Source organism: Neovison vison, chromosome X (genome assembly GCF_020171115.1).
Source record: "Neovison vison isolate M4711 chromosome X, ASM_NN_V1, whole genome shotgun sequence".
NCBI lineage: Eukaryota > Metazoa > Chordata > Mammalia > Carnivora > Mustelidae > Neogale > Neogale vison.
Window position 1 is genome coordinate 90,805,531 of NC_058105.1, and position 220,617 is coordinate 91,026,147.

Genomic DNA, 220,617 nt, shown 5'->3' on the forward strand with positions numbered 1-220,617 from the left:
CTCAATCTGACAATGCTGAGATTATGACCTGAGCTGAAACCAAGAGTCAGATGCTTAAATAACCAACTGAGCCACCCAGGCACTCCATACTTCTTTTGATACATTGTTAGATTCAATCTGCTAATATTTTCTTGGGGATTTTTGTGTCTAAATTCATGAGAGATATTGGCTTGTAGCTTTCTTTTCTTGAAATCCTGGGTTTTGATATCAGGGTAGTATTAACCTCATAAAATAATGGCTCACTCTCGAGCAGCTCGGGCGGCGGGAGGAGGGGCAGCGGCCAGGCAGCCCAGCTTCGCGAAGGCTCTCGGCGCGCCGCGGCCCGCAGGCACCCGGCACGCGCCCGCCCCGCCGCCACGATGCCCAAGAGGAAGGTGAGCTCCGCCGAGGGCGCGGCGAAGGAGGAGCCCAAGAGGAGGTCGGCGCGGTTGTCCGCGAAGCCCGCGCCTGCCAAAGTGGAAGCGAAGCCCAAGAAGGCGGCAGCCAAGGATAGATCTTCAGACAAAAAAGTGCAAACAAAGGGGAAAAGAGGAGCAAAGGGAAAACAGGCTGAAGTGGCTAACCAAGAAACGAAAGAAGACTTACCTGCAGAAAACGGAGAAACTAAAAATGAGGAGAGTCCAGCATCCGATGAAGCAGGAGAGAAAGAAGCCAAGTCTGATTAATATCACATACCATGTCTTATCAGTGGTCCCTGTCTCCCTTCTTGTACAATCCAGAGGAATATTTTTATCAACTATTTTGTAAATGCAAGTTTTTTAGTAGCTCTAGAAACATTTTTAAGAAGGAGGGAATCCCACCTCATCCCATTTTTTTAAGTGTAAATGCTTTTTTTTAAGAGGTGAAATCATTTGCTGGTTGTTTATTTTTTGGTACAACCAGAAAATAGTGGGATATTGAATGTGGGAGGCTTTGATTGTCTTGGGTGTCAGCTCAACATTCCATAGATGGGGTAGTTTTTATATCCTGTAATACCAAGCATACTAAACGGCAATTTGGAGTCAGTTGTGCATTTAATATGTCTTGAATATTTTAAATTACTCCTTTTCCCATGTTGTTTTGGTAGAATTGTTGCCTAAAGAAAACCACTCCTAGATCTTGGCTCTCCCTGTCAGAATTCTTGTGCGCTCTGTAACATCTTGGTTGTGGTAGTCCAGTTTTCCTAGTAACTCTGTTAATGTGCTGTGCAAGATTGAAAATTTGAGTATGTAGTGTATATGATATTAAATTGTGAATTAATGGGACTTAACACTATTAACAGTGTATCAGCATTTGAATCTATTGGTACTTGATACACTGTTAAGGAAAAATTGTCTCCAAATTTTAAGCTGGAAGGTCACTGGAATTACTTTTAGAAAAGAATCACAACTACGTGATTTTTTTTAGATTTTTGGTACGTACGTTAGGAATTGTGTACAAATTGAAATGTCTGTACTGATCCTCAGAACAACCAATAAAAACTCAGTTACGAAAAAAAAAATAATGGCTCACTCTCTTGTATTTTCTAGAAGGGTTTGTGTGGAATTGGTGTTATTTCTTCATAACATGTTTGGTGGGATACGCCAGTGAAACCACCTGGGCCTGTAGAATTCTTTTTTGTAATGTTTCTGACAAGTTCAATTTCTTTTCTTTTGTTTAAAAGATTTTATTTATTTATTTATTTATTCACCTATCTATCTATGAAAGAGTGAGAAAGAGCAGGAGGAGGAGAAGAGTGAGAGGGAGAGGGAGAGGGAGAGGGAAAAGCAGATTGTGTACTGAGCATGGAGCCGAATGGGGTCTTGATCTCAAGATCTCATGATCTCAAGACCCTGAGAGCATAACCTGAGCTGAAATTAAGTGCCCCAGTTAGTATATGTAGTATGCTGCAGTAAGTATATGCAGTATGTAGTATGCTGCAGTAAGTATATGTAGTATGCTGAATTACGGCCTCTCAAGAGACATCTATATCCTAAATTCCAGAATCTGTGATTATATTACTTTAATGGTAAAAGGTACCTTGCAAATGTGATTAAGTTAAAGATCTTGAGAAGGGGTGATTACTTGGATTGTCTGAGTAAGCCCTAAATGTAATCACAAGAGTTTAAAAAGGGGAGGCAAAAAGGTCAAAGGAGAAATTAGGAGATGTGACAATGGAAGCAAGTGGCTACACTGCTGGTTTTGAAGATGGAAGAAGGAGGGTCACCTAGATGGCTCAGCTGGTTAAGCATCCCATTCTTGGTTTCAGCTCAAGTCATGATCTCAGAGTCAAACGATCAAGCCCTGCATCAGGTTCAGTGCTCAGTGAGGAGTTTGCTTGAGATTCTCTTCCTCTCCCTCTGCCCCTTATCCCCCCTCAAATAAAGTCTTAAATAAGAGATGGAGGCTGGGATGCCTGGGTGGCTCAGTCCGTTAAATGTTTGTCTTTGGCTCAGGTCAGGATCCCAGGATCCAGGGACTGAGGCCCGAATCAGGTTTCCTGCTCAGTGGGGAGCCTGCTTCTCCTTCTCCGTCTGCCTGAAGCTCCCCCTGCTTGTGTGATTTCTCTTTCTCTCGTTCTGTCAAATAAATAAATAAATAAATAAATAAATAAATAAATGTCTTTAAAAAGTAGATGGAGGCTTAAAAAAAGAGGAGGGGTTGCACCTGGGTGGCTCTCATTTAGTTAAGCATCTGTCTTCAGCTCAGATGATGATCTCAGGGTCCTGGGATCAAGTCCTGAGATCGAGCTCTGCATTGGGCTCCTTGCTCAGTGGGGAGTCTACTTCTCCCTCTCCCTCTCCCTCTGTCCCTCTCTGTCCCTCTCCACCACCACCTGCTCATGCTCTCTCTTGTTCTCTCTCTCTTTATCTATCTAAAGATAAATAAAATCTTTTAAAAAAAAGATGGAGGAAGGAGCCATAAGGCAAGTAATACAGCTCCATAAGTGGAAAAGGCAAGGAAATGGATTCTTTTCTAGAGCCTCCAAAAGGAGCCAGCTCTGCAGACACCTTGACTTTAGCCCAGTGAGACTGATTTCAGACTTTCGTTTCATGTGCACTTAAAGACAACATGTATCCTGCTGTTGTTGAGTGAAATGTTATATAAATGTCAATTAGATCCAGCTGGTTGATGGTGTTGTTCAGATCTTCTATATCCTTATTGATTTTCTGTCTGTTAGTTCTAGCTCTTACTTGAAGAGTATTAAAGTCTCCAACTCTAATTGTGTATAATGCTTATTTTTCCTTTCATTCCTGTCAGCTTTTGCTTCATGTATTTTAAAGCTCTATTATTAGATGCATCCAGAATTGTGTGGTGGGCGGTCCCTGAGAAGGTGAGTCCCAATGAACTCAACCCCTGATGCTCATACTTTTTTGTAATCATCTCCCATTGAATGGGGTCAAGACCGGGGACATGTTTTTAACCAGTAGAAGGTGATGGGACGTCATGATCTCGATTAAGTTATGTTATATGGCAAAGATAATGAAATGCCGCTTCCGTAATTATGTCACATTATGTAAGCCTCTCTTAGCAGATCAGCATGAGAGATCATCTTTGTTGGATTGATAAAGTAAGCGGCCATGTTGAAGAAGCCCACATGGCAAAGAACTTCAGCCAGCTTCTAGAAATTAAAGATGGTTTCTTATACCCGAGGGTGGCCTCCAATGGACAGCCAGCAAAAGTCCAGGGCCCTTGGTGATACTGCTGCAAGGAAATGAATTTTGTCTAAACCTGAATGCATTTGGTAGTGGATCTTTTTCCAGTCAAGTTTATGATGACACTGCAAATGCACATGCAGGTGAGGGTGAACCTAGGAGCTCATAAACAACTCTACAAGGTTGTTTTCCCAAGTTGCTTCCTCTCCAAGATCTCCCTGGAACTTTGCAGTTCCTTGGAGTTCCCCTTTCAATCCTTTGGCAAGAAACCTGAGGTGTTTTTTTCTAAAAGATTTTATTTATTTATTTGACAGAGAGAAAGATCACAATTAGGTAGAGAGGCTGGCGGGGTGGGGGAGGGGAGCAGGCTCCCTGCTGAGCAGAGAGCCTGATGCGGGCTCGATCCCAGGACCCTGAGATCATGACCTGAGCCAAAGGCAGAGGCTTAACCCACTAAGCCACCCAGGTGCCCCAAAATCCAAGTATTTACTTCTCTCTCCCATCTACTTCCTGCGACTTCACCTATGTCTGGAGGCAAGCAACAGGAGGACCAGAGAGAAAAAACCATACATCAATGGGCATCTGCCCTCACTGACTTGGGAACATGACTATTCTAAACCAGAAAGGAAGGTTCCTCCCCCACCACTTCCCTCAACATTTTAGGTCCTCGATGGCGCTGCTCCCTCCATTGTTACTGTTGACTCAGCTGCAATGAGGGATTGCCTATTAGCTAGGGTGTGAGAGAATGGAAAAAAGAAAAATTGGTGTACTTCTCTACTCTCTCTGAACCTTGGGAGGTCTATTTTCTGCTTTTCCTGGTGCCTTCCCTGTCCATGTCACTGTCCCCCTTCTGGGTTTGGACTGCCTTGAGTTCAGTCCAGTGGCTACTGGAGGGAAAAAATTGTAAACACACTGCCTGTTGTTTTATTTCAAATTCTGGTGCTCTTCCTCAATTTACCTGGTATAATTGATTTTTTTAGAGTTCTCCAATGGCGGATCCACACATTCTGTTCATTGGAAGCGAATGGGTTGAATGTGATCCTTCTGTGTTAAATGGAATCAGAATGCTTGCATTGTAAGGCTTGTTTTCATATACAAACATGTATAATAACTGAGCATTTTCTTTGGTGTAGATTTGTGAATACTTGGGACACATCTTTTCATACTCTACCTAAGGCAATCATTATAGTATAAATATTCTTCTGGTTATCTCTTGTTATGGAAGAAATCACACTTAAACTTAGTAGCTTAAAGTAATATAAATCACTGTGTTGTTATCTCATAGATGCAGGCATTGATCAGGCTCAGCTAGGTGGTTCTTCTTTGGGAGTGTCTCGCGTGTTTAGCATAAGATGGTGGCTGGGAATAAAATAATTGGAAGACTCATTCATTCAGGTGCATGGTATTTGGGCTGGGAACACTAAAAAAAACCCCTGTGGCTCCTCTGGTATTTGTCTCTATGGCTATGTGTCTCTCTGTGGTTTCTCCAGCATGGCAGCTTCAAGGTAGATGGATTTCTTTTTAAGAATGGCTCAGCTTGGGGTGCCTAGGTGGCTCAGTGGGTTAAAGCCTTTGCCTTCAGCTCAGGTCATGATCCCAGGGTCCTAGAATTGAGCCCTGCATCGGGCTCTCTGCTCAGCAGGGAGCCTGCTTCCTCCGCCCCTGCCTGCCTCTCTCCCTACTTGTGATTTCTGTCTGTCAAAAAATAAAATCTTAAAAAAAAAAGACTGGCTCAGCTTTATTGCGATATAATTGACATATAACATTATGTAAGCTTAAGGTATATGCTGTGTTGATTTGATCCTGCAGTATGATTAACACCTTAGTGTTAACTGATACCTCCATTATGTCACATAATCACCATTCCTCTCTTTGTGGTGACCTCATTTAAGATCTACTCTCTTAGCAACTTTCAAATATATGGCACAGAATTATTATCCTAATGACAACACTGTGCATTAGAGTCCCAGAATGTATTTGTCTTGTAACTGCAAGTTTGTGTACCAGCACATCCCTATTGCCCTCACCGCTCAGCTCCTGGAAACCAACATTCTACTCTCTGTTTCCACAAGTTCAGCTGTTTTAGATCCCACATGTAAGTGAGGTCATATGGTATTTGTCTTTCTCTGCCTGACTTATTTCACAGACTTATGGGATCTTGAGATCCATCAATGCTGTTGCAAATGGCAGGATTTCCTTCTTTCTCATGGCTGGATGGCCCATTGTATGTGTGTGTATAACTGTATCTATATATCTCAGTCTCTCTCTCTGTGTATATATGTATATCATACTTTCTTTATCTAGTTATTTGTTGACAGACACTTGTTTCCCTACCTTGGCTATTGTGAATAATGCTGCAATAAATATGGGAATGAAGATATATCTTTGAGATCCTGTTTTCACTTTCTTTGGATAAATACCCACAAGTAGAACCTCTGGATCATGTGGTAGTTCTATTTTTAATTTTCTGACGGACCTCTGCACCGTTTTCCATAGTGGTGGTATCAATTTACATTCCCACCAACAGTGCATGAGGGCTCCTTTTTTTCCACAGGCTCGTCCACATTTGTTGTCTCATGTCTTTCTGACGATAGCCTTTCTAACAGGTGTGATGTGATATCTCACTGTGGTCTAGATTTTTTACATGGTAGCTCAGGGCTCCAAAATGAGTGGACAGCAAGAGTGTGAGAGTGAGTCAGGCAGGAACTAGATTGTCTTTTATGACAGGGTTTCACAAGTTTTGCAGTCTTTATTGCCACATTGTATTCTTTAAGGTAGTCACAAGGGTCCAATGAGGTTCAAGGGGGAGAGGGAACACAGATGCCACCCTTTGATGAGGGAGTGGCAAGTTCTGGAAGAACAGGTGCAATTGGAAATACGATGATGGGAATTTTTGAAAATACGATCTGCTGTAAGTACTAAGAAGTCTGCAGAGAGATATTCTGTCCTCAACTTACAGGAACCCAAGAGTGTGTAATATTAAATATTATGATCAACATAATCAGTTTTCAGAAAACGTGGATTTTAGTAAATCTCCAGAAATTGGATCATCTTCCTGTTGTACAATTTTCTCTGTGGCTCTCCGGGTTTTTGGTGTTTGCAATTTCATTGGGAACCTGCATGGAGCTTCAAGATATATGGATTTTTGCAGGGGCTGAGGAAAGTCTGGACCAATAGGGTACAATGCTAGCTAAAATCTTTTTTAAAAATTATTTAAATATTTTTATTTATTTATTTGACAGACAGAGACCACAAGTAGGCAGAGAGGCAGGCAGAGACAGAGGAGGAAGCAGGCTCTCCGCTGGGCTCGATCCCAGGATCCTGGGATCACGACCCGAGCCAAAGGCAGAGGCTTTAACCCACTGAGCCACCCAGGAGCCCCTGCTAGCTAAAATCTTGAAGACAGTCCTGTGCTTTAATGAAGGTACTAAGCAGCTTGGCAGAGTGTTCACCTACAGAGGAACCTGGAAGTCTTCAGTGTTGCAAATATCCTTCCTACCTAATGCGATCCCTACCTTATTCTTACTACTCTTTATTCTTTTTAGTTAAGCTCTACTTTCTTCAAGAAATTCTCTTAAAAATGCAAACCCCCTGGGAGAGAAAACATGAACTGTTGGTGTGGATTTCAGAGCAGTTCAATAAACACTTATGAGCACAGCGTTAGGCACTGGGAATCCAGTGATTAAGAATTCCATCACTCCAGGGGTGCCTGGCTGGCTCAGTAGGTGGAACATGCAACTCTCCATGTTGGGGTTATGGGTTCGCACCCCATGTTGGGTGTAGAGATTACTTTTAAAAAATCTTTAAAAAAGAGAATTCAATCTCTTTTCTTCCTTGATCATAGGAACAAGGTGGATTGAAAATTCTAGTTCCTGAGGAATTGGAGACTTTATCCTCCAGAGTCCGCTTTATAACTTTTTTTTTTTTTCCAGAGCTGTCCCAAGAATCATCAAAGATCAATATAAAAGGGCCACCAGTATAATCTCCACCCTCACCCCCCTGCTGCTTATCTAGGAGGAATGGCAAATGCTCAGTTCCTTCTGGTTCAAACCTGTTCCCCAAGAGGGCTGGTTACACAGTCCAGAATAAGAAGTCAGTCTATTCCCCAAGTGGTGAAAGAGGTATTTGAACGCTTGCTCCCCATTCCAACCCCTTATCAGTCCCCACTTTGGGACAGACTTAGAGCAGAGGTTTGAATGACGCCTGGTTGAATCTGGGAAGCCCTGAAAGCTGGAAGGTACTGTGAGAGTTGTGGAAAGAGAGGTGGAAGGGGCAACGTGGCTTCGCGAACCTTCGCTTCCCCCAGGGTGCTCCCCACCTCCCGCCCCTTGTCCTGGGCTCAGGATGGCCGCACCCTGGCCTGAGACGGACCACTTCGCTGGGGGCCCCAGAGACAGGACCCAAGATCGCACAGCGCGCGAAACCAAGCTGCCGCTCCGGCCAGGCACCGGCGACCTCTGGCGTCGCGTTTAGGAAGCGCGGCGGCGACTGCCCAGGGACGGCCCCGCGACCCCAGACGGCCTGGCCAGGTACGCCGGGACCTGGTGAGGAGTGCAGGCAAGCCGGGAGCCGACGGCCGCTCCCTTGAGTTGGAGGGCCCCAGCCCAGTGAGTTTAGGCCGCGGCGAGAGCGCTCCGCACCACGCGGCGCGGCGCGGCTGGGGGCCGAACAGGTGCGCGGGCGGGGGGCGGTGCTTGGCGATCCTGCGCACTGCGCGCGCCCCTCCCCCACGCGCCTCCCAGCGCAGCCCCGGCCCGGCGCGCGCGGGGGGGGAGGAGCTGCGGCGGCGGCGGCCACTCGGGCAGGTCGGCGGCGCCGCGGGAAGCCGCCGACGGCGCGGGCTGTTGGTCCCCGCGCGCAGGAGGCGCGGGCGGCCCGGGGACCATGGAGCCTGGTGACGCGGCGCGCCTCGGCCCGGGACGGGCGGCTCGGGCACCGCCACCGCGGCTGCTGCTGCTGCCCCTGCTCCCGTTGCTGCTGGGTCGGGGGCTGCGCGTCGCGGCCTCGGCCTCCTCTGGGGCGGCGGCTGAGGACAGCAGCGCCATGGAGGAACTCGCCACGGAGAAGGAGGCGGAGGAGAGCCACCGGCAAGACAGCGTGAGCCTGCTCACCTTCATCCTGCTGCTCACGCTCACCATCCTCACCATCTGGCTCTTCAAGCACCGCCGGGTGCGCTTTCTGCACGAGACGGGGCTGGCCATGATCTACGGTGAGCAACCCCCCGCCCCCCACCGCGCCCACCACCCCGACACCCCTTTAGCGGCCGGGCCGCTGCGCTCCCCCCGACCCCGCCCCGCGCTCCCCCTTCACTTGCCAACGTGTTTCTTTTCCGTTTCTCGCTGCGACGGGGTTGGTTCCCAAGGTCAACTGTCTGCATTTTCTGGCTTTCTGTTACCGTTAAAAGGAATCCCAGCCCATTTCGATGTTTCTTCATCGGGGAACCAGGAAAATTAAAGGGACGGAGGTGGCCTGGTTCTGTCCTCCGGCTTCTGTTTTGCGCCCCCCTCTTTCCGCATCGCGCTTCCGCACCCGCCCCCCTCCCCCCACACCTCCACCGCAGTTCAGCCCAATGGGGTATGTGTGCCGCGGCAGAAGGTGGTGACTACCCTGGGGACAGAGTCACCCCAAGAGGCAGGCCCCCAGTGAGGGTGGGGGCGAGGGCTGAGGGTTTCTGGGTTTGGGTATGGGTGGCCCCGGGGCCTGAGGGATGTCACACATCCGTGGTCAGCTTGGGGTGAGCGCCCACTTCGGAGAGCTATGTTCCTGGGTCTCTTGTTAACAAAGTCAGAGCCTGGAGTGCTGTGAAAGGTGAGCGTGGTCCAGGATCCAGAGTGGTGCACTGCCATGGTGGGGCCTAGTCGGGTGTATGGGCACACCTCCCACTCTTATGTCCAGGTGGGACGTTATACCCAGGTACTTGACTTCTCCAGGGGAAGAGGAGCTTTTGTGTTCTTCAGATTGTAACATGGACTTGATTTTGAAGATACGTTTATAAGTGGATGAAGAGGAAAAGTAGTGGTTTTAACTCTGGGGTCAGCTGTCTTTTGTTGTAAAGGGTGGTCTGATGCCACCATCCTTTTCTGGATTTAATGACATATGCTGTGTTGGGCACAGAGTGGTCAGCACAAATCTGCTGTGATTACATGGATGTCAGTTAGCTCTCATCTGAATCATCCCTCTCACCACACCCCACCCCTCATTATGACTCCAAAGGAGAAATAAGTGTTCACTTTTTGAATTGAATTTAGTGGAGTTAAGGCCCAGGGGGGTATCTTCATGGGAAATAGATGAGCCCACCTCTGACTCTTCCCAGTAAGGGAAGATTTTACTTCATCACTTTAACTGGAGGGATCTCTCCATGCAATTTCCATTTGGGGCTCCCTGATAAAGCATGGAAAGCTGACACCTGAATCTTTAATGTGAAAATTACCCTTGGCCCTGGGCCTTGCTTCTCAGGGCTCTTGATCAGTCGTTGACAGCCCAGGCTCATGGCCACCAAGGTTACAAAGTGCTTTCAGGAGCCCTCTAATTTTAAAGAGGTAGAGGCCTAAACAGATCTGTCATTGAAACAGGACCAGGTCTAAGACTGAGTTCGGATGTTGCAAATTACAGACCTGAACTCAAGCTTCGGCCTCGATACCTGGCCATTCTTGAGCTCTGCGGTTTGTATCAGTGCGTGACAAATGACTAATGCCGGGGCTGCAGGTAAGTTAGGAGGTGTACCGCGCAGATAACAGGGTGGGAGCTGAAGCATGTTGTCATTTCAGGTGCTCGACTCTGAGAGATAATGCAAATGAAGATTTGCCCTTCTACGTCTATAGAGAACCATGAACTTATTTTTATTTTATAGCCTCTAGATCCAACTCATTAAAGCACAGTGTGAAATATTTCTAGAAGGTAGATTGGACAGGCTCATAAATACATGTTCAAGCACATGGAAAATGAGGATTTAAAAATATTTTTCTTTGAGGGAGTACTCCATGTTTTTAGGAGCTCAGTCACCTTCATCTTAAGGCCTACAAGCAATAGTGGAATTTTCCTCCACTGATATGTACTTTTTAAACTCATCTCAATCTTTTAGTCACTGGGGCCCTGCTGCAGTGTACCGTGTCATTTTGTGGTACTGAGATCTGGTTCAATTGATGATAGTTCTGAAGAGGCAACATCATCTCATAACATTCTGTGTCATTTTGCTCTGTCTTTGGATTTTCATGTTACTCTGAAATATACTAAGAAATTCAGTTTGTCAATATGCAATGTCCTAGGTTCTGCCAAATACTAATATTTTGATGTGAATATTTAGCCTGTAACTGTGAGAAAACAGTTCTCTGTCTCATGGATATTTAGTCTTGTGTTTTAGCGCACACACGCCCTCCATCGGAATTCTAATGTCATTTGATTATCTAATTATTCATTATTTTCTGAAGGCTCCTGGGATAGGGATTCTGATTTTTAAAAATTCAGTATGAAAATCTTTGAACGCTTAAGTGAATATAGTACAGATTTTCAGGACTTCTTTTCGTTAATCATAGTGAGAAAACAGATTTCATTTCTTGATATCAGTGGAGGAAGTGAGTAATTGTCCCATTGCCTCTGAGTAATAAAGGACAAAAAGACGTAAGGAAACATTTGTTAAGTATCTGCTGTGTGTCCGGTGCCCAGCTTAATTTCTGGAGGTAATTTTCAAATGTTGGTAAATTTTTATGAGTGAAAAGTGTTCAACTACAAGTTTCAGAACTCTTTGAAACTTAAAAAAAATGTTAATTTCTGCCCCTTTAAAAATATTTAAGTGACACTTTAATCTGCAAGGGAAACCATTAATATTTAAAAATTATGATAAATATATATTTATATATGTCCGTATCAAAATAAATTGTGATTATATGAGTTTGCTGGTATAAAATATCTCTGGAAGGACAGTCAGTAGACTAGTAACGTTGGCTTTTTTTGCAGGAAAGGAAGTAGGTGGCTGTGACATGAGGTGGGAGGGAAACATCACTGTATATTCTTTTGTGCTTTTCAATTTTTGAATTACGGAAGCTGAATTACCTCTCCGTGTGTTCTTGCCTCCATTCTGTGGCATTTTTTAAAATTTTATTTTTTTATTTTTTTTAAGATTTTATTTATTTATTTGACAGAGAGAGATTACAAGTAGGCAGAGAGGCAGGCAGAGAGAGAGAGGAGGAAGCAGGCTCCCTGCCGAACAGAGAGCCCGATGCGGGACTTGATCCCAGGACCCTGAGATCATGACCTGAGCCGAAAGCAGCGGCTTAACCCACTGAGCCACCCAGGTGCCCCATTCTGTGACATTTTGATGGCATTTTAAGATGCTCCTCAAATCATCCAGTTTGATGCCCACTTCTCCCCATTTTAAACTATATTATGTTACCTGTTTTCTGTGACCTTTTTTAAAAATGATTATATCCTCCTTTCTGTGACCTTTCAACTGTTGATTGTACCCATGGAACTTCTGGAGCCCTGTGCCTGGAATGCAGACCAAACGGGAAAGGGGAAAGAGATTATCTTCCTTTCCCTCTCTCCTTTTTATTTCACCATCCCTGATGAAGAGTCATGTTTTACTAGGAGTGGCGTGCACCGAGAGTTCCCATCTTAAGCCCTTGCTTAGTCTGATGCAGAGGATCCAAGGACAATACCAGACACACTGTGAATGCTCAGCATTTAACCGGCAGGGGACAGTTAGAAGCACTGCTCCCTGACAACAGACCCAGGTAGGTGTAAGGGCCGGTGACCACAGACCAGACCCTCCAGGAATGTGAAATCAGTACCTCCGCCCCCCTGCCTCCCAGGCCCTGTGCTGGAAACTGCGAGAGGCTGAGAGGCCGTGGACCAGAAGCCAGAACGTGGCACCCGTCTAACCTGTTTTGTCAAGGCAGGGAGCTCCCAGCTGTTTGCCCCTGCACGTGACTAAGGGCCATCCGAAAGTTCCCGGACATGGCAAGTGTTGGAGGCGGGAAAAGGTAGTATCAACGGACTGTGTCCGTTAACTGTGGTTCTTTCTCATGTGGATGCTGGTTCCACTTCCCTTGTACTGTTTGTGACAGCTGATACAGGTCCAAAATATCTAGCTTGGCCCTGGCAGCCCACCACCTGCTTCTCGCTTCCTCCATGCCTATCAACTTTCCAAGTATGTGTTGGTCAGTCTCCCACCCTCTCCCCCAGGTCCCGTGGACCACGGGCTCCTCATTGCCTTTCAGAGTTGAATGGCTAAGTGCAGCCCGAGAGGGGTTTACAGGCAAAGTCTGCAAGGGGAAGGAGGACCCTGTGAAGTAACATACAGTGAACGTTTGAGCCTGTGTGTGAGGGAACATTTCGGAGCCACCCTATTCGTGGCTAATTGGGAGCCCTCAATTGTTTTTGGTTTTGTTCTTAAGAGCCCCTCACTTTGGCCGCAGTTCGGGGCGACTCCATATGGTCTCATTTTGGCACCACATCCCTTGGGTTCAGATGCTGCCTCCGTTACTGAAAAAATCCACAAGACTGGGTAAGCTCTCTGAGCCCCCATTTCCTCTTTTCAGAAACAGAGACAGCATCCTTCACCTCACAGGATTATTGTATTATTGAGATGTTGTAAAGGTCAAGTGCATTGTCTGATACTTACACATTTGGTCAGCACTACTTCTCATTCCCAGTTCAGACTGTGTGATTCTTTGGCCAGCTTCGCTACTTGAGGCTCATTCAGTGGAGACCCGCTGTAGTTTGAAAGTGCATCAGCATTCAGTTAGTGGGGATGAGGGACAATGACTTTTTTGGGGGGGTGGGCTCTTTGTTAATACCTAGGAAAAATTTACAACATACCTACTCTACTCTTGTAGCCAGCATTCTCAATTCTTGGACTTTGTCCTTCAGAAATACCTGCACTATCGTGTTACATAGATGGCCATATTTCTTGTCGCAGAAGCAAATGGCAATCCTCAAGAAGGCACTGGTTAAGTTACAGCCCATTCCTGCTGAGGAACATTATGCAGCTGGTAAAAAGGAAGTGTTGTGTAGCCACCCACACATATCGTTGTGGGAAAAAACAAGGCACAGAATAGTCTGTATAATATCATCTCATTTATTGTTTAGAAATTATGTAATATATGCACATAACATTTAAATATGATGTGTGCTTCTCTGGAAGCTGATGCAAACTTACTTAGCTGTGGTTATCCTAAGGTTGTAGAACCAGTTGCTGGGAGAGTGGGAGGGGAGGTGTTACTTTTTTCCCTTTGTACTCAGAATTCTGAGTGGCCTGAAATTTCTATGACACTGACACATTATTTTTGCAATGGGAACTTTGTTTAAAAATAAAGCAAATTAGGGCGCCTGGGTGGCTCAGTGGGTTAAAGCCTCTGCCTTTAGCTCAGGTCGTGATCTCAGGGTACTGGAATCGAGTCCCGCATCTGCTCAGCAGGGAGCCTGCTTCCCCCCTCTCCCGCCTGCCTCTCTGCCTACTCATGATCTCTCTCTGTCAAATAAATAAATAAAATCTTAAAAAATAAAGCAAATAACTTTAATGTAGCTAAAAACACATTAGAACTAAGAGAACACAGTTACACAGTTGGTTAGCATTCTCCTTGGGTATTGAGATGTTCTTTTTAAAGGAATGTCTAGGTGTAAAGAAAACTTGTAGTTATTTGAAAGATAAATGGAAGTAAAATATATCTTAAAATGAGAAAGTGACATTTCCTGAAAGTGTTTCTTAGAACTTTCAGAAGGTAACCTTTTTGGAATGATGTTATTAGAAAATCATCATTTCACAACCCTCAGTGATGTAGACAGTGATTTTCAGTGAATTCCAAAGCCATAGGGGAGAGGTGGTTGGGGAACGTGGTACTTACACAGTGCCAAGCATCACACCACAGACCCCTTGCCTCTCACAGAGGAAAGAAGGTATCTTTACAGCAGAGAAGTCTGGCAGTCACCATTTTCTATCTAAGTCGTCAAATTTATCCTTGCTCCTTGTGGAACTATTTAGTAGTACCTGTCTCCTGATGAGAGGCAGTAGGAACCATATAGCTTTACCTATGTAGTATTCATCCTCCAAATGTTTAATCTGAATCAAATTGAGGTTTTAGGCACATCTTCTGGTTTACAGAAAATATAGGAGATAGAGAAACAAGTTATCAAATACCATGTGAAAATAATTAGACATATCCCAGGCACAGGGTAACCTACAAGACCATTGTTCATGTTTCTTCAAGAAGTCCATGTGAAGGGAAACAAAAAGTCAGGATAAGTGTCTGTTATGGACTGAATTGTATTCCCCCTCCCCTAAGATACACATGTTGAAGTCCTAATCTCTAACGTGATGCTATTTGGAAGTTGGGTTTTGGGGAGGTAATTAGGTTTAGATGAGGTCATGAGGGTAGAACTTCTGTGACGGGATTATAAGAAGAGGAAGAGACCAAAGCTCCCTGTCTCTCTACCATGTGAGGATACAGTGAGGGGACAGCCATCCACAAGCCAGGAAGAGGGCTCTAAACAGAAACTGAATCTGCCAGCATCTTGATCATGAACTTCCCATCCTCCAGAACTGTGAGAAATAAATGTTGGTTGTTTAAACATGTTTAACTATGGTCTTTTGTTCTAGCAGCCTGAGTAGACAAAGACAGTGTTCTAAGTTAATGGAGACCAAAAGGCATAAGCAGTCATTGCACAGGAAACTTGATTGACTCCTGGTTCATGAAAATAAGATATGCTTTGGGGACAATCAGGGATGTCTGAATACGGGCTTGGTGTTAGATGACATTAGGGAATTACCGTTATTTTTTTAGGTGAGATAATTGAGGTTATACAGGAGAACGTGCATATTAATTGGAGTTGTAAGCTGAAGTATTCAGGGGTCAAGTGTATGAGTCCTAATGCATGCAACTTACTTTCAAAAAGTTCAGTAAAAAAAAAAATACACATACCACCTATATCTGGGTGGTGGGTGAAAAGGTGTGTTTTACATTCGTCTTTCAACTTTTTGTATGTTTTGAAAATTTTGTTAAAAGAGAAGATGGGGGAAGATGTTAACGTCCCTGTTAATCTGTTAGCTGGTAACCTGTTAACCTGGCTCCCTGAAAGGACGTACAGGTGAGGCAGGATACAACCTGTTACTCTCATTAAACTCTGACATTGAGTAATGCTGTTTGACATTAGTTTATAGGAGATGTTAGACTTTCATCACTTGAGAATCAGTAACAACTTCTTAATTTTAGTTTTTTTTGTTTGATTTTAAGGGTCACATATCTTTTGAGAAATTGCCTCTGTTCCACTTGTAAGATAGTAGGTGTGAGGAGACTTTTCTCTTTTGATTAAAGCATGCTACCTGGCTTCTCATCAGCGTGGATATTTGTATTAAGGGAATGCTAGCTGGCAGAACAGACCGACCCCAAATTCCAGTGGCCCACCATACCATAAGAACAGTTCATTTTTAACCCCTGTCATGGGCCAGTGGGAGAGTCTGGCAGGTGGCTCTCAATGTGGTCATTCAAGGACCAGGTGTCTTCCATCCTGTGCTTTCCACATCTGTTGAGGCCTTGGAACTGTCCCGCTCCAGCCAGTGAATGAGAAAAGAAAAAAGAGGATCACATGGGGAAGAGTTTGTGCTAAGCCTAAAAGTGCTGGACATCGCTTTGCCTGCTTCCATTGGACAGAACTTGGCCAGGAGGCCACATGTAACTGGAAGGGAGGCAGGGAGATAGAGTTTATCTGGAGGAAGAGGAGTGGGTTTGAAAAGAAGCTAGCCAGTCTCTGATGGAGTATGTGCTGAGCACTTTGTCACACATAACCCAGAAAAGGGAAGTTGTAGTAGGGTTTGCATGCGGTTGTGTTGTTGTTGATGATAAACTAAATTTTTCAAGTAATCCAGTTTGAAGAGAGTATTTTTTTAAGGTTTTGTTTATTTATTTGAGAGAGAATGAAAGAGAGAGAGCGTGAGAATGAGAAGGGGGAGGGGCACAGGGAGAAGCAGAGTTCCTGTGAGCAGGGAGCCCAATGCGGAACTCAATCCCGGGACTCCAGAATCGTGACTTGAGCCAAAGGCAGTCGCTTAACCAGCTGAGCCACTCAGGCACCCAGAAGAGAGTATATTCTCCTGGAGTTTATGAAGTTGTTTCAATACACTTATCAACATTACCCTGGAGCTTGTTAGAACTAGCAGGTCTGGCCCCAGACTTACTTAGAATGTCTCAGGGTGGGACTCAGATATCAGTCTTTCAGTGCATTGACAGGGGTTTTTAAATATTTATTTATTTAGAGAGAGGGAGCATGAACGGGGGAGGCGCAGAGGGAGAGCCTGTGAGAGAATATCTAGCAGACTGCTGAATGAGGAGCCCGAGGTGGGGCCTGAGCTCACGACTCTGGGATCATGACCAGAGCTGAAATCAAGAGTCAGATGCTTAACCAGCTGAGCCGGCCAGACCCCCCTAGCAGGGTTTTGTTTGGTTGGTTTTTTGTTTTTGTTTTTTAAGTTTATGTTTGAAACTCACTACTGTAGAATATTTATTTTCAGCCTTTAAATACATGCACCATGTTGCTCGTAAGGAAATAATTGTAGAAAAACAGCAGCTGTTTTTTGAGTACCTGCTGTGATCGCCAAGCACTGTGTTAAGTATTTTGTGTACTTTAAGCCATTTCACCTTCACATCAGATGTATGAAGATGGTATTGTTGGTCCCAACAATTTGCCAAATGAAGAAATTGAATGTTTGGTCTAGGAACCCATTTGTTTAGGGCCATATGTTGGAGATTGGTAAGTGGGAGTCTACTGAAGGAGTCTACTGAGTCTACTGAAGGTTGAGATGGTTCAGGATGTAGTTCAGGATGTGGTTCAGGATGTGTTTGGCCAGAAGAGAGCAGAACCTGAATCCCGCCCCAATGACCTTGTTCTGGGGGGTCTTGGAGGGAAATCTATGCCCAGAGTATAAAATAAAGCGAAGTCTTCCTTCTTAAAATCGGGGTTTTGGCTCCAAACACCAATGTACCACTGCTGGTACATTGAGTGAGGCTGGCCAATTTGGAAGACTGGATTTTCTTAGGCTAGGTTGGCCACGGGCCCTTGGATCCAAGTAGAGCCAAAATGCCTGTTTATTTTCATCCCATAGGTGTTATGCCCTGATTGTGTGGGCCCTCCTGATTCATGTATTGAAATCCTAACCCCTAGTATGATAGTGTTAGGAGCTATGGCCTTTGGGAGGTAATTACGTCCTGAAGTTGGAACTCTCATGAACGAGATCCATGCCCTTACAGAAGAGACCCCAAGAGCTCTCTCTCCCAACATGTGCATATATGATAAGTCGGCAGTCTGTGGCCCAGGAGACCTTCATCAGACCTGATCATTCTACTACTCTGATCTTGGACTTCCAGCCTTCAGAACTGTGAAAAAAAAAATTGTTGTGGTGTATACATCACCCAGTCTATGGTACTTTGTTAGGGCTGGCCTGAGCAAGACAACATGGTTGAAGGCTGCCAGTTGTTACAGGGGAGAACCCAGAAAAACCATCAGCGGTTGTTCGGAGTGGCTGTGCCAGGCCTTCTCAGATGGGAGCAGGTGCTTAAAAGCTTTCTCCCCTCTAGACGCCACTATTGCAGAGGTGAGGAGGCAGGTGAAGCATGGTCCATCGAGCTCCCAGGTCTCCCTGCTCTTCCTACGCTGGTTCTCCCAGGCGTATCGTCGTCTCCTCGAGAGCGCTTCCAAAAGACGAGGGAACAGAAGCCTGAATGACTGCATAGGCAGTCATCTTCTGTTTACTCATGTCTCTTCTGTCCCTAGCATAGTGCCAAACACATAGTAGGTGCCGTGGAAATATTTGCTTAATGGATTCTATTTTGTCTAACAAAAATAAGGTGCTGTTAACACTTCTTAGAATTAAAGGTCCTTCCTTCAAGTTCTCATGCCTCAGATTCACACTGACAGTCAAGTTTCTGAGAAGGAAAACAGTATGTGTGAAAACATCTGCCTGAATCACAGCAAGCGGTTTCAGGCAGGACAACGAAGGATAGGTGAGTATATGTTCTCCAGAAAATTGTGTATTTAGCTGATTAGCCACATGGTTTTTACATTTTGTATTGTGACAAAATAATACAGCAAAATTTTCCATTTTTACCATTTTCAGCTGTACAATTCACTATCCTTAATGGCATTTGTAAACTTGAGTGACCATCACACCACTCTTCCCCAAATTTTTTTTTTTATCACCTCAAGCAGAAACTCTGTAGCCATTAAACAACAATGTTCCATTCCTTCCTTCCCCCACTCCCTGATGTCCTCTAATCTAGTTTCTATCTCTGCAAATTTGCCTCTTCTAGATCTTTCGTACAAGTGAATTCATACACTTTTAGTCCTGGCTTACTTGAATCTGACTCTTTGACTTGGCACAATATTTTCAAGGTTCATCCGTGTCATTGCCTGTATATGAGCTTCACTCCTTTCTGTGGCTGAATAATATTCCGTTCTGCATTTTGTTAATTCATTTATCAGTTTGTGGACACTTGGGTTGTTTCCACCTTTTGGTTATTATGACTAATGCTGTCATGACATGCAAGTATCCATTTGGGCCCCTGTTTTTCAGTTCTTTTGAGTATATACCGGGGAGTAAATTTGCTGAGTCATATATGGTGATTCTGTGTTCAGCTTTCTCAGGAACTGCCAAACTATTTTTCACAGCAGCTGTACCATTTTATATTCCCACCACCAGAGTTCCAGTCTCTCTACATCCTCTCCAATACTTGTTTTCTGTTGTTCTTGGTTTTTGTAGTCATCCCAGTACTTGTGAAATGGTAGCTCATTATGGCTTTGGTTTTCATATTCCAGTTGACTAATGATATGGAACATCTTTTCATGTGCTTATTGGCTGTTCGTACATCTTTGGAGAAATGTTCATTCAAGTCATTTGTCCATTTTATTTTATTTTATTTTTTTAAAAGATTTTATTTATTCATTTGACAGACAGAGATCACAAGTAGGCAGAGAGGCAGGCAGAGAGAGAGGAAGGGAAGCAGGCTCCCTGCTGGGTGAAGAGCCCGATGTGGGGCTCAATCCCAGGACCCTGGGATCATGACCTGAGCCGAAGGCAGAGACTTTAACCCACTGAGCCACCCACGTGCCCCAATCTGCCCATTTTAAATTGGGTTGCCTCTTGTTAAGGTGTAGGATCTCTTTATATATTCTAGATGTTAACCTCTTATTAGATATATGATTTGTAAATATTTTCTCCTAGTTCATGTTGCCCTTTTACTCTATGATAGTGTCCTTTGATGCACAAAAGGCTTTAATTTTGATGACGTTCACTTTACTTCTTTTTCTTTTGTTGCCTATGCTTTTGGTATCCTCTCCAAGAAATCTTTGCTGAATCCAATGCCACAAAGTTTTCTCTTTCTGTTTTCTTTGAAGAGTTTTATAGTTTTAGCTCTTAAATTTGGGGGTTTGGTCTCTATTGAGTTAACTTTTATATATGGTATAAGGTAAGGATCTAAAATTTATTTTCTTTGTATGTGGATATTCAGTTATACCAGCACCACTTGTTGAATGTCCCTTCCTCATTGAATGGTTTTGGCACCCTTGGCAAAAATCAATAGACCATAGATGTGAAGGCATATTTTTAGGCTCTCTATATGTCTGTCCTTATAACAGTATCACACCATTTTGATTATTGTGGCTTTGTAGCAGGTTTTAAAATTGGGAAATATGGGTCCTCCAACTTTGTTCTTTTTCATGATTATTTTGGCTCTTTGAAGTTCCTTGATTTTCAGTAAAATTTCAGGATGGGTTTTTACATTTCTGCCATTGAGATTTTTTCCCCCAAAATATTCTGTTTATTTATTTATGAGAGACACAGAGAGAGAAAGAGGGAGGAAGAGGGAGAAGCAGGCTCCCCACAGAGCAGGGAGCCTGTGGGAAGCCTGATGCAGGACTCGATCCCAGGACCCTGGGATCATGACCTGAGCCAAAAGGAAACACTTACTTGACTGAGCCACCCAGGCACCCTCCCACTGAGATTTTTTAAAAAGTATTTTATTTATTTGAGAGAGAGAGAAAGAGAGAGAGAGAACATGAGCAGGTAGAGGGCAGAGGAAGAAGCAGGCTCTCTGCTGAGCAGGGAGCCCAATGCAGGACTCGATCCTGGGACTCTGGGATCATGACCTGAGCCAAAGGCAGATGCTTAACTGACTGAGCCACCCAGATACCTGCTATTGAGATTTTGATAGGGATTGCATTGAGTCTATACATTGCTTTGGGTAGTATCATCATCTTAATGATTTTATGAACATAGATATCTTTTCATTTATTTAGGTCTTTAATTTCTTTCAGCAATGTTTTGTAGTTCAGTGTACAACTCTTGCACCTCCTTGGTTAAGTTTATTTTCAAATATTCCTTTTTATGCTATTGTAAATGAATTTGTTTTCTTAAGTTCCTTTTTGGATTGTTCATTCCTAGTGTATAGAAATACTAGAAATATGACTAATTTTTTGTTGTTGTTGACTTTGTATCCTACAACTTTGTTGAATTTGTTTGTTTTCTCTAACAGTCTTTTGGATTCTTTAGAGTTTTATATGTATAAGATCATGTCATCTGCAAATGGAGATAGTTTTACTTCTTCCTTTCTAATTTGGGTGGCTTTTATTTCCCTTTCTTGCCTAATTGTTCTGGTTGGAACTTCCAGTCCTGTGTTGAATAGAAGTGGTGAAAGTGGGCATCCTTGTCTTTATCCTGATCTTAGGGGAAAAGGTTTCAGTTTTTCACCATTGAGTATGATGTTACATGTGCGTTTTTCACATATGGCCTTTATCACTTTGAGGAAGTTCCTTTTTTTTTAAAAGATTTAATTTATTTGTCAGAGAGAGAGAGAGAGAGAGCGAGCATGTATGCACAAGCAGGGGGAGTAGAAGGCTGAGCAAGGAGCCCAATGAAGGACTTGATCCCAGGACTCTGGGATCATGACCCAAACCAAAACCTTTTAAAGTGCTGCTGAATCTGGTCAGTCAGTATTCTGTGGGGGATTTTTGCATCTGTATTTATAAGGACTATTGGTCTGTAGTTTTCTGTTCTTGTCACCTATTTGGTTTTGCTGTCAGGGTAATGCTGGCTTCATAGTCAGGAAATATTCGCTCTTCTTCCATTTTTTGGAAGAGTTTGAGAAAGGTTGTTGTTAGTTCTTTAAACATTTGATAAAATTAACCAATAAAGCTATATGGTCCTGGGCTTTTCACTGTTGGGAAGTTCTTGATTACTGATTCACTCTCCTTATTGTTATGGGTCTGTTCAGAATTTCTCCTTGAGTCAGTTTTTTTTTTTTTTAAGATTTTATTTATTTATTTGACAGAGCGAGATCACAAGCAGGCAGAGAGGCAGGCAGAGAGAGAGAGGAGGAAGCAGGCTCCCTGCTGAGCAGAGAGCCCGATGCAGGCCTCCATCCCAGGACCCTGAGATCATGACCTGAGCCGAAGGCAGTGGCTTAACCCACTGAGCCACCCAGGCGCCCTCCTTGAGTCAGTTTTGATAGTTTGTGTATTTGTAGGAATGTGTGAATTTCATTTAGGTTACCCAATTTGTTGGTGTACAGTTATTCATATTATTCTCTTATAATCATTTTAACTTCTGTAAGGTTGATAGTCATGTCCCCTTTTTCATGTCTGGTATTAGTAATTTGAGTTATTTTTTTTTCTTAGTTACCCTAGCTATAGGTTGTCAATTTTGTTGATATTTTCAAAGAAGCAACTTTTGGTTTTCTTAATTTTTTTCTTCTATTCTTTATTTTATTTGTCTCTTTTTAATCTTTTTTATTTTATCTCTTTCTGTTTTCATTTTCTTCCTTATTCTACCTTTGGGTTTGATTTGCCTTTTTTTTAAAGTTCCTTCAGGCATACAGTTAAGTTACTGATTTGAGATCCTTCTTCTTTTTTAATGTAGACACTTAACAGCTAAGAATTTCTCTCAGCACTGTTTTTGCTGCATCTGATAACATTTGGTCATTATGCTTTTTTCATTTTTCCCAAGGTATTTTCCAATTTCCTTTGTGATTTCTCCTTTGACTTACTGGCCAAGAGTGCATTGTTTAATTTCCACACATTTGTGAGTTTTCCAGTTTTCCTTCTGTTATAGATTTCTAGTTCATCCCATTGTGACTAAAAAAGATACTTTGTATATTTTTAGTCTTTTTAAGTTTATTAGGACTTGTTTTGTGACCTAAGTTATGGTTTATCCTGGAGAATGTTCCATATGTACTTGAGAAGACTGTGTACTCTGCTCTTGTTGGGCAGCGTGCTCTATGTGTCTTTTAGGTCCAGTTGGTTATTTACTGCCAAATCTAACTGTAACTTTTACACCAGGCTCTGAGTTACACTTGAAAACTCGAGTGTGTTATACTGGGCTGTTTTGCCCCTGGAACTGATGAAGATGTTCATGACTACAATAGATAAGGCACTGCTTGGGATTCTAGGGGAGGCCAAAGAATAGGCAGTACAGGTCCAGAGAAAGGGTTTGAGGAAAAAGTTAAGATTGAAAGTACCATTTATATTTGGTAACTGCTTGGGCATCTGATAACTGACCACACATTTAGTGATTTGTTAGAAAGACTAATGGGATTTGGGGCATATATAGTCAGAGCGATGATTTATTACAGTCAGAGGATAAATAGCAGGATCAACAAGGGAAAGATGTAATGAGTGGAGTCTGGAAGAGTCTACATGTGGGCTTCCAAAGCTCTCCCTTAGAGGATTCGGGGTAGGGTTTCACAGAACAAGCTTCTTCCTCCAGCAAATAAATACAGCAACACATGTACTGGGTTTCTGCCTAGGGAAGCTTGCTTAGGCCTCTGACTTTCTCATTAAGGGCTGATCAGGACTCTTACTGAAATATCTGACTCCCAGAAGGAAAGCAGGTGTTTGCCATAAATCACATTCACAAAAACAACTTAGCCAGGCTGGTATGGCAGAATTCAGTGTCCTAGGCACACAAAACAACGTTATCAGTCGACATAGGGAGTATTCTGTACACCAAGTTCAAACGGGCTATTGCAAGGATCATTCATGCAAGCAGGCCCTCCTAGAGATCACATCAGGCCTGTTATGTTAACATTATCCTGCAGAAAAACCTGTGGCATCAAGTGACTGTAGCTTTTCGTGTTCCTGACGTTTTGTTAGCTTCATCCACACTCTTTTATTTTTAAAATAATTAGTATTTTTAGATTTATTAATTATATTTTTGTGTGTGCATATGTGTAAATGTCTTTATTTCACCTTCATTTTGAAAGATGTTTTTGCCGAGTGTAGCATTCTAGATTCATTTTTGTTTTTCTCCTGTCTCCATTTCCTGCTCCATCATCTTTTTGCTTATATCATTTCTGAGAAATGTGATGTCAGCTTTGTCTTTATTCCTGTGTATGTAACATGTCTTTCTCCTCTGGTTGCTTTTCAGATTTTCTGTTTATCACTGGTTTTGAACAATTTGATTATAACTTACCTTGGTGTCGTTTTCTTTGTGTTTCATGCACTCGGGATTCATTTGGTTTTTTTCGGTGTGTGTTTTTATAGTTCTCATTAAGTTTGTAAAAATTTTGGCCGTTATTTCTTCAAATGTTTTTTCTGTCCTTTCCTTTTCCCCTTCAGAGGCTCCAGTTACCTGTATATTAGACCCCTTCTAAGTTGTTACACAGCTCACTGATGCCTTTTCATATTTTCAGCATATTTTTTTTCCATGAGTTTCATTTTGGATAGTTCTTTCGCCATGCTCTTGACTCCTCTTTTTTCCCCCTGTAATATCTAATCTGCCATTAATTACATCCAGTGTATTATTTTAAAGATCTATTTATTTATTTTGGTGGGGGGAGGTCCAGAGGGAGAGTCTCAAGCAGATTTGGCTCTGAATGTGGATCCTTAAGTGGGACTCAATCTCATGACCCTGAGATCATGACCAGAGCTAAAACCAAGAGTCAGAGGCTTAACTGACTGAGCCACCCAGGCAACCCCCATCCAGCATATTTTTCATCTTAGAGATTATAGTTTTTGTGCTCAGTTCTTCCATATCTCTGCTTAACTTTTTGAACATATGTAATATGTTACAATAATTGTTTTAATGCCCTTATCTGCTGCTTCTAAAATTTGGGTCAGTTTCATTTGATTGATTATCCTCCCAATTATGGGTTGCGTTTTCCTGCCTCTTTGTATGCCTGCTAATCTTTAGTTGGATGCCAGACATTGTAAATTTTACCTTGATTGATGCTGGACATGTTTGTGTTCCTAAAAATCATCTTGCACTTTGTTCCTCGATGTAGTTAACTTGAAAAGAGTTTGACCCTTTGGGGTTGGTCTTGCTTTCATGATTCGTTGGGTACGTCTGGAGCAGTGCTGTTTATTCTCATGACCGAGGCAAGACCATCCTGGTTATTCTACCCAAATGTCCCGTGAACTGTGAGTTTTTCCAGCCTGGCTAGTGGGGACAGGTACTGTCCCTGTAACCTGGTATCATTCTCCCTAATCCTTTCAGATTGTTCTTGCTGCATCTGCATATGCTGATTCCTCCTGAATACCTGAGGGACAGACCCTCTGTGGATCTTCAGGATTCTCTCTCTAGGTCTCCTTGCTGGCCTTCTGTCCCATGAATTCCAACCGCCTTTGTAGACTCTCAGTGTTGTCAGTTTAGGGAGTCACCTAGCCTTTGTCTCAGTTTCCCCTCCCTGCTTTGTGGCTTAGAAACTCTCTTAAGGCAGTAAATTGGAGCAATCATAGCACTGACCCCATTTTTCCCCCATCTCTCAGGGATCAGTTCTTCATTGCCTGATGTCTGGTGTCTTGAAAGCCATCATCTCGTGTATTTCTTTGTTTTTGTTTCAGGCGTGAAGATAAATCCAGTCCCTGTTTCTCTGTCTTGTCTGAAAGTGGAAGCCTTCATTTCATAAAGGAGTTTTGTTGTTGTTGTTGTTTTGGTTGTTGTAACACCCATAGATATACACTTTGTCTTTTGGTATTTATTTTTTTTGAACTGTGGACTTTATATGTATGTCTGTGTGTATATGCAGTTACATGGGTTTGTGTACCCACAGACACACATTTAAAACAAGTCTACCGGAGGGTAGGTGCTTTGGTGAGTGCTATGAAGTGTGTAAACCTGGCGATTCACAGACCTGTACCCCTGGGGATAAAAATATATGTTTATAAAAAATAAAAAAAAATTAAAATAAAAAAAAAGAAAATTACTAATTATAAAAAAAATAAATAAAACAAGTCTACCATGAACTATCATATTCTAGTCTAGGAATATCTTGGCTACTGTACATTCTTGCTGTTGAGAGAACTGGGGAGAGAAACAGTTGCATTCATTAGCAGAGTAGGCTGTGAATGAGCCAGAGTGATTCTCTTCAGTGGTATGAATGAGAGAATTGTCTATTTTCAGTGGCAGTGTTCTGTGGAGTGTTTGTGATGGCACCGAAGAGAGACACAGTCAAGATGGTAATCTGTAGTGATTTTTATCTATTGTGGGGAAATCTGGTAAAGGGTGGAGCTCTGGTGTCGCAGATGAAGTCCTCCCAGTCCACTCAGGAAAAAAGAGGCAAGTAGTTCAGTAGGGGGCAACTGTGAACCAAGGCATTGGAAGACCTGAGAAGCCAAACAGGGTGCACTGAAGCAACCTGGAGGTCAGCAAGAGCAGGCAGCCACTGTCACCCCTAGGGCTGACATAGGGAGAAAGGGGAGCCCAGAAATACGGTCACCTGGCAGGAACGGGAACCACTGTGGGGGCTGCCTAGTGAGACATGGTGCCTGGAGAGAGGACTGTCTGGTGGAGGCTTCAGCCATGGAGATCACATGGCCATTACTTGAGGGAGGCAGAGGGACAGAGGGGAAAGAAGGAGAGACGGAGAGAGCCCAAGCATGTGCTTCTGCAGCAAAGAGATGGCAATGTCCTGGCTTCTTTCCTCTCCTACTCTAGTCTCTCACTGTGCTGGCCATTGGACAAACCTCACTGGAAGTCACTTGGAAGGGAGCCTGGAAATGCAGTTTACTGGGGTCACCCCTTCCCCTCCCTGCCCTGTCCCCTGCAAATGTAGCAGAGCATGGAAGGGCAGAAAATGGATCTGAGGGCACAGAAGCCCAGGGCTGGCATGATGACCCTGGCTCAAATTAAAGGCCTCTTCTGGAGTGTGGTATATCTAATCCCTGGATATGGCCCAGAAGGGAGGAGAAAAGCTGCATGGTCAGACTCAAAAGAACCACTATCCCTCTCAGTAGACGCTGGAGGGAAGGAAGCTAGGTGGATTTGCTGTGGTAACATATGCCTAAAGGACGGGACGATGTAATTATGATAAACAATCATTCACATTTGAAATGTTAGGGATATGCATTTAAAAAACCCACATTGACTATTTTGTACACTTACCTATCAGTGACCTTTGTATAGTATAATTAATATTATGACTTAACATACATATTAATATTTATAGGCAAGGTGGTAGGTATTTCTGGGACAATATCTTTTTTTTTATAGGGCCACCCTAACAGTGATACCCTAGGATATCTAAGCCCCTTTTTGATGAGTTCAGCCAGGGAGGCTGTGCCTGTCGAGGGTACTCATCTCTCTGAATCGTGTTATTTAGTTTTGTAGCAGTATCTCTTCAATTTCTACAATTCGGGTAGTGTTTGGAAAATTCCTAATTAGAGTTGGGTTTCTGTGAAAGAGGACAGCTTTGGGGAGTAGGTCACTGAAGCACCTGCTGTGTTCTGTCCCCTCTGCTAGTATAGAGGGCCTGCTTGGGCCAGTGCCATAAGGTCAAACATGCGAGGCAGGTTTGAGCATTTTCCTCTACCTCAGAAGGCCAAATGGACATCAAGCATTTATGTGTTACAAAAACATACAAGTTTATGAAAACAAGTTCTTTCATTGGAATTATAGCAAGTCAGGTAAGAAAATCAGTTATATCAAAGTGATCAGAATCTGTGATTAGATGTCAATACTGTAGGACCCATCTTTCTATGTTTATCTGATTAACAAAAGTTCAATGAATTGTTATAGTGCATTATAATTCTTGACACGGTATTTAAGTATTTCAAATACCTAATCTTTGTGGGAAAGGGCTGCATATAAGATATAAGTGCACTTGAAAAGTGAATCAGTAGCCTTCTAGTTTCACCTCAGAGATACAGGCCGTAGAGCTCCCACCCTTCCAACAAGAAAAAAGCTGGACAGATTGGAAACCCGTGACTTCTCTTGAATGCAACGGAAAACTGAGATTTCAGGGCATACAACTAACCCCAAATCAGGAGAGCTACAGGAGCCACTGCAGGGAGAAATAGGACTTGAACATTTGCTTACCCAGGATGGACACTGCTGGATGTCATATAAGCCAATAAGATTTTTAAAAAGATTTTATGTATTTGTTTGTGTATTTATTTATTTGAGAGAGAGAGAGAAAGAGAGCGAGAGAGAGCGAGCACACAAGAAGGAGGGAGAGGGAGAAGCAGGCTCTCCACTGAGCAGGGAGCCCTACACAGGCTTGATCCCAGGATCCTGGGATCATGACCTGGGCCGAAGGCAGATGCTTAAGGGACTGAGCCACCCAGGCGCCCCAAGCCAATAAGATTATTATTTTTAATGAATTGCTAAAGGCTGGTGGCCAGAGGTAGAGGAGGTTCTCCCCCTCCTGCACACTTTTCCTCCAAGATCCTCACCAGATGCTCATGAGGAAGATTATGGAGAAAGTTTCTCCCATACACTGGCTGGGATAGTGGAACAATAGTCAATGCGAAAATCTGCCCAGACGTGTCTTTCCATCTCCCCAAGGAGCAAAAGTCTTAATCTGTAGGAGGAAGGGTGACAAAAGTGAAGCATTGGTGGAAGCCTTCTGTAGCTGGGGAAAGAGAACAGGAAAAACAAAAAAAGTCTACTTTTGGTGGGAGGAAAGGAATACCTACTGGTCCTGGAATCATGTTTTGAGGACAATCAGGAATGCTTATGAAGGCCACAACCCTAATACTCTAGGGTCACAGTGCCTTCTAATATTGAGGATTAATTGGAACATAAAAGAATGCCCCCATCTCCCACCTCCCCACCACTGAGCTAAGCATCAAAGCACTACTATGTGCATTAAGTGAAAATAGCATGATATGATGAATTATTAATATTAAGTGATAATAGACATGATAAAATGAAAGCACACACCAAAAAATGCTCAATAAAACATAGAGAAAGCAGGAAAAGAGGAAAAAAGAAACAGGACAAATGGAACAAATTGAAAAATAGCTGGCAAGATGGTAGATTTTAATCCCACCATATCAGCATTCACTTTAAGTGTGAAAATGTGAGTGGCCTAAAAGAGAGCATCAGACTGGATTTAAAAAAGAATACAACTGCGTGCTATTTATAAGAAACTGACTTTAAACACTGAAAAAAATTACAAAAAAATTATAAAGACGTGGATAGATTAAAAGTCAAAAGAAGGATAAAGACACATTATGTAACACTAAACAAAAGAGAGCTGGAGTAGCTATATTAATTTCAAATGAAGTATACTTCATAACAAGGAATATTAGGTACTTTATACCTACAAAATCATTTTACCTTTACTGTATAACATAACATAATTACAGAAATGATATCCCATCACCTTTGCCTTATTCTTTTGGTTAGAAGCAAGTTCGAAGTCCCACCTCTCCAGGATTTAGGTAGTCCCGCTTTGCATCAGTCTGGTCTGTATGGATTGCAGTTACTATGGTTTAGTTACGTAACACCAGTCTCCTGACAACATGATTCACATTTCTGGTACCATTCTTTGTTAACTGCACAAAGTACAAGCTTTACTTCACTCCAGAAATCACTATTATAAATAACAAATGCACATCAGGATCAGTGACCAATCATGTCCTTTCTTTCAAAGTCTGTCTGTTGTTGGTAGACAGTAAAGCATGTAGTTGGGTTGCCTCCTTATTCCCTAAAAACGCCTAACAGAGAGGAGATTGGCCAACAAATAAGCAAGAAAAAGTGATAACACTGGAAGAAAAATTGATATCAAATGTAAATGGAGTTGTAGTTGACCCTTGAACAACATAGTTTTGAACTGCACAGGTCCACTTACACGTGGATTTTTTTTCAATAAGTACAGTACTATAAATACATTTTCCTTGTGATTTTCTCTCTTTAAAGGATTTTATTTATCCATTTGACAGAGAGAGCACAAGCGGGGGAAGTGGCAGACAGAGGGAGAAGCAGAATCCCTGCTGAGCAGGGAGCCTGATGTGGGGTTCGATCCCAGGACCCAGGGCTCATGACCTGAGCTGAAGGCAGACGCTTAGCCAACTGAGCCATCCAGGCACCCTCTTATGATTTCCTTACAACATTTTCAGTTCTCTAGTTTACTTTGTTATGAGAATCTAGTATATAATGCCTACAAAATATGTTAATAGACTACATTATTAGTAAGGCTTCTGGTCAATGGTAGGCTATTCGTTATGTTTTGGGGGAGTCAGAGGTTATACCAGGATTTTTGACTGCAAGGGGCGTCAGTGCCCCAATGCCTGTGTTGTTCAAGGGTCAGCTGTTTAGATGTAATAGCCGATAGCAGAAACGTTGACTCTGCCACCATTTTGAGAGACTCTAGATAACAGCCAGAAGAACTCAGAGAAGGGGATCTTACTGATGTAAATGAGCAAAGTGATTGTGATGAAAGGCCTGAAGGTTTCAAAGGAAGTGGTGCCAGCGAAAGAGTTCCTCAGATTGAAGGAACTCTTGGAGCTATTTCAAGACATTGAAAGTGCTAAGGATATAATGTGGAAGCTGATCCTGACCTAGGAAGAAGTGTGACCATTGGTTATGGCATAGAAAAGACCCTTGCTCTGTATTGTAAGTTATAGGACAAGAAAAAGAAAGCAAGCACTGTCAAAACACTCAATAAATTTTTTTTCTGAAGAGATAGCTTTAGTTCTCAATATTTCTGAAGTTTTAAATTATGGTGCAATAAATAAATATTAGTTTTATTATCTTTTCATTTTCTCTTTACATTTATAGCCAAGAGTAAGAGTCCCTAATGTTTTGGCAACATTTTTTAAAGACCACGGGACAATTATATTTTTTCCCATTGATTATTTGGATTGTTTTTATTCCTTTCTTTATATATATATATATATAGAGAGAGAGAGAGAGAGAGAGAGAGAATGCACATGCGCACACGTGCACACACACACACACACACACACGCAGAGGCAGTGTGGGGAGGGGTAAAGGGAGCGGAGAGAGAGAATCTTAAGCTACCCAGCGTGGAGCCCAACACAGGGCCCAGTCTCACAACCCTGAGATCATGACCTGAGCTCAAACCAAGAGACTGAACCATCCAGGCACCCCAAAATTGCTTTTTGTGCTTTCAGCATGTGTAGTCATTTCTGTGGTTCCCAGTACCATGCAGGACTGTCTACACTATTCAGCAATTAAAAAGAATGAAGTGCTGATTCATGTTAAAACATGGATGAACCTTGGGATGCCTGGGTGGCTCAGTGGGTTAAGTAAGGCCTCTGCCTTTGGCTCAGGTCATAATCCCGGGGTCCTGGGATCGAGTCCCGCATCGGGCTCTCTGCTCGGCGGGGAGCCTTCTTCCTCCTCCCTCTCTGCCTGCTTCTCTGCCTGCTTGTGATCTCTGTCTGTCAAATAAATAAATAAAATCTTAAAAAAAAACCATGGACGAGCCTCAATAACGTCATGCTCAATGAAAGAAGTCATACACAAAAGGACACCTACTATGTGATGCCATTTATGTGAAATATTTAGAAAAAGCAAATGTATAGAAACAAATTAGCAGTTGCCTGGGGCTAGAAGTAGGAACTGATATTAACTGTAAGTGGGTACCAGGGAATCTTATTAGGTTAATGGTGGTGATATTTGCATGACTTGGTAAATTTACTAACAAAGATTGAATTGCACACTTAAATTGGGTGAATTTTATGGAATCAAAGTTGTTTTTTCTTGAAAATGAAGATGACGGGGTGCCTGGCTGGCTCAGTCTGTGGAGTGTGTGACTCTTGATCTCAGGGTTGTGAGTTTGAGCCCCACATTGAGTGTGGAGCTTACCTAATAATACCTAATAATAAAATCTTTAAAAAATAAATGAAGGTGAATATATATTCCCAGATAAACAACGACTGAAATAATTTGTTTCTGACATATCTGCCTTAAAAGAAGTACTAAAATAAGCCTTTTAGGCTCAAAGGAAATGACATTGGACAACAACTCAAATGCACACAAGGAAATAAAGACTACTGAAAAAATGTAAATATATTAGTAACTATAAAAATTGCATAAATATGTATATTTTCTCTTGTTCTCTAATCTTTTAAAGAGACATAGAATTGAACTAAACAAATGCTATGTTGTTAAGTTTGTAGCAAATATAGATGACATTTTAAGATACTAGCATGAAGGAAGTATATGAAAATGGAGCTAGGATCAAAGAAAGTTTCAATTTCAATAATTCTTTTTTAAAAAAGATTATATATATTTACTTGAAAGAGAGCAAGCAAGAGAGAGAGAAAGCATGACCAGGGAGGAGGGGCAGAAGGAGAGGGGGAAGTGGGCTCCCTGCTCAGTGGGGAGGGTCCCAGGACCCCAGGATCATGACCTGAGCTGAAGGCAGACTCTTAACCTTACTGAGCCACTCAGGTGCCCCAATTTCAGTAATTCCTTACTGGGATTAAATTAGCATCACACTGAAGTAGACTGGAGTAAAGAGGACTATTATAATCCTAGAGCAACCACTATAAAAATGAGAAAAATAACTAAAAAACTAGAGTGAAAAAAACCCCAAAGCAATTAAGATTATACATACAACCAAATAAATATATGTACATACACATGTATGCACATGTGCACACACAGAAGGTGCAGACACATGTATGTGCACATGAGGCTGGATGAAGAAGTAGCAAAGATCCAAAGTGACATGAAACATATAGAAAATATGGTGGTCATAAATCTAACCATTAAATGTGACTGGATGAAATGCTGCAGTCAAAAGGCAGGAATGGTCACGCTCCAAAAAAAAAAGCCCCAGAGATTCAGCTATATGCTGTCTGAAAGACACAAGCTTTATAGATAAGCATTTCTCAGCCTTGGTACTGCTGAAATTTCAGGCTGGGTTATTTTCTGTTGAGGGGGGTGTCCTGTGCATTGTAGGCAATTTCGTAGCATTCCTGGCCTTTTTAAAGTACACATCAGTGGTAACTATGCCCTTGTGATAACCAGAAAATTTTCCAGCTGTTGCAGATGTCTCATGGTGGGGGGAATTGCTCTCAGCAGTGCTGGGAGCCGTGCTTTAGGTTAAAACACACACACACACACACACACACACACACACAGGATAGAAAAATAAATGCCCGCTAACACTAATCATAAAAGCACTGGAGTAACTATATTAATATCAGGACAGACTTGAAGACAAGAAATATTGTTATAGTCAAAGAGGGACACTTTATAATGCCATCAGAAAGATAGAAAAATAGTGAAAAAGTGAAGGTATGCACACCTAAAAACAGAGCCCCAAAACACAGAAAGCAAAACCCGACAGTCTTGACAAGACAGATAGGCAGTTCAGCAATAATGGGTAGGGACTTCTATACCCTTTTCCCAATAATTGAAAGAACAACTACATTAAAAAGTCAGGAAGTTTTTAAAAGATTTGAACATCATCATCAACGTGTGGGACCTAACTGGCATTTATAGAACAAAACAGCAGCAAAATACACATCCTTTTTAAGCACACATGGAACGTTCTGCAGAATAGATTCTACATGTGGCCATAAAACATGTCCTTATTAAATTTTAAAAGATTAAAATCATACAGAGAATGTTCTCTGACCTCAAAAGAATTAAAATTAGACTCAGCAACAACCAAAGAAATTTGGTAGATACCAGAATAGTCTTTATAGTTTTATAACATGTATATATAGCCCTTAATAATTTGTTTAGTCTTGCCTGTTTTTGCCCTTCCTGAGTCATATATATATATATATATTTTCTTTTTGAATACATGGTGCAAGTATAAAAGCAAATTTAAAAGAGACATATTGAAAAAGGTGTACCCTATCTACCCTCTTCCACCTATTCCTCCTTGACATTGTAGTGACCACTTTTGTTAGTTAACTGTTTGATTTTGTGTTTCTTTTCATAAATAAAAGCAAATACAAATATATGTGCTAATTTCACCTTCCTCTGTGTAAGGGAGTATACCATGTGTCCTGTACTGTACCTGTGATTTTCACTTATGTTGTCCTGGAAATGTTGCCATATCAGGTCAAAGACGTCTTCATTTTTTTTCTTTTATAGCTGCAAGGTATTCTGTTGTGTGGAGGTATTATGATTTAGTCCTTTGTTGGTGGGCTCCAAGGTTGTTTCCAGTCTTTATGTAAGCAAACAGTACTGTACCAGATAACCTTGAACACTTTATCCATGTGTGGTTGTTTCTGTGGCATAGATTCCTAGAAGTAGGATTGCTGGATGAAAAGGTAAAATGCATTTGCAGTTTTGGATGATATGCCAGGTATCTTATTAGAAGTTGTACCATTTTTCACTCTTACCAACAGTGTCTTGCCAACAAGGTCTGTTGTCAAACTTTTGGATTTTTGTCAATTTCAGAGATAAGAATGTGGTCTCAGTGTTGATTTAATTTGTATTGCTCTTATAAATAATATCTTTTCAAAAGCTTAAGAGGCATTTGTATTTTTCTGTGAATTGTGTATTTGTATTTTTGGCTGAATTTTTTCTATAGACTTGTGGGTTTTTTTTTTCTTGATTCTAGGAGCTTTTTATACTTTTAATGCTTAAGGAGATTAGCCCTTTATTTGTGATGAGTTGCAATATTTTTTCAGTTTGTCTTTTCAAAAAAAAACTTTGGTTATGTGTTTCTCCCTCTTACAAGTTTGCTGTTGGCTTTCAAGTAGTTGAAGTTTTCAAAATTTTCTTTTAAGATATCTGGATTTCATCATTAGAAATTAGAAATTTCATCATTTCACCAGATGCCTACCCAGTTGTCCCAACACCAATGACTAAAAAATCCATATTGAGCCTGCTGGTTGGAGATGACTTCTCTATCACATCCTGAACATCTGTATGCATTTCTGGACTTTCTCTCCTGGTCCATGGTATGCCTCTATTCATGAATTAATGCCACTGATATTAATATTGTGCAAATATTATGGTTGAGGCCTTTAGACTATTTTAAAATCTGGTAGGGCTAATGCCACCCATGGCTATTCTCTCCGGCCTCCACCCCAAGTTTTCTTGGTTCTTATCTGTTTAGTTTTACAGGTGACTCTGTAATCAGCTTGTCTGGTTCCTGTCCAAAGGCCTGTTGGTATTTTTTTTTTAAAGATTTTATTTGTTTATTTGACAGACAGAGATCACAAGGAGGCAGAGAGGCAGGCAGAGAGAGAGAGAGGGAAGCAGGCTCCCTGCTGAGCAGAAAGCCCGATGCGGGACTCGATCCCAGGACCCTGAGATCATGACCTGAGCCGAAGGCAGCAGCTTAACCCACTGAGCCACCCAGGTGCCCGGCCTGTTGGTATTTTTATTGGAATAGCATTAGATTTAGGAATCAACGTGGGAAGAAAATTTTTAAAATGTTGATTCTAACTATTCAAGGGCTTCCTGTGCCTTTCCATTTTTCAAGACTTTTGTGTTCTTCAGGAGTGTTTTTGAGTCTTCCTCTTAAGTTTTACATATTTCTGGTAAGCCTTATTCCTAGCTAGATATTTTATGTTTTTGTTACTGTTACAAATGAGGTTTTCTTGTTATTTTTTTCTTTCCTCTTTATTTATTTATTTTTTAAAATTTCTTTTCAGCATAACAGTATTCATTGTTTTTGCACCCCACCCAGTGCTCCATGCCATCCGTGCCCTCTCTGATACCCACCACCTGGTTCCCCCAACCTCCCACCCCCCCGCCCCTTCAAAATCCTCAGATTGTTTTTCAGAGTCCATAGTCTCTCATGGTTCACCTCCCCTTCCAGTTTCCCTCAACTCTCTTCTCCTCTCCATCTCCCCTTGTCCTCCATGCTATTTGTTATGCTCCACAAATAAGTGAAACCATATGATAATTGACTCTCTCTGCTTGTTCTTTATATCTTTAAACTGTATTCTTCTGGGTTTCTTTTCTCTTAAATTTGCATAGCCATATAATTTTTTATTTGCTTTAATCTCCTTTTAATAGCCCTGGATATTTCCTGAAGATTGCCAAATACTTTTTACTGTATTTCTGCCTTATAATGAAGTAGCTTGAAAATTAAGGTAAAAATATCAAAGTACTGAAAATGAATTAGGGTTTCTAGTGTACATGTTGGTAATGGTGGGATTTATCATAGGAACTTGCAGGCAGAGAAGGCTGAACCCAGAGTGTATTTTGACATTGGTTTGGTAGAGGTTGACTGATCATGAACCAGAATTTGAAACCCTGGAAGTTAGCAGACTGATCACTTGTATTAAGGATACACTTAATAACTATTTTGTCTAATTGTTGGATGGCAAGTGTTAAAAATCAGTATTGTCCAAGACCAAACCAAAATATCACCAGCTTAGAGTGAACCTCTGAGTTAAATAAAGTTGCAATTTTATTCAGGAATACATAATTAATTACAATTTTATTTAAAATGTCAGTATGGCACCTGGCTGACTTGGTGGAGCATGCGATTCTTGATCTCAGGATTGTGGATTCAAGCCCCATATTGGGTATAGAGAGTACTTAAAAAAATTAAATCTTTAAAATAAATTTCAGTTGTATTTTTATTTTTAATTGTTTTTTTTTAAATTTTACTTTTTAAGTAATCTTTACATCCAGCATGGGGCTCAAACTCACAGCCATGAGACTGAGAGTCCTGTGCTCTACTGACTGAGTCAGCCAGGTGCCACAGTAGCCATATTTTTAAAGTTTGACATCACAGAGCAAAATTTCTCAGCACTATCAGTGCTAGATTGCATGGGAGTTCCTAAGGTCATGTGAGTATGGTACCAAAGAGATAACTACAAGTTAAATGCAACTCGAAAAGTTTGTTTTGTGATAGTGAATGGTATTGTTCCAGAGAATTCTACAGAGATTAAAATTATGTTATGATCAAGTATCTATTATTCTATCTTGTATTGTTACTTGAAGTTTTAGACATTTGTTGATGTCTAAATAACAGATATATTGTTTTTCCTAACTTAGTGATTGCACTCTTAATTCATTAATTCATTCAAATATTCGCTGTCTTTTTACTTATTTCTTGACATATTCCTTTTTAAAAGTCAAGCTTATTGAGGTATAATACACACACACACACACACACACACACACAAATTCATTCCTTGTAAGCATACAGTTTGATAAGTTTTGGCATCCATGTACGCTTGTGTGTCTACCCCCAACGTCAAGATCTGGAACGTTTCTATCCCCCAGAAGTGTCTTCATGCCCTCCTCTTACTCTAGCCCTTGGTAACTACTCATCTGTCTTCTGTCACTACACTTCTGCCTTTTCTAGAACCTTATGTAAATGAAATTATGTCTTAGGTAACTTTTTGTGGCTAGCCTCTGTCAGTCAGCGTGGTACTTTTGCGATTCATCCATGTGATGTGTGTCAGTAGTCAGTCCCTTTTGTATTGCTGAGCCGTGTTCCACCGGGTGGCCGTATCACAGCTGACTTACACATTCCCCATCCGTTGAACATTTGGGTTGTTTTCAGTTTGGGGTATTATAAATAAAGCTGCTGTGAACATTTGCCTACACATCTTTGTGTGGGCATGTGTTTTCATTTCTGTTGGATAAATACCCAAGAGAGATTTCTGGGTTGCATGGTAAGTGTATGTTTAATTTTATAAAAACCTGGCAACCTTTTTGCAAAGGGACTGAACATTTTTGCATTCCCAACAGCAGTGCATACATTTCCAATTGCTCTACATTCTTACCAACTTTCGTTATTTAGAAATTTTTAATTTTAGCAATTCTAGTGTGAAGTAGTATTTTTATTATTGTTTTAATTTGCACTTCCCTAATGATTAACGGTGTGGAGTGTCTTTTCTTTCTTTTTTTAAAATTGTATTTTTGGGGGTGCCTGGGTGGCTCAGTCTGTTAGGCATCTGACTCTTGATTTCGGCTCAGGTCATGATCTCAGGGTCAGGAGGTTGAGTCCTATGTCAGGCTCTGCACCCAGTGGAGATGAAGCCCAGCGCTTAAGATTCTCCTCCCTTACCCTCTCCCTCTGTCCTGCCCCACCTCTCCCTCTCTAAAAAAATAAAAATTAAATTGTATCTTAAATTCCAGCATAGTTAACATGCAGTGTTATATTAGTTCCACATGTACAGTATAGTGATTCAGCACTTCCATACATCACCCAAGGCTCATCTCGACCAGTGCACTCCTTAATCCTCATCACCTGTTTCACCCATCCCCCACACTCCTCCCCTTATGCCTGTTTGCTCTCTGTAGACCTTTATAATGCTTTGTTCATACTTCTGGGTCCATTTTTAATCCTTTTTTTTTGCCTTATTGGGCTGCATTTTTTATATTTTTCTGGGTACAAATCCTTTATCAGATAAGTGGTTCACAGTATTTTCTCCCTGTGGCTTGTCTTTTCATTTCCTTAACACTGTCTTTGGAAGAGAAGAAGTTTTAGAATTTAATAAGGTCCAGTTTATCTGTTTTTTCCTTTATGGTTTGTACTTTTTTTTTCCAATTTATTTATTTTCAGAAAAACAGTATTCATTATTTTTTCACCACACCCAGTGCTCCATGCAAGCCGTGCCCTCTATAATACCGACCACCTGGTACCCCAACCTCCCACCCCCCCGCGACTTCAAACCCCTCAGATTGTTTTTCAGAGTCCATAGTCTCTCATAGTTCACCAATCTTAATACATTCTTAATAAGTTAACTGTTTTGTATGGAAAATTAGCAGCACTCGCAGTCATTAATCAGTGCTTTCTTAGAATAATAAAGGATCTACTGTTCGAGAGACCGGTAGAATTTCTGCACATAAAACACATATGGCAATCTGCACTCCCAAGTTACAAGTAGACTGGGTAGTAAGTGCAAATGGCATGCCTTGTTTATAGTACTCGTGTTCTGTTGATCCCGTGTGATACCATCGTGTGGCTGTTGGTCACGAACAGTTAAGGAATACTGAACATGACATTGCAGGAGACATTCAGTTACTTCTGAAGACCAAAGCTGATTTTTGTCTAAGTCAAACTTTGGGATATCCCTAATTTATATTGATTGCTTTTTAAATTGAAGTATGGTTGACACACAATGTTACATTCATTTCAGGTGTACGACATAGCAATTGGACAAGTCTAGATGTTGTGCTTTGCTCCCCACAAGGGTGGCTACCCTCTGTCACCATACATGTTAGTACCATACCGGTGACTGTATTCCCAGTGCTATGCCTTTCATCCCCATGACTCATTCATTCCATGACTGGAAGCCTGTATCTCCCTCCCACTTTCACCTGTTTTGCCTACCACCCCCGTTCATTGTGTGTGTGTGTTTATTTTGGTATTGTCTATTATTTGTGGATTTCACTCTTCCCATAAAAGACCCAAGTAAGCCTAATCATGATTTTCACAAAATTGAGTATTGAATACTCAAGTCTTTGTGACTATCTACTGTACAGGGATCCAGACCTTACTCACAGGGACTGCTATGGGAATGCGATATGGATGGGATTATTAAGAAATTAGCCTTCTGATCCCTCACGGGCTGCTGCTTCCTCTTCTGGGAAGTGAGAGAGGGTTTTGGATGAGGCTTGTTGTCTTTAACATTTCTTGTGTGTCCTCACTGTCATTCAGATAATTGAGACTTTGAATATTGCAGAACTTTCCTTCACCGCAGCAGAATAATTGTGACTCAGCTTTATTAGTTGCTTAAATGCAGTTAATGTTTTGCTGAGTTTTTTTTTTTTTAGTATTTAAGTGACTATGCTAGGATACCAGGTATGGGAAGAAGATATAAAGGAGAGGTTTCTGCCCCTAATGAGCTGATAGACTGAGTGGATTCCAAGTACATACAGTGCACCAAAATCCAGGTCCGGCTGTGTGGCTGACATTAGAGCATGTGGGGATCAACTGTGCGATATAATACAGGAAACCTGTTCAGAAAACAGACTGTGGGCCTTAGTTGCCCTTTTGGAGCCCTGAGGCTCCATTTCATTAAGAACTGGGTTGACATTAGCTAGTGGAGGCTTGGGTGGATTTAGGCCCACCTTAGAATGACCTTGGCCTCCCATACTCTGTGCCCATGAAGACAGTAGAGTTAAGGTAACCTGGCTTGGGGAGCTATGCACTGGTGTGTGGACTGGGGGCCTGCGTGACGCTGGTATACAGAACTTGTGGGGAAAGAGGCCGTGGCTTCTCTGTATCAACAAGCTGTGTGGGGAAGGGGACAGAAGAAGCAGCATACCTGGGGGACTACTGTGCACCCCCTCATTGGAGACAGAGTCTCTGTCCCTGATGTATTTCCAGTCCTGTGTCCTCTAGAGGTGAGCACATGTTCTACTGAAAACCTCTTTGGGTCCCGGGAGACTGGTTGCTGGCTTGAACCCATCACAGCTTGGACCAGAAGGTTAGCAGTACAAGCTGGGGAGATGGCTTTCGAGTGATTGCAGTTGAGGAGAACGGGGACCGGAATCAAGGCTATAACGACGAGAAGGTGAGGAAAGCAGCGCTGAGTCTGCTGCTGGCACTTCTAGCAGGTGGTCTAGCGCGGAAGGGAGACCAGAACTCCGGCTGTAGCTCTGCTGAAAGGTCCGCGTGGGGCCAGGGGCTCTTCCTAATTGCGTAAACATTTTAATTTAATTTAATTTAAAAAATTTAATAGTGCTGGATATGTACCAAGTACTATTCCAGGTACTTTATAACTCTTGCCTCATTTAATTCCTCATACCAACGCACGGCTGGCTACAGTCTCCTGGCGAGAATGGTGAGGCCCAAAGAAGTGGAGCAGCTAGTCAGTGGTGGAGTTGTGACGTGAACTCGGGCACTCTGGCTCCAGTGGCCCTGCTCTGAGCCCTTCCAGTTCTCTAGCTTCTGTCCGCATTCTTCATCGGAGGACATGAGTGGAGTAGCTGCTTTTTCAGAATGTCGTCGTTGGTTACTGAGATCGCTGATACAGGAGACAGCCGTCCAGGTTCATGTCCTTGGACAGTGGCTGAGAGCACGGGTTCCTAACACAGTGTCTGGGTGAGGAGAGCCCCTATCCTTTGCTTGTACCCCTCCGTGTCCCACTACCAGGGAAGCCCCGCATTATAGTCGTAGGACCCCACTTCTCATCTGTTGACCCCCCCTTTGCTATTGTGACAGCCCCACCTTCAAAATTCCTGGGATCAGAAGGTGCATTTCCCCCTCTTCTTGGATCCTTAGAGCCTTTGCAGGGCTCGCAGCTGGGATGCCCCCGCAGCCTCCTGCTTTGCCTTTGTGGAGGGGAGTGAGCGAGTTTGCTTTGTGAGGAAACCCAGGCAAAGATCTGAGCAATGGGTGTGCACTTGGGGCTCGCTCAGGGGTTCAGTTGTTGTCTGGTCATGGTTTTTTGCCCTTTCTTGGAAGCATCTCCCAATGTTAACACACGGGCTCTCCCACCCAGGCCCTTTATTCATAGCAAAGCAAATTGTTCTGTTTTGAAGATGAGCCTTATAATGCATGAATTATCACATTACCTCTTATGCGAAGGCTCCCAGTTACGTGTGGTCACGATTTATGTATTTTATTCTTCCTTCTTTTGCTGGGTGGGTGGATCAAAATAGCTTTCTCATCATGATTTTTATTCTTTGCTACAAAGCAGCGATTTGGCTTCTAGGTCGACGTTTTCAGCGGCCTGGTGTTTTATCCCAGCGCACCAGCTTGCTCGCACTGCTGGCTGAACGCAGACAGCTGAAATACATTGACCGAGCTGTTGGTATTTTGTCCTACTTTGTATCCAATGAAGCAATGACAGGTCCCACTCTGTGACCCATGCTGTGAGTATCCGTTGTTTCCATGTGGTGGCCGAAAATGATAGAAGCTTACCGGGCTTACTAGGGACCAATCTTCTGGAGGTTCCCTCCACCCCTCCGCTTGCAGCCCACAACAGAACTTGGGTGTGGCATCTAGTGACTTAACAACCCCCCTGTCGCAGTGGCCCGCAAGCACAAAGAAGGACTAACTTTGTCCTATAGGAAAATTTTGGAGCCCTCGAATCATCTGCCTCTGGTCATGTTTCATGGCTTTATTGGATTGTGTGCCTGGGAAGACTGGGATCAGCACCTGTCTCTTAACCTGGTTGCTGTCTTCTGTACTCTGGTTCTTTATGGGTAATGCCTAAACCAAGCGTCACAGATGGGGTTGATAAAACTCTTTTTGTTTTCTGCACGGAATTTTAGTTTTTACAATTAATCTTAGAACAGTTTAAGTAACTATGGTTTGGGGAGGAAACAGTTCTCACTTGTGCACGAGAAACTCTCTATTGCTCTGCACTGTGCTCCGTTTTTCTGGAAGTGACTATTAGCTGGATTAACAAGCATCATCACAGAAACAAATTGTTTCTTTAAAAGCCATAGATTATTACATTTACAAAAACTATAAGCAGGCATTTCTCCCTTAATAAGAGGGTTTAAACAGATGTTTAATCATTATGGCAGTGACAATTCTAAAACATAATGAAAACCCAAGGTAAGGCTTTATGGTTGTTTCAAAACCCGTATTCATAGAGTACTTCTATGCAAGGGGAAGACCTTTGCATTTTGGGGCCAAGTGTGATTAAAGCTGTTTACTCTGGTACGCAGTTACCCCTCATGCCCTTCGGGGGGAAAAAATACAGGCAAATTTTTTTAGAGCCCAGCATCATCAAAATAGATTTTTAGGGGGTGCCTGGGTGGCACAGTCAGTTAAGCATCCGACTCTTGGTTTCAGCTCAGGTCTGATCTCCTCGGTTGTGGGATTGAGCCCCACATGGGGCTTTTCTCTCAGTAGGGAGTCTGCTTGGACTCCTCGCCCGCCCGTGCACTCTCTCTCTCTCCATAAATAAATAAATCTTTAAAAGAATAGATTTTGGTTTATCAACTCCTAGACTAGAATGTTGTAAACCCATGTTTAATCTAGTGTTTGGACAATTAATAGTTTAAACCATTAAGTTATATATTGACCGAGGATATGGGAAGCAAATTTGAAAAAAAAAAAATGCTTCTCAGTGGTGAAGGTCACCAACTGCCTTCACTAACTGCACTTGCCACAATACATCATCGTCTCTTCTCCTCCCAACCTTCACTAGATCATAACATCCCTAAAGGCAGTCCCCTTGATTGCCTTGTTCCTGATTGCTCAAATACTGGTTGCATGAGAGTCTCTCTAGTCTTCGGTGGGCTGGTGGTGAGGTGTGGAGAGGATGGTCTTCTCTCAACCCTGGGCCTTTGCTTTGGAAGCCAAGCTGTGTTGTGATAATTATAATCGCTTAAAACCGTGCAGCATCTGAAGATGACTCTGCAGGAAATTGAATTTTGAAGCAAACTTAATTTATGTCTTAGAAGCTTAATGGGGGACTTTAAAAAAAAAAAAACGAATCATTTACTTCTAGCTTGGAAGCAAGAGAACCCAGAGGCTGATGGATGTGCCCTTGTCCCTCAGTCTCTTCTCTTGCAGGTCTGATTTCTATCCAGGACAACAATGACATTTTGCATCTTTGAAAATTCCACTGTTCTGGCTGATTAGAGTGGTAACGTGGAAACACGCCTTGTGTGTTCTCTGCCATTCTGGAGAATTACCAATAAAGTCTCTTTCTGGCAATTCTCTTTAAATGACTGAATTTTAGAAATGGAAAGAGCCTTGTCAATTGGAGCACTTGAATCTAAGCAGATTACTCTATTAAAACTCTATTAAGAATAAAAACTATTTCCTGGAATTTTGTAAGACAAACTCAAAGTTAAATCAACTCTGTCTTCAGATACGATCACAGAGATCATCAATACAGCCAGAAGATGTATTCTTGAATCTTTCTTATTATCATTGTGTGAATTTGGACCAGGGGTGATCAGTCTTGTGGGAATGGTGATTTGAAGTCCTTTGTTCAGGCTGTTTGTTCTTACGTTTGGATTTCCTTGTACCAGGAGAGTTCACCTTCACCATCTATCTACTCATGCATTGCTTTCTACCACCTTTTTTGGAGTGATTTTGCTGTGGGAATTCAGGGTATAGACTTGCCAATCTAAACGTATGGGTGGTTTTGGCTTTGCCAGATCATCTCAGAGATTCCTGGGTTTATTCTGATGATGTGCTCCAGTAGATGAGGTTCTCTTCTTTTCTCTTTCGCTCTTTTTTTTTTCCTCCAATTTATTTATTTTCAGAAAAACCTTATTCATTATTTTTTCACCACACCCAGTGCTCCATGCAAGCCGTGCCCTCTATAATACAGACCACCTGGTACCCCAACCTCCCACCCCCCCGCGACTTCAAACCCCTCAGATTGTTTTTCAGAGTCCATAGTCTCTCATGGTTCACCTCCCCTTCCAATTTACCCAAAAGCACATACCCTCCCCAATGTCCATAACCCTACGCCCCTTCTCCCAACCCCCCTCCCCCCAGTAACCCACAGTTTGTTTCGTGAGATTAAGAGTCACTTATGGTTTGTCTCCCACTCTCTTTCGCTCTTTTGTCTTCATTTTTCTTTTCTATTCTCTGCCAGTGCTGTGAGGGAGGTTTTGGGTGACAGTGTTGCCAGGATGATAATAAGGTGTGCGCAGGGAGCACCGAAGTGTTTAAGATGATGAGTGTTTATGTGTGAGGGGCAGATGGTGGTAGGAAGTGAAATTGGAGAGAGGGGCAGATGCCAGGTCTTTCTGGTTCTTGGACGCCATGTTTCTGTGGGCAGTGACGTCAGAATTTTAAGCAGGGCTGTGGCACGACTAGCCTTATTTATGTGAGTCAGAGAAATTAGTCAGGTAGTTGTTGGAGAATGGATGATTAGGAAACCTGGTAAGAAATTATTGTGGAAAGTCCAGGCAGGAGACTTGAACCAGAGGAAAGATGGTAAATTGGGTTGGGGATGAGTAGGGAGAGCACTAGGGTTGGCAGGACCAGGAAAGGAAATGATGTGCCACTCGGTGGTGCCAAGCCTTTGTGCTAGAATGAGGTAATCATGGGAATGCTTGAACCGGAGCTGTTTTCTGAGGAAAGTCTTGTTTGTGATTTTAGAACCTCTCTTTAGCAGGCAAGACTGACTGATTGACTGATTTTTTTTGTAGCAAATAGCTTTACAACTGACACACCTGGAAACTGGAGCTTTGTAGAGCTTCAAAGTGACCAGCTATTGAAGTCCTCAGTAATGACCATAGTCATGTTATTCATTCATCTTGCTCAGGTCAAAAGCAGCTGAAAATACTGGTATTTGCAAAAGTAATGTTCTTAGAGAATATATTACTTACTATGTCTTCAAAAAGTAATTTTAGCCAAAACGTCAGGAAATGACAGATTGGACCATATAATATTGCCCTCCAGTATGCCATCCACAGAATTGCTTGTATAGAACCAAACGAACATCATGCCTTTAGTTTTTTCTGAGCTTTACTTATTTGTGGAATGCCTTTGCATTTTGAGAAAAATGTTCTTAAAGCTATTGTTGACTTTGGTGGCTCCCCTCTCCCCAGTTTCTACAAAAACCGAGACAGAATCTTCTTAGAGCAGCAAAATAACTTTGTGATTTATCAACACTTGGGCTAGAATAGGAAACGCATGTTTATTCTTGTGTTTTCCATTTGGCTCCTGTCAGAAAATTGCACAAAGCTTTAAGCTTATTTTCTATGGTTTCCCTCAGATAATGTTTTTATTAGGCTTTTCTTCTGTCCTTTGTCTTACTATGTTCATTGATGTTTTAACTGGATTTGTGTTTGTACTTTAATCAGTCGGAGTAATATTCAAAGTGTGTTTTTAAGGAGAATGAAAATTTGGGATGCCCCTACATCAGTATTTATTAGGATATTTAAGAGGACTGCTTAGATCTCCTTGAACAGCAATTCTTTTCTTAATGAATCTTTATTACCCAAACATAATAGAAATTAGCAAAATTTAAATTAACAAAAATTTAAATTAACAAACTTTAAAAATTTTTAAAAAATTAACAAAAATACTAAAGTGATTTTGTGGTACTATATGGAACTTCTACTCATTTGGCCCCTGGTATAATTCATATCAATAATATACGTGTCCATTTTATAGGACTTGGAAAACCATTCGAGCATTTTCCAGGAATATAGACTGCAGTTATTTTATACATAGCTCCTGTTCACAACACTGAAGAATGTGACACCCCCTTCCCAATTATTTCATTATTTCTTTGGGAAAATGCAATTATTGTGGTGAATGTGTTTTTGCATAGCTTATGTGACCAGATGTCCAGGATGAGAACAAAGCCTAGGGTTTTTGTTTTGTTTCTGTCCTGGGCAGCTCTTGTCCTTTTGATCACTCTTCTGGCTTTATCTGGAAGCCAACTGACTTTAGGACAAGGTGATTTTCCCTTTACCAAAACATCAAGAAACTGGAATCAGAAACAAAACAAAGAGAGAGAGAGAGAGAGAGAGAGAGAGAGAAATGGAAAAATGAATTTTGAAAAACTGGATTATCAAAATAGTTTCAAATAGGATTTGAAAGTCACTTGGGAATTATTTGCTTGTGGATTATCAGAGTCATCCCTTCCTGTTTGGGTGTAAATCATTCAGCTGTCCAGTTTGCTGCTGCTGCTGGGTATTTTGAACCAGAAGTTAGTACTTTCACGTAGGCTTAGGGTCCTCAGAGCTATGTATTTCAAGTGTTTTTCAGGGTGAGTCAGTGGGGAGTTCCAAAGCAGATTTGGGCAAAGTAATTACTTCCTCCCCTCTAGGCTTTCATAGCACCTGCCTCTACACTAGCACCTCCTGCTCTGAGTTAGAGCTTTTTGTCTTCCCAAGCAGGATCCTTTCTTAGTCATCACAGGGCTCTCAGCATCTGGTGGCTGAGTAATGCAGGCAACAGAAAGCCCTTCCTTGGATCATTTCCACTGGTGATAAGCTCAGGTGCTCTAAAAACAAACCTCTTTACCAGGTGTGATAGGAAGGCAGAGTTCTCCAAGGTGTCACACACACACACATACACATGCATGCACGCACACACGTACATTGTTTGGTCTACTAGTTAGCCGCAGGCTGTGTGGCCGGCCAGGTCCGTGCATGTGTGGGCTGGCTCGGAGTCACTGCTGAAGTCCTCCTGCCCACTGTACATGAGCATACCGCTGACTAGCTCTAGATTTCACCAGCTTAATTCACAAAATAAAGCTCAGACGTGCCCTGCCTGCTTTAGAGGGCTTTTTGCCAGAGAAGAATAAATAACGTACATATACAGACTTCTCAAGACTAAAAAATACACTCTATGTGACATTTTGTCATTCTTAACTAACCAAGGGTGATGGCACCTTCACAAATTTGGATTCAATCCGGAACCAAACCTTCTATCACTGGACTCATATTTTGACATCAATGATCATGATATTAACAACATTGTGACCGTTTCCAGGCACTAAGTGCCCTCGAACCATTATAGAGAAAAAGCTGTTTAGCTATAAATATACCGAACCTGTCAAGTTGGTTTGGTGTTTTCGTTGTTGTAATATCCTTATGTGGAGGAAGGGGTTCGGGGTGTCTCTAGAGCCTCTTTTATTAAGTACTAATCCAATTCATGATGAATTCTGCCCTCATGACTGAAGCACCTGCCAAAGGCCCCATTTCATATGATATCATCTTTGGGGATTAGGATTTCAACATATGAATTTGGGGTAGGGGGACAAAAACATTCATACCATAGAAATCAGTATTTTAAAACCTAACTTAGCAATCTTTTTTCAGCATGCTTTCTTCCATTGACCATATATACTGGTCTTTCCTTTCCTCCTTGGAACCAGCTTTACCATTCGGCTTGTTTCCTAATTAAGCAGTAAATAGCTTTGACATCTGCTCACTATTTTTATGAGACTCTTGTTTTGACTCTTTGAAATTTATCCTTTGACAAAAATGTGAACCAGGAAATAATGTGTACTGTGGTTAAGCCCCAATCATCCCCCCAATACCATTAGTCCATGACATACTTAGTATAATATTCAATTAAACTGTACAAAATTAGACTGTTGTAGTGATAGTAATTTTCAGATAATGTAAAGGAATTTTTTTCTTGACTTTTTTGATGACAGGTAGGATTAATTAGAGGATGAGAAGAATGTAGATAGTGGGAGGCACTTCTAGTTATTCCGATAGGGCATTTTACACGTGCTCAATACCGTTAGACGTTTGATCCCATTGGTTCTTTATGGTCCACATTTATTTCAGAGCTTCTGGTGTGTTTTTTTTTTAATGTAAGCGGATTCTGAAACATGACTTTTATATTTCCACAAACATTAACTCAGCATTACAAGGCAAGTACTCTTATGAACACACCTGCTTTACAAGAGAAGAAATTAAGGTATGAGAGGTAATTTGTCCACAGTCCCCAAACTAGTAACTGAGAAGCAGAGATTTGAACTGAGGCAGGAATTCATCTATATAATTTCACTGAAGCAGACCTGTCAATTCTGGCTTTGCCAATAGAGCTCATTTAACCTTGGCTGCCAGGAGGGAAAATTGAGGTCCAGAAGGGCTCAAGCAATTTTGCCCAAGGTTCATTAGCTAGTTAGTAGTGGTTGGGGCATTCAGGTGTTTATTGTATGTCTGGTACTGTACTATTACATGTGGGAATACAATATGAAAGAAATCTATAGACCCAATTCTCAAGGAGTTTGCAGCCTAGTTAGGGATGTGGACTAAGGTAAGAACTAGGCTAATCTGTGATGAAAATGAATATTGATTATTTTAATATGTAGAGTATTGGAGAAATGAGATACCAATGTGAACAGGGAACTTGGGTAGGCTTTAGAGAATTGAGGTTAATCCAAGTGAAAAGAAATTTTGTGAAAGTACAGAAGTAGTGTAAATGCATCTACATGTCTAATATATATACTGGATGCAAATACTAATTTGCTTGGTGAATGAGTCTCTACTTCAACAAACTTACCTTCCAGTTTTACAATTCTCTCTTCCACTATATCTAGTCTACTGTTGAACTTGAAAATGAAATAAGATTCTAAGATCATGTTTTCCTGTTCTAGAGTTTCTGTCAGTTCTTTCTAAAATTTCAACTTTTCTCCCCATGCTATCCTTCTTAACACTTTTTCTGCTGTATTTTTTTTGCCATAGCATTTACCGTGTTCTTTTCTTATGTAATTTACTTATTGCATTTCTTCTGTTTCTCCTTCCCACTTCCCAATAGGATATAAAGAAGTTCCACGAGAGCAGGAATTTCTGTTCGTTTTGTTCACGGATACATAGCCCCAAAGATTAGGACAGTGCTTGGTACATAGTAAAAGCTGAAAACTCATTTGTTGAACAGATGTGTGGTTTTTAAGTGTGGAGACAATGATGAAACCTAGCAGGTCAGATAGAGGGGGGAGGTCCTTGTAGAACATACTAGAAAATAAAGTGGGGGGAAGAATGCATTCATTATGGCCAGATTACAGAGGGTAGCATGTTTTGAGGGAAGGTTTAGAGGTTCACTACAGTAGACACACAGATTATTTATAAAGCTGAGCAAAATCTTATAATTCACTTGTCATCTGGGAGTCATCAGGAAATAGCAGAAAGAACTCTTGCTTTGGAATTAAAGCACATGAGTTCGAATCCTATAGTTTCTCTGACCAGATCAGCTATATGACCTGAGGCAGGTTATCTACTCTTAAAGATCTTGTTTTCTCAACTGTTAAGTACGGTAAAATAAAGTTACCTCATAAAGTTATGGTGAAAATTAAGAGATAATGTTATAAATAAAACCTTTCGAATAAAGTGGATATTCAGTAAGTATTTCTTATTCTGCATGAATTGATTTGAAATTATTTTAACGTACTAAAACATACTTTTTCTGTTTGAGGCAAATTACTTAGAGTAGTAGGAGGAAGCAGATGACACTGGGGTGGTGTATTGTAACTGTGGTTTAGAAAAAAAAGAAACAACTACCAAATATGAGTAAAAATGAAAAGAAGATACTATGTTTGGGTATTTCAGAGCCATGAAAAAAAAACTCACAGAAATAACCAGTATCTTTTCACTTCTCCAAAATGGTTTGGTACCTTCAGTTAACTACGGAAGAGAGGAAAATCCCCTAATAAAACCAGAGTCACTAATAATAATGCCTCCAAAAGTACCGAACCATCCGGAAGGTACCAAGCTCTGGGGAAAATCAGCCTTTCCTGACATTCTCCTGGGTGTCTCCTTCTGGGCATGAATCCCATGCCAATGTCAGCCTGGGCACTAACCTGACCCTCTAAAGAAAATATTTTAATGTTAAGTCCTCTACTCATTAAGGGTCAGACAACGAAAACATCCTCCCGGAGAAGCCTTGGACATTTTCTATATACTGGTTGTTAAAGATGTTATTATCCTTTTTTCTTCTTTTCTTTTCTTTTTTTTTTTTGGCTAAGTGAGCCTTGAGACAAATTTGTTTTAGAATGAGGATCAAGCAAACATTGATTTTCCTCAACTGGTTTTTTTCCTTCTATCAGATGATGTGACTCAAACAGCACCCCAGGCTTTCTTTCAGTTGTCAGGAAACCCAGCACAGGCTGTGTAATGCTTTTATTACAATCACAGAAAGTCTGGGAGGATCGTACATTTCATTCCTCTTTCTTCATTAACATTATCCCTTTCTCTTCTAACTGGCTTGCTGTACGGGACATGAAAGGCTTTGCCAGACAACCGGCCTGTACCTGAGACTGAGGATGCATACAGCTTAGCATTTCATGGGCTGACCTGTTGCTCCCGATGCCATCCAAACACTTTGTAAATAGAGTGTCTTCAAAAGACCCAGGTGTCTAATGGTAGGGGACCCGTTTATTAAATGTCGTACATGCATACACCCCACTGAGAATGAAGATGCTAAATTGGAAAGGAAATTGCTCTTAGAAGCCCTTACAAGAGGCACAACACGCCCCTGACCGGCAGTGAACGCGCATACACATAGGTTTAGAATGTAGGTAGCTCTCAAAAACGTAACGTTGAGTCTGGGGAGAAAAAGGGGAGGCAGCCCAGTCTACCCAGGAAACATGGCACAGAAGGCCACTTGTCCCTCAGTATCTGCTTTCCATTTCTTCTATGGGAATGGGCTTTTAGAAGGAGGAATATCTTCCCAGAAAGAAGACTTTTCTTCTCTCACCTCTCTTGCCATTGGATGCAACCGTGTGACCAGGTCCTGACCAGGCTGGGGTGTGAGTGGGGGTCGTGTGCACAGTGTAGAGGCGCTCCCAGTAAAGGGAAGGGGAGAGCCTTTCCTGGTCACCTTCTCAGTTCGCTTTGCCTGCAATGTGGGTCTGATGGGGAGAGCCACGCCTGGGGGTGGTTGAGTGGGAGGACAGGGGTGCTGCCGTCTCATCCCGGGAACCCTTCTGCTCTGACTTGTACATGAAAGAAAAAAATGGGCTCCTGTCTCAGGTAAGCCACTGGTATTCTGGTCTGGGTCCCAGCAGCTGAACCTGTTTCCTCATGCCCCGTGATGCTATTCCTGGAAGTTAAAAGAAGCAAAAGACTATTCTGTATTTGTGGATATGTATACTTTAGCAAGGCTTGGCCTGGCCAGAGGCTGACATGAGTGGTGGGTGCCACAGAGGCAGAGGGAGGGGACGGAATGAGGGAGAGCAAGACTACAGCCGGCTTTCCCTCTCTCTTCACTGTGTCCTGCCCTGTCATTTGTGTCCGAGCAGGACAGTCAATCAATGAAGATGTCCGCACGTGTGAGATTTTTGTGAGTTCTCACGCCAAAACTATTTCTTGCTGGCTTTTAACAGTGACTTTGGTTCCTATCTGAAGTAAGTGACTGCATTTGGAGGACATATTGGTATTATCTGGTTCCCCCGTCAAACAGACACCGAGGACACAGCCATGGTTGTCATCACAATAGTGAGCCGTGAGATGGAATTGGGAAAATAGTTGCTTTTGCAGTTTTCTGTTAAGGCCTGTGGCACAGATGTTGCCAGAAGGCTGGCAGGCTACAAGAGCTCACACAGGTAGCATGTACTTTGGCCCACACTCTAGAGAAGAGAAGCCAACATTGTTAACAGCCTGAGTGACTCTGTCTCTCAGGGCCAAGCTCAAGTTCATGAGGCCCAGAGAATCTGAACCTAACCAGAGTGCAGCGTTTAGACAAAGTAGACTGTTTTCTCTGTGTAGACAAGCAGCAGACGACTCTATGTAGAACTCAAGCTGTCAGAAGGTGACTTAGAGGACAGAGTAAGGACAGAAGCAATTGGCTGTGATGTGCCTGTATCTAGACTGGAAAAGGCCAATGGTTCCATCTCCTTCGTGGGGACAGCCTTGTCCCTTCCCCCCTCACAGCTGTCAGCCAGTGGTCCTATGGGTCATCTTACCATCTGACCTTTGGAGATCTGCTTTTCTTCTTCTTTTCACAGTATTTTTCCAAAGTGGATACCACACAGTGCACTGGGTTCTCCCCAGATGAATTGAAGGTGCATTCCAACTCGGCCACTTTGCAGTTTGGGGATTCCCAGGCCTTTTGAGGCTCAGGAATTGTTCATCTCCTGGCTTATTCCCCTAATTTACCTGTCCCATCTGCCATCTGGCACTTTCACTGGCTATCTGAGGAAAACTTTCATTCTCTTACCTTAAAGTCTTGGGGACCCTCACTTCTGCCCCCACCCTCACTGCAGGTGCATTCTATGATGCTTTTGGTGGTATTTTTGGATGCGTTTCTTCATGGCACATAGGAGGGTCTTCTGTCAACTCAGCTGTTCCGGCTTTCATTCTGTTTGCCTTAAGCATAGAGTTACCCAAAATCCAGTCCCTTGATCTGGTTTCTTTTGCCCTCTCGTCCATGGCTTCAGATACCTTCTTTACATAGCTGGCTTGCAGGTGTTTGTATTTAGTCTTGACTGGAATTTCTGTAACACAGTCCTGAAACTCATAATTTATTTAAATGAATTGTTGATAAGATAATAGGTATCGTAGTACAAAATGCAAAAGTTCCAAGAAGAGACAACTGAAAAGAAGCCTCTGTCCTTGGATAGAAATTTATCCAATTTTCTTCCTTGGAGGCAAATGTTCTCATCATTTGGGCCATTTCCCCTTGAATGTGCCATACTCTGAAATCAGTGTATGTGATGGCAGAGTTAGCACCTTCTGGGTTTTTTGTTTAAGATTTTTATTTACTTATTTATTTGAGAGAGAGACAATGCATGCACGCACAAGAGCAGGGGGAGGGCCAGAGGGAGAGACTCTCAAGACTTCATGCCAAGTGCAGAGCCCGACATGGGGCTCGATCCTGGGACCCTGAGATCGCAACCCGAGCCGAAACCAAGAGTTAGACGCTTAATCCACTGCAGCACCCAGGCGCCCCAGCACCTTCTGTTTGTAGCCCTGGCTTTTCCACTGGGTGTTCTCACTTCCTGTAAATGCTGTCCATACTTTGCCAGCCACCTCAACTCAAAGCCTTGGTGTTTTCTTTTACTTGTTTTTACCCTTTTGTGTCATTTATATCTTTTTATTCACTATATTCTGCTGCCTTATTCTTCATAGTGTATTTTGCCACAGACTTTTCTGTTACACTGTCCTGTCAATAGCAACCAACTTGGAACCTCCCTGCTCATGCAATATTTGACTGTCCAATGATTCCCCTGAGAATGTGAATGTCCACTACTGTACTGTAACTAGAGGAATGCTTGATGGATTGTCTACACGATGCTTTTTTGTTTGCACAGCTCACCTTCAGCTGGATCATAGGCTCTCAGGAGAGGAATCACTGTGTGCTATTTCTGGTGTATTCCTTTTAGCACTTTACTTAGTCTTATACATAGAGCCCACTCTCAATATATATTTGGCAAGATGAGCTGAACACTATTTTTTTGTTGGTTTAAGTAGATGTGGGCATTTTGTTTCTAAAAATGTGGTGGAAAATATGGCACCTGGGTGGCTCAGTTGGTTAAGCATCTGCTTTCAGCTCAGGTCATGATCTCAGGGTCCTGGGATAGAGCCCTGTGTCAGGCTCTCTGCTAAGTGAATAGCCTGCTTCTTTCCCTCTGACCCCCCCACCAAGCTTGGGCGCTCGCTCTCTCGCTCTCTGTCTCTCTCAAAAGTAAATAAATAAAACCTTTAAAAAAACATGGATGGGCGCCTGGGTGGCTCAGTGGGTTAAGCCTCTGCCTTTGGCTCAGGTCATGATCCCAGAGACCTGGGATTGAGCCCTGCATCAGGCTCTCTGCTTGGCAGGGAGCCTCCCTCGCCCCCACTCTCTGCCTGCCTCTCTGCCTACTTGTGATCTCTTTCAAATAAATAAAAATCTTTAAAAAAAAAAAAAAAGGAAAAAAGTAAGTGGCAGGGAATGTAGTGGCAAGAGGTTGAGAAGATAGATAGCTATATTTTTGAACATTTGTTACCTTTTCTTTTACTTGACCTTTTATCTTTTCTTGCTCTGTGATAGTGCACCACTTTTCTATCCCAGGACCTCCCACGACACTAGCTGTGCTCCTCTCCTTTTTTACTTTCCTCACTAGTTAATTTATTTACCTTGCTTTGAAAACATCTTTCCCCTACTAGAATGTAAGTTCAGGGGCGCCTGGCCTGCTCAGTCAGTGAAGCATGAGACTCTTGATCTCAGGGTTGTAAGTTTGAGCCCCACGCTGGGTGCAGAGATTACTTAAAGAAAAATACAATCTTTACAATGTAAGCTTAAAGCATTCTTGGCCCTACTAGAATCTAAGTCCTATGAGGGCAGGACTTTTTTCATTCATGTTGATTGCTGTATTCCCAGGGCCTGGCATGTGGTAAGCTCCTCAATAAATATTTGTTGAACGTGTAACCTGCTGAGGTGCCAGCCTGGTGTATTGTCCTTAAGCTGATTACTATCAGCCATCCTAGATATCTGTGTTCTGCTCAGCCATACTCAGTGTTACTCAGCGGTGATGCCTAGAGGCCAGAATGACTTTTTTTTGTCTCCAAGCAAAAGCTGTAGTTTGGGACTGAGTGACTAAGCTGCTCTTGGAAGGGAAGAAACAGACAAGGTAGTTGGTGGTGCTGGAAAAAGGTGCTGCGCTCGGCTTTCCAGTGGCTGGCTTATTCTCCAAACTCCCCACTTGTATTTGGCTAAGCACTTTCGAGTGCCTTCAGTAAAGGTGATTCATGTCCCTATTTGTTATTCTTACCACAGATTAGGTCTTTTTTGTGTGACTTAAATTCTCCTCTTATGGTTTGTGTCTGTTCGGATTCCTCTGCTCAGGAGCTGTCACTGGGACATAAAGGAGGCCCGCTGACTGGGCTTGAGTTTGAGCCTTGAGTCATTTCATCTCATAGAGAAAACTTCTGTTTTGTGGCCACATCTTGCCCACCTAGTCAGCCAGCTGCTGTGACTATTGGAGCAGTGGGTCCCATCCCCTTCAGGGACAGTCAGGAAGGCCTTGGCAGGAAGGCAGAGCTGAGAGGGTGCCGGCTGAATGTCGACCCTGGCTTTCCAGGAGGGGCTGCCTGGCCTCCCTGCCTCAGGAGAACCCCTGCTGTGATGGGGCTGGGGGGCGGCTGTGCCCCTTGCCAGTCAGATAATCAGCTCCAAAATGAGGTTTATGTCCTTTGTGAGAACTGAAAGCACTAAGATGGTATCAGGAAAACCTCAGGACCTTTTAGAAGGGACACAAAGAGATCAACAGATTGTGACTTGCCAAGGAGTAGAGGCTTTTGTTGCCTAGATGGCGAGGAGCCACTGGAAGACAGTTAAGCTGGGCAGAGAGGTTTATTTTAGAGTTACTGGCCTCCCAGTGGTTTTGTGGTGGCTCACCGAGGAGCGTGAGGTGGCAATGGAGGAGGCCTAGGAGGCTCTCTAAAAAAGAGAAAAACAACTCATGTGAGAAGAATGTTTGCCACTGTGCAGACCTCGGTGTCTGCCGTGGGCGACTGACGTGGGGCTGACTCACAAGGAGACAGCCTTCCTGGAGACAGGGATGGGGAGAGGAACGGTGCTCACAGGGAGGGCTGACAATTACATCTTGCACCAGTGAAGTGAGGGGTGTTGGGAACATTTGGAGCTAAGTTTCTGGAGTGAGGATGGGAAGATCGCGCTGGACCTACAGTTGCTGGAATCCCTACTCTAAATCTTCATGTTGGATAAAGTCTTTTACTGAAAAATTGTTAATTATGGAAAATGTCAAATACATGGAAGTTGGGACAATACTATTATGGTAATGTGATTTGTAATAAATACATATTTGCTGTTCATTTCTGGCACAGAGCCCCTGAAAGCCTTGGAATTTCCTACGTGGAAGGAGCTGTAATGCTGTTTGGACCTTTCCTAACAAATCCCTTCCAACCACACCCCAGTTTATGTTAATCAGGGGACTTTAGGGGAGCACCTGGGCTTGAGGGCTGGTTGTCAGGGAACTGACCTTGTGATTAGAGGGCTGGAACTTAGGTCCCACCCCTTGACCTCAGGGGAGGGGGAGAGGGAAAGAGGGGCAGGAGGTTGAATCAGTCACAGAAGGCCAATGATTTAATCAATTGTGCCTATGTAATGAAGCCTTCATAGAAATCTAAAAGGCTGGGGCTCAGAGAGCTTCTGGGCTGTGAACACATGGAGATGGAGGGAGAGTGGCCCACTTGGAGAGAGTCTGGAAGTTCCTAGACCCTTACCCACACTGCCCTATGTATCTCTTCCATCCAACTGTTCCTGAGTCCTGTCCTTTTATAATAAACTGGTGATCTAGTGAGTAAGAAGTTCTCTGAGTTCTGTGAGCTGCTCTAGCAAATTAACTGAACCCAAGGAGAGGGTTATAGGGACCTCTGCTCTGTAGTTCTGATCTATATCTGGTTGGTTAGAAACATTAAGTGACAACCTGGGCTTGTGATTGGCATCTGAAGTGGGCTGGTGGTGGAGGGAAGGGGGGCGGTCTTGTGGGAATGAGTCCATAACCGGTGGGATCTCACGCCATATCCAGGTAGATCGTATCAGAACTGAACTGAAATGTAGGACATGTAGCTAGTGTCAGAGAATTGCTTTGTGGTGTGAAAAAAAAAAAAACCACACACAGAAGTATAGTAAACCACAACCCATGTACCCATTATCCAGTTTCATTAATTAGCAGCTTCTGGTCAATCTTGTTTATTAATCCATACTCCCCACAGCTACTCCTCTCCACAACACTGGCACAAAATCCCAACTTTTATTTGTAAATATTTCCGTATTTATTTCTAAAAGATAATCTTTTTCTGAGATTTATTTATTTGAGAATGAGAGAGAGTGGTGGGGGGCAGAGGGAGAGACTCTTCAAGCAGGCTCCCTGCTGAGCATGGAGCCCAGCGTGCAGCCCCATCTCATGACTCATGAGATCATGACCTGAGCTGAAATCAAGAGTCAAGACGCTCAACTGACTGAGCCACCCAGGTGCCCCAAGATAAGAATCTTTAAAAAATATATAGCCACATCTTCTTTATCCATTCGTCTGTTGAAGGGCATCTTGGTTCTTTCCACAGTTTGGCGACTGTGGCCATTGCTGCTGTGAACATTAGGGTACAGTTGGCCCTTCTTTTCACTACATCTATATTTTGGGGGTAAATACCCAGGAGTGCAATTGTAGGGTCATAGGGAAGCTCTATTTTTAATTTCTTAAGGAATCTCCACACTGTTTTCCAAAGTGGCTGTATCAGTTTGCATTCCCACCAACAGTATAAGAGGGTTCCCTTTCTCCACATCCTCTCCAACACACGTTGTTTACTGTCTTGTAAATTTTGGCCGTTCTAACTGGTGTAAGGTGGTATCTCAATGTGGTTTTAATTTGAATCTCCCTGAGGGCCAGTGATGATGAACATTGTTTCATGTGTCTGTTAGCCAGTTGTATGTCTTCTTCGGAAAAGTGTCTGTTCATGTCTTCTGTCTTTTTGTTGATGTGATTATCTGTTCTGTGTGTGTTGAGTTTGAGAAGTTCTTTATAGATCTTGAATATCAGCCCTTTGTCTGTAGTGTCATTTGGGAATATCTTCTTCCATTCCGTGGGTTGCCTTTTTGTTTTGTTGAGTGTTTCCTTTGCTCTGCAGAAGCTTTTGATCTTGATGAAATCCCAAAAGTTCATTTTTGCTTTTGTTTCCTTTGCCTTTGGAGACATGTCTTAAAAGAAGTTGCTGTGGCTGATATTAAAGAGGTTACTGCCTATGTTCTCCTCTAGGATTCTGATGGATTCCTGCCTCACACTGAGGTCTTTTATCCATTTCAAGTTTATCTTTGAGTATGGTGTAAGAGAATGGTCGAGTTTCATTCTTCTACATATAGCTGTCCAATTTTCCCAGCACCATTTATTGAAGAGACTGTCTTTTTTCCACTGTATATTTTTTCCTGCTTTGTTGAAGATTATTTGACCATAGAGTTGAGGGTCCATATCTGGGCTCTCTACTCTGTTTCACTGGTCTATGTGTCTGTTTTTGTGCCAACACCATGCTGTCTTGGTGATCACAGCTTTGTTGTAAAGCTTGAAATCAGGCAACATGATGCCCCTAGTTTTATTTTTCTTTTACAGTATTTCCTTAGCAATTCGGGGTCTCTTCTGGTTCCATACAAATTTTAGGATTGTTTGTTCCAGCTCTTTGAAACGGAATAACATGGAGGACATTGGGAGGAGAGGCGAAGGGAGTTGGGGGAAATTGGAGGGGGAGATGAACCACGAGAGACTGTGGACTCTGAAAAACAAACTGAGGGTTTTGGAGGGGAGGGGGTGGGAGGGCTGGGTGAGCCTGGTGGTGGGTATTATGGAGGGCACGTATTGCATGGAGCACTGGGTATGGTGCATAAACAATGAATTATGGATCACTGAAAAATAAAAAAAACCACAATACTTTATTATCCCTCAAAAATGATAGTAATTTCATATCTGTCCAGTGAGTTCACATGTCCCCAGTTTATTTGTTTTTAGTTTGATTTAAGATGCAACTAAAGTCCCTACAACTGTATTTGGTTATTATGTCTCTATGTCTCATTAATCTTGTCTTAATCTGTAGTTTTGGATGGGTAACTTCCCAGAGCATTCTCGGTCCTATTTGTGTGAACCCAAACAATAACTAGCACTTGAACAAAGCAAAGAGGTGGAGGAATATGAGATAATGTAGGGTTTCTCTTAGTCGGAGGAATGAATTTTATGTCCCCCCCGCCCCGAGAGGCATGACCCTTTTAGGAAAGCTTGAGAACATTCTCGTATTTGTAGCCTCTCTCCTGCAGTTCATTTTCCACCCTTCTACTGCAGGCCCCTTCTTAGCCCTGAAGTCTCTGGTCTTTGCTTCCTGTGGGATAAAAGTCTGCACTCGGGAGCCTAGCTTCCAGAGAAGCTTCTCCATCTTCCTTGAGCCAATCTCACTCCTTGACACTTGGTCTCGGCCCTTCTTCTTTCTCTCAGTGTGGTCTATGCTTCGGCCATGCTGCTCTGGTTAATGTTCCCTTCCCCACATCATGCTGAGGGCTTTCTCTAAAATATACCTCTCTCTTCTTTCACCTGCGAAAGTCTGCCTCATCCTGGAAGGCCCACATGAGAAGTCACCTTTTCTGTGAAGTTTTTCTCAACTACTTTTTCACCCAAAAGAATGATTCATCCTATTCCCCACTATATCACCCGTTGATGCCTCTGTCCTATGGTGCTTGTCCCAGCTAGACTGGCTTTATCATTAGTTACGTGTTGCCGGGCTGGTGGGGGTGGGGGTGGTGCCGGTGGTGCTGGTAGGGGCTCGCTCCTGGAAGGCAGCATACACTTGTTCAGTACCGACTCGTAGAAGGGCCAATGACAGATTTTCTTTTTAAAAAAAATTTATTTATTTAAATAAACTATACGGGGCGCCTGGGTGGCTCAGTGGGTTAAGCCGCTGCCTTCGGCTCAGGTCATGATCTCAGTGTCCTGGGATCGAGTCCCGCATCGGGCTCTCTGCTCAGCAGGGAGCCTGCTTCCTCCTCTCTCTCTCTCTGCCTGCCTCTCTGCCTACTTGTGATCTCTCTCTGTCAAATAAATAAATAAAATCTTTAAAAAAAATAAATAAATAAACTATACACCCAACCTGGGGCTTGAAGTCATGACCCTGTGAGGTTAAGAGTCCCATGCTCCTCTGACTGAGCCAGCCAGGCACCCCCAGGTTTTCTATTATAGCTTTTCCACTGTATGTTTTATTTTAAAATAATTTTATCAAGTAGGCCATTAAATATGGTATAGTCTTGAGCTGGGTTGAACTTAAACCAGGGAGTAATTACATTTTATTCTGCTCTCATAAGCACCTAAAAGATTTTGCTGGGAATATGGTGTGAAGTGTTTCTTGATGTGTCATTAATGTCTACTCTGGTTATTGACTTTGTATACTTCCCAGACACCAATTTCATGACTCAAGAAATTGCAACAAAAATACAAAAGTCATCTTTGCAGATGCTGCTTTGCTGTCTGCCAAAACTTAGATATAAGGTGCAGAGGGAAAAGGGCATTACATTCACAGTTTGGGGAACTGATGCTTCTGTACGTGTATAATCTATTCATTGTATTTATCATCCGGTTATCGTTTTTGATTTTCATGATCTCATTCTTCCAGCAAATATGTCTTGAATGATGACCATGTTCCAGACATCGTGCTTGGTTCAGTGGAGGTTGCGGTCTCGTGGGGAGGACAGACTTGCAGTAAAACTTAGGTAGGCACCAGCAGCCTGGAGGAAAGTGGCTAACTGTGCGCCAAAGCTGGTGCAGTTCCAGATGAGTCCCACAGGTGAATGGGAACTGACCAGGTGCACAGGGGAGGGCACAGTGGGAACTGGGAGACAGGCCTAGTAGTGTGGACAGCATGTCCCGAGAGCAGAGAGGTTGGAAATGGCCTGCCTTACTTCAGTATTAGCTATCATTTTGATTTCTTTTAAGATTTTATTTATTTGACAGAGACACAGTGACAGAGGGAATAAAAGCGGTGGGAGTGGGAGAAGGAGAAGCAGGCTTCCCACTAAGCAGGAAGTCCAATGTGGGGCTTGATCCCAGGACTCTGGGATCATGACCTGAGCTGAAGGCAGACGCTTAACGACTGAGCCACTCAGGTACCCCTATCATTTTGATTTTTTTAAAAGATTTTATTTTTCTTATTTGACACAGAGAGGGAAATCATAAGCAAGCAGAGAGAAAGGGGGAAGCAGGCTCCCTGCTGAGCAGAGAGCCCCATGTGGGGCTCGATCGCAGGTCCCTGAGACCATGACCTGAGCCAAAGGCAGATTAACCCACTGAGCCATCCAGGTGCCCCGGGTGCCCCTCATTTTGATTTTTAATAGGAGATATATATATACTGTACTATAATAGAAAATTCAAATAGCTCCAGAGTAAAAATTAAATGCTACCTTTCCTCTGATCCCTAGCTAACTCAGTTCCCCTCCTCAGAGATATCAGTGTTAACACCCTCGTGTGTCTATCCTTTTAGGGAATTTTGCTACATTTACAAACCCGAGATAGATTTTCTTTTTCATTTCCCATGTGAAAGGTAGCATGCTATACAACTCATTCTACACCTTGCTTTTTTTTTTTTTTTTTTTTACTTAAGGCATTGGATATAGCACTGCTGCCTTCTTTTTAGGATAATGGCTACAGCTCCATTATGTGAAGGGACCACAATGTCTTCAGCCAGTACCCTTTGGAAGAGGCATTAGGCCTCTTATAACAATGTGCTGTTACCCATCTCGTGAAGCTGATTGGAATAAGTGAGCAGTAGTCCCAGAGTGCAGAGCTGACGGTCCTAAACATATTCACCTCTTTGTTCAGATTCTGTTAGGAAACAAAAAGTCTAGCATATTTGTAGAAGAACCAAATAGAATTTCAAGAAGCGAAAACTAGTCATTGACATTGCAGACTCAGTGGATAGGGTAACGAGCTGAAGAGAGAACTGGCAAACCAGACAGATGGATCTGAAGCAATTATCCCGACAGTGGTGCAGCAAAACGGAAGGAAACGACACCCACATGCTCAAACGTGGCACCGCGGTGACACCCGATGACCAGAGCCACATGTGAACGTGGATGGCTCTCATAAGCGCATTCTGGGGTGATAAAAGCAAGTCACCGAATAATCCACATCACACATAATTTGAAGACATACAGAATGAAACAACATAGATCCACAATTACACTCTAAGGGCATAATAAACACCCCGTTCAGGGTAGTAGCTTCCAGAGGGTGGGATGATGAGGGCAAGTTCAAATCTTGATTGGGAAGAATATAAATGGTGCTTAGCTCTCTTGGTAAGGCGCTGTTGATCAAACTCAGTGATAGCCCCCTAGAGGTCTGGTAGACCACTCTTAGCCTGATAAAATCTTGTGAAGTATATTAAACACACAAAATAATGTATAAAACTGAAAAAGTGGCATAAACACTTTATTTACTGTCCAGCTTAAGAAACAAAAATTACCAGTACCTTTGAACCCCCCATGTGTATTTTTCCCAATTATATTTACTCTTTATCCCTTATAGGTACTATACTTGTATTTTTGAGTGTCTGATATATTTCATAATAAAGTTTTTTGTAGTCTTACTCTAGTTCACTTACTGATATAGGTCATCATCAATTTAAATTTAAATCTTTGTTTTCTTTTTTTTTAATTGTTGTATCAATCATTTGAGTTAAAAAATATGTATTGTGTGCCTCTGATTAAATTTCTAAACACAATACATTTCAGCATTTTCCTGAGTAGATACTGTTTTAAAAGCATTAATGAAAATTAATCTTTTGTCTGGCTCCATCAGTTCTGATCAGAGAGAACAGAGGTATGGTAGTTTCTTGGCTAGTGCCCTAGGAAAATACTTTTTTTTTTAAAGATTTTGTTTATTCACTTGAGAGAAGAGAGAGAGAGCACAAGTAGTGGGTAGAGGGAGAGGGAGAAGCAGACTCCCTGCTGAACCGACAGCCCGACTTGGGGCTTGATCCCAGAACCTGGAGATCATGACCTGAGCCGAAGGGAGACACTCAACCATCTGAGCCATCCATATGCCCCAAAAATACTTTCTACAGAAGTCTGAGTTCATGCTGGGAGGGCAATATGGTGAAAGTCTCCTCTGGAAGATTAAGAAGAGTCATCATGATGGTGGTATAGGAAAAGAGAAGACAGACAGAAACCATCTGTGGAGTGGACCCTATGTTAGAGCAGTGGGACCTTAACTTCTCATCTGTAAAAGAAAGGCTTCCTAGTTGTGAGGTCAGGTGGGAGTTAGCTGCAAGGCTATTATTGGTAGTCTAGAGAAGCCCCCTGTGATTTCTCAGAAAGGTAGTATATTAGTCAGCTCGGGACTGCTATTAACAAAATACCATAGACTGGGAATCTTTTTTTAAAAAAATATTTTATTTATTTGTTTGATAGTGAGAAAGAGAGAGAGAGAGCACACACACAAGTAGGGGGAGCAGCAGGCAGAGGGAGAAACAGGCTTTCTGCTGAGCAGGGAGCCCGATGCGGGGCCCGATTCCAGGACCCTGGAATCATGACCCAAGCCGAAGGCAGACACTTAACGACTGAGCCACCCAGGCACCCCCATAGACTGGGAATCTTTTTTTTTTTTAAAGATTTTATTTATTTATTTGAGAGAGAGACAGTGAGAGAGAACATGAGCGAGGAGAAGGTCAGAGAGAGAAGCAGACTCCCCGTGGAGCTGGGAGTCCCATGCGGGACTCGATCCCAGGACTCCAGGATCATGACCCGAGCCGAAGGCAGTTGTCCAACCAACTGAGCCACCCAGGCGTCCCTAGACTGGGAATCTTAAGAGAAATTTATTTCTCATTGTTCTGAAGGCTGTAAGTCTGAGATCAGGGTACCAGCATAGCTGAATTCTGGTGAGGCCTCTCTTCCTGGCTCACAGACAGCCACCTTCTCACTGTGTCCTCACGTGGACTTTCCTCTGTGCATGTATGCATGGGAAGATGGAGCAGGTGTCTCTTCCTCTTCTTATAAGGCAACCAATACTATCAGATGATGGTCCCCCTTATGACCTCACTTAACCTCTATTTCCTCCTCAACAGCCTTTCCTCCAAATTTCAGTCCCGTGGTTGGGGTGGCGGGGGTTGGTTAGGGCTTCAACATGGGAAGTTTGAGAGGACACAGTTCAGCCCATAGGAGATAATTTATTTTGGTTAATAGTCTTTGAATTCAGGTGAATTCTTAAATAGGTTTTGTTTTCTTTAATTTGCAAAAATATACCTTCATCATTAAAACTTTGGTGAGTATGGTTCTGTTCATTTATCAAAATCCCACCTTCTCACTTGCGTATGTCTGTATATTTGTATTTATTTCAGTTTAAGGCTCAGCCATCCCTCAGTTACTGCAGTCACTAGAGCAGCAAATGTAGTTGCTGTTGTGTACTCCAGTTTCATGGCTCTCAAAGATAACTGTGCTTAGGGCGTTCGTTTATTTGCAATATTCCTTAACTTTCAGAGCCTCTAGGTATGTAGATTCTATAATATGCCTCATAAAAGCCATTGGGAGGTTTTTTTTTTAACCTGTGAGAGTACTTGAATTGTAATCATTAATTTGTGCCAAATTCTAAAGGCTAATAAATGTGAGTACCCTTGGATTTTATGGCAGGTAAGAGATTGAAAATAAGTAGTTGCTTTCTTGAGGTTCAGAACTAAGTATCTTTTCCTGTAATTCACATAAGGTAATTCTTTGTTAACAGGTGACTACTGTCTAATGTTCCCCTAGTCTACTGTTATTTATTGAGTGGCTGTGGTGGGTCAGATGCAGGAATGGCTAATGAGTGCTCACTGAGCCTTGTCCTTGTGAGAATTAGTGCTGGGTATATGGGGGGGGAGGTAGTTAAAACAACTTCATAGTGCAGTGCAGTCATTGCGCTGACAAAATGGTCACTATGAGAGACTATGTTCTGGAAATGCCTGGTGAGCAGGGCAGTCGCATACAGTTGTGTAGGTTGTGCACTGAACAATTCCAGGGAGCATCTTTCATGTGGAATTCTATGAGGGCAGCCCTGATTGTGGAGAATCCAGTCCAGTCCTGAGGTATCAGGAAGGGCTTCCCTGCCTAGAAGAAGTGACAACTATATTGTGACTTGAAGGTTAAGTAGGGCTTAACCCTGTGAGGATGATTAGGAAAGACAGCGTGCGGAGAGAATTCCAGGCAGAAGCTCAGAGGAAAGATTGATGAATTTATGTCAAAGAGTAGCTGATGTTCATCTGAAAGTTGGCTTAGCCTTTAAAGAGCAGCAAACGGGTCAGGAAAACGGGTGACAGTCCACTATAGTAACCTTTGTAGGCCTTTGGCAGTTGACTTGAATTTGATTAATGTGTTTAATTGAAGGGGAAATACACAAAACAGCTATTAAAATATGTTGAGTGATGACTTAGCCAGAGGTACTGTCCTTGATTTTGGAAAATGGCAGAGTATGAAGCAGAAACAAATAAATCATTTACCTGACCTAAAACAGAAAAACAGTACTATAATTTGAAAGGTCCTTAGACCTAATCCATGAATTTGCTGGCTTCCCATTATCTTCCACTCAGACATATCTATGAATTTCATTTTAAAAGCATTTTGAAGAAAATGTGTTTAAGAATATGGGTGGTCATCTATACCATTGTTGTTCGAGGGGTTTAATTGGTGATACTCTATTCCCTACCAAAATTTTGAACCAATTGGGAGACAAAGGAACCAGGTCAAAATGTCTCATTGATTAGTGGCAGAGGTTGGAGAGTGTGGTTTAGGGGTGTGGCAATTATGGGATTACTGAGACTGTAACCCTAGATCAGGCAGAAAGAATCTCTCCAGCCCTGGAAATGTTGAGCCAGCATAGGCCCCACCTAGAATATGGCAAGTGTAATCATCCTACACTTGGGTACCATGTTGGTCCTCTAGTTGAAAGTTCAGTCATGGAGCCTAAGTCTCCTTCCCTGGTCCTAGATTTCACTGAAAGGCTCTTCTACTCTTTCATTCTACACTAGAACGAGGATCTTCATTTTATAAAGATTGTCAGAAGGGTATATGGTATATGGTCACGTGTGGAGAAGTGCTGTATGGCACAGCAAGGATGGGAAGGTTTTGGGGTGGCTTACCCAGGAGCTTCATGGGACAATACAATGATTTTTCCCATATCTTGTTTTGTTAAGCAGATATCTAAGACCTAAAATCATTTTCTTTTTTTTTTTATTCCTAACTGTGACATTCCATATTTGGGAAACTACTTATAATTGATGGTCATCTTGAATCACAAAAATGTGTTCCATCTTGGCCTCAGTCAAATCTCTCTGGAATGTCACCTTCTGGAGAAGAGGGGCATTGGATTGGAAGTCAAACTCTTGACTGATGGGCTTGATTTTCACTATTTTAGTGTCTCATACACTGGTCAGGACAAGACAGAACTTGTGTCTTAATGAGCTATGGACTCGTTTCTTTCTTTCATCAGTTGTCCTCTATCGGGGTAGCATTATTCCCAAGCTGGCTATTTGGTGAGTCACCGATTTTCTGGTATATTAGCAAGAGTTATCAGCTGTGGAGCAAATGGAACTCTCACTCACTGCTTGAGGGGAAGGGGTTGTCACAAAATGGCATAGTAACTCTGAGAATTGGTTTGGCAGATTCTAATAAACACACACTTGCCGGGCACCTGAGTGGCTCAGTGGGTTAAGCCGCTGCCTTCGGCTCAGGTCATGATCTCAGGGTCCTGGGATCGAGTCCCGCATCGGGGGTCTCTGCTCAGCAGGGAGCCTGCTTCCCTTCCTTTCTCTCTGCCTGCCTCTCTGCCTACTTGTGATCTCTCTCTGTCAAATAAATAAATAAAATCTTTAAAAAAACACACACACACACTTGCCCTGTGACTGAACATCCCCACTCTGGGTATTTACTCTAAAAAAATGAAAGTCCATTCACGTAAAACCTTGTTCATGGATGTTCAAAGCAGCTTAACTTGTGCTTGCCAAAAGCTGGAAACAAGCCAGCTATCCTTCAGCAGGTGAATGGATAAAGAAACTCTTGTATATTCATACAGTGGAGTACGAGTCAACAGTCAGGAGTGTTAATTCACTACTTGGGTGAATCTCAAGGTACATAGTTTCCCAAGTGGGAATAAAATTTGGCAGTTTTAAAAAATAATAAACATAAAAAATAATAATAAACACAGATTTACCATATGACCTGGAAGTTCCACTCCTGCATATCTACCCTAGAGAAATGAAAACGTATCTCTGTGGAAACTTGTATGCAACTATCCAGAGCAGCATTATTCATAATAGCAAAAAAGTGGAAACAACCCAAATGCTTATTTGGTGAATGGATAAGCAAAATATGTTCTATTCATATGGTAGAATACTATTCAGGAGTCAAAAAGTAGTGAAGTACTGCTACTTTCCACACAGATGAACCTTGTAAACATTACACTTAATGAAAAAGCCAGACACAAAACACTATATACGTTATGATTCTATTTAGAGGGAATGTCCAGAAAAGGCAAATCTATAGAGGCAGGAAGTAGATCAGTAGTTGCCTGGGGCTGAGAGTAGGAAGGAGGAAGTGATTACAAATGGAAATGTTTCAAAATTATATTCACTTTCTTCATACACTGTGTAACTGGGTGTGGAACAAATTGCTTTCTTTTCTCAAAATTTCAGATGACGCTTTCGAGCTCAGAACAACCCCCATGTGCTCTAAACAAGCCCACAGTGGTAGCCAGACCGAACTGGTGATCATCTACTCCCAACTGCTCATACAGTGGAAGTGAGACCTCCTTAGAGAACAGTGCGTCCATGTACCTGTTCCCCAACTCCTTAACAAAGGCTTATTAATAGAGACATCTAAATATTACAGCAGGTGGATGGCAGTCTAGAATTACAGCTAGCTGAGCGTCGACTTGTTCAACTGTCCTCCCAACAGCTTCAGTCACAAAAGCCGGAACTGGCACCTGACTCCTGGGGCCTAGTTTCTTTAATGGCCACAGGGGGTTTTTGAACCACACTTTGTCCAAAATTAAATTCCTTCCTCATACCACCAGTTTTTGGATAGGCACGTATATCTGCTGTATGTTGGGGGTGGGGGTTAGTCTTCCTTTTTTTTTTTTTTAAAGATTTATTTATTTGTTTGACAGAGAGAGAGAAATCACACATAGGCAGAGAGGCAGGCAGAGAGAGAGGGGGAAGCAGTCTCCCTGCCGAGCAGAGAGCCTGGTGCGGGGCTCGATCCCAGGATCCTGAGATCATGACCTGAGCTGAAGGCAGAGGCTTTAATCCACTGAGCCACCCAGGCACCCGGTCTTCCTTTTAAAAATTAGAAAAGTTCGGGGTACCTCGGTGGCTCAGTGGGTTAAGCCTCTGCCTTCAGCTCAGGTCATGATCTCAGGGTCCTGGGATCGAGCCCCGCACTGGGCTCTCTGCTCAGCGGGGAGCCTGCTTCCCCCTCTCTCTCTGCCTGCATCTCTGCCTACTTGTGATCTTTCTCTCTCTGTCTAATCAATAAAAAAAAAAATCTTTAAAAAATACAATAAAAAAATTAGAAAAGTTGGTAGCTGTACGCCATTAGCACAATATGCTAATACAGTTGTGAAGCGAGTTCTTTTCATACCTCCAAGGTGAAATGGTCTTCAGGTATTTTTTTTTCTGAAAAAGTCTTTAATTTTTGCATCTTTGGAGTCTGCCGTCTTGTTTTAAGCCCTGTCAGATGTCAAAGGAATTTCATCTATCTTTGCTTTCTGTAAAAGTTTGAAACCACATTCTTCCCTGATATTCGTCATATACCTATGAAGTCAGTGATTGTTTTTCTTCAGGAGCTGACATCTTATATGCTACGTTTCTGGTCCACATACGTAATAGGTCATTTCTCTTTGCCATCCAGAACACTATGGTGTTCATCCAGTAAAATCTTTAATGCTTCTGTTGATCTACATCATTTTTTTTTTGGTGGATACTGACTTTTTTTGAGCTTTAAAAAAAACCTTAATGTTGTATTTTAATTCCTTGTAACTAGGACCTTTTTACAGTTCCCTATCAGAGGATGTCTTCCAGATCTAGCAGATGAAAATATGCCATTTATGTTTCTTCTACATCTTTATCCTTTTCTTACCAAAATGCACCTCTGCAGTCCTAATATCTTATTCTTTTTTGAAGTGAAAGACAGTAAACATGAACTTAATATCATAGCGATGACTCTGTTCCTTTGTGCCATGAACTACAGTGATAATAAATATGAGTCTAAGATGCTTGAGAAGTAACTCAAAGTCTACCTTGAGTTAGCAGTGTATCCTGTTGCTTGGTATCATTTCAGTCAAAACTATCAGAATGGTGTTGTCCTTGCTGTCTTCATTGTTGTCCTTGTTGTCTTTGCTGTGGTATTTTATGTTGCCACGTTTTCCCACAAGGGAGCAGCAGCATCACCTTCACTGTCTCCCATCTTTAAAATGGGCGCATTGGGCCCAGGTAGAGAGGGAAACGTTTTATCTGTCTATACAAACAGTATTCGTCTGTTAATAGCACTCCTAGTATGATAGTGGTGGTTACTGGGAGAGACTGTGAGGGCATTTCCTGTAATTGAGGAATTTGTCTGCAAATATAAAACTCCTATAAGGAAAAAAAAACCCTCCTGTTTCCGCTTTACACAGTACTCACACCCAACACTTCTGTAACCAGATGTGTGGGGATTTTCCCACACCAAGCAGTTCTCCAGCTCTCACGTGGGTAGTCACTGAGCGGCCTATGATTCAACTCAATTCTCACACTACCTGGAGACAGCATCCGCTCCCACAGGGTAAGGGCTCAGTCCCACAAGAGCCCCCCCACCCAACTTCAGATGTCAATCACAAGTCCCAGGTGGTCACCTGTGCTTCTGGCTGACCAGCTACACATCAGGGGTTCCCATGACACCCTCCTCAGGTTCAGTCATTTGTAGAATGGTTCAAAGAACTCAGGAAAATAGTTTACTTATTTATAAACGGATATAACTCAGGAACAGCCAGATGGAAGAGATGCCTAGGGCAAGGCATGAAGGAGGGAGAGCGGAGCCCCCGGCCGTGTGGGTGCACCACTCTCCCCGCGCCTCCACACCTTCACCACGCCCAGAAGCTCTCTGAGCTGGCATACTTGGCGGATTTTTATGGAGACTCCCGTTACTTCGGCATGGTGAATTAAATCACTGGCCATGTGATTAACTCGATGGCTTGCCCCCTCCCCTCCCTGGAGTTTTAGCTTGGGCTTTAGTTTTTCAACCCCGTAATCATAAGGTTGTTACTTTGGCAACCGACTTGCATCCTAAGGACAGTCGAGGAGCCCCCAGCCACCAGTCATCTTATTAGCATACAAAAAGACACTTATCTCTCCCTGAGGATTCTGAGGGCTGTAGAAGCTGTGTATCAGGAAATTGGGACAGAGGCCAAGTATACATTTCCTATTGTAAATGACAGTATCACGCCTCCTCTTTCATTAGAATAGCAGCCATCTTGAAGGCCCTGGGCTAGCATGGCTTACCTTCTAGTTCCCTGCATCAATAATGAGGTAACCCATGAAGAAACAGTGAGTTATAGGAAACACCATTGATCTGGGAGGAGCACAGTCTGCTGCTGTAAATGATTTGCTTTGGTTTCCTGATGAAGACACTGCAGTTAAATTGTGTAACAGGTAGCCTTCAGACTGTGTTATGATGAGTGTCGAAGGGCCATGGAATCGTCTCTTGTCCTGTAAAGCTTGCTCAGAAAATCACTGCCTGACCAGGGAGTGAAGAAACAACAACAACAACAAAAACAGATAGGAGCTCCATGTGGCATGGAGAGCAACCCAGAGAACCTTGAGCAGAGCCCCACTATGGCGACCTCATCACTGTCATCCCCAGCGAGGAGCCGCGGCTGCCACAGCTGGCCCTGGGCACCAGTCCCAGCATTGTGACCCTGAGCAGCTGTGTCACCACCCAACGTGGCACCGTGGGCAGGATGGAGGGAGTGAGGCCCACCGGCAGGGACAAAAAGGTCATCGTGGCAAAAGTGTCAAGAATGGTAAAATGGTTCAGTATCAGAAACAGGTCTGGTTTCATCCGCAGGAATGACATGAAACAATACATACTTGTACATGAGACTGCCATAAAGATAAAGAAGCCCCAGGAAACACCTTCCCAGAGCAGAGGGTGAAGAAACCATGGGGTTCGATGTTCTTGAAGGAGAAAAGGGTGTGGAGGCAGCAAATGTAGAGAATGGGGGGAAAGGAAGAGGACACCAGGCCCAGCTGCACACACCTTACACCATACAGAAACCTTCTGAGTGTTGACCAGGGTTTTCCAGGCCTCCTGTGTAGGGAGAAGCAAGAAGGGCATTGAGAACCAGGGTACAGGAGAACAGGGTAGACGGGGACACACAGGATCCCTCAGGGTTAGAGACTGCGATTCTCTAGGACAGCCATGAAGGGGATCAGGAAACATCAAGAAGGGACCCAAGGCCAGCAGCCACCTCAGTGTAGGGACCTCCCCAACTCCAGTTAGCAGCACAGACACCCAGGAAACCCTGCCGCCGAGAGACCGCAGCTGGGAAGTCCATTCAGAGGCTGAGCAGGGGAGACTAAGTGCTGGCTTGCCATCTCCCATGTTATCCCGGTTAGTAACCCAACAAGAAAGAAGAAATGTGTATGAAATGGCAGCAGGAAGACCTGAACCAAAGATTGGTGCTGAAGGCCTCAAGTGCTTGCCCTTTGACCTGATGACCAGAACGATCTGCATTATGGGGTTTTTGTTATTTGTTCCCTGAAGACAACATCTTTTTTGTGTGTGTGGTAGTGACCAACATGTTTTTCTTTAAAGGCTGGCTTTTTCTCCTACACCTTTAAAGGTTTTGAAACTGTTTTATATCTGGTTGAGACTGTTGAGAACCTTGTTTTGTAATCAACTTTTATAATTTGATTTTTTCATGAAGGTCAACAAGCTGAAAGTATTAATACAGATCTTTAATAATAATGATGATGATAGGGGCACCTGGGTGGCTCAGTAGGTTAAGCCTCTGCCTTCGGCTCAGGTCATGATCTCAGGGTCCTGGGATCGAGCCCCACATTGGGCTCTCTGCTCAAGGGGGAGCCTCCACCCCCCCACCCCCCACCTGCCTCTCTGCCTACTTGTGATCTCTCTCTCTGTGTCAAATAAATAAATCTTAAAAAATAATAATAATAATGCAGTACTGACAAAGAGTTTGGATTAAAGAACTGTATTTTTCTAGGGGCGCCTGGGTGACTCAGTCTGTTAAGCATCTGCTTTTGGCTCGGGTCATGATCCCAGCATCCTGAGATCGAGCCCCACATCAGTCTCCCTGCTTAGCCAAGAGCCTGCTTTTCCCTCTCCCTCTGCCCACCCCCCAAGCTTGTGCTCTCACTCTATCTCAAATAAATAAATAAACCTTTTTAAAAAAAATCTGTTTTTCCAGATTTCACATATTGTTTGTTCTTCTACAATGTCTTGTGAGTTCTCTTATGTCTTGGTGATAAGAGAGATTATAGAACATTATGCACAGAATATAGTAAATATAGAACTTTCTTTTTCCCATGGAACGTCCTCCATTAGTGGCAAAACGAGATGGGGAGCATGTTTACCATTCTGTCTTTTAATACCGATAGCAAACAACAGAAGATAGAAGTCAGAAATCTTCTTCCTAAGAGAACCATAGAAAGTGTCTCATGGCAATTTATGTTTTCTTCACATAACACTCACTTTTACTGCAGCATGTGGGACCCCTGTTCAGGACCAAGGGAGCCACACTCCTTTGCTGTGGAATCCCATGCTTATCCACAGGTTTGCTGGGGTTTCTTCCCCCCTAATGGGAAACCCCACCTATGAATGGAATGAGACCTCAAGACTTGTAGCTCATTATTTTAGCTATATCCTAGCCCACAGCTCCAAGAAGACAGCTCTACAGTCCTCAGATCAGGATCATAATAATTTGCACTGTAGTGTGGAGCTCCCCGAGAGACAGAATTACTTCCTTCATGACACCCAGCAGTTGAAATGACCTAAACAAAAGCATTTCTTTTCTTTCTGTCTCCACAACCCCCCACCCCTTCCTCTGGTGTGTGGCAAAAAGCAAGTTGCATTTTTAGGAGCGAGAAATTCTTGTGGCCTGGTCCTTGCTGGCAGATGGCCACAGACCTGGCCTGAGGGCTGTTGCTGGTACAGATCAAAGCTTGGCAGTTCTGCTTTGTGCTGTCCTTGGCAAGAAAGGCTTTGCTTCTTATCATTCCATCTTCCTCCACCAGAAGCCCAAGAAACGAGAGACACGATCTCTTGGAGAAAATACTCAGTGCCATAATAACCAGGAAAGATGCTGTCCAGCCTCATCCTCCTGGTGCAGGAGGGACTCGTGCTGGACAATGTTAACCCTTTGGAGGGAGTGTGTATCTGCTCCTAAAATACACACTTCATGCCTGGGCTCTAAGATGACCTTTGCATTTCTTACTTGTTGCAAATCGACCATGTCATTATGTTCTCTTTCTGTTCTTACGTAGGCCTGATGCTGGTTTTTTTTTTCCCCCTGCACTGTTTCAGGGCTCATCGTTGGGGTGATCTTGAGGTATGGCACCCCTGCCACCAGCGGTCATGACAAGTCACTCAGCTGTACTCAGGAAGACAGGGCCTTCAGCACCTTATTAGTGAACGTCAGCGGGAAGTTCTTCGAATACACCCTGAAAGGAGAAATCAGCCCTGGCAAGATCAACAGTGTGGAGCAAAATGACATGCTGAGGAAGGTGAGCTGGGGCGCACTCAGCCACTGGGGTCCTGACATGGTTTTTGACTTTCTGATTCCATGTCGGCCTCATGGAGAGAAATCCTTTGAAACTCCTGGAGCATGGGTAAATGTTCCCGGCTCCCAGTTTTCCTGGGAAGTTTTGGGGCTATGATGATGAGAAGAAAGAACCAGATGGAAACTTGAGCCTGTGAGCCTTGTCAGGATCAGGAGCTGATGTGGCCTGCCATGTTATGTAAGGGAGTTTGGACATCACCACTCAGCCTATCTCCCCCCCTCCCATCGCTCCTTTACTATGTCTCTTGCTATGGTTTAAGGATGGGGTTGTTTCTTTCTTAAAATAAGATGGGTTTCACTCTGGGCTCCTGAGTGGCTCAGTCAGTTAAGCATCTGCCTTTGGCTCAGGTCGTGATCCTAGGGTCCTGGGACTGAGTCCTGCATCGGGCTCCCTTCTCAGAGGGGAGTCTGCTTTTCCCTCTCCCTCTGTCTCTTCCCCCACTCCTGCTCTATTAGCCTTTCCCTCTCTCAAATAAACAAATTAAAATTTTAAAAAGATTGGTTTCACTTTAAGCTCATTTATTCAGTGTTCCCAATTGTAAGTCTTAGTTCTTCTGGTTCTTTTGCTGTATTCTACAAATATTTATTTAGTGCCCATTCTCATGGGTGAGTGATGCCAAAGGCTTAATGAATCTTTGGAGGGGAATACCTTGTTGTCTTAGAATTTGAGTCCAGCAACTGTTTCTCATTTGATGTCGAGAGTAGCTAGAATACACAACAAAAGGATCATGTATCTCTTCACTCAGGATATTTCCAAGAGAAGCAAGATATCTGTATTTATCCACATATACTCTCTAACTGTATAGACCCAGGCTTATCAGCAGGGAGACTTTTGTCTAAGCTCTGGGCAATCTAGGCCTTAGGGAGCTTCTTTCATAAAGAACAAGGCTAATGTGTGCAAAGGCTTGCGGTCAAAGGCAGGATGTAGCCTGTGTTCCACAAATTAAATTCTTATTGTTTTTAGGATCTACCCTAATCCTTAAGAAAATTACTCTCAACCTGGAGCATTAAACATGTCCATCTTGTCTGGGTCCTTAAAGGCAGTCCTAGCGAACTCTTTGCCCTCAACCACTCATAAGAATGCCTGGGATTTTCATAAACATCTGTGAAATTAAATGCCACTGAGAAAGATACTCAGTGTAATCACCATGCTCTGTGAAATTAAATGCCACTGAGAAAGATACTCAGTGTAATCACCATGCTCATGGCTGTTTTGAAATGGCAGCTTGAGTCTAGTGGATAGGATGGGGGAGAAAAAGGAAAAGAACCCAACCCATTTCCATCTTTTAGATCATAATAGAAGGTGATGTTGACTTTTGCTCCTGTTACCTTTAGGAAAACGTTGATTCACATCCGTTCTGTTTAAACTTTGGCTGCATGACTTAAAGGTGGGAGAGCATACAAGGCTGAGATGATTGTTGTTAGCTGAGGGGAGAAGAGCTACACTGAGGTGGCTCACTGCACAGTACTGGAGTAGCTGGCAGGAAACTCTCGTGCTGGTCCCATGTGACTGTGGCCCCAGCATCCTCATACTGCGTATTGTCCAAAGCCCCTTCTCTTTCTGACAGTCCCCATTTTTCATACTACCCCTGTCTTCAGCAAGAAGATGGAATAAAACGAAATTTGCGAGAACCATTTCTCCCAATGGTTTCTCGGTTAACATTTCCAATTTCTGAAGAGAAATGCTGACTTTTTTTTTTTTTTTAAAGAGACCGAGAGCAGTGTGGGGAGGGGCAGAGGGAAAGGGAGAGAGAGCATCTTAAGCAGGCTCCATGCCCCGCATGAAGTCCCCCACAGGCCTCTCTCTCATAACCCTGAGATCATGACCTGAGCCAAAATTAAGAGTCAGATGTTTAACTGACTGAGCTACCCAGGCACCCCCTAACTTGACTTTTAATAATTAGAGTGAAGTTTTGAAATTAATTTCAGTAAGAGCCAATCAATCTACCAACATAAGCAAATTATTTAGAAAGTTTGAGGGAAATATAGACTCCTTAATTCTTTTCTGGATGTGATAAGATTTTGCTCTTTAATAGTTTCAGAGTGATTTCTGGGTATCAAGCCTACAAAGTAATTTTAGTCCCCCAAGCTGCCGAATTTTCATGGTGATGTTGAGAAAGCCACTAGCATTGTTGGCAACCCTGATCCAGGCCACATCAGGTCTCCCAAAAGCCTGATCACTCAGAAGAGACTTAAATTCAATAGAATGGTGTCAAAAGCCATTCTTTGGGAGGGTCCAGAAAATTAACCAGTCATAACAGCATCTTTTATTGATTTGAACCATCATAAAAGCTTGATGAAAATCAAGGTGTTTTTATTTCTCATTTAAAAAGCATTGGCGTGAAGCTTTCTGTGAGTCCTCACACTTGCAATGAACTGTTCCTTTTAAATAGGAAGTTGGAGTGCTGTGTGAGAAGAACATGGCCTTCCACAGGGGCAGCTGCGGCATCGCTCTTGTGACGAGTCTGCCATCTTTCACATTTATCTTATCTGCTTCGAACATTCAAACATTTTAGCCATTGGCTTCAAATATTAAGCAGATATTATACCACCAACTGGTATCTTTTTTAAAAGATTTTATTTATTTACTTGACAGAGATCACAAGTAGGCAGAGAGGCAGGCAGAGAGAGAAAGTGGGGAAGCAGGCTCCCTGCTGAGCAGAGAGCCCGATGCTGGGCTTGATCCCAGGACCCTGAGATCATGACCTGAGCTGAAGGCAGATGCTTAACCCACTGAGCCACCCAGCTGCCCTGTACCAACTGGTATTAAACTAGAAATTGACTTTTCTCCCTTTCTCTTTTTTTTTAAGCAGGCTCCATGCCTGACACTGGACCTAAACTCAGGATCCTGAGATCAAGAGTCAGATGCTGTTACCAACTGAGCCATCCAGACAGCCTCCTACCCTTGACTTTTTTTCTTTTTAAACTTTCAGGTAACGTTTGATCCAGAGGTCTTTTTCAACATCCTTCTGCCTCCCATAATTTTCCATGCTGGCTACAGTCTAAAGAAGGTAAGAGATTTTTGCCAGTATTTCTTAAAGCATGGGAATCTCTGTGTTAACGTACCTACATAATTTTCTAGTTTTTCCTTCTCCCACATTGCTTATTACTGTGTTCTGTACCCACTCACAGACAATAGTTGTCTCATCATCCATGATTCATCTGTTTTAAAATCAGGAGCGCTCCTACGTCGCCGGTAGGAATGTAAACTGGCGTGGCCGCTCTGGAAAGCAGTTTCATGGTTTCTTGCAAAACTGAAGTTGAAACTACCACACGACCCCATGGGTTTTTCCTGAGGATTTCCTCCCAGAGGAATGAAAACTCACATTCACCCAGAAGCCCATATTTCATTGCTCAGAGCAATTTAATTCATAATTGCCCCAGTCCAGAAACAACCAAAATGTCATGCTGTAGGTGCATGGTGAAACACATGGCCATACCTCAAAGGTGTTAGGCTGAGGGACAAAAAAAAAAAAAATCTCACCTCAGAAGGTCACGTACTGTATGATTTCATTTATATAGTGTTCTAGGCAGGACCAAAGTATAGGGATGGAGAACAAAGGGTCGGTCCATGAAGCTACCTATATGATAACACAGAACCGTTCACACACTTTGTCCCAATGTCGGTTTCCTGGTTTTGATCTTGTGCTATGGATACATGAGGTCTAACTGGTAGAGGAAACCTGGTGAAGGTACACAGGACCCCTCTGTACTATCTTTGCAATTTCTGTGAATCTGTAATTACTCCAAAATAGAAAGGTTTTTTTTGTTGTTGTTTTTTAAAAAGGCTATCCCTCTGTATCCTACTCTCCCTCCAGATTTAGGTTTTCTGGACCAAAGGGTGTATCCTTTTTCTGACCGCTCTGGGGGGTTCCGGAAGTGTGTAAATCTGTATGGCAGTGATTGACACGTGACAGACAGGAGGTGATTTTATGGTTTTAAGTAATGTTATCTTCTATGTAAGTGAAGAATTTGGGAACTCTGTATCAGAGCGAATGGGTGATAAATAATTTGGTATCTTAAATAACTAATCTTAATGTATCATCAAGGTCATAGTTGCTTTAAAATGAAACCAAATCACTGGTTGTGAAAGCCATTCTAAGGGCTGAGAAATACTTTAGGTTCAGCAGAGCCTTCCCTGTGTCAGCCTTATTTTCCCAGAAGAAAAACAAATAACAGGCTTTGCCAGTTACCAATTTAAGTTGTTTTTGAAATGCCAGTATTTTGGGCTATCTGCTCTTAGTTCAGTCTCTTTCCTTTTTAAATAGTCCTTACAGTGGCACCGAAATCGTGGTTCTTACAGGGTTTTGCCATCTGTAATTAAGGCTGCCGTCATTTAAGCGTGTAATAACCATTCCACCACTTTGCTGTGGGTATGGAAACAGATACATTCAGACCCTTTGACCTATGCATGTGTAGTTGTCATGCGGACACGAGCTTTTTTTTTTTTTTTTTCCCAAACTTGAAAAAATATCATTGGAATCGGCTTCGATTTTGTTCTACCGCTCCGTTTGCTTCCAGGGCCCATTGTCAGGGAAAGAATTCGCTTATAGAAGCCTTCATGTCTTGTGAACTCCTCCCACCAAACTCTCTCTCGGTCTCTCTCTCTCAGTCTCTCTGTCTCTGAGTCTCATGGTAACATTCACCAGTGAGGAATGGGAAGAGTAAAAATACAAGTCTTAGAATAGTACACCTTCTCATCCTGATCTGTCTTGGGTTCGTATTCTTGAAGACTTTGCCAGGGCTATGCCATCTCCTTTGTCTCTTTTTGCCATCCTGAAATGGAGAAGGGAAAGTAGGGCAGACTGAACTAATCATGGTCATGGAAGCCGCACATGACCGGCCAGTTAAAAAAGAAGATGAAAGACCTAGGATTCCACTAGTACCCAGGACTTAGGACTGGGAAGTGCTGTATTTTCCTCCCAAAAAGGGTGTGGTAGGAGTCGAGAAGGGTGGCTGGTGCAGTGAGTGTGATTCCCTGGAAAGACCCATTTTCCGGGTCTGGTGTTGCAGTTTGGTGGATGTGGGACTCTGGGTGCCTCACACCGCACCTTCGAGCCTTACATGCCTCTCATGCACAGTGGTCCCCTGAGCACCTTCGTGATGGGGTAGCTGTGACAATTGGATGGGCTCCTCTGTGTGAAAGTACTTCGTACACTGTGAAGCAGAAAGTCGAGTGCTAAGTGTAGTAATACACAAGTAAGTGACAGGGTCTACCTTTCTTGCCAAGGCATAAAATTCCAGTTCCTATCAACAAATATGAATGGCGATGGGTAATTATGTGTGTATGTGTCGTATGTGTGTGTGGCATTCTAGAATATGTTATGGGTGTATTTGGACTGGCAGATTTATATTCCTAATTTGTGTGCATGTGTATGTGTAAGTGCTTTTATTTATATGGGTCAAAGATATCTTTGTATATCAACAAATACACATTTAAGATAACAGTTTCAAAGGCTCTAGTTTATTATCACAAATCATTCAAATATCTGTTGTTGCCCATTTTTTGTTGATTTTCAAATAAATTTGTGATGGAAATCACCCTCACATGTGCCCTGGAACAATCTCTGAGATGAACAAGACCGTGAGAAAGTCACTGGGCAAGTGTGGAGTCAGTGTGGAGTCAGACGTGCGTACTGACGCCGAGCCCTCCTCTCAGTGTGGGCCGGCCCGGGCAAAGACACGCATGTGGCACGGTGGCCGCATGGAGGGGCTGGAGGTCTGGTGTCTGTGCACAGTCTGTCTGCTTCCCTCTTCAGTGGGACCCTCTGGAGCTGAGCATGGGGACTCGTTACACAGACCATGAATGCTAAAAGCAGCATGCTCTATGTGCAGCCAACACTTGCACCCCCCTGCACACTGGGGCCACTCAGCTCCCCCGCACAACCACACTGCAGCCAGGAAGGCCTCCCAATGATGCTGGTCCTCCTGCACCTGTGGTCTCCTGGCCAGTCCTGCCCCTGGCAGGCCTGGGAGCTGTAGTGTGCACCTGATCCTGCCCCCCCCCTGCATCCGCACCCCTCGACCACCCACAAGATCCAGATTCTCCGCAAGCCCGCGGACTAGGGCTCAGGTTTAGCTCTACCTGCAAACAGTCTGAAGCACAGACCCATCTTTCCACTAACATGTGCACTGTCCTCTCCAGGTGGGTCCTGGGCTTCCCTCATGCCCAGGTCCTTCCAGCCCAGGAGCTTGCACAAGGGCACCAAAGGGTGCAATTTTCATTGCCCCTTGCTCCCACACCCAGCCCAGGGACCAAATCCAGCATGTCCTAAAATTGAGATGCCCTTGAGCATGGCACTGGGGACCAGGGTCTTCTCACCGAATAATTAAGTCTCCACCAGGCTCTAGTCCACACCCGCTTCGTCCCTGGCCCCCACAAACACTACCAGATCTTCGGCAGCCCACAATCCCTGAGAACCAACCTCCCAGGAGGATAATCTGCAGCTCTTACATTCCTGATTTTTTGTTTTGGCAAATATGAATATGAATTCACTTAATGGACTCAAACCACCTGTCGAGATGGTTCACCTAAACGAGAGCTGGGTGGCAAGGGAAAGCAATTCTGGCATTCAGATCTGTCCCTGGATACGTCACGAGTTTCCTTGGTCTCACATCTCTGTCTTCATAGACCCCTAGCCCTCCCTGATTTAAGCCCTTGATGGAGTTTTTAAAGGCAATTACGCTCACAGTTGTTGATTCTTTTTTTTTTTTTTTGAAATCTAGCTTTTTCAAAACATGGGTGGCTAAATACATTCACTTAAAGTAAAAGACTGCGGATAGTGACTCACTTAAAAGGCAAACATAACGTGTCCGTAATATACACAGGCAGCACCCTCACTTGGTGACTGGCAGTGTGGCAAGCCCTTGAACAGTTCTCTTCTGAGCAGGCAGCTTAGGGGTACTAATAAAATTATTTATTTTTTTATTTTTTTTAAAAAAGACTTTATTTATTTATTTGACAGAGACACAGAGAGAGAGGGAACACAAGCAGGCAGGAGTGGGAAAGGGAGAAGCAGGCTCCCCGCTGAGCAGGGAGCCCAATGCAGGGCTGGATTCTGGGACCCTGGGATCATGACCTGAGCTGAAGGCAGACACTTAACCGACTGAGCCACCCAGGCGTCTCGCCTCTTAAAATTTTTAAATAAAGTATTCTCGGCCCCCATCAAATTAGGATGTTTTGGGGGTTTTGTTTGTCTGGTTTTGTTAAATGGTTTTGATTGGCCAAATAAAACAGCTTGTGACTTAAGGAGTAAGAACTGTGGCTGAGGGTCCCAGCAACAGGGATTTTCCTCATCACAATATCCCACAAGCCTAATGACTTTATGAGAAGTAAATCTGTGTGTGTGTGTGTGTGTGTGTGTATTAAGGTAACCAGTGGATATACAGAAGCATTGAGAGGATTGCAATTTTGCCATCTCTTTCTGAATGATTGCTAAATCTTATATTGGTATAAGTAGCTACAGTTATATATATATATATATATATATATATATATATATATATATATATATACTTATAAATTTGCCTATCTTAAATGAAACTATTCTTCATTTCTCCATTTCCATCTCTATTGGCCCTCTTTCCCAGGCTCCACAGATTAATCAAAAAGAATATCAGGAGACACTTAAGATGCCTTGAGACCAGATACTTAGGACAGTTTTCTGACACTGAATGAAGCGGAAAGCCCCTTAGGCATCACTTTCATACTTTATCAGTTTCAAACTCCTATCTGTAATGATCTTCTAAGGTTCACCAGACCTGGAAGCAACTAGCTGAATCACTAGAGTAAAAGAGTAAAATAGTTTGGGTTAGATCTATGAAAATGGTCTACTTACACACACACACACACACACACACACACACACTTTCTCTCCGTCTCATTGTAACTTAATATAATCACAGTGGTTTTCTCTGAAATTTACTAAGCCCTTACGTGCTTACTCAGTGATTAATAGGACCAGGGATATTATAAAAGCACAGTGTTTATAGCTCAATAGATTATTCTAGAGTAACTTCAGTTATTACTTGTTACAGTGGAAGCCATAAGTAAAACTTCACTTTTAAGAGACTTTTGTTGTGTTTCTTTTGCTCAGTATCAAAACTCACAATGTGATTCCTGCCTCTTGTTTTATTCAGAGACACTTTTTCAGAAATCTTGGGTCTATTCTGGCTTATGCTTTCTTGGGGACTGCCGTTTCCTGCTTCATTATCGGGTAAGTTAACTCTTTGTCAGTAATAAAATTAACACACTTTCCAAAGAGATGAGATCCACATGGGTCTGAGAGCCCAGTGTTTTCCCCAGCTATACTGAGATGCAGCTGACCAATCACATTGCTGTGAGTTTCAAGTGGACAGTGTGTTGAATTGATATATTTATAAATTGCAAAATCATTACCACCATAATATTCGCTACCACCTTCATCCTGTCACATAGTTACCATTTCTTTCTTGTGATGAGACCTACTCTCTTAGCAAAATTCAAGTATATGACACAGAATTATTACCGACAGTCCTCATGATGTACCTCAGGTCCCCAAACTTGTTACTCTTCTAACTGGAAGTTTGTATCTTTTGGCCAACATAGCCCCATTTCCCCCATCCCCAACCCCTGACAACCAGCAGAGTCCAGGATTTCGATGTTTAGGATGATGGCGGTTAAGATCTAGAGCCACGTCATGCAGTGTGGTAGCTGTTAGCCCTGTGTAGCTATTCAAATTAAGATTAAGCTAATTAAAATGAAATAAAATTTACACCTAGTCCCCAGATCTTGTTTCCTGATAACATCCTACAGTAAAAAGAACCAGGGGCCCCTTGCAGAAATGGCTGATTCTAGGGCTGGGGCAGCAAATATACAAGATAAGAATGGAGCATATCGTCAGGCCAAGAAATAAGGAAGCGCCCAGAAAACAAACAAACAAAAGGACATGGGCCGTGTCAAAGAGGCGCAGAGCCAACCTGAAAGCTCCCCTAAGGCCAGTGGCCAAAGAACGACAAAATAAATAACATTGTACTGGACCCAGACTATAAAGTAAACATTCAAGTCTTGACTGATGTTAATAACTGATTGGATGAATAAATACATGGCAGAGAAGTGACCCATCTCCTGCACAGAAGAATTCCAAATAATTTATGTCAACCCCCGACCCTGCCAGAGAGGGAGCTTACGTCCCCTCCTGCTTTGGTTGCAGGCTGTGCTTAGTGACTTTGTCCCACCAAGGACAGCAGGGGAAAAGGAGGAAGAGAGTGTAGCTTGCTGGTGGGGAGAGCCTGACAAACACCATGTTGGCTAGATTATCAAGGTCAGCAGCCATAGTGGCAAATCATGCTGGGATGCTGCACCCTCGGTGTTTGTGATGAGAGTGGCACTTTCCATCCCCAAAACACGTCACCTCAGTGTAATTGTTAGAAGGAAAGATCAGCCAAGTCCAAGTGGGGACACGTTCTACAAAATACGCTACCAGTATTCCTCAAAGCTGCCAAGGTCATCAAAACCACGCAAAGTCAGAGAGACCATCCCAGCCGAGAGGAGACTACAGAGACACGATGACTAAGTGTCATGTGGGATCCTGGATGGGATCCTGGAATAGAAAAGGGACATTAGGTAAAAGCTCAAGGAAATTGGAATAAAGTATGGACCTTAGTTACTTTTTAAAAAATGAGCTGGAAAGCTGGAGGAGATAAAAGGCCAAGGGCATTTTGTGTCATCAAAATAGGAGGGGCTTGGACTTCGTCCTTTAAGAATGACAGATTAGCTAACTGGTATTACTGGCAAGATGGGGAAAGATTGCCAGAGAGCAGCCCAGCACCCAAGTCTGTTTGTGGTCAAAGGAAATGGACAGGCAAGTGTAGTTTCAGGGAAAGTCTGAAAGGAAGGGGAAAGAAGCCTTCGACGAGCAATAAAAGGCAAATCACATCTGTCCCACAGAGTTACTGGGAATCAAAGTTGAACTGTTTAAGTGTCTGGAACAGTGCCCAGCCCCCAGTATGGAAGCATTGAGTTATACCTATGTACTGTCCAAAGGATTCCATTCTGGAAATAGTTCCTGAGCTCCCAGCTTAGTCAGTCTGTTGCTTTCGGCGCCCAGGATACAAAGGTGAGCCACAGAGTGGTCCTGACTGGCAAGAATATTATTATTAGAGTGTTAGCTGTAGGGTACAGTGAATCCATTCTGGGGTTATTTTTACTCCCCTAACTCCTGCAGCTGCCCTCCCCCCACACCCTTACTGACATGCACCAGGCCTTTTAACACTCGTCACTCCTCCCATTTTGTAAGCTCTCCTGTAGGAAATGTGCTTCGGCCAAGTGGAAATATTTAACTCAGGAGTCTATCTTGGACCATGTCACATCCTGCGTGGCACGAGAAGGGCCACTGCTGGCCTGTCCCAACCCCTGCAGAGAAGGCAAGGCTGGATACGCCGACGGGTGCGCTGAGATTTTACTAGGACATTTACAGCGTTTAGTTCCTTTTTCCTTTCTTTTCTTTCTTTCTTTTTTTTTTTCAATAATTCTTGGCTAAGAAGTTTGGTCGCTTGGACCTTCACGGCCTGCCCATGTTTGTTTTTCTCTCTAACTCGTCCAGCTCTCACTCCTTTGCACAGCTTTAAACACACCACCTTACAATCCCGTCAGTTTTGTTCCAAGCCGTTGAGTACACACTGTGAAGCGTGCTTTCTCTTCCCTTCCCCTCGATTACCCGGTGGCTTCAGAGGCCTTAAGGTTGTTGCTAATCGAGGGCCCTACTTGATAGTTGGAAGTAACCACGGCTTTAAGAAATGGAGTGGTGTTCATACGTTTCAGCAAGAGGTCGTTAACGACGCACCATTACTTGGTGCCAAAGTCTTATTTGCACGCGTTCCTGGTAAGTGTCCAAGGACAGCAGCTGCCCAAGGTTTTCACTGATCACCCATAAAGTGCAGTACTGGGGGCTGCTCTGCTCGCATGTGAGCCAGTGTGCTCCGTGAGGAGGATTTTCGTTTTCTCTTGTCACACACTGTCCCTCTGCTCCTTACAGAAATCTCATGTATGGTGTGGTGAAGCTCATGAAGCTTGTGGGGCAGCTCTCGGACAAATTCTACTACACAGACTGTCTCTTCTTCGGAGCCATTATCTCTGCCACCGACCCAGGTATTTGGCATTTTTGGCTTTGTCATCGTGATGTTCCACTATTTCAATCTTTTTTTTTTTTAAGATTTTATTTATTTATTTGACAGACAGAGATCACAAGTAGGCAGAGAGGCAGGCAGAGAGAGAGAGAGGAGATAGCAGGCTCCCTGCTGAGCAGAGGGCCTGATGTGGGGCTCGATCCCAGGACCCTGGGATCATGACCTGAGCCGAAAGCAGAGGCTTTAACCCACTGAGCCATCCAGGCACCCCTCATTATTTCAATCTTAAACCATTCAGAGCAACCAGTAATTTTGGTCACAGTAGGGAGACTGTACAGTCAGCGTGGAATGGCGGGGGAAGAGATCAGGAAGTGGTCTAACAGTTAGATGGCTTTATGAAGGGTATGTGTTTCCCTTTTGTTTTTACTATTATTATTATTATTAAGATTTTACTTATTTGAGAGAAGGAGAGACCACATGTGTGTGTGCACATGTGCATGGGCGGGGTGGGGGGGGAGAGTCAGAAAGGGAGAAGCAGACTCCCCGCTGAGCGGCAAGCTGGATATGAGGCTCGATCCCAGGACCCTGAGATCATGACCTGAGCCAAAGGCAGAGGCTTAACCCACTGAGGCACCCAGGCGCCCCTTTATTATTTTTGTGTTGTGCTAAAAAATACATAATGAATTTTACCATCTTCATCATTCTTAAGTGTGTACAGTTCAGCAGTGTCAAGTCCGTTCACACTGTTGTGCATTCAACCTCCAGAACCTTTTCATTTTGCAAAACTGGAACTCGGTATGCATTAAACAGTAACTCCCCCATTTCCACCTCCCTCCAGTCCCCAGCAAGCAGCATTCTTCTTCCTGTCTCTGTGAGTGTGATCATGGTAGCTACTTTATACAACGCTTGTCTGTGTGTGTGTCTGGCATGTTTGACTCCACATAATGTCTTCACAGTTCATCTGTGCAGTAGCACGTGTTGGGGCTTCCTTCCTTTTCCAGACCCAGTAATATTCCACTGTGCGTCTGCACCACATTCTGTTTACGCATCTGTCCACAGTGGACACTTGGGTTACTTCTGCCTGTATCTCCCTTTTGTCTTTTATTTTTGAATGTCTAATATGGCCATAATTTTTACACTTTGACTATTTTCTTCCTCAGTATTGTGCTTTCGTCTTCATTGAGGAAATCATATCATTTCATATCATTTTCATTTTAAATAAGACCTTTTCTTTTTCTTTAATTTTATTTATTTATTTGACAGACAGAGATCACAAGTAGGCAGAGAGACTGGCAGAGAGGAGAGGAAGCAAGCTCCCCGCTGAGCAGAGAGCCCGATGTGGGGCTCGATCCCAGGACCCTGAGATCATGACCTGAGCCGAAGGCAGAGGCTTAATCCACTGAGCCACCCAGGCGCCCCTAAATAAGACCTTTTCTTAATGGGCGTGCACACCGATACCTGCAGTGACTGTACTGTCCTTTGTAAATTCTTTTTTTGCTCAGTGTTCCTGCATAACAGCACACCGTGGCCTAGTTCCGATTCATAACTCTCTGACCTTGTACTTTCCGAGTGTCAGTCAAACTATTTCTTCAAAGTGGAATCATTATACGCCTGCCCCGCTCCGCAGCTCCAGAACAAACAAACAAAAAACCTCCCTTCTCCAAGTTGGAACCTACAATTAAATCAGTTCACATAAAGCAGTTCTAGCTAGTCCTTCCTCTGATGTCAACCACTGAGAGGACATTGTAGGCAAAAAACGTACAGAGAAAAAGGTGGTGCTGTCCCGGTGATGGTGGTGCAAAGGCCTTCTCACCATCGGGGTGCCCTCTGACATTCTGGACAGTAATGGTTTTAAGAATACTAAGAATCTCCCCACCACACAACTGCACCATGCCTCGTGGGGAGTCCTCCAGATCAGTGCGATGATAGACATGGTCTGTGTTCTGTGCCCAGTCTGGTATGGCAGCCAGTGGCCACATACGGCCACTCAACCCTCGAAATGAGGGTTGGTGCAACTGAAGAACTGACTTTAAAGTTTGATTTTGTGTTAAGTACTTTGAATTTAGATAGCTACACATGCTGGGGTTGACAGTTGTGTGGCTCTGAAAACTGCCCCTGTTCCAAAAACCATTGACCTCTCTTAATGCCATACTTTATTCCAAACACTAAGTAAACTGGTATCAAAGACTTGGCTGGTTGAAGCACCCTGGGTTTGGAAAAAGAGTGCCGGGGGCGCCTGGGTGGCTCAGTGGGTTAAAGCCTCTGCCTTCAGCTCAGGTCATGATCCCAGGGTCCTGGGATCAAGCCCCACATTGGGCTCTCTGCTCGGCAGGGGGCCTGCTTCTCTTCCTGTCTCTCTGCCTGCCTCTCTGCCTACTTGTGATCTCTCTGTCAAATAAATAAATAAAATATTTAAAAAAAAAACAAAAGAGTGCCAGGAGGTGGAGTCGCAGGTGGAAGTTTGAGTCCGAGACCCTCCAGCCACTGACCAGGTGGGCCTGTGCACACCTTCTCTCCTCCGTGTCAGTTTCCTCATTCAAGAAGTAGGATTAATGATACCTATTTCCCAGGGCTATCATGAACATTAAATGAACGAACACATGTAAACCATTGACCATAGCATCTGCTAATCACGTCACTCTCTATCCACATCTGGCTTAGGCAGAGATTTCTAAGACAGGTGTTTAGTCTCTCTGAAAATATACTACTAACTATACTCATCTGTAACTTTAAAAAAAAAAGCTTTTTTAAAAAAATTTATTTGAGAGAACAGGGGTAGAGGGGCAAAGGGAGAGGAAGAGAATCTCAAGCAGACTTCCCACAGAGCAAGGAGCCCATTGTGGGGCTTGATCTCGCCACCCTGAGATCACAACCTGAGCTGAAACCAAGAGTCAGATGCTTAACCAACTGAGCCACCCAGGTGCCTGCCCCCTTGTCTATAACTTTATTGCTAACTTCTTACACTAGTACCACCATTAAGCAAAGGAAAGTTACTGTCATATAAAGTTCACTGATGTTGTTTTCTGACCTATTAGTATTGCTTCATTTAATTGGATAGAAAGGCTTATTTTTTTTCAGATTATCTTCCTAATTGTTTCCTTCCCTTTAATGCATCCATGCTGTGGTAGAAATTAATGGAAGGCATCACCATGACACAGCGTTGTTATTTGGCCTGTGAAGATTGGCACAGTAAGGGTTTTATATAAATGAAAGTTTTAGAAGGTTGAAAGTTTAAGCTTATTAAACACCAGAACATTAACTTTAACTGCTTTTTAATGGAAATCTTTCTGAACTGTGGACTGTTTTTGTAAATTAAAAGCCTTTTACCAACTTCCTAAAAATCTATCGTTTGAAAACTTGGGCCATAAAAGAAATAAAAACTTGAGTGCAGAGTTAGAAGGGGCCAAAAGACCAGATTGACTCCTTGTGTCTGCTACATCAAACCAAAATTCCGGTATCGGTATACGTAGTGGTCTTGACTGATAATGAAGAAATCCGAGTCCTTGTCCCTGAGTACATCACACCGGGCTCGAGACACCAGTCTTCCGGTCTTCCTGTGGAAGGGGACACCATATGTGTGCGGTCGTGTAGGCGGCTCTGTGACCCGCAGCCACCTTTTTTGTGTGGTTATGTGTCGGGGTGCCACATGGACTGTTAATTTAGACAGACCCACAGCTCGGCAGAGAAAATGTATGTTTCCCACCCAGAGCACATCTCCAACAGCCACCAAAGAGAAGGACTCGCTCCTCCTTGCCGTGCATCACGAGGAAGTGGTTCCTCTCATTTTGATTCTATCACTTTTACGCCCGTCGACTTGACCAGGCCTGCTCACGGGCTTGTCAGAGAGTAATTCTCTAGTTGTGTCACCAGGGCTGCTTAGTCTCTTGCATATCCTTTGTGACTTTGTTCCAGCATGCCACTTGCCTACACGCTCTGCCTTTACTTATTCAGCCGCTCGCTCCCACAGCTCTTGAGTCAAGCCTGGTTTGTACGTAACGATACTCGCCACTCGTTACTGAGTGTTGGCAGGTGCTAAGTGCTCTTCAGTACACAGATGAAGTGCTCGGGGACAACTTCATGCGTTGAATGAGAAAATTCAGGTTCTTGAATTTTCCTTCGTCCTACATCTGCCCTCTTATTTTTTCTCACTACTTTTCAGAAAATGCCTTTATCAGAGATCTTCAGGCAATTACCTGGCATTTCTTAGTCCCTGTCTGGCTAGAAACAGCCCTGGTGACAGCTCTGTCTGATTTCAAGGGTCCTTCTCTGGGGGGAGCAGCCCCTTTACTCTCTACCTTGAGAAGCCACTCACCCAGTCTGTCACCCCCTCCATCATCTTCCAGTTGTCCCCACCTACACTGCTCCTCTTGCTCAGGCACAGCCTGGCTCAGGAGGGGCACATGGGGGTCCCTGCATTGTTCTATGAAGGGATGGGCAGGGAGAATGAAATTGAAAATCAGAGGAGCCAAATTAAGAGCGGGACCGTGTAATTGTTCATTGCTATGAGTATTAACTCTGTAAGCTGTAAGCAAGCCTTTCTTGTCACAGTTAAGTGAGCTAGCTGTATATCTTTGTTTTGTTTTACTACTGCTAACTGTAGAATTGCAGGAAAATGGTGTTTAAAGTCAAAAGGGCTCTTGAAAATCATGGCGCTCAACCCCCCGTGCTTCACTAAATCTTTGGACTTGGCTGTGAGCTAAGTTCTCATAACCCGTTGGTGGCTATGTGGAATGACTTCTGTTTTCCCCTCCAGATTAACTCACCACCCTTCTCCACCCTCCTTTGGGCTCTAGGAGGCTGATTTGTATGGAAGATTCCAAAGTTTCCTTTGCTGTCTGGTTTCCCATTGGATTTGTCCAGAGGGGAGCACCAGTGGGCAACTGGAAGGAGGATGGAGAGGCAGGGTCCTGTGGGCTGGTTGTGTTCCTTGATCAGGGGACACTGATCCTATCAAGGGACCCTCTCTACACGGCTCCTGGCTCAGGCAGTCATGCTTTCTCTGGACCCTCTGGGCCCAGGCATAGTATAAGATAGTCCCTGTTTTCAGCAACACATACTGTCTCTCTCTTGTGGTTTTTCCCATACTCTGCCCACATTTCCATAAACACTCCCTTCGTTAAATACTTCTCAAATTGTTCAGTTTAAGGGTCTTATCTCTTTCCTGCCAGGACCCTGATTGATAAAGTCCTGGGTCCCAGGTCTCCTGGGTTGCCAGCCCTGTGTTCTGTTCATTGAGATTAGCCTCCACCAGTCTTGAGTCCCCAAGTGACTGGTGTGACCAGAGGCTCCAGTACCAAGTTCGGGTGGACATGGCATATGAGCAATGGCTAAAACTTCGCTTGGGTTCAACCACTGAGATTTTGGGAGTTTCTACAGCAGAAAGCAGCCCATCAGACAGGGCCTGTTTTCTCTTCTCTGAATTAGAGGAAATGATAGTACTACCCACCTAGGGGTGAGGACTAAAAGAGATTATAAAACGTTTGTCATAGTGCCTGCTTCTTGATTAGTCCTTAGTAATAATTGTTATTAGCATTGTCAATTTTTCATCAACATTGGGTTAAAACATTATAATTCTTTTTTTAAGACTGTATTTATTTGAAAGAGCAAGCATGAGCAGGGGGAGGGGCAGAGGGAGAAGGACAGAGCCAAGAAGACTCCCTGCTGAGCTGGGAGCCCAGTGAGGGGCTCAATCTTAGGACCCCTCAAGATCATGACCTGAGCCAAAGTCAGATACTTAACCAATTAGGCCACCCAGGTGCCCCCAAACAAGATAATTCTTATGTCACATAATGCTAAACTAGTAGAATAAAGGTTTTATATTAGTCTGGTTCTTCAGAGAAACAGAATTAATAGGGTGTGTGTGTGTACGTACGTATGTACGTGTGTGGAGAGAGAGAGAGCAAGAAAGTAAGAAAAGAGATCAAGTGAATATGAAGAAGTGGCCATATGACTGTGGAGGCTGAGAAGTCCCCAGATATGCTGTCTGAAGGCCTGAAAACTGGGAAAGCCAATGCTGTCCTTCTAGTCTGGTCCAAAGACAGGAGGAGACCGTTGTCCCAGCTGAAAGACGGGAAGCAAGAGCAAAGTTTTCCTCACTCAGCCTTCAGCCAACTGGATGAGTCCGACCAACAACGGGGCAGGCAATCTGCTTTACTGAGTCTTCTGACTCAAATGTTAATCTCATCCAAAACCTCACAGATAAACCCAGAATCATGTTTAATCAAATATCTGAGGCCTCATGGCCTAGTCAAGTTGACAGATAAAATTCACCCCCACAGGCTTTCTGGAAGGACCCACAGATACTGTTCATATAATAGATACTCCAGAAAATAAGAATTTTTTAGCAAATCCCCAAAGATTTTTCCTTTTGTGTTACTTGATAAACTGTATTTAAGGATGGATAAAAGAGACTGACCTTGTGTCTTGTGTTATGAAGATGACATGTCCTCCAGGAAGTAGGCCTTCTGGCGATGCCCCCCACAGTGATTCGAGCATGTGGATGTATAATTACCTGGAGCAGCCTCGTGACAGAGTCCACATCTTTCCTATCCAAGCTGTTCTTTGCTTCCTCTCAATAAATGAATGAAACTTTTTGAAAAGGAGGGAATGATGGGAACAGTGTAGTTTTAGAATCTTCCTTAAGCCCTAATAGAAAAGGAGGAAGCAGGACAGCAAAAGTAAAACACAGGGATACAGATGGTTGACAGAGTACGTATGGGCCCCCAGATATTATCTGCCGGGGTCAGACCACCCGCAGCGGCGAGACTCGGGTCGGAACTGCAGCTGTGCAGGAGGAAACGGGGAACTATCTGCCAAGTATTCCCACTCAAAAGGAAGGGTCCCCACTCAGAGTAAAGAACTTGGTAGGTATCAGATAGCAACAGTGAAAGCTGGGATGCACTACACAGGCTCCAATCTGTGGGTGACAGCGAGGACACTGGAGGAGGTGTGAGGCTGCTGAGGTGACCCGGGCCCTCAGGGCTCTCGAAAAATACCCAGTGAAAATCTCTCTGGAAGGACAGAGACACTCCCTGACAAGGAACTGCTAAGGACCACAGACCCTGTGTGACAGGGCATCAAAGGAGAAAGAAAGCTCAGACACCCATGGAGAAAAGAGACCAGAGGAAGTATTTCGTGAGTATTAAGGGGGTGGCTACGCTTGGAGGCCGCATTTTCAGTATTTCAATGTAAAACCAGCAGAGGGAGCCCTAGAGCCATGAAACGAGGAAAACTAGTCTGGGTCTTCCCCTTCCCACCTCCCTTAAAATGAGCAGCTCGAAGTGGATTGAGATCCTACTTCATGCAACCATACTGTAAGAAAAAATGAGGATAGCTCCTCTGAATAATAAAGTTGCAGATAATTAAGTAATATCAGCAAAATAGCGTACCAAAGCAGAATATTACTAATATTCCAATAGAAGCTAAAGGAAATTCAGGGGGTACCTGGGTGGCTCAGTTGGTTGAACTTCAGACTCTTGCTTTCTGCTTCGGTCGTGATTTCAGAATCATGGGATCGAGCCCCGCATCGGCTCCGCATTCAGCACTGGGTCGGCTTGTCCCTCTCCCTCTGCTCTCCCCTGCCCTGGTAACTTGCTTGTGCTCTCTCACTCTCTCTCTCTCAAATAAATAAAATCTTTTTTTTTTTAAAAAAGGAAACTTGGAAAATGATAGAAGTCATGAAAGCACCGTGAACATCAGGACTGGAAAATTCAGAACTGAGAGGAGTAAACAAACGATAGGCATCGTGGATAGAGTTGACAGAAAGGAGCAGATGAGGAGCCCAGGCAGTAAACAAGATGTAAAAAAAAATTTCAAATCTCAATTTAAAAATGGACAAAACCTAAGCAGTAGTGTCAGGGAATAACCTTGGGTGATCAAACTGTAAGGAATGCAGGAAAACGATTGCTATAAAACGAGGCTGGTGGTCACGTTTAAGTGAGAGAAGGGGCTTGAAATTAGGATGCAACATAGAGGTGGGCTTCTGGTGGGGGCTGGCAAAATTCCTTTGCCTGCACTGGGTGATGGCTACAAAGAGGGGTTAGCTTGTAATAACTCACAAAGGTAAAATATTCGTTTGGTTTTGTTTTCGAATTGTGTGTGTTAGTAATGCCTTTGGTTGCAAATAGCGGAACAAGCTGGCTCATAGGAGCTTAAATAGAGAGTTGTCTCTTTTAGCCTACGTCCCTCAGCTGGTGGCTCAGCTCCCGCGGCAGTCAGGTGTCTGGGCACCCCGTCTCTCCAGGGCACTGCCCTTGTGTTTCAGATGCACATTTGTTGCCCACTGGAGGCAAGATGACTGTGTTACATCCATCTGTCCAATGTCCTCCAGGCAAGAAGAAGTGATACTCACTGCAGGAGAAGCTGGGGAGGCGAGCTTTTAGTTTTTAAAGTCCTTATGGTAGAAACGAATGAAGCAGAAGGTCGTTGCGCGCGAGTGTGGAGAGGAGCCTGCCTGCCTGCCTGCTGAAACAGTGGTGTCTCTGGAACAGTGGCTCTTCACCAGGAGGGTGGTTTGTGCCCCTCAGGAGACATTGGCAACGTCTGGAGACACATCTGGCTGTCCCAGTCAGCCGGGAGCATGTGATGCTACTGGTATCTAGTGGGTAGAGGCCAAGAGTGCTTCTGCACATCCTGCAGGGCACAGGGCAGCCGCCCACAATCAAGAATCCACTGGCCCCAAATGACTGTCATGCTGCGGTTGAGGGACTCTAAAATGCCTTCACGGGGACAGGGGGTCCAGACTGATGTAAATCATTACATTAATAATACTAACACATTGTTTGTCTTTTTAAAAAAGATTTATTTATTTATTTTTAAGAGGGTGAGAGAGATGGTGAGGGAGAGAGCGAGTGGGGGAAGGGGCAGAGGGGGAGACTATCCAAGCGAACTCCTGCTGAGCGCAGCGCTCTGGGGCTTAGTCTCACCGTCCTGTGAGATCAGGACCTGAGCCAGAATCAAGTGTCAGATGCTCAACTGACTGCGGCACCCAGGCGCCCTCATTATTTGTGTTTTTACTTTCATTTTTTCACATGTGCCTAGTGGAGTAGGGTTTTCCAGAGGCTGATAACATGCGCTGTTGACTCTCTGGTGGTCAAGTGCGGAAAGAGATAAGAGAACCATCAGTCTTCCACTCGTCTAGATACTGAAGAGATCTGAAAAAGTATCAAACAAATGGCTCTCTTCTCACTGATTTTTTTTGTTTGTTTTGGAAAATATAATTATTTTTCATCAAAAATATGTACATTAAGGGGTGCCTGGGTGGCTGAGTTGGTTAAGCGTCTGCCTTCAGCTCAGGTCATGATCCCAGGGCCCTGGGATCGAGCCCCAAGTCGGGTCCCTGCTCAGCAGGGAACCTGCTTCTCTCTCTGTCCCTCCCCCCACTCATGCTCACTGGCGCTCTTTCTCTTTCTCTCAGATAAATACATAAAATCTTTTTAAAAATAAGTACATTAACATATGACGGGGTCTGTTCCTAGTTTTAAATTCATAAATATTTTTTTAAAAATATTTAAATTTTGGGTTCTGTGAATGCAGTGGTCAGTGGGAAAAGGGTTTCTGCCTTTAGAGAGATTTCACTCTACCAGTGGAGCCAAACACATTCACTGTGATTATTTCTTAAAGTTCTATAACAGAGGTCATTTCTGAGTGTGATGGGATTGCACTGGAGAGCGCAGGGTGATGAGGTGGTGTTCTTAGAATGGAGCCTCCTGTCAGACCTCACTCAGATCAGGACGACTGTCATTTTCATTTTGTTTCGTTTGTCTCCCAAACTGCCCTGTTCTACCAAAGGTAGGAATTGGCTCTATACGTTTATACGTGGCTTAAGCTGCAACTCACTGATATGCTTCCTGCCCATTTTTAGTGACTGTACTGGCAATATTTAATGAATTGCACGCAGACGTGGACCTTTATGCACTTCTGTTCGGGGAAAGCGTCCTGAATGATGCCGTTGCCATTGTCCTGTCCTCGTAAGTAACAATATTGCTCTGCCCCGGGGAAGAGAGCCTCCGGCTTCCAGAAGGCTCTGGGCTCAATTCAGACACTTATCTTAAAAGTGTTAAAGATTGAACCAGGTGTTTTTCTCCACGGATAAAGTTACGCTGCTTTGTCCACTTGGCAGTGATCCAAATGCTGATGGCAGCATGACGCCAGGGCTGCGGGGGGGGGGAGTGCTGGGCTGAGCGTGGATACCATTGTATAAAGTGAGCGTGCTCCGTTTTAACTCCCTCTTCTTTTTACCCCAGGTCTATTGTTGCCTACCAGCCTGCGGGGCTGAACACGCATGCCTTTGATGCTGCTGCCTTTTTTAAATCAGTGGGCATTTTTCTAGGCATATTTAGTGGCTCTTTCACCATGGGAGCCGTGACGGGCGTTGTGACTGCTCTAATATCCTTTCTGTGCTTTCTGCCCCTGCCTGGGCAGGATCACGTGCTAGTATACTCACAAGAGCAAGGTCTCGATTCTTCCTCTCAGAAATGGTTTCTTTTTTTTTCTTCCAGAAATGAATCTTTAATCGATGATTCCACTGGGGTAGGGGGTAGGGGTGGGGGCTCCTGAAATGTGTCCCTTTGGTGAAATGTGACAGTCGAGTATGTAGCTAGCTAGGCCTCTGAGAAAATGTCTGGGAGTGTGACTCTAGCCTTAGCTCCATCCCCACCTCTGCATTCTCTCCCTCCAGCAGAGCAGCTGGAGATAGGAGTTTGGGGAGGACATTGGTTTTGAAGTCAGGGAGAGAGCCAGGAGGCCGGGAGGGAGCAGGCCGGAAAGTACTAGAGCCTGGAGCCTGCCTTCAGCTGTTGTGGGTCACATGGACTACTGTGGCGGTAACTGCCTGGGGCCGTCAGTGGCTGTTACTGCAAGGTGGCCTCCCTTAAGTAAAGGATTGTATCCTATTCACTTCAAAAACCAGCTAAGCAACAGTAAAACAAAGCACGGGCTGAGCAGACCACCCCTCGACAGGTGTGCAGAGTACTTTGTCAAATGTTCTTTCGGTGGCATTTAGATCCCCACTGTCCAGTACAAAGCCACAGGAGCCACAGCTGCCAGACACGTCATTTCAGCCTGCAGTCAAAATCCAGATTATCACTGAGATTTCATATGTGCAATTTCTATAATAAACCTCTGCAACGTGGCACGGATTTTGCTCTTGCAGCATCTCCCAACTCAGACTAGCCCCACTTCCGGTGTTCAGGAGCCCCTCGTGGCTAGTGGCTACCCTACCGGATGGCCCAGATCCATCGCTTCCTTCCCAGAGACCCCCATGATGCCCTGGGGACTCAGGCTGCTCAGTGAGAGCACTCAGGAAAGGCTTCCATGCTAGCGCACTGTAAGGGCAGTGTTACGAGGGGACTCTCTGTCCCGAAAGTGACACCAGTACCGGGAGTTGTGCGTTTTATTTCTTCATTTCTCACGTATTCGTGAGGCACCTGCTGTTGGCCTCAGGTCATAGCGGCCCACAGAGGTCAGAGTCTCACTGTCCTCATCTCCCTCCCCAGGCCCTGCCTGAGGTACCCCGAGTGCTGTTAGAACTCCCTGCCAGTCACCCCTCAGGCTGACCGAGCCCCTCAGAGGCCTGGGCATTGTAAGGAACACAGAAAACCTATTGACCGTTGCTTTAGAAAGCTCCATTTTTAAAAGACCGCTTTATTGAGGTAAAATTTGCATACCATACAATTCACCCTTTTGAAGTGTACAGTTAAATGGCTTTGGGTGTGTTACATTACTATCTTTTTAAATTGTGGTAAAATACATATAACGCAGTTGGCCATTTGAAGCATTTTAGGTGTATAATTCAGTGGCATTAAGTACATCCACATTGCTCATGCCACTGTCCCCACTGTTTCCAGATCTTTCTCATCATCGCAGACAGAAACAATACCCACCTCTCTCCTCTCTCCTCTCTCCCAGCCCTTGATAACCTCTTTTCTACCACAAAACTTACATTTTCTTGCTTTAAAAACCGAGCAGCAGCTTTGGGGCCCCCAAAAGAAGAGTTGTAGGGAAAGGATAGCCCTTAAGGAAGGGGGTTCTGGGCTTAATGAGTGTGGTTCTTGGTGGCCCCCATAACTTGTTCCCGGAGCCAAATTCCTTGACAGAGGCCCACGTGACCAAGTTTACCAAGCTGCACTGCTTCCCCCTCCTGGAGACGGCACTCTTCTTCTTGATGTCCTGGAGCACCTTCCTTTTGGCGGAAGCCTGTGGCTTCACAGGTGGGTTTTCACTACCCGTGGGCTACCCTTCCCCTCCTGGCAGCCAGGGCTGTGCAAACTGGAGGGGAGCTCGCAGAACTGACCGGTGGTGTTCATTCAGCGCTCCCATAGCGTCTGCATGGAGGGTTGCTGAAGGAGGCTGGTGTTCTGCCTGAGGAATAGTTTTGTTTCCCAGAGCTACACATTTTTAAAGGATGAAGTTTATTGCTTCAAGCTCAGCTGTTTCTGAGTACTGGTTCCAGTTGCAAGCAGATGTTTAGCTGCAGAGGTTAATGAACATATTAACCTCTTAGCAGTTATCATCCCTTCCATTGCTGCTTCTTTCAGGAACAGTAAAAAGCAACATACAAAATCTGGATCCTTGTAAGAGTAACTTTGTATCTACTCTGATGAATGTGAACACAGTTCGTCCTTGTTTTGACTATGGTTTATTTAATCATTATTTTTCAATACTATGTGTTTATGATGCCAGTTTCATGTATTAGTATAAGTAACCTTGTGGTTGTAGTTCTTCCCATTCTCTCATCAAAAAAAAAGAAATCACTGAATTTTTCCACTAGAAAACTCAAGTGCAATTGCTATACATAATCCAGGTAGTTGAGAAGCCCTTTTAATTCTCTTTTCAAAATAATGCAACATGTCTTTATACGTAGCCTTATAATATACCCCACTTCTTTAAACTTTGGCAATTATCTGTAAAGGTCAAGGCACGGTCCACATGCATCAGTTGTCTTGCACAACAAAATGGTTACCATTAATCCTAAATCAAGGTAACCAAGCCTTGGGAAAAAATGGCACAGTACTCCGGATCCATTTTGTCTGAAACCCTAGACCATGCACAAACAGAAAGCATTTGCTCGCAATTAAATTCATTGCTTCTAAGAACAGAGGAGAACATGGCAAAAGGATATGATGGGTCCCATGGATATGAGGTGCCCCACAGCCTCTTCGAAAGAGTGAATGCTAAATGCCAAATTCAGTGGGAGTTTAGAGGAGAGAGAATGCCTTTAAAACTGGAGCAAGGAGGGAATTCAGGCACCTTGGCTTTGAAGGAAGACAGTCAGAAGAAGGGAAGGTTGGTATGAGTGGTGGGGGCAGGCCATAGGAAAACTTTCCAAACTGTTCCAAACTTTCGGTAATAGGAAACTTTCCAAACTGTTCAGGAAGCTGGATATATTGGGCTTGCCCACCTGAAGTTTTTGTTTCAGTGGGGATTTTTTTCCTGCTTCATTTTTTCCCCATCGATTCTTTTTTCTTTCTTTTCTTTCTTTTTTTTTTTTAATCTCTCACCAGGCGTTGTGGCTGTCCTTTTCTGCGGAATCACGCAGGCTCATTACACCTACAACAACCTGTCTGTGGAGTCACGCAGTCGAACGAAGCAGGTGAGAACAAGCCCTGGGTCTTCACGAGTCAGTTGTGCATACAAGGGAGGCGCCCCACAGAGTTTACGGCTTCCTTTTCCCATCCCTTGCAGCTCTTTGAGGTGTTACACTTCCTGGCAGAGAATTTCATCTTCTCCTACATGGGCCTGGCGCTGTTTACCTTCCAGAAGCACGTTTTCAGTCCTGTGTTCATCATTGGAGCTTTTGTATCCTTTTTTTGGTTCTACTGTTTTGTCTGTGGACAAGTGACCACTGCTGGGGAAGCTACAACAAGAAGAATTTCTGTTTGGGGTGGGTGACTGAGCCAGCGCTGGTTCGTGATGGTGTTTTCCTGATGAGAAAAAAAAAGGCTTACAAGGTTCATAAAACTCAATGGATTCAATGGAAAGATCGGCTTTCATCTGAGGCTGTCCTCTCTGCGTGTTCTGTGTAACACAGTTTTCCTGTTAACCTGGTGCACGGCAGGTGGTAGCTTGTTTTATAGAACACCCTTCTTATTTATTTTATTTATTTATTTTCTTATTTATCTTAACTTATGTATTTATATATTTATAAAGATTTTATTTAGTCATTTATTTTAGAGAGAGAGAAGAGCATGCATGTGCCTCTGCATGCAGGGGGAGGGGCAAAGGGGGAGGAAGACGGGGAAGCCGACTCTGCGCTGAGTCCCAACATGGCACATGGCATGTAGGACCCGAGATCGTGACCTGAGCTGAAATGAAGAGTCAGATGCTCAACCAACTGAGCCATCCAGGTGCTCCATAAAGCACCCTTCTTAGCAGATCTGCAAGTTGGCCACTGTGTCAGTCCCAGAATCATTTTTATTTCATTGCTACATGAATTCCAATCCAGAAGGTTCCCAGTTTGGAAGACCTGAAGGTTCTGTTACTGCACAGTAACTGCAGTACTGTTAAAACTGCGCAGGCAGCCCTTCCTCACGCTGCCCAGAGAGGCCTGCCGGCACTGAATCCGCTTTCCCTGGAGCATACCTGCTGTGAGAGATCACAGTGGAGAAGACTCCCTTTATTTTTTTCCAAAAAAAGAAAAAAAAGAAAAAGAAAAGAAAAAAAGGAGAGGAAGAAAAGACAAAATGGAAAAATACTTGGTTCCTTGACTTAGTTCCATGGTGAATGCAGTTTTTGGAAGGGAGATACTGTTTTAGGGATTGGCTTCTCTGAAGAAAGGAAGGATGCGAATGCCCAGCTGTGGGTGGACAGCTCAGAGTTTTGCTCGCTTGGCCTCCGATCCTATTGTTTTCATTGACGTGAACTCCTCTGGGCCTTGGAATGGTAGCAGTTCAGCTCAGCCTAGATTTGTAAACACTGAGCCAGCGTCCCCTATTGCTGGGCATTTACGCTTGCTTTTTCTGAGGCCTCATGGGTAAACTTAAAAAAAAAAAAAGAAAAGAAAAAAAGGAGTGTTTTTCTCTTCTGGGCTTGAGGATCAAGGGATACTCACCAAGCAGCTGGATAGTGACTGTGGCTGGCCTATTGCTGTGAGGGGTCCTTCTGGTTAGAGTGTGGTCTCCTTCACCTGGGGCTCTTTTGGATGGATTTACATACTCGCCAAGACTGACAGCTAAAAACCTGGAGGATCAGCGTTCTCATTCTTGCTCCAGAAAGACCTCACATGTCCTCTAGATCTGTATTCGGAGCACAGCATCTGGGGAGAGAGAGTGAGAGCAGCCCTTGTTTACAGAGGAGGGCCTTGCTGGGAGGGTGAGCTGGGGGTGGGAGGGAGCCCCCTGGGAGTCCCGCAGGCCCCTTACCACTTGAGGACCTTTGCGTGGCTTCTGGGATAAAATGTGCTTTTTAAGCACTACCTGTTTCTTTCTGTTCGAAACAAAACAACACAACACAGAACCAGAGGGGTTGGGAGGGGCACAGATTGAAAAAAAAAAAAAAGCAGCTAAAAGCAGAAAAACAGTCAGTCCTTTACCCTGGAGGAGACAGAAGACAGTTCCGCCCTGGCCTGTGTCTGAAACAGCTGCAGCTCAGGCAGCTGGTGCTCGCCTGGCGCAGAAGCTCCCTGTTCCCGAGGCTCCCACGGCGGTGTCCTTCTGCGACCAGGGCGACATGCAGCTCTCTGCCAGACTCTAATCTAAACTCAGCAGGTGAAGGATAACCCGTTTCCCTGAATTCTTCGCTGTCCACAGCAGAGCTCCCCTTCCACACTCCCCCATTTCCATGGCTCTTCCCTCTGGAAGACTTTTAAGCCACTTAGGTAGAGAAATCTCCCCCTCCTGTTGAGTCTTAGGAGGGTTAGGAGTGCGCCTTCAGTGGCCCGAGTCCTTTGTGTGTCCGCACAGTGTCTCACTTGTAGCATCTTCTTGCTCCTTTCGGGCCCCTGCTCTCTACTTCTGACTGAAGCATATGCGCTCTTACCCAGGACATTTGCTCTTTACTGTTTGACCTGGAGTGTAGGCGTTTGCTCTTCTTGTGACTTTCCTTCTCATGGAGTCCAAGCCACGATTCGCTCTTCTCAACGCACCCCCCCCCAACCCCTGCCATGGTGCCTGAGCTTATTTCTGGACTCATTTTTAGAGAGATGGGAAACTTGGTCCACGTCAGTGTGATTAAATCAAGAAGTTATAACAGAGATGCCTGGGTGCTTCAGTCGGTTAAGTGTCTGCCTTCAGCTCAGGTCACGATCCTGGGGTCCTGGGATCAAGCCCCGTATCAGGCTCTCTGCTCAGCGGGGAGCCTGCCTCCCTCTCTCCCTCTGCCTCCCCCTCTCCCTCTGCCTCCCCCTCTCCCTCTGCCTCCTCCCTGCTGCTTGTGCTCTTGCTCTCATAGTCTCTCTCTCAAATAAATAAATAAAATCTTTAAAAAGAAGAAGTTACAACAGCCCATTTAAAAGGTTCGAAATGAACTCTGATGGGAGCCAGAATGCTGGGAAAGCTGTCTAACTGAATCCCCACTTGCTGCTGAGACTTGTTTCAGGGGAGGCTGGACAGCTTGGCTGCCTCATGCGACCATCCTGGTCTTTGTGCAGTTATCTCCTGGTCATGAGGGATCACAGCATCACTAACATTCTCTGTTCTGCCAGAGGCTCTGGGAAGTTGCCTTTCTAGAAAGCTGTTGGGTCCTTAACCTCCACCTGGTGGTCAGGTCGCCATCTTCCTGGGCAGAGCTGCGCACATCTACCCGCTCTCCTTCTTCCTCAACTTGGGCAGAAGGCACAAGATTGGCTGGAACTTTCAACACATGATGATGTTTTCAGGTAAAAAACTGTACATGTCAAGAAAAATGAGTTTTATTCGGCAGGAATGCTAGCATGATTAAAATATCATCAATAAGGTCCACGAAGAGCCAGAAGTTCAGACACCTGGTTCTTTTGTATCCCTGCAGTGCTGGGTAGGCTGACATACATGCTAGAGTTAACTCTGGTTTTGCAAGCTATACTACCAAATGTGAACATTCTCCCCCAAAATAGCCGCATCTTCATTTTTATCTCTACCACCCATGGGACCTATAGGTATACAAGTATTTAAAGTGCTTGATTATTTTCTGATTGGTATTCATAACCCTTAATCTTCCAGAAGGGCTCCAGACTTAAAATTTCTAGGTCTTTAATGAGAAAGAATATAGGCCAGGTCGCTCAGTACCTCCCAGCTGCAGTATCCAGTCTTGTAAAATAATGAAATTGAGCTACTTAGTTGAGGTTCCTCCCAGCTCCAACTTTCTCTGAAAGTAAAACAACATAAAACAACACAAAACCAACCAAACCGAAAAACCACTTGCATAAGCAAGATGAGCCCCACACTGGAAATTAACAGCTGTGATAGTGCCGCTTGATCTACACTGTCTCCCACATCCACCACCCTCCCCCGCCACCCCATAAAGCTCAGAAGTGTGCAGAAGCCACCAAGGGAACAAAGGACAGTAAAATACGCGGAGGTAAAGGAAGGAGAGAGCAGCTGGCCTGAGCTGATGGTGCAGTAAGCACGCAGTAAGTGTCAGTCCTCATAGATGAGACCCAAGTTAGAGGGTCTTTGTAGAGCAGAGGGAGAAGATGGTGGGGCCACTGGAGGCCACAGGGATCCTTAAAATTACCTCTGTTTTCTGTGGGGGATGGGAAGGAACTGCGCAAGAGGCAAAGTGAGTAGCAGCCCTTGACTGCAACGTGGTGGTTCTCGTGGGGGAGGGGGATGTCAGAGTCTTCTGGAACTCTCTCGGCAACAGGCACTGCACCGCGAAGCAGTTGCTCTGTCTGGTACTTGCTTACCTCTGCACTGAAACAGGCCACCTGCTGCAGTGAGTGCCTTTCACTCTGACAGCTGTCCACACAGCATCCTCTTTATAATGCAGCACTCTGGGTTCTGGAGGGGACAAAGACTGCTTCCTTGCCAGACTGCCAGTCTGATGTGGGGGAGGCAGGTGAGCAAAGAGCTAACTTCCTCTGGAGGGAGCGTGACACACTGCAATCAAGATGGGGAAGAAGAGGGCCTGGGGCCATCTTTACCAAGGGGGCAGCCTTCATTCTGGGTTTGCCAGAAATGAGTCTCGTGAGGCAGCAGGTTGGACAATCAGGAGAGCGTTGCCAGGCTTTTTCCAGGAAGGGCAGCAGTGTGCTTTCGCTGTAAGACACAGGGGCTAATGCAGAAAGGGGTCAGGTTGGACGGGGGAAATTGCATCTAGGCTGCTGGGAGCTCAGGCGGCATCAGAACCACCTGTTGGGCTGGTTAGAGGCCCTCGAGGGGCCCCACCGCCAGAGTGTTTCTGCAGGTAGAGGGGCCCCAGGAATGGGCACTTCTCACGTATTCTTGGCTGCTTCTGCTACTGCTTCTAGTGGTTTGAGGACCACACTTTGAGAACCACTGTTGGAGTCTGGACCCCAAGGAAGCCTCATTGCTGTGCCCTAGAGGTTGGGCTTGACTCGAGAGCAGTCGGGCAACTTTAGAGGTTTCTGAGAAGGGCATGCCAAGGTCCTCCTTCCATATCAAGAAAGGGCTGCTGGGAAAGAGCGAGGCCAGCTGGAGATAACTCAGCACCTGGATAAATTTAAAGTATGTGCATTATTTTCTGTACTAAAAGACTGCGACGTACACAGCTATTTAAAGATACCGTCTCCTGTAAAAGTTACTTCCTGCTGGGAGCAATCTCACCTTTGAAAGGAACTCAGTTCTTTAAAGTGATGAAAAATCCAAGGCTTCTCTATCGTACAGCATACAGTGTTTACCTGATAAAATCAAGACGACTATAGCACATGTTGTCTCTCTCTGACCCCCATGCTTTGTTCTTGGAGACAACATCCTTTTTTTTAAATATTTTATTTATTTATTTATTTGACAGAGAGAGAGAGAGAGAGATCACAGGTAGACAGAGAAAGAGGGGGAAGCAGGCTCCCTGCTGAGCAGAGAGCCTGATGCGGGGCCTGACCCCAGAACCCCAAGATCATGACCCAAGCCGAAGGCAGTGGCTTAACCCACTGAGCCACCCAGGTACTCCAGACAGCATCCTTTTAGAGGCTTAAATATTGATTGTTGACAATGGTGGCTGTTGGCATTCTAGATGTGCGTAAGTGTCTCCCTAGCACAGATTAATAGAAAACATTAACTTTGTTTTCTCATGTCATTTTTGGGGAGTCATTCTGCAGTGAATTGTGAAGTTCTCAGATTAGCGAATTTGCAAAATTATCAGGAAAGGTAGGAAACTACACAAACAGATACAGTGCATATAACTTTTCTTGCTCTCATACAACATACACAGTTGTCGTTGTCGTGTGCCCCCCCTCCCACCACTGGTGAACAGGAGCTCATGCCAGGTATCTATTGAAGACCACGGAGTCACCCTTTACTTTAAAACAAATGAGGGGTGTGCTTTGAAAAAGGAACAAAAGAGCTTAGAATGGCAAACATTAAAATGTGGGTGTTTAATCTTTTTTTAAAAAATAAACAATACTGGGGTGCCTGGGTGGCTCAATGGGTTAAAGCCTCTGCCTTCAGCTCAGGTCATGATCCCAGAGTGCTGGGATCGAGCCCCACATCGGGCTCTCTGCTCCATGGGGAGCCTGCTCCCCCCCCCCTCTGCCTACTTGTGATCTCTGTCTCAAATAAATAAAATCTTAAAAAACAAACAAAAAACAATATTTTATTAAATATAACATAAGTAAAATCTAATACAAAATAAAAATATGAGAACTCACATAAAAGAAGAACAAATATTTGTGAATATATATTAAGAATATTCACAATTGTTTCAATTCCTTTGTGAGTGTTGCAGTATGTAGATCAAAACATACGCTTTTAAAATTAAAGGTAAGAATATAACTTAACTAAAAAAAAAAAGAATATAACTTAACTACATAAAGTTAATTTCTATTTGGCGGGTTTTTTGTTTTGTTTTTTTAGTCAAGTTGACACACAATGTTTATGTTAGTTTCAGACGTAAACATAGTGATTCAACTTCCCTACGGGTTGCGTTGTTTTCATTCTCAGTATTTGGTGCCTAATCTTAATGCCCGTTAATGTGGGTGAAGGGTCAGCGAACTGTAGTCCTGGGGTCCAGTCTGGCTGCTGTCTGTTGTCATACATGCCACGGCTCAGAATGGCTTTTACCCATGGACATCTACAGTCCGTGTCATGAGAGGAGACACTGACTTTAAAATCCAATCAGGTGAAATCTCATCCTCGAAGAGAATCCCACCGTTTGCATTAACGCACCTATATTACAACAAACTGTACTCAGTTATTATGAATCCATTCTTGGTTTTTGACGATAAGATTTTGTGGGAATCTGTTTTTTTTCTCTTACACATCAGTACCTGCACAGTATTCTTAACTTTTCCCCCCTTACCCCATAAAGCCTAAGATCTCTAATATCTGACCATTTACAGAAAAAGTTGCCAGCCCCTGATGTAGATCAAGTTATGTCGTTGCTTCTCTGTGTGGCTTTGCTAAGGAAATGCTGACCTGCTCCGTGGTTCATGGCACAGAAGCCACAAATACGCATTTGCCACATTCATACCTAGCCTGCTGCTTCCATTTATGATGACCATATAGTGCTGGGATCACAGACCTAGAGAGCTTATGTTTTTATTTTTTGTTTACATTTCTTTTTTTTTTTAAAGATTTTATTTATTTGACAGAGAGAAATCACAAGTAGGCAGAGAGGCAGGCAGAGAGAGAGAGGGGAGAAAGCAGGTTCCCTGCGGAGCAGAGAGCCCAACGTGGGGCTCGATCCCAGAACCCTGGGGTCATGACCTGAGCCGAAGGCAGAAGCTTTAACCCACTGAGCCACCCAGGCGCCCCTATTTACATTTCTTTTTACTTCATGTTCCTAGCAGAACTATTTTAGCAATAAGAGCGTGTTGTTGTCCTGGAATGGGCCATACAAAATAGTGCAGTGTTCTCCTTACATTATGGGCATTTTGAAGAAAAAAAAAAGTCCAACAGGAGAAAACCATATGCCCTTAAGTTTCTTCTTTCCAAATGAGACAGCACGTGGGGTCCAGCCATTAGCCCCAGGTGGCAACAGTGCATTCGAGGATACACTGTCATTTAGCCTTGTAACCAAATCTTCTTCTCTTGTCCCTGCAGGCCTCAGGGGGGCCATGGCATTTGCACTGGCCATCCGAGACACAGCATCCTATGCCCGCCAGATGATGTTCACGACCACGCTCCTCATTGTCTTCTTCACCGTTTGGGTCATTGGTGGAGGCACGACGCCCATGTTGTCGTGGCTTAACATAAGGTCAGTTTGAAACCATGGTCAGTTTTGTGTCTAACTGGGTCACTTGTGCCCACCCTGGTGCAGGTGTGTGTGTGTGGCGGGGGAGACAGCTTAGTGTATGGAAGGTTCTTAACAGGGTTGTATTGGGTTGGGTTTGGGTGAGGGATTGAAAATAAAAAGCAATGAGTAAAAATTCAGAATATTGACTTTTCCATGAGAAGAAAAGAAGGTAGGCATGAAAATTTCTGTCAGTACGACAACACAAGGCCTTAGAAACACCTGGACCTTCCTAGAACAGTGACACTAGGGCAAGAATTCCAAAGTCTTAAAGCTACAGGCAAGAGAACGGATGTCACTGCCGGCAAAGTCAGGCAGTGCACATTCCTGTGAAATCACACCTCTGGCCTTCAGAGCCACCTCATCCACCAGAAACAAAAAGAGGCAATTCGAGTTTTGTTTCTAGGAGGAAACTGTTTGATCTGTTTCTTGCTGAAGCGTACCAAAGAGGTGATATTTCCTGTGTCACCATCCTCTGTTGCAGCCTCATGCATGTCCCCTGCCTGTGGTTTTGCAACTCAGTCAGGACTGAAAGCCCTGACCAAAATTTGATTTTTTGTTTTTTAAGAGCGTTTGAAGCCCAGAGGGGCTGGCAAGCTCCAGCACATTAGGGTAAGGAGGGCACTGGAACAGAGGTCAGGCGTCCCAGAGCCTGGCTCTGGCTCTGGTTCAAGGCAAGCCCTTCACAGGTCTTTGGGCCTCAGTTTCCCCAAATGCTAAGTGAAAGCATGCCAGCAGACCTTCTGCAGTCCCTTCAGCTCTCAGTGGGTGTGCTGTGCTCATGGGAGGCACCCCCACCACCTCCATCCATTTTGGAGTCTGCAGAGGGTGATGTGATCAGGAGACAAGGCTCTCGGTGCGCGTGGGTGTGAAGAGGAATTCTCTGGAAAGCCACAAGGTGGCGATGTTTTTCTGTTTTTCTTCCTCTGCCAGCTTTTAATTCACATTCCCTTCTCTGGAATATAGAATGCCCAACTGGCGCAAACTGGCGCAGAGCCTACCTTAGTTGGGGGGGGGGGACTGGAATTTGGGAGAAAACTGGAGTTGGAGAGACCTCCGTAACCCATCAAGGACTTTTGTCTTGATGGCAGGCAGGGATTCCTGGGCTTGGCCTCTGCCAGCGGCACCGTTTCTGGCCTGGCAAGCCTCAGCCTCACATCCTTGTGGGTCTGCAGAAGCTACTCGGGGCTGATCAGTGGCAGCCCCGTAATAGATAACACTTGTGTGACACAGGCGTTGTACAAGATGCTGCGCCTGTATTAAGACAATCTTCACAACATTCGGTAGAGAAGCTACAACCATGCTCTTCATTTTAAAGTTGACAGAACTGAGGCCCAGAGAAATAACTTGCCCAGGTCACAGAGCTTTTGGGGGATGGGCTGGGATTTGGGCCCCGGCAGTCTTGGCACCCAGTCCACAGGCTGAACTGCTGTGTCCGACCACCTGTGAGAAGGTGGATAGTGTTGGGCACCTCTGTGTCGTGAAATTTGGGATGACCAGAACTTGAGTTCCTGGTATGAATCTCAAGAGTTGTATTAAGGAAAATAATTCATCATGGGAATATGAACCGAAAGAAGAAAATGGACAGCTTTTTGGCTGTAAACCTGACACATATAATGGTACCATCTTTGTTCTGTGTTAAAGGTAAGAAAGGAGGTTTACCCGGCACACAGTTGAGAATCTTTAAGAATCTCAAGATTAAGGGTGCCTGGGTGGCTTAGTTGGTTGGGTGTCTGCCTTCGGCTTGGGTCATGATCCTAGAGTCCTGGGACAGGGCCCCACATTGGGCTCCCTGCTCAGTGGGAAGCCTACTTCTCTCTCTACCACTCCCCTGCTCTCTCACTCTATCATTCTCTCAAATAAATTAAATCTTTTTTAAAAAAGGTTTTATTTATTTATTTGACAGAGATCACAAGTAGGCAGAGAGGCAGGCAGAGTGAGGGGGGAAGCAGGCTCCCCACTGAGCAGAGAGCCCGATGTGGGTCTCGATCCCAGGACCCTGAGATCATGACCTGAACCGAAGGCAGAGGCTTAACCCACTGAGCCACCCAAGCACCCCTCAAATAAATTAAATCTTTTTTTTAAAAAAAGAATCTCAAGACTGACCTTTGAGATTACTTTCTGTTCCTATTTGTCTGGTCACTCAGTAGGTACCTGGATGTTCAGAGCCTGATTAAATCATGTTAGTTTTTCATCCTGATTTATAGGCCCTCCCACACATTACACACATGTATAGGCAAATAATTTCCCACCAATTGGAGAGTTGACTTGTGACATTTTGCTCTTCCAATAACCCTTTTCCAAATTGGGCCACTCAGATTGTCCTTTCCAGAACTGAGAGTGTGTGCAGCTTTCCCTGAGGCACATAAGCTGTATATACAAATATAATAACTTTATCATCATGGAAAATCCATGTAACGTACAGATAGCACCTAGAACATAGCAGCTAGTGCCCAGAGAGGAATCGGGAAATGATGATGTGTATGACTGGGCATAGGCGAGATCTCATTTCTCCACATCCTCGCCAGCATTTGGTGTTACCACTCTTCCTTTTTTTTTTTTTTAAGATTTTACTTATTTATTTGACAGACAGAAAGCAGAAGTAGGCAGAGAGGCAGGCAGAGAGAGGAGGAAGCAGACTCCCTGCTGAGCAGAGAGCCCAGTGCGGGGCTTGATCCCTGGACCCTGGGATCATGACCTGAGCGGAAGGCAGAGGCTTTAACCCACTGAGCGACCCAGGTGCCCCCTGTTACCACTCTTCTTCATTGTAGGTCTAATAGGTGTGTGGGTGGACCTCCCTGTGGCCTCACTTTACATTTCTCTAATAACTAATGATATCAAGCATCTCTTCGTGTGCTTATTGGCCATTCTTGTATCTTCTCTGATGAAACACCTGCTGAAACTCTTTGTTTTCTAATCAGATTGTTTGGGTTTTTTTAATTGAGTTTTGAGTTCTTTATTTATTATATATACTAATCTTCTGTCAGAGATGTGGTTTGTAAGTATTTTCTTCGAGGTTGTGGCTTGTCTTTTAATCCTTTTAGTAGAGTCTACCATAAAACACAAGTTTCAGTTTTGAGGGAGTGCCATTTATCATTTTTTTTTCTTTTATGCACCGTGTCTTTGGTGTTACATCTAAGGACTCTCTGTCAAGCCCTAGGTCCTGATTTCTTCTGTGTTATCTTCTAAAAGTTTTTTAGTGTTCTGCTTGACATTTAGGTCTGTGGTCCATCTTGGGTTGATTTTTATATAAGATACAGGTTTAAGTTAAGGTTTTATCTTATTTGCCTAAGACCATCCAGTCGTTTTGGCAATATGTTTAAAAGACTGGTCTTGGGGCAGCTGAGTGGCTCAGTCATTAAGCGTCTGCCTTCGGCTCAGGTCGTGATCCCAGGGCTCTGGGATCGAGCCCCACATCAGACTCTCTGCTCCGCAGGCAAACTGCTTCTCCCTCTCCCTTTGCTGCTCCCCCTGCTTGTGCTCCCGCTCTCTCTCAAATAAATAAATAAAATCTTAAAAAAAAAACTAGTCTTACTCCATTGAATTACTTTTCCTCCTTTGCCAAAAATCAGTTGGCTGTATACACGTGGGTCTGTTTGTGTTCTGCTCCACTGATGAATGCATTCAACCCTCCACCGGGACCACATTGTCCTGATAGCTATTGTTACATAATAAACTTTAGCATCATGTGGGGCAAGGCCTCCAATGTTATTCTTTTTTCAAAATTGTCATAGCTGTTCTAGTTCCTTCCCATATATATTTTAGAATAACCTTGTCTATCTCTAAAAAAAAAAGTCACTGAAATTTTCACAGGAATTGTGTTAAACCTATATATCAGTTTGGGGAGAATTGCCATCTTTATTATGTTGACTCTTCCAATTCATGCATGTGTCATGTTTCTTCATTTATTTAGATTGTATGGTTTTCAGCATACAGCGCCTGTTCATGGTTTGTTAGATTTTTTTTTTAAGATTTTATTTATTTGACACACAGAGAGAGAAACCACAAGTAGGCAGAAAGGCAGGCAGAGAGGGGGGGGGGAAGCTCTCTGCCAAGCAGAGAGCCTGATGGGGGACTCGATCCCAGGACCCTGAGATAATGACCTGAGCTGAAGACAGAAGCTTAACCCACTGAGCCATCCAGGTGCCCTGGTTTATTAGATTTATATCTAAGTATTTCTTCTTTCTTGAGCAATTATAAATACTGTTCTATATTTTTTTAAGATTTTATTTATTTGACAGAGAGAGAGATCACAAGTAGGCAGAGAGGCAGAGAGAGAGGAGGAAGCAGGCTCCCTGCTGAGCAGAGAGCCCAATGTGGGGCTCCATATCAGGACCCTGAGATCATGACCTGAACTGAAGCTAGAGGCTTAACCATGAGCCACCTAGGTGCCCCAAAGGTTTTATTTATTTATTTGAAAGAGCACAAGTAGGCAGAGCAGTAGGCAGAGAGGGAAGTGAGAGAGAAGTAGGCTCCCCTCTGAGCAGAGAGCCTGATGTGGGGCTTGACCCCAGAACCCTGGGATCATGACCTGAGCCGAAGGCAGACGCTTAATGACTGAGCCACCCAGGTGCCCCAAGACCAGATGCTTTACGGACTGAGCCACCCAGGCTCCCCACGATTCTATCTTTCCAGTTTCCATGTGTTCACTGCTAGGATATAGAAATACAATATTGGTTTTTGGTTTTTGTTTGTTTTTTAGAGAGGGAGAGGGGGAGAAGAGTAGAGGGAGGGAGAGAGATAATTTCCAACAGGCTCCACGCCCAGCATGGAGCCAGATGCAGGGCTGGATCCCACGACTCTGAGATCATGACCTGAGCTGAACCCAAGAGTTAGACACTTAACCGACTGCGCCACACAGGCAGCCTGGTTTTTCTATGTTGATCTTGTATCCTGTGACCACACTGAACTCATTTATTAGTTCTAGGAGGGTTTAGTTTGGTTTTGTAACTTACTTGAGATTTTCTACATAGGCCATCACATCATTTGCAAACAGAGGCACTTTTATTCCTTTCTTTCCAACCAGTGTACCTTCTATTTCCTTTTCTTGACTCACTGCTCTGGCTAGGACTTCTAGTATGACGTTGAATAACAGTGCCATGAGCTGACATCCTTGCCTTGTTTCCAGTCTTAAGGAGAAAGCATTCAGTCTTTCACTAATAAGTGTAACATTAGCTGTCGGGTTTTTGTAGATGTTTATCATCATTAAGTTGAGGGAATTTCTGTCAGTTGCTAGGTTTTTAAGTGTTTTTGTTCTTATCACGAACAGGTGTTGGAATTTTATCAAATGCTTTTTCTGTATCTATTGATGTGATCATATTTTTCTTGTTTAGCTTGTTAATATGGTAGGTTACATTGATTAATTTTCTTTTTTCTAAGAGAGAGAGTACATACATGAGTGGGGGAGGGGCAGAGAGAGAGAGAAAGAATCTTAAGCAGGCTCTACACCCAGTGTGGAGTCCAATACAAGACTTGATCTCAGGAACCTGAGATCATGACCTGAGCTGAAATCAGGAGTCAGGTGCATAACTGACTGAGCCACCAAGGCACCCCCCTTTTTCTAAAGTAATTTTCAAATATTTAACCAGTCTTACTTCCCTAAAACAAACCCCAGTTGGTTATGGTGCATAAATTTTTTATATATTGCTGAATTCTATTAGCTATTATTTTCTTTAAGATTTCTATGCTCTGTGTTCATGAGGGATATTAGTTTACCATTTTCTCTTTTTTGGTACTGCCTTTTTCTATTTTTCTATTTTCCTTTTTCTATTCTATTTGGTACTGCTTTTTTCTATTTTACCAATCTGACATTGGTATCAGAGTAATCTGACCTCACAAAACGAGCTGGGATGTGTTCCTTACTCTTCTGTTTTCTGGAAGACATCGTGTAGAATTTGTGTTAACTCATCTTGGAAGCTTAATGGAATTCTCCAGTAAAATCATCTGGTCCTAAAGACTTCTTTTCAAGAGTTTTCAAATTGTGAAGGCAATTTCTTCAATAGTTATAGGGCTGTTAAGATGATCTTTTTCATAGGGCACCTGGGCTCAGTTGATTAAGCATCCAGCTCATGATTTCAGCTCACGTCATGGTCTCAGGGTCATGGGTTTGAGCCCCACATTGGGCTCCATACTCAGCAGGGAATCTGCTTGAGATTCCCTCTCCCCCCCAACTCGCATGCTTGCTCTCTCTCTCTCTCAAATAAATCAATCTTTTAAAAAAATTATCTGTTTCATATTTGGTGAACTGTGGTAGTTTGTGAAATTGGTCCTGTTTCATCTGAGTTGTCAAATTTATGTTGTTTGTAGCATTACCTTATTATTCTTTTCATATCTGTGACATATCTAGTAACACTCCTTGTTTCATTCCTGATATTGGAAATTTATATCTCCTCTCTTTTTTTCTTTCAGTCTGCTACAGGTTTGTCAATGTTATTGATCTTTTCAAAGAACCAGCTTTTTGTTTCATTGATTTCCTCTATTGTTCTTCTTCTCTCCATCTCTTTGACTTCTGATCCTATCTTTATTCTTTCCTTCTTTCTGTCCAGCTCTGCCCAGACAGCATAATGAAGCAAATAGGTAAACAACAATTTTGGTGTCAGTACTTTGCATTTTCCAGATTTGTTTAAATAGTGATTGTCTAAGTATAGAAACTGACATTTATAGAGATTACATGAAAAGAAATTCCCTCAGAAATAAAGTAATGAGATTCATTGGTTTCTCTGGCCTGTGGTTTCTGATGTTACTTCATGAATATGAATCATTTATGTGAACCAGGTTCTTATTCTAAAATTCTTCAGAAACCCTCTGAAGTTCAGTGTGGTGTTTTGACCTCTATGACCTAAGTAAAATCAACACCTACCTGTTCCTTATTTCTCCAGGCTACAGACAGAGGCCCTTATGAGGTGTTAAGTGGCTGCTCAGAAGTCAGAAGCCCAGGGTGGGATTCTGAGTTCCACCATAAATAATGAGGAGTTAGTTGTGATTTTTAACCATGGCTAAGTTCTAGTCTGTGTGTAAAATAAAAATGAACATGACCCAGATCCAGAGCCAGGTTACTGCTTTCCAGAAATCCAACGTATCTTTTTAAAATCAGTATGTGGTGATTGATACTTTAAAACATGATGGCGAGATGCTCAAATTGTTTTCTGGTAATGCACAAACTACATATTTTTCTTGGTCCCTTGAGCAGATATTGTTTTTCACACAGGACATAATGTTGGCAATTTAACAAGGTGGACCACAGGACTGTTTCAGCAAAGGAGCCTGGTATGTGTGCAGAGCACATTTGGCAGCATGGTGGCTCTTTGGAGCCGCCAGCTTCAGGTGACACACACATGAGATGGTGGTGAAGGTGGGGTCGGAATGGCACATGCCCAGGCATCCGGATAGCCCTCACACCCCACAGTGCAGCCGTGCAGACACCCCAGGACAAGGAAGGACACTCTGCTCAGTATAATCCTGTTAGACTGAGAATTTACAATTTGCCAGATACTGTGAAGAGTAAAGGCAGGGAGAAGCCCTGAGCTCTTTATGTAATAGCATTTGTAACTAGATATTTGAAGAGTTTTTAAGGACGCCAGCTTGTAATTGTAGGATGGATCCTGGGGCGTCCGGGTGGCTTGGTTGATTGGGTGTCTGACTCTTGGTTTTGGCTTAGGTCATGATTTCAAGGTCATGGATGGAGCCCCATGTTGGGCTCAGCGTTAAGTCTGCTTGGGTTTCTCACTTCCTTCCCCCCCGCCCTCAAATAAATAAATCTTTTTTTTTTTAAAGGGTGGATACTGTGAGGTGAAGAACTGGGGCTCTGGGGTCTAAGAGCCTTAGCCACAATCTTGGTTCCACCATTTTCTACTTTTGTGACCTTGGGCAACTTATTTACCTCTTTGACTCAGTTTCCTCACCCATTTAGATGGGGACAGTAGTGCAAGGATAAAATAAATGTGATAAAGAATTCTCTCAGGAAATGTACCATCTGAAAAAGAAATAAAGATGCTATCTGGCACATAGTAAGCATTTAGTATCTTTTAGCTATTAATTATTATATATTATGTATGTTATATATAACTTTATTATGTTATCATTACAAATCATAACATCAGTACTACTCCCATTGCTATTATTATTATCAGTGAATCTTACCTTAATGGAGTCCAGTTTGCTTTTCTGGAATTGGTTACAATTTTTCAGTAGTATAGTAAAATAGAGAATCTGCTGTAAGTCACATTCTGAGCAGGTGACTTGTTAAGGTACCCCATAGGAAGCATAGCTCATTCTCACTTGCAGATTCCCAGGGATTTCGGTAGCGTAAGAAGCTGGGCATTGTCTAGCACAGTGTTTTTCCACCTTGTTTTCATTGTTGTTCCCCTACAAGGAGCCCTTCAAAAATGTTTTTCTCCCGATTACCTCTTCCAGTGAAATCTTAATACCACAGATCTAGAAAAAAAAATAGCACAGATCTGCTGTAGACTTGTTTATGTAGGATCATGCTTTAGAGGGTATAAAGCATTGTAATGTCTAAAACTTTTTGTCTCACAAGAACCAATCTTCACACCCATGGGGACAATGCCACCAACTGATAATACATGATTTAGTGCAGTGGTTCTCGATTGAGGGCAGTTTGCCACCCAGGGACCATTTGGCAATGTCTGGAGATAAAATTTTGAGTTGCCTCAACTGGGTAGGGGACTGCTCCTGCTATCTTGGGAGGTAAAGGCCAGGGCCTGAAGTGTCAGTAGTGCCAAGATCATGAAACACTGCTCTTAGTCTGATGCCAAGGTTCAGATGTACGTGAATACAACCCAGAAATTGTTAAAGCAGGTACAAAGGGACCATGTCAACTCTAAGGCACAAGAGAAAGAGAAGAGCAGAAGTTGAGTTCCTGACCTTCAGGAACCCTTGGCAACACAGTTTACTTGTGTCCCCCCCCCAAAAAAAAGCCATCTTTGTCTTCTTAAGTATTGTTGCTGTTTTCAACAATATGGTGCTTTTTGCTCTTTCTGTTGAATATGTGTCAAAATATGTGTAAACACTTCAAATACATGTTTCATAACAACTTTGTTTTCTGTTTTTCCTATGGATGTACCTTGTGCTATGGAACAGGTGAATTCCTGAAAAGTTGTATAAATTCATTTTCCACGAGCTACATGTATTCCTCTGGTTTCCTTACGTGATCTTTTGAGAGGCTTCCTTTCCTTCTCAATTGATCCTCATTGGGCCTAGCTCCTAACATTGTTGCTTTAAATTTAAATTTAGCAGCCTCTCTGGGTTTGAGAGAATAGGTACAGTTTCAGAGAGGGTACAGATCTCTCTTCAGAGTGAGTCCGCCTGTTCCTTGATGGGCGTGGTCCGGCTCCTGTGCCCAGAGCTCCTGGCTCCCTTGTGCTCCCTGTCACACTCACGTTCCCTTCTGCTGCTGCCCAGAGTTGGCGTCGAGGAGCCGTCCGAAGAGGACCAGAACGAACTGCGCCGGCAGTACATCAGGTGACACGAAGAAATCCTCAGAAACAAATTAACTGGGCCTGGCTTTTCTCCTCCTTCTAACCTGACGTGTTTCTCTTGATGCCATTTTGTCTCTTTCTTCCTTCCTGTGTGCGCCCACCCTCTGCCCCTTTCAGCCAAGGGGCCAGAGGTCGGGTCAAGTCTAACCCCTTTTCCTCCCTGTCTCTGGGTTGCTTGCTGGCTCGGTGTTCCTGAGGTTCCGTTTTCTGTCCCTGCATACTGGGCAGTGTGTGTCCCCACCAAAGCCGGAGTTGGCAACGGTCTCCCCTCTTACACAGCTGAGCTTAGTGGCCAGAGCAGTCCATTCTCAGAGCTGCAGACACATCTTCCACGGGTCTTGGTTATGATCTACTAAACAAGGCTGTTCACTCATGAAGAGAATTAGGATTTGGTATGTCAGCCATGACTGGGGTAGGGCTTACACCATCTGAATGAAGTACCAGTGCTTTTTTTTTTTTTTTTAGTTTTTAAAGTATGTAAGTGCGTACTCGTACCTATGGGGAATCTGAAGATACAAAAGCAGTTTTGTTTTGTTTTTCAAAAACCCAGAAGATAAAGACTCTGGTAATGCAGTTAGGTACTCAGTGTCCACCCACATTCATGATCCCATTAGGCTTGGGGGAGGGAGCGATGTAGGGCATGCAGAACAAAGACTTTAATGTTTCCTTTGCCCTTTCTGCATCTTTATCAGCGTGTGTTCTTCCCAACCTGATTCTCAGTGCCAGTAGGTAAATCAGGGCACAGTAGGCTTGAGCTCTGTTCCTCCCACTGTGAAAGGACGTCACCCTCTGAGGGCGGTGGATAGAACAGCCCTGCTCATCACCGGCGTGGGTGCTGTGAAATCACTGGGCTCCGAATAGGCCGTAACGATGTGTTTATAAGTAATGGAAGCTGTTAAGATCCCTGGGTTCACACTTTCTTTCTGCTGTTTAAAACACACACACACACACATATTCACTTTTTGGAGGCCTGACTTTCGTAGTACTTAAGGTGCAGAGGAAACCCTTTCTTTTGAAATATCCCACCTTCGGGGAGGTCCTTTGGGCAAAGCACAAGTTATTACACTTGGGACATGAGAGCATTCAGACTGTGATCTGGAGTTCAAGGTTTTACAGGAAGGCATGTGTCTCCTAGTCCTGCAATGATTTAGGGCCTCAGCCATTCACATTTTTGAAAAATCTCTGGTTAAAGTAGAACACCTCTAAAATTCCTGGGATTTCCTGGCATTTTAGATGGCAGCTCGTCAGAATGTACTTCTACTCATACCAGAAAGGAAATTATTCATGTTCTTTCTATATGTTTTCATTCCAGAATGAATGAAAACAAAAATTAGTTTGATTGCTCTATTTTCTCACTTGGCATGACTCTGAATGAAATGTAAGGTGCAGCAGTAGTCCTATAAGCCATCTTTCAACTGCTTAGGGGCTGGCCGCATGTGGCTGGTGGCTAGCACATCGGACAGTGCAGATCTAGAAAGCTGCAGTAAGTTCTGCTGGACAGTGTGGATCTAGACTCATTCCCGAGTTCCCCCGAACAAAACACTGAACATCACAAGTTTGCCATAAGGTTAGGGTGGCCCTGCTTTCGTGATGTTATCAAGTTATTTCACCATTTCGTGCTTTGGTATGTTGAATTCTGACCTGGCCACATGGGCCCAGGATAAATAGACGAGTCCCACCGACACCGCCAGAACTTGAATGAAAATAGTCACAACCTCGTCTTCATAAGCAGTTCTTGGTGAACAGAATTTAATTCTTGTTAACCAAGGTTTTTTTCCCTTTCAATAGACATTAGTTAAAGGCATAGAGGGGGCTAGATTTCATTTGGCAGCTTTTATTATATTTGATTTTATTTTTGTTAGTGTAATATAGGGCATCCTTAACCTTTTCTCCTACTCCCAGTCCTCCTATTTTATCTAGGACAGTAACATCAACTTGTTTTATCTTTGCTGACATGGAAGCCATTTATGAAGGCTAATTACACCTATTTCAAAATTCACAGTATAGAAAGGAGAGATTATTAGTGGCAGACCTGGACTGCCACATTCTTGGCCAAACTGCCCCATACCCTTCAGATCAGATCATCTCATTGCTCCTGCCCCACGGTCTGGTCAGAGCTTGTGGTTAGGCCGAGGGCTGCTGTCGGAGAAAGAGCAGGGTAACGGCACTCTTCCCCTCTGAGTCTGCACTGGGGAGCTCATCTGAGTAAACAAGTCTGCCGTGAAGTGGCTTTGTGCTGCTGTAGGCCACAGAGCAGGACCTAATGTTGGATTCCTAGCTGTCAATACCACAAGTGCAGACCGAGCTACCAGACAGAGGACTCTTCTCTGGGGGACTGTGTGTTAAGAGTGTCTGAAACAGGTGAGGTCTCAAAATCAGGAGCTAGGAATTCCATATGTGACCTCTCAGCTAACACTTTGATACACTAGACACATCAGGTACATTGAGGCTCTGGTGGGACTTTTGGGGGACAGCCCTGAATTGGCGTGGGTCTTGTGTCAGAAAATCTTTGTGAGACTTGTTTTTCAAAAGTCCTCAAATAACATCCAGTTATGAGGACAAGCCTCCAAATCTCAGACTCTGCAGCCTCAAAGCAGCCCCTAGACACATAGCAAAGTCCATTGAACCCACTGCAAAAAATTGTACCAAAGCCCAGGCCCGTAGGTAGGAAATCTGGTGTCAGGTACCCTAGAGTTTAAATAGAGCAGAAACTGGTGTCCCGGGCACTCAATAAAGATTTCCCAAATACATGAATTCATCTTGTGGTTTTAAACTTCACCTTCAGCAACATACGGGCTCTCTGTTCCCTTTCCCTCCATAGTTCCCCCTTTCCAGGGACACACACCTCGGGTTAGTGCTTAACAGCGCTGTGCTAAGACAGGGTAGATGTTGGCTTTCAGAAGTGGGCCCATCTCTGTTGTCGTCTGTTTTCATTTTCAAGAAATAACCTGGGCATCATAGGCAGGAAAGAGGGAGGGAGAGGAACATAAGTAAGGTGCGCACGCGTGGGTTTTTGTAGTCTGCTGTCCGCTCACTGGAGCCAGCACCCCAGTACTGGACTGCCAAGACCCTTGGGTGAACCTGTTTGGCACCTCCCTTCGAGCTTGAGTCAGACCTGCCAGAAGCCGTGTTCTTGGTTTACAGTTCTTTGCAATACTGGAGAGAGCATGGGAAGGCAGAGAATTTTCCTGTCCTCTTCGTTTTCTCCACCCTCCCCCTGTGATCGAGGTCATAGTCCTCCACCTCAGGGTGAGGAAGGTACAGAGATGAAGAATTAACAGGTGCACAAGACAACAGCTGGTGTGTTACTAAGCCAAGACGACTACCCTAGTCAAAGCATGGGATCTGTTGTAAGTGGATTTTGCCACTTTGCTTTTTCTTTCTGTCTTCAGTTGTTGATCTTAAAAGAGTCACTTCTCAGGTCATCTCAGCTGTGGGAGGACGTGGGGGCACCAGGATAAGACATTAATGAAATGTATGCCCAAGTATTCAGGGGACGTGTACTGATGTCTGCAACTTTATTTGAATGCGTCTAAAAAGTAAGATGGATGATAGAGAAGTGGAGAGATATGAGATAAAGAAACTCTAGCAGTGTGTTAATGGTAGAGTCTCCGTGGTGGGGTATATAGGTGTTCACTATAAATTCTTCCGGCACCACCCTGGTTAAATGAAAAATGGTGGAACAGAAACTTAGGGAATGGAAAGCAGGTCAGGGTAGACATGAGGAAGCAGCAGAAGGGAAAAAGCATGGGGCAATGAGTCCCATGTTTGGATAAATGGGGCCTTCTGTGCAGGAAGACAGAGGGACAGTTGGGTGCCCTACCCCAGTGGCCTCGTGGAGGCTGTAAGCACATAGTACCACTTGCCTCTCCTGCCCCCGGGATCTGACATGGAACATGACCTCTTTCTCCCGACTTTTGCATGACAGCCTTCCTCTTCTAGCTAACTACTCCTTCCGCTTCCGGAAGATGGCCGGCCTCTTGGCTACTTCCAGCCAGCATGGCTGCCGTGGTCCAAGCTAATGCTTTCCCTTTTTCTCCTTGTCTCTCTCCCTGGTGACTTACAGAGTTGGTGTTGACCCAGATCAAGACCCACCACCCAACAACGACAGCTTTCAAGTCTTACAAGGGGTAAGTCACAAGAGGTGCTTCTTCAAGGGAAGATACTGTTCTAAAGAGCTACAATGTAGCGAGCACTTACTATAGGCCAGGTTCTCTTTACATGGATTTCCTCACCGTGACCTTGATGGCAGCCTTATGAGGGAGGTCCTCTTGTCCCCATTTTGCAGATTAGAAGCTGAAGTTTGAGAGTCTCAGTGAGTCATCAATAGTCAGAGGATTAAAAAGTGATGAAGCCAGAGTTATACCCTAGGGTCGGCATTTTTAAAACACCATATGGAGGGGGTATGCTAGCCAGGAAGAGCATTCCAGCTAAGTCCCTGACTGCCTGCCTTCTGAGAATGGATAGATAGGGTACACTGGTGACTGGCTCACTGTCCCCAGGTCAGAGTCTGTCTGTAGTGCCCAGGCAGGGGAAGGCAGGGGATGGGGTCTGACTCTCCAGCCCAGGGAATCTGAGGAGGAGAGGAAGGACGTGGGTGATTTCAGGCCCTCCCGCTCCTCCTAGGCCCAGGATCCTCTCCTGCTGAGTTCCCCACAAGCCCAGGAACGGCTGAGCAGGGGCCCTCACCCTGACCGCCAAGGGCAGAAGGTCACCGCCAGGTGGACCATTAGGGCTTAGGCAGGGTGGTGGCAGCAGTGACAGCCTGGGACAGCATGCTGGGGAAGGGAGCTGTCGAGGCTGGGAACAGAGGAGCCCCGTGGCAATATTGAGTGTGACGAGTAGGGACGTGTCCCCGCTGCTACGGAGAATCCTGACAGAGTCCGCGTGGCCGAGAGGAACGTCCTGGCCTGCAGTTTGGCCATCTGTTCCAGTTGCTGTTGCTACGTAACCATGCAGAGGAAAGGGAGCGACAGTTTCTTTCACCCACTCACGGATCCTGTAGTCGGCGCTTTGGAAAGGGCACAACAGGGGCAGCTTGTCCTTGCTCCAGCAGGAAGCTGGGGGCCGGAATCGGCCAGAGACTCGTTCGCTCATCTGTCTGGTGCCTGGGCTGGGAGGACCCGAAGAGGAGGACAGCCAACTGCAGTGCCCACATGTGGTGCCTGCACCTGGCCTGGGGGCACTGGGCCCCTTCCCCGATGACTCAGGGCTCCTGTAGCTGGGCACTGCCTTTTCTGACCTGATCCTAAAGGTCTCAGGACCTTCCGGTCACCTCTGGGACTCCCTGGTGGTCGCACTTGAGTTGCTCAAGCCAGCTCAGATGCAACGGGAGGGGAGACAGATCATAACCTCTTCTTGGGAAGAGCATCAGCGAAGTGACAGGCATGAGTGCGGGCTGCCATAGGACCCTTGCTGTGTCCCTGGGGTTTGCTTCCTCTCAGGGCCAGCATTTCCTGGGCTGGCAGGGCTAGGTAGAGAGGGGCTATGCTAAGAGCAAAAATGTGTTACCAAAATGTTACCAAGGCCCCCCTCCCCACCGAGCCCAGAACTCTTTTGTGCAGTGTGGCAGAAAGCCTTACCCAACCAGACGCACGCTCCATCTGTGACCGTATCAGGTGTCGCTTTCTCTCCAGTCCGGGGAATCGCACTCCATCCTAAACCTGGTCTCTATATTTCAGACGCCAGAGGACCTAAATGACTCCAGCCCTTGAAGCCCATTAAACAAATGTTGCTCACGGTGGTGCCCTATGAGACCTGGGAGTGCCGCTGTGGCTTTTCCTGATTTCTCTCTCTTTGAGGGTGGTCATGTCTTAGTGGCACTGCCCATTCAGGGTCTCAAAGCCACAACCTCTGAAAGGGCAGGACATTTTAGGAAGAGTTTTCAGTGAGCTTCATGGGAGATGATCGGATACCCACTTGAATGGTGCTCCAGAGAAATTCTTCTTGAAAAGTTGCCATTGGACCCTAGCTTGGATTAAGGAGTTTAGAAACCGAGGGTTTGGGAATTGTGCACCTGCAAGCTAATTTAGAGTCTAACAGGGAGATCTTGAAACCCGGGTGAAGTGTCTTTCTTTCACTGGAAGGAGAAGAAGGGCTCTGGAAGGATACAAATGGCCTCCTCCAAAGCTTCCTCCCCAGGACCACAGCTGGTCTAGATGAATTTTGTAAGAAAACAGGCTAATTCCAGCTGGATAGCCAGGGTTTGGATAAATTTCATCTTATCGGTTCCAGACTCGTCAGACACCCCCAGCCCTTTTGCTGTTTGTTTGGTTTTCATTGCTCCTGCCTCTGGATTTAAGCATCTGTGAAAGGAAAAGCATGAAACGGTTTGGTTGCTTTCTTGTAGGCGAACTCACCTTCCATCTCATAAGAAATTCACATGGAGACACTGGGCTTAGAACGAAGTCACAAGCTTGCTGTCACTGTTTCGTGGAAATGTTGGAGACAGTGGGTCCTGAGTGTTCAGGGTTGGGGCAGTGCATTTAGCGTGGGCAGGGACTGCTCCCTGCCCCAGGCGGAGTGTGTTTCAGAAACCTCCCTAGGTGGGCCTGGGTCTTCAGTGTCCTCGATGGCTCCTTTGGGGGACCTTTGGGCCAGTTGTGAATGTGCTCTTGGTGGTGACTTCTGCTGGACTCCCAATGGCACCCGGTGGCCCGCCCTAGCCAGGAACTGGTGTCATGGCTTTCCCTTAACCTCCCTCCTTCCGAGCCTCATACAAAGTCATGCCGAGGGCCTTCAGAATCCATTCCACTGGTGCTGTGAAAGTCTTTCAAGATTGCTGTCAGACTGGGGGGAAAAAAGTCTACTTCAAGCGTGGTTTCCCCGGGCGCCTTCTTAAATAGGACTCATGTCCTTGTACTTAACAGGCCTTATATCTCTCAGATCTCCTGACCCGATCTTCTCAGTCCAGTGAGCCACTAACAACTGGGCTGGGAGCACTCAGTGCTCATGAGCTACAATAAAACAGAGAAATTAAAGGGCTTCTCATTTTTGGGTAAAATCCTGGGTTCTTGCAGTTTCCCCTGAAATGGATCCAGGTCACACGCTTAGTGATGTCATGAAACTGCAGTCATAAATGGGGAAAGTCCAGATGTTTGTTCCCCATCAGACAAGAAAGGGCAGTTCTCGTTACCTCATTATCTGAATGATCTCCCTAAAAACAAAGAGGAAAGTGACATTTTGATGGAAATGAATTTCTTAGGACAACGTGATTTTCCTCACTGGTTCTAGAAGCCCAAGAGTTCTGGCTACAGAACTATAGAATATTAGCTCATGTGGGAGAAGGAAAGGAGCTTTTGGCTAGAACTTCTGGCTTTGTGTGAGGGAAGCATAAGAATATTGTGGGCAGACTTCTGCTTCAGGTCCCTGGCAAGTTTGACTCATTAGAACAAAACAAAACAAAAAACTCAGTTGCTTTGTTTCTCCAGAGGTCTTGGTGACTCTGCAACCAAAACAAAAACAAACCCAGCTGGAGGCAAGCTGCCTGGGCTTGGGGGTGACCTCCCACCCCATTCAAGGGGGACCTTTTCATGCCAGACAGAGACCTCATTCACTTCCTTCCCCAAGTTAACAGAAGAGCACGCATTGATGAGGCTGCTTTGGAGTAGCTAGGAGCATGAATTCGAATTTATCCTAGCTTTATGATCTCAGCAGGACCAGGCCACAAGCAGGATATGAGTGGCGTGTGGAGGAAAGGGTTGTGGTGCACGTGTGTGCGCTCCCAAGTGCACAGGAGCACACAGAAAATCGGCTGTTTATAGTCACATTGACACGTAACTTTCTGGGTCCTTCCTCAGTTTTCCTCTAGGCTGAAATCTGATACCCAGTTACTTAAATCTGACTTCGTACAGTTGCAGAAGGGCCTTTTCTCAAATTCCTCCTCTTTGTCCCTACCAACACCACGCTTTTCTTTTTTGTTCTTCTGATCCCACCCCCACCCCTTGGTCCCAGACTTCCCTTTTGGCCTTTCTTTTTTTTTCTTAGAAGTGCAGTATTCACATTAATTTAGTCATGCATTTGACAAATACTTCCTGAGCACCTGTTATGTTCCGGACAATCTTTGAGGCCCTTGGGATACATCTGCAGACCATACACATGAACCTCCATTCTTAAGGGTGTGGTGACAGTGTGATGAAGAGGACGGTAAGGGTGGAGAGTGCCAAAGGTGAGGTCCGTAGATCTGTCCTCGCTGCTCCGAGTGTCCCTGTGGACCAGAAGCCTGGGTATCCTCAGAGAGCTTATAAAAATGCAGACCATCAGGCCCCACCGAGACCCACTGACTCTGAGCCCGCATTTTAACAGGGTTCCCAGGAGGGCCGTGTGTCCATTCCTACTTTGAAAAACCCTGGACATTGTGGAGCTCTCGATTCCCTGTTTTTAAAACCTGTTATTACTCCCTTGTGAGAGTCATTGGCTCCACCATCCCAGGGACAAGAATAAGAAAGGCCCAAATTGGGTCACATCACTTCCTTGCTTTTTTGCTCTGCATTGGATTTCTAAGGCCACTGCAATAAATTCCCGCAGACTCAGGGGCTTAAGACACTGGTCTTATATTCTGTAGGTTAAAAGTTTGGTGGGCTCTGCTGGTTTCTCTGTTTCAAGGCCGAAATTAAGGTGTCGGCGGGGTTGGACTCTGGGGGAGAACCCACTGCCAGGGTCATTCCGGTTGCTGGTAGAATTCAGTTATGTGGTTGTAGGACTAAAGTCCCAATTCCTTGCTAGGACCATTGGCCCTGGGTCAAGATCCCATCCTAGCAGCACCTGCATGTGCTGGTTCATGGCCCCCTCTGTCTTCAAAGTCAGCAACAGTGGGACAAGTCCTTATCACACTTTGTATCTTTCCTGCCTTTTCTTCCACTGCAACTCTCTGACTCTTTTGCCCTCCTTGTCTACTTTTAAGGGCCTGTGTGATTGCATTGGCCCCCTGGAAAACCTTAAGCCCATCTCCAAAGCCCCTTTGGCTATATAGCATAACATACGGGCTCCTGGGGTCAGGACATAGACATCTTTGTGGTGGGGGATGGGGGGAGAAGGGAAGTATTCTGTTCCATCTCTGAAAAACACCATAAGCTGTTCTCATTACTGTAATGACCTTAACTTGGAAAATTTGTATCTTTTAACAATAAGAACGGAAAGAAAGATAACTCTGTCCAGAAATCATTATTTATTAGTTCTAGGGAAAAAAAAATTCAAAAATAGGACCTTTGTCACTCCTCGGTTTTTTAATCTGCCTTCTTTTTCTTCATCGCATTTGTCGCCATATGTCTGTGTGTCTTCCCCTCTGGAAAAGGGCTCTTGGAGAAGCAAATGCTAATCTCATTCTTCTTTGTGTTTCTGGCACCCAGCATGGTGCCTGGCACACCTTTAGGTGCTTAATGAATGCAACAAATATATAAACACTCATTGTTACATCCTTGAAAAATGGGGATAAGGAGAGTCAGTGATATTTGCTTAAAGGGGTTTCTCTATTAATAATGTCAACAAAAAGTTTAAAAATCCCTTGTGTTACTCATAAGAACAGAGAGTAGAATGGGGGTGACCAGGAGCTGGGGGTTGGGAGAGTTGGGGACATGTTTAAGGGTACAGTCAGTCCTGTGGCTAATAGATAAGTTCTGGAATCCAATGCACACCGTAGTGAGTATAGTCCGCAGTACTCTTATAAATTGCAAAGTTGCTGAGAAAGTAGGTCTTAGTTGTTCTCATGGACAAACGGAAATGAGAATTATGTGAAAGGGCACAGATGGCTGTTCATGCTAACATGGTAATCCTACTGCAACAGATGAACGTATCAAACCAACACATCTGTACACTGTAAATTGACCCAATGTCATATGTCAGTTACACGTCAATTTAAACTTGCCCAGAGTCATACAGCAAGACAGTAGCACAGCCAGGAGTAGAGCTAGGATCTGGACCCATGTCGTTTGTTGAGAAAGCCTGTGATATTCATATCTATACATGTTGGTGTGTTCTGTTGCCTTTGAAACATTCTCAGAGAAGCCAGCCTTGGACCCAACCTCGAAAAATGAATAGGGATCAGCCAGGTAGCTGTTGTAGGTGGTAGAAAGTGACCATCTGAAAGGATGCTTCAGGTTCTAAAAGCAGCCTGGGCTGGGGCCTAAACCCTCCTATAGGAGTGCAGATTTGGGGGAGCAGGGTCCCCACCTTTTCTGCAGGCAGCACTTGAAATGCAAGGCAAGTTGTTCTAAACACACAGCCTGAGGAGGGGGCTGCCTATTACAGGATCTGCCTGCACCCACCCTGATCCCTGCTCAGCGCTAGACTGCTTGGAGCAAGAAGGGGGCCCCCAGATCCCATCTGCCAACAGCTGTTGGTTGTTTTCTGGGCCAGCTTAAAAAATCAGTCCCATTCCACAGACACTCCCTGATTTCTCCAAAGCTACCATATGCGGGTTTACCTATGTTCTTCCTGTACCTAGTCCTGCTTCTGGCACCATCTCTTAGAATAATAAGCACCCCTGCTATGAAACTACACTTTTTATTTGCTCAAAATTTACTCCTGGTAGCCTTTGGGCAGAGTCTTTTTGTTTCCTATTTTTCTAAGGCCCCTTAATCTTATTTGTGGAGCGCAGGCATAGCTCTCTGTGAAGACCTTCTGTTAGTTTGCCTTCGAAAAGAGACATTTCCTTTGCTTTCCTCACAGTAATGGTCCTTCTGGGGGCTTATCGAAGTCTCCTGTAGCTTTGTAGGGGTGACGTGGCGGGAATGGAGACGTTCCAGGTGATGACACCCCATTGTGGTTTGATGGAGGTTAGGAAGACAGAGCCAGGGTTTGTCGTTTTTAATTGCTGTTTTAGGGGAGGGGCGGATGCACCTGACTCGGGGGGACTTGTCTTGTGCCTGATGGCTTATGGTACCCTTCCTGATCACGTTTGTCTCCGTGTTAGTCTCCTCTTTAGTTTGATTCTGCAGGCATTTAGAACCACAAGCTTAGAGCCTATCACTTTATAAAAAACCATTTAATTTTTTCCCAGTCAGTTGAGCAGCATTCTGAAACCTCCCTTGATTTGTCATTAGGCCAGCACCTAATTACCTGGAGGAATGACCATGATCTGCGAATGGAATTTCTCAGCCCTCTTTCTTCACATGATTTCTAAAAATGGGAAATATAGTTGGTCTCTGGGAATGTGCTTTCGCGCGCTATCTCTCTCTCTCTCTCTCTCTCTTTTTAATTTCCTCATCTCCAGAAGGGCTCATTTAACCAAGCCATTTCCATATGTGTCCCTAAACATTCTTCAGGTCCCGTAGGGACTCTTTTTGTAAAAAATAACCTTTGTTATGGGAAACATTAGGAAATTAAATAGTGCTTGCTGATTTCCCTCCCTTGGCTTGTCCTCGTGCTCTCCCTTCTCAGAGATCTCTGACCCAAACTATCTCAGTCACAGGGGGAGCTGACATGTGCTGCAACGTACAGCTTCTGGGAATTGTGGCTCATTGTGCGTTTGGCTGTTGTCAGCCGCCTTAGAGTTGCCTCTCCCTATATCTTTCCAGGGGTGACGACAAAGATGGCTATACCTCCCAAGCGGTCCCTACTTCCAGAGCTTGTCATCTAACGACACAGAATGCCAGCAGTGGTCTCCCGTGGCTGTAGTTAGTCTGCCCTTGAATAGTAATATTTGCACACAGCAGATGGCCCAGGCCTCAAATGAATGTTCGATATTGCATGTCATTTTGCAAACTAAATGACAGGCACATTTGAGTTGGAAAGGAACGAGAGGAGTAATCACTTGAGGGCAGCTGAAATAACAGAAGTGCATAGTTGCCTGTCTGGCAGAGTTGGTTGATTGCCCGACTCTTGATTTCGGCTCCAGTCCTGATCTCATGGTCATGAGTTCAAGCCCCATGTAGGGCTCCATGCTCAGCATGAAGTCTGCTTGAGATTCTCGCCCTCCCTCTTCCTGTGCCCCTCCCACTCATGTGCTCTCTCTTTCTCTCTCTCAAATAAATAAATAACTTTAAAATAATAGAAATAGTTCTGGCCCCATTTCCCTTGCTTGCTGCCCCCATCATCCTAAGGCTGCCAGGGCAACAAGTCACTGACCCAGCTGGAAGGCAATGTAGATGCCAACGTTAAGGACGACCACGAACCCAGGGCTGATCCGTCAGGGAACGGTCAAGCATGACTTTCCCAGGCCAGCTTTGGGGAGACTTGGGAAGTTGGTTTTATAGAGGCTTTCTTCAATATTCCCTATAGATCAATTTCAGCCCATTAGGATCAACACTATGTTAGTGTAATCAATCTGCTAAAAGGCACTCGGAGAAAATTACAATAAGAATGCCAAAAGAAATTTTGTACCGCACTGAGTTGATTTGCCCACAGGCATAACCAGGCCTTTTTACTTCGAGGGTTGATATGTCTGCCTTTTGGATTTATTCAGTTTCTTTCAAGGTATTACCTCCTAGTATATCTGAAATTTTGATGATATAGGATGTTTGACTCTGAGCTCAGAATCTCTAAAAGTTATTGGTTAGTAAAGAAGCTTCCCCTCCTCCCAATACACACACCCAATTTCAATCCCTTTTCTGCAACTAAACATCTGTTTTCTTGTTCGTTCTTAGGATGGTCCAGATTCTGCCAGAGGAAACCGGACAAAGCAGGAGAGTGCATGGCTCTTCAGGCTGTGGTATAGCTTTGACCACAAGTATCCTTTTCAGTGGCTTCCCTATATTTGTGAAACACCAATGATGAAGTTCTCTTGTTGTCCATGAATGAATTCTGATAAGTAAGGAAGACATGTGCTTGGTACAGGTATAGTCAGTCATCTCTTAGGCCAGAGGCAATGATCATTCAATCACAGGTAGTCCTGGCGAGCAGCACTCTGGCCAAGGGGAATGTTTTATGTCATTAGGGTGGCTAACCCACAGGCTGATAGACTCATGTGGCTCTTAAGAACGTTATGTCTGAGGGAAATAAGCCTGTGTAAATGAATTAGTTAACTTTACACAATGAACCATGCTGTGGTCAGGAAGGGTAGTAAAACTTGGGCAGTTAATCCATGTGGGGAAGAGAATTCCTATTGGCCAAATGGAAGACAAGTCTGATCCATGTCTTAGCTGGACTACTTGTAGGCAGACTCTGTTCTAGTAGATTCACCTGTTCTTCAGTGGAAATTAAAATCCAGAAGTTAAACTTCCATAATTTAAATTGACATAGTGATCAAATGGATAGGCAGTACAAAGTCAGGAACCTTTGAAAGTGTTAAAAAATTTTTTGAAGCCTAAGATCCATATAGAAAAGTACACAAATCTTGGGTGCTCGATGAATTTCACAAAATAAACACTGAACACCAAGAAGGTAAAAAACCGGGGTGCCTGGGTGGCTCAGTGGGTTAAAGCCACTGCCTCTGAGCCGCTGACTCTCCGAGCCACTGTTCGGCTCAGGTCATGATCCCAGGGTCCTGGGATCGAGCCCTGCCTGCAGGGAGCCTGCTTCCTCCTCTCTCTCTGCCTGCCTCTCTGCCTACTTGTGATCACTCTGTCAAATAAAAGAATAAAAATCTTTAAAAAAAAAAGAAGGTAAAAAACCAAAGTCTTCAGTTCCCCACATGCCATAACCCAATTACCAACCCTTCTCTCTAGATGTAATCACACTCCTGACCTTTTGTAACACTTAATAGTTTTCTCTGTTTTTTGAACTTTGTATGAATGGGACTACAGAATATATATATTTTTAGTGTCTGGTTTATTTGGCTTGACACCTTCTGTGCGACTCTTCCATGTTGTCCCGTGTAGCTCAAGTTGATCTGTTTTCATTGCTATATAGAATCTGGCTGTATGAATATACCATCATTTATTTATCATTGATTATTGATGAACATGTAGATTGTTTCTAATTTGGAACTAGTTTGAAAAATACTGTTATGAACATTTTCGTATATGTCTTTTGGTGCATCTGTACATACATTTTTGCTGGGAATATATCCAGGAGTGAAATTGCTGGTTCATAGGACATGCATAGCTTCAACTTTAGGAGTTAGTGCCAAACAGTTTTACAAAAATGGTGGTACCACTTTACATACTCTCCTTTCATGTATGACAGTTCTAGTTGCTCTGCGTCCTCACTGACCATTGGAGTTGTGAATTGTAGCCATTCTGTTGGGTTTGTGGTGGTGTTGTATTGTGGTTTTAATTTGCATTTATCTGATGACTAATGAGGTTGAGCATCTTTCCATATATTTATTGGCCATTGGTGTGTTCCTTTATGAAGTACCTGTTCAAGTCTCTTGCCCATTTTTCTATTGGGTTGTCTGCCTTTCTCTTACTGTTTTTAAGTATTCATTAGGTATTCTGGGTAGGAGTATTTTGCTAATTATATATGATCAAAATATCATCTCTCCTTGTGACATGCCTTTTCACTTTTTTTTTTTTTTTAGTTTCAACATAATTTGCTACAGGTTTTTTTTCCAACATAATGTACTACAGGATTTTTTTTTGCCTTTTCACTTTTAAATAGAATCTTTTGATAAACAAAAGGTCCTAACCCAGTTTATTGATCTTTTCTGATCAGTAGGTTTTTTTTTATAAACATATAATATATTTTTATCCCCAGGGGTGATCAGTAGTTTTTATGTCTTCTTATAAAGATCTTTGTCTACGCCAAATTCATGAAGCCAGTTCCTGTTTATCTTCTAGAAACTTTATCGTTTATCTTCTGTACATCTATTTTTTTTTACTGAGTTATGGACATGGGCAATGAAAAAGTGTAGAGATCTTTGAGATGTTCTGGATGAGGCTTTTGTCCTTCAGAGCAGATTAGGTTACATCTGATCAGTGGCTAGGCACTAGGGGCATTAGCAATTTTAGATCACCCTAACCCAATCAGAAATAAAGGTGACTTAAAGATGGGAGTCAGTTCCTGTGAGGATTAGTCTGTTTTCTGTTGGTCTTTTTTTCTAGGGTTCTAACATAGAGCCTCTGGTGTTGGCATAGCCTTCCTCTGAAGGACAGCACTCCAGTTTTCATCACATTCAGTCTGTCTTTGTGGGTCTGCCAGATGCTCTGCTCAACATCTCAGGTACCTTTTGGGGAACTATGGCTCACCAAGTGCCAGGCTCACCTCTTGGGTTTCTTCCTCCAGATTCTGGCCCTTTTTGCTGCCTTGGCATCTTGTGCAATTAAGCAGACGATTTTGTTGTGTTTTACTTTGCTCAGCTTTTCTAGTTCTTCTCAGTGGAAATGATGGTTCAAATTACTTTATTTGCTATTAACTGAAATAGAACCCCCAGGGATTTTTAAAAGCCATATGTACTTTGTATACATTATCATTTGGATGCATTATTCCCTGGGCTTGGAAAGGACGTGGAGAAAATTGGAGAGAGTTCACAGAAGAGAGGCAAAATGCTAGTGATAAGAAGTTGATTCTTATGGGCATTCAGTACTCCACATCTATCCATGATTGATAGATTGTTCAGACACAAGATCAATAAGGAAACATTGGACTTGAACTACATTTTAGACCAAATGGACCTAAAAGATCTATAGAACATTCCATCCGACAGCAGCAGAATACACATTCTTCCCAAGTACACATGGAACAGTACCAGGAAAGATCATATGTTAGGTGACAAAACACGTCTTAGCAAATTTAAGAAGACTGAAATTACATCAAGGATCTTTTCCAACCACAGTGGTATGAAGCTAGGGAAACTGGAAAGTTCACAAATGTGTCGACAATAAACAGCACACTTCTGAATGATCAGTGGACCAATGGAAGAAATCGAAAGGGAAATCAGAAAATATCCTGAGACAAATAAAAATGGAAAAACAGCATACCAAAACTTACGGCGTGCATTAAAAGCCGTTCTAAGAAGGGATATAGTGATAAATGCCTCCTTTAAGAAGAGAAAAAGATCTCAAATGAACAACACAACTTTATACCTCAAGGAACAGAAAAAGAACAAACTGAGCCAAAAGTTAGAAGGAGGAGGGAAATAACATACATCAGAGCAGAAATAAAATAGAGTCTAGAAAAACAATAGAAAAGATCAATAAAAACTGAGAGTTGTTTTATTGAAAAGATAAACAAAATTGACAAACCTTTAGTTAGAGTAAGACAAAAAGAGAGGACCGAGATAAATAAAATCAGAAATGGAAAAGGAGACATTACAAACGATACCACGTAAATACAAAGGGTTGTAAGAGACTGCTATGAGAAATTATACACTAAAAATTGGATAACTTAGAAAAAAAATGGATAAATTTGTAGAAACATGCAACTTACCAAGACTAAATGAAGAAGAAATAGAAAATCTGAATAGACCAGTAACAACAAGATATTGAATCATTAATCAAAAAAATCCCAACAAAGAAAATCCCAGGACAAAATGGCCTCACTGATGAATTCCACCCAACATTTAAGAAATTAATACCTTCTCAAACTCTTCCAAAAAATTGAAGAGGCAGGAATGCTCCCAGACTCATTTTATGAGACCTGCATTGCCCTGATATCAAAGTCCAAGGACACTACAAGAAAAGAAATTTACAAGCCAGTATCCCTGATGAGCATAGATGTAAAAAATCTCAACAAAATATTAACAAACAGAATCCAGTGTCATATTAAAAGGATCATACACCATGATCCCTCAAATGTAACAGCGGTCCAAATCAATAAATGTGATATACACCACATTAACAAAGTGAAAATTATGTGATCATCTCAACAGATACAGAAAAAGCAAAGCAATTTTTTAGGGGGGTAGGGGCAGAGGGAAAGGAGAGAATCTCAGGTAGATCCCTTGCTGAGTGTGGAGCCTGATGTGGGTCTTGACCTCAGGAGTCATAAAATTATGATCTGAGCTGAAACCAAGAGTCAGGCGCTTAACCTACTGAGCCACCCAGGTACCCCTAAAGATGACATGACCTTATATATAGAAACCCCTGAAGACTCCACCAAAAAACTCTTTGAAAACTAATAAACTTGGTAAAGTCAGAGGATATAAAGTCAACATACAAAAACCTGTTGCATTTCCATATATTAACAAAGAACTATCCAAAACAGATATTAAGCAAACAATCCCAGGGCACCTGGGTGGCTCAGTGGCTTAAGCATCTGCCTTCAGCTCTGGTCATGATCCCAAGGTCCTGGGATCGAGCCCTGCATCAGGCTCCCTGCTCCGAGGTAAGTCTGCTTCTTCCCTTCCCTCTGCCTCCTCCCCTACTGCTCTTGCTCTGTCTCTCTCTCTCTCTCTTTAAAAAATAAAATCTTAAAGAAAACAATTCCATTATGATACCATCAAAAACAATCAAATACGTAGGAATAAATGTAACCAAGTAGGTGAAGATCTATACACCAAAAACTAAAAAACACTGATGAAAGAAGTTGAAGACACACAAATAAATGGAAAGATATCTGTGTTCATAGATTGGAAGAATTAATATTGTTGAAATTCCCATATTCATCATTCTCAGTGATGAAGATATGGAAACAGCTTAAGTGTCCATCAGTGCACTAAAGCAATCTACAGATTCAGTACATCTCTACCAAAATTCTAATGGTGGGTTTTTTTTTAAAGGTTTTATTTATTTATTTGAGAGAGAGAAAAAGAACACCCACAATGGGGTTGGGGGGAACAGCAGGCAGAGGGAGAGGGAGAAGCAGGCTCACAGAGCAGGGAGCTCAATGTGGGGCTCCAGCCCAGGGCCCTGGGATCATGACCTGTACTGAAGGCAGACACTTAATGACTGAGCCACCCAGGCGCCCCTAATGGTGTTTTTTTTTTAAATAAAATAAAAACAAAATCATAAAATTTGTATGGAACCACAAAATACCCTGAATAGCTAAAATACCACGGAGCAAAAAGAACAGAGCTGGAGGCATCACACTTCGTGATTTCAAATTATATTACAACGGTATAGTAGTCAAAATAGTACATTATTAGCATTAAAACAGATACACAGACCAGTGGAACAGAATACGGAGCCCAAAAATACACCCTCACATATTTAATCAACTATTCTTCAGCTGAAGTGCTGAGAATACGTAATAGGGAAAGGACAGTCTCTTTAATAAACAGCTCTGGGGGGCGCCTGGGTGGCTCAGTGGGTTAAGCCGCTGCCTTCGGCTCAGGTCATGATCTCAGGGTCCTGGGATAGAGTCCCACTTCGGGCTCTCTGCTCAGCAGGGAGCCTGCTTCCTCCTCTCTCTCTGCCTGCCTCTCTGCCTACTTGTGATCTCTCTCTGTCAAATAAATAAATAAAATCTTTTAAAAAAATAAATAAAATAAACAGCTCTGGGAAAACTGGATATCTATTTGCAAAAAAATGAAATTGGAACCCATCTTACACCACTCACAAAAATCAACTCAAAATGGTTTAAAGACTTAAATGCAAGACCTGAAACCATAGAACTCCTGGAAGAAAACATAGGGGAATGGTCCTGGCAATGAGTTTTTGGATTTGATACCAGAAATATAGGCAACAAAAGCAAAATAAACAAATGGGCCTACATCAAACTAAAAGAATTCTGCACAGAAAAGGAAACCGTCAGCAACATGGAATGACAACCTGGGGGATGGGAAAAAATATTTGTAAATCATATATTTGATAAGGGATTAATATCCAAATTATATAAGGAACTCCTACAACTCAATAACAAAAGCCCAAAGACCCCAATTAAAAAATAGGCAAAGGATCTGAATAGACATTTTTTCCAAAGAAGGCATACACTTGGCCAGCAAATACATGGAAAGTTGTTCAACATCACTAATCATCAGGGAAATGCAAATTGAAACCATAATGAGATCTCACCTCACATCTGTTAGGATGGCTGTTATCAAAATGGGCGCCTGGGTGGCTCAGTGGGTTGGGCCGCTGCCTTCGGCTCAGGTCATGATCTCAGGGTCTTGGGATCGAGCCCCGCATCGGGCTCTCTGCTTGACAGGGAGCCTGCTTCCTCCTCTCTCTCTCTGCCTGCCTCTCTGCCTATTTGTGATCTCTCTCTGTCAAATAAATAAATAAAAAATATTTTAAAAGAAAAGTCAAAAGATAACAAGTGTTGGGAGGATGTGGAGAAAAGGAAACCCTTGTATGGTATTGATGGGATGTCAATTGATGCAGCCACTATGGAGAACAGTATTGAGCTTCCTCAAAAAAATTAAAAACAGAACTACCATATGATCAGGCAGTCCCACCTATGGGTATATATCCAGAGGAGATAACATCACTATCTCAGAGGTATCTGCACTCCCGTGTTCATAGCAGCATCATTCTCAGTGATGAAGATATGAAACAGCTTAAGTGTCCATCAGTGCATAAAGTGGATAAAGAAGATGTGTGTGAGTCTGCATGTATATAGTGGAACATTATTCAGCCTTAAAGATGAAGGAAATTTGGCCATTTGGGACAACGTGGTGGAACCTGGAGGACATTAGGCTATGAAATAAGCCAGGCACAGAAAGAAAAATACTGCATGATCTTACTTATGGGTGGAATCTAGAAAAATCTAACTCATAGTAATAGAGCAAAGAGTGGTGGTTGCCAGGGGCTGGGGAGTGGAGGAAGTGGAGAGATGTTGGTCAAAGGGAACAAACTTTCAGTTATAAGATCAATAAGTTCTGGAAACCTAATGTACAGCATGGTGAGTAGTTAATGATCTATACTAGAGATTTTCTAAGGGGGTAGATGTTAAAGTCTTCACACCAGACGCACAGAAAAATGGTAAGTATGTGAAGTGATGGATATGTTAATTAGCTTGATTGTGGTAATTGTTTTACAATATATACCTGTCTAAACATCTCCTCGCCTTTAATACCTGTAGTTTTGTGTGAGTCATACTTTGGTGAAGCTGAATGCGGCCTAAATTGATTCTTTGAAGAGCAACAGGAGTGATCTCTAAAGTCTCTAAATGTAAAGCTTAGTGGCTAGGATTTCTGCTTGTTTAGTTTGGAGGAGAGAAACTAGGAACAGAAGCAGGCACAGAGTGTCTGAAGAAGTCGATGAGAAAGGGGCCCATGGTTCATTCTATAGCTCCACAGATGATCAAACAAGAAAACGTGGGCTTTGGCTGCATCAAAAGAGGGTTTCCCTGGATGGGAATGAGCCCCACAAGCCAATAGGAGCAGGTGTGGTACCTCCTTCACTGAACAATCCTGACAATGGAATAGACTAGCTTGCAACGTAAGATGAGAGGCTCAGCATGCACACCAGCTCCCTCCTTATTCCCGGAGCTCCTTGGAATCGCAGAAGAAATATTTTGGACTACTTGCAAGACCAAAGATAGAATTGTAGCAGAGAAAACCATAGCCCAAGACCAAAGCGAGGCTCAGGCCAGTTTGTCTGGGTGATTTATTGAAGAATGTTTTTAGTAACAGCTCCAACAGGCATTTCCTGTGTCCACAGATCAACCGGTAGCTGTTAATTTTCTCTTCAAGCCATAGCTCTCTAAAGAAAGTAGAAATACTGCTTGGGAAGGGCTTGGTAGAGAAACAGATCTTGAGGCCACCAAAGATTTTTCTCCCTAGAGTAACCTCCCCTGCCACCCAACTTTGACATGGTCAGATTCCCCACCTGCTTGAGAAACTGAGGAAAGACATGGGGGACATGTCAAAGTAATGAATTCCTATATATCTACATGTATGTCTTAAATATATACGTGTGTGTGTGTGTGTGTAAACTCTCCACCCAACACGGGGCTCTAACTCTTGACCCTGAGATCAGGAGATATTTGTTCTACCAACTGAGCCAGACAGGCGCCCCCCCCCATATTTATTTTTTTTAATTTTTCTGATAAAAGCCTTAGAATTGAAAGGCTTTTCCAGTCACGATGTAAGAACAAGCTATTAGAAAAAGAAGCAAGCAAACAAGAAGAAACTCTTGGAAATTAAAAATAAGGTTTCTGAAATGAACCCCAAAATGTAATGGATAGTTTAATTACATGGTGGAGACCAAACTGTCGATCTGGGAGATGAAGCTGAGGGAAAAAAAATATGTGAGAATTCGAGCACAAAGTCAGAGATGTGCGAGAGAAGAGTTTCGAGATCAAGAGGTCAGAGCCACATGGTCTAGAATCCTTTAACAGAATCTAAAAGAAGATAGAGATGGTGGAGGAAAAGAAGAACCAAAGAAATAATGGAAGAAAAAAAAAATCCCTTGGCTAAGGGAAGAGTCTTGTCTCCAGAGTGGGGGGACCGGCTGGTGTGGGTGGAATGAATGGATACATTGGAGCATTCCATAACTAAGGAGGAAAAGCAGGACTCATGAGGCTTCCAAAGAGAAAGACTGGAAGCCTTTAAAGAGAAGAATCAGATGTGGCATTAGCAAAATCGAATGTTAGAATACCATCTAGCATTGTCAGAGTTCTAGGTTGAAAAGAAAAAGCATGAGCCTAGAATTCTACCCCCAAACTGAATGGACTCAACTCTCAAGAGTTGAGAAAGGTTAACGCTGTGCAGACTCTTTAAGAAGGGGGAGAAAACCAACAACAACATAAGGATCAAATAAAACCAACATCAGATTCAACTAATGGGACGACATTGAAGAAGTAGTGATTGTTTTATAACCCAGAAGTGAATAAGATCAAAATGAAATTAAAAGACAATCTCGTATTTTGCAAGACACTCAAAATGTTCTCTTCTCACTTTTAACAAAGTTTAAATGACACTGTATTACATTTCCTTTACTGGTGTTCTAACCATGGGGCACCTGGGTGGCTCATTTGGTTAAGTGTCTGACTCTTTTTCTTTTTTTTTCTTTTTTAGGTGGGCTCCATGCCCAGCACGGGGCCTGAACTCACAACCCTGAAATCAAGACCTGAGCTGAGATGAAGAGTGAGACGCTTAACCGACTGAGCCACTCAGGCACCCCTAGTGTCTGGCTTTTGATCTCAGCTCAGGTCTTGTGAGTTGTGAGTTCAAGCCCCACATTGGGCTCCACACTAGGCATGGAGTCTACTTTAAAAAAAAAAAAAAAAGAGTGCTGTAACCACTCTACTTGGCTACAGTGAATAATATTTATATAATAATATTTCTTTTTTTTTTTTAAAGATTTTATTTTATTTATTTGACAGAGAGAGATCACAAGCAGGCAGAGAGGCAGGCAGAGAGAGAGGAGGAAGCAGGCTCCCTGCTGAGCAGAGAGCCCGATGTGGGACTCGATCCCAGGACCCTGAGATCATGACCTGAGCCGAAGGCAGCGGCTTAACCCACTGAGCCACCCAGGCGTGTTTAGTGGCTTTTAACATTTAGACTCCGTCCATGGACAAAGTATAGAAGATTTACTTATCAATTATAAAATAGAATGTAAATGTTATATATATATATATAGAGAGAGATATATATACCTATATATCTCTCTCTATATATATAGAGAGAGATATATACACCTATATATATATATACACCTATATATATCTCTCTCTCTATATATATATCTGCTGTATAAAATTAATTATAATCAAAATTAGGGAAAACTTGAAGAGGCAGGAGTATAAATGAATTAAATGTACCATCCTTTGTAGGAGAGAGTTTAAAACCTCTGACTAAATTTTTTCAATCAAGAAATAGGAGGAAAAACATATTCTAGTGGTGTACACACACACACACAGAGTGGAACACTACTCAGCTGTAAAAGAGTATGAAATCTTGCCATTTGTGACAAATGGGTGGATCTTGAAGTTATCGTGCTAGGTGAAATAAATCAGAGAAAAACAAATGCTACATTGATTTCACTTGAATATGGAGTCTAGAAAACAAAACAAACAAAAATCCAGATTCACAGATAGAACAGATTGGTGGCTGCCAGAGGGGAAGGAGGTTGGTAGAGTGAAATGGGTGAAGGGGATCAAGAAGTACAAACCTCTTCAGGCGCCTGGGTGGCTCAGTCAGTTAAGTGTCTGCCCTCCGGCTCAAGTCAGGATCCCAGGGTCCTCGGATCGAGCCTGTGTCGTGCTCCCTGCTTCTCAGTGAGTCTGCCTCTCCCTTTCCCTCTGTACTCCCCATTATGCTCTCGCTCTCTCTCTCTCCAATAAATAAAATCTTAAAAAAGAAGTACAAACTTCCAGTTGCAAAATAAATACGTCAAAGGGATATAATGTACAGCATGGGGAATATAGTCAATAATATTGTATTTTGTATGATGACTATGGTAACAGATGGTAACCACATTTATTGAGGTGATAATTTTGCAACAGATACAAAGGCCAAATCACCATATTATATACCTGAAACGAAAATAATACTTATGTCAGTTATACCTCAGTTTAAAAAAAATAAAAAATGTCTTCGGTGAAGTCGTAATGGTAATTACCAGAAAAATTGGTGGGGATAGAGACTTGATATTTCATTTTTGCCCTTCAAAGAATCTGCATATTTTAAAATCTATATGTAAATAGCTTTTTTTCCTCTTTTAAAGAAGTTGTTAGAGGGCCTTTTATATTTGGGGACGTGAGAACTTGTCTTTGAACTACCCCAGGCAGGACACTGAAAGGTAGCCTTGGGGTTCCTGCGTGCGTCTCCATTATTCCTTCCACAGTCCAGCCCTGCCGTCAGCTTTGCAGCTGGACTCAAAGTAGCCGACAGGCCAGCAGGGGCCATTCCCAGAAACATGGTTGGAGGGCAGCGGTCAGATGGGGCTGGTTTGGTTTCGTGAAAGGATGTAGCAGAGCCCACATCTCGTCCTTCTGGGAGTGACTCTCTCCGAGAAAGATCCCCCAGATCCTGGGGTACAGACGACTAGGATGCCTCCTTGCCTTCCTGTGAGTTCTCTCGGCCATTCCTACCATGGCCGTGGCCGTGGCCATGTAAGTCTCTGCCTTCTCCAGAGTGCTGGGGCTGTGGATACCAGAAACAGCCCAGGCACTGTCATGAGATGACACATGCTTCGTGGGGCTTCCCACACGGGCTTACACATTTGGTGGCACAGATGTCCACGGACTGACCAACCCGGAGCTCTTGGGACATTCAGCCACGTCTAGAGACACTTTTGTTGTCACACCTGGGAGAGGGGTCGTAGTAGGTAGAGGCCAGGGGTGCGGCCTGGTGTTCTACAGGGTGGGGCAGTCCCCTAGTGTCCAGATGGAGAAGCTGATACACTGTCTCCTGTTTCCAAGGCATGAGCTGGTTGTGTGTCCAAAGCTGGAATGCTGATTGAAACCAAAATTCTCATTCAACATAACAAGCAATTGAGAAGGATGCTCGAATGAACCTCAGATATTCTTATTGCCTGAGAAGTGGGAACTGCCAACCCGAGAGTTACCAGTGAACACTTCGGGCTGACAGGATGGTTTAATCTTTGATTCAGACTATTGTAGACCCCAAGGATTTTCTGTAGCGTACTGGTCAAATGGGGCATAGGAGGGTGGGGAGAGGCCTTTTGTGGGTAGATGTCTGGATGATTTACTCTGGGGGATTTCTAAACACGTTGTGTGGGGTGTGGGTCTTCTCTGCAGACATTTTTTCCTTAATTCTCTTTTTAAAGTTACCTGAAGCCCATCCTCACACACAGCGGCCCCCCACTGACCACCACACTCCCAGCCTGGTGTGGCCTGCTTGCTCGGTGTCTGACCAGTCCCCAGGTGTACGACGTAAGTACAGCACGTGAGGCGGGTTTTCCTGCTCGCTGTCCCCGGGGAGTGTTTTCTCCAAGAAGAGGAAACCTCTTGCCTCCAGATCCACTGGTTTTGCTTCTCTGAATAAGATGATTAGAAATGGCTGACTTATGTTGATCTGTTTTGCACAGTAACAGAGAAATCTTTTACCTGGGCCGTGGGGCCCCGTCACATCACAGCCATGGTGTAGTAGAAAGAGCACTCGATCTGGAATCAGAGCAACTAGATTTGAAGCCAAGCCCTGAGGCCATTTAAGTATTCTGTGCCTTGGTTTTCCTATCCATAAAGTGAGCCTAGTTGCACAGGCTGGCTGTGAGATTAAAGGCTAAGATACAGAAAAACACTGTGAACCACAAAGTCTTTAGCAGATGTGAGGATTCTTTTTTGTGTATGCTTTATTTACATTGATGTGGTTAGGTCCTTTCCGTTTTCAGATTCAGACTTAGCACAGTACAAAAAGAATATCCACACTGGTGGACATCTGAGCTCTGGGGCTGACTTGTGAGCTCTTCCTGTGGGTTGCTGGGCAGAGGGGTGGGGAGGGCAAGCAGCTCTCCACATAAAAGGACTAGAGGAGAGGGGAGAGGCCCTTTTTCCTCTCTACTCTGCCTCCCCAATCATCTGGTCACGAACACAACCATTCTGCCCTAGGAGAGAAGGACTCCTTAAATTTGTGTAGAGCTTTACAGCTCACAAAGGCCAAGTTTATTCTCTTGGCCACACTGTAAGCTGCTACTACAGGGTTACAGAAGAAGAAAGTGCCTAGGTCCCAGGATTAGTAATTGGCCACCCTAATGCAGGTTTCAGAGAATTTGTAAATAACCTGCAATTGACTTGATTGGTGTTGAGAAAGCAGAATGCAAAGCTCAGATCTGAGAAAGAAGGCCCCTGACCAGGTCGGTTCTAATGGGGCGGGGCAGCGGGCTTGGGAATGATTGTTGGCATTCAGGTGCTACAGAGGGTCAGAGGCATAGCTGGGTGGTGGGGGGGCGCTGGGGTCTGGTGTGCTAAGGAGCAGCCTCCTCAGAGATGGGGCAACTTGGTCAAGAAGCAAGAATCCCCCATACTGCCCCTGCTGCTTGGGGCTGGGGTCCCGAGCGTGGTCTCAGCTGCACACACAGTGAGGCTTGCTATTGTCGAAAGTGGGAGTATAGAGTCTTTGGAAAATTAATTGAGGAAGTCCAAGGTGAGAGAGGGGAAGGGCCCCCTCTGGAGTTTGGAGCCCAGTGAGGGTCTCGGGCTGGGCTGCTCTCGCGTGGCTGTTAGACACACTGTAATCCTCACCTGTCACCTACAGAGCGTTGGTACTTTTGATTTCATCGGGCGGTGTTGAAGATGTCCCTCATTCCTTATTTGCACTTACTCTAAACCACTCAGGTCGAATATCCACCTAGGAAACAGGGTTCTGCTGTTCATGATGTTGACCGCTGATGGTTTAAAATGGGCACGATCCTGCAACACAAGTGTTTGCAGGGTTCTTCGACAGCATTCTCGCGGCAGCCTGCAGTAGACAGCTGGTTGCATGATTATACAGACCTCCAGCTTAACATCTAGAATTCAAGGAAGTGGACCGGTTTCATCATCCGCGCATCACATTCATTAAAGCTCTGATTTGGAAATCCCACTCCACTGGGTTTTACAATGTCCTTATTTTGGGTACTCTTTGTCCAGGCTTGTGAGTTTCGTAATGGAATGGGTCAACAGCCAATCTTGCTTTCTCCTGTCGGTGAATCTAAGCCTGGCTTCCCATTGCCAGGGGTCAGCGTGGGGCCACACAGGGGCTGGTGTCTGGGGGTAGGGGTGCTTGGCTGGGGCTGTGGTAGGGGGCGAGGCTGCATCTATGGCATTTCCCTCCGTACTGTTGCTTCATATTCCTCTCTGTCCTCGAAAGAGTAAAATGCTGCGTGCCAGGAGAGGCTCCCCCTGAAAACGGAGAGCCAAGAGCCTCGGCTGCGGTATTTTGACAGAGATGAATGAAAATATTACTTAGCACTCACAGGCATGGGAGGAATGGAACATGCTAAAACAGGGAGCGTGAGCTCATTTCTTGTTAGGAAGACTATGGCAGGACAGATGGAGCTTTGGGACTTTCTAAACCCTGATGGTGAGGAGGAATATGGGGAGTTTGGAGTGAGTTTTGGGAGTACGTTCTGTCTGAGTAGAGGATTCTTACTCGGTTGCACATTTGCACTCTACCTCATTCCGTGAGCATTTGGGACTGCGAGCAAGAAGAGTTGCGTACTTGCCTGTCAAAGCCGAAACATTGATTTTAGTGGAGTCACGCTGTGGAGCGTGGAGAAGTCGACATCACTGGGGTGCAATGCGGAAAGCAGGCTTGTGCTTGTCACCAGCGAGCACACGCAGACAGGCTGGGCCTGGAGGAGGGGGCCGGCACTCCTGGGGGCGGAATGCATTAACCAGGTGCTCCTCTAGCTCCTGCTGTAGCTTCTGCACCTCAGGGAAGGGCACCAAGAAGGGTGGGGGAGTGCAGGCTTGCCGGGGAGAATGTGCCCGTGGCCTTGGGCAGCATGACTGGTAGGGGATCGTCCTGGGGGGGCAGCAGGAGGCTGTCGGGGATGCCGGTCCCATGTCCTGCATCCAGGACACCTTGTGGCTGAGACAATGCAGGGGCTCCAGATGCCCTTTGAAGAACAGTTGGGAACTAGGAGAGCGAGAACAGTTTAGCCAAAGCATTCCAGAACTGTGTTTGACAGATGTACCATGGGGGCAGCAGGGGACCGAAGCGCCCCTCCTTTTGCTGGTGAAACCCATTAGAGGGTGAAGGATTGTGTCCGAGCCGGCGCCGCTTCCCGAGCCCTCCCCATTGGCTGGGAGTTCCGAGAGGCTGCCATTTGTCTCCCGCCCAGTCTGGCGTCCTGATCTGCTCTGCAGCAACAGCCGCTCAGCATCAGCTGCTGGCGGGGCCGCTTCCGGACCCATCCTCTCTGGGGGCAGAGCCAGTCTGGAGGCCTCAGAAATCCCACCCCTGCTTCCTATCAGTTGGACCACCTGGGGTTAATTCCACAGGTTCTCTTAGCTCCCGTCTCCTTGGTGACAGGAGTGTTCCTGCCCTTCCCAGGCAGGGAGGGGTAAGGGTCGGAGGAGAGCTGAAGTGTCCTCCGTGGCAGGCCTGAAATAACGCGCTCAAGAAAAATGCTCCTTCCCTCTCCACATCTCACTGCATCCATCAGAGGGCCTCCTGTCGGGGCTGGAAGGGTGTGGGCTGCAGGGAAGGGGTTCTTCTATGGGGACTGGAAGACAATCCTAGTTGGGCTCTGTCTCAGCCCCTCAGTGGCTAAGACAAAGAGTAGTTCAGATGCAAACCAGGTGCATTTAGGGTGGTTTGTGTGGGGCGGGAAGCCCCCTTAGGAGACCTGTCCAGAGAAGAGAGGGACCCCCAAACCTCTTTGCACCTTTGCCCAGTGACTTTCCTTCTCCTTTTTTTGTGGGTTGGGAAGCTGAAGGCCCAGGCTGGCCTCCCTTTCTTTCCTTTTGGCACTAACCCCAAGCTGTCAGGCGTTTAAAAATAGGAAGTGCTTCCTGAGCTTCAAAGCCCTGGTTGGGGCAATGGTGCCCTCCCTTGAATAGCACTCAACAGTTGGCATCCAGTAGCCACACCAGAGGCTCAAGGCAGGCAAGTTTCACAAGCCCCAGTTTTCAGAAGAGCGGTTGAGGTTGAGGTTGGCTCCAACCCGAACAGAGATCAGTCTCCCATTTGCTGTTTTCATTCGTTGCACTTTTCAGAACCAAGAGCCGCTGAGAGAGGAAGACTCAGATTTCATCCTGACCGAGGGTGACCTCACCTTGACATACGGGGACAGCACAGTGACTGCAAATGGCTCCTCGGGCTCCCACACGGCCTCCACGAGCCTTGAGGGCAGTCGGAGAACCAAGAGCAGCTCAGAGGAGGTACTGGATCGAGCCCTGGGAATAGGAGACCAGCCGGTGTCCAGTCGGGGCACGCGCCTAGTGTTCCCTCTGGAGGATAATGCGTGACTGCCCCCCCACCCCCAGGCTGCAGCGATGGGGCAGCCCACCCATGCGGTGAGGATGGCTGCAAGCCCAGGCTTGTCTGAGCCAGGGCACTGACTCAGTGGAACTAATGCTTCTGTTTTATTGAGGTCTGAAGCTCTCTTAACATTTAAAATTTAACCCAAGATGCAGACAGTGGGGCTTAAGTGTGTCTACATCAAGACAAATGCAGACCCATTCCCACTTTCTCACATAGTAGTGTGCTGTGCCGAGTCAAACAAATAGCATGCTTTAACGGTCCAACTCATTCACCTGCGGAATCCGAGCCAGGCGCGGCAGGTGTGGGGAGGCCTCCCAGGAGAGGCTTCGGGTCCGTACACAGCAGCTCAAGCTGAGCTGGCTGCAGGAGTAGCCAGACAGGGTGAGAGCAGGCTGGAAGAACAGTCCCGAAGGAAGGCTGCCGAGACCGGACCTCCAAAGGTCATGGGAAGCCAGTGGTCAATGGGACAGAGCTCAGGAGGAAGCAGCCGGTGCGGCAGCCCTAGCACGGATGGCTGTGGGACTGTGAACTCATGTCAGGCTTCTGGACTTTTTGTGCTACCTGGGTTTCCTGTAGATGGAAGATCGGAACTCTATCCGTGAACATTTCAATATGGGGAAAGAATTGGAATTCCTTCTCTGGAAATCTCTAGGAAGAAGTAGCTACTGAAATGTTGAAAACCAAAGGCAAAATTGTGTCATACTGTTGGGTTTTTGGAATTAATCCGAGGACAGAAGAAACTGTTTAGAGGCTGATGAACGAAAACCAGTCACTTCTTCAGGGCCACCACCGAGGTGTCTACTCTGGGGTTTAGGAATAACACCAAAATGTGTGGGATGCTTCTCTCTGGGACGAGAGAGCAGCAAGGAGCCTAGGAGGCAATAAGTTAGTCTTCAGAGTTGGGGCAGGAGGAACACACTGTGAGAAAAGTTGACCATAAAAGACAAGATGCTGTTCTAAAGACAGAGTAGAAGTCCAAACTTTGAGCTACTAAATGCGTGGGATGTCAGTGGCCAGGTGAAGATTGAGAGGCAAGTCAATGGAAAATTGAGCATCGTTCAGTCCAGTGGACACTTAGTCTGCTTTAAGGTTAAGAAACTAGATGTCTTAACACCAAGTGCCGTGTAGAGAAGGGTCGTCTTCTTGGTATCTGGGGAGGCTTGTACCGGCTTAATGTGTGAGTATGATTTGAAATCTAAGTGTTTAGTTTTGGTTCTTTGTGGGTGAGCTGTTCTGCGTGGTAACTAAAATACCGAGAGAGCTCTTGGAAACCACATTTGAGATTTTCCCTGGGTCTCTATGCTTCAGTGCTGGTCTCTTAGAAAGAAAATCCAGAAAGAAAATCTTAGAAAGAATATCCAGTCTCTTAAAAAAAATGCTTTCATAAAATGTGGCCATTTTTCTTATTGTGGCAGACAAAATGGCGGCCCAGTCAAGTACACCCATAATGAAACCAGCCATTTAATCTTAACTCACATTTTTAATGGTTAATATTTAGATAAGACATTAATGCTTTGCTTTTTGAATTGATAATTTGTGCAAAACAGGCAAAAATTACTAAGTTGAGCCATATGAAATTGCCGATATCGACCCATTTTTCAAAGTCAGAAGTGGCAGTTTCATATGGTTCAATATAATAGAATTAAATGATTTTTATTCCCCTCCTTCCTTTCTATGTACCTTACAGTCCATTTTGGTTTTCTCATGGGCCTCCATGGGCTTTGTAAGCTTAAAAAATGAGGTAAACCACCTAACTAATCCCGTAAGGCTCCAAAGTACCCAGGCTAGTGAAGGATTTGAGAAAACCTCTGCGTCAGAGCCAGAGAAACAGGTTTTTTCCAGAGCCCCTGGAGGTCATCTGTGTCGTGGGGTCAGAGTGTAGGGAGCAGCTCCCACGCTTGGCTTGTGTGCCCAAACCCAGCACAGGTTTTATTCAGTAGTTATCTCAGTAATGACCAGTCATGCCTATAAACTCAGAAGGTGAGGAGGCTTTCCTGTGTGTGTGTTGTTTGTGGAGGTGGAGGGAGAGGCTGGTCTGCTCTTTGGATGGGTCATTATAAAGCCTTGCTTGCCTCTTACATTGCTTACTTATTTCATTTTGGAGGGAAGAAGCTACCAGAAAAACCCTGATAAGATTCTTGAAAAGAGCCAACCAGGTAGAACCCCCTCTCTGTTCATTCAATCAAGGCTTTGTTGTCATTCTGGTTTTCCAGGAAGCTTTCAGCAAGTCAATAAGAAATTGCCCTCATAAGGAGGGAAGATAACCAGAGTTCTCCAGCCTAGTTCTAAGTCAATCCGTAGATTGTTGTGTTTCCCAAAAAAAAGGTCTTATAGTCTTGACTGCAAATGTTTTATTTGGACCTACTATAAGTAAATGGAGATTTGCCAAGATCAAAATTTTGCTAGGGTTGTAGTTATTTGGTTGGATTTTTTATTCAGTGGATTAGAGTAAGTCAATGACCTGTGGCCCTAATTTTTGTTTGCAAGATGTGGAGAATAATCCTGACCTTATCAGGGGTCCCGGGAAAGGAGCCTATTCATCAAAATGCTTCCAGCTTCTAGAAGCTTTATGCCTATGCCAAGAGGAGAAAAGTGGGTGCCACAAAGCCCCAAAACCATCTAGCTCAAGACTGATTCTCTGCTGCCAGTCTGGCATAAATCAGATTGAAACTGCTGAGTGCATCCGGTTTAACCTCTTATATTTGTTCTGGGTTGGGGGGGGGTGACAATTCCACAGAGCTGGGTGTCCTAGAGCACAGGTTCTCAACCCTGGCTGCACATGCAGAATTATCTGGCTAGTTTTTTGTTGTTTTTTTTTTAAAGTATCAGTGCAAGGGCCCTGTGCTCAGAGATTGAGAGCCAGCAGTCTTGGAGCAGAGCCTGGCTTCCATGCTTAGTGTAGATCTTCAAGGGTTCTCCTGGGCAGCCAGGTTTGAGAGCCTTTTAGTCCAGAACTTGCCATGGCACCTGTTTGGAACCTTGAAGAATGGTCTAACAGACTGAGTTTCCTCTTGTTGCTAGTCCTCTGGAACAAACCGAGCGTCGATCAATTAATACAGCCCAGACAGGTGCGAAGGGATTTTGTGCACATTGTCTGTGCCGAACTCCTGAATGCACTCCGTGAAGCACAACCCTAAATGTCACCTTTGAACACCTTAGTGAAGGGAAAGGAGTGATGGGGGACTTGAGTGGATGGACGGGGTGGGTGGGGGTGGTTAAAAACCTGTCATCTTTGCCCCCTTCCGTGGAAAGAAAAGGGTTCGGTCTTCACAGAGTAGCTATCAGGTGTGAAGGCTTTGGAGAAGTCGTCTCTTCACTATAGCCTGCGATTACTCGGAGTCCCCTTTGCAGTCCAGTCAGCTTGCTTTCTTGTCACACCTGGCTTGTCCCCAGGCCCAAATCCCTGCTGGACTCCTCAGCAGAGGCGTGGGCCCGTTTCATGCGCAGAGCGTGGGCGGCGGGGTGAGAGGAAGCTCGGGACCGCTTGGAAGTCACGAGGCCGTGGTGTCGGCGGACTCCTGCCCGGGCCGGCAGACAGGCGCTGTGCACTCCAGCCGTGCGTGGTCGCACTCGCTTTGGGGACTAGAGGAGACCTGAACTTTGTGTCCCGGGGAAGGAAATCTGCCCTTGGAATGAGGCTGCCGTGCAGGAGGAGGGCAGATGCCAGCACACGGCCTCTGCCCATCCCTGGGGCGGCCGAACCAGCCCCCACGCCCTGCAGCACCAAACCCTCACTGCGACATCGAATGTCTCATCAGGCAAACAGCAAGGAGCTTTCAGGTTGTGCTGTGCTCTCTAGACCAGAGGACATTGTGGTTGGGGGGACAAATGAAGTCTCTTAAAAAACGCAAGAAACGTTCTCTCAGCTGGCCACGAGCATTTCAGTCGAGGGTGATTTCCTTCCAAAGTAGAGGGGCTGTTTCATGACACACACGTTCACAACCCCCACCCCCAGTTCTCTCGCTCCTCCTCTGTGTCTGCTGGGGAAGTCAAGGTCATATTAAGGTGTCAGATACTTTAATACGAACAGAACAGTTTCCAAATGTAGAAACACCACTGATGCCCCGAGGGGAGACAGACTGGCAGGCAGGGCTGCTGAGCGCCTCAACAGAGGGGAGACTCAACCCCTCGGGCCCCGAGCTTGGTACCCATCGTGAGTTCTGAGAGGTGTCTCGGCACGCCGCTTTCCCCATCTGTTGTAAGAGGGCATCCGGAACGAGGGTTTCTGGAAAGCCAGCTTGCTGATTCAATAAGTGCGTGACTTCTCACCCGCAAGGGAAATGGGGAACTTGAGGAGTTTCATGCAGGCCTCTTGATGCTGATTCTGTGGATGAGCTCGTGTAGGAGGGAGTCTGTCACGTGCGTTAAAGGGACACTGCTGAGCTCCCGTCCCTTCTGTTGGGCTCTGTTCAAGTGTCAGATGCGGTTCTCTGCTACAGTAGCGCTGAAGGAAATCTAATGGCCAAGAGTTAGAAACAACCCATCCGAATGCTGCTTTCACTCTGGTACCCTGAAGGGCCCTTCTGCCTTTCTAAAACCCAATAAGGACAATATACAGAGGAACACTCCAGAAAGCTTTGCTAGTCTCTAACTAGGAAAAGCAAGTGGGCTCTTTGACAATCTTTTCAAAACCAAACCTAGGAATCAGCCCCTTTTTCCCAGTTTCAGTGCTCCCAAGTAGGGCTTTTGTTTTGTTTTTAAGCTAACAGACATGTCTCGCCGCCCAGTGCAAGCAGAACTCGTGAAGAGCAAAACCAGTTTTTGATGTTCGTTGTATTTTGTAAGGCAGGGTAGAGCCAGGCCCACACGGAACACCGAGGCAGCCAGTTGTCTGCCACATGAGCAAATCTGGCCAGATTTGAAAAGCCCTGAAACGCACGGGGAGCCCCTGAGAGAGGCCACCTTCTTTTTAGGATGGCCGCCTTTGAAATAAGGGTTAACAGAATTGCCACAGGTCAGGGTCAGCGGTCGGGGGCCTGTGGATGTGGGAGGAACTCAGACTGAAGGGGCCTTGTACATGGGAAGAGGGACTCTAGCTGTGCTGTTGACAGCATGGAAAGCAGGTAAGGCCCCAGGGCAACTGGGTGACCGTCCCACCAGTTGGACATCTGGGGGTGGGCTTTGGGGAAGTGGAGGAGTGATTTCCAGGTGTGGGGGTGTTACATCCGTGGATTTGGAATTTATCCCTGAAATCACTTGTTCAAAGAGCAACTTCCCAGCAGAAGCCCCTCCTCCTCGGTTGTTTTTTGATTTTTTACATAAACTACATCTGGTCCTTCTCACTTAGGAAGTTTCACTCTGTCCCATAAAATGATTACATGGTAATGCCACCAAGATTCATTTAAAAGGTGAAAAGCAATTTTTAAAAAGAGGATAGGGTGAATTTAACATGGGATATGACCTTCTGGGGAACCTTTTTATAGAGAGCTTCCATGTGTAATTGGGGAGAATTTTGTCTTCTATTTCATCAGTAGCAAACCGGTGGTTTTTATAAAATTAACATTATAGTATGCTATATAAACATGTTATATGAAATAAAAGTATGCTGAACTGTGAAAAAGTAAAGACTTGGAGTTATCGGCAACCTTTATGTGCACTAAGGAAAACCCGCAGTTAGGCCCCCAAAGTGCTACCCTTCCCTACCATTTTACTTTGTTTGCCTTTGTGTGTATGTTTAGATTGATACTGTAAAGCTAGCTATATGTTTTCCTGCCCTTGACTGACATTTAACACATTTTTCTCAAGCTTTTTTTTCTTTTTTTTTTTTTTTTTTTTACAAAACTCAAAATAAAAAGATTAACTGGCTGAGCTCATCTTCTTTTGCATTTTAAAAGTATCGTGTGATCCTTAAGTCTGTTTCTTGGCCTCATGGGGGGGGAGGTTCTTTTCTGGGTGGAAGCTATTCCTCTCCAGGTCCCCCAAATCCAGGATTGACAAATTAAGGCTAGCTAGACCCTCTGGACCAAATCGCCCCCCCCCCATTTTTGTAAATAAAGTTTTATTGGAATACACTAGGCTCCTTCATTTGCATAATGTCTGTCACAGCTTTCATGCAGAAAGCTGCATGTGACAGGAGTGAGCAGGGATTTGTGCATTAAGCCTGGACCGTTTACTATCTGACTTCCTACAGGAGAGGATTTTGCCAACCCCTGATTTAGGTGCTTGTAAATCTTGAGTTTTAAAATAGGGTCTAAAAATCACTGCAGCAGACTTCTGAGATGATTTAAATGTGCCTAAAGAAACACTTTAAATCTGGTCTGTGTTGTGACTTCTCCTGGGCTACAACAGTCGTAAACAGACTCTGAGTGTTGGATAACTGCTAAGATCCCGGAACTCAATACAGCTTCCTTGATAGTCTTCATGAAATCCTTTGTATGTTCACTAGCTTTTCCCCGAAACACACAACTGAACTTCATCAAAAAATCCGCATCCTAGCAAAACAAAACAAGTCTTGTCATTAACATTGACTCCGGAGTCATTTCGTAGTAGAATTATGAAACCACCAGACAGAAAAAACTAGCAAGAAAAAATCTGTCAGCTCATGAGGGTTCTCCCACCGCAGGGAGAGAAAGTCCTTTTTTAAAAAAATTTTATTTATTTATTTGACAGAGAGATCACAAATAGGCAGAGAGGCAGGCAGAGAAGGTGAGGGGAAGCAGGCTCCCCGCTGAGCAGAGAGCCCGATGCGGGGCTCTATCCCAGGACACTAGGATCATGACCTGAGCTGATGGCAGAGGCTTAACGCACTGATATGGGATATGACCTTCTGGGGAACCTCAGAGAGGTGCCTCAGGAGAGAAAGTACTTCTTATGAAATTGATTTAGGGGCAAGTGTAGGGGGAGCTCTTTGAAAAACAGCTGAACAAGTCAGATTTAAACCAACAGCACTCAGACCTTTTATTTACTATCAAGTAATTTAATCAAGATACACAGGACTGCACTGGGCCCTTATTCACATTGACGTCTTGTCCAGACACCCACTGCTGATGGGAAATGGTACCCGATCGTGTCTCTTCTGTTCTGAGAACACCTCCAGCAGAGGTAGGCAGGTTCAGGCTGGGAACGAGAGCTCTTGCTACTGGATGGCCATCATTACCCACACTGTACTGTCATTTCCTTACTGAAAACTTCCTTTCCACCAGTGTGTCAGTCGTCACGGAACAGCTTGCGGCAGTCCTGCTCTGCCAGCCACACGGCAGTTGGTCCCAGGCCGAGTCCCCCCATCTCTGCCTGCGTGCGAGGCTGCCTCCCCCGTGCAGCTCCTCCAGGGCTGGGGTGACACGCTGAGTGCCCCGGTTTGTGCTGACTGACCTAGAAGGGAGGAACAAAGGACATTTTGAACCTCAGAACTCAGAAAGCCCCAGACAGAAAGCCTGTTGAGCTCTGCTGATAAAAAGGCCTCTTCATTTTTTAAAAAAATTTTAAAGGTTTTGACAGAGACACAGCAAGAGAGGGAACACAAGCAGGGGGAGCAGGAGTGGGAGAAGCAGGCTTCCCACTCAGCAAGGAGCCCAACACGGGACTCAATCCCAGGACCCTGGGATCATGACCTGAGCCAAAGGCAGACGCTTAACCAACTGAGCTACCTAGGCGCCCCATGAGGACTATAATCTTCCTTCTCTAAGCCGCATCTTCCAGGGCTGGAAATCCAGCCCAAATCAGGAACTATCATTTCTGTTCTGGGGACAGGCTGGGAGAAAATGTGACCCAAGAGGGGTTTGGTGAGGATGAAGATGGGGAGAAAGTGGGGGCAACTCTGCCAGTATGACTGTGCTCTCTGCAATGGCTGCCGGGGGGTGGAAGGGGGCACCTGACAAAACGTCCTGAGACCTGCTGGGCAGAGTTAGGGAGGAGGGCGGCGGGGTGGGGGGGAAGAGCTGGGATCAAAGCTGTACCCTCAGGCACTGACAGCATAACCAGTCCTCCTTCACTTGTTTACTGGTTCACTCATGCCAAGTAAATCACACCAATGACAGCTCTTCTGTAAAGCGGAAGCTGCATATGAGCGGCAAGTCTGGCCATTGTCAGATTTCAGTATAATCTAGTTTAATAAAAACCAGTTTCCAGAAGGGCTAACTCTGGTTCCAGATAGAACAGAGCAAATGCCTTTCTCCTTATTCCTTCCACAAAGAGTAACTAAAATCCCCTAACATGATACAGATGGCAAAGGTAAGATTCTGAAGGGTGAGGAAAAGAAGGCCGACTGACTGCAGACCTCGGGCAATGAGGGACACAGAGCAGTGAGTTCCCTCCATTTTCTTTCTGCTTCCCCCATATGCTGGAATAGACACCAAAGACACCAGCAGGCCAGAAATGCACATGAAAAAAGCCCCAAGAAAAGCCCATTATTGCTAGCTAGAGGACAGGGAAAGGGTTAGCCTAGAAGCCGGAAACTGAGTGCCAGACACACAAAATCCCCCCTTCCTGTCAGCAGAGCCCTAGTGGGAGGCGAGGACTTCTAGAGTCCCACCCCTACCCGGCAGTAACCAGGAGGCGCACCCCTTCCTCCACCAGCAGTGTCGGGGGAGGCCTGCTAAACCAGAAGATCTAAAATAAAATTCAGAGATTCAAATGTATCCCAGATATTTGGGACACCATTAAAAAAATCCCTTGTCAAACCAAGAACCAGGGAAATTTCAACTTGAATGAGAAAAGATGAGTGATAGATGATAACACTGAAACAACACACATTCTGAAATTACCCTCTCTCATCAGTATGCTTCAGTTAGCCATTAGGAACACACTTGAAACAAATAAAAAAATAAAGTTGGCAAAGAAATATATAAAGAAAGCACCAAATGGAATTTTTAGAACTGTGAAGTACAATAACCAAAATTTTACAACCTCCCTGGATGGGCTCAGTAGCAGAATAGAGATGACAGACTAAAGAATTAGTGAATCTGAAAAGAGAGCTGTAGAAATTATCTAATATGAACAGCAGAGAGAAAATAGTGCGAAAAAGGATGAACAGAGCCTCAGGGACCTGTGGTACTACAATAACTGACCTATTCATTTCATCAGAGTTCCAGAAAGAGAAGGACAAGAGATTGAAGCTTAAAAAAGTACTTGAAATAGGGCTGGAAATTGCCCAAATTTGGCAAAATGTGTAAACCTATAGATTCAAGGAGTTGAGTGAACCCCAAAACACAAAGAAAGATACACCAAGATACAGCATAATCCAAGTTCAGGGAAGACAAAAAAATCTTGAGGGCAACTAGAGAGAACTGATGCATTACTCACAGAAGCAATGATTCGAATGTCAGTGGATTTCATATCTGAAAACATGGAGGCCAGAGGAAGTGGCACAATAGTCTGTAAGGGCTGAAAGAAAATGACTGTCAACTCAGAGTTCTGTATCCCATGAGAATATCCTTCAGGAATGAAGGTGAAATAAAGATAATCTCAGATGAAGGAAAACTAAGAGAATGTGTTCCAACAGAACTGCTGTAGAAGAACCACTAGAGGAAGTTCCTCCAACAGAAAGAAAATAATAAAAGAAGGAAAAGAAGCATCACAAATGAAGAAAGAACAGCAGAAAATGGGACAAAATTTAACAGACTATTCTCTTGAGTTTAAAGAATTATTTTGACAGTTGAAGCAAAAATTATAACACTGTATGATGCAGTTATATATATATATATATATATATATATATAGAGAGAGAGAGAGAGAGAGAGAGAGAGAGAGAGAGAGAATGAATTACAAAGGGGACAGGATAAAGGTACCTAAATGGACATGAAGTTTGTATACTTCCACTTGAGGTAGTGAAATGTTGAGACCAGTAGATTGTGATTAGTTGCATATGGATGATCTAAAGAAAGCACTAAAACAAGCATACAAAGAAAAATACTTTAAAACACTGCAGATAAAATGAAGTTCTTAAAAGTATTCACGTAACTCACGGGAAAACACAAACAGGGAAATGGGAACAGTAAACAGAGGGAAAAAAGAAATCAAGTTTTAAAAATGGCAAATTTAAGCCCTATAATATCAATAATTACATTAAATATAAATGATCTAAACTCACAAATATACAAAAAAGAGACCAGCAGAATGGCTTTAAAACATGACCCAACAACATGCTGTCTACAAGAAATTCATTTCAAATATGATATAGATGGGTTGAAAGTAAAAGGAAGAAAAGGATACACCATAGAAACGTGAACTGAAAGAGGAGTAGGGGGTGTGAGCCCTGGACACTTGCCATGAACGGGTCTAATGAGCTGTGGACATATGCTAAGTTTGAGGTCAACAACCAGCTTACAGGTTTGCAGTTGAAACTGGGTATGGCTGTAAGCTCAGACAGTTGCAGATCACTAAGTGTCCTTATGTTGCAGTAATGCTAACAGTGGCAGATCATTCAGGCCAAGTAAATAAAGAACAAGTTCTTTGAAATGACAATTTCAGAATTTCTACAGGCGGTTTGAAGGACTTGCTACAATTATTGAAACTATGTGAAAACTGATTACTTGGTTGATAAATTGCTATCATCGTTCTAAAATCACAGGCTTCACTTTCTGCAACAAAACTTCATAAGGACCAAAGTATATTTATGGAATGAAAACTGCATTTTGGTTCCTCCAATTTTAAAATAATAATCAGAAGGAGGGCCATGTTATAATGAGCACTGGGTGTTACATGCAACTAATGAATGGAACACTACATAAAAAACTAGTGATGTACTATATGTTAGCTAGCTGAACATTATATATATATATAATATATATATATATAAACTATATATATAATATATTTAAACAATATATATGTAAACTATATATATTTTATTTTTAAGGGAAACTATATATATATATATATATATATAGTTTTTAAAGGGAAACCATATATATATGGTTTCCCTTAAAAATAAAATATTAATCAGAAAAACAGGAATTAGTGGTGATCAATGTACAACTTTCTGAATGTACTAAAAGCCACTGAATCAAACACTTTAAAGGGTGAACTCTATGTATGTGAATTATATTGCAATAAAAAACATCAGATAAAAAGGGGTGCCTGGGGGACTCAGTCAGTTGAGTATCCAACTCCTGATTTTGGCTCAGGTCATGATCTCAGAGTCATGAGATCAAGTCCTGCATCAGGCTCCATGCTGGGCATGAAACCTACCTAAGATTCTTGAGCTCCCTCTCACTCTGCCCCTTCCCACCCCTCATGCTCTTTCTCTAAAATAATAATAATAATAATAATAAAAAAGAAGAGTTTTATCAGATAAAATAGACTTTGGAGCAAAGAAAATTACCAGTAACAACAAAAGACAGTACGTACAGTACGTAATAGTGAAAGGTTCAACCCACCAACAAGCCATAGCAATCCAAAAGGTTTACATATGCAGCAAACAACAGAACTTCCAGTTTCCTGAAGCAAACCTGAAGGAACAGAAAGGAGAAGCAGACCTGTCCACGTTTATACTTGGAAACTTCAATACCGCTCTCTCAACAATTGATAGAATAACTAGACAGAAAATCAACAATGATATAGGGAACTAAATAATGCCATCAACCAAACGAGACTCAACTGACATTTATACAACACTCCACCTAATAACAACAGAAACACGTTCTTTAAAAAAAAAAATTATTTGAGAGACACACAGAGAAAGCAGAGTGGTGGGAGGGGCAGAGGGAGAAGCAGGCCCCCCACTGAGCGTGAGCCTGACATGGGGCTCAATCCCAGGACCCTGAGATCATGACCTGAGCTGAAGACAGATTTTTTTAAACATTTATTTATTTATTTATTTGACACAGAGAGACAGTGAGTGAGAGAGAGAGAGAGAGGGAGAGAGAGCATGCGCAAGCACATAAGCAGGGGGAGCGCAGAGGGAGAGGGAGAAGCAAGCTCTCCACTGAGCAAGGAGCCCATCATGGAGCTTAATCCCAGGACCCTGGGATCATGACCTGAGCTAAAGGCAGACGCTTAATGACTGAGCCACCCAGGCGCCCCTGAAACACATTTTTTTAAGCATGCATGGAACATTCACAACATAGGCCATATCCTGTTTTTCATGAAACAAAATTTCATGAAATCTCAACAGATTTTGAATAATTTAATTAATAACGGAGAGAGAATATGTTTGCTAATGATGGAATCAAACTAAGAATCTATATCTAAAAAGAGGAAATTCTCTAGATCCTTGAAAATTAAAGAACACACAGAATTCTAAATAATCCATGGAATATTAAACAATACATTGAATTAAAATGAATATGCAACATATCAAAATTTATGAGACACAGCCAAAGCAGTGCTGAGAGGGAAATTTATTGTATTAGATGCTTACATTATAAATGATGTAAGGTCTCAAATAAATAACCTAAACACCCACCTCCAGAAACTAGGGGAAGATAAAAATAAACACAAATCAAGCAGAGGGAAATAAGAGCAGAAGTCAGTAAAACTGAAAACAGAAAAACAACAAAGAAAAATCACTGAAACAAAAAACTGATTCTTTGAAAAGAGTAAAAATTGGGTAAATCTCTACCAAGTTTAAAAACAAAAAAAGACAAGACACAGATTACTAATATCATCAATGAAATAGGAGGTCCCACTATAGAACTCACAGACATTAAAAGGATAAAAAACATTAAGAAAAATTCTACATACATAAATTTGACAACTAAGATGAAATGGACCAATTCCTCAGAAAACACAAACTACCAAAATTCATCCAATATGAAGTAGATAATTTGAAGTTATATAGACCTTAAAAATTGAATTAATCATTAAAAGACTCCCAAAGAAGAAATCTCCAGGCCTATATACTTTCAATGGAGAATCCTACCAAATATTTAAAGTAGAATTAACACTAATTCCACACAACCTCTTCCACAAAATTATGAGGCCTGATACCAAAACTAGACAAATACCCCCCAAAAAAACCAGTATCTCTCATGAACTTAGATGTACAATCCTCAACAAAGTATTAGTAAATCAAATCCAACAATATGTGAAAAAATTTATATATCATGACAGAGTGGATTTATTCCAGGATGCTGGTTCAGTTTCACTAATCAATCATGTAATCCACCATGTTAACAAACTAAGGAAGAAAAATCAGACAATCACATTAATTGACACAGAAAAGGCACTACAATCCATTAAAGGCATTTAACATCTCTTCATGATGTTCAGGAAACCAGGAATAGAAGGAAACTGCCTTCAGCAAACCAGGAATAGAAGGAAACTGCCTTAACATGATTTTTTTTTAAATTCTACATAAAACTACATCTAACCTTGTTCTTTATGGTGAAAGACTTAATGCCTTCCCCCCTAAGATCAGGAACAAGGCAAAGACCTCCGCACTTTCCACTCTTATTCAACAGAATACTAGAAGTCCTAGCCAATGAAATAAGGCAAGAAAAGGAAATAAAAGCCATAGTGACTAGAAAGGAAGATATAAAACTGTCCCTATTTGCAGGTGATAGGATTATATACATAGAAAATCCCAGGGAACACACACACACACAACCAACAAGTGAATTCAGCAAGTCTGCAGGATGCAAGATCAATATTAAATATTTGATTTATATACACCAGAAATGAACATTTTAAAACCAAATTTTAAAACTCATACTATATACAATCACTCAAAACAAATGAAAAACTTAGATATAAATCTAACAAAACAAGTAAAGGACTTGTATGCTAAAAACTAGAAAATACCAGTAAAAGAAATAAGACAAGATCTGAATCAGCAGACACATGACCATGTTCATGTTATCAGAGGACTCAACAGGAAAAGATGTCAATTTCCCCCCAAATTGATCTGTATAGAGATTTTAGAAAATTCCTGTCAAATTCCTTCAATGCTTTTTGTAGATACAGACTATCTTATTCTTTTTTTATAAAGATTTTGTTTATTTATTTGACAGACAGAGATCACAAGTAGGCAGAGAGGCAGGCAGAGAGAGAGAGAAGGAAGCAGGCTCCCCACTGAGCAGAGAGCCTGACACAGGGCTCGATCCCAGGACCCTGAGATCATGACCTGACCTGAAGGCAGAGCACTGAGCCACCCAGGCACCCCTAGACAAGCTTATTCTAAAATTTATGTGGTAAGGCAAAGAAACTAGAACAGCTACAGCCTTTCTGGAAAAGAATAAAGTTGGAATAATCATTCTATTCAGTGTTAAGATACATATAACTGTATTAATCAGAACAGTATGGTATTGGTAGAAGGACACTCATAGGTCAGTGGAGCAGTAAAAGCCCAGAAATAGACCTACATATGTTTATGGCTAACTGATTTTTGACCCCCCCCTTTCCAAAAAAAGGAAAAAGCAATCTACTGGAGGAATGATAGTCTTTTCAGTAAACGGTGCAGGTTAGTTAGGCAAAAAACTAACACTTTACCTAAACCTCACACTTTAAACAAAAACTAACCCAAAATGAATTGTAGAATTCAATGTAGATAGAGATAAACTTATCCTAAAATTTATAAGGAAGGATAAAAAATACAAAATGTTTCTCAGAAAACATAGGAGATAATCCTCAGGACCCTGGGGCTAGGCAAAGAGTTCTTAGACACAGCAGAAAATGCACAATCCACAAAAGAAAAAATCGCAAAGTTGGACCTCATCAAAATTTACGAACTTTTTTTTGCAAAAGATCTTGTTAAGAAGATAAAAACACGTGATAAGACACAGGCTGGGAGAAAATATTTGCAACCACCTATCTACCAAAGGGCTTTTATCTAGAATATATAAATAACTCTCAAAATTCAAGAGTAAAAAACAAACAATCCAATTAGGAAACAGGCAAAACACCTGAACCAACATTTCACCAAAAGGAGACAGGGATGGCAAATAGGCACACAAAAAGATGTTCAGTATCACTAGGTGTTGGGAAAATGCAAATGGAAACTACAAGGACCTATCGCTATACACCTAATAGAACGGCTAAAATACAACACCAAATGCTGGTGAGGCTGCACAGAAATCTGATCTCTCAAATGCTGCCGGTGGGAATGTCAAATGGTACAGCCACTCTCAAAAACAGTTGGGTAGTCCATTGTAAAAACTTAATATGTGTTTACCATAGGATCTAGCAATTGTACTCCTGGGCATTCATCCAGGAAACGTTATGTCCGCACAAAAATCTACGCACCAATATTCATAGCAGCTTTATTTGTAAGAGTTAAAAACTGGAAGCAATGCAAATGTTCTTCGGTGGGTTAATGGTTACACAAACTGTGGTACATCCACACCATGGAGTACTACTCAGCAACGAAAAGGAATGAACTACTGATACATGGGACAACTGGTGACCCTCCAGAGAATTCTGCTGAGAACAGATGATCAGAAAAGGTCACATAGTGCATGGTTCCACTTACCTAACAATCTTGAAGTAACACAATTATAGAGATGGTGAAGAGATTAATGTTTGCCAGGGAAAGGTGGGATGGGGTGGGGGTCTATGATTATAAAGGGGTGGCCCATTTTCTTTATGCTGATGGAACACTTCTGTATGTTGACTGCGGTAGTGTTCACACATATCTACATGTGACCAGATTACACAGGTCTGTGGACACACACACATACACACACACAAATGAGTGCATGTAAAAACTGTCTAAAACTAAGGTCTGTAGATTGGACCAACATCAAATTCCTGGTACTGATAGTGACCTACGCAAAAGATGTGAACTCTGGGTAAGTTCCTCTGCCCTGTTTCTTTGTGCAATGTGTCAGTTCTCTGTTTGGGTTGTTTTAAAGACCCAGCAACAACGTGGCAGTAACTCAGGACAATTTTCTGTCAATGACTCGCCAAGTGCGAAACGTTGCCTGGTCAGAGCCCATGTTCCAGCAAATGTCCCATTTATGGAGGTACTACCGGCCTGACCCCTGGACCCCAAAGCACTCTTTAAATCCTTTAACTAAAAATCTTTCTTAAAAAATTCATTTTATCTCCCTGAAAGCTACTTTCCACTCACGTTCAGATTCTTTTTTTTTTTTTTTTAATCAAATCACTGGCCATCACTTCTCGGCCTTTTGGCTAAGATCAAATGTGTCAAATCACTGGCCACATAGTGTGGGAGGAGAAGAGATCTGAGGGCTCTGTGACTGCCCCTCTGGGGTCCATGAAGAACTGTGCCGGGGTCCGGCCAGTCTGAGCTGGCAGTTCACTTTGTGCCCACAGCAATCTGACGAGGCCGCTTCCTTCTCTGTGCTGCAAATGGGTTCCTATCCTCCTACAGTTCCTGAATGTCACTGAACCCGGGCAGGGATGCTCAGACACCTTCCAGTTCTGAAGTCTACCTCCATGGAGCCTACGGCCTCCAAGCAGAACCTAAAAATAAACCCTCTCAGTTAATTTCCTAACATTTTCCCATTATTTTGGGTTGTGGGTCTTTGTTGTTGTTTTGTTTTGTTTTGCCTTTTTTAAGATTTTATTTATTTGACAGACAGAGATCACAAGTAGGCAGAGAGGCAGGCAGAAAGAGAGGAAGGGAAGCAGGCTTCCTGCTAAGAAGGGAGCCTGATGTGGGGCGCAATCCCATGACCCCGGGATCATGACCTGAGCTGAAGGCAGAGGCTTTAACCCACTGAACCACCCGGCGCCCCAATGTTTTGCTTGTTTTTGAAAGAGAGAGTATGTGCACAAAGTGGGGGGTGGGAGTGGGAGAGAGAGAGAGAGAGAATTTAAAGAGACTCCCAGCTGAGCATGAAGCCTGAGGCAGGGCTCAATCTCACGACCCTGAGATCATGACCTGAGCCGGAAATCAAGAGTTGGACGTTTAACCCCCTAAGCCACCCAGGCGCCCATTGGGTTGTGTTGAAAACATAAACATATCCATGAATTCTTAATGTGCTTTTCTCCCGAATTCTTAAGCCCCCGGTGTCCAGATAAAAGACTAAGGTTTTAATTCACTCCAGATCTCATTCTTCATAATACTTTGGAGCCCTATTCATTTGAAGCTACGAAGTATTCAACTTTATGTGCCAATTTAAAAACCAAACCCTTGGTTTATCAGCAAGCTACAGTGACCAAGTACCTAGCATTCCCCCCCCCCTTTTTTTCAGCTGTTGGATGTTTGACAATGAAGAATTCAGTTTGAAGCTACTGAACTTCTTAGTTCAAAGGATTCCCATTTACCTAGAATCTGGGGAAAATAAAAATGTTTACTGCAGCCTCTAGCACCTGAAATGAGTTTAGACCCTTCCGGATATTCTGAAGATGAAAGTATTTCAAGACCTCTCGTGGGCTCTCTGTCCTGGTCTGTCGATCTGCGTGTCTGCTTCTGTGCCACAGCCACACCGCTTTGATGACTACCCCTTTGCAGTACGCTCTTCTTCTGTTCCGGCAGCGTCTCTTCAAGTTCCGTATAGATGTTAGGACTATTTGTTCTAGTTTTGTGAAAAGTGCCATTTGTCGAAGAAGACCTAAAGATGGCCAACAGACACGTGAAAAGATGCTCCAGGGACGCTTGGGTGGTGCAGTCCGTTCAGCATGCGACTCTCGGTTTCGGCTCAGGTCATGGTTTCTCAGGTCCTGAGATCAAGCCCCGAGTCTGGTTCTGCATTCAGCGCAGAGTCGGATTAAGACTTTCCCTCCCTGTTTGCCCCTCCCCTGCAAACTCTCTCTCTCTAATAAACAAATGAATCTTAAAAAAAAAAAAAAAAGATGTTCGACATCACCAGCCACCAGGAAAATGCAACAAAGCCACAATGAAGACACTACCGCACACCGGTCAGATTGGCTCGTATCCAAAAGACAAGAAATAGTAAGTGTTGGTTGGCGAGGATGGAGAGAAAGGGGAAGCCTTGTGCACTGTGGGTGGGAATGCAAGTGGGTGCAGCCACTGCGGAAAACAGTATGGAGGTTCCTCAGAAAGTTAAAAGAACAACCCTATGATCCAGCAGTTCCATTTCTGGGTATTTAGCCAGAGAAAATGAAAATACTAACTCAGAAAGACATATGCATCTCCATGTTCACGGCAGCATTATTAACAGCCAAGACATGGAAGGAGGCTTACCCTTCACACTACTGAGACTCTAAGAATCTCAAGATTAGAGGCACCTGGGTGACTCTGGGTTAAGTGGTTGCCTTCAGCTCAGGTCATGATCTCACAGTACTGGGATCAAGTCCCGCATCAGGCTCTCTGCTCAGCGGGGAGCCTGCTTCACCGTCTCCCTCTGTCCCTCCCCCTGCTTGTGTTAAGTAAATAAAAATATTTAAAAAAACCTATCCTGTATGATAACAGAAAACAGACAGCAAAACTGTCTTAGTGCAATTAATTTACAGAATTTTAGAGATTCCAGTATATCCCCGTTGTGTGAAGCACTCGAAAAGGGTTGTTCTCAAAATATGTTGCACTGAGGTGTGAAATCTTTCCTTACCACTCAATTCACAAATTCGCTTGCACTTAAAAAAGAAAGAAAGATCATCTGCTTAAAGATTCAAAGTCATACTCCAAAGACCTGGGTGTATTGGACCTCCTTTGCTGCAGTTGCCCGGGTCTTCTAAATGACCAGCCGGGCCCTGCTTGCAGCGGGCTGTCCCCACGAGCCCAGCGGCCATCGAGGGGAGCATCGGAGCCCCACCACGTCCCTCGGGCAGTTGGCTCGGCGGGGCTCCCGGCGCAGCGGAGGAGCAACTCAGGAAGACGGAAGACGCTCTTAGCATTTTAATCACAGTTTTGTCGACCTTCGAGGCCGGGAAGGGGGAGGGAGGAAGAACGGACTTCCTGCTGGCGTTCAAGTTTGAGAAGAGTCAACCAGAGGATTGTGCAGCCCCGCCGCTGTGGGCGGCGCTCCTCACCCCTCGGGGAGGCAGGTACCCGCGCCCCCCTACCCGCCCCGCCCCCAAGGACATCTGCGAGCTTTGCGCGAACGTCTCACTTCCCTCCTCCATCTGCACTTGTAGATTTTCAGCCGCCCGTCTTCCAAGCGTTTCTGGGCGTCGTCGCCTCGGCGGTACCCCTCACCCCCCAGCCCCCCGTCCCCGCCCACACACTTGTGCCAGGTGAGGCACCCTGGGGGGACGACCACAAGCTGCTTCACAGATGCTCCGAGTCGGTGCCGGGCGCTGGTGCCTGGGCTCAGATTTCCGGGCATTCAGCCGGGCCGTTATCACAGGCGAATGACTTTCCAGCCCATTGTGACAGCCTTCCTCCTGGACCCACTCCAGGACAAATGGGTCGCGAACGGGCGTTAGTCTCCTTTTCGGGGACCACGGGTCCTCCGTGGGGGCTTCTCCCAACATCCCTCCCCAGCCCCGGCCTCTCGGGATGAGGTTACTGCCCAAGATCATCTGTCACCCCTGACGACCAAGCTTTCTTAACCTTCCTGTTTTCACCTCAAATCAGTGATATGCAGGGCTAAGGAAAACGGAAATGACTGACAATGCTTACGACAATAGGGCCATTAAGTTGTTGGGGGTGTTTTTTTTTTTTTTTTTTTAAGGGAGTTGCTTGGGGATAAGGTGAAAATACTTGAAAACGCAGAAATGTCAAAGTGCAAGCATTCCCTCACTGTGACTCTCAGGCGAAATGTAATAGGAAACATTTAGTTTGCTCAGGCAACCGCACCCCCCAAATTGCCTAGAAATGTACTTAAATAGCCTAAATGGTATAAAGTATTTCCAGACTTCCAATGTGAAAAATAAAGTGGCAGGGAGAGGGGGCTGTTGCCAGTACATTTGCACTAAGTCATACTTAAACATCCTAAACAACTCTCAATTCAGGTGAAAACGGAGTCAAACAAAACAAAACAAAACAAAAACCCAGACAGACAGACAGACAGACAAAACTTTCTTGCCTGGGGAGCAGAGGGAGAAACTAAGGGAGAAGCCACCTTGCTGGGAGCCCAGATGGAGATGAGCTGCCCCCAGCCCCTTGCTGCTCAGTTAGTGGAAGACTCCCTTCTCCGCTCCAGAATTCCAAGGAAAACCTCAAGCCATGTGAGGCATTCACTGGTCAAGCCTCAGAGTCAGCCAGGGCAGAACTAAATGGCCATTACATTTCCTCACCAGTGACAGGATAAAATAATAACATGCTTCTAGTTTGATTATGCTCCCCCACCACACACACCCAAGAGAAAAACGTCCCAAGTTTCTGAGCTCACTGGAGAACAAAATGAATGTGCTCCAAACCAGTATTTATGAAACCTGGAAACGGCTGAGTCTGCTTAGTCGGCTTTTGTTTTTTTCCTTCATTGAGCTGCTCAGAGGTATAATTTTAATTGGCATACATAATTGCTTTTGTGAGTAAAGTCGTTCCCGACTCAAATAAAGGAACTGAGTCAGTAGCTTAGAATAAGCATTTGATCGCCCACCTGCACGTGTTTGTCATCTACCAAGTGGGGCACAGCCGGGGTTAGTGGGGGCTCAAGGGCTGGGAAGTCACGGGAGCTGGCGTCCGTCATTCAAGCAGCCCTCTGGCCCCCACAGGGGCTATTGGTTAATGGAGTGGATGAAGGTGGGGGTGGGGGTGTCACTGGGGTCGGCCTCTGCATTCAGCTGGGAAGTCTGCTCCAAAGTCCCTGTCTCTCCCTCTGCCCGAGCCCCACCCCCCAGTCCCTGGTTCATTTGCTCATTCTCTCTCTCCAAATAAATAAATAGATCTTTAAAAGCAAAGGGCTTGGGGTACCTGAGTGGCTCATTGGATTAAGCCTCTGCCTTCCGCTCAGGTCATGATCTCGGGGTCCTGGAATCGAGCCCCGCATCGGGCTCTCTGGTCAGCGGAGAGCCTGCTTCCCTCTCTCTCTCTGCCTGCCTCTCTGCCTACTTGTAATCTCTCTCTGTCAAATAAAATCTTTAAAAAAGTTTAAAAAAAATAAAAGCAAAGGGCTTAACAGCAGAGAGCAGGTTCATGTTGGCACAGGATGTGGGAATAGGTAAACCAGCCCTCCCCCGGGCCCACAGGACCGCTAGAGACTGCCAGAGACTGCCGTATTTAGGAGTAGGACTCAAATTTTTCCTGAGCTCAGAACTATTTCATTTTCCCTTTGTTGAGAAATAAAAAATAAAATGAATTTAAAAGGCACTCAGTAATGCTGGGAATTCTGTTGTTCTTTGGCAGGGTGTGTTCGTGTGGGTTTATTTTCAGCCAACCATGTCCTCTTTGCAAAACAGTCCCCTTTGCCATCCCTTGCTGGGGAAAGCCGGGGGAGGCGGCAGAGCGCACAGGAGGGCAAGAACTGTTTGCAGAACCTGAAAAATGCATTATTTTCCTTTATTACCTCCGTGTTGGTGATACCCTTTTCTAGAGCAAGAAACAGCTTCTACTTTATTGCTCCTACAGCCCGTATATTCAACAGATGCCAGCTGTAGGCTGTGTAAAAGGAAGTCCTATTTTTGTTTGATTTTTTTTAAATTTAAATTTAATTAGCCAACTGATAGTACATCATTAGTTTTTGGGTGTAGTGTTCACTAAATTATCAGTTGTGAATCACACCCACTGCTCACTCCAACCTGTGTGCTCCTTCATGCCCACCCCTGTTACCCCATGCCCCCATCCCCCTCCCCTCCAGCAGCCCTCTCTTTCCTAGAGTTTAGAGTCCTGGAGGCCCTATTTTTAAAAAATTATCTTGGTTTTAGTCTTTTTGGCTTACTGTTCCCATAATTTCTCTGAAGCACTGACAAGTCCTTTCTTATAAAGCCTGGCCTCAGTCATGGGGCCGGGGAGTGACCCCAAAAGCTCTGGGGTCTTTTTCCCTACTGCTCCCCTGATCTCTATGCTCTAGAAGAACTGCTTCAGTTAGCCCCCCAAGTTCATGCTGGGGGCTGCTCCTATCGTCCCTCAGTTTGTCATCTTTACAAAAGAACTCAAGGTCTCAAGCCCCTACCAGCTCCCCATACCTCCCAAGTGACCGTCCGGTTCTATTTTCGACTTTTGGTTCAGGCTGGTTTCTCTGCTTCCCGCCTGCTGTTACCATGACCCAAGGACACCCATCACACAATGTTCATCTCTCCAAGCTGGCCCTTGAGACACTGGCGTGTCAGACCAGATTTGAGGCCTCTGGGGCTCCTTTTAACACCTGCTTTAAGGGCTTAACAGAAAGCGCTTCCATTCCACAAACTGCCCCCCTCAACCCCGTCTGCCTCAGTGGCTGTTTCCAGAATGTCGTTCTGTGGCAAAGCTCCTTGCCTCTCACGTTGATTTCAGGGGAGGGGAGTCTGTTCCCTCTGAACATGGTCACTCATCCTTGAAGGCAAACATGGTGGTTTTGCTTATCGCCTCTCAACCCCTGAGAAATAGCCACTGTCAGCCGATGCTCTTCTCTCTCCTCGGCATCCGATGGGTCTTTAATGTGAACGAGGCCAGCTGCAGAGGTCACACTGGGTTGCTGGCAAGGTGCCTGCAGGCTGGGGAGGCGGGCGGGGAGCAAAGCTGAAGGGTTCCAGTTCTCACGGAGACATCACTGAGCTCTGCGACTTTTCTCCAATTGAAACTGCTTCCTGTTCAGCTCCCAAATGGTTCTCCACTTCCCCGTGTTCTTGAACTTGGGCCAGAACTAGTTCTTAGTCCTTGCTGTTCTTATTCTATACCGCACCTAGGCAGAAATGCTTCTTTCAACAGAAAATTCCTTCAGCTCCACTAAGAGGCTGAGGAGCCAGGAGACCTCAGGGAGAGAGGTTCATTTCTAAATCACCTTGTTTAGCTGGAACAGTGGGGCCAGAAAAATGAGACCAGCTTGGCTTTTTTACTTTCTATTCTTCTCTGGGCTGTTCACATGGAGGGCAGCCTGAGAAAAAGCAGACTGAGGAATTTTAAGCCAGCTGCTTATAAATGTTTTTTAAAAGCATTGCTCGGACTATTTATATTACATTTGTATTCATGGGAAGAGAATCTCTGCTCAGACTAAAAAAACCTCTTTGAAAACCCTCTGAATCCTGTCTGGACAACTGCAAATGGGCACTTCTCCCCTCCCCTCCCAACCCAGACTACAAACAGGGCTCTCAGGAGCACAGAGAAAACATAGCAAGGGTTAAACCTTCTTTAGAAATCAGCCAAATCCGGGGTGTCTGGGCGGCTCAGTCGGTTAAGCGGCTGCCTTCGGCTCAGGTCATGACCCCAGGGTCCTGGGATCAAGCCCCTCAGCATCCAGTTCCCTGCTGGGTTGGGGGGAGCCGGCTTCTCCCTCTCCCACTCTGTCAAGTATTGTGCATAGTTTTTTTAAAAAAGGTGATCAGGTTTTTTTTTAAGATTTTTTGTTTATTTCACAGAGATCACAAGTAGGCAGAAAGGTGCGGGGGTGGGGAGGAGAGCAGGCTCCCCACTGAGCAGAGAGCCCAATGGGGGGGCTCGATCCCAGGACCCTGAGATCAGGACCTGAGCCGAAGGCAGAGGCTTAACCCACTGTGCCACCCAGGCACCCCAAAAGGGGATCAGTTTTATTTCAAAGCATTTCCGGTCCTTCCAAAGGATCCCAGGAATGCCGCCTGCCAAATATATGGGGGCTGCAGGAGGGCTAAGAAGGAGATTTCATCTGGGCATCCTGGTCACCACAACCCAAGGTGCAGGCAGTCCTTCACCATCTGAGATGCACTGTGGGGTCAGAGAGAGTCAGGATTCAGGCAGGAAGCGTTTTTCCACCCACCACACTAGCCAGAATGAAAACATTCAGTAAAATCCATGTTGGTGAAAATCTGGGACACAGACACTCCCAGAAACAGCTGGTGGGAGTGAACACTGGTGCAAGTTTGAAGAACTTTACCTCTCCAAATGCAAACCGTGTACACCCTTTGCTACATAAGGTCACCCTACTGTAGATGTTTTTCTTAGAGATATACTTACATGTGTGCAAACAACACTACAGAAAATGTAGCAATGAACTGTTGGGACAAGGAACTAGCTGAATATGTTATAATACACTCCTATGGTGTTTAGGCTTTGTTATTTTATTTCCATAACCTCTATTTTTTAAAAAAAACCCAAGTACATTTTATTTAATTTATCTTTTTGGGGGGCAGGGAATGGCAGAAGGAAGAGGGAGAGAATCTCAGGCAGAGTCCTCGCTGAGCACGGAGCCCAATGTTGGGCTTGATCTCATGACCCAGAGATCATGACCTGAGCCAAAATCAAGAGTCGGACGCTTAACTGACTGAGCCACCCAGGCACCTCTATTTCTGTAACCTTTAAATCATACCTCACAAATAAGATTTTGTCACAGCTGGATTTAGTGGAAGCAGAGGAATCAAGTCCATGATTTTCTGCAACACTGGTACAAAAAAGGCCACGGAACGATGCCTTAGAAAAGATGATTCATAAAAGACCATCAGAAAAGCCCCTAAGCAAAAGCTAAATAATTCATCATTATATTTAATATGAATAGGTACAGATTTATTACAGTGAGCTGGCATTAAGCTCCTTGCTCAAGCCCATACATCTTTCCAAAAACATTACGGATCCTCTAAAGGATAAATGCATGAACTCAGCAGCACTTTAGACGCTGCTAGCTGCTGGAACATTCCATAGAAAAATGGAAAACAATTTTGTGAGAAGACGATGGCAACAAACAGCAGCCAGTATTCTCAGGCTTTCAAATTACCAAAGAGCATATACAATTTTAGTCTAGAAAAAGTCCGCATTTTTTTTTGAAAATTAAAATTTTAGAATGAAAAGCAACCTCCCCTCCTCTCCCCTCCTTAACAGGCACAGAGATACTGGAAAAAGTTCCTAAAAATCCAGCTACATAGTTTACAGAAAGAAAAACATGGCCTTATTAGTTATTAAATGCAGTCCACCCACAGACTCTTCAAACACGGGTGCTGCTCGGGCACTTGGCTGGTGGCCAGGAGCTGGGAGGGTGGGCGGAAAGCAGCAAACAAGTTCCCCCGATGTGTTTTCTCCAGCGCCTGATGGACTTCAGGTACCTGTCCAAAATAGAGATTTAGGAACGCCTGCGTGGCTCAGTCGGCTAAGCATCTGCCTTCGGCTCAGGTCATGATCCCAGGGTCCTGGGATTGAGCCCTGCATTGGTTGGGGCGGGGAGCCTGCTTCTACCACTCCTTTGGCTGCTCCCCTGCTTGTGCACACGGCTCTCTCTCTCTCTCTCTCTCTGGCAAATAAATAAATATTTTTAAAAACCAAATAGTGATTGAGAATCTGGAATTTGTGAATTCTTTTCACTGTCTTCTTCAAAGTCACGTTTTGTAAAATCTCACCGTTGCTGTCCGGTTTCTGAACTTGAGCAGAAACCCGTTTCGGTCAAGCACCACTAACTGCCCACAAATGGTGGGAATGGACGTTGGTGCGGCCACTTAATGGGAAAAGGTGTGGCGGTTCCTCAAAAAAAAATGAAAAATAGAGCTGCCCTGTGATCTGGGAATTCCACTGCTGGGTACTTATGCAAAACAAAGATAAACACTAACTCGGAAAGATATCTGCTCCCCCATGTTCACTGCAGCGTCATTCACAGGAGCCCAGCCCGAGCAGCCACCTAAGCACCCATCAACGTGTGAATGCACAAAGACAACGTGTCTTGTCTCTATACAGTGGCATATCAGGCAGCCATAATCCAGAAGGAAACTTGTCACTTGTGAGAGTCTGGATGGACCTTGAGGATAATACGTTTATGAAATAAGTCAGAGAAAGACAAATACCGTAGGATCTTCCTTATATGTGGAATCTGAAAACAAACTCAGAGAGAGAACAGGCTGGTAGTTGCCGGAGCCAGACGGCAGGCGATGGGCGAAAGGGGTGAAGGGAATTGAAAGATACACACTTCCGGGTCGAAACTGAATGACTTGTGGAGATGTCGTGTACAGCACAGCGACTGTAGTTAATAACACTAGAAGGCATATTTCAAGGTTGGTAAGAGAACAGATCTTAAAAGTTCTCATCCCAAGGAAAAACATGGTTAACTAGGCTGTGATCCTTTCACAATACACACAAATACAGAATCACCACACCGTGCACCTGAAACTAATATGATGTTCTAAGTCAGTTCTATCTCAATGGAAAATATTTAAGGAATTAAAATTAAAAAGACTTAACTACCCCTCAAAGGGCAAAATACGTTTGAACTTGCAGAAAACATTTTCTAGACAAATACCACAAGAAATGTATTTCTTCTAGGAAATACATGTGGTTGCTTCTAGAAAGTAAGACTCGTGGGTGGTATTTTATATCCTTCTGTGATAGCACTGTTGAACTCTTTTTCACCATGTGCTTATAGGATTTCGAAAAAAACTTGCGGGTGTTAGTCTCAACATAGCACCTGATTTCAATCCACTGTGTTATCCTTGTCAATTAACCAACCTCTCTGGGCTTGTTTCGCTGTCCACAGATGGGGATGCCATGCACCTCGTAAAGTGCCCCGGAGGACTAACAACACACATGAAGCGAGTAACACCGTGCCCAAGAAAGGCGTGCAATAAACGTCACCTCCCTTTAGCTCTGAGGAACCCTGGAGATCCTCTTAACCTCCATTCTTACCGGCAAGAACACTAAAGCCAAAAAGGTTTAGGGGCTCACCCCAGATCAATCAGAAGTAACCAGGAGAGCCAGGCCCTCAAACCTGTGTTCCCGTACCCTAACATAAAAGCTGATTTCATACACACTAAGGAATGACTCTGGAACTACCCCGTGGCCACACCTCACTTTGGTAGGACCAGCCTCCTCCCCTGCCTCCTGTACCAGACTGGAGGAGTCTGGATTTTTCCCCAAACACCAAATCCACCAGTAACTGAGAGGGTCCTGCGTGGGAAGGCAGCCCCATAGGGGAGCTCCAATTATGTCTCAATCAAAGGCAGCACTAACCCCGCAAGGAGAAAATAAGGATTTGGTTGTGGGTGTGTTTTAAGAAAGACTGTTCCATCTTACTGTGCAGGTCAGCTACCCAGATATCCATCCATGTGTACCCCGCCCATCCATACACCCCATCCTAATTTCCAGCCCTCTGACTTGAATACAGCTCCTGCCTTGACTTAGATCAGGAGTGAGTTTGTTTTCTTAAAGATTTATTTGAGAGAGGGAGAGCACACGTGCGCGAGAGCAGGAGAAGGGGCAGAGGGAGAGGGAGAAGCAGACTCCGAACTGAGCAGGGAGCCCGATGTGCAACTCAATTCCAGGACCCTGAGATTATGAGCTGAAGGTAGTTACTTAACTGACTGAGGCGCCCAGGCACCCCTGACTTTGAGTTTAAATGGATTTTGTTGAATGACAAATTCTATGTGGGGACAATATTTGACGAATGCCTGTTCTGTGTTTAGGCAAGAGGTTCTCCTTTGAGTGATATTTATGCCTAAGCCCTTTGGGGCATAGTATACTGATGAAGATGAAATGACACTGAAAATGGTGGGGATATGGTGGTAGTTGGTCCTGTCTTTTTCTGTTTGGATGGTTTCCTTAGAAAGCAAGCTTTCTGACCATTGCATTACTAGTCTACAGTGCACTTAACCTCCTTTCCTGAATGTGTTCAAAGTGTCCATCTATCTTGTCTAGAACAAAGACCAAGGAGTCTTAAATGCCTACCAGAATGAAATCTTGGGGCCTCCCCCAGGGCAGAGGTCAAAGGGAGACATGCTGAAAAGGACAGGACAGTGCATCTGTCTGTTTGGAACAGTAGCGGATAGTGGGCACAATGATGGATTACTGGTAAGAAGCTAGAACAACAAAGCATTTGAAGGCATGTGAGAGGGTGATAAATGGAGCCGTGAATAACTGAAGACAGTTTTTCTCTTTTCATATTTACACCCTCCAGATGCCTGGAGCCTCACAGCTCCAAGTTCCTTTACATAAATTGCTATGGTAGACACTCCGCTGCTCATCCGCAGCCCCCCAGTCCCCCATCTGGATATTGTTCCAGGGGAAACAGCCCGGCCCGGGGCGATGGGCCAGGACCCAGGGTCCAGTCCACGGTTCTTGACTTTAGCTGTCTGGGCACAATCAGCGCAGGAGCTTTTAGACCACCCCAATGCCCGGCAGGTGAACAAGTGCTAGCCAGTGCGAAATCATAAGAGGACCTCAGCTGGGATGTGGGGTGGGTGTTTTGGGAAGGTTTTATCACCAGATTGAAGGAAAGACACAGGAGGGAAAACTCCTCCACCCCTTCCTCACTCACTAACCAGCTTCCTTCCTCCCTTCATGTTAACAACCCTGCATAGTTGTGTGTGGAAGTGACGCTTGCTGCCGAGGCCACCATCCTGTGACAGCCAGAGAAGGCGCTGGTCAGTGAAAGGCAAGAAGGTGGAAAAGAGAGGAAAGGGCCCAAGTCCTTGGTTTCGGATGCTGCGGTCCTCACCCAGCCCTGAGAAATGATGTCCTGCCTCCCTTTCAGATCCTGGCCATCCGGTAAGGACCGTCCAGAAGTTGCTCAGGTTAATTCACCGGTAGCCCCCTTCACTGCTGGGCTAGGGGCTGTCATCACCTAGACCCCCAGGCCTGACCTTTACTGCCTCCTGCTTGTACTCACTGACCCTTTGTCCCAGGTTTTTCCTTAAGCTCTTCTTCCCAGCTTCTCTTAAGGCAAATGGAAACCAAAAAAACGCCCTCGAACTAAAGTGACCACCCGGACGTGACCTCCAGCCAGCCCAGACTGCTTTGAGCATAACCCCCGAGCCCCACTCACCGATGTGGCGATAGACCATGGAGTGACCTCTAGAATGACCAACAGCTACCTTTACTTCATTGTGACCCTAAAATCTCTGTCCAAGGAGGACCGCAAGCCTCCTTTATAGAGCAGACGACGTATCGGCAGGTTGCCTTAAAGCGCATGCGTGGCTTATGCCCACCTCTCCAGATGATCCCAATGTTCATCCTAACCCTAAATAAAAGGAACCCATTCACCGTTCACCCTTGCTCGGGGAGTCACGGCTTTGCAGGTTATTTCCCGTGATCTTATTTGATGCAAAGTTTCCTTTGTGCAACTCCACCTGGTGTATCTGTGATTCACCAAGGGTCCAGCTCCCAGTTGGCTCAGTTACACGCGTGTGGATGATGCCCCGCGGGAGGCCAGCCAGGGGGAGGGCGGCTGTAGAGTCACCGGCTTTCCTGCACAGGTGCTGTCGGCAGCTCAGGGGTATTTTATAGGAGTCGTTCAGCAGCTTGAACTTATTCATAATAAAGCTAAGTGTGGGGCGTCTGGGTGGCTTCGTCCTTAAACGGCTGCTTTTGTCTCAGGTGGTGATCCCAGGGTCCTGGGATGGAGCTCCACGTCCGGCTCCCTGCTCCTGGGAAAGCCTGTTTCTTCCTCTCCCACTCACCTTGCTTGTGCTCTCTCTCTCTAGCTGTCTGTCAAATAAATAAATAAAATCTAAGAAAAAAAAAAAGCTAAGTGTGTTTCCCACCCCAGCCTAGACTCAGCCTGGCCCAGGTGCCAAAGGTGCTGCCAGGGGACTCTAAGGGGGCCAGGTAAGGAGTGATGCTGAGCTTGGGGCTCTAACTCCCATGCAGTTTCTCCTCATGCTCACCAGGCCAGGTGTGACTTTGGGCCGGTTACCTGACTTAGAGCTCTGAGTCCCAGATTCCTTATCTGTAAAACTGATAAATCAGTCAAAATAATGACACCTATACAAAGCCTAGCTTGATGCACGGCATGGGGTGGGGGGGTCGGGGAGGGGGTCCATCCCCTTCCCCAGAGGAGAGTGGGGCAGATTTTCTGGCAACTTCTTGGTAGATCAGGAAGGTTATCTTTCTAGGAAGCAGGAATACACACATTATAATGAATCCACTGGTTGGTGGCTATGTGGTAAGAGCCCAATAACTCCAGCAGACGTGTGGGAAGAAGGGCTCAGTCACCAAAGTATGGAGAAGCCTAGAGCTTGCTCCCAGATGTCCCTGCAGCCCTACAAAGGAAGCCTCCCTGGCCTTCGGGACGGGAAGGCAGCACCAAGGTCCCCCACCCAGATTCTAACTTCTTGGAGGAAGGATGCAGATTGTACCCTCTACCCTCCTCTCTATTCTCTTTCCTACCTCGCCCCCATCTGAGCTCAGTCGATGCTAGTAAAAAATGAAAACAATGATCAACTGTCAGTTCTTAAAGCCATAAAATGCTGCAGAATTAGTTCTGAAGAGGCTTTCCCTAGGCCTGGGAGGGAAGGGGAGGGGCCATTATGTTACTTACATCTGCAAAAACAGGATTAGCAGATGAAAGGATGTTTTTGTTAAGATGTGACAAGTCACCCTGTGCCTTACCTTCCTTTGCTCTGGAAATCAGGAAAGAACACAGACTTCCTAGCAATTACAGAAACTGACGGAGAAAACCCCTTGATTACTGGGAGAAAAGTCAGTTTCCGTAAGCACAGGCAACCCTGGGCTATGAAACAACCCCCAAATCCATCCTCATTAAGATCTTCAACTTCCTCCTCAGAGCTTCATCCCAGGGGAATACTGAATTACACTATAAAATAATGAATGGAAACTTAAGTCACTTCCACCCACTCGGCCGGGCTTTTTTTCCTCCTCCTCCAGACTGCACAGGGCAGAGGCCTGCCCCCTTCCAAGTCACACAGAGTTTGGGGAAATGCGCTCCCATCCCGCTAACTAGACTCCTAAGGTCAGCATGGTGCAGAACAAAACTCTTTCCTCAGCCCAACAATGTACAGGCCAGACACGGACCCAGACACTGAACACATGCCAAGGTCATTTACACCTCATCTTAGCATCTTTAGAGAAAGAACACAAAAAACTGGGACGGGGGGGGGGGGCTGTATATTTCTACAGCCAAAGCTGCTACTGGCACTCTAAGATTCCCTCTCTCAGAGGGACAGGGCTGGGTGCAGAAAGCCCAGCCCTCAGGTCTTGTCGGCACTAGAGGAAGCTGACTAGGCAGCTTTGGTGACCTGATGTGAATAGGGTATGGTCAAATATCCTGCCAACGCCAGCCATGGAGGGGGTGGGCAGGGAGATGCCCCACCAGCCAGGAGAAAGCAAAGTCCATTCTAGGCGGCTATACCACAGCATGAGACACACACGTGTGCAAAACCTGTTGCAAGTAAGGACTTGTCTACACCTAACACTTGCCAACTTAGAAGGCAAGGCCCGGAGCTGCGCTTTACCGATACAAAGGTAGAGAGTAAGTATGAAAGAGATTTGGGGTAGGGAGGATCAGAGTCGATAACTGCACCAAATCCCACTTTGGGTTTACTCCGTGCCTGCAAACACTGCTGCAATGTTTCCCCGAAGGAACATATTGGTGTCAAGATAAAATCAATCAACCTCAAACGGTCCCCGAAATCAGATACTTTTCATGTCAATTTCCAGTCTTAAGTTTCATTATGACGGTTGCAAAACTTCTTTACTCTCCCCAGGCCTCTGTCCTCCTCCAGCCCTCTTCTCTCCCCCTCTCCTCGCCCAACCTCAACAGGTGATCGACCTTAACTCCTACTTCATAGCGGGGGCCGAGAGTGCGGAGAACTGGGTTCTGCCTCAGCCAAACTTAACCCCTCTCGTCTCAGGGCCCTCCTCTGAGGGGGCAGGTGGCTAAGCTGAAGACCCCGAAGAGTCTCCTCCAAATTCTACCAGCCGTGTTTTCCCACCAGCTCAGATTTATTCAGGGACTACAGCATCCACTCCCCCCCCCACCCCGCCCCAATACCGCCCCTTTCCCCTGCAGGCTGGTCTGAGCTCCCCCAAAGACCTTTCCCTGCCCCCAACCCGCCCAGGGCCACCTTACCCGGATCCGTCCCGCGGGCGCGTGTGAGGGAGCAGCCTACGTGGCGCCATCGGCGTCGGTGTCAGGCGGGCTCTCCTCGTCCACGGGTTGCTCCAGGTCGCCCTCCTCTCCACTGCGAGGGTAGGCCAGCAGGCGCATGGCTGGAGCGCAGGCCGCCTCCACCTGGCGAACCTGCTCTCGGCTCAGGCGCTCGCGCCAGGCGTGCACGGCCTCGCGGGCGTCCCTCGCGGACAGGTGGAAAGGTCGGTCGGCGCCGTAGGCCGCGCCCCGCGTCATGTTGAGCGCAAAGGCGTCGAGGGCGGCGAGCGCGCGCAGCCCGGAGAAGCGCAGCAGGCGGCGCAGCTGGGTGCGCGGCTGCCGCACCAGGTCCTCGTAGCGCAGCCTCAGGTAGCGGCGCCGCAGCCAGGCGGGTGCGCCGCGCGCGAACAGCAGGTCGCGCAGCCAGGCTTCGCAGATCACCTCGAGCGCGCCGGTCAGGAAGAAGTCCGCGCGCGGCGCGGCGGGCAGGGCACGGGACTGGCTCCCGGGCCGAGCGCCCACGCCGTGCGCCAGTAGCACGCGGTGGAAGCGGTCGCCCCGCTGGCGGGTGCGCAGCACCTGGATGCTCTCGCGCAGCAGCCCCTGCCTGGACTTGAGGCGCGAGTTGTGCACGGCCCGCGGGTCGCGGAAAAGTTGCACCACCTTCAGATTGAGGCCGGGGTCACGCAGCAGAGGCACCAGCACGCCCAGGTCGAGGAGGCGCACGTCCTTGATGACCACCACCGGGTACTTGCGGCACTCGGCCTCCAAGGCGCGCAGAGCCACGGGCGGGCAGCTGCGCTCGCAGGCGGCATCCTCGACGAGGCCGACCTCAGCGCGGGCACGGGGGGCGCCGGGGCACAGCGGCGGCGAACAGATGACCTTGTTGGTCCGCCAGCGAAAGAGGGCGGCCGTGGTGAGATTGGCCGCGCCCGGGGTGAGCGCGGCCGGGTCCCCCGGTGGCGCGTACAGCCGCAGCACCGAGAAATCGCAGCGGAAGAGCGAGCGCAGCATGTCGCGCAGCGCGCCCTGCAGGCTTTCGGCGTCGCCCGGATACAGCGCCTGCCACAGATGCCACATGGGCTCATACAAGTAGAAAACGTCCGGGTGCTGGTTAAAGAGCTCGCCCAGGAACGACGAGCCGGTGCGCCAGGTGGCATGCACGTAGATGTGCTGCTTCTCGCGCGACACCGCCTCCCCGACGGCGCCGCTGATGTTGCCCGGAACCCCGGGGGACAGGCCCGCGTTGCCGCCCTCCTCAGCCGGCCGCGCCTCCCCGCCCTGCTCGCGCTCGCCCGCCGCCGCCGCCTCCAGGCTCCAGACTCCCAGGCTGCGCTGCACGCCTGGGCAGTGCCCAGCGCCCTTGTCGCCGTCGCGGCCGCCGTCCAGCACGGAGGGGATGAGCAGCAGCACCAGCGTGTACAGCACCAACAGCAGCGCGAACTTGCAGTACTCCCGGCGCCGCCGCCGCCGGCCCTTCATCGTTCACCGAGCCCCCCACCCTCCGAGCGGCTGGGGCGCCCGTCCTCTCCCCTTCCTCGGAAATCCCGTCCCTTGCCCGCTCCTCCGGCCTCTTCGGGCCCCTCTGCGCCGGCGGGGGGCTGGGGGGACGCGGACCGGAGCGACCAACCGACCCGGGCCGCGCATCCAGAAGGGGGAACTTAGGAGGCGGTGGTGCCGGTGGCTGCGCCCCTGCCCTCTCTCGGCTCAGCCGCTGGGAAGCCGCCTATTGGCTGGTCCGGCCGCCGCCCGCCCCGCCTTCAACCTCGCAGCTTCTCCCCGCCTCTTCACCCGCCCGGGATCGCCCACAGCTCTGCCAGATCTGGGCGGGGTTCCCGCAGGGTGGGGACGATGGCTGGGGCGCACCGAGCCAGACCCCACCTTTCCCCAACCCCTCGGTTGTGAAGTCAAGTCTTCCCGAACTGACTTCAGGCAAGGGAGGGGCTCCTGTGGACGGAATGTACCCAGTGACTGGACACGGACCCCACCCGGAGAACTCCACCGCCTCTCCGGTTTTTATGTCCCCTGCCCGGTCATCTCTGTTGTTGGCCGACTCGCCTCCATACTATTGAGAGCAGGGCTCCTGGCCTCTATCCACATCCAGCGCCCCCATCAGCCCCGGGGTGGGTGTTACTGAGCTCTGGATGGAGAACTCCTCCGCTAAGACAGAGATAACGCAATCGCACACTTGAGCGGTGGACCAGAGGGATGGGAAGAGCTAAAGCGTTCACGCAGGGCCATTAGTCGTTAAGATGCAGCTTTTGCGAACTTTTAAGTGTTGTGTTCTTCAGGGTCTTTGCCCGCTGAGGGCTATGCACATTTCTAGACACCGTGAAGATCCCTTCACTCGTTTGTAAAATGCAGATAATTTTTAGCACCTCCGTACCTCTTGTCGTTGTGAGATTTGGAGGGGGGGTGTCATTTGTCACCACCGCATAACCTAGCCTGTTCTGACACGTGAGCAGAGAGACATTTATAGAACTGGAGTGGTAGGATGGTGGACTTTCTCAGGAGCTCAGTGTTTAAAGAAAAGTACCCATAAGCAGGGATCTGTCCTCGAGGGTGGATGAAAAAGTGACAGGAAGTCATAGAGGCAGATTAAGCGTAAAGTTCCTGAAACCCAAAAGAGAATGAAAAAGGATAATTGTTGCTGTTTCAGCAAGATAATGAACAGCCCCTTGGAAGAAGGTGTTGTAAGGTTATCAAAAGCTAGAAAGCAAATCTACTCATCTCCACCAGGGGAAGGTGTTCAAATGGGAAAAGTGAGAACATCTCCCCAAAGATCTCTGGTCTTTTTCATCACAGAAACTACCCTATCCCTGAAAGCACTCCCTGCAGCCTCCTGCCTTCTGTCCACAATTCCCTGGCCTTTCAGCCATTTGTTCAAATCCTCTCTATTCTCCAACCTCATTGACCACTTCCTCCACTTTGTTCTTAATTTTTCATATTTGGCTAAAGGACCCCAGATCGTTATTTTAGTAACGGCCAATAACCTAAATTCCTTGACTTTCTGTCTTCTCAGTAGTCGTTTGGCAACATCCCCCTGTTAAACCCTGCTTTGGGGTTTCTCCCTGCCTGCAAACACTGTTGCAGGAAGTTTCCCCTCAGGACAGATAAAGTTATCATCATCCACCTCAAATGGCCCCTGAAATCCTATACTTTTCCTGTCAATTCCCAGTCTGGGGTTCCATTATGACAATTTCAAACCCGCTCTGCTCTCCCCAGACCTCTGACAACCCTCTCTGCACCCGCCTCCCTGTTTTCAACAGATGAACTTACCTCCTACTTCATAGAGAAAACGAAACTGTTAGGCAATTTCTCACTTTCCACTGTCAGAGCCATATATCCACTTACCTCTGTACCCATCTTCTCCTTTGTGGCCTGGATATTATTTTCCAGTATTAAAGCTATGACTTTTTCCTTCCCCGTGTTTTTACTTTTCCCTCCTGTCCTCTTTTTTTTTTTTTTTAAGATTTTATTTATTTGACAGAGAGAGATCACAGCAGGCAGAGAGGCAGGCAGAGAGAGGGGAAGGGAAGCAGGCCCCTGCTGAGCAGAGAGCCCGATGAGGGACTCGATCCCAGGACCCTGAGATCATGACCTGAGCCGAAGGCAGCGGCTGAACCCACTGAGCCACCCAGGCGCCCCCTCCTGTCCTCTTTTAAAGCAAGTAGATGGCTCTCTGTGCACCTGAAGGGAGGGGATGTGGCTGAGCAGAATGCAAAAAGTTGCTAGTGTTTCTTTCCAAAAGCCAAAACTCCAGTCGTGGAGGGTGTGGTTGGTTTTTCAAATAACCGCAAAGTTTTCCCCTCCACTCTCCCCACCCTTTGGTTTGCCTACCCACACTGACTCTGGGACGGCCTTGTGACTTGCATGGGCCAGTGGGACAGCAGTAAACATGACACAAGCAGGGGCTTGAAAAATGCTTCCACCGTGGGGATTGCCCTCCCGCTGCCCTTGGGAACTAGGAAATCATGAGTTGAAGAAGGCTGGGCTAGCCACATGGCTCCAGGAATAAGCTGTCCTAGCTGAGCACCCCCTCCGACCACACAGACTGACAACTGGCAGGCAGGTGAGAGAGGATAGCTGGGACCACTGTTTCTCAAATGTTAATGTATACACAAACCACCTGGGGATCTTGTGAAGATGCAGAAATGCATTCATTAGGCCCGGCGTGGGGCCAGAGAACCTACATTTCTAACTAACTCCTGGGCCTGCTTTTCTGAGGACCATACTTGGAACAGAAAGATGCTACACTCTCCCACCCCAGCCCAGCTAACCCACAGGATTGTGAGCAATAATAGATGTGCACTGTAAGATACTAAGTTGGGGGGGGGTTGTTACGCAGCAAAAGCTAGCTGATGCAAAGAAGGTGTGAGAGCTTAGAAGAAGTGTCCTGGGGAAGCTAAGGGGAAAGAGCGGCACTCCACTGGCTCCTCCCCCAGGCTGGGGGTGGCTAAGGAGAAAGTGAAAGCTATGGGCCCCACAGCAGAGGACACCTGAGCCCTTCTTCCTGGCAATGAGTCAGGGAAAAGCAGAATTCAAGAAGTGACTATATGGTTTATCTGACAGATAGTGCCTTGACAGAGACACTAACCCAAACGTACCTTGGCTCCAGACACAACTTGGAGGCAGCAGAAGGGTCACAGAGACAGTGTTGGTGACTTCTCAGGGGCAGCTATGTGGACCAAAACCCAATGATCCCAAGACCCCAGATCTGTGATACAACCCTAATTGTAGAGAAACCCTAGGAATTACTAGGCAAATTGCCAGCCCAGCAGAAAGCTCACTCAGAAATAAAGCTGCTGGGGCACCTGGGTGGCTCTGTTGTTCAGCGTCTGCCTTTGGCTTGGGTCATGATCTCAGGGTCCTCAGATTGAGCCCCCCATTGGGCTCCCTGCTCAGCGGGGAGCCTACTTCTCCCTCTCTCACTCCCCATGCTTGTAATCCCTCTCTCACTGTCTCTCTCTCTCTCTTCTGTCAAATAAATAAATAAAATCTTTTAAAAAGAAAAGAAAAAAAGACACAAAGTTGTTTTCTAAGAGGTCAAGGCTTCCAATTTGGGAACGAATCAATCATGGGGAGGAAAGGCACAGCACAGGGGATATAGCCAATGGTATTGCAACAGCGTTGTATGGTGACACAGGGTAGCTGCATTTGTGGGGAGCATAGCACACCATAAAAGTTGTCAATCACTACATCATACACCCGAAACTAATGTAACATTGGGGCATCAACTGTACTTCAGTTAAAGAAAAAAAGGTATTTTCTGTAAAGTGGTTTTTATCACACCTAATTTAGATCTGCTACCCCTTTCCGTCTTTCTGGGACAACAGAGTATGCCCCCTGCCCCTGCTATCCATCACCATGACTCCTTCCTGTTAATTCAATCACACACCCTCAACCAGAGTATTCTCACCAATGTGAGAATTAAACATAGTTAAATATCCCTCTCTCTTTTTTTTAAAGACTTTTTAAAATTTATTCATTTGAGAAAGAGAGAGAGAGAGCACAAGCAGGAGAAGAGGCAGAGGGAGAGGGAGAAGCTGACTCTGCGCAGGGCTGGGTTCTGAGCTGGGAGCCCCATGCGGGTCTTGATCCCAGGACCGGGAGATCATGACCTGAGCCCAAGGCAGATACTTAACCGATTGAGCCACACAAGGGCCCCTATATGTCCCTCTCTCTTGAAAAAAAAAAAAAAATCACTGCCTCCCCGGTACAACCGCTACTGACACATGCAACACCGTTACCGGAATCAGAAGGTGCCCTCTCCAGGCACAGGAAGTTCAAAAATGGGCTGACCACCATCGGGCCACATCCCCAGGCCAAAGTGTACAGCTCAGATGCGGAGCCCAGGCGGGAGCCCCGCAGGGTTCCCGCCTGGGCTCACCTCCTTCTGCCCCGCCCTTAGCCGCGCCCCTGCCCTGCGACCCCGGGTCCCTCTGCCTGAACCTCACAGTCCAGCTTCTTGCTGGGGCCGTTTCCACTCGTTCTCTCCCTGCCCTCATCTCCTACTCCAAACTCAGCATGCTCCAGCCTAGACTCTGGCCCCATATTGCTACATGAACAGCCCCTTCTAAGCTTCTCAATGACTTCCATGTTATTGAATCCAGAGGACATTTTCCTGTCTCATCTCACTTGACCTTCCAATAGAATCCAACGCTTGACAGCTCCCGCCTCCAAGTTCTCTTCTTTCAGTTTCTGGCACATCACACTGGGCCCGTTCTCCTCCCATTTTAGAGCTGCACCTTCAGAGCAAAGCGTTTGGGAGACTAAGCTCTGTAAAACCGCGATCTTAGTAGTAGGGTTATTGTAGGGTTATTGGACGAATTACATTCTATAAGATGTATAGATAGATAGAGCCAACGACAGTGCATGAAACGAAGTAAACTTCAAATGTGAGTTACTGTCAGTGTTGCTGTTGTGGCAAGCTCGTCCTCCTCCATTGGATGTTAAAATATTAGCGTATCTTCCGGTTCAGCCCGAGGCCCTTTTGCTCCTTGCTCTGTGGTGTCTTCAACAAGCCCAGACTGACATTTCCTGCCCAGACCACTCCTTGGAGTTCCGGACTTTCAAATCCAGTTGCCTACTTGACATTCCTTCTTGGTGGCCTCAAGGTCATTTCAGTGTTAATGCGTGAATGGCGGGGAAATCATCTCCCTATTTCGCATTCAGAAATGTAGGAATTGGTTTTGGCGCCTCCCTCTTCCCCCGCCCCCTTCCCTCAATCCAACCCAGGTTGGTCAGGTTGGTTTTACCTTATCATGTCCCCTTTATCCATTCATTTTTCCTCCATCGCCAGTATTTCCACCCTAGCCCAGGTGACCGTCCTCTGTCCTGTCTCTAAAAACTGCTTAGCCTGTCTCTGTTTTCACTCTGCCCTCCTCTGACTTTATTTTAAAATTTATGTATTGATTTTAGAGAGAGAGAGAGAGAGTGAGGTGGGGAGGGGCAGAGACACTCTCAAGAAGGCTCTGTGCTGAGCTGGGAGCCCCATGCTGAGCGGAGCTCGATCTCAGGACCCCGAGGTCAGGACCTGAACCAAAATCAAAAGCCAGGCACTTAACTGAGGGAGCCACCCAGGCGCCCCTGTTCTCCTCTGATTTTGAATTAGTGGTTTATCTCAGTCATGTCCATCCTGGACTTGGAATCTGTCGTGGCTTCCAACTGGTCTTAAAGACAATCATGAAGGCTTATAAATTGAGTCATTAGGGGTCTTGAATGGAAGAGCTTATGATGGTGTTGAGCACCCAGTAGATGTTCAATAGGTATCTGTTGCCTGTTTGACGGCTGAGAGAAAGCGCCTTATTAAACCTCTGGTCTTTGAAAGCAAACCACTGACATTTTTTTTTTTTTTGAGGGAGTAAGTAATTTCAGCAGCAATGACTTTGCACAAACCATCTTGCTGTGATCTGGTGGATGGGGGTTGAGGCAGGAAGACCTCTTGGGACAGACAGAGAAGAGAATTGGAAGTGGACAGCAGCAGTAGGAAAGAAGCGATGGACAGAGCCTAGGAGGCAAGATCTGCAGGCTCGGCTGAGGGAAAAAAGTGAGGGCTTGGGCTGCGAAAAAGAAAAAAAAATATTCATTTTGATTCATCTATTCTGGTACCTTTTCTGTTTTTCATGAGGTTTCGAACATTATAAACAAAATCACATCTTTAATACTTTAAAAACCCTGGGCTTGGACAACGAACTTCCTCAAAGGGGGCTGGAACTTTCCTTTGCATTTTTTTTCTTATCTTGATATTTATTCAAAAATATGCATCAAATGCAATCATGTGCTGCGGTTGGGCTAGGCTGAGGAGATACATGGGGACAAAAACTAGTCCCTGTCCCTGCTCTCAAGACCTTTCCAGCCTAAGAGAGGAGACCAGCTTTAACTAGTTCAAGAAACTTGGGCCACTTAGCTATTCTTGGCAATTAATATTTCCATATAACTTGAGTATCAAGTTGTCTAGATCCAGAATAGGAGCTTATAGGTATTTTTATTGAGAACACGGTAAATTTTTAAAATAATTTAGGGAGGAGAATTATCTTTAAGACATTGGTTTGCCCTATCCATGATAAAAGAATATTTTTCCATTAGTTGAAGGCTACTTCTGTGCCTTTCAGGAGTGTTCATGGTTTTGATGAGGATATTCCTTGTTCAATTTATTCTTTTTTTTAAAGATTTTATTTATTTATTTGACAGGACAGATCACAAGTAGGCAGAGAGGCAGGTGGAGGGAGAGGGGAAAGCAGGCTCCCTGCTGAGCAGAGAGCCCGATGCGGGGCTCGACCCCAGGACCCTGAGACCATGACCTGAGCCTAAGGCAGAGGCTTTAACCCACTGAGCCACCCAGGCGCCCCCAATTTATTCTTAAGTATTTTATCTTCTTGGTTGCTATTATAAATGTATTTTTCTCTAAGATCACGTCTGCTACCTGGTTATTGTATATATAAGGCAGTTGATTCCTATATGTTAATTTTGTATCCTGCTAACTTACTGAATTCTTTCATTGTTTGAGTTAGTTTTTAATATCGACTGTAAGGGTCTCCAGGTGTATTATCATGTCACCTGCAAATAGAAATGGTTTTACTTCTGTTTTTCAAGTTCTTATGTCATGAATTAATCTCTTTTGTCTCATTCTACTGGCTAATACCTTCAGTTTAATGGCAAATAGTCACTGATGAAATGGGTATCCTTACCTTGTTCCTGATCTTAGCAAAAATTCTCCTAGTGATTCTCATTATGGCAGAGGCTAGGGTTAGGATTAAGGTGTATACACTCACACACACACACACACACACATACACACACACATTTTATCACATGAAGGAAGTATCCATCAATTTCTATTTTCTTGCATTTTTTTAAAAGATTTTATTTATTTGACAGAGAGAGAGATCACAAGTAGGCATAGAGACAGAGAGAGAGGAGGAAACAGGCTCCCCGCTGAGCACAGAACCCGACGTGGGGCTCGATCCCAGGACCCCGAGATCATGACCTGAGCTGAAGGCAGAGGCTTACCCACTGAGCCACCCAGGTGCCCTCCCTTCTTACATGTTTTTAACATTAGAGAAGAGAGTTAAATTTTGTCAAAGCCTTTTTTTAGCACCAATGGAGATAATCATATGATTTTTCTCCTCAGATATATTAATACGGTATATTATGTTAACAAATTTCATAATATTGAGCCAACCTTCCATTTCAGGAGCAAATCCCAATTAGACGTGGAGTATCATTTACTTAATGTCGTGCTGGATTCTGTCTGCTTACTTTGTATTTAGTATTTTTGCAACACTATTCACAGTGGGAGAGGGGCAGAGGGGCATAATTTATAATTTTCATTTTTTTCCTCTTTTTTTTCTTTTTTTAAAAATTTTTTAAAAAATTTTATTTATTTATTTGACAGACAGAGATCACAGGCAGGCAGAGAGACAGCCAGAGAGAGGAAGGGAAGCAAGCTCCCTGCTGAGCAGAGAGCCTGATGCGGGGCTCGATTCCGGGACCCTGGGATCATGACCTGAGCTGAAGGCAGAGGCTTTAACCCACTGAGCCACCCAGGCGCCCCGTAATTTTCTTTTTTGTGCTATCTTTGTCTTTGTTTTGGTTTTGAGATGTATTTATTTATTTATTTGAGAGAGAGAAAATATGTGAGTGGAACAGGGGCAGAGGGAGAGGGAAAGAGAATCTCAGAAAGACACCCCACTGAGCGCAGAGCCTGACATGGGGCTCAGCCTTGCAACCCTGAGATCATGACCTGAGCAGAAATCAGGAGTCAGAGGCTTAACCAACTGAGCCACTCAGACACCCCTCAGGCTGTCTTTTTAAGGTTTAAAGATTTGTTTTCAAGATTATATTTGTTTCCTTAAAAGAAAATAAAAGTTTTCCTTAATTTTCCATGCCTTGGAATAACTTATATACTATTTGGACAATCTTGTCTGTAAATGTTTGGCAAATTTCTCCTGCGGAACCATATGGGCCAACAGCTTTTTTGGTGAGATAATCCTTTTATAATTTCAAAGAAATTGATTTGTTTAGGCCTTGTCTCTTTAATGGTCAATTTTAGCAAGTGTGTTTTCCTAGGGAATTATCCATTTTATCTATGTTTTAAATTTATTTGCATAGAGGTCTACAAAAGGTCTCATGACTTGAGATTTTTCTTGTGTCTCAATGATTCTTTCCCTCATGTCATTTATGATTTTGTATATGCCTGCCACCCTTTTTAATTCTTGAAACATTAGAGAAATTTCTGCTAAGATCAGGAACAAAGTAAGGATATCCATTTTCTCCACAACTATTTGTTGTGGAGAAATAGTTGTTAAACAGTTTAGTTGTTTAACAGTTGTTAAACTGGGGATAGTAGTCAGTACAATAATGGTTTCTCTATTTCATTAATTTTTTCAGGAAAACAGGACTCTGATTTACTAATCCAATGTAAAAACATGTCCAGTTTTTTCTTTTTATCTCATTAATTTCTTTTTTTATTTTAAAGATTTTTTTTAAAGATTTTATTTATTTATTTGACAGACAGAGATCACAAGTAGGCAGAGAGGCAGGCAGAGAAAGGGGGAAGCAGGCTCCCTGCTGAGCAGAGAGCCTGATGCGGGACTCGATCCCCAAACCCTGAGATCATGACCTGAGCTGAAGGCAAAGGCTTAACCCATTAGGCCACCCAGGCACCCCCCTCCCAAGAATTCTTTAACAGATTTTTAAATTCCCAGGTAGAATTTTTGGTTTTATTGCATTATGATCAGAGAGCGTTGTTTGTAATAGTTCTACCTTATGCAACTTACCGGTACTCCCTTTGTGACTTACTGTATGCTCAATGTCTATGACTGTCATGTGCGCTGGAGAAGTTGTATTCTCAGTTATCATGGTGCAAAGCTTGATGTATCCGTAATTATATACCTTATTAATTTGCCACTTAGGTCCTTTGTATTCTTATTTACTTCCTGTCCATTTGATCTGTCTTGTGTTGAAAGTGGTATGTTAAAAGCCTCCTATCATTAATGTATGGACATCCATTTCTCTTTGCATCTCTTGCAACTTTTGCTTTATAAAGGGGATTGCTGTGGTTACTCCCTTTTTAACCAGCGTGGTGGGTATAATAAGGAGCCACTCAGATCCCCCTTCAGGCCACTTTTTACTTCAGCTGCTAGGAGTGCCCTCAGATACCAGCCCATGTTGGGATTGCCTACGTTGAAGGACCTGCTTAGCCTAAAGTCATGCTTCCGCTCAGGGAGGCCCACACCTAGTGACTGATTAATGCAGGCTTGTAAGACCCCAGGCTTCTCCCTTCCGCTTCAGACAGCTCTAAATGGCCATCCCATCTTCAGAGTGCCCTACAGGATCAGCCAAGGCCTCCCCTGAGACAGCACCATGGCTCCACCTATGTCTTGGCCCAAACCAACTACCTTCCCATCCCCTTCCTTCCACAGGCACTGGTCCTAAGAGGGGATCCTTCATAAAACTCCAGCAGGATGAAATCCATTTCAGAGTCTGCCACATGATCATCTGCCGTGAAGAGTCCAGAGGGCTGTGAATAATGCAGAGAATCATCGCAGCCCTGGCCCCCGCCCCCACCACTACCTTGAGAAAGTAAATGCTCGAGCCAGTGCTCAACCCTCGGAAGCAGTTGTCTCGGGTGAATTATGTTACTATCGCCAAAGACCATAGCGGAGAGTGGCTGTTTGCACCGTGTCTTGCCTGGGTGTAGGGAAGATTTTTTCCTCATGCATATCACAAAATCCAGTGGCCCTCCTGTCTGATGAGACACTGAGGGAATCCCCTGCCCCCATTTTTTTTTTTTTTTTATCTTACAGGCTGACGTCTCCGTGGAAGCACTCTGGGATGGAGATTAGCAACCAGGAGATTTATCGCAGAGGACTCTTGAGATCAACACCTGTTAAAGGAAGGGGAGGATGCAGGATTGGGCAGAGGGAGAAGCTGGGTTGCAACAGGACCCCAGCAACACTTTTGGTTTACCACATGAGGACCTTTGCAGAGGTAATGGCTATTCAGAGTTGTCCCAAGTTGAGGGAACAGGCCCCATGTCATTCAGTTATTAGAAGCGGGCTGACCCATAGAGGGAAATAACTTTGGGTGACGCTGCTCTCTTCGGGCAAGGCAATCCCTGAGGAGGCTGACAGCTGAGGGCTTTCTGTGGGCACCACTCCCAGCAGCTGGGGAACATTTCCTTTATTCCTGAAGGAGAATCTGGACAGTATCCATCACACTCTGACATTTTCAAAGGTTTTTTTTTTTTCAGGGAGGTCCCCCACATTTCATTAGGGATATGGCAGAAGAAGAGGCTGGAACAGAGCAGCCTTGTTGTTGTTGTTGTTGTTGTTAAGATTTATTCTTTCCTTGGGAGGCAAAGGGAGAGAGAGAATCTCAAGCAGTCTCCCTGCTGAGCACAGAGCCCGACTGGGGCTCGATCTCACGACCCTGAGATCGTGGCCTGAGCCAAAATCAAGAGTCAGATGTTTAACCGACTGAGCCACCCAGGTGCCCCTGAGCACCCTCGTTTTCAGTGACAGATAAATTAACTGCAGGGTGAGGATGAGGGTGGACAGTGTGCAAGGTGCTTTACTATAGACCAAAAACAAAACAAAACAAAACAAAAAAAACAGTGAAAAGGCAGACAAGCTGACCCCAGAGACAGGGGGCAAGGGAGGGCAGCACCATCCAGACAGCAGGGACAACCAGAGTTTTCAGTCCTCTTTACTATCTCCCAAAGGGCAGAAATGGAGACTTCTGTTGAAATCCAATTATGACTCATGGTCCCTTTGTATTTTCTTTTTTTTTTTTTTAAAGATTTTTTTTTTTTATTTGTCAGAGACAGAGGGAGAGAAAGCGAGCACAGGCAGACAAAGAGGCAGGCAGAGGCAGAGGGAGAAGCAGGCTCCCGCCGAGCAAGAAGCCCGATGTGGGACTCGATCCCAGGACCCCGGGATCATGACCTGAGCCGAAGGCAGCTGCTTAACCAACTGAGCCACCCAGGCGTCCCCCCTTTGTATTTTCTAATAGAAACATAAATCAGCAAACAAACATTTTCTGGACACTGTGTTGTTTCTTTTTTTTTTAAGATTTATTTATCTGAGAGAGAGAGAGCAAGTAGGGGAAGGGCAGAGAGAGACTCTCAAGCAGACTCCATGCTCCATCTCATGACCTTGAGATCACGACCTGAGCCGAAACCAAGAGTCAGATGCTCAAATGACTGAGCCACCCATGACCCCCTCAGATTTCTTTCTTGAGCTCTAGCTCGTCTTTTATTTCCTTTTCTGTCTCAGCCCCTTCACCTGGATGCCTCCCAGGCACCTCAAATTCATTTCATCCCAAGCCAAATTCTTTACGACCATCCATAAATCTACTATCCTCGTGAATTTCCTGTTTCGAGTAATCCGGTCATTCTGCACCAAGGTGCCAGAATTAGAGAGCTCACAGGCCTTTGCGCAAGCCTCCCCTCTTTTCCGGCACCACGTCCATTCATTCACCCTGGCCTGTACAGTTGACCATGTGAATTTCTCTTAACTATGCCTCCATCATTAGCCTTTTCCTTCTGCAAGATGTCACCATTCATGAATCCACACTGCTTTCCTCTCTAGCTTTGTGTGATCCACCATCTCTCTCTTTTTAAAAGATTTTATTTATCCATCTAACACAGAGAGAGCGAGAGAGCACATAGTTAGGTAGGCAGAGCAGCAGGCAGAGAGAGAAGCAGGCTCCCCACTGAACAAGGAGCCACATGTGGGACTCAGTCCCAGGACCCTGGCATCATGACCCGAGCCGAAAGCAGATGGTTAACAGACTGAGCCTCCCAAGTGCCCTATGACCGATTATCTCTTAACTGGACTCTCCACTCCCAACGTTTAGTACCTCCATACCTTTATAAGACAACTCTCTGAGGCCCACAAGACCAAGTCCATACTCAGCACACCTCATAAGGGTTTTCATAGTGCTGTCCTTACTTAACTTGCTTTCTAAGGGTCTCAGGCTGGCCTCAGCCTATCTCTATGTTTTCACTTCCCCCAACTTCCTTCCTTATTCTCTTCCATCCTCTATTCCAGCTCTGTTGGCACACTGTGTGTTTTATGCTGCACACTCTACCCAGACTATTCCAGTTACAGCAAAAATGCCTAAGAATTTGATGCTTCCAAATCTGAACTCAAGTTGTTCCTTCTACCTGAAACGCCCTTTGTGCACATCTCAATGTGATAGCCCACTCAGAGCTGAAGCCCCCATATAAAGTTCCTTCAACAGAATTAATCATTCATTTTCTGGGTTCCCATGGAACCTTGTGCAAACCTGCACTGAACTACCTCTTACATATCACCCAACTTTTTTTCCCTTACTAGACAGACTCTGAGCTCTGCAATTAAGCTTGAAATATAATAGATGTTCAACGGATGTTTGGTTTGAACTCATGAATTTAATAGTCCTGGTCTAGCTAGCACATTAAGTGGAGACTACTGATTACATATATCAAAGAATGAATTTAAATTAGATACTGTACTCTAGGTTGGAAACTAGGGAAGCAGACATTAATGTGTTGAACTTAAAAGAAGGGAGAAATGATTCTAATGATCTAATTTGGGGGGTGCCTGGGTGGCTCAGTGGGTTAAAGCCTCTGCCTTCAGCTCGGGTAGTGGTCCCGGGGTCCTGGGATCAAGCCCCGCATCGGGCTTTCTGCTCAGCGGGGAGCCTGCTTCCTCCTCTCTGCCTGTCTCTCCACCTACTTGTGATCTCTGTCTGTCAAATAGATAAATAAAATCTTTAAAAAAAAAAGATCTAATTTGGGACAGAGAGGAATGAGTGGGCTACATGGAAGAAAGAAATGATGAGAAATCAAAGAGACATTATTTAGAGACAGATCTGCCCTCTTTATAATTTTGTCCTCACTGTTCTATTTTTTGCATATAGGCAGGTTGATGTGACCTGGTGCCAAATGAGAAAATATCTAGTAAAAACACTATGCTACTAGGCATTAAAGAAGTTGAAAGTTTTTACTGTCTGTATTAGTCACGATTTTTCTATTGTTCTTGGTTTCCTTTTATAGATGTAACTTCTTGATTAATGTTTTTTTTTTTGGTAAAGGAGTTCAAGATATAGAGAAGTAGAGAAAGGAGAAATGAAACAAAGACAATTCTATTTTACTCACTTAGCTCTCTGGTTCGTCTGGACAATTTATCCATACTCTATAAAATGTCACCATCTGCTGGAGGAAGAAAATATGTACAATTCAACTTCGTTGTGTGACTGTTACTTCTAGTCAACATGATTAACTAGTTAGAGCTATATAACTTTTCTTTCAGCAAGATGATTATACTAGTTCAGCCAGTGAAGAATTACCAGATCACATAGACAAATATTACTCACCACTGTATTCGAAGATATGCTTTCTCCAATAGGTAATTCAGACCAAGTATCCTTTAAAATGTTTTAACAAACAGCTATTTCTCAGGACCACTTGTATTCTATTTTCAGGTGTTTGTAGTTAGCACTTAATATGGAAGTATTAGGTATTAAAATCAGCTACTGTAGGGGGGTGGGAGGGATGGGGTGGCTGGGTGATGGACATTGGGGAGGGTATGTGCTATGGTGAGTGCTGTGAATTGTGTAAGACTGATGATTCACAGACCTGTACCTCTAGAGCAAATAATACATCACATGTTAATAAAAAAAAAAAAATCAGCTACTGTAGAGACAGGACTTCCAGAATGCCTTAGTGAGAAACTCAACAAATCCCTTCCTCAAAAAGCAATGATAAAACTGACAAAGGTGCGAAAACAACCACTTCAGGACTCTGGACACTGACTAGAAGGAGAGGAAAGAGAGAGGGGGGCAGAAATAACATTTCAGAAATAGTGGCTAAAACCACACTAAATTTGATGAAAATCATTCATCTACACACACAAGAAGTTCAATGAATTCCCTGTAGGATAAACACAAAGAGCTTTGAACCTAAACATCATATTCAAACCATTAAAAGCCAAAGCTAAAATCCTGGAAGCCACAAGAGAAAATGATTCACCACGTACAAGGAAACAACATCACATACAGAGGGTTCACAGTGACTTCTCAACAATGGAGGCCAAACGCAGCAGTACGATGTATGCAAAGTGCCAGAAGAATGGGGAGCAAGGACAGAGACTTAAGAACATTTTAAACCAACTAGATCCAACAGACATCTAAAGAACAGTCTGTCTGACAGTAGAGTACACATTCTTCTCAAGTGTCCATGGAACATTTTCCAGGATAAACCATATTCTAAGCCACAAAACAAATCTCAATAAATTTAAAAAGATTAAAATAATACAAATATTGTATATAACCACAAGGCAAGGAAACTAGAAATTAATAACAGAAGGAAAACTGAAAAAATTCACAAATGTGTGGAAATTTAACAACCAATGTATCAAAGAAGAAATAACAAGAAAAACTAGAAAATATTTTGAGCTAAATGAAGCTAAAAACACAGCATTTCAAACTTCATGAGATACAACAAAAGCAGGACTCAGAGGGAAACTTATACCTGTAAATGATTACATTTAAAAAGAAATATCTCGGGGCACCTGGGTGGCTCAGTGGGTTAAAGCCTGTGCCTTAGGCTCAGGTCATGATCCCAGGGTCCTGGGATCGATCCCTGCATCGGGCCCTCTGCTCAGTGGGGAGCCCGCTTCTCCCTCTCTCTCTGTCTGCCTCTCTGCCTACTTGTGATCTCTGTCAAATAAATAAATAAAATCTTTTTAAAAAAATAAATAAATAAAAAGAAATATCTCAAATCAACTGAACTTCATACCTTAACGAACCAGGGGAAAAAAAAAAAAAAGCAAGTGAGGAAGTCCCAGTAGTTTATTTTTCCTTTTGTTTCCCTTGCCCCAGGAGACAGATCTAGTAAGAAGTTGTATAGTCGATGTCAAAGAGGTTACTTCCTGTGTTCTCCTCTAGGATTTTTGTGGTTTCGGGTGTCACAGTTAGGTCTTTCATCCATTTTGAATTTATATTTGTGGGTGGGGTAAGAAAGTTGGTCCAGTTTCATGATTTAGCATGTTGCTGTCCAATTTTCCCAGCATCATTGGTTGAAGAGACTACCTTTTTCCCATTGAATATTCTTTCCTGCTTGGTTGAAGATTAACTGACCATGTAGCTGTGTGTTTATTTCTGGGATTTCTATTCTTTTTTTTTTTAAAGATTTTATTTATTTATTTGACAGACAGAGATCACAAGTAGGCAGAGAGGCAGGCAGAGAGAGAGGAGGAAGCAGGCTCCCTGCCGAGCAGAGAGCCCGATGTGGGGCTCGATTCCAGGACCCTGAGACCATGACCTGAGCAGAAGGCAGAGGCTTTAACCCACTGAGCCACCCAGGCGCCCCTCTGGGATTTCTATTCTGTTCCATTGATCTATGTGTCTTTCTTTGTGCCAGTACCATGCTGTCTTGATCATGACAGCTTTGTAATAGAGCTTGAAGTCCAGGATTGTGATGCCTCCAGCTTTGCTTTTCTTTTTCAAGGTTGCTCTGGTTATTCAGGGTCTTTTGTGGTTCCATGCAAATGTTAGGATTGTTTGTTCTAGCTCCTTGAAAAATGCTCGTGGTAATTTGATAGGGGTCGCATTAAATGTGTAGATTGCTTTGGGTAGTATAGACATTTTGACAATATTTTTTCATCTGATCCATGAGCATGAAATGTCTTTCCATTTCTTTGAGTTCTTTTCAACTTTTTTTTTTATCAGTGTTTTATAGTTTTCAGGGTACAAGTCTTTCACCTCTTTGGTTAAGTTTATTCCTAGGTATCTTATGGTTTTTGGTGTAATTGTAAATGGGCTTGATTCTTTAATTTCCCTTTCTGCTGCTTCATTATTGGTTTATAGAAACACAACAGATTTCTGTACATTGACTTTGTATCCTATGACTTTACTGAATTTGTGTATCAGTTCTAGCAATTTTTTGGTGGAGTCTTTTGGGGCTTCTATATAGTATTATATCATCTGCAAATAGTGAAAGTTTTACTTCTCCCTTGCCAATTTGGATGCCTTTTCAAACTAAAAAGCTTCTGCACAGCAAAGGAAACAATAAACAAACTAAAAAGCAACCTGCAGAGTGGGAGAAGATATTTGTAAATGACACATCTGATAAAGGGTTAGTATCCAAAATATACAAAGAACTTATAAAACTCAACACCCCCAAAAGAATGATCTGATTAAAAATGGGCAGAGGACTTTAATAGACATTTTTCCAAGGAAGGCATCCAGACGGCCATAGACACATGAAAAGATGCTCAACATCACTGATCATCAGGGAAATACATATCAAAACTACAATGAGCTACCACCTCACACCTGTCAGAATGGCTAAAATCAACAACACAACACATAACAGGTGTTGGTGAGGATACAGAGAAAGGGGAACCCACTTTATACTGTTAGTGGGAATGCAGACTGGTGTAGTCATTCTGGAAAATAGTATGGCGGTTCCTCAAAAAGTGAAAAATAGAACTACCTGATGATTTAGCAATTGCATTACTAGGTATTACCCAAAGAATACAGAAAATAATTCAAAGGGATACCCACACCCCAATGTTTATAGCAGCATTATCTACAATACCCAAACTATGGGAACAGCCCAAATGTCCATCGGCTGATGAATGGATAAAGAAGGTGTGGTAGATATACACAATGGAATATTACTGAGCCATAAAAAAGAACAAAATCTTGCCATTTGCAATGATGTGGATGGAGCTAGAGAGTATTATGCTAAATGAAGTAAGTTAGTTAGAGAAAGACAAATACCATGTGACTTCAGTCACATGTGAAATTTAAGAAACAAAACAAATGAGTGATGGGGGAAAAGAGAGAGGTAAATTATGAAACAGACTCTTAAATATAGAGAACAAACTGATGGTTACCAGAGGGGAGGTGGGTGGGGGGATGGGTGAAACAGGTGATAGGGATTAAGGAATGCACTTGTGATGAGCACTGGGTGTTGTACTGAAGTGCTGAATCACTAAATTGTACACCTGAAATTGATATTACACTGTATATGAACTAAGTGGCATTTAAATAAAAACATTTAAAAACCCCAAGTGAAATCCAAAACTAGTAGAAGAAAGGAAATACTAGAAGAAAGATAAATAAAATAAAGAATAGAAAACAGTAGAGAAAAAAACTAAAGATTGTTTCATTGAAAATAACAAAGTTAACAAACCTTTAGCTAGACTTTAAGAAAAAAAAGATGAAAATAACTAAAATTAGAAATGAAAATGAGGACATTCCTACTGACCTTACAGAAATAAAAAGTTTTAGAAAACAATGCTATAAATAATTGTACCAAAAAGTTAGATAACCTAAATGAAAAGCACAAATTCCTAGTGATGGAAATTAAAAAAACTGTTTCAAGAAGAAAAAAAAAAGTCTGAACAGATGTATAGCAAGTAAGCTGATTGAATCAGTAATCAGAAAGTTCCATCAAAGAAAAGTCAAAGACCAGATGACTTCATTGATGGGTGCTACCAAACATTTAAAGAATTAACGCTAATCCTTCTCCAACTTTTCCAAAAATAGAAGAGGATGTGATGCTCCTAATTCACCCTGATAAGAAACTCTAAGAGGAGAAAATTATAAACTATTATCCTTTATTAATATAGATTAAAAATTCTCAACAAAATATTAGCAAACCAAATCCAGCAACATATTAAAAGGGTTATACACCATGACTAAGTGGGATTTATCCCAGGGACATAAGGATGGTTCAACATATGAAAATCAATCAATGTAATACAACACAATAATAGAGTGAAGGAAAAACTACATGATAATCTCAATGGATGCAGAAAAGCATTTTAAATCACCCAACACCCTCTTATGATAAAAAAAAAGGTAAGCCAGGAATAGAAGAAAACTTCCTTAACATAATAAAAAAAATTTATGAAAAACTCACAACTGACATCATCCTCAATGGTGAAATATTAAAATCTTTCCCTCTAAGATTAGGAACCAAACAAGAATGTCTCCTTTTGTCACTGCAATTCGACACTGTCCTGGAAATTCTAGCCAGAGCAATTAGGCAAGAAAAAGAAATAAAAGGCATCTAAATTAGGAAGGAAAAAGTAAAACTATCTCTAATCATAGATGACATCAGCCTATAATAAAGAAAATCTTAAAGAATCCCCACACAAAAAAAGCTATTAGAGCTAAGAAACAAAATCAGCAAGGTTGTAGGGCACATTATCAGCATGCAAAAATCAGTTGTATTTTTATATACTAGCAGTGAAGAATTCAAAAAGGAAATTAAAGGATTCCATTTATAGTAGCATCAAAAGAATAAAATACTCAGGAATAAATTTAATCAAAAAGGTGAAAGACTTGTACACTGAAAACTACAAAACATTTTAAGTAATTAAAGAAGTCCTCAATAGGGGCACCTGCGTGGCTCAGTCAGTTAAACATCTGCCTTCTGCTCAGATTGTGCTCCTGGGGTCCTGGGATCAAGCCCCACGTGAGACTCCCTGATAATTGGGGAGTCTGCTTCTCCTTCTGCCTCTCTCTCCATTCGTACTCTCTCTGCCTCGCTCTCTCTCTTAAAGAAATAAATTTTTTTTAAAAAAAGAAGACCTGGGGGCGCCTGGGTGGTTCAGTGGGTTGAGCCGCTGCCTTCGGCTCAAGTCATGATCTCGGGGTCCTCGGATCGAGTCCTGCGTCGGGCTCTCTGCTCAGCAGGGGGCCTGCTTTCCTTCCTCTCTCTCTGCCTGTCTCTCTGCCTACTTGTCCTACTTGTGATTTCTCTCTGTCAAATAAATAAATAAAATCTTAAAAAAAATAAAAATAAAAAAAGAAGACCTAAATAAATGGGAAAATGTCTCGTGTCCTGGCTTGAAAGACTTAATATTGTTAGGATGGCAACAGTCAACCAAAGAAATGTATAGATTCAATACAGTCCCTATCAAAATCCCAATGGACTTTTTAATCTGATCCTAAAATTCTCATGGAATTTGAAGGGACCATGAGTGGCCAAAATAGTCTTGAAAAAGAGAAACAAAATAGAAGGACTAACATTTCCTGCTGTCAAAACTTACTATAAAGCCATGATAATAAAAACAATATGGATAAGGATAGACATACAGATCAACAGAATGAGGTTGAGAGTCCAAAATAAATCCATACATCTATGGCCAACTGAATTTTTTTTAAGATTTTATGTATTTATTTGACAGAGAGAAATCACAAGTAGATGGAGAGGCAGGCAGAGAGAGAGAGGGAAGCAGGCTCCCCGCTGAGCAGAGAGCCGGATGCGGGACTCAATCCCAGGACCCTGAGATCATGACCCGAGCCAAAGGCAGCGGCTTAACGCACTGAGCCACCCAGGCACCCCCAATTGAATTTTTTATTAACATATAATGTATTATTTGCCCCAGGGGTACAGTTCTGTGAATCATCAGGCTTACACATTTCATGGCACTCACCATAGACCATACCCTTCCCAATGTCCATAACCCAGCCACTATATCCCTACCCCCCACCCCCTCAGCAACCCTCAGTTTGTTTCCTGAGATTAAGAGTCTCTTATGGTTTGTCTCCCTCCCCACTCCCATCTTGTTTCATTTTTTTCCCTTCCCGACCCCCCATGACCCCCTCCCCCACCCTGCCTCTCAAATTCCTCTTTTTTTTTTAAAGATTTTATTTATTTATTTGACAGAGAACACAAGTAGGCGGAGAGGCAGGCAGAGAGAGAGAGAGAGAAGCAGGCTCTGCACTGAACAGAAAGCCCAATGCAGGGCTCGATCCCAGGACCCTGGGATCATGACCCGGGCTGAAAGCAGAGGCTTTAACCCACTGAGCCACCCAGGCGCCCCTCAAATTCCTCTTATCAGAGAGATCATATGATAATTTTCTTTCTCTGATGGCCTTATTTCTCTTAGCATGATACCCTCTAGTTCCATCCACGTCGTTGCAAATGGCAAGATTTCTTTTTTTTGATGGCTGCATAGTATTCCATCATATATATATATATATATTTTATTTATATATATCTCACATCTTCTTTATCCATTCATCTGTTGATGGACATCTGGGCTCTTTCCATAGTTTGGCTATTGTGGATGTTGCTGCTCTAAACATTCGGGTGCATGTGTCCCTTCGGATCACTACATTATATCTTGAGGATATATACCCAGTAGTGAGATTGCTAGGTTGTAGTGTAGCTCTATTTCCAACTTTATGAGGAACCTCCATACTGTTTTCCAGAGGGTCCACACCAGCTTGCATTCCCACCAGCAGTGTAGGAGGGTTCCCCTTTCTCTGCATCCTTGCCAGCATCTGTCATTTCCTGACTTGTTAGTTTTAACCATTCTGACTGGTGTGAGGTGGTATCTCACTGTGGTTTTGATTCGTATTTCCCTGATGCTGAGTGCTGTTGAGCACTTTTTCATGTGTCTGTTTGGCCAACTGAGTTTTGACAAGTGTGCCAAGACCATTCAATGGGGGAAAGAATAGGCTTTTCAACCAATTGCGCTGGGACAATTGGATATTGACATGCAAAAGAATGAAACTGTGCCTCTGCCTCACACCATATACAAAAACTAACTCAAAATGGATTTTTAAAAACCCTAAATATTAGAACTAAAATCATAAAACTCTTAGAAGTAAACATAGGGGCAAATCCTCATCACAGTTTGGTAATGGTTTCATAGGTATGACAGCAAAGTACAGCAATAAAACAAAAAATAAATTAGACTTCATCAAAATTTGAAACTTTCATGCATCAAAGGACACAGCCAAGAAAGTGTAAAGACAACCCCCAGAATGGGAGAATGTATTTTCAAATAATTCAAATCATATGTCTGATAAACTTTTCCTATACACTATATACATATATAAACTCCTACAACTTTGCCAAAAAGAGATAACCCAATTAAAAATGGGCAAAGGAGGGGCACCTGGGTGGCTCAGTGGGTTAAAGCCTCTGCTTTTGGCTCAGGTCATGGTTCCAGGGTCCTGGGATCAAGCCCCGCGTCGGGCTCTCTGCTCGCTGGAGAGCTGCTTACCTTCCTCTCTCTCTGCCTGCCTCTCTGCCTACTTGTGATCTCTCTCTCTCTTTCTCTGTCAAATAAATAAATAAAATCTTTTTAAAAAAAATGGGCAAAGGACCCGAACAGATCTCAAAGAAGATGTATAAATTCCCAATAAGCAATTGAATAGATGCCAACATGATTAGTCATTAGGCAAGTACAAATAAATATCACAGTGAGATACCACTTAGCATCCACTAGGATGGCTAATAGTTTTTCTTTTTCTTTTTTTTTTTTTTAAAAAAAAACATAACATAGTGAGTGCTGGTAAGGATGTGGAGAAATTGGGACCCTTATATATTGCTGGTGAATAGAAAATGTTACAGCTGCTGTGAAAAATAGTCTGGTGGCTTCTCAATAAGTTAAACATAAAATTACCATATGACTCAGCAATTCTACTCTTGAGCATTGTTTTGAACTGAATCTTCATGTCCTACCTCCCTCCCGACCAATTAATATGTTGAAGTTTTAACCTTCCCCCCCCCCAACATCACTGTATTTGGAGATGAGGCCCCTAAGAAGGTAATTATCATTGAATGAGGTCATAAGGGTGGGATCTGACACAATTCCTGACCTTATAAGAAGGGAAACCAGAGAGCTCTCTCTCTCCCCATACTCATGCACTGAGGCAAGGCCATGTGATGATACATTAAGAAGGTGGCCATCTACAAGTCAGGAAGAGAGCTCTCACCAGAAAATGACTATGTTGACACCTTGATCTCGGACTTTCAGCCTTCAGAACTGCAAGGAAATAAATTTCTCTTATTTAAGCCATCTCACTTGTAGTATTTTGTTACAGCAGCTGAGCAGAAAAGACCAGTATATATCCAAAAGAACTGAAAACAGGAGAAAAGAACCAGACACAAAAATGCCACATGTCATATGGTTCCATTTAGATGAAATGCTCAGAACGGGCAAATCTATAGAGACAGAAAGCAGATTAGATGTTGCCAGGAACTGGGGAGAAAGGTGGAGTGGAGTGTGACTAATTAGTGTGTATGGGATTTCCTTTTTGGGTGATGAAAATGTTCTGGAAGTAGATAGTGGTGATGTTTGCATATTGTCAATGTACTAAAAGTTACTTGTACACTTGTACACTTTTAAATGGTTCAAGTGTTACAAGTGTTACATGTTCTGTGTATTTTACCACAAAAAAATTTCTAAAAAATAAAGGGATATGTTGAACACTACATCAAAACCTAATGATATACTATATGCTGGCTAATTGAACATAATCAATCAATCAATCAATAACTATATACTATGCTAAGAGTAATTAAAGAAAGCTGGAGTAGCTATATACATTTCATACAAGGTGGACTTCAGAACAATGAGAAATAAGAATACTTAATGCGTGTGTATGCACCCAACAACACATCATCAAAATACCTGAGGCAAAAAGGGATAAAACTGCAAGGAAATGATAAATATGCTACTATCACTGAAGACTGTAACACTCCTGTATCAATACTTGACATGACAGGTCCAGCCAGTATAAAATCAGTAAGGATATAACTGAAATGAATGGCATCATCAAGCAACTGGATCTAATTGACATTTATCCAACAACAGCAGGATACACACTCTTCTCAAGCTCATATGGAACATTCACCATGATAGACTACATACTGGGCTCAAGACACACTCTACTCTGTTGGAAAGAATAGAAATCATGCAAAGTATGCTCTCTGATTATAGTGGAATTAACTAGAAGCCAAAAACAGAGATAGCTAGGAAATCCTAAAATATTTGTAGATGAAATGACCCACTTCTAAGTAACACATGAGTCAGAGAAAAAGTCTCCAGAGAAATGTCAAATCAGCAACCTAACCTTCCACCTTGAGAAACTAGAAAAAGAAGAGCACATGAAACACAAAGCAAGCAGAAGGAAGGAAATGATAAATATAAATAGGGGAATAAATAAAATAGAGATCAGAAACATATTACAGAAAAGTAACAAAACCAAAAGTTACTTTGTGGAAATGATCAATAAAATGACAAATTTAGGTAGAAAAGAAGAAAGAAAACTCAAATTATTGAATCAGGAATTGAAGGGTGACTTTACTATTGGTCCTACAGAAACAGAAGGTTTTAAAGGAATATATGAACAATTACATGCCAACAAATTAGATAACTGATATGAAATGGATAAATTCTTAGACATAACCTTCTGAAACTTTCTCAAGAAAAAATAGAAAATGTGAAGGGATCTATAAAAGGCAAGGAGATTAAATTAGTAATATTAATATAAAAAACTTCTCACAAAGAAAATCCTAGGACCAAATGGCTTCTCTGGTGAATTCTGCCACTTAGTGAATGAACAGCTCACAAACTCTTCTAAAAAATAGAAGGGTAGGGTATACTTCCCAACTTATTTTATGGGGCTCGTTTTACCCTGATACCTGAAGCAGACAGAGACATAAGAAAACTATAGACCAATATTCTTTATGAACACAGGCACACATAAAAACCTGGAACAAAATACTAGCAAAGCAAATCAAGCAACATGTAAAGAGGATTACATGTCATGACCAAGTGGGAATTTATCCCAGAAATGTAAGTTTGTGATTTAACATACAATAATTGATCAATGGAATACACCATAAAAGGCCAACAACCACATGATTATCTCCATAGATGTAGATACAAATTGACAACAGTCAACACCCTTTCATGATAAAACCATTCAACACTCTGGGAATGGAAGGAATCTTCCTCAACCTGATAAAAAAAAGTATCTACAAAAAAACCAATAATGAACATCAAATTAATGGTGAAAGACTGAGAGTTTTCTTTCTAAATGGGAACAAGACAAGGATGTTCACTCTTTTTTTTCAATTTATCTATTTTCAGAAAAACATTATTCATTATTTTTTCACCACACCCAGTGCTCCATGCAAGCTGTGCCCTCTATAATACCCACCACCTGGTACCCCAACCTCCCAACCCCCCGCCACTTCAAACCCCTCAGATTGTTTTTCAGAGTCCATAGTCTCTCATGGTTCACCTCCCCTTCCAATTTACCCAAATTCCCTTCTCCTCTCTAACGCCCCTTGTCCTCCATGCTATTTGTTATGCTCCACAAATAAGTGAAACCATATGATAATTGACTCTCTCTGCTTGACTTATTTCACTCAGCATAAATCTCTTCCAGTCCCGTCCATGTTGCTACAAAAGTTGGGTATTCATCCTTTCTGATGGAGGCATAATACTCCATAGTGTATATGGACCACATCTTCCTTATCCATTCATCCGTTGAAGGGCATCTTGGTTCTTTCCATAGTTTGGCGACTGTGGCCATTGCTGCTATAAACATTGGGGTACAGATGGCCCTTCTTTTCACAACATCTGTATCTTTTTATTTTAATTTATTTGACACACACACACACACACACACACACACACACACAGAGATATCACAAGTAGGCAGAGAGGCAGGCAGAGAGAGAGGAAGCAAACTCCCTGCTGAGCAGAGAGCCCAATACGGGGCTCGATCTCAGGACCCTGAGATCATGACTTGAGCCAAAGGCAGAAGCTTAACCCACTGAGCCACCCAGGTGCCCCAAGGATGTTCACTCTTGTCACTTCCATTCCACGTTGTACTGGATGTTTTAGCTAAGGCAACAAGACAAGAAAAAGAAATAAATGGCATATCGATTGGAAAGGAAGAAGTAAACTTAACACACAGGTGAATTTTACAGTAGGTACATCACCCTCAGTGAAGCTGCTTAACACATTTTTGCTACTGCAGTGATAACACTTGGAATTTTGAGTCAAAGTTGTTCAAATAAAAAGTAGACCCAGTCCAGGAAGCATAAGTAATCATGCGTGGGTGGACTTCAGACTATTTCTTCACTAGACGGCACTAAACAAATATTACAGGTCTAAATGTTTTCGGATTGAGACAGGGAGTGAAAATCTGCCAACACAGAACTTCTGAGTCTGATCCATCAGGCCTGCAGGGTTCCCCTCTGCTTTCAGATAGTACTGGTCCAGATTGCATTGTGTCAGATCTGGAGCATGGCCATTTCCTCCTGGCAGAACTACTTGTCTCAAGTTTCTCTCCACACTGTTGCCAGCTGAACTTTTTTATTATGTTCAAATATACATAACATTTACCATTTTAAGCACATAGTTAGGGGCATTAAGTATATTCACACTGCTATGAGCCATCCATCTCCAGAAAATGTTCACCTTCCCAAATTGAAATAACAATAACTTCTCATTTCGCCCTCCCTTCAGCCCTAGGAAACCAGTTGTCTATTTTGTGTCTCCATGAATTTTACTACTCTAGGTGCCTCATATAAGTGGATTCATACAGCATTTATCCTTTTGTGTCAGGCTTATTCCACTTAACATCATGTCCTCAAAATTCATCCATGTTGTAGCACATGACAGAATTTCATTAATTTTAATTTTCTTTAAAGATTTTACTTATTTACTTGAGAGAGAATGGGAGAGAGAGAGAGAGAACCAGCAGGGCAGGGAGGGGAAGAGAGAGAGGGAGAAACAGGCTCTCCACTGAGCAAGGAGCCCGAAGTGGAGCTCGATCCCCCAACCCTGAGATCAGGACCTGAGTCAAAGGCAGATACTTAAATGACCGAGCCACCCAGACACCCTGGAATTTCATTTCTTTTTAAGGCTGAATAATATTCCATTATGTGTAAATACCACATTTTGATTACTCATCCGTTAATGGGACATTTAGGTTGTTTCCACCTTTTTCTTTAAAAAAAAAAAAAGATTTTATTTATTTATTTGACAGACAAATCACAAGTAGGTAGAGAGGCAGGCAGAGAGAGAGGGGGAAGCAGGCTCCCCACCGAGCAGAGAGCCCAATGCGGGGCTTGATCCCAGGACACTGAGATCATGACCTGAGCTAAAGGCAGAGGCATTAACCCACTGAGCCACCCAGGCGCCCCTGTTTCCACCTTTTGGCTATTGTGGATAATGCTGTCATGAACAATGGCATACAAATGTCTATTTGAGTCCCTACTTTCAATTCTTCTGTGTATACACCGAGAAGTGGGACTGCTAGATCATATGGTAATTCTATGTTTAATTTTTTATGAGAAATCACCATGCTGTTTTCCACAGCAACCACATCACTTTAGATTCCCGCCAATAATGCACAAGGGTTCTGATTTCTCCACATTCTTGGCAAATGCTTGTTATTTTCTGTTTGTTTGTTTGTTTGTTTTCTTTTTTTGTTGTTGTTGTTTTTATTTTTTTTAAGATTTTATTTATTTATTTGACAGAGAGAGATCACAAGCAGGCAGAGAGAGAGGAGGAAGCAGGCTCCCCGCTGTGCAGAGAGCCCGATGTGGGGCTCGATCCCAGGACCCTGAGATCATGACTTGAGCTGAAGGCAGCAGCTTAACCCACTGAGCCACCCAGGCGCCCCTGTTCTGTTTTGTTTTTTTATAATGGCCATTCTAATAGGTATGATGTGGTATCTCATTATAGTTTGTTTTGATTTCTATTGCAGATATTGAGTATATTTTCATGTGCTTATTGACAATCTGTATATCCTCTTTACAGGAATGTCTATTCGAGTTCCTTGCCCATTTATTTTTTTTAAAAAAGATTTTTATTTATTTATTTGACAGAGATAGAGAGCACAAGTAGGCAGGGCAGCAGGCAGAGGCAGAGGGAGAAGTAGGCTTTCTATTGAGCAGGGAGCCCAATGTGGGGCTTAATCCCAGCACTCTGGGATCATGACCTGAGCCGAAGGCAGCCACTTAACTAACTGAGCCACCTAAGCACTCCTGCTTGCCCATTTATTAACAGGGTTGTTTGCAATGATTTTCTTCCATTCTGTGGGTTGTCTTTTTGCTCTGTTAATAGTGTCCTTTGAAAGCAAGGGCAAAAATGAACTATTGGGACTTCATCAAGATCAAAAGCTTTTGCACAGCAAAGGAAACAGTTAAAAAACCAAAAGACAACTGACAGAATGGGAGAAGATATTTGCAAACGACATACCAGATAAAGGGCTAGTATCCAAAAATCTATAAAGAACTTATCAAACTCAACACCCAAAGAACAAATAATCCAATCAAGAAATGGACAGAAGACATGAACAAACATTTCTGAAAGAAGACATCCAGATGGCCAACAGACACATGAAAAAGTGCTCCACATCACTCGGCATCAGGGAAATACAAATCAAAACCACAATGAGATACCACCTCACAGCAGTCAGAATGGCTAAAATTAGCAAGTCAGGAAATGACAGATGCTGGCGAGGACGTGGAGAAAGGGGAAACCTCCTACACTGCTGGTGGGAATGCAAGCTGGTGCAACCACTCTGGAAAACAGTATGGAGGTTCCTCAAAAAGTTGAAAGTAGAGCTACCCTATGACCCAGCAATTGCACTACTGGATATTTACTCTAAAGATATAAATAAGTCAAGCAGAGAGAGTCAATTATCATATGGTTTCACTTATTTGTGGAGCACAACAAATAGCATGGAGGACATGGGGAGATAGAGAGGAGAAGGGAGTTGGGGAAGTTGGAAGGGGAGGTGAACCATGAGAGGCTATGGACTCTGAAAAACAATCTGGGGGTTTTGAAGGGGCGGGGGGTGGGATCAGGGTACCAGGTGGTGGGTATTAGAGAGGGCACGGATTGCATGGAGCACTGGGTATGGTGCAAAAATAATGAATACTGTTATGCTGAAAATAAAAAATAAATTAAAAAATATATATAAATGTAGTGATCCGAAGGGGCACGTGCGCCCAAATGTTTATAGCAGCAATGTCCACAATAGCAAAACTATGGAAAGAGACTAGATGTCCATCAACAGATCAATGGATAAAGGAGATGTGGGGTATATAAATATAATGGAATATAATGTAGCCATCAAGAAAGATGAAATCTTGCCATTTGCAATGACATGGATGGAACTAGAGGGTATTATGCTAAGCAAAATAAGGCCATCAGAGAAAGACAATTATCATATGATCGCTCTGATTTGAGGAAGTTGAGAGGCAATGTGGGGGGTTTGGGGGTAGGAAAAGAATAAATGAAAAAGTTGGGATCGGAGGGAGACAAACCATAAGAGACTCTTAATCACATAAAATGAACTCAGGGTTGCCAAGGGAAGGAGGGTAGGAAGAGGGAAGTGGGGTTATGGACACTGGGGAAGGTATGTGCTATGGTGAGTGCTGGGAAGTGTGTAAACATGGCAATTCACAGACCTGCACCCCTGGGGTTAATAATACATTATATGTTAATAAAAAAATTTTAAAAAGTGTGTCCTTTGATGCCCAAAAGCTTTTTAAAATTTTGATGTAGTCGAATTAATTTTTCTTGTTGCCTGTGCTTTTGATATCATATCCAAAAATCATTGACAAATCCAATGTCATGAAGCTTTCCCATTGTGTTTTCTTCTAAGATTTTATGTTTTATGTTTCAGCTTTGATCATTTTGAGTTTTGTTTATAGTATAAGATACAAACCCAACTTCATTCTTTTGCATGTGGATAACCAGTTTTCCCAGCACCATTTGTTCAGAATACTTTCCTTTCCCCATTGGCTTGTCTTGGAACCTTTGTTGATAATCAACTAACCGTAAATGTGAATGGTTATTTCTGGATTTTTTATTCTATTCCATTGGTCTACATGTCAGCTGATCAATTTTTTCCTTTCTTTTTAATTTAAATTTTAGTTAACATACAGTGCAGTATTGGTTTCTGGAATACAATTCAGTGATTCATCACTTACATAAAACACCCAGGGCTCATCACAAGTGCCTATCACCCATCTAGCTCATTCCATACCTACCTCCCCCCATCAACCCTCAGTTTATTCTCTTTTTTTTTTAAAGATTTTATTTATTTATTTGACAGATAGAGATCACAAGCAGGCAGAGAGGCAGGCAGAGAGAGAAAGAGAGAGAGGGGGGAAGCAGGCTCCCTGCTGAGCAGAGAGCCCGATGTGGGGCTCGATCCCAGGACCCTGGGACCATGACCTGAACTGAAGGCAGAGGCCTTAACCCACTGAGCCACCCAGGCGCCCCCTCCGTTTATTCTCTATCATTAAGAGTCTCTTATGGTTGGGGCGCCTGGGTGGCTCAGTGGGTTAAAGCCTCTGCCTTCGGCTCAGGTCATGATCCCGGGGTCCTGGGATCAAGCCCCGCATTGGGCTCTCTGCTCCACGGAGAGCCTGCTTCCTCCCCTCTTTCTCTCTGCCTGCTCCTCTGCCTACTTGTGATTTCTCCCTCTCTCTGTCAAATAAATAAAATCTTTAAAAAAAAAAAGAGTCTCTTATGGCTTGTTTCCCTCTCCTTTTTTTCTTTCCACCTTCCCATATATTCATGTTTTCTTTCTTAAATTCCACATGAGTGAGATCATATGGTATTCATCTTGGTCTGACATATTTCACTTAGCATAATACACTCTAGCTATATCCACATCATTGCAAATGGCAAGATTTCATTTTTTTCTGGTGACTGGGTAATATTTCATTGTAAATATATACCACATCTTCTTTATCCATTCATCAGTCAAAGGACATTTGGGCTCTCTCCATAGTTTGGCTATTGTAGGTCTTCTTTGCAGAAATGTCTGTTCATATCCTCTGCTGCCCATTTCTTGATTGGATTATTTGTTCTTTGGGTGTTGAGTTTGCTAAGGTCTTTATAGATTTTGGATACTAGCATCCTCTGTGTGGTCAATTTTAGCCATTCTCACGGGTGTGAGGTGGTGTCTCATTGTGGTTTGGGTTCATATTTCATATTCATATTTCCCTGATGATGTTGAGCATCTTTTCATGTGTTTGATGGCCATCTGGATGTCTTCTTTGGAAAAGTGTCTATTCATGTTTTCTGTCCATTTCTTAACAGGACTATTTGGTTTTTGGGTGTTAAGTTTGGTAAGTTCTTTATAGATTTTGGATTTTAACCCTTTATCAGATATGTCCTTTTCAAATATCTTCTTCCATTTCATAGGCTGCCTATGAACCTTCTTATATTGTTGGTGGGAATGCAAACTGATGCAGCCACTCTGGAAAACAGCATGGAGGTTCCTCAAAATGTTGAAAATAGAGCTACCCTACAATCCAGCAATTGCACTACTAGGTATTTACCCAAAGGATACAATAATACAGATCTGAAGAGGCACATGCACCCCAATGTTTATAGCAGCATTATCAACAATAGCCAAACTATGGAGAGAGCCCAGATGTCCTTTTGTTTTGTTGGTTGTTTCCTTCACTGTGCAGAAGCTTTTTATCTTGATGAAATCCCGGTAGTTCATTTTTGCCTTTGTTTCCCTTGCCTCTGGCAATGTGTCTAGTAAAAAAATGCTACATCCAATGTCAAAGGGGTTTCTGCCTGTGTTCTCCTCCAGGGTTTTGATGGTTCCCTGTCTTGCATTTAGTTCTTTCATCCATTTTGAATTTATTTTTGTGTATGGTGTAAGAAAGCAATCCAGTTTCATTCTTCTGTGTGCTGCTGTCCAGTTTTCCCAACACTATTAGTTGAAGAGACTGTCTTTTTTTCCATTGGATGTTCTGTCCTCCTTTGTTGAAGATTAGTTGATCATATAGTTATGGGCCCATTTCTGGGTTCTCTCTTCTCCTTCATTGATCTATGTGTCTGTTTTTGTACAAGTACCGTACCGTCTTTATGACTACTGCTTTGTAATATAGCTTGAAATCCAGAACCATGATGTCTCCAGTTTTGTTTTCCTTTTTCAGAATTGCTTTGTCTGTTCATGTCTTTTGTGGTTTCATGCAAATTTTAGAATTGTTTTTTCTAGCTCTGTGAAAAATGCTGGTGGTATTTTGATAGGGAATGAATTAAATGTGTAGATTGCTTGGGTAGTACAGACATTTTAACAATGTTTGTTCTTTAATTCTATGAACATGGAATGCTTTTACATTTATTTTTTTAAAAGAATTATTTATTTATTTTAGTGAGAAGAGAGAGCCAGAGAGCGCGAGTGAGCATGAGCAGAAGGGGCAGGGGGAGAGGGAGAGAGAATCTTAAGCAGACTCCATGCTGAGCACAGAGCCCAACCCTGGTCTTTATCTCCTGACCCTGAGATCACAACCTGAGCTGAAACCAAGAGTTGATGCTTAACGAACTGTGCAACCCAGGCACCCCTGCTTGTCCATTTCTTTGTGTCCTCTTCAATTTCTTTCATAAGTGTCCTATAATTTTCAGAATACAGATCTTTAGCTCTTTAGTTAGGTTTATTCTTACATATCTTATTGTTTTGGGTGCAACTGCAAGTGGGATCAATTCCTTGATTTCTTTTTCTGTTGCTTCTTTGTTGGTGTATAGAAATGCAATGGATTTCTGCAGATTGATTTTATATCCTGCAACTTTGCTGAATTCGTGTATTAATTCTAGTCAAGTTTTGGTGGAGTCTTCAGGTTTTCTATATAAAATATCATGTTGTCTGCAAATAGTACAAGTTTAATTTCTTCCTTGCCAATTTAGATGCCTTTTATTTCTTTTTTTTTGATTGGTGAAGCTAAAATATCCAATACCATATTAAATATTAATGGTGAGAGTGGACATCTTTGTCTTATTCCTGACCATAGGGGAAAAGCTCTTAGTTTTTCCCCATTGAGGATGATGTTAGCTGTGGGTCTTTCATATATGGCCTTTATGATTTTGATATATGTTCTATCTATCCTTACTTTGTTGAAGGCTATTATCGGGAATGGATGTTGTACTTCATCAAATGCTTTTTCTCTCATAAGAGAGGATCATTTGGTTCTTATCCTTTTAAGGTGGTGTATCACATTGATTGATTTGCAAATGTTGCACCACCCCTGTAGCCCAGGGTTAAATCCCACTTGATCATGGTAATTCTTTTAATGTACTGTTGGATTCAACTTGCTAGTATTTTATTGAGAATTTTTGCATCCACGTTCATCAAGGATATTGGCCTGTAATTTTCCTTTTTAGTGGAGTCTTTATCTGGTTTTGGAATACAGATAATCTGGCTTCATAGAATGTGTTTGGAACTTTTTCTTCCATTTCTATTTTTTGGAACAGTTTCATTAGAACAAGTGTTAACTCTTCTTTAAATGTCTGGTAGAGGGGTGCCTGGTGGCTCAGTGGGTTAAAGCCTCTGCTTTCGGCTCAGGTCATGATCCCAGGGTTCTGGGATCAAGCCCTGCATTGGGCTCTCTGCTCAGCAGGGAGCCTGCTTTCCTTCCTCTCTCTCTGCCTGCCTCTCTGCCTACTTGTGATCTCTGTCTGTAAAAAATATTTTTAAAAATTAAAAAAAAAGTTTAAAATAAATGCCTGGTAGAATTCCCCTGGGAAGCCATCTGGCCCAGGACTTTTATTTGTTGGGAGATTTTTTATTACTGATTCAATTTCTTTGCTAGTTATGGGTCTGTTCAAATTTGCTATTTCTTTCTGTTTCAGTTTTGGTAGTTTGTAGGTTTCCAGGAATTTGTCCATTTCTTCCAGGTTGCCCAGTTTGTTGGCATATAATTTTTCATAGTATTCTCTTATTATTGTTTGTGTTTCTGTGGTGTTGGTTATGATCCCTCCTCTTTCATTCATGATTTTATTTATTTGGGACCTGTCTTCTTTTTGGTAAGGCTGTCTAGGGCCTTATCAATTTTATTAATTCTTTCAAAGAACCAGTTCTTAGTTTCACTAATCCATTCCGTTGGGTTTTGTTTGTTTGCTTGCTTCTGTATCATTTATTTCTGCTCTAATCTTAATTATTTTCCTTCTTCTGTTGGCTTTAGGCTTTATTTGTTGTTCCTTTTCTAACACCTTTAGGTGTAGGGTTAGGTTTTGTATTTGATACTTTTCTTGCTTCTGGAGGTAAGCTTGCAGTGAAATATACTTCCCTCTTAGGACTACCTATTATGCCTCCCAAAGGTTTTGGACTGTTGTGTTTTTATTTTCATTTGCCTCCATGTATTTTTTAATTTCTTCTTTAATTTCCTGGTCAAACCTTTTATTCTTTAGTAGGATGTTCTTTAACCTCCACATATTTTTGGTCTTTCCAAATTGTTTCTTGTGGTTGACTTGTGTTGGGATCTGAAAATATGCTTGATATGATCTCCATTTTTTTGTACTTGTTGAGGGCTGATTTGTGACCCAGTATGTGATCTGTTCTGGAGAATGTTCCATGTGCATTTATAAAGAATGTGTTTTGGGCACCTGGGTGGCTCAGTGGGTTAAGTCGCTACCTTCGGCTCGGGTCATGATCTCAGGGTCCTGGGATCGAGTCCCGCATCGGGCTCTCTGCTCAGCAGGGAGCCTGCTTCCCTCTCTCTCTCTGCCTGCCTCTCTGTCTACTTGTGATCTCTGTCTGTCAAATAAACAAATAAAAAAATCTTAAAAAAAAAAGAATGTGTCTTCTGCTGTTTTAGGATGAAATATTCTGACTGTATCTTTTAAGTCCTTCTGGTCCAGCGTGCCATTCAAAGCCCTTCTTTGCTTCTTGATTTTCTGCTTAGAGGACCTGTCCATTGCTGTTATTGGGTGTTAAAGTCTACTGTTACTATATTATTATCAATGAGTTTCTTTATGTTTATTATTATTATTATTAAAGATTTTATTTATTTATTTGGCAGACAGAAATCACAAGTAAGCAGAGAGGCAGGCACAGAGAGGGGGGGAGGCAGGCCCCCTGCTAAGCAGAGAGCCTGATGCGGGGCTCAATCCCAGGACCCCGGGATCACGACCCAAGCCGAAGGCAGAGGCTTTAACCCACTGAGCCACCCAGGCACCCCTATGTTTATTATTAATTGATTTATATAACTGGGTGCTCCCAAATTGAGGGCATAAATATTCATAATTGTTACATCGTCTTGATAAACCCCTTAATTATGATATAATGCCCTTCTTCATCTCTTGTTATAGTCTTTGTTTTAAAATCTAGTTTGTCTGATTTAAGTGTGGCTACTCTAGCTTTCTTCTGATGTCCATTAGCAGGACAGATGGTTCTCCATTCCCGCACTTTCAATCTGCAGATGTCTTTAGGTCTAAAATGAGTCCCTTGTCAGCTTGTTAACTTTTTAAAGTGCAACACTCAACCTGGCCTGCCATTTCTTAAACCATTGGTTGTAGCCAATATTTTTAAAAAGATTTTATTTATTTATTTATGTGTGTGTGAGAGAGAGAGCACGCATGAGCAGGGGGAGTAGCAGGCAGAGGCCGAAGGAGAAGCAGGCTCCCTTCTGAGCAAGGAGCCCGATGTGGGACTTGATCCCAGGATCCTGGGATCATGATCCAAGGGAAAAAAAAAAAGCAGACACCCTACCAACTGAGCCACCCAGGCAACCCTGTAGCCAATATCTTAAAACCAAAATCCAAGTTAGTCCAGCATTTAAGTACTGTCAAATCTGGCTGGTCAAAGACATCTTTTCATCCTATCCCTTGAATACCCATTCCTTTGATACGAGTTCAGTGTTTCCTACACATATGCCCTTTATTCATTTTCTGTCTCTGTACTTTGGTTAAGCTATTTCCTTTGCCTGCAGTATCTTTCTCTCCTCTTACCCTCGTTTCCATCTTTGCATGCTAAACCCTGACCACCCTTCAATGACCCGCTCAAATACCACTTCCTCTAGGAATCCTTTTCCAATGTCATTTGGAAATTCTCTCTAATTCTTCTAAAGTCCCTGAAATTCATTTATTATCCTCTTGCTTATGTAGCGTTGTTGAAATTAGACAGGTTCCAGTCCCTCGGCTCTACTGAAAGCCTCTCTGTGCCAAGAGTGTTGTCTTACGCTTAACAACCCATTGTCTGTTTTTTTTTAAAGATTTTATTTATTTATTTGACACAGAGAGAGATCACAAGTAGGCGGAGCAGCAGGCAGAGAGAGAGGGGGGAAGCAGGCTCCCCGCTGAGCAGAGAGCCCGATGTGGGGCTCAATCCCAGGACCCCGGGATCATGACCCAAGCCGAAGGCAGGGGCTTAACCCACTGAGCCACCCAGGTGTCCCCCCATTGTCTGTTTTATGTCTCTCCTAGCACCTGGCCCTAGTGTAGTAGAAGTGTATGCTCACTCAATAAATGTTAATACCCTGAGCTAACCACCAAGAAAATATAACAGAATTCCTCTCCTCCTACTGCAGTTGTGTCAATCCTACAAGGACTCTGGCTGGATTCACGATACCAGCCAGGAAACTCTCAATTACTCTGCAGAAAATCCTCATTACCAAAGGAACATTTGCAGAAAGGACATGGGTATATGATATTTTGCTTGTTTTGTGAGTTAACATTTGTTCAGACCCAGAGACATGTATTCCTACCTTTGCTCTTTCGGTTTTCCCACACTAGAGAGTACCTTTAAGGAGAGTCAATGACAGACAGGGTGACTTAATTCCAGAACTAAAGCCTGGAGTTCATGACACCAGAGTCTCCAAGGCCTACCTGTCTTTCTTGAAAATGAACTTCCTGAGTGGGCTGCTTGGTTTTGTTTTGCTTTGCTTTTGTCGAGCAGAACACTGTGTACCAGTTAGCACCCCAGGAGAGAATTCCAATACTCCTGCCCACCACATCTTGGTACTGGAGTCACCAAGGAAAAGAAATCACAACATAGTCAACCACTGAATGGAACAGCATGTTATTTCCACAGATAAAAGACAGAGCAAGATCATCTTCAATAGTGGGTGTTGGTCCCACCCAAATCTTGGCCGTATCTCCACAGCTGAAGCAGGGCAATTTGCCTAGGCACACCCTTCTTCTGCCACAGTAGAAGAACCCTGTCCCTTCCCCATTGTTGTCCAGCAGTGAGGTTGGCCAGGTGTCATATGACATACACACTTAAGCAGAACAAAGGCACATCCACTGAACTTGCAACAGGGAAAGATATTCACATGAGCACAGGCTGCATGGGCTCTTCATCTCTTGGTAAGGAAGTAGTCCAGGCCCAAGACCCATTCTTACATGGCCACGTGGGAGTCAAAAGACTGAACGATGATACTGCCTGTCCCAACAACTTTGTTTTTGGCAGGGGACTGGGAAGGCAGAAGAAAAGTTTACTATGAAGAGAAACCAGAACTGGAAAATGTCAGTGAACATCATAGACAAATGCACTTTGAAATACTGACAATAATAGCTAACATTTATATGGTGCTTATTCTGTACCTAAATACAAATAGGCACTGATTTATTTAGATAAATATCTAAATACAGATAAGGCACTGTTCTAAATACTTTATTGGTATTCGGTTCAGTTAGTCCCCTCAGTAGCGCTAAGTAGGTACACTTATTATTCCTATAATAGTACGAATGAGAAAGCTGAAGCCTAGATAGTTTAATTAACTTGCCTAAGACCACACAGCTAGTAAGTGGCAGAGGCAGGCTTCGAACTCAGGCAGTTCAGCTCCAGAGCACATGTTTTTTTATCACTGTGCCACGATGACTTTCAGGAAGACAAGGAACTCACTGCAGTCTGACTGAGACAGGACCAGATCACCACAATGGAAGGATACCCCTCGGGTCTGAGAAATACAGAGACTGATGGAAGGAGAAGAAAATGAATACAACCCTTGGCTGTATACCAGTGAGGTTGATAGTTGGGCTAGATATTGTCAGTGTCATGAATAAGCATTATTAATATGGTCTTTATAAATGCTTTATTAACTGATTATACACATGTGATAGGGAGAAAAGGGAATATAGGTCAGAAAGATCTTTTATAAATCTAGTTGAGGGACACCTGGTGGCTCAGTGGTTAAAGCCTCTGCCTTTGGCTCAGGTCATGATCCCAGGATCCTGGGATTGAGCCCCACATTGGGCTCTCTGCTCAGCGGGAAGCCTGCTTCCCCCTCTCTCTCTGCCTGCCTCTCTGCCCATTTGTGATCTCTGCCTGTCAAATAAAAATTTTTTAAAAATCTAGTTGAAAGTATTTCCTACTTTTTATGTATTGGTTTTGAGAAAATTCATTTTGAGTGAAGCATTTAATTAGCTTTCCCTTTTCATGAGGCTAATTGTCATGGAAATCTAGAGACAGGTATATTTTGTTGGTCTAACAGCTTTGGAACTGGGCAAGAGACGTGAAGTTGCTTTGAGATAACACTGCAAGGATGTTGGGAACTCCTAGAAAGGAAATATAAGATGTGAGTGCTACAACCCAGGCAACTGAATTCATTATAAATAAAGTATAGGGGTGCCTGGCTGGTGACTCTTGATCTTGGGGTTGTAAGTGTGTGCCCCATATCGGGTACAGAGATTACTTGAAAATAAAATCTTCAGGGGCACCTGGGTGGCTCAGTCAGTTAAGCGCCTGACTCTTGATTTTGGCTTGGGTCATGATCTCAGGGTTGTGAAATTGAGCCCCACATCCGGCTCTGCACTCAGCTGGTAGTCTGCTTGAGATTCTCTCTTTCCCTCTTCTTCTCCCTCTGCCCCTCTCCTCATTTATACTTGTGCGCACTCTCAAATAAAATCTTTTTAAAAATCAATCTTTAAAAGGAAAGACAGACAAGTACAGAGCAGTATCCCTCATGAACAAGGGATGCAGAAACCCACAACTAAATATTAGCAAACTGAATCCAATAATACATAAACAAATGTCTTATTCCAGGAATGCAAGGAAGGTTTGATATTTGGAGAAATCTGGCAATGTAATGTGTCCTATTAACATTCTAAAAAAAATGACTTGATACGATCAATTGATGCAAAACAAATTTGAAAACACTCAACATCCATTTATGATAAAAATTCTTACCAAACTAGGAATTCATCTTTTTTTTTTTTTTAGGAATACATCCTTTTGACCAGGGTTTGACTTGTGTTAGATGAAGGAGGCATTTGACAATGATATGACAGGGATTGATGAGAACACAACACAACACAACACAACAAAATAAAATAAAACTTGCCTTAGGAAAAAACTCTCCTTCAAGTTCTTTTCACAGGCTTTTCTTCTTATATGTTTATCTAGACTCACAACAGAGCCCGTATACTCCAGTGGAGGATAGGAACACACCATTTTCACTCATAGGAGGTTACTGTAAGGGAAAGATCTCATTGATCACTGAAAGTCTAAACCCTGTTGGGGGCCACTGAGGCCCTGATAGATGGCCAAGCCTCTCAGGGTTACGGCATGGTTTGCATGGCTCCTGCCATTTCTGCTGGCCTGATATCTCTCCCTTGACCCACTGTCATGGGCTAGAGACTTGGGGGCATTAAAAACTGCAGGGCAATGGCTCTGCATGAACAAGCCTGGAAAAAATCATTCAGTTATCTCCGGATTGGAGATAGGGGGCTCCCTATCTTCCCACGTCCGGAGATGTGGAGTCTCCAGACTGCACACAACAAAGACTAGAAAACTTCAAAGAAAAACGTCATGTTTCTGCCTTCTCAGGTCCCCAAGGACTTACTCGTATCTTGTAATCAGACCACTGAGTCCTTGCCCTTTTTATGGCCACATCAGAATGTAGTGTGCCTTATATATAAATTTTTTCCTATTGTACTACTAAAGGTTAAAAACAAGGATTAGTGCTACCCTTCCTCTCTATATAACTACTTCTTACTAATTTGTGTTTGTTCCCTTTTATTCCATTACTCACTGTAAAAAACCTCCTGTACTCATGTAACCCTAAACACTGCCTACATAGGAAGCATACTGATCAAATAAACTAGAGATGCCCGATTGCTGAAGACAACCTGTTGAGCAGCTCTCTCATTCCTTTTGCCAACACCGTCCATCCTTTGGGGACCCCTGGACCTGCCGAGGCTGGACTCCGGCAGAACCTCTCATTTGTTCTTTAGTCTTTGACTCTTCTTGCCTTCCCTTTCCCATCATTCCCTTGGCCCTCACTCCAGTTCCAGTTTTATTACTTCCTACCGTCATCCATTCCCTCTGTCTTGAAAGCATCATACAGCCTTGATAAGAAATGTAATAAAACACAGTGTATGCAGCAGTGCGCCCCTCAGATGTCTCCCCCTTGAGAATTAAGTAACTCGTTCTCTCTGCCGCTTAGAGATTTGGCAGCTAATAACTCATCCGAATCTCTGTCCAGGAATTGCCCTAGGATGAAGAAAGTTACTGACCAAAGTTGTGCCCCATCTCCAAGGGAAGTCCATATCCAGTAACTGGTAGATGTGGAGTTCAAGTCCTCGCACCTTTGCCTCAGTTAGGGATAACACTGAAGGGCATTTCCAAATCCATGAAGACTTTGCACAATTCACAAATTAACATAGGGTTCCAAATCTTGACAATTCAATTCAGAAAATTTTATCCCCTTATATCAGAGTTGGATATTTCTCTTTGCTTCTACAGATCCACTCACCACCTTCTCTATCCTGCCTGTGTCTTAGGAGGCGGGCCTCTACATTTACCAGGCTCTCTTGCCTTCTGGCTTCTAGTTGGATTCAGCCAATGGGGAAACCATCCAGAGAGGTTACATGGAAGGCAGGAGAGCAGTTGAGAAAGTGGGAATCCAAAAACAAGTATTAGAGTAGGAACACGGAAGATGGTCAGAAATTCCATCTTGGAGAAATTTTTTAGGGATGATGAGTTCTGCTACTTTTCTATTTTTCATTAAAAAGGCTATCTGTGCAGTTATGAGCCTGAATTAGACCTGCCACCCCTCTCTATTAAGGTCATAATGAGATTTCTGCAGTGAGAAGACAATTAAAGTACCAGTTTGACTGTAGTACTTCAAAGCAGATTAATTTTAAGGGTTACATATTTAAGATATTATCTCTCAAATGCACAAACTTAAGAAAAGGTATAAAACCTCCCATTTATTTATCTAGTCATTCAACAAACACATTTTGAGCATCCATTATGTTCCCAACAGTATTCTAGGCACTGAGGTACAAAAATATACAAAAATCCCTGTCCTCATGGGAGCTTATATTCTACAGAAGTGGTGAGTAACAGCATATCCATGCTTGCAAAAGATGACCTTACCAGAGGATTTGAGGTGCGTTTTTGTAATTGTTAAATTAAAATTTAATTCACATAACATAAAGTTTGTCATTACAAAGTCTCCAACTCAGTGGTTTTTAATATATTCACAATGTTGTGCAACATCACCACTCTTTTAACTCTGAGAAAATTTTCATCACTCTCAAAAGAAACTCCACACCCATCTGTTACATGCTGAATTGTGTCTGTCCCCCAGATTTCATGTTTAAGGCCCTAACCCCCAGAATGCAACCTTACTTGGAAATAGGGTCACGCAGATGGAACTAGTTAAGACGAAGTCACACAGGAGTAGGGTGGGTCCCCAGTATGACTGACACCCTTCTAAGAAGGGAAATTTGGACACTGAAACAGACACACACACACACACACACACACAGAGGGAGAACACTAGTGAAGATTATATTTATGCTGCTACAAGCCAAGGACTACCAGAAACTAGGAGAGAAGTCTGGAACGAATCCTTCCCTAGTACCTTCAGAGGGAGCATGGGCCCTGGTGACACCTTGATCTCAGATTTCTAGTCTCCAGAACTGTGAGACAATATTTTTTTGTGTGTGTGAGACAATACATTTCTGTTGTTTAAGCCATCCAGTTGTGACAATTTGTTATGGCGGCCTTTGCAAGCTAATCAACCATTAACAGTCACTCCATTTCCCCTTCCCCTCAGCCACAGGCAACCACTCATCTACATCATGTCTTTAAGGATTTGTCTATTCTGGGTATTTCTTTAAGATTTATTTGAGAGAGAGAGAGAGAGAGAGTGCGCGAGTGAGCACATGTGTTTGCGTTCAAGTGTTGGGGGTGGGGCACAGGGAGAGAGTCTTCAAGCAGACTCCTGCTGAGCATAAAGCCCAATGTGGGGCTGGACCCTGTGATCCATGAGATCATGACCTGAGCCAAAACAAAGAGTAGGGCTCTCAATGGACTGAGCCACCCAGGCACCCCTATTCTGGATATTTCTTATAAATGGAATCATAGAATACATGGCTTCTTGTGTCAGGCTTTTTTGGCTTGCAATGTTCTCAAGGTTCATCCACAACTGTTTATTGTATCAGTGCTTCGTTCCTTTTTATGGTTAAGTAATATTTTATTGTATGGATATACCACAGTTTGTTTATTCATCACTTGACTGACATTCGGCTTATTTCCACTTTTGGTTATCAGGAATAATGCAGCTATGGACATTCATGTACAAGTTTCTTTTCTTTGTGTGAATACATGTTTTCAGTTCTCTTGGGTATACACCTGGGAGTGAAACTGCTGCGCCCTATGGTATCTCTCTGTTTAACTTTTTGAGGAACTGCCAAACTGTTTTCTAACATGGTTGTACCTTCTGACATTCCCACCAGCGAAATAGGGTTCCAGGTTCTTCTCAGTAATTTTATTTATTTTAAAGTATTTTTATTTATTTGAAAGAAAACGTGAGAGAGAGTATGAGAGAGAGAGACCCAAGGGGGAGGGGTAGAGGGAGAAGCAGACTCCCTCCCCCCAAGCAGGGAGCACAATGGAGGACCTACTCCCAGGACCCTGGGATCATGACCTAAGCTGAAGGCAGCCACTTAACCAAATGAGCCACCCAGGTGCCCTGTTCTCAGTAATTTTAATGCAATGATTGTATGTTACTGTGTGATTAAAAATAGGATGATGAGTTTGGGTCTTAATAATTTGAGGTGAATTTGATTTCCAAGCATTAAGTGTAGTAGGTAGCTGGAAATACAGAATTAGAGCTTAGAAAAAAGTCAGAGTTAGAGATATGGATATAAGATTCTTCACACTTCCCCCTCAATATGAAATTCCTTTCTCCCACCTTTGAAACTATAACCACACAGCGTACCATTCAAAAGAAAAACAAAATTGATTTCAAAATAATGACAACTTTTTTCTCATTCTGTGATTTAGTCTTCATATTTTTCATCCATTTTTCTATTTGTACGTTCTCTTTTACATAAGAGTTTGTGGGGACATTATTTATCAGGGATATTAACTCTGTCACAAATATTGCAAATATTTTCCCAGATGTACAGTTTGTCTCTCGATTTTTTTGTGGCATATATTCTCTTTTGTAATTTTATAATGTTTATTCTACTTGGATATCAGAAATATCCATGTCTATTTTTAAAACTTTTTTTAAGTAATCTCTACACTTAACATGGTGTTCAAACTCATGACCCCAAGATCAAGAGTCAGATGTTCCCCTAAACCTGCTAGGTGTCTCTTTTGGATTTTATAGATGTTTTATTTTTATTTATTTTATTTCTTAAAAGGTTTTATTTATTTGTCAGAGAGAGAGCGAGCATGCACAAGCAGGGGGAGTAGCAGGCAGAGGGAGAAGCAGACTCCCCACTGAGCAAGGAGCCCAATGCAGAGCTTGATCCCAGGACCCCGGGATCATGACCTGAGCCAAAAGCAGACGCTTAACCAACTAACCACCAAAGCATTCCTTAAGGATGTTTTAATGAAGTCTAGGATTTACTTTATGGTTTTGTTTACGCAACACTTTTATTATATATTATTTTCCTTTGTTTACGCAACACTTTTATTATATATTATTTTCCATATATGCATGAATATATACTAGACCACTTCTACTTTTTCGTCAACCATTAACCTAGCATTAAGTGAATTTATAGAAACTTAATATAGAGTAAAACAAATTCCCCTCTCAATTATTTCATACTCTTTTGATGCAACTTTAGACATTTAGTGTTTCATATACTTGATTCTGATTTTTTAAAAGATTTTATTTATTTATTTGACAGAGAGAGATCATGAGAGAGGGAACACAAGCAGGTGGAGTGGTAGAGGGAGAAGCAGGCTTGCCACCAAGCAGGGAGCTCAATGTGGGGCTCGATCCCAGGACCCTGGAATCATGACCTGAGCTGAAGGCAGACACTTAACAACTGAGCTATGCAGGCACCCTTGATTCTGATTTCTTATTCTGTTTTAATGATCTCTTTTAAATCTGCTCTATACCATAGTTTATTATTTTTTTTAAATTTTGTGTGTGCCACGTTTTATTTAGTGAAGTTTATAATGGAGTATAAGTCCTCACTTACTACAACTATCATCAGAATACCCTTGGCTGTTTTTATATATATATTTTTCCCTGCCAATTAAAATGAAGAATTGAACTACAGGCCCCTGAGCCTATTGAAGATAATGATTCACCCTCCTACACTGCTGTTGGGAATGCAAGCTGGTGCAACCACGCTGGAAAACAGAAT

General features: G+C 43.9%; 3 protein-coding genes and 1 pseudogene across 7 annotated transcripts; 3 read left to right on the forward strand and 1 right to left on the reverse strand.

Moving 5' to 3' along the window:
- The first annotated feature begins 278 nt into the window (after positions 1 to 278).
- Positions 279 to 1,480, forward strand: LOC122896330 (non-histone chromosomal protein HMG-14-like). The gene has a single exon (XM_044234422.1). The coding sequence runs from the start codon at positions 360 to 362 to the stop codon at positions 663 to 665; it is 306 nt and encodes a 101-aa protein (XP_044090357.1). The 5' UTR covers positions 279 to 359; the 3' UTR covers positions 666 to 1,480.
- Positions 1,481 to 8,472: 6,992 nt separating this feature from the next.
- On the forward strand, positions 8,473 to 149,649 carry SLC9A7 (solute carrier family 9 member A7). Of its 3 annotated transcripts, none has more exons than XM_044234366.1 (17): positions 8,473 to 8,823; positions 73,124 to 73,323; positions 76,313 to 76,390; positions 81,519 to 81,595; positions 84,395 to 84,507; positions 94,348 to 94,453; positions 94,730 to 94,871; positions 96,589 to 96,694; positions 97,988 to 98,076; positions 98,169 to 98,282; positions 101,187 to 101,298; positions 105,617 to 105,770; positions 115,227 to 115,286; positions 119,370 to 119,433; positions 127,885 to 127,967; positions 139,735 to 139,840; positions 143,609 to 149,649. In XM_044234366.1, the coding sequence occupies exons 1-17, from the start codon at positions 8,499 to 8,501 to the stop codon at positions 143,858 to 143,860; spliced, it is 2,181 nt and encodes a 726-aa protein (XP_044090301.1). In that variant the 5' UTR covers positions 8,473 to 8,498; the 3' UTR covers positions 143,861 to 149,649. The 3 variants fall into 3 exon arrangements, with proteins under 3 accessions (XP_044090301.1, XP_044090303.1, XP_044090302.1); XM_044234368.1 differs by lacking the exon at positions 143,609 to 149,649 and adding an exon at positions 141,242 to 141,463; XM_044234367.1 differs by lacking the exon at positions 115,227 to 115,286.
- Positions 149,650 to 150,748: 1,099 nt separating this feature from the next.
- Positions 150,749 to 176,950, reverse strand: CHST7 (carbohydrate sulfotransferase 7). Of its 3 annotated transcripts, none has more exons than XM_044235557.1 (2): positions 175,451 to 176,950; positions 150,749 to 151,187 (listed from the first exon to the last, which is right to left on the reverse strand). In XM_044235557.1, the coding sequence occupies exon 1, from the start codon at positions 176,948 to 176,950 to the stop codon at positions 175,487 to 175,489; it is 1,464 nt and encodes a 487-aa protein (XP_044091492.1). In that variant the 3' UTR covers positions 150,749 to 151,187; positions 175,451 to 175,486. The 3 variants fall into 3 exon arrangements, with proteins under 3 accessions (XP_044091492.1, XP_044091494.1, XP_044091493.1); XM_044235559.1 differs by lacking the exon at positions 150,749 to 151,187 and adding an exon at positions 173,022 to 173,063; XM_044235558.1 differs by lacking the exon at positions 150,749 to 151,187 and adding an exon at positions 173,039 to 173,067.
- Positions 154,163 to 154,334, forward strand: LOC122897347 (annotated as a pseudogene).
- Positions 176,951 to 220,617: the final 43,667 nt, after the last annotated feature.

Excerpts from the sequence above, each read along its gene's own strand:
- LOC122896330 (XM_044234422.1), top strand. The coding sequence starts at position 360 with ATGCCCAAGAGGAAGGTGAGCTCCGCCGAGGGCGCGGCGAAGGAGGAG.
- CHST7 (XM_044235557.1), bottom strand. The coding sequence starts at position 176,950 with ATGAAGGGCCGGCGGCGGCGGCGCCGGGAGTACTGCAAGTTCGCGCTG.
- SLC9A7 (XM_044234366.1), top strand. The coding sequence starts at position 8,499 with ATGGAGCCTGGTGACGCGGCGCGCCTCGGCCCGGGACGGGCGGCTCGG. Across the intron at positions 73,324-76,312 it reads AAAATGACATGCTGAGGAAG|GTAACGTTTGATCCAGAGGT; the intron begins GTGAGCTGGGGC and ends TTAAACTTTCAG. Across the intron at positions 81,596-84,394 it reads GTTTCCTGCTTCATTATCGG|AAATCTCATGTATGGTGTGG; the intron begins GTAAGTTAACTC and ends TGCTCCTTACAG.